Here is a 288358-nt window from a genome sequence, read left to right as displayed (position 1 = left end):
ATGAACAAATTTTCTTGCAGAGAGACATTTTCACATGTGCAAAACAAGTTAGACAACGATGCATAATCTAATGCTGTGTCCATCACAGCATTCAGAACCAAGTCTTTCCTTGAAAGAAATTAAGAAAGGACACAACTGAATCCGATCCCCAACTATCACAGACATATTGAAAGAGAACATAAGAAAGAAAGATGCTTCTAAAACTTTCTGGAATCTTCTAACATCAGAATACCATAACGAAAAATGCCCTCTCCGAAGAGATCATGTTCAGGCATAAGACGAAGTCCGTTCGGTCCGATCAAGAAGAAGAAGAAGAAGAAGAAGAAGAAGGGGGAGTTAAACTGAGCGTGCAAGCATAATAAGATGAAGAACTCACCGGGTAGAGATGGCCATTGGAGGATCCAGACTCCGGGGCCTGCCCGCCCCTTTCCGCTATCCTCATGGATTTCACCGCAAGGCTCCGCCGCAGTGCTTGCCTCGAAACCCACCCTCGTCGATGAAAATCTCGGCCGACATGCCGCGACGTAGCGAGACCGGCAGGGTCCGGCGGGATCCGCACCGCAAGACTGCCGATATCCGCCACCATCGCCATTAGGGACTTTGAAGAGAAAAACCCACAACGTACAGAGGAAAGAAGCTAACGGAGTTCTTCCTGCGGAAGATATTTATGGATTATAGGAGAGGGTTTGGTGGCGAGGAAACGGCTGATGGGCGATCGGGTGACGCCCGTATCTCCCGCGCGCGTTGTGACGAGGCGCGGGCGACCAGCGCGAGACGAATGAACGAGTCCAACCCAGAGAGAGAGAGAGAGCAGTGGTTCCTCGCAGTCTCTTTGTCACACGGGCAGGGAGGGGCGGCTCCACCTCTGTTGTGCGTCCCGTGGTTCTCCGTCTGTATCAGGCTGCATCAGGGAAATAAATATCACGAAGTATATGACGATAACTAAGAGAGTAGATATCCCCCGTCGTAGTCGATGCAGGTTCTCCAGATATTTTTGATATTGTTCAGCTTCTTGTCTGATATGATTGTATTACCCAAATCAAAATATTTTTCTTCAGATTGACCCTTGAGTGTGCACATTAATTGGATTGACTCAAGTAGAAGATATTAATGAAAATAGTTTTGGTAAAAATAAGAATAGAATAAAATCGATAAGAAAAAAATAATAAATTTTTAATTACTTTTGGCAAGACGAGGAATATAATAAAATCAATGTATATCTATTAATATAAGAGATGTCGATAATGATTAAATCAGTCTAACTTGGTTTGAATTCATAAACGTAAGAATTTTACGTTAACCTATATAAACGTTCTCGAAGTGATCCCTCCAACGCTTTGATAAATCATGAAATAGAAAATAGAAATTTTAAGTAAAATAATAACTAACTTCCATTTCTATGGTCTAATAAGATTTTATAGTTAATTTAATATAAAAAATATTTTATAACATACGTAAAATATTTTTTTATAATTTCATATTGGGTTAGGGCCTACGTGGCTTACATGTTGATAAGATTCTTGACCACCTTTGATTGGGCTATCACATGTGAAGCTTTAATTGGGGTGAATTTTTCCCCATTCATTTATCCTCATGATAGTGCACTTTAGGAGTTCTCTTGGAGAGACTCGAAAGTGTAATCATGTGTTTACTCAACATGTGGGTAGCTAGCATATTGGGTAACCATCATCGATACTTAGGTCGAATGGGATATATCGAATGACCTTCGTTGTTTTACCTAAGGAGTGTGTATCGAGCAACTTCTAATGCTTTATCTAAGGATGATACTATAGAAAAATCTAGATGTGACATTACAGTAGAAGAACATAAAACAAAAATCTCATATTTTTCAAAAATGTATTTGTCGTCGTGTGAAGATTAGTGCGTAAAAACCTACGAAACTAAAAACCATGTTTAAGATAGTTATGTTACATAGGAAGATCGTATATCCCTGAAATCACGTAGATTTATGGGAGAGAATGAAGAAGGTTAAGTGTCCCCCTCTTAATGGTGATCCGCAAGGTAGGGGCTGCGAAGACGTTCCTTGAATCGCTGCCTAAATCTCTATACTTACTGGCTGAGAAAAAGGAGAGAAGAGAATAAGAGTGGCAACAAAGAAGACCCTGCTATGTAGGGAAATCTTGGGGGGCATCATATATGCAGTGGAAGAACATAAAAAAATAAAATCCCTAAATTTTTCAAAGATGTATTCATTGTCATGCAAAAATTTGTGTGCATAAACTCACGAAACTTAATTCCATGTGTGAGATGGTATTTTACCTAGGGAGATCGTATATCTCTGAATCCCTACAGATCTGTAGGAGTGGATGAAGGAGGTCAAGCGTCCTCCTCTCTAGGGTGATCCACATAGTAGGGTTGTAATGATGCTCCTCAAATCTCTAGGCCTACTATCTAAGGAGGAGAAGGGAAGAGGGGAATAGGAGATGGCAACCCAAAGAGACTCTAACCTATGAACATTTGGTTCTCTCCTATTTATAGAGGTCTCTTGTCAACTTAACCCTAATGGATCCTGCCCTATTAGATATTAGATCTTCATCCAACTACTCAAGCCTCTTAGATTATGGATCTCTATTCAATAATCTCTCATTGGCTCTTATTAGATCTCATCCATATGATCCAATAATTCAGGGGCTTATTAGATATCTAATGAGACAAAGGCTCCAGTGGATATCTTATATCCGAACCTCTACTCATTGTAGTGCCTACCATATGTGTGACCCTCTAAGCCCAATATCGAGCTAGCTGTGAGTCAAACATGTCAGAACTCCTTATAGCTCAGTGGATTATTATCTCCATAATAATTCACTCGACTCATCGACTGCGGACGTACTAAGCCACTACACCGCAGTCCTCATACGATACAGGGGAATCCAATCTATTGGACATGTTTGTCCTAAATTATCATGTACCTATAGTCCCTCATCCATCTAATATCTTAGAGACCGTATATCCCAATCCGAACGACCTTGGCCAGGAATTTGTTTGAGCAAGAACACATGAGATAATCTTCTCCTGACATCGATAGTGGATGATCCCCTATCGACACTCAATAACCCTTGTAAGGTTGACTATCACTCCCGATGACTAGTTGTGCTAGATCTGAAACATCCAAACCTATAAGTCTGGTATCAAAGAATGGAGCACTCATATAGGACATCCTTGGTATCTCAAGTCTAAGGACCAGGTACACCACTAGGATAACGGAATCATTGTCTAACAACGAAGTATCATTAACATCCAACATTCCATGAGTGAATCAATCAGTAAACTCATTCTGCAATGAGCACCTACATTATATCCCTAGTGTCTCCACACGAGCAGCTATAAGACCACTAGTATGTCCAATTATCTCATCATAATCTAATTCTCATTGCATAGATCCATGGAATGTGTGTGTGTGTAGGGAAATCTTAAGGGCGACATCACATACGCAGCGGAAGAATATAAAAATAAAATCTCCAAATTCCCATCGATGTGTTCGTACAAAAATTAGTGTGCAAAATCCGTGAAACTTAAAAGCCACACGCTAGATAGTTGTGTTGCCTAGGAAGATCATATATCACTGAATCCCTACAGATCTGTATGAGAGGATGAAGGAAGTCAAGCGCTCTCCTCTCTAGTAGTGATCCACATAGTAGGGCTAAGACGATGTGCCTCAAATCTCCAAGCCTGTTATTTGAGGAGGAGAATGGGAGGAGAATAGAAGATGACAATCTAAAGAGACTCTAACCTATGAATCATTGGTTCTCTCCTATTTATAGAGGTCCCTTATCAACTTAACTCTATTGGATCATACCTTATTGAGTATTGGATCTTCATTCAATTAACCAAGCCTCTTAGATTAGAATATATCTATCTAATAATTTTTTATTACTCTTATTGGATCTCATTCATATGATCCAATAGTTTAGGGGCTTATTGGATATCCCTAAGATAAGGGCTCCGACGGATATCTCATATCCAAACCTCTACTTATCGCAATGCCTACCATATGTGTGTAATCATTTAGGCCTAATATCAAGTTGGCTGTGAGTCATACTTGTCAGAACTCCTTCTGGCTTAGTAAATTATTATCTCTATAATAATTCACTCGACTCATCGACTTCAGACGTACTAGGCCACTACGCTATAGTCCACAGACGATATAGAGAAATCCAATCTATTGGACCTGTATGTCCATAGTTATCATATACCTATCGTCCCTCATCCTTCTAATATCTTAGAGAATACCGGACATAGTGCTATCAGACTCATACGGTTTCTATTCGAGCATCGCTCTAATCGGATTCTCTCAGAGAACTCTTTCTCTCTCAATCCGAATGACCCTAGCTAGAGATTTTTTGAGCAAGAACACATATGATATTTCTCTCATGACACCAAGAGTAGATGATCCTCTATTGATACTCAATAGTCCTCGTAAGGTTAGCTACCACTCCTGATGATTGGTTGTGCTAGATCTGGAACCTTCAGAGCTATAAGTCTGGTATCAAAGAGTAAAGTACTCATATAGGACATTCTTGGTATCCCAAGTCTAAGGACCAGATACACCACTAGGACTACGTAATCGCTATCTGACAATAAGGCATCATCAACTATTCAGCATTTCGTTAAAGGATTAATCAGTGAACTCATTCTCCATGAGCACCTGAATTGTATCCCTAGTGTTCCCATATAAGCATCTATGAGACCAGCTGCATCTATCATATGGATGAATATATAACACACCAGTCTATCTGGTTACCTCGATGTCTATCTTGAGTAACCGAAGATCAAGATTATTTATGATCTGTATTTAAAGGTGAATCGGTCTCATTATCGTGATCTCATCACGATCTGATTCCCATTGCACATATCCATGGACATCACAATATATTCAAGTAACAAGCGATATAAAATAATAAAATATTAAATAATAATAATAAGTAAAAAGATTGCATGTCAAGTCACACGTGCCATCACTTGTGTGATTGGCTTGCAGGGTACTTATAATTAGTAATATACATATATGTAACAAGCAATATAAAGTGATAAAATACCAAACAATAATAAGCAAAAAGATTGCATGTTAAGTCACACATGTCATCACTCATATGATTGACTCGCAAGGCACTTGTAACTAGTAATCTTCCATTTGACTTAAAGTCAATCACCTTTGTGTCTGATTCTCATCAGACCCCTATGACGCTCAAAGACAATCTAAGATAACGAATTTGTCAATGGATCTACGATGTTATCTTTGGATTGAACTCTTTCCACTATTACATCTCCTCAAGTCACAATCTCTCTAATTAGGTGGAACCACCTCAGAACGTGCTTAGACTTCTGATGAGACTTGTGTTCCTTCATTTGAGTAATCGTTTTGTCATTGTCATATATAAGGGAATCATCTCTTCGCTGCCTGGTATGACTCCCAAATCTGTGATGAACTTTTTCATTCAAACTTGTTCATTTGCTGTCTCTGCTACAATAATGTACTCTGTCTCTATAGTCCAGTCAACATAAATATCTTGTTTGAAACTCTTCCAGCATACTACTCCTCCATTAAGGATATCCACATATCCCAAATTTGACTTACTATCATCAACATCGGACTAGAAACTCAAGTCTGTGTAGCTTTCAAACTTTAGGCTATTGTCTCTATATACTGGTAAAAGATCATTTGTCTTTCTCAAGTACTTAAGGATACACTTTACTACTTTTTAGTATTCCAAACCTAGATCTGCCTGATACCTGCTCGTGACTCTCAAAGCATATACTATATCAGGCCTAGCATATAGCATGACATACATGATAAACCCCATCATTGAGGCATAGGGTATCCTATCCATGTTCGTCATTTCTTCAGAAGTCTTTGGGGACATACTCCTAGAAAGCGATATCTCATGTCTCATTGGTATAAGACCTCTCTCGGAATTTTTCATGCCAAACTTTTTGATAATGGTGTCTATGTACCTGGATTGGGATAAGCCAAGCATCCTCTTGGATCTATATCTATAGATCTGAATCTCTAAGATATAGGATGCTTCCTTAAGTCCTTCATGTCGAAGTGTCTAGATAACCAAGTCTTTACTGTTGATAGCATTCCTACATCATTCTCAATTATCAGGATGTCATCCACATATGACACTAAGAATATGATAGCGCTTCCACTTATATTCTTGTACACATAAGGCTCATCTTCGTTCTTAATAAGCAGGTATACCCGTACATATGATGGAGGCAGCTGGTCTTATAGTTGCTCGTGTGGGGACACTAATGCTACAGTGCAAGTGCTCACTGGAGAACGAGTTTACTGATTGATCTGTTCATGGAATGCTGGATAGTTAATAATATCTCATTGTCAGACAACGATTCTATTGTCCTAATGGTATATTTGGTCTTTAGACTTGAGACACTAACGATGTCATGCATGAGTACTCGACTCTTTGATATCCGACTTATATGTTTGGAAGTTTCAAATCTAGCACAATCGGTCATCGGGAGTGGTAGTTAACCTTACAAGGGCTATTGAGTATCGATAGAGGATTATCTACTCTCGATGTCATGAGAGGAATATCTAATTTGTTCTTGCTCAGATAAATACCTAGCCAGGGTCATTTGGATTGAGAGAGAAAGAGTTCTCCAAGAGAATCTGATTAGAGTGAGACTCGATGAGAAACTGTATAAGCCTGACAGTATCATGTCATGTATATGGTCTCTAGGGTATTAGATGAATGAGGAAGTATAAATACACGGTAACTGAGGATAGACAAATCCAATAGATTAGATTCCCTTGTATCGTTTGGGGACTACGATGTAGTAGCCTAGTATATTCGCAATCGATAAGTTGAGTGAATTATTATGGAGATATTAATTCACTAAGCCAGAAGAATGGATTCCACTATTACAAATCATTCTTATTACTATTATCTCATCACGATTTGATTCTCATTGCATAGATCGAACGACACCACAATATATATATGCAATAAGCAATATAAAGTAAGAAAATACCATAATAATAATAAGTAAAAAGACTATATGTTATGTCACACGTGTCATCACTCATGTGATTAGCTTATAGAGCACCTATAATTGGTAGATACAATGGGTTGTTGAGAAATCTAAGGCAGCATCACATGCATAATGGAATAACAAAAATTAAAAATTCCAGATTTTATTGTAGAAAATAGTTTCTCGTTGTCGTATGAAGATTGGTGCATAAAATCTCACAAAATTGAAAAACTACATGTACATAAAAAATGAGTTATCTATGCTATTCATAGGTGCCGTACAAGCCAATCATATGAGTGATGGCACGTGTGACATGACAGACACTCTTTTTAGACTTAAGATACCAATGATGTTTTATATGAGTACTCCACTCTTTAATACCAGACTTATATGGCTGGACAAATCCCTAGCCAGGATCATTCAGATTGAGAGAAAAAAGAGTTCTCTGAGGAATCTAATTAAAGCGAGACTCGAGTAGAAACTATATGAGCTTGACAGCACCATGTCCGGTATATAATCTCTAGGGTATTAGATGAATGAGATACTATAGATACATGATAATTGAGGACAAACATATTCAATAGACTATGGCGGAGTAGTTTAATACATCCGTAGTCGATGAGTCAAGTGAATTATTATGGAGATAATAATTCACTAAGTTAAAAGGAGTTCTGACAAATATAACTCATGGTCAGCTCAATGTTGAGCCTAGAGGGTCACACACATATAGTAGGTATTGCGACGAGTAGAGGTTCAGATATGAGGTATCCGTCATAGCCCATATCTTATTAGATATCCAATAAGCCCATGAATTATTGGATCCTATATATGAGATCCAATAAGAGCAAATAAGAGATTATTAGGTAAATCCCACTAATCTAAGAGACTTGGGTAGTTTGATAGAGATCCAGTATCCAATATGGTAGGATCCATTATGGTTAAGTTTACAAGGGATCTCTATAAATATAAGGGAACCAAAGGATCATACGTTAGTTTTTTTTTGCTATTACATCTTATTATCCTCTCTCCCTCTCCTCCTCATATTGCAGCCCCTATTTGGAGTGTATTATCACGGACTTAGCTAGTTTAGCCTAAGTTGTACGACACTTATGCATATCCATCCGCAAAGGTCAGCCTACCTAAAACCTCTCGTGGTCCCTTAGGACCTACAAAAAAGAAAATTGGTTAGAGAAAGTGTTAGGAAAAGTGTCGGCACTAAGAGTGGGGGGGGGGGGGGAGAGGGTGTGAATTAGTGCAGCGGTAAAAACGTCGGTTCTAAAAATATTTCATATGATTAAAATCGATCTCAGAAAGATGCTTACATTGAAGGCGTGTTCATAAACGTATTGAAGACAGTTTGCAGTTAATGTAAATTGTAATAAGTAAATGCAAACCAGATTTTATAGTGGTTCGATCGTCGTGATCTACATCTACTCCGCCGATTCCTCTTTCGTCGAAGCTACCGGCATCCACTATCGATATTCCTTCAATAGGCGAAGACCAACCACCTTTTACAACTTGATTCTCCTTTTACTGGGTTTAGGAGATAACCCTTACACCCCCATTTACTCCTCTCTCAAACTATTCTAACACTTAGAAGAAGGAGAGGAGTTCACACAAGATTACAATAGCGTTTCTTTCTATTTTTACTCTCAAGTCTTATGTTTGTTAACTAAGGATAAGAGGGGTATTTATAGGCCTCAAGTTGATTCAAACTTGGAGCCTAAAAACATCTCATCCCGAGTTTCTTAGGTTTAGGCGGTACCACCGCTTGTGTTGGGCGGTACTACCGCAAGTGTTAGTCTGACATTGACACTGCACTGGGCGGTACCATCGCCTAGTCTGGCGATACCATCGCCTGGCAACCTGCCACTAGGCAGCACCACCGCCCAGGTTGGTGGTACCATCGCCTGACATAGTCTAGGAGACTGTGCCACGATGGTGTCACTTCTTGGGTTACTATTTGAGCATTTTATTAGGCCAAACACAGTCCTTACATGGGCCCAACTGGCCCATAATTGGGTTGGCCCAATTTCAATCCTAATTATGTGATAACTACGAATTCTAAGACATTTCCTAAGCTAAACAAATTCGTAAGTCTAGTTTTTTTTCGGCGAGCTTCCGACGATCTTCTGACGAACTTCCGATGATCTCTCGGCAATGTTCCAGCGGACTCCCGATAAGCTCCTGGACTTCACAACAATCTTCTTAGTGAGTTTTGACGAGCTTCTCTAGCAAGCTCCGAGACTTCTCGGCTGGTTCCTATAAAACTTCCGACGAATGTCTAGACTTCCAACGAACTCTCGAACTCCCAACGAAATCACGTTCTTGACTTCGAGACTTCATTTTACTTTATGCCTTGCTATCGTAGTTAATCCTGCACATGTAAAAACATACTTTGATCTAGAAAATTAATACTAAGCATGAATCATATTGTCCGACATGTCATTGGTCCATCGACGCTTCGTTCGATTCTTCGACTCATCGTCCTTTCTTGTGGTCTATTGCCCAATCAGCCAGTTGACCTCCTCAACTCCGATATCCTTAGCGCAATTTTTGCTCTTCTTAGCCCGATGCTCGAATCCATGGCCCGAAACATTCTGTCGATACATCATTTAATCCTCCGGCTATACGTCCAATCTTCTGACATGTTCCACCAACCCAACATGATTCTTCCTGCTTTAATTGTCTCATCTTGATCGAAGCATCATGCATCACTAAAATCGCAGATCAAGTCATAATCACTTATCGATTTATTTCATCATCAAAATCTGATATTCAACAGAAAGAGCCTTACTCGGGATCTACAAGCAAACATTTCAGAAAACACTTCATAACCAATACAAATTATAAACAGACTTCACAAGCTCTAAACAGTTGCACAACAAAGGATCCAAAATGGTCCACTATAGATCGAAATCTCCCACAAGTGTCTACATGACACAACCTTTATTTACATACCTAAAATGGCCACCAAACCTAACTAAATTAGGGCTATTAAGCCTTTGACCATCCCCCTACATGCTATGCAAAGGATGAATAAACCGAAAGACACGGACATCCATGAGCATTACATTAAACACCTTGTTTACAATTTTGTCCATGATATTTTCTCCCACTTATTCCTTCGACATCCTCATCGAAGCCTTTGCCGACGCTGCAACTCCTCGCCTATGCCAAGTCTTCAATCTTTTACTCAGGCAACAATGTGCTGATTGGCTCCTAGTTGCTCTCTATTGCTGTTGTTGAGTAGTCGAACTTTTGATCCACCATGCTGCTTCAACTCGCTAATGACTCTAACTCTAGTATGGGGTTGACAGAGTTGTGTTAATCCCTATTGGTTCTTACGGATCCTTCAGATGAAGGAAAAAACCATCTTTACTATGCGCTAGTCTCTCAAATGCCTCATGTTGCTTAAACTGGGTGGGTGTTTACTGGAGCTTTAACGAGCATCGCCTCATAAACTTTTAAAGTTTTTGGGTCATTCCTCCATAAAAAATGTCGATCAACTCTTCATTCACTTAGTTGTCACTTCCAAGTATATTCGCATCACTTCCGCTTTCGATTGGCATTTCGTTGGAAAATGAAATGGACAATATACTTTCAATAGCACCGATCACCATTGGTAAGGATTTATCAACTATTATCTTCTATTATCTTCAAAGGGTCTTTGAATCTTTGTAGTGCTCGTCTGCTAGATAGATAAGAGAATTGGGGTACTCGGTTTTGCCCATTCTCTTAAGAGTTGAGAAGGCAAAGGTTACTTGACTTTACTTGCCTCCTCGAGAGTTGTACTCCATGCATTAAGTTGGTCACTAGCCTTCGTCTGCTCTTTACTCACACTTTTGGAGCACTTGAAGTGTTTGCACTCCTTGCGTTGCGTTAGTTACTGTGAATCACCTTCTCAATGCCATCGAACTTTTGGAATACAAAAAGTTTTCACCCCAACTTAGAGTAAGTCTCTAATAGATTTAGTTGTCTTTGGGATTGTATCATCTTCTCCATCAACCCTGTCACCTACTCCACAGAGTAGCAAAGTTATAGCACCACATACTACCTTCTTCGTTCCTTGGTCGTGTACTCTTGCATGACCTGAAGTCCTTCACTTTCAGCTATCTTGATGAGAAGCTCGTTGACACTGGTCTTACGTGCTAGTCATAAGTGCCCAGCAAGCCAATCACGTGAGTGATGGCACGTGTGACTTGATACAGAATCTTTTTGCTTATTATATTTTGGCGTATATCACTTTATAACTATTGCATAAATGCATATATATTGTGATGTCCTTGGATTTGTGCAATGGGAATCGGATCGTGATGAGATCACGATAATGAGATCGATTCACCTTTAAACACATATCCTAAATAATCCCGGTCATAGGTTACTCGAGAGGGACATCGTGATAACCGGATAGACTAGTGTGCTGTATACCCGTCCATATGATGGATGCAGCTGGTCTCATAGCTGCTCGTGTAGGGACACTAGGGATACAGTACAGGTGCTCATTAGAGAATGAGTTCACTGATTGATCCGCTTACGGAATGCTGGATGGTTGATGATGCCTTATTGTCAGACAACGATTCCGTAGTCCTAGTGGTGTATCTGGTTCTTAGACTTGAGACACCAAGGATGTCCTGTATGAGTGCTCCACTCTTTGATACCAGACTTATAGGTTTGGCTGTTCCCAGATCTAGTACAGCTGGTCATTGGGAGTGGTAGTCGACCTTACGAGGGCTATTGAGTGTCGATAGAGGATCATCCACTCTCGGTATCATGAGAGGAATATCCCATGTGTTCTTGCTCAGACAAATCCCTGGCCAGGGTCATTCGGGTTGAGAGAGAAAGAGATCTCCGGGTGAATCCGATTAGAGCGAGACTCGAGTAGAAACCGTATGGGTCTGACAGCACCATGCTCGATATACGGTCTCTGGGATATTAGATGGATGAGGGACTATAGGTACATGGTAACTGAGGACAGACAGGTCCAATGGATTGGATTCCCCTGTATCGTCTGGGGACTACGACGTAGTGGCCTAGTACTTCCGGTATCATGAGAGGAATATCCCATGTGTTCTTGCTCAGACAAATCCCTGGCCAGGGTCATTCGGGTTGAGAGAGAAAGAGATCTCCGGGTGAATCCGATTAGAGCGAGACTCGAGTAGAAACCGTATGGGTCTGACAGCACCATGCTCGATATACGGTCTCTGGGATATTAGATGGATGAGGGACTATAGGTACATGGTAACTGGGGACAGACAGGTCCAATGGATTGGATTAGGGTTTTGACACGGGATCTCTATAAATAGGAGGGATTCACAGCCTCATAGGCTAGAGTCTTTGCTTGCCCTTCCTATTCTCCTCTCCCTCTCCACCTCAGAGTAGGCCTGGAGTTTTGAGGAGCGTCGTCGCAACCCTACTGTGTGGATCACCGCTAGAGAGGAGGACGCTTGACCTCCTTCACCCTCTCCTAAGGATCTGCAAGGAAACAGGGATATACGATCTCCCTAGGTAACACAATCTCTATACGCAGTTTTTGTGTTTTTGCAGATTTTGCGCACCAATCTTCGCACGACGATGAACATCTTTTTGGGAATCGGGGATTTTTGTTTTCTTGTTCTTCCGCTGCGCATATGATGTCGCCCCCCCTATGATTTCCCAACAGTGGTATCAGAGCCAGGTTGTTCATGCGAATGATTGGTTTTTGAACTGCGTGTGTTGTGTTTAGGAAGAATATTGACGTCAAAATCGTTGACGCAAAAGCAAGGAAGGGCAGCAACAGTTGCTGCCCTCGATCTGCATGCCTGCAGCCAGCCGCAGCCGCAGCCAGGCAGCACAGCGCCGGCGCATGCGCAAGCGCTGTGCCTGCAGCAACCGGCCGGCGGTCTGCTTGCAGCAGGCTTGCGGCCGGCGGGGCTGGGAGCCCGCTCGGTAGAAGCGCCTGCGGCCACTGAGCCCGCGGGCAGAGGCGCCGCGGGGCAGCAACGCGGGCTGAGGCACCGCAGGGCAGCGGCGCCTGTGGCCGCTGCTCCCACGGGCAAAAACCCCGCAGGGGCGGCCGCCAGCGAGACAGCACCACCTGCGGGCGCTGACTCGCGGGCAGAACCGCCCGCGAAGGCGGCGGCGCCCGCGGGGGCGCCCACCTGCAGCGGCAGCGACCCCAGCGGGCGTGCCACCTGCAGGCGAGGGCAGTGCCCTCGCCCTCGCCGCACAGGCCGCCGCCAGTAGGGTGGCGGCGGCGGCGGCGCAGCAGCGAAAAGGGGAAAGGGTATTAGGGTTTTCTGCGCAAAAGACAGTTTTGCCCCTCGGAATTTGAGAAATTCCAGTTTCTGTCTTTTGTCCAAATTACGAAAATACCCTTAGGAATTGAGAAATTCCCTATATATCCCTGATTTCAGAAAATATTAATTAATTAAAAGGTTTAGTTGATTATTATTTTTATTATTATCTAGTAGTCCTACATGATGATGATTATTTATACATGTGATGTATGATGAGTGGACGGATGATCATGGACCGTGTGATGTGTGTACTTGTGATTATTATTATTGAGGTCTGCGAACCTCCATTATATTTCTCGTTTATTGTCGGGCCTGCGTGCCTATGATTAAGTTGTAATCACATGAGGAGGCGCAGCGGGAGCGTGGAAGCCATAGCGGGACCCACGAGACGGACGATCGTGATGCATGGAGATGCATCAAGATGTCGACGGAACCAACGAGGACGAGATGGACGATCACAAGGCATGGAGATGCACCGTTGCACACATAGATCTTGATGTGAGTGATTAGGCCTACTGGCTCGGGCCTAATCATATTAGGTTGTGGTCCATGATCATCTGGTGTGATTGCTTATACACATACTAGATATGTATATATATTTGCATGCGATGTAGATATATATTAAATATGTATATGTGTGACATGTCATATTAGGAGACCAAATCATAGAAACATCTCTCGATAATATTAAGTCGGTAAACGTGAGGCAATTAGATTGACCCACGTGGCCTTCCATCGTTATGAGTAGGAACCGAATCCCGGTGTAGGTTGAGTTGGTCGAGTCCCTCGAGACTCACCTATATCGCGATTCGCTATCTTGCTTACGACATAGAGATGTCACCGGTGACCTGAGGGCATGATATGCTTGGTCGAGTCCCTCGAGGGTATATCATCAAATCAGACTCATCTTGTAACGAAGGTGTTGACTTAACCGAGCATCATGGTTGGTCGAGTCCCTCGAGGCCATGGTGATTCAGAGGCCGAACAGGACGGGAATCACAAGGAGTTGTGATCGGCAAGAGTTGTCTACCTTTTAGGCTTAGTGTGATTGGTCGAGTCCCTCGAGGTTACACTAAGACGCTGATTGGATCCTGATCCCCACTAGAAGTCTGCCGGAGACTTCCGTTTCACGTGCTGAGGGTGTCGCGTGACTCGTTAGTAAAATAGTGGGAGCATATTAAGATAGAAGTCCATATCTTGATAGTTTATTTCTTGCAAAATCTGCATGTTATTCATTTTTGCTACATCTTTATTTTCAGAAAATGTCGCTTTCAAATCCCTTACGTGGCATACTTGATGTCAACCGCCTCACTGGTCCAAATTATACGGATTGGCTCCGTAACTTGAGAATTGTTCTCACAGCGGAGAAAATCGTGTACGTCCTTGATACAGTGATGCCTACGCCCGAAGAAGGGGCAAGCGAGGATGAGATCGCTCGCTACGTGAAGTACATTGATGACTCCACTCTTGCTCAGTGCTATATGTTGGGCTCTATGACTCCAGAGTTACAGAGACAACATGAAAAGATAGATGCCAGATCCATTCTCCTACATGTCCGTAAATTGTTTGAGGAACAGGGAAGGACTCAACGATATGAGATATCCAAGAGCCTTTTCCGCGCTAGGATGACTGAGGGGACACCGGTTCAGAACCATGTCCTAAAGATGATTGAGTGGATAGAGAAACTCACAGGTCTAGGAATGGTCCTAGAGGATAACTTGTGTGTGGACATTGTGCTTCAGTCCCTACCAGATTCCTTTTCACAGTTCATAATGAACTTTAATATGAACAAGCTTGAGGTGACTCTCCCAGAGCTCCTCAATATGTTGAGGGAGGCAGAGAGTACTATTAAGAAAGAGAAGCCAGTTCTCTACACTGGTGAGACCAGAAAGAAAAGGAAAGCAGAAAGGTCCCTTAAGAAGGGAAAGGGCAAGGGCAAACAAGGTAAAGCAAAGGTTGCTAAGAAAGACCCAACAAAGGACAAAGGCCAGTGCTTCCACTGTGGTAAAGATGGGCACTGGAAGAGAAACTGCAAAGAGTACCTTGCAGAAAGGGCGAAACAAAAGCTTGATGAAGCTTCAGGTACATTCATGATCAGTCTCCATTTGTCAGACTCTTATGATAACACATGGGTATTAGATACCGGTAGTGCTTATCATATATGTAATTCGTTGCAGGTTCTGGCAAGGCCTAGGAGACTAGAGAGAGGCGAGATGGACCTCAAGATGGGTAATGGAGCAAAAGTTACTGTATTAGCTGTTGGCGAGGTCGCCCTACATCTGCCTAGTGGAGCTTTTATTGCATTAGATGCATGTTATTTTGTTCCTTCTATTATCAAAAACATTATCTCCATTTCATGTTTAACAGTTAGTGGATATAAATTTGTTTTTGAGAACAATGGTTGTTCGATATTATTAGATGATAAGATCATCACGAAAGGAACATTGCATAATGGTTTATTTATGTTAGACATCACTCCACATATCATGAATATAAATGTGTCCAAAAGGAAACGAGATGAGTTGAACAGTGCATACCTGTGGCATTGTAGGCTAGGTCACATCCATGAAAGAAGGATTCAAAAGTTGCTAAATGATGGATATCTAGATCCATTCGACTATGTGTCATATGCAACTTGTGAGCCTTGCATTCGTGGAAAACTGACCAACTCTCCATTTAGTGGAACTGGAGAGAGAGCCACTGAGTTGTTGGAACTCATACATAGTGATGTATGTGGACCCATGTCAACTCATGCCATTGGAGGTTACTCCTACTTCATTACATTTACTGATGATTTCTCAAGGTATGGATATGTGTACTTAATGAAGTACAAGTCCGAGGCCTTTGAGAAATTCAGAGAGTATAAGAATGAGGTGGAGAACCAGACTGGAAAGAGTATCAAAACTCTTCGATCAGATCGAGGAGGTGAGTACTTAAGTACAGAGTTTACTCACTTCCTCAAGGACCATGGGATATTATCCCAATGGACACCTCCTTATACACCTCAGCTCAATGGTGTCTCTGAAAGGAGAAATCGTACATTATTAGATATGGTACGGTCCATGATGAGTTTCGCTGACCTACCCATCTCATTCTGGGGATATGCCCTAGAAACCGCAGCTTACCTTCTGAACAGAGTTCCAACTAAGTCGGTGGTGTCTACACCATATGAGATATGGAAAGGGAAGAAGCCTGATCTTAAAGTAGTTAAGATTTGGGGCTGCTCTGCCCATGTTAAAAGACACAACCCCGATAAGTTAGAATCAAGGACAGGGCGATGTAAATTTGTGGGATACCCCAAGGAAACTTATGGGTATTACTTCTATCATCTCGAGGACCAAAAGGTCTTTGTAGCTAAGAGAGCAGTGTTCCTTGAGAAGGAACACATTCTTGACGGAGACAGTGGGAGAATGATAGAATTGAGCGAGGTTGGAGAACCAAGCTCAAGCACCACTCTACAGCCCGAGTCTGTTCAGGTATCTAATACACAAGTTTCAACTTTACGCAGGTCTGATAGAGTATCCCATCCTCCTGAGAGATATGTGGGACATATTAGAGCAGAGGATGTAGAGGATATTGATCCTCAGACCTACGAGGAGGCTATTATGAGTATAGACTCCGGGAAGTGGAAAGAAGCCATGAATTCTGAGATGGATTCTATGTACTCCAATAAGGTTTGGAACCTAGTTGATGCACCCGAAGGTATTGTACCCATCGGTTGCAAGTGGATCTTTAAGAAAAAGATCGGAGTAGATGGAAAGGTAGAGACCTATAAAGCAAGGCTAGTGGCTAAGGGGTATCGTCAAAGGCAAGGTGTTGACTACGATGAAACTTTCTCACCCGTAGCAATGCTAAAATCCATCAGAATTCTATTGGCTATTGCAGCACACTATGATTATGAGATCTGGCAGATGGATGTGAAAACCGCATTCCTCAACGGGAACCTGGAGGAGGAGGTGTATATGATGCAACCTGAGGGATTCGTGTCCAAGAACTGCCCAGATAAGGTGTGTAGGTTGCTTAGATCCATTTATGGACTAAAGCAAGCTTCCCGAAGTTAGAACATAAGATTTGATGAGGCAATCAGATCTTATGACTTCGTTAAGAACGAAGATGAGCCTTGTGTATACAGAAAGGTAAGTGGGAGCGCTATTAGCTTTTTGGTGTTATATGTGGATGACATCCTCATCATTGGGAATGACATAGGAATGCTATCCACAATAAAGGCTTGGTTATCTAGACACTTCTCCATGAAGGACTTAGGAGAAGCATCTTATATCTTGGGGATTAGAATCTATAGAGATAGATCCAAAAGGATGCTTGGCTTATCCCAGTCCAGGTACATAGAAACTATTGTCAAAAGGTTTGGCATGGAAAATTCCAAAAGAGGTCTCATACCGATGAGACATGGGATATCGCTTTCTACGAGTATGTTCCCTAAGACTCCAGAAGAAAGGGCGAACATGGATATGATACCTTATGCCTCAGCAATAGGGTCTATCATGTATGCCATGCTATGTACTAGGCCTGATATAGCGCATGCTCTGAGTGTCACGAGCAGGTATCAGGCGGATCCAGGCTTGGAGCACTGGAAAGCAGTAAAGTGTATCCTTAAGTACTTGAGAAGGACTAAGGATCTTTTACTAGTATATGGAGGTAATAGCCTTAAGGTTGAAGGCTACACTGACTCAAGGTTTCAGTCTGATGTCGATGATAGCAAGTCGAATTCAGGGTATGTGTACACCTTGAATGGAGGAGCAGTGTGCTGGAAGAGTTCCAAGCAAGATACCACTGCTGACTCGACCACAGAGGCGGAGTACATTGCTGCATCAGATGCAGCAAAGGAGGGAGTCTGGTTGAAGAAGTTCATCACAGATTTGGGAGTCGTGCCGGATAGTGAGGAGCCGATTTCCCTATATTGCGACAACAACGGGGCAATTGCTCAAGCGACGGAACCTAGGTCTCATCAGAAATCTAAGCATGTTCTGAGGAGGTTCCACCTTATCAGAGAGATCGTGACCCGAGGAGATGTAGCAGTGGAAAGAGTTCCATCCGAAGATAACATTGCAGATCCACTAACAAAGCCATTGTCTCAGATTGTCTTTGAGCGTCACAGGGGTCTGATGGGGATCAAACACATAGGTGATTGGCTTTAGGTCAAGTGGGAGATTGCTAGTCATAAGTGCCCAGCAAGCCAATCACGTGAGTGATGGCACGTGTGACTTGATACAGAATCTTTTTGTTTATTATATTTTGGCGTATATCACTTTATAACTATTGCATAAATGCATATATATTGTGATGTCCTTGGATTTGTGCAATGGGAATCGGATCGTGATGAGATCACGATAATGAGATCGATTCACCTTTAAACACATATCCTAAATAATCCCGGTCATAGGTTACTCGAGAGGGACATCGTGATAACCGGATAGACTGGTGTGCTGTATACCCGTCCATATGATGGATGCAGCTGGTCTCATAGCTGCTCGTGTAGGGACACTAGGGATACAGTACAGGTGCTCATTGGAGAATGAGTTCATTGATTGATCCGCTTACGGAATGCTGGATGGTTGATGATGCCTTATTGTCAGACAACGATTCCGTAGTCCTAGTGGTGTATCTGGTTCTTAGACTTGAGACACCAAGGATGTCCTGTATGAGTGCTCCACTCTTTGATACCAGACTTATAGGTTTGGCTGTTCCCAGATCTAGTACAGCTGGTCATTGGGAGTGATAGTCGACCTTACGAGGGCTATTGAGTGTCGATAGAGGATCATCCACTCTCGGTATCATGAGAGGAATATCCCATGTGTTCTTGCTCAGACAAATCCCTGGCCAGGGTCATTCGGGTTGAGAGAGAAAGAGATCTCCGGGAGAATCCGATTAGAGCGAGACTCGAGTAGAAACCGTATGGGTCTGACAGCACCATGCTCGATATACGGTCTCTGGGATATTAGATGGATGAGGGACTATAGGTACATGGTAACTGAGGACAGACAGGTCCAATGGATTGGATTCCCCTGTATCGTCTGGGGACTACGGCGTAGTGGCCTAGTACTTCCGTAGTCGATGAGTCGAGTGAATTATTACAGAGATAATAATTCACTTAGTTAGAAGGAGTTCTGACAGGTATGACTCACGGCCAGCTCGATATTGGGCCTAGAGGGTCACACACATATGGTAGGCATTACGATGAGTAGAGGTTCGGATATGAGATATCCGACGGAGCCCTTGTCTTATTGGATGCAGATCCAATACCCACTAGGGAAAGGACCCATTAGGGTTTTGACACGGGATCTCTATAAATAGAAGGGATTCACAGCCTCATAGGCTAGAGTCTTTGCTTGCCCTTCCTATTCTCCTCTCCCTCTCCACCTCAGAGTAGGCCTGGAGTTTTGAGGAGCGTCGTCGCAACCCTGCTGTGTGGATCATCGCTAGAGAGGAGGACGCTTGACCTCCTTCACCCTCTCCTAAGGATCTGCAAGGAAACAGGGATATACGATCTCCCTAGGTAACACAATCTCTATACGCAGTTTTTGTGTTTTTGCGGATTTTGCGCACCAATCTTCGCACGACGATGAACATCTTTTTGGGAATCGGGGATTTTTGTTTTCTTGTTCTTCCACTGCGCATATGATGTCGCCCCCCCTATGATTTCCCAACATTACGAAGTTCCCTGACTGCCCTTCAGACTTGTCTCGATACTTAGAGTTTGCCTTTGCATGCTACACCTTCTCGGCCCTTTTCACTACCACGCGCTCTCCCTCCATGAGAGAAGGGATCGATGACTTTACGGAAGTCCTGCCTCTACGGTACCATGACACTGCCATACCCATGGCCCTACTATCCATTACCTTATATCTTCATCATTTTCTTTATGATTGATAGATTTGCTTCTATGACACTATGACACTCCTTTGAGTCCATATCCATTCTAACCGATGCTTGATTTTTGGGTAGCTAAGTCCCTCTAGACTCGTCGTCGCTTTCTCGCCCCTTTCGACCCCCTACTTCAATACCTCTGTGGTCTCCAAATAGTTCCCCTTGGTTGATGGAAATGCAGACTATAACTCATATGTATGGCCTCTGCCATCATGTTATAGGGTTCGCACTGATTCTATTCTCTTTAGCTTCTTTGGTAGCAACATTCGCTTACTCGGTCTTGTCCGCTGACTTATTAGGCTCCCTTAAACGAATATGAGTTATGAAGTAGTCTAACTCTCCAACTGCTCTAATATACCTCTGCATGATCAAGTCCCTCCCATGGGACTCACTAGTACTTGTATTCAAATTTTTCCCTCGGTGGTACATAGCCCTCATATGCTGATGACCAAGGCTTTTATCCGATGCAAAATTCAATGCACGCATAGAAAATCCACCTATGCGGTACCATGACTTTCACTCCTTGAATCTATAGCCCTTCTTGTCACCGTGTTCTTCATCGAAGTGGAGCTCCCAATAGTTCCCGATCATACTTCTGTATGATACAATCCCTCATAGAACTATATTCGTGTGTATCGCATTACCACGAATTGTTCCATCATGATCCGTTGCACCATGTCGCCTCTTGGTGACATCTCAATTGCATTCTGATCCTTATGGGATGAACTCGAATTGTGATCCTGCCATGTGTGGCCTCTGCCAACATATCGCATGGCCTCTTCCATTTTCTATTGGGTTCGCTCCTTTGATAATTAATCTTCATCCACCCACTATCGGGTTATACCTAAATGAAGCACCGCTCTAGGACAGTCCATCACCTAATAGCTCTTGAAGTCTACCAACTTCGCTAAAATTAGTACACTGTTGTTTGGATCCTGGGCCTCTGCCCCTACCAACACAATATTTGCTGTGCACCACTCCCTTTATGTCAACTTGAATAGTAGCACTATGGCATATTCTTTAAGAGTATATACTTATGTGTCCTCTTGCCCCATGCTAAGGCCTTCTGAACCCAACTTCACCTCTACAAGTTTAGTCACCTCAATTCCTCCGTCAAATGCTTCTTTGAGGTAAAGTGCATGGGCCTCGAAGCTCCCTTCATCTTTGACACTATACAGGATGAGCTCGCTCCATCAGAATGAGGGATCAATGGAATGACATGATCCCGCTCTTGCCTCTCCAAGAGTTCATGTCCTTGACCTCTGTCCAAGGAATGTTCTGTGCCTCCGCTCTATATTCCATCTTCTATGTTGGCTCCCTTCATATGGCTTAGGTATTTCGCCAAGTTATACCTAAGTTGCTCCGCTCCTCGTTATGCATTGAGTTGATGGTAGCCCTCACACCCACCATTCAACGGCCCTTCATTGAGTCTAATCTCCATATCGACTCTAAGTGTGCCTTTGTTTGTGTTGCCTTGGATTGCTCTCCCACTTGATCTTGCAATGCATTCCCCAATGCATTATCTCAAGCGAGATCATGCGATTACTCCTCATCATTTGCTCAGTCCGTTGAGCTTTGTGAAGTTATTTTCAGATACTCCTCCTCAACATGTGTTATCCGTTGAATATGATTCTCCATTTGGAGAGTCGGGACTTATCCCCGTTACACCCCTCAAAGCTTAGCAACATGCTGAACTTGCTGCACATTTCAGCCTCCTACAGACATATCCTTTATATACTAAAGAGAAAGTTTCAATGCTCCATGGCGCTAAGTTTCGGTCACCTTGGGATGGCCATAAACATTCCATCGTTCGCATACAAGCCTTTGCATAAGTATTGAATTCTTTGAGTTAGCAATTTCCCTCACCTCTGTGAGCTTTATATAACTATTTCAGTCGTTAAACAACTCATTCCACCTTAAATGGACTCATCATTTATCAAGTGTCTCGCTTGCCATGAGCACCATCAAGTATGGTTGCCAACATTGAGCCGTAGCTCAAACTCAGTCATTCTAACCTTTGTATGCTACATATTCTTCCCAGCTTGCTTGTCCTTATGGTGCCTCTCACGCAAAATATCCTCAATTACTATATATATATATAATCTCTCATCTATCTAATATCTTAGAGATCATATACCAGGTATAGTGCTGTCAGGCCCATATAGAATATACTTGAGTCTCGCTCTAATCAGATTCTCCTAGAGAACTCTTTTTCTCTCAATCCGAATGACCCTAGCTAGAGATTTGCTTGAGCAAGAACACATATGATATTCCTCTTATGACACCGAGAGTGGATAATCCTCTATCAACACTCAATTGCCCTCGTAAGGTTGGCTATCACTTTCGATGACTGATTATGCTAGATTTGAAACTTTCCGACCTATAAGTTCGGTATCAAAGAGTGGAGTACTTATAAAGAATATTCTTGATATCTCAAGTCTAAGGATCAGATAAACAACTAAGACGATAGAATCACTGTTTGATAATGAGGTGTCACCAACCATCCAGCATTCCGTGAGTAAATCAATTAATGAACTCATTCTTCAATGAGCACTTGCACTGTTTCCCTAGTGTCTCAACATGAGTAGCTATGAGACTAGCCACTTCCTTCATATGGACGGGTATACAATATACCAGTCTGTCCCATTATCTCGATGTCCCTCTCAAGTAACCTATGATTGTGATTATTTGGGGTTTGTTTTTAAAAATAAATCAATCTAATTATCATGACCTCATCACGATTCAATTCCCATTATATAGATCCATGGATATCATAATATATAAAACAAATAACATAAAGTAAAAAATATTAGTAAATAATAATAACAAGTAAAAAAAATACGTATTGTGTCACACGTGTTATCACTCACGTGATTAGCTTTCAAAGTATATATAACTAGCACGAGCAACCTTTGATACTTTACTCGAGCAAGGTGCATCGAGCATGCTTTGATGCTTAACCCGAATAGGACGCATTGAGCCTATATCGATGCTCCGCTCATGAAGGGCACATCGGGCATATTTTGATGCCTACCTTGAGAAGGATGCATCAAGCTCAGGAGCTTCCAATCCTGCCTTAGGTGGATATGCATCGACTAGTTCGATACTAAACATGCAATGGTCTTCTAGTCCCTTTTCCTCCTTAGCGTCTTTGTCACTATCGTCTCCTACTTTGTCCCCTCTTGTGCCCCCACCCATCGCACCTACGACGTGATGGTCTAACTCTCCCTCACTTTCACCTCCGACGTCTCTTACCTCTGTCTCTCTATCTTCATACGCCACTATGGCCTTCATCGCTTCCTCTTTCTCGACAAGCTGATCGAGGAGAGCAAGCAGGTGTAGGAGGGCTACATGGACCAGCTCAATCACTCCTTCCGGTTGCTCTTCATTTTTATGATGTCATGCTTCGTAAGGGAGGTGGCTTATGAGGTACGGCAGTACTCGTTGAGATTGGAGCAGGTGCCATGCACGGCGACTGGCAATGTCATGGTGCTATGCACGGATGCTCCTAAGTTCGTAGTCAACGTGGGAGAAGCTGCATGCATACGATGCCTTGCTAAGTAACAGAAACTCAATGTTGTTGCAAGTGGTCACTTCCATGACGATGCCTCCTCCCGTCATTGATGAATGTCTCAATTTTTTTAAAAAACTTAAATTATACATGTTATTATATTAATAGTTCATTACGAGTCAACAAATCACATAAGAAAATTATAATATTTATTAACTCAAACTTACTGAGAGGCTTATATATTATGTTTTTTAAAAATATATGGATTATTTTAGATACGAGTAAACTATAAGGGCTTAAAAGTTCATGGCCAAAATCGCATAGGCTAAAATAGACCTTAATCCTAAATTATATATATCATTATATTAATAATTTATTATAAGTCAACATATCACGTAAATAGACTTTAATGTTTGTTAACTCACATGATAGATCTATATATTATATTTTTAAAAATATCGTAAATAGACTCTAATGTTTATTAACTTAGACTTGACATGATAAACCTATATGTTATATTTTTAAAAATATAAAAATTATTTTAGACATGAATAACTAAAATGAATCTTAACTCAATTAAAAATAGGTTATTTCTTCTTATCGAAATATTCTAAATAGCACATGTATGACGAAGATGTATTATCATCATGAGCTTTTTACTTTCTTACCGGAATATCCAGTGGGAGGGAAATCTTAAATAGCACATGTATAGAATAGAATAGAATTGATCATTAGACATGTTAAGATAGGTCGGGGTTATTCGATTAGTGGCCATCGATTCATCCTTGCCACAGATGGATCGATATGCATCAGAAACAAACGAGTTGATTCAGACCGAGTTGAATCGGTTAGGACTAGTTTAACTTTATGTGGCCGCTATACCAAATCACTCGACTTGAACCAAAGCTTTATTTGAGAGGAAGGAAAAATAAAGGGGCTTAACTACTATGTTTCCCACATATAAGATGGAAGAAACAAAAAACTGTAAAGCAAAACAAGGGGTCTTATCTTGTTATGCTTTTCTAATTAGATTTGACTATTGTATGACCTCCAAACTTGTTTCCGATAGCCTGCCTATTCATCTGTTAATTTGTGCTTTGCATCTCACGATGGATATATCTTCCTTTGGAGCCTGATAGTGTGCAATCAATCTAAGCAACAACGTATGGTAGTCTGCATGATAAAAGGGAATTATCAGATATATATTTATTTTTTATTACTATCATACCACGTCCATCAAGGCCTCTAGTTATGATTCACATTATACTGTAACCATAACACCGAGCACCGAGGCAGAGCAATTACTACCACATCAGGACGAGTGTTTATTCGCAGCACAGCGGGAACAAGTCGAGCGGACGAGAAAGCAGCAGCTTAATGCAGATGGCGGACAATGGCGGCGGCAAGAGATCCAAGCAGGTGGAAGTCGTTGCCCAGTTTACCCATATCGACCAATTGATCAATAGTGACCACAACGTCCTGGCCGACGGTCAGCAACGACAGGGGACCGGAGCGGAACTTGGACTTCAACGACTTCACCGACCACTCGAAGGTGGAGACGACGTTGGAGAAGATTTGCAGAGCGGCTTGGGCTCGGTCCTTCTCGTAAGCATCGGCCGCCCCCTTCAGCTGTGCCTCGATGCGTGTTTTGACTTCCGCGGCCTTGGCGACGGCGATTTCCACTGAGATGACGGCCAGGCCGTCGGCGTCGGCCGTCTTGCTCCTGGGGTCGGACGAGAGAGTCTTGAGGCAGAATTCCCTGTCGACGTAGGAATCTCCGACGAAGCTACAAATATCATCCACCACAGCCGACGAGATGATTTGGAAGGAGAAGCAGAGGAGGAGGAGGAGCGAGAGAAACGACGATGCCTTCATCTCCTTCTGTTGTGCTCTGCTCTGCTCTGGTGCGGCGTGGTGGCCTCTGAGTCCTCGTCCCTTCCAAGATATGGTGTATATAATGGAGAACAAGACGCGGGTCAGTAGCTGTAATACTTGCCACATATATGTCGATTTTATTCTATTATTTTTCCTACCAAAATTATACGTATATAAATAAGGGGGAACGAACCACATGTAAGATTTGCCATATGTATTACCGAGTATATTCCATTATTCTTTCCAAAACTATCGATCATTCAATTCGATTCGATTCGACCTTATAAGTAGCCTATTCCATTAATCGTATCTTTCTAACATCGAATAATGGGGTTGATATGGAAAGCCCTTAACCATACATATATAGTAATACTAAATACAAGCCCGTCATGGAAAGACGAATATGATCAAGTAAATAATTAAATAATTGGTCAGAGAAGAAGCTGATTTCACACGAGAGGCCCCGTATGGACAATTAACGCCGATACAAAGAAAGAAAATTTAGACGAATATGATCGAGTATTATTAGTTCATTAAACAGGCTGGTTTGTACAAGAAGAAAGAAGAAAGGACCAAACTCGCTCAAAATGATTGTGATGCATCCATCGTATAGAAGATGAAGAGAAGGTCATCAGAGAAGAAAGGGTGGGGGAACAGAACACAGGAGGCAGCAGGAGACGAGGAACTTACCCTGTTGAAAGTATACTCTCATCACATGGGCGGAGAGAGAGAGAGAGCAAGCAAGTACTGCTGGGCATGGATTGCAAAACCCAGCCTTCGAAATAGTTTGGTCGGTTTTTATCGAAAAATTACATTAACATTATAATTACTATTTTGTAGAAATATATTCATTATTTTTAATGATATTTATATTATTTGGGGTTTTGATATCATTACGGTGGTATTTACGTAATACAAAAATCATTTAACTTTCAAGGGATATATATATATATATATATATAGTTGAATCTCAGATTTTGACGATGAAACCAATCGATAAATGTTTTTATTTTAATCTGCGTTTTGAGTGACGCAGGATACTTCGATCAAGATGATATAATTAAAGCAAGAAGAATCATGTTGTGCCGGAGGAAAACATGTCAGAAGATTGGATACCGGACCAGTAGATCGGTCGACGTATCGACGTATCGACAGAAGGCTTCGGGCCGTAGATTCGGGCATCGGGCCAAGAAGAGTGGATATTGCGCCAAGGATATCAGAGTTGCGGAGTCAACTGACCGATTGGGCAATAGGCCGCAAGAAAGAACTATGCGCCGAAGAATCGGACGAAGCGCCAAGGGACTAATGACATGCCGGACAACTTGATTAATACTTAGTATTAATTGTCTAGATCGAAGTATGTTTTAGATATACAGGATTAACTACGATAGCAAGACATGAAGTAAAATGAAGTCTCGGAGTCAAGGACGTGATTTCGTTCTCATAGCTTGCTAGAGAAGTCTCATAGCTTGCTAGAGAAGCTCATCAGAACTCGCCAAAAAGATCGTCGTGAAGTCCAGGAGTCCGCTGGAACTTTGCCTAGAGATCGTTAGAAGTTCGCTGAAAGATCGCTAGAAGCTGGCTAGAAGAATAGACATAGGGACTTGTTTAGCTTAGCAAATATCTTAGGATTTCATAGTTAGCACGTAATTGGGCTTGGATTTGGGCCAACCCAATTAGGGGCGAGCTAGGCCTATATAAGAACTGTGTTGGGCCCAATAAGAGGTCCAAATAGTGCCCCAAGAAGTCTCGTCGTCGTGGCACAATCTTCGAGACTGTGTTAGGCAGTGGTACCGCTAGTCTGGGCTGTTGTACCGCCACTGGTAGGGTGCTAGGCGGTGGTACTGCTAGTCTGGGGCGGTGATACCGCCCAGCACTACCCCCTAAGCGATGGTACCGCCAGACCTGGGTGGTGGTACCACCTAGGACAATGTCAGTGTCGACTAACACTGGGCGGTGGTACCGCTCGTGCCCGGGGAACCTGAGATGGGAAAGTTTTAGGCTCCAAGTTTGAATCAACTTGAAGCCTATAAATACCCCTCTCATCCCTGGTTAAAGCACACAAGTACATAGAGATTAAAAGAGAGAAAACACCACTACGATCATAAGTATATTCCCTCCTCTAGCTTAAACTTAAATTTCTGTTTAGAGAGGAGAGTAAGTGCTTGTAAGGGTTATCTCCTAAACCCGATAAAAGGAGAAGAGGGGTGTAAAAGGTGATTGGCCTTTGCCTATTGAAGAAAGGCCTCTAGTGGATGTCAATGACCTCGTCGGAGGAGGAAGCCGAAAGTGGATGTAGGTCACGTTGACTGAACCACTCTAAAATCTGGTTTGCGTTTATGTCTTGAGCAATTTACTTTAACTGCAAACCTCTTCAATTGCTTACTGCCTTCAATTCATTTACGAACATATTTCAAAGTTAAGTTTCCAAAATCGATTTTCTACATCGAAATCAGCTTTTATCGTACAAAGGTTTTTTGAAGATGTAATTTTTACCATTGCACTAATTCACCCTCCCTCTTAGTGCTGACTCTTGATCCTAACAATTGGTATCAAAGACTCATTATTTCTCAGTCGGTTTAATATCCAAGAGAAATGGCTCTTTTCGGCTTTCAAGAGGGTCATTCTCTCATTCATCCTCCCTTTTTCAATGGGATGGACTACACTTATTGAAAAACTCGAATGAGAGTTTTCTTGCTTTCGTTAGATTTAAATTTATGGAATATTATTGAAAATGGTTTTCGAATATCTTCTCTTCTAATGAATTATTGGAATGATTCGGAGAAGAATACGTTTTCTCTAAATGTAAAGGCTATGAATGCCTTATTTTGTACCTTAGACAAAAACGAGTTTAATCGGGTTTCTACTTGTGAAACGACTTTCGAGATTTGGCACACATTAGAAGTCATACACAAAGGCACAAGTAGAGTAAAAGATTCGATGATCAATCTTTTAATGTATTATTTTGAACTTTTTCATATGAAACCTGTTGAATCTCGGATTTTTATGATGACGTCAATTGTCATTTGTTATCTAATCCATATGTTGAGATAAGTGTGCAGGATTAACTACGATGAAAGTAAGACATGCAGCATAAGTTGTGCCGGAGTCAAGACTATGATCACGTTGGGAGTTCGAGGGTTCGACGGAAGTCCGGACGGTCGTCGGAGGTTCTGCGAGAACAAATCCAAGAAGTCCATGAGCTTGCCAAAGAAGCTAGTCGGAACTCGCCAAGTGGATCGTCGCAAGTCCAGGAGTTTGCCGGAAGTCCGCCGGAGCATCGCCGAAGGTTCGTCAGATGTTCGCTGGAAGTTCGCTGGAAGCTCGCCGGAAGAAGCGATTGACGCACCAGAGCAAGTTGAAGTAAATGCCTTACGAAATTCGTAGTTAGCATGATGATTAAGTTATAAATGGGAGGTAATCCCATTAACTTAATCTTGGGGCAATTGGGCCCTTGACAGACCCAACTTGGGCTGAATGGATCAGCCCAATTGGACCCAGATTACTTGGCCAGAGGTGGCACCGCCTAGGTCGGCGGTGGCACCGCCTAGGGCTCAGTCTTTGAGCTTTGGCTGGGCGGTGCAACCGCCTCTGACAGAGGTGCAACCACCTGAGCTTGGTCTCCGAGCTCTGGTTGGGCGGTGCAACCACCCAAATCTGGCGGTGGCACCGCCTGAGCTCGGTCTCCAAGCTCTAGCAGGAGGTGCAACCGCCCCTTACAAGAGGTGGCACCGCCCAAAGGCTCAGCCTTCGAGCTCTGCCAGGCGGTGCAACTGCCCCAGTCAGGTGGTGCAACCGCCAAACCTCGGAATTCCGGGAATTGACAGTTTTGAGCTCGGAATTCAAACTGGGTTGGGGCCTATAAATACCCCACCCTTTCAGTAATGAAAGGGCACCCAAAAACCATCGAAATCCTGATCTTACTCTGTGATTTTTAGAGCTCAAAAGTGTTGTATGAGTTAGAAGTTCTCCTCCCTCTTTTCTTCCAAGTTCTGATCTTTCAAGAGAGGAGAGAAATTTCTATAAGGGTTGTCTCCTAAGCCCGTCAAAAGAAGTGAAACTATAAAAGGGTGGTTGGCTTTCGCCTATTGAAGGAAGGCCTATAGTGGACGTCGGTGACCTCATCGGTGGAGGAAGCCAGAATTGGATGTAGGCCAAGATTGATCGAACCACTCTAAATCTCGGTTTGCATTTACTTTGAGCATATTATCTTTACTGCAAACCTCCTCAATAGCTTACTGTCTTCTGCGCTTTTACGATCATGTTTCAAAGTTCAGTATTTTCTGAATCGGCGTTTAGACGTAAATCAGTTTTATCGTACGAACATCATATTTCAGTTTACGCTTACATTCTAATTTCCATCACAATTGCAAACTGCCTTCATAGACTTGCTTTAACTGCATCTTGCTTGATCACAAGTTAAAGTGATTTACGAATCGAATTTTCTATCGAAATCGCTCTTATCGTATGAACGAAATTTTAATTGTCGAAAGTTTTCCGCTGCACTAATTCACCCCCCCCCCCTCTTAGTGCTCTTGATCCTAACAATTGGTATCAGAGCAGGGTTCACTCTCAAATGGATTAAAACCCAAGAGAGATGGCATATGTCGGAAACCAAGAGAGCCATTTTATTACACGTCCACCCATGTTCAATGGGACGGACTACACCTATTGGAAGACCCGAATGAGGATCTTCCTTATTTCAATGGATTTTGAACTTTAGAATCTTGTCGAAAATGGATTTTCGAAGTCTTCTCTTCCAATGATCGATTGGAATGAATTGGAGAAGAAGACTTTCGCTCTTAATGCAAAGGCTTTGAATGCCTTAGTTTGTGCGCTTGATAAAAATGAGTTTAATCGTGTTCAGTTTGTGAAACCGCGTTTGATATTTGGCATACACTCGAAGTGACTCACGATGGCACAAGTAGAGTGAAAGAGTCAAAAATCAATCTTTTGATACACTCATTCGAACTTTTTCGAATGAAACCGAGTGAGACTATTGGCGACATGTACACCCGTTTCACAGATCTCATCAATGGTCAAAAAGGACTCGGCAAAAGTTTTTCAGATTTTGAGCTAGAAAATAAGATTCTAAGATCCCTTCCTAAGAGTTGGGACCCTAAAGTCACTGCTATTCAAGAGGCTAAAGATTTAAACAACTTCCCTCTTGAAGAACTAATCAGGTCATTAATGACGTATGAAATAACATTCAAGGCTCATGCAGAGCAAGAAGACATCATTCCAAAGAATAGGAAGGATATGACACTTAGAACTTCAGATGACCACTTGAGAGAAAACTCAAGTGATGAGGACTGTGACGATGACTTGGCACTTCTAACAAGGAAATTCAAAAAATTCATTAAGAGAAACAAGTTTAAAAATGACACAAAAAATAAACTTGAACCCAAAAAGGACCAAAATATTTGCTACGAATGTAAAAAGTCGGGACCCTACAAAAGTTATTGTCCCAAAGCCAAGAAGAGAACATCAAAGAAGAAGGGGCTCAAAGCAACGTGGGATGACTCGAGCGCATCCGAAGAAGAGGAGTCCAACACCGAGCAAGTTGCTCATTACACCTTAATGGCCATCGGAGAGGAGGTAACAAATTTAATTGATGCAGATTTATTATTTGATGAGTTATTAAATGCCTTCCATGACTTATTTGATGAATGCAAGATTATTAGTAGAAAATATAAATTGCTAAAAAATGAGCATGATAGTCTTACTTGTAATTTCGATAAGTTAAAAACTAAATATCATGATAGTTTAGGTTCTTGTACAAAATGTCATGATCTAGAAACTATCCAAAAGAAAAACTTGCTACTTAAGGACACCTTGAAGAAATTCGAGGTTGGTAGCAAGTCTATGAACATGATCCTTACAAACAAGGGTCACGTTCCCAAAAGAAGTAGAATCGGATTTGTAAGAAATCCTCACCAAAATCCAACCACCTTCATAAAAGGCCCCATCCTACATGTTCGACACCAAAGCAAATGCAACTTTTGTTGCAAACATGGACACAAAACACATTATTGTCCATTAAAGAAAATTAGTCCGAACAAATTAATTTGGGTTCCTAAAGGAACCATGATAAACTCTATGCAACATTATAAACGATGTAGATCAGTTTTTGAGGCACCCAAAAGTAAATGGGTACCTAAAAATTATCCTCTCTCATAGAGACGTAAACTATCCCAAGCTGGGTACCTAAAAATAATGTCCTGCTCTTTGGATACTCGATATTCATAACTCGAGATCCAAAAAGAACACGCGATGCTCCCTAACCTAAATAACAAAAAGAGGATTAGAAAATTAAAATTACAAGAGCAATGCAGATACAATCCTATCTGATCCCTCAGAATTGGAAACCCATGATTCTCCCTTCACATATCCTTTGGATTTCCGAACCCATCAAATTGACTTGTTTGAATCCAACTATATCATGAACTTACGTCTTGTAAGCAAAGTTTGTCATGGACTTGCAAAGCTTACCAACTTGGATAATCTGTCATAAACATACGTACGACATTTGAAGTAGAGTATGCACGTCAATAGATCTATCTTGATCATACAAAATTTCTCATCTTAAAATGAAAATTCTTACGTAATTACATAAGTAAAGTTGACTGCTCCAAATACAAATTCTTCTCAAGTCAAAAACATTCAAATAAGATCACAAAGCAGTCAAAACGAGTGCTCACCGCCCCAACTGGAGGTAGCACCTTCGGCTATCACTTATTGCAAGCGGTTGCACCGCCCCAGCCAGCGGTGCAACCGCCCGCAATCCTGCCCCCTTTTAAACCAAGCTAGGGCCGGCTGTGGAACCGACCCCAACTCACTCCCTTCCCCTCTTTACTCTTCCAAAGCTTCTCCACCTCCATTTCTCCCCTCTTAGCATCCCAAATACTCCTCATTTCGAAGCAAAAGATCAACAATCTCTCCTTCTCTTGAAGATCTCACTTAAGGTATTCTCTAAGAAGCCTCTAAATTCTGTTTTTGATTCATTTACTCTTGCCCATTTCTATCCTCTTAAATAACAGTAGTTATGGGCTCTAGAAGATCCTCAAGGGACAAAAGGAAGAGGAGATTAGTGGAAAACTTTGATCTTACCTTTTTCGATTCAAAATATCACGCTGAAAAATTTTCTTCTTTCAAATTTAGAAGTGTCAATAAGGGAAAATATGTAGATTTAGATGAACTAAGAGACTTAGAGACAATCCAATGGTTTGCAAACCTAGATCTACTCCCTATTTTACAAATTAGTGAACCCATCTATCTAAGACTTGTTAGACTGTTTTACAACAATCTACAAGTAGATGAAGAAGAAAGAATGTCTACCTATCTCTTAGGACAACATATCTCCATTACGGATAAATTCATTTGCGACATGAGAGGCATTCCCGTAAAAAATAGAGGACTTTATTTTAGAGGATCGTGGGACAATGAAACAGTTGGGACAACATATGTTGAAGCCTTAGGAACAGTTTTTGGTAATCCCAACCTAGTGATAGTTCCTAAAAGCTATGAACATCTACTACCACTAAACACTAAAGTACTTCATCATGTCCTAACTAGCATCATTCTCCCTAAACAATACCATCATGATGAAGTAAGTCAAATGAAATTAGGAACCATGTATTGGATCATGAAAGGACATAACATCTGTTTTGGATACCTTATATAAAAAAACATGATAGAACTATCTAAGAGAGACATGATGCTTCCATATAGTGGTATAATCACTAGAATACTTAAAGTCTACGATATTCCAATACCACCCGAAGAAGAAGTGATGAAAGTAGATAGGTTTAGCATAATAAACAAAAATCTACTTTACTGATTGAGATGTGTTTATAGAAACGGTAATTGGGTTAGAATGCCTAGAAGAACCGATCCCCCTCAACCAGAACTAGAACCCGAAACACCAGTCTTTAGGGGTACTCAATCTCCTTCGATCTGTCCCTTTGAGGAAACACATCCATTTGGGCAAGCTCCTGCATCATCTATCGAAGACATTGGAATTCGGATAGACCGATTTGAACAAAGACAAGATCGCCTTGAACATCGACAAGATCAAATCCTATCTGAACTACAGCAAATTCATCAACAATTTGACTCTTTATTTAGGCACTTTAATTTTTCACCTCCTGAATAAGCTTATATATGTGGACACAATCACCTCGTGTTGTAACAATTACGTTGTTGTAAACTCTTTATATTACTCACCTTGATCATAATGCCTTGATGACTACTAATCGCTGATATGGTTACTTAATGTATTAATTGGTGAGAATATGCTTAATCTCGTTACTCATTGTCGCATTTCATGTTAAAATTAAATGTTTCTATAATGCCTACTTTAAAAACCTTGTGTCTTGGTAAATATAATATGAGAAAGTAACATAGTCATGAAATTGATAAGACATTACCATGATGTTAAATATTACCATGATATTGATGTATTGCCATGATGTTAATGTGTCAGAATGTATAAATTTGTTAAAATTATTATTCGGACTTTATTGATTGAATGATCAAATCACTTAATTGTCATTACATGCCTAAAATGACATACAAGAAACTTCCATAACAATGAGTATGTCTTCATGATTGTATAGTCTTGTCCGATTGCATAAAAGTGTTAATTTAAATTTTCAGTTCCAATCGGATTTCATACATTATTTTCTTTCGGACTTAATAAACATATGTCACTTATAGTTTGATTCACATTATTGATTTTTGACAAATAGAATCATCTAGCAAAAGTATATCTTTAAGACTTATTATGTGAAAAATATTCACTTTGAGAAATAAATTTGATGATTCCTTCTTATAAAAGGAAGATAATTTTTGTGCAAGGATTTGATTCACATAAATATCCTGATCCTTATAAAGCATGTATTAATATCCTATCGATTTGAACTACACAAATGGCTTTCCTCCTTCATGCAAAAAAGATAATAACAAATAAAAAGGAAGAAGTTTTCACTCTATGTAAATAATCTCCATGTCATATTTTTCTTAAGATGTTTGTATCCTATAAATGACATGAACCTACTTATGGCATTACACATGTATTTAAAAGTTATTTATATCGTTCTCCTTTTTGTTGCTGACATGGGGGGAGAAATATATGAATTGATGCTATAAATGCCATATTATGTTGAAAGAAACAGATATATGAGTATTGATGCTATGATTATGCCATGCTTGCATCATCGAAAATATATGAATTAATGATAACTATGATTGCCATATTAGCAATATGCCATGTTTGTATTATGTTAAGATATCAAGAACTTGCGTCGTAGTCCTACGTGTTGATATCTTACCATGTGATGAAATGCTATGATTGCTAAAAGACTTGAAATGTGTGCATCATGTTAAGATATCAAAATCTTATGTTGAAATTTTACATGTTGATATCTTACCATATGATGAATTGCTATCATTACCATAATTCACATTTGAAATTTGACAATGGATGTCGAGACTTGACATCATACATCATTTTCAGAGAGATACATCATGATTGGAATCATGATGGGAGTATTGATAAGGTTAAATGATTTAAACTTATCAATATGTCTCTTGAATTCAAAGGTTTTGAATTCAAGAATGACTTATCTCTATTATGGCACATAGATAGGGGGAGTTAAGGTTAACTCCGTTATCAATTGATTGTCATCATCAAAAAGGGGGAGATTGTCGAATCTCAAATTTTGATGATGACGTTAATTGTCATTTGTTATCTAATCCATATGTTGAGATAAGTGTGCAGGATTAACTTCGATGAAAGTAAGACATGCAGCAGAAGTTGCGCCGGAGTCAAGACTATGATCACGTTGGGAGTTCGAGAGTTCGACGGAAGTCTGGATGATCGTCGGAGGTTCTACGAGAACAAATCCGAGAAGTCCAGGAGCATGCCAAAGAAGCTCGTCGAAACTCGCCAAGTGGATCGTCACAAGTCCAGGAGTTTGCCAGAAGTCCGCCGGAGCATCGCCGAAGGTTCGTCGGATGTTCGCCGGAAGTTCGCCGGAAACCCGCTGGAAGAAGCGATTGATGCACCGGAGAAAGTTGCCCTAAATGCCTTAAGAAATTCGTAGTTAGCACGATGATAAAGTTATAAATGGGAGGTGATCCCATTAACTTAATCTTGGGGCAATTGGGCAATTGACAGACCCAAATTGAGCCGAATGGATCAGCCCATTCGGACCCAGATTACTTGGCCAGAGGTGGCACCGCCACGGTCGGCGGTGGCACCGCCCAAGGCTCAGTCTTCGAGCTTTGGCTGGGCGATGCAACCGCCTCTAACAAAGGTGCAACCGCCTGAGCTCGGTCTCCGAGCTCTAGCTGGGCGGTGCAACCGCCCCATCAGGCGATGGCACCGCTTGAGCTCGGTCTCCGAGCTCTGGCAGGAGGTGCAACCGCCCCTTACAAGAGGTGGCACCACCCAAAGGCTCAGTTTTCGAGCTCTGCCAGGCGGTGCAACTGCCCTAGTCAGGTGGTGCAACCGCCAGACCCCGGAATTCTGGGAATTGATAGTTTTGAGCTCGGAATTCAAACTAGGTTGGGGCCAATAAATACCCCACCCTTTCAGCAATGAAAGGGCACCCAAAAACCACCGAAATCTTGATCTTACTCTGTGATTTTTAGAGCTCAAAAGTGTTGTATGAGTTAGAAATTCTCCTCCCTCTTTTCTTCCAAGTTCTGATCTTTTAAGAGATGAGAGAAATTTCTGTAAGGGTTGTCTCCTAAGCCCGTCAAAAGGAGTGAAACTGTAAAAGAGTGGTTGGCCTTTGCCTATTGAAGGAAAGCCTATAGTGGATGTCGGTGACCTTATCGGTGGAGGAAGCTAGAAGTGGATGTATGTCAAGATTAACCGAACCACTCTAAATCTCGGTTTGCATTTACTTTGAGCATATTATCTTTACTGCAAACCTCCTCAATAGCTTACTGCCTTCTGCGCTTTTACGATCGTGTTTCAAAGTTCAGTATTTTCTGAATCGGCATTTAGACGTAAATCTGTTTTATCGTACGAACATCATATTTCAGTTTATGCTTCCATTCTAATTTCTATCACAACTGCAAACTGCTTTCATAGACTTGCTTTAACTGCATCTTGCTTGATCACAAGTTAAAGTGATTTACGAATCAAATTTTCTACCAAAATCACTCTTATCGTATGAACGCAGTTTTAATCATCGAAAGTTTTCCGCTGCACTAATTCACCCCACCCCCGATCCTAACAATTGGTATCAGAGCAGGGTTCACTCTCAAATGGATAAAAACCCAAGAGAGATGGTATACACCGGAAACCAAGAGGGCCATTCTATTACACGTCCACCCATGTTTAATGGGACGGACTACACCTATTGGAAGACCTGAATGAGGATCTTCCTTATTTAAATGGATTTTGAACTTTGGAATCTTGTCGAAAATGGATTTTCGAAGTCTTCTCTTCCAATGATCGATTGGAATGAATTGGAGAAGAAGACTTTCGCTCTTAATGCAAAGGCTTTGAATGTCTTATTTTGTGCGCTTGATAAAAATAAGTTTAATAGTGTTTCGGTTTGTGAAACCGCGTTTGATATTTGGCATACACTCGAAGTGACTCACGAAGGCACAAGTAGAGTGAAAGAGTCAAAAATGAATCTTTTGATACACTCTTTCGAACTTTTCCGAATGAAACCGAGTGAGACTATTGGCGACATGTACACCCGTTTCACGGATGTCGTCAATGGTCTAAAAGGACTCGGCAAAAGTTTTTCAGATTTTAAGCTAGTAAATAAGATTCTAAGATCCCTTCCTAAGAGTTGGGACTCTAAAGTCACTGCTATTCAAGAGGCTAAAGATTTAAACAACTTCCCTCTTGAAGAACTAATCGGGTCATTATTGAAGTATGAAATGACATGCAAGGCTCATGCAGAGCAAGAAGACATCCTTCCAAAGAACAGGAAGGATATGGCACTTAGAACTTCAGATGACCACTTGAGAGAAAACTCAAGTGATGAGGACTGTGACGATGACTTGGCACTTCTAACAAGAAAATTCAAAAAATTCATTAAGAGAAACAAGTTTAAAAATGACACAAAAAATAAACTTGAACCCAAAAAGGACCAAGTTATTTGCTACGAATGCAAAAAGCCGGGACACAACAAAAGTGATTATCCCTAAGCCAATAAGAGAATATCAAAGAAGAAGGCGCTCAAAGCAACGTGGGATGACTCGAGCGCATCCGAAGAAGAGGAGTCTAACACCGAGCAAGTTGCTCATTACGCCTTAATGGCCATCGGAGAGGAGGTAACAAATTTAATTGATGCAGATTTATCATTTGATGAGTTATTAAATACCTTCCATGACTTATTTGATGAATGCAAGATTATTAGTAGAAAATATAAATTGCTAAAAAAGGAGCATGATAGTCTTACTTGTAATTTCGATAAGTTAAAAACTAAATATCATGATAGTTTAGGTTCTTGTATAAAATGTCATGATCTAGAAACTATCCAAAAGGAAAACTTGCTACTTAAGGACACCTTGAAGAAATTCGAGGTTGGTAGCAAGTCCTTGAACATGATCCTTACAAACAAGGGTCACGTTCCCAAAAGAAGTGGAATCGGATTTGTGAGAAATCCTCATCAAAATCCAACCACCTTCATAAAAGGCCCCATCCTACATGTTCAACACCAAAGCAAATGCAACTTTTGTTGCAAACATGGACACAAAACGTATTATTGTCCATTCAAGAAAATTAGTCCGAACAAATTAATTTGGGTTCCTAAAGGAACCATGATAAACTCTGTACAACTTGATAAACGATGTAGATCAGTTTTTGAGGCACCCAAAAGTAAATGAGTACCTAAAAATTATCCTGTCTCGTAGAGACGTAAACCATCCCAAGCTGGGAGCATGAAATAATATCCTGCTCTTTGGATACTCGATATTCATAACTCGAGATCCAAAAAGAACACGCGATGCTCCCTAGCCTAAATAACAAAAAGAGGATTAGAAAATTAAAATTATAAGAGCAATGCAGATACAATCCTATCTGATCCCTCAAAATTGGAAACCCATGATTCTCTCTTCACATATCCTGTGGATTTCCGAACCCATCAAATTGACTTGTTCGAATCCAACTATATCATGAACTTACGTCTTGTAAGCAAAGTTTGTCATGGACTTGCAAAGCTTACCAACTTGGAAAATCTGTCATAAACATGCGTACGACATTTAAAGTAGAGTATGCGCGTCACTAGATCTATCTTGATCGTGCAAAATTTCTCATCTTAAAATGAAAATTCTTACGTAATTACGTAAGTAAAGTTGACTGCTCCAAATACAAATTCTTCTCAAGTCAAAAACATTCAAATCAGATCACACAGCAATCAAAACGAGTGCTCACTGCCTGTAGGTGGTGGCACCGCCCTAGCTGGAGGTAGCACTTCTGGCTATCACTTATTACAAGCGGTTGCACCGCTGGAAGTAGAGTATGCGCATCACTAGATCTATCTTGATCGTGTAAAATTTCTTATCTTAAAATGAAAATTCTTATGTAATTACGTAAGTAAAGTTGACTGCTCTAAATACAAATTCTTCTCAAGTCAAAAACATTCAAATCAGATCATACAGTAGTCAAAACGAGTGCTCACCGCCTGCAGGCGGTGGCACCGCCCCAGCTGGAGGTAGTACCTCCGGCTATCACTTATTGCAAGCGGTTGCACCGCCCCAACCAGCGGTGCAACTGCCCGCAATCCTGCCCCCTTTTAAACCAAGCTAGGGCCGACGGTGGAACCGACTCCAACTCACTCTCTTCCCCTCTTTACTCTTCCAAAGCTTCTCCACCTCCATTTCTCCCCTCTTAGCATCCCAAATACTCCTCATTTCAAAGCAAAAGATCAACAATCTCTCCTTCTCTTGAAGATCTCACTTAAGGTATTATTTAAGAAGCCTCTAAATTCTGTTTTTGATTCATTTACTCTTGCTCATTACTATCCTCTTAAATAACAGTAGTTATGGGCTCTAGAAGATCCTCAAGGGACCAAGGGAAGAGGAGATTAGTGGAAGACTTTGATCTTACCCTTTTCGATTCAAAATATCATACTGAAAAATTTTCTTCTTTCGAATTTAGAAGTGTCAATAAGGGAAAACATATAGATTTAGATGAACTAAGAGACTTAGAGACAATCCAATAGTTTGCAAACCTAGATCTACTCCCTATTTTACAAATTAGTGAACTCATCTATCCAATACTTGTTAGACTGTTTTACAACAATCTACAAGTAGATGAAGAAGAAAGAATGTCTACCTATCTCTTAGGACAACACATCTCCATTGCGGATAAATTCATTTACGATATGATAGGCATTCCCGTAAAAAATAGAGGACTTTATTTTAGAGGATCGTGGGACAATGAAACAGTTGGGACAACATATGTTGAAGCCTTAGGAACAGTTTTCGGTAATCCCAACCTAGTGATAGTTCCTAAAAGCTGTGAACATCTACTACCACTAAACACTAATGTACTTCATCATTTCCTAACTAGCATCATTCTCTCTAAACAATACCATCATGATTAAGTAAGTCAAATGGAATTAGGAACCATGTATTAGATCATAAAAGGACATAACATCTGTTTTGGATACCTTATACAACAAAACAAGATAGAACTATCTAAGAGAGACATGATGCTTCAATATGGTGGTATAATCACTAGAATACTTAAAGCCTACGATATTCCAATACCACCCGATAAAGAAGTGATGAAAGTAGATAGGTTTAGCATAATAAACAAAAATCTACTTCACCGATTGAGATGTGTTTATAGAAACGGTAATTGGGTTAGAATGCCTAGAAGGACCGATCCCCTCAACCTGAACCAGAACCCAAAACACTAGTCTTTAGGGGTACTCAATCTCCTCCGATCTGTCCCTTTGATGAAACACATCCATTTAGGCAAGCTCCTGCATCATATATCGAAGACATTGGAATTCGAATGGACCGATTTGAACAAAGACAAGATAAGCTTGTATATGTGGACACAATTTGACTCTTTATTTAGGCACTTTAATTTTTCACCTCCTGAATAAGCTTGTATATGTGGACACAATCACCTCTTATTGTAACAATTACGTTGTTGTAAACTCTTTATATTACTCACCTTGATCATAATGCCTTGATGACTACTAATCGTTGATATGGTTACTTAATGTATTAATTGGTGACAATATGCTTAATCTCGTTACTCATTGTCGCATTTCATGTTAAAATTAAATGTTTCTATAATGCCTAATTTGAAAACCTCGTGTCTTGGTAAATATGATATGAGAAAGTAACATAGTCATGAAATTGATAAGACATTAACATGATGTTAAATATTATCATGATATTGATGTATTGCCATGATGTTAATGTGTCCGAATGCATAAATTTGTTAAAATTATTATTCGGACTTTATTGATTGAATGATCAAATCACTTAATTGCCATTACATGCCTAAAATGACATACTGGAAACTTCCATAACAATGAGTATGTCTTCATGATTGTATAGTCTTGACCGATTGCATAAAAGTATTAATTTAAATTTTCAGTTCCAATTGGATTTCATACATTATTTTCTTTCGGACTTAATAAACATATGTCACTTATAGTTTGATTCACATTATTGATTTTTGACAAATAGAATTATTTAGCAAATGCATATCTTTAAGACTTATTATGTGAAAAATATTCCCTTTGAGAAATAAATTTGATGATTCCTTCATATAAAATGAAGATATTTTTTGTGCAAAGATTTGATTCACATAAATATCCTGATCCTTGGAAAGCATGTATTAATATCCTATCGATTTGAACTACACAAATGGCTTTCCTCCTTCATGCAAAAAAGATAATAACAAATAAAAAGGAAGAAGTTTTCACTCTATGTAAATAATCTCCATGTCATGTTTTTCTTAAGATGTTTGTATCCTATAAATGACATGAACCTAGTTATGGCATTACACATATATTTAAAAGTTGTTTATATCATTCTCCTTTTTGTTGATGACAAAGGGGGAGAAATATATGAATTGATGCTATAAATACCATATTATGTTGAAAGAAGCAGATATATGAGTATTGATGCTATGATTATGTCATGCTTGCATCATCGAAAATATATGAATTAATGATAACTATGATTGTCATATTAGCAATATGCCATGTTTGCATTATGTTAAGATATCAAGAACTTGCGTCGTAGTCCTACATGTTGATATCTTACCATGTGATGAAATGCTATGATTGCTAAAAGACTTGAAATGTGTTCATCATGTTAAGATATCAAAATCTTACATTGAAATTTTACATGTTGATATCTTACCATATGATGAATTACTATCATTACCATAATTAATATTTGAAATTTGAAAATGGATGTCGAGACTTGACATCATACATCATTTTTAGAGAGATACATCATGATGGGAATCATGATGGGAGTATTGATAAGGTTAAATGATTTAAACTTATCAATATGTCTCTTGAATTCAAAGGCTTTGAATTCAAGAATGACTTATCTCAATTATGACACATAGATAGAGGGAGTTAAGGTTAACTCCGTTATCAATTGAATGTCATCATCAAAAAGGGGGAGATTGTTGAATCTCAGATTTTGATGATGACGTCAATTGTCATTTGTTATCTAATCCATATGTTGAGATAAGTGTGCAGGATTAACTATGATGAAAGTAATACATGCAGCAGAAGTTGCACCGGAGTCAAGACTATGATCACGTTAGGAGTTCGAGAGTTCGACGGAAGTCCAGAAGGTCGTCGGAGGTTCTGCGAGAACAAATTCGAGAAGTCCAGGAGCTTGCCAAAGAAGCTCATTGGAACTCGCCAAGTGGATCGTCGTAAGTCCAGGAGTTTGCCGGAAGTCTGCCGGAGCATCGCTGAAGGTTCGTCGGATGTTCGCCGAAAGCTCGTCGGAAAAAGCGATTGACGCATCGGAGCATGTTGCAGTAAATGCCTTAAGAAATTCATAGTTAGCACGATGATTAAGTTAGAAATGGGAGGTGATCCCATTAACTTAATCTTGGGGCAATTGGGCCCTTGATAGACCTAAATTGGGCCAAATGGATCAGCCCATTCGGACCCAGATTACTTGGCCATAGATGGCACCGCCTGGGTCGGTGATGGCACCACCCAAGGCTCAGTCTTCGAGCTCTGGCTGGGCGGTGCAACCGTCTCTGACAGAGGTGCAACCGCCTGAGCTCGGTCTCCGAGCACTGGCAAGAGGTGCAACCGCTCTTTACAGGAGTTGGCACCGCCCAAAGGCTCAGTCTTCGAGCTCTGCCAAGCGGTGCAACCACCCCAGTCAGGCGGTGCAACCGCTAGACCCCAGAATTTCGGGAATTGATAGTTTTGAGCTTGGAATTCAAATTGGGTTAGGGCCTATAAATACCCCACCCTTTCAGCAATGAAATGGCACCCAAAAACCACCAAAATCCTGATCTTACTCTGTGATTTTTAGAGCTCAAAAGTGTTGTATGAGTTAGAAGTTCTCCTCCCTCTTTTCTTCCAAGTTTTGATCTTTCAAGAGAGGAGAGAAATTTCTGTAAGGGTTGTCTCCTAAGCCCGTCAAAAGGAGTGAAACTGTAAAAGGGTGGTTGGCCTTCGCCTATTGAAGGAAAGCCTATAGTGGACGTCGGTGACCTCATCGTTGGAGGAAGCCAGAAGTGGATGTAGGTCAAGATTGATCGAACCACTCTAAATCTCGGTTCGCATTTACTTTGAGCATATTATCTTTACTGGAAACCTCCTCAATAGTTTACTGCCTTCTGCGCTTTTACGATCATGTTTCAAAGTTCAGTATTTTCCAAATCAGCGTTTAGACGTAAATCAGTTTTATTGTACGAACATCATATTTTAGTTTACGCTTACATTCTAATTTCCATCACAACTGTAAACTGCCTTCATAGACTTGCTTTAACTGCATCTTGCTTGATCATAAGTTAAAGTGATTTACGAATCGGATTTTCTACCGAAATCGCTCTTATCGTACGAATGCAGTTTTAATCGTCGAAAGTTTTCCACTGTGCTAATTCACCCCCCCCCCCCCCCCTCTTAGTGCTCTTGATCCTAACAAAACTAAGTGAGACTATTGAAGACATGTACACCCATTTTACGGATGTCATCAATAGTCTAAAAGGACTTGGTAAAAGCTTTTCGAATTTTGAACTCGCTAACAAGATTTTAAGATCTCTTTCTAAAAATTAGAATTTAAAAGTAATGACAATACAAGAAACAAAAGATTTAAATATTTTTCCACTTAAAGAACTAATAGAGTCTTTGATAACCTATGAAATGACAAATGTGGTACTTGACGAACATGAGAACCACCTTCCAAAGAATAGGAAGGATTTGAGACATAGAACAAACGAAGATCACTCGAGCATAAGCTCAAGTTATGGTGAACTTGAATTCCTCACAAATAAATTTAAAAAGTTAATGAAACAAAAATTAAAGAACAAAAAGAACGCAACTACTTACTTTGAACGCAATAAGAAGAACACAAATTGAGATGAATCGAGGAGTAAAAGATATCATCCCTTGAGTAGCAAAAATAGGTAACCAAACTTCTTGGATTTGATTATGAAATTATTTACAAAAAGGGGAAAGAAAATGTTGTTGTAGATGCACTCTCACGGCTACCTGAGCAAGCTAAGTTTTTAGCCATCTCCCTTCCTACCACTAACTTCCTCGAGGGCATTAGGGAAGAATGGAAGAAGAATCCAAAGATCAGCAACATCATTAAAAAATTAGAGGATCTAAGTGCAATAGCCCACTACACTTGGGATTCGAGGGATCTACGCTACAAAGGTCGCATTGTGCTTATACATGACTCCCCTTGCATCAAAATCATCCTGTATGAAATGCACTCCACACCTTCAGCAGGGCACTCCGGATTCCTGAGAACCTACAAAAGAGTGAAGTAAAATTTTTATTGGAGAGGGATGAAAAAATTATTGTTGAATATGTGGCATAATGTGATGTATGTCAACAGCATAAGGGTGAAACAGTGGCCAAGTCCAGGGAAGCTACAACCACTACCCATACCGGACTCGGTGTGGATTGACATTTCCATGGACTCGGTGTTGAATTTTCATCTATGCTATTTTCCTTTATCATGATTTAAAAATTATAAAGGGAAAAAAAGATATAAAATTATATTCTTCCCTTCTTTTTGATAATGACAAAGGGGGAGAAAGAGTTACTAATGTGCATATCTCAAAGAGAAAGATGCTAACTTGCACAATTCAAGAATGAAGCAAAATTTACTAACTTGTGCATCGCAAAGAAAAGCAACAGTTGCTAGTTTGGACATCATAAAGAGAAGCAAAAAGCTTGCATATCTCAAAAGATGTAAAACTTTGCCAACTTTCATATATGTAAAATTTGTTAGCTTACACTTTGCAAAGGAAACAAAAAATGACACTTCTCAAAAGAGAAGAAAGAGTTTGCTATCTTGAATATCACTAGTTTGCCTATCTTAAAAAGTAAAAATACAAACTTGTAAAATTTGTAATCATGCACATCTTAAAATTAATGATGATTTGGTGATTATGCATGTTGTAAAGTGATAGAAAATTACTAGCTTACACTTTCTAAAATGATGATAAATTTTCCTAACTTGTATGATGTAGAACATGCTATCTTACTACCTTGCATATCTAAAACTTGATAGCTGGCATGTTCTAATATAATGTAGCACTTGCTAAATTTTTACTAAATTGCATGATGATAAAACTTGATATATTTTTCATGCAATCAGTTAAACTTATATTTCCAAACACATGAATAGTGGACTTCTCCTTTTTGTTGATGACAAAGGAAGAGAAGTATTGTTGATGTCATGCATGATTTGATCATGACATGTTACTTGGATTTTTGAATCCAAGAGTTTCTATCAATAAGGTATATTGATAGGGGGAGTTTGTTTAAACTCCGAGAGTTAAGGTTAACACCATCGTCGATTAGTTATCATCATCAAAAAGGGGAAGATTACTGAATCTCGAATTTTGATGATGAAACCAATCGATAAATATTTATATTTTAATCTGCGTTTTGAGTGACACAGGATACTTCGATCAAGATGAGACAATTAAAGCAAGAAGAATCATGTTGTGTTGGAGAAAAACATATCAAAAGATTGGGCGTCGGACCAGTGGATCGATCAACGTATCGACAGAAGGCTTCGGGCCGTGGATTCAGGCATTGAACCAATAAGAGTGGATATTGCACCAAGGATATCGAAGTTACGGAGTCAACTGATCGATTGAGCAATAAGCCGCAAGAGAGGACGATGCAACGAAGAATCAGATGAAGCGTTGAGGGACCAATGACATGCTGGACAACTTGATTAATGATTAGTATTAATTGTCTAGATTAAAGTATGTTTTACATGTGTAGGACTAACTACGATAACAAGGCATGAAGCAAAATGAAGTCCCGGAGTCAAGGACGCGATTTCGTTGCGAGTTGGAGAGTTCATCGGAAGTTCTGGCGAAACCAGCCGAGAAGTCTCGGAGCTTGCCAGAGAAGCTCATTAAAACTCGCCAAGAAGATCGTCGAAGTCCAGGAGCTTGCCGGGAGTCCGTCGGAACATTACCGAGAGATCGTCGGAAGTTCGCTGGAAGATCGCTGGAAGAATAGACATAGGGACTTGTTTAGCTTAGCAAATGTCTTAGGATTTCGTAGTTAGCACATAATTGGGCTTGGATTTGGGCCAACCCAATTAGGGGCTAGCAAGGCCCATGTAAGAACTGTGTTGGGCCCAATAAGAGACCCAAACAGTGTCCCAAGAAGTTTCATCATCGTGGCACAATCTTCGAGACTGTATCAAGCGATGGTACCACCCAATAGTGCCCCCCAGGCGATGGTACCACCCAAGACTGTGTTAGTGTCGACTGACACTAGGCGGTGGTACCAGCCAGCACAGGCAGTGGTACTGCTCGTGCCTAGGGAACCCGAGATGGGAAAGTTTTAGGCTCCAAGTTTGAATCAACTTGAAGCCTATAAATACCCATCTCATCCCTAGTTAAAGCACACAAGCACAGAGAGATTAAAAGAGAGAAAACGCTACTGCGATCATAAGTGTATTCCCTCCTCTAGCTTAAACTTAGATTTCTATTTAGAGAGGAGAGTGAGTGCTTGTAAGGGTTATCTCCTAAACCCGATAAAAGGAGAAGAGGAGTGTAAAAGGTGATTGGCCTTCGCCTATTGAAGGAAGGCCTCTAGTGGATGCCGGTGACCTCGTCGAAGGAGGAAGCCGAAAGTGGATGTAGGTCACGTTGACCGAACCACTCTAAAATTTGGTTTGCGTTTATGTCTTGAGCAATTTACTTTAACTGCAAACCTCTTCAATTGTTTACTGTCTTCAATTCATTTACGAACGTGTTTCAAAGTTAAGTTTCCAAAATCAATTTTCTACATCGAAATCAGCTTTTATCGTACGAAAATTTTTTGAAGATATAATTTTTACTGTTGCACTAATTCACCCCCCACCCTCTTAGTGTTCATCCTAACACACGCGCACACTAGTCCAGTCTGATCTTGACCTACGCGTTTTATTCGACCAGTTGGGTTTGTGGATTTGTTGGTTGGGCTTGCGAGGGAAGACCCATCCGATGATTCCGATGGGTCTTCGTTTCCGTGCACTCACGAAGGGCGGAAGAAGCCCCCAAACGGTGTCCCCACCCCTCATCCGACGCCTCGGAATGTCGCCACGCTGGCAATCCGCAACACTGACGACCCGGCTGGTGATTGTTGTGTCCTTGGTTCGGGGAGAACCGAAACATCGTACCTTTTTACCTTGGACCGGTCGGGTCGCCGTTCTTTCGCCCACTTCTTCTCCGACGCCGAACGGTTCGGCCGCCCGCTACGACCGCCCTCTTCTCTCATCCGGTGGCGGTGAAGGGCCGGCGCTGTTGGATTCTTTGTTGTGGCGGCGGGCTCCTCTTCGGCCGTTCTCCTCCTCCGCTCTCTCCCTCTTTTTCTTTGGTAGGGTTTCTTCCAAAGGCGAAATAGTGTACCAAATTCCCTCTTCTGGTGCGTCTCTTTCGCTCTGGGTTTTCTTCTTCTTCTTCTTCTTCTTTATGGCAGTAATGAACTTCAAGCATCACAATCCTTTCCTTCCCTTCCTTTGATTATCAATGGATCAAATTGGATATCGGGATCCATTAAGGATCATTTTCTCTTGGTCCTTCAGATTTTGATTGACCTGGGATCTGGATCCCTTTTGTTTCTGCATAAGGGGCTTCCGAAGGGCACTCATTTTGAGACTCAAAATCGTCATGGTAGCTTGTTGGCATGAGTTGAATGATCAATCTGTACCTGTTGTTGGCTTATGCCCTGCCTAATCCACTTTGATTGGTTTCCGAAGCATCGTCTTCCTCCCTTGGACCTTTTTCCATCTTTTATAATTTGATCGCAGCTAAGTTTTCATTGCTATTCAGGCTATTAGTGTAGCTTCTTATGACTTCGATGAAAACTTTTTGGCACAAGTTCAATGTACTTTGTGGACTTCTGGTCTGGAGCTATGTAGTGCTAGAAAATGGCTTAAGTCTGAGACTCGAAGAGTTATAGATACTATATTTGACTTTTGCATGCATGTGCCTGACAATCATCTTTGTGGTATATGTCCTTTAGTGATCAGTTCATGCTTTCTTAACAGAGACGTGCACTGTCTCTGTGAATTAGCTTGAATATAATTTGACTATTATTCTTTACTTTTTGTAAATTGTGCAGTCGCTGTTTTTAGCTTTATCTTTTGGAAGAGATCTGGCTCATGGCTTCTTCATCTCCGGGCTCTAGTGGCAAGATTGGTGACTCTATTACGGCCATCACGGCCATAGATGGCAACATAACATCACAACGGCCTGGTGCTTTTGAAATGCCAAAACCAAGCCTTCGGGGCCTTAACAAGCCCAAGTGCATCAAATGTGGCAATGTTGCTCGCTCTAGGTAGAAGCGTTTACTTATTTAGTTTTTTCAAGTTGCAAAATTTAGTCTACTACAGCATCTTTTCTTTAGTGAAGCAACAAAGAGTTGAAGCCTTGTATAATTTTGAAGCCAGTAAACATTGAACTTTAGGAAAATATATGCATCGTCCACTTGTTTAGAACAAGGAATTTCCATGATTAGATCGAAGATAGCTTCTTGATTGGAGACCGTCTAGTCCCTGTCATTTTTTAATGCTGCATTTTTTACTAGTAGATTTTTTTCCCCCTCATTTGGCATTATTCTTGCATCAGGATGTAATTATTGGATGAGCTGATACTGTCTCTTAAACTTGTGTCCTTTTTCGGTGAACTTGTTAAGTTACGATGTTTGCTTCACAACATGCCATGTTGACTTTAAAGTCCAAGCTTAGAACAATGTGTGGATCTTTTTTGAGATATTGACTTGACAGTTATTTGGAATTAAATTGATATTAATCCCAAGTCATATGTTTGAATGAACAAGAACCCTTCAGGATTAGGGAAAGCTTACGTATGAATTCATAGTACAACCTTATGGAAAAGATCCCTTGCTCTTAAACAAGGCCGTTGTTGAAGTATCCAATTTGATAAGTAGTGTGTAAATCTCTTTAATAACTGGTTTATGTTTGTTCAAGAAAGTTTTGGGTCTGCTTAGTATCTATGGCCGCTTGTTTACTGTTTTAGCTTCATAATTTTATGCCAAAGTAAGGATTGCCTCAGCCATTTTGTCACTGTTGTTTGTCTGGTTTTTAGTCAAATTTAACAGGGATCAGCATTAACTGATTTTTCATATTTTGGTTCATCGTTATTATCGGACAAGACTTCTTTGGTTTGGTTCACAAGTCAAGATTAAAAGTACTCAACTTAAAGCAATAAGATTTTAGGGCCATCTAGTGGCCCAATGGCAAGGATGTTCTCGTTTCCAGTATCTTAGAAGAATGGTTGGTGCTTGAAAAGTTTCTTACTAGTCTTCAACAAAAGGATTGGATGAGACTCATTGTTTATCATGCAGAGTCAAATATTAGTATCCATACTGGGATCTTGTTGGGCCAATATTTACTGATTGGTATGGAGCAGTAAACCTAAGAAAACTGCTGATGAAAAGTGAAAAGCTGTCTAAATGTTTGTATTTTTCCGTATGTTCGGTACACTGGCTTACTTCTACCTACCCTTTTAGGCCAGCATGTACAGACCAACATGTGCAAGAGTGTTTAATTTGCAGTTGACCATCCAGAGGCAGTTCTGGCCCAGTGATTGTTTGTGTAACTAGAGATCTAATAAACACATGAAAGAGGAAAGAAGAGAGGGGTGGAACTTTCTTCTTTTTCCTGTCCTCTTTCTGTTTGTAAACCATAGAGGGTAATAGAGGGCCTTTGCAATGAGCATGCATTGGGTCCAACTAGGATCTGATTCTATCAAGGAATCAGGAGGTTCAAATGTGGATCCTGATCCAATAATTAATATACTCTGGTTGTGTGTTGGACAAATATTAAATTAGTACTGTTATTATCAGGTAGTAATTCGGAATCCGTATGCTATAGCTTGATGATTACAGCTTTAAGCATCGATACCCTGCGTTCGGGCAGACTAATCCAACGAGGAACACACACACTATGGCTTCCTTCATTCTCTTCTCTTTTTGCTCTCTCTTCTTTCTTATATTCTTTTTCGTTTTCTCCTTTTCTTTATCTCCTCTCCTCTTGGTTCTTTTTTCCTTCTAAACTTTATTCTTCAAATGGTTGTAATTTAATCTCATGAGACCAGAAGAGAAACTCTGATGTTTCCCTTAACTCAAGTCTTGAAGAAGGTACAGGAAAATCCTTGCTTTAGGAAGCAACAGATGTATAAGTAAGCCATGAACATATCATTAAACTAGCCCTTGAAAAAGGTGCATCGAGTTCAAGTCATATGTTAAGTTAAAAATGTAAAACTGCATTGTGCTATTGGTATTTCTTGTCTAGAATGATTGTGTTCTCTGGGTGATCGTTGCACAGACCTTTAGGAATTTTTTGCATTGCTTTTTCAGGTGCCCTTTTCAGTCATGCAAGAGTTGCTGCGCCAAAGCTGAAAATCCATGTCATATTCATGGTAAGTGGATAAGCTACTATGGAGATCGGTAATCATTAAGAAAACCAAACCTCATTGAGATCATCTGTTTATTTAAGCTGATCATGATTTCATTGATTCCATTTAAATTCTTTGATGCACTTATTTTACCAACTGATCATATAGAAAATTTATGCCCTGCTATGATGTTTCAATGTAAGTACCATAATGAGTTAAACCATACATGTTTCTAATATCCACTTTCATTAATTTTGCTTTGATGGCAAAAATAACAGTTCTTAAACACAATGGTACTTTGCCGGACAAACCACCACCTTCTAGCTCCACGACGATAGAACAACCATCCAATGATGTGTCCTCATCAGGGTATGCTGTAGCAAATCAGATCTAAAAGGATCTACACCTGGATTTTTCCTCGTGATTATCTAATATTTAATCATATCAGGGCTTCTGGGAGACTCAACTCACTCAGGCAGATTTCCACTAATGTTGCCAATATCTTACGAGCTAGGAAACCGTTGAACAGAAAGGTATGGGCATCATATACAATCTGTTCTTCTGAATTGCTGAAACTGCCTGTTATTTTTGCTCAGGACTTCCATGATCTTGATAATGTCTCAGGATGCTGTGAATATAAACAGGTGGAGGTTTATGAAGTTAAGAGAGCATATTGAACGAGATATTGAAGTTGAAAACGAGGCATTTGATAGGTACATGCAAAATGTGAATTTACTGGAGGAAACATTCTCAATCACGCAAGGAACAGAACCGGGTGATCAGACTGCATTGGTTGCTGGTTCTTCTGAAAAATTGGTCTCTGAGATTAAGATGAAGCTGAAATCCAATTCTGAAAGAGCTGAGAGTTTTCAGGAGAGGACACGAAACCTCATCGACCAGAAATTATGTGAGTTGCAGAAAGGAGAATTCGTTTCTGATGATTGTTCAATAAATGATGATGACCTAGATGATCATAGAGAGTTCAAAAGATCAAGACAGATTATGAAATGGCGCCACGACAGAAATTCAACCATGGATGATGTAATCAATAAACTGAACAAAGCGCATAGTGAAGAAGATATAAGAGGTTGCATGGACTTGAAGCTGCAGTGCACATCTGATAATCTGACAAGTGAAGATCACTCGACACCCAAGCAAGAATCAGCAGACGTGACAGCTTTGTCATTTTGTTCTCCACCCAAGATGTGGATGACTGCCCATGTTGATCAAGATACTCTTGCAAACATCAACACACAGTTTTCATCTCTTAGCAGTATTGCAGAGTTGTGATTAAAGCGGATCTCCAATCCATTATCATTGACAAGGCTGACTAGCTTGGGCATCATGCAGACTATTTAAAAAGTGGATGGAAATATGGTGTGCTGCTGAGGATTAGTTTCATTATTATTTTTAGGTGTCCGAATCTCCATATATGTATCTCTGTATAATCAGCGCCAGTAATCGGTTTACCATCCCAACTTCTTAAAGAAATCAAGAGAAAACCAAACCTGCCTGTAAACTTTCAAGTTTGGGGTTTCCTTGTACCATTAACTTCAGTGTCACCTTTTTTTTTCCCCAATCTAATGTTTACTTACTGGTATGGAATTTTTTATGTTTCACTAATGGTGCATGACTTCTTCCATTACCGTGAAACATCCTGGAAATCATTTGTGGTTTGAACTTTTTTTTAGCGAACTTTGTTTCTGCATAGGCCGGGCGGAGTTAAATCGGTACGAGGAAATCATCAATCATCCTTAGGATGTATTTTGTGCCTAAAAGGTTAGTCTGTGGATAATCCTCTCCATAAAATTGGGTATTCTAATGTTATTTTCTAGCACTAGAATGAATCCTTTTGAATCAAAATCTGGACACGCCAATAGCCTCCCAAATGGAATGTTGTTCGACTGTGGCGATGGGGGGTGGGTAAGGAGGAGGTGATGTCAGAGGAAACGGTGGGATGTGTGAAGAGACAGTAGGTGGGCAAGGATGGCGTGATAGCATCGAGATGGAGGACGCCAGCAGCCGAGACTGTTGCATTGATGAGAGAGAGCGAGATACAGAAGGCTCTCTGACACCTCATTACTAAATGTTCGTTCTTACTTCCGAGAAGGACTAAAGGAAACCAACTTGTTAGTAATTGTTAGGTGGCATTGGCATTGGCATTGGCATTGGTGAGGTGGAATGGATGAGAAAGTGTCCTTAAGTAGGATTTGGTTCATCCACTAACAAGATACTCGATGTTCTTCCACCACCTTTCGTTTGTCTGTGATTGCTTCCAGGTCGTCCATAACTAATCCCCGAGGCATCAGTTTGATTGATGGACCTTAAATCTCGTTCTCGGTGACTATATGCTAGGAATCTGGATCATGGCAACCGGTGCACGCATGATGATAACTCTTCTTCATCTTGACCTCCTCCATCTTAGCTTCGACAAAAGCTTCCGTGTGTTGGCGGAGATCAATATCACCATCTATCAGACCCTTTTTGTGTTTGTTTGGGTTGTCTTTCTCTTTCTCTGGATCGATAAGCATGGCCTCAGATGGCAAAATTAACTCCTACTTTTTTTTATCAGGAGGCTCTGCTTTTATCAGCACGTCAGTCTCGAATCATTCACGCAACAAGTGCAGGCTTAAGAGACAGAGAAAGAGATGAATCTAATCTGAAGTCGCACGTTACTCGGTAATTACTTGCATGAGAGGGCAAGCATACACCCACCCGACCATGTGACATCAGTTGAATTCGACAGCCTAAATGACTAAATATTGTGATTTTCCAACTGCAAATGTCAACCATTTTGAAATCGATCACAGTTAAAAGTTTTCTCTCTCTCTCTCTCTCTCTCTCTCTCTCTCTCTCTCCCTCCCTCTTCTCCTTATCTATTTGGATGATTTGATTTCATCGAGGAGGAGTCTTCACTGTGATTTCTTTATCACATTAGAATATCCGATCCGATCAATGAGATAAGAGAAGATGGAATGTGAGTTACGTGCAAATGATGGATGGATGGGTTACGTGCTCCCAACATCAAACTTGACATCAGTGCCAATTAGTATGAAATATCTTCTTTGTTCACCGGGCAATAATTGCCAAAACCCACCCCGTGGCTCGTCGTCGATGAGATGGGATGGGATGGGATGGACGGGCTCACCCCATGACGACGACCGCCCTGCCTGCAAATTATGGCGTCCCCGGTAGCTGATGGAATCCCAACAGCCCATTCACGCATTCCTGTGATTCTATGCTCCTTATTTTGTCGTCGTCTAACACCCTTAAATACCAGCTTACAAAGTTGTTTCAAATCTCATTTAAAGTATCAATACATATTATTAATGAATGAGATTAAATTATGATAATAAGTTATGTATGAATAAAACAAATAAAAAAGAGGTGTAGAAGAAATACAATTTCTATTAACGCACTTAAAACTTTTTTGTAATAGATCTTTTTAATTTCAAACGAAAACTCTCATCCAACATTCTTCGTCCAAAGAAATAAATGATAAATGAAACAACGGCGGGATAATCGATCCCCTTTTCGGAACACGGATGAATCGGTCTCCAACCCCAAATCGGTTCACCGGTGCAACTCAGATATGATAAGATCGAAGAACCCAAGTGTGGATTGGTATGCACGTTTACATGTACTACTACCATATTATCATCTGGATTTAGAAACTAAATCATAAAGAAAGTCTAAAAATCGACGACAGCTTTTTCCACCAAAATAAAAAAGAAAGATTACGGTGAGCAGCAAGCAATCGGTGAAAACAGCAGCCCCCACCTCTCTCTCTCTCTCTCTCTCTCTCTCTCTCTCTTTATTTTGTGGGTGGGGAGTGTACGAGGGAGGGCGCAAGAAGCGAAGGCCTTCTTTGGACTGATTCCTCTCTCTGTCTCTCTCTCTCTCTCTCCTGTCTTTGCTTTGCCTAAACTGCATCGAAAGCGTGGCGTTTGGAACCAGCGGGCGACACAGAACAACAACCAAGTAAGAAGAGGAGAGGCTGAGGACCGAGTTCTCCTTTGCCTTTGCCTTCGATTCCACCGCTTCTTTCTGCTTTATTCCTCCCCCCGCCTCGCTCCTCCGCACTGCTCTTTGGCGAATCCGCCTCCTTTGCTTGCTTGCTTCATTCCTTCCGCAACTCTCGCCCTCTTCTACCTCTCCCTATATACATGTTATCCCATTTTATCCTCTGCTATCGCCATGGCAGTTCGAGCCCAACACCCCTCCAACGTTCTGCTACTAAATAGGTACGCTTTGGGTCAAGCTCGCATTTTGATGCCAATTTCCTTGTTGGCTTCTTCGTCGAGTTGACATCTTGATGGATGGTTTTGGTGATTTGTGGCCGTGGAATCCATGCAGAAGCGAGCCGGAGAAGAAGGAAATGGAATTCCCTGGAACCGCCCCTGGGCTTCTCGATCAGTCTATGGTTTACTTCGCCAATGCCAATGGAGGTGAGATTAAGGTGGCTCTTGTTGCTGATTCTTTGCTCCGTTCGTCGTCCGAGATAAAGATCAGTTTCCGTGAACAGCGAATGGGAACCCGATGAAGCGGGCAAGGGAAGTCACGGGCGTCTCGGTGGCGTCGCCGCCGCAGCAGGGTCACCTCATCAACCTCTTCGCCCTGGAACCCCTGCCCGCTTCGGCTCCGCTTCCACCTCCCACTCTTTTGAGCCTCGCCGAGCTTCAAAGCCTCCCCCGTCCCTTCACCCCCGGCGGCCTTCGTCTCGCCTTGGAAGGACAAAATCGGTACCAGAGCCAGAAACAATCCGATCCGCTTCTCTCTTCGTCTTCTTCCGTTTCCTCGTCCCTCCTCTCCGCCCTTCCGGCTGAAGAATTCGCTGCCCGAATCAACCGACACAAGGACGAAATCGAACAGTACCTCCACGCCCAGGTACCCTCCAGGTCCTCTCTTCTTTCTTTGGTTCTCGACGGCAAAAAGAGAGTAAAAGTTGGATTGTTCTGCTTCTGTGGAAGGGAGAGCAACTGCGGCGGTCGTTGGCGGAGAAGCATCAAAAGCACTACCGGGCCTTATTAGCCTCGGCGGAGGAGTCGGCCGCCCGGAGGTTGCGGGAGAAGGAGCTGGAGGTGCAGCGGGCGCAGCGGCGGAGCACGGAGCTCGAGGATCGACTCGCCTGCCTCCGAACGGAGTCGATGGCATGGCAAGCCAAAGCCATGGCGGACCAGGCGACCGCCGCATCCCTCCACGCCCAACTCCAACACGCCGCGTCTGCTGCCGCGGCTCCCCCCTCGGGGATGGGGGGCGGGTGCAACGAGTCCCCACCCGCCGAGGAAGCCGGGTCGGCCTACGTCGATCCGGACCGAGTCGAGCCGGAGCGGTCGTGCCGCGCGTGCCGGCGTCGGGCAGCCTCGGTGGTGCTCCTCCCGTGCCGCCACCTATGCCTCTGCGACGCCTGTGACGCCGCGACTGCCGCCGAGTCGTGCCCGGTTTGCCGCAGCGTCAGAACGGGAAGCATCCAAGTGTGCTTCTCGTAGGAACGCCCCCGACTCCCGTCACCGCCTCCCCTCCGCTCCTTCCTCACCGATCCTCCAAACTCGAAAATGAACTTTAATAATACATTCAATCAACATAAAATCTAGAATTATCTACAACTTTCATGTCCGATGATTTTTCGTTGCCCCTACTCCCAAAAAAAAGAAGAACTTTCATGTCCGATGATCTTTCAGTTTCCCACGAGGAATTAATTATTTCATCGGCATGGAAGATCTGAGTGTCGGGAGGTGAACATATGTCCCTCGATGAGTTCTGATGCGTGTCAGCTTATAAACGATCAATCTTTCTCATTCAAAAGGATGATGATGATGATGATGTGCCATTCTCGTAAACCGTTCATAATTTTCTTAGCGACCAAAGTCGATCCATGCTTACTATTCGCTCACTCGTGCATCGTTCATTGCGGTCGATCACAAGGTGATGACGAGCACCCCCTCCCAACCAAATCACATCGAAGCCATAAATAATTTTGTCGTCACATCGTACCAGTGCGATCGCACATTATGCTCGATCTGAATACGAATGCGGGAAAGGAGAAGAATGGCTACGGTGGACCAATCGCCAAGCCCTCGTCGTGTAATGTCGGCAGGCAACCCACGGCGAGATTAGTGCTGCGGAAGTCGATGATGGCAATGGCATGCCGACGGTGACGATGATAAATGGAAGAGGTGTGATGGATGACAATGGAGCGATTGTACGAAGAATCATGTTGGTGATCGGACGACAATGCTGGTGATGTTGGTCGATGTAAGTGGTGACAATGATGTCGAGGGTGGTCGAGCAAGCGTTCACGATCGTCCCTCGCAAAGACAACGTGGCCGGATGGAGTCATGTGCGCCGTGTCTCCATGGCACCATAAATCGATAGATACTTTAGGTTCGATGGATCTTTGGTTAGATTGGAGTAGTAGGGAAAGAGAGGATCCTGTTTTCCGGACCTACACAATGGTGATGGAGAAACTGTGCGTGGCGACGTGATGAAACCTTTGATGATCTTTAGGTGTGCTTGCAGTCACGAGAAGGTGGGTTGTGTCGATTGAAATGAGTTGTCAAAGGTAGGTGTCGATAGATCCATTGCTACTTCATTGACTTGGTGCTTGTAGGTGACAAAAGGGTCCATCGATCTGATCCAAATGAGTTGTCCATGGCAGGCATCGTTTATTCCTTTGCTACTTCATTGACTTTCTAACCTTCAGTACCACAAGCTTTCCATGCTTAAAGCTACAACCATAGATATGCTCTTGGCGAGGAAATTAAAGCTCTCCAAACCTCGTTCCACACAAATGTTAGAGTCTAATTACTTGACGAATCACGATAAATTATTAATATAATTATATATATAATTTAAATTTAAAAAAAGATTAAGGTTCATTTTATCCCTCGCGGTTTTGATCATGAATCATTTAAACCTTTATGATTTATTCATGTCTAAAATAACTCATATATTTTCAAATACATAGCACCTCTCGTCAAGTCTGAGTTAACAAATATTAGAGTCTATTTCACGATATGCTTACTCACAATAAATCATTAATATAATGATATGTATAATTTAAGTTAAAAAAAGGGGTTAACGTCCATCTTGTCGAGGAAGAGGAAGCAGTAGAAGTCGTAGCGATAGACAAAGGTAGAGAGGTAAAAGCAAGAGAGACCAGACGTGGAGGTGATGGAGAGTTAGACTACCATATCTATTATATGCACGATGGGTGGAGGTACAAGAGAGGATGAAGTTGGTGGCAATAGGGACAAAGACGCCTAGGAGGAAGAAGAGGGACTAGGAGACTACTGCATACCTAGCGTTAGACTAGTCGATGCACATCTACCTAAGGTAGGACCGGAAGCTCTCGAGCTTGTTATCAATATGGGAGAGGTTGCGTGCGTATAACGCCCTACTAGGTAGCAGTGGCTTGATACTACTGCTGGTAGTCGCTTCCACAATAATATCTCCTCCTACCATTGATGATTATCTTAATTTTTTTTACTTAAATTAAATATGTCATTATATTAATAGTTTATTACGAGTCAACCGTAAGCAAACTTTAATATTTGTTAACTCAAACTTAATGGGAGGGGCTTATATGTTATATTTTTTTAATGTAAGGATTATTTTATATACGAGTAAACTATAAGAGCTTAAGTGGTTCATGACCAAAACAACAAGGGTTAAAATGAACCTTAACTCTTTATTAAACTTAAATTATATATGTTATTATATTAATAATTTATTATAAGTCAACATGTTTGGTAAACAAACTCTAATGTCTGTTAACTCAGACTTGATGGGAGCGATTTATATGTTATATTTTTTAAAATGTAAAGATTATTTTAAACACGAGTAAACTATAAGAGTTTAAGTGGTTCATGATGAAAACAACAAGGGTTAAATGAACCTTAACTCTTTATTAAACTTAAATTATATGTATTATTATATTAATAATTTATTATGAATCAATATGTCAGGTAAGCAGACTCTCATGTATGTTAACTCAAACTTGATGGGAGGGGCTTATATGTTACATTTTTTAAAATGTAAGAGTTGTTTTAAACACGAGTAAAATATAAGAGCTTAAGTGGTTCATGACCAAAACCACAAGGGTTAAAATAAACCTTAATTTTTTTTAAAACTTAAATTATATATATTATTATATTAATAATTTATTGTGAGTCAATATGTCAATTAAGCAGACTCTAATGTCTATTAACTCAGACTTGATGAAATGGCTTATATGTTATATTTTAAAAAATGTAAGGATTGTTTTGGACACGAGTAAACTATAAGGGCTTAAGTGATTCATGACCAAAACCACAAAAGTTAAAATGAACCTTAACTCTTTTTTAAACTTCAATTATATGTATTATTATATTAATAGTTTATTGTGAGTCAGTACGTACGGAAGCAAACTTTAACATATGTTAACTCAGACTTGACGGGAGTAGCTTATATAGTGTGTTTTTAAAAATATATGGGTTATTTTAGATATAAGCAAATCATAAAGGTTTAAGTGATCTATGACCAAAATCACTTGGGCTAAAATGAACCTTAACGTATGTATATATATTTAGAGAAGTTATAATTCTTTTTATTGAAATATGACATGCTTGATTGATTGAAAATATTTACTATTTATAAGAGTTTAAGAGTTTTGAAATAATTGATGAAAAAAATAATTTAAAAATAATCTTCGAAGGAATTAATATATTTCTTAAGAATCTAAAATGTGACTTTTATCATATTTAAATAATAAATAAGTACACTTGATACAAAAGAAGTTGGTAGAATTTTCATCACGACTCTTATAATTTTTATATCAATTAATTGATAATTGTTATTAATTTTTATATAAAATAATTTTTTCTAAAATTTTTTAATAAAGTTACACGATTCTTCATCAGCAAAAGCAAAGTTTCTTCTGAAAAAGAGTAAGCTGGTGAGCTTTGCAATTAACATCTGTTAGGAATAGAGAACAAACATGAGATCTGCTGAGTGTTTAACAAAAACTTGATATCAGAAATGACAGCACAGAAAAATCATGGGTTTCCTGAGAGCCTTTTACATGATGGATTAGAGATTGTGAATCACTTTGGACCCACGGGTGCTTTCATTGCTGGGGTTCAGCATGCTTTAGTGCTTCAAGTAATGCCATCACCGCAACCATTGAACAGCTGTGAGCCTTACATGAGGAGTGAAAAATAAAGCCCTGCAATTAAGCATCATTTCACAGAAAAGCAGTAGTGTTTTTATTTTTTTTGTGTCCCTAATATTTAAATGATGTTTGAGAGAGCAGTTCTGATGCACAAGCCCATTGGGTGAGTTAATCCAAGACAGTTCTGACTCCAACTTTCGCAGTCAAACAAACAATTACCATATAGTAAAATGTCATCTGTTGAAATTAAGTAATAATAATGACTGCTACCATGTTGATGGCACTTGAGGTCTCAGGTGGTGGAAGGTCTAACAAAATACTTTTAAGGTTAAAAATGGCAACAACTCCACTGATTCTAATTTGTAAACGCCTGACAGTCATTCTTGTTATTTCTTTACCATTATTACTTTTGGGTGGGTGGGGGGGGATTGGGGACAAAAGATCTCTACTGAATTGAGTGTTGGATGGAGTAGACCCACTCGAAAGGACCATAATGGAGGAGTACCAAGTAATACTAGAAACCATGAAATGGGGGGAGCAAGAGTTATGAGATGTGTGATGCTGCTGCTTTCCATGTGACAATGGAGTTCATGTGGCTCACAGTGAAGCATGGGAAAAGATGACCAAAATGCTATGGTGGACTTAGCAGCAGTTCATGGGACAGTACATGTGAAATAACCCATGATGTGAGATTTCTAACAGCAGATAGAAATTGGTTGGATACTTTACACAATTAACAGGATTCCTCCACACACACACACACACACACACACACACACACACAAACAAAGGACACCCAAGGACTGACACCAAATTCAACTCTTATGAAAGGGTTTCTGTTCCTTTAGAGGAGTAAACTGCTTCTGAGGACAAGAGACCAAACGTGGTGGGCTTCAAAGAATTTACAGAGCAGTGAATCTAGCAAAGTTAATTGAGAGATTGGCCAAGTCATACAGATCTCAGAGATAGTAACACTGTTTTTGTTATCTAATGACACATGCATTCTTGTTTTTATTAGAAAAAAGCACTGGCATAGAGTGAATGCATTCTGATCCATCATACTTACTCTAATAAGTATTTCAAGAGAAACCAGGTGAACACTAATCAAACAAGAATGGTGAGAGATGCTTTCTGTTCCATCATCAAATAAATGAATGAAAACACTGTACTCTGGTTCAACATATCAGTGCAGTTATTAATGCTTTTCAATTTTCAGAGATCTAATGTTGGGTTGTTGTAGCTACATCAAAGCGAAAAAGATATATTATAATCAAGTGGTAGAAAAATGTATACATACATTTGGCGAAACATCAGCACGTTCGATGGTCTGGTCGGTTGCTAAGTTCAACAATCCTTTTCTTTTCCTTCTCCAAGTAGAAGATAAGTCCTAGATCTGCCATAAGAAATAACTTGTTGATGGATAAAATGATGTTTCCAAAATGAAATACAACCATCACAAGCCGCTTTCACAGAAGTTAAACAGAGTTAATGTATTTTAAGGAACTTAAAGAAAACTAAAAGTAATCTGTTAAATATATTTATCTTTCAGGATCATAGGCAAGTCCAGATTCTACAAGAAAACTCTAAGAGATGCTCGTTCCTCTGTTTTTGTACAAATGCAAGGATATCATACATTCTTCGTAAACAGCAAGGAAGTATAAAAAATTGGTTCGGTGCATAAGGCACCCACTAATGCGTGATCTAGGAAGGGTTAATCTAACAGAATTATTCCTTCAAAAGAGATGTCGTTTCCATGATGCAAATCCTGATCGGCGAGATAGCAAAGGCGCAATCTGACCCTGGTACCAAGGCCCATCCTCTAACAAACTTATATATCTCAAATAAGTGCAGGTTGCAGTGAGATAAGCTGAAGGATCATATCGGTGAAAAATATGAACATCTAGAGGAAGAGAATCCAGAAAAATCCCCTCCAAAAGAAGCATCAAATTGAGGTTCATCCAAAAAGTTATTTGGTTGCTACCTGCTCAAGTTGATAACCATATGCCATGAAGAAAACCTGATAGACCTGATACAGGACAAGTTGTGAAAGAAAGGAATACCAATGCTTAACTCAGCCAATGCATCAAAAAATTTGTAGCTTGACGATAGTCAACACCATAAATCCAAGCTTGGGTGAGTTAAAATTTTGTGATCACACATGCAGAGATACTGGAAAAAATAATGTTGAACATGTGCAGACACCCTGAGTGATTGATAACCTCAAGCAAATAAAAAGGACCCTGGAGAGCTTCTAGATGCTTTGAGTGGTAATAAGATCAGTCTTTATCCCACTAGAGTGTGCACTCTAAAAGTAAAAATTCTTTCCGCAAACAGATTACAAATTGAAGGAATCTAACTTTGTAAACACAATATTTAGAAAACCTCCTCAGCACTCTGCTGAAACAACAAACAACTGTGAATTATCGACAAGTGCATTACTCGTCTATGTCATGTGATCAGTTATTAGAAACATCTAAAACGAATTTAAAATCAATATAAAGCCTCTACACACAATAGACATAATAAATCTGAAAAATCATGTTGGAAACAAAGAATATGTGTATGGCTTTACAACAAAAAAAGAGACTAAATATGACACCTAATATGTAAAGCCATATTTGTTAGTTAGTACAAGCATCAGTCAAGTCTACAGTATCGCAAGTGACCTGTATACTGCTTAATATGCAATAGAGTTAGTCCCAATAAATTCCCCAGAATTAAACATCACTTCATATAAAATATACAGATTATCTATCTATGAATATTTATCCCAGAGATGGCAGGAATCATATTGACTGTACACAGAAATGAAAAAAATAATAATATTAAGAAGTCTTTAAATGTCAACAAAGATGTCTCGTACATATCTTTTGAAGCCTCCAAGTGCAAAAGGTGACGAACAAATATCTGAGTCTTTTAAAAAACGAAAAGGCGTTTTCTGAAACCAATTCTCTTGATGTTTCCAAGTTCAAAAACAACAAAAAAAAGCCTAGAATTCAAGTGATGTTGTCATGGAATGGGCCAACCCATTAAAAATATAAGATTTAATTCATAATTTTTAAAAATGATTACATTTTTTTTGCATTAAATCTGTTTTGAGTGAACTCCTTCCGCATCAGAAAACTTCCAACAATGTTGTCCAGAGGCCTTATTTTAAAATAAGCTTTGTGGGTGGACATTCTTTAACAGTAATTCCTACTACCAGATCTTGATTTGCATCTGTCAATTAGTCATATTGAATTGACTAGCATGTTGAAAAATCTTTGGGGGCGACATCACATGCGCAGCAGAAGAACAAAAACAAAATCCCCTATTCCCAAAGAGATGTTTGTCGTCGTACGAAGATTGGTGCGTAAAATCCGTGAAATAAAAAACTGCGTATAGTAAAGATTGTGTTACCTAGGGAGATCGTATATCCCTGAATCCTTGCAGATCTCTAGGAGAGGATGAAGGAGGTCAAGCGCCCTCCTCTCTAGCGGTGATCCACACAGCAGAGCTGCGACGACGCTCCTCAAAACTCCAGGCCTGCTCTGAGGTGGAGAGGGAGAGGAGAATAGGAGAGGCAAACAAAAGCTCTAGCCTATGAACCACTGAATCCCTCCTATTTATAGAGGTTCCTACCAACTTAACCATAATGGATCCAACCCTATTAGGTATTGGATCTTCATCCAATTACCCAAGCCTCTTAGATTAGTGGATCTCTATCCAATAATCTCTCATTGACACTTATTGGATCTCATCCATAGGATCCAATAATTCATGGACTTATTGAATATCGAATAAAATAGGGGATCCGGCGGATATCTCATATCCAAACCTCTACTCATCGCAACGCCTACCATATGTGTGTAACCCTCTAGGCCCAATATCGAGCTGACCGTGAGTCATACCTGTCAGAACTCCTTCTGGCTCAGTAAAGTATTATCTTCATAATAATTTACTCGACTCACCGACTGCAGACGTACTAGGCCACTACACCGCAGTCCCCAAGCGATACAGGGGAATCCAATCCATTGGACTTGTCTGTCCTCAGTTACTATGTACCTATAGTCTCTCATCCATCTAATATCCCAGAGATCGTATACCGGGCATGGTGCTGTCAGACCCATACGGTTGCTACTCGAGTCTTGCTCTAATCGGATTCTCCCGAAGAACTCTTTCTCTCTCAATCCGAATGACCCTGGCCAGGGATTTGTCTGAGCAAGAACACATGGGACATTCCTCTCATGACACCGAGAATGGATGATCCTCTATCGACACTCAATAGCCCTCGTAAGGTTGACTATAACTCCCGAAGACTGGCTGTACTAGATCTGGAACATCCAAACTTATAAGTTTGGTATCAAAGAGTGGAGCACTCATACAGGATATCCTTGGTGTCTCAAGTCTAAGGATCAGGTACACCATTAGGACTACAGAATCGTTGTCAAACAATAAGACATCATCAACTATCCAACATTCCGTAAGCGGATCAATCAGTGAACTCAATCCCCAATGAGCACATGTATTGTATCCCTAGTGTCCCCACACGAGCAGCTATGAGACCAGCTGCATCCATCATATGGACGGGTATACGACACACCAGTCTATCCGGTTATTTCAATATCCTTCTCGAGTAACCTAGGACCAGGATTATTTAGGATCTGTGTTTAAATGCGAATCGGTCTCATTATCATGATTTCATCACGATCCGATTCTCATTACATAGATCCAAGAACATCACAATATATATATATATATATATATATATATATATATATATATATATATATATATATGCAATAGTCAATATAAAGTGATAAAATGTCAAATATAATAAACAAAAAAGACTGCATGTCAAGTCATACGTGTATCACTCACATGATTGGTTTGCTGGGCACATATGACTAGCATAGCAACTCAAATATTTACCAAGGATCAAGATGACAGTTCCTAATTTAATGATAACACCAAAACTGCAATATTTGCTACAGTATGATTTATTCAAGTAGACCTTATACAATAAAATAAGAAAATTTCATGAGATGTGGCAACCATAGCAGGTACAGCACGACCTGAAATCTAGAAATTCTCTCTAAAAATTTTTTAAAAAAAAAAAGACATCAGAAGCATTGATATTTCAGCTGTTGCTCAAGAACCATGTCGCTAAAAATATAAATGTCAACAATGACAGAGTTACATTCTATAAAGGGTGCATGCTGTTCATTAAATAATCCAGGTAGTAAGCAAGGATACAAGTATTTCCAAAACACTACTGGAAAGCATATGATTATGTAGGTTCTCGCTAGTGAAAAGATGTAATGGATCGGTATACAAATGTATGCCAAGACCTAACCTGTTGCATAAACAACACCATCAGGTTTATTAGATGCCTAAGAGCAAACCATCACCAAACAAGGCATCCAGTTACCTTCCTTTAAGAAATCCTGCAAGTTGTATTTAACAAGGAAAAGGAACGAATTATGCACAGAATCATTTCTTTAAACCCATCTGTCGATGCAGTCCACAGCTCTGCCTTAACTTGATTGGGTTGTTCCACATGAAGTTTTTGGAAAATGGTCCGCAGCATCTACATCGCAATAAATCAGTGATAAGCTCTACTCCACGTCCCACCTACAGTCTCCCACAGGCACTCGATTCTTCTTCCTCCGTTGCCATAAACTAGACTCCAACCAACCACCTACTAAAGGCAATCTGTGGGGATAAAGCTATAGGTGAAGTGCACAGGGATCACCTCAAGATGGCATCTTTATGATTCAAGAAGGGAATTCGATGACGCCGATCATCGAAGGGAAAGATGGCATCTTTCTCGAATGACCCTTTTGAGCAGCTTTTTGGCGTCCTCAGTCGAGATGGAAGGCTGCTAAAGGGAGACGGGATGGCAGCTCATCTGAGAGGAGATGCTGGGAATCAGGATGCGGTGCAGCGTGTAGGTATTTACAGGACGTCCCCGCGGAAGTTGCTCTCGACCTCCTCTAAGGTCGCCGAGGTCGATGCCCGTCCAGAGGGCGGAGGGGAAGGTGCCTGCGGCCCTTTCTCGACCACCGTGAAGGATTCGAGGAGGAGGTGGCGGCGCGGCTGTGGAGGAGCAAGTCGGAAGATGTTAGCGGCGGTGCGACGAAAACGAATGGAGCTGATGCCATTCCGGGCGCGACGAGAGCGCCGACCATGTTCTCGTTCGAAATTCGAGGAGGTAATACAGAAAAAATAAGATTTACAGACGCTAAAACGCAAAAAGAAATTATCACAAACATTATAACATCCGTTATATCGGTTCCCACCATTAGAGACGAGAACATTATAACAGCCATTATATCGGTTCCCATTAAATAACGAGACGGTCACGTGCTTTCCATCATAGCGTAGACTCCGATCGCTTCTAAGGCTTCCAAGAAACCCAGTAGTCATTCAACGCCCCTTGGTCTCGCTCGCGGCGTCGTCGTCTCCCGAGCAAGTCGGAAGAGGTCAGGTCTTTGCCCTCATCTCCTCCATCTTTCTAATCCAATCGAACGTGCTTCGGATTCTCTTTAGCCGAATTCAATCTTTGTCGACCCTAATTACACCCCAATTTCATGACGATTCTGTTTTTAGATGCAATAAGCATAATACCCATGAGCCCTTTTTGTTCTTCAGCTGTCTCACTGAGGATTAATGTTGGTTGTCTTGTTTCTGTGTCATCTCTTTTCCTGTCTCACTGAGGATTGGTTTCGGAATCTTTCACCTTTGCCAATCTTTTATATCCACGGAGATCTGTAGCCTTTGGATGAATCTATCTGATAACTGCGCAAAGCAGGTTAGAAGAAAGCAACACATAGAAGGAAACAACAACAGCGTGTTGCTTCGTTGATATTTTTTGTCTCCAGTAGTCCCTGATTGTTGTTCGAAAATTAAGACTCGCCAAGTTTCATACTGTTTTGGGAAGTAGCTTTACGAGGGGGAAAACGATATCTACAAATATAATAATGACTTTCGCAATAATCCTACATGTAAATCACAAGATTTTTTAAAGTGATTTTGGCATGGGTTTGATGTTCTCTGTGGCATTTCAATCTTGTGATTTGACTTTTGAAGTGGGTGTCTCTGATGAGCTAACTTTGTTGTCATCATTAGTTCGAGAGCTTACTCCAGCTGGATATTATGGTTATACCTGCTCCTTTATGTCAAGAAGAAAAGAAGTTGCTAAGCTCCCTTAGTGCTTAAGCTTGCAAATAGGACCACATAACAACCAACAAGGTTCCTGATATATGCATATATATTCTACCAGTTGGTTGGATTTTTTTCAATATATTTACTAAGATGTAAGGTTTTCTAGGGTCTCCATTGGAAGAAATTCTAGAACTCCAAATTGGTAAGATGTTAGCCTTGTCAGGATTTGAACCCCGCAATGGAAGAATTAATTCATTAACTTGATAAGTCTGAAACCATGTGATCTAGAATGCTTGAGTACAAACTAATGGTAATAGTCTTATCCATCCCTATCAATCAACTTAGTTATCTTGTGGAATTACAATATCTCCCACTTAAGGCTTGACATTTCATCATAGTACATGGCCGAACCATGAGGCTCACCATGTAATGTTTTCAGATTGTGATGTGCTCTACTTTTGTGGATAGTTTCTTTTCCTACTTAGGCCCTCTCAACATTCTTGTTACTATCCGCTTTGATACTAATTATCACAATGCAATCCAATGGGAGAATCAACTCATTAATTGGATAAACTTGAACCACTAGACCATTAAGCCCAAGTTATTGATAGTAGAATCTTCTAGTTTTATGAACCAACCTAATTCTCCTTCCATTTCTAGTGTTGGATGAAACTGGGATATCATGATCTTCCTCATTTGAGACTTGACATCATCGTTGAAGCACAAGATCCAATCCATAGTTTAAAATCATATATAGGTGAGGACATACAAGACTCAACCTAATAGTGGTCTCATGTCGTAATGTGCCACCAATTTTATCCATGGGTAATTCTTTTTTCACTTGAGCCCTGATCATGCCTAGTTCTAGGTTCTCTCTAATACTATCTGTCATATTCCATCCCAATGATAAACTTGACTTCATTAACTTATTGAGCAGAAAATCACGTGGCCATAAGACTAAGTTAGTGATACTCTTAGTTTTAACTCGCATGGAATAATCTCTACATTTAATTGTTACTCTCGCGACTAACTCGTGTGTGTAACGTCTACACTTAGGGCTTGACATTCTCGTCAAATCCTAAGGCCTAACTCATAACTCAAAGTAACATGTGAGGCTTAGCTTGGCTCTACATCCCATGGATACCTCATTATTACTCGAGCCCTCTCATTATGCTTGGTATTAGGACCGCTCTGGTAACAATTTTTAAAGACCCAATCTTATGGCACCCAAATTGATGAGCCTGAACTGTTGATCCGAAGTACTTAAGCATAAGTTAAACTCATCTAGGGTTTAACTATTGTGTCACAAGATTCCTCTTTTACTAGTATCTGATAAGTACCACCATTGCATCAATTTTCATGGAGAAATTTATTCAGTGTGTGCCAAGCTGATGTGTTGATTAACTGATTGGAGAATGGTTATAACTTATAATCCTTAATTATTCTGTAAGGAAAATTTTGAGGTTAAGATACTGACTATTAGAAGTTTTGGTTACTAGATATGATGTGTAGGGAATAAGCCAACACATGATAGCTTATATAACCCATGATTAATTCAGAAGATTGTGAGAGCTAGCTTGTATCTGTGACAACATTACAATTGTTCCACATATTTGATATGGCTAGTAGTTTATACATGCATGTGATATCAAATCACTCATTCCGTTGGGCTTTGCACTTAGCCGAACTATACCTGTTGTGCACGTTTGAATTGCTCATGTTTATGACATTTCCAGACCTAACTGGTTATGGGCATTTGGTTAGGTGATAAACAACTTCTGAATTGCCATTGTGCAAGGCTAAACCATATGTGTGCACATATGCAATCATTATGTTCCTATATATGAATATACATTAATATATGATATAGAAATAAATCTGCAAGTGCAGTATATTCTCTTACAAGGTGCTTGATTTGAGTTAATATTCTTCCATACAAACTTGTATATATTAATTATTTGAGTTAAAAACATTTTTTGCAACGTGTCATATATTTTTCATTAGTTGCATATACTTAAGTTTCATTCTTTGATGTATACCAAAATGTTCACTTTCCAATAATAGTACAACTATTAACTAGGTCAGTTATGCTTCATTGTCCCCCTCATTCGATTGTCCCCCTTGTGTGAGCGAACTTCTCCAGCCCCTGAAACCCTATTCTCCATGCGCCTGATGCCTTGAGCGTTTTGGAATGTCGGCACCTTAGGCGTTTTGGAATGTCTTAGCACCTAGTGCGTTTGGCAACACTTACGGCCTCATGCCGATACAATATTGGCATAAAAAAATCATATGTACTCCTTGATTATAACATATTGTGAACTTAACAGCAAGTATTCCAAACTGTTGATATGACTTAGCAGCATCGTGGCTGCCTGATGAATAGTAGCAGTAGGCCCTGATGAATAGCAGCAGTAGGCACGAGATATTACCAAATAGGCATTTTTATCTTCCCAAAATTAGTTGCTTGAAATTTTGCAAGGCTTCCAGGATCTAACAGTTCATGAAGACTTTTGTGCCAAGGTTCCAAGTCTTTTGTGTATCTTGTCTAATTGATTCAAGTTGTTGCCACTACAAACATAGAATTTTAACTGCTGATATAAAATCAAAAAAGAATATGGGAGCTAATACCTAGGTTAGGACTGAGCTGACAGATCAATTGGGAAAAACAGGAATTTTGATGACCTGAATTGCACAGGCACCGCCATGTGCCATTTGAGAGAGAAACAGGAAACTGCATGTTATGTATTCACTAATCTTCTTGTTATTAAAGAAAGAAATTCAGTTTGTCTCATCCCACTAGCGACCTTGAAAGGGTGCTAGGTTTACTGATAGAAAGTAAAATTGTTTCTGCAAGTTTTGTGTTGGTTGTAATTGTTACAATCTTACAGTGTTTGTCCCCTGCCTCCTCAACCCATCAGTCTGGCCAAACTTGGAGGCCCAACTGGACCCAAACCATGACAGTTTCTTGATATATAATTTTAGTTATGCTGTTTATTCTTGGTAGAGTTGACATTGAGCTTTATCCTTTTATGCTTTTACCCTTTCAGGTTGGAGAAGAAGCCTAGTGGTCAAAAACTATATGATAAAAGCTTAAGATGGCAGCATCAAAGATTCAAGCTCTATGGAATCACCCAGCGGGCCCTAAAACCAGTTTGTTTCTTTTTCTTCCTTTCGTTTGCTGTCATGACTTGAGTTTGTAATAAACTCGTTTGTGTTAACCGATGGCCTGAGATGAACAATACTTGACTCTTGTATATTGTGTGTATATTGATCTTGGTAGATAAGCTTCTTGAAAAATCAACAGAAAAATTCATGTGAAGTTTCATAACCAATTGACCCAGCTTTTTCATATGAACCACGCATGTTTGCTTCATGTACTTAATTGTTTATTTCTCATGAAGAATAACATGTTCCTTAACTGCAGTCCATTTTTGGGCCCCAACATTTAAGTGGGGAATTAGTATCGCAAATGTTGCAGACTTTGCTAAGCCACCTGAAAAGATTTCTTATCCTCAGCAAGTTGGTATGTTCCTACGGTTGTCAATTTTTATTGATAATTTTTGTTTCAACATTTTGCCCATTGTTTGTTGACAACTTGACATATGAAACTCATCACTGTTTTTTGTCTGCAGCTGTTGCTTGCACTGGTCTCATCTGGTCACGTTACAGCACAGTTATTACACCTGTAAGTCCTTCATAAGAGATCATGTTAAATTTCTTGATCATTTTTATATATTTCTCTATGTTAATGCTTCATAGTTGTATATAGAAGACAATTGTCATATTTCTCATTGAACTCAAAATTTAAAAGTTATGTACAAATTAACCAGGAAGAGGTAAATGGAGAGATTGAGAAAGGTTGAGACTTAGCCAAGGAGTTTATGATTGCTTTATAAAAACATTGTTTGTACTGGGAGTTATATTCTCTTTAGTCACATATTAAAATAGTGCGATATATGTACAGTGCACATGATGTTCTGATGTGACAGATTTCATCCACGCATACTTGACCAACCATATAGCTAGTTAGCTGTATATAAACCAAAAAATTGCCTTGGCTATTGATGAGGTCACTGTTTCTGGCAGTTGTGGTGTATTCTTTAGGTTTTTATGAACTTCTTACGATACAAAAGCAATATTTTGAAGTTTTTGGGCATCCTTGTTAAGCATATTCATGGAATCCCTGCAAAGTATTTCTTGTTAGCTAAACATAAATGCTAGTTTTTGTTGGTAGATACAAAATCCTGGGTTAACCCATATAAGTAACACTTAAAACTGTATCAACCAATTAAACTTTAGGTGATAGAAATGTGACTTTGCAATGGTAAAATAGGAGTTTCAATTAGTGTCTGCAAGTTTTGTTTCCTCGTATCTTGGAAATGCAAATGTTGCACTCCGCAGTGATGCCTGATCCTTTTCTCTGGTGTTTGTGATATCACAGAAAAACTGGAACCTCTTTAGCGTGAATGTTGCGATGGCTGGAACAGGCATTTATCAACTTTCTCGCAAGATTCGGTATGCCAGAATTTGATTACTGACAGCTTTTTCAACTATAAATCACTAAAGTGGATCTTCTTTACAAAGACACTGGTGCATATTTATACTATCACATGCATGCTCATTCTACAAGTACTCATAGTTTGATCCAGATGTGGAGACTCAAATCTCTAAATGCAACATAAAATTTTCAGGCACGATTACTTCTCTGAGGTAGAAGAAGTACCAGCAAAAGAATGAAGGTTCAAATTGACAATGTCCATGTGGGAGCGTCGGCGATGATGGATCCTGTCTTATGATTTCTGTTCAAATAATATGTCCTCTTTGCATCTCAAGCACAGGGGCATAAAACCCTGGCATAATTCTATGGTGGCAACCTCTCTTTTTGTCCCAATCTTGTTTTTTTTTTATTTGGATCTGGTTTTTCTTCCCATCTGACAACTGCTGAATTTTTAGCTTCTATAACTTGACGATACACCTGCAAACAATAAAAATAAATTTGATCGCTGTTGGTTTGACTATAAATACTACCTTATATAGTGCTCCATAGTGTGAAAAATACTCGTGTATACAACCCCAAGTAAAATGCCTCAATAGAAACATAAAAGATTTATCTTATGTTTTGCATGGTGATTTTGTCCAAGCGAGTGTTATAGTGGATGACTTTTCAAGGGATGCTCCGATGTTCTCTACGTGTTTATATATTGTCTCTACTCCAAAAGATAAATATCATATGATATATATATATATATATATAATTGTTCAAATTTGATTCGTGTTGAAAGAAGCGGGCTATCGCTTTGGTTTGCGAGTTTAAAGAAGTTGAATCAAAATGTAAGTCACTTCACAGTTTTCGCGAAAGAAAAAGGGACCACTCACAAGTAAGTCACTTCAAAGTTAATGTTGTTCCTTTTTTAAAAGCATAGCTATTAAACTCCAATCTCGAAATAATAGATATCATCCACCGGAAGCTTCAGAAAACTCATCACGTGCTCGTCGTTTCGCTTACGAACCACTCCAAACGATCAGCATCAAAAGAGGCGTTGGGATGCCCTTCACTGCCGCTAGTAGAACCAGCCGAGGAAGAGACTACTGTGTCTCGGTAGCCCATCACGCGTCTCTCCACAGAATCCTCGCGACGGTCGAGACACTTGCTCTACTTTAAGAGGACATGATCGGAGAGATTCCAATCATGTGGAGTGTCGTCAAAGGCAAAAAAGCCTCGCCACCTCCAACCACCACGTCTCGATGCTATGACTGGTACAAGTACTTTTCCCTTTCTCTACGTTCATTTGTGAGTGAGCGAGGGTAAACCGAGCGTATCTACACATGCTGGATCCCCGGGGAACAGCACGTGTGGCCCACGAATCTGACTCACGTGCTGGTGTTAGCAAATAAATGTGTTGCTACGTAATGCGTATAATAATTATGTCATACGAAATTTGAATATGTTGTTGAGAAATTTTGAAGAGAATCACATGTGCAATAAAAAATAAAAATAAAAATTATTTTTTTAAAATAATTTTATGGAATCATCGTACGAAAATTGAAAGCGTAAAACTCTGAAAAATCAAAAACTACATAAAGGATATGAGAGATTCTCGTACAGGGAAACTCGTATATCCTTTAAGATCACATATTCTAATCCGTTGATGAAGGAGCTCTTGCAAACTTCTCTTAACGGTGATCTACACAATGAACGCAACAACAACATACCTTATCGCGCAGCATGTTCTTTGTTCGCGATCGCACACCACCACGCAACAACACACAAGGAAGGATCGATCTCTCTTATTTATAAAGAGATGAGGAGGGTGGCGATAATATGGATCCAACTTATAACCCTTTTAGTCCCAACTCCTATTTATAGAGAGCCTCTTTTAATTAACCATAATGGATCCTTCTTGGTGGGTATTGGATCCCCATATAATAATCACTAATTTAATGGATATTGAGTCTTTATCCAATAACCACTCTGAGCTCTATTGGGTTTCTCCCAATAATCCATTAAAATAGAGGCTTATTAGATATCTCATATTTCATCATCTATTTATTGCATTGTCCAACGTATATGTGTGACCCTCTAGTCCCAATACTGAGCTGGTTATAAGTTACACCTGTCAAAACTCCTTCTGACTCAGTGAATTGTTATTCTCATAATAATTCACTTAACTTATCGAATATGGATATACTATATTACTATGTCATAGTCTCAATTTGGTATAGGGGAATCTTATCTATTGAACTTGTGTATCCTCAGTTACCGTATATATATAATCTCTCATTTATCTAATATCTCAAAGATCGTATATCGAACATTGTGTTGTCAGGCTTATGTGGAATCCATCCGAGTCTTACTTTAATTGGATTCTCCTAGAGAATTCATTCTCTCTCAATCTGAATCTTACGCTTATCAGATTCATCACGATTCAATTGACCCTAGCTAAGAATTTACCTGAATGAAAATACATGAAATATTTCTCTTATGATACCGAGATTAGATGATTATCTATTGATACCCAATTGCCTTCATAAGGTTGGCTGTCATTCCCAGTTACCTTTATATTAGATCCAGAACTTCTAAACCTATAAATTTGGTACGAATAAATGTAGTACTCAAACAAGACATCCTTAATGTCTCTAGTCTAAGGATCAGATACACAATTGAGACTACGAAATTGCTGTCCGACGATAAGGTATAATTAACCATCAAGTATTTTATGAGCGAATCATTTAGTAAACTTATTTTCCAATAAACACATGTACTATATCCCTAGTATCATCACATAAGCAACTATCAAACCAATTGTCGTAATATGGATGAATATATAATACATCGATCTGTTCGATTATTTTGATTTTTTCTCGAGCTAACCTATGATGAAAAATATTTAAAGTTTATGTTTAAAGATGAATTTGGCTAATTTCTATTATACAGATCTAAGAATATCACAATATATTCATCATTTAATATAAAGTAAGAAATAATAATAATAATAATAATAATAATAAATTATGTAATGTATCATTCGTGTCATTAGCGTGTGCCTATATATATATATATATGTATATATATATATATATATGTATATGTATATATATATGTGTATATATATGTATATATGTATATATATATATATGTATATATGTATATACATGTATATGTATATACATATATACATGTATATGTATATACATATATACATGTATATGTATATACATATATACATGTATATGTATATACATATATACATGTATATGTATATACATATATATATATATGTATATACATATATATATATATAAATATATACATATGTATATTTATATATGTATATGACATATGTATACATACATACTCATCGAGGATTCGAATCACGTATCGAGAGGAAAAATCAAAATTTTAGATCGACCTATGAGTTGAATTTTTTGCATGTATTCATCTAACGCCAAATCCAATTATTTCTATTTCCACCATATATTTGTTTAAATTAGTGCCTTCCACGCATGAACGTTGACCATTCGGATTGTACAATGCTTGTTTCACGAAATAATAATAATAATAATAATAATAAGTAATTTGATATGCATGTATGTACGGTAGATCACGAAATTTCTTACTCTTTATTCAGGTTTCTTACGACATGGTTGTGTCTGCTCACAGAAAGTGCGCAGCTTGGGACCGCCCTCCCTACCAACACCTGTAGGCTCCATGGAACAGTCACACCCGCAGCGACGGTGGAGTCACGAGAGCAACATGCGGAAGAGAGGGTGACCTGTACGAGTAAACCTCTCGCGTTTCTCGACGTCTATTAACCCATTCAAGTCGAATTAGGATACATAATAATCGGATTTGAACATCCCGTGACAAATAAGCCATGTGCTCTTACCATTAAACTATGCTTCCCCACATGCCCCGAAAGATTTGTCATGGGATTCTGATTCCCTCGGAGCCCTTCGATTATGGCCCCATCGAATCCGGGAGACCTTGAAAGAATCAAACTTCGTGGCTCCATCGCGCATTATACTAAGCAGAACGGCGAGGAATAAAAAGTATGGGCAGAGCTTTACAACTCGGTGCACGCACCAACCGGTAGGCGACGCCTCTACGATGATCTCAGCTGCTGCTCTTCTTCCCCTCTGATCTTTTTTCTTTATTTCCCCTCTATGATTTGAGCTCGTTGTGCCGGCGAAAGAGCAGCATACTGCTCGAGAACGATAAAGCAAAAGGAAGAGGGACGCATGTTCGATGCAGAGGGGACACACGCGTGCCAGCATGCTCTTGGACGTGTACGTGTCAGCTGTGGTCCCGATGAGCTGCCGAGGAAGACATGAACGGAGCTGTCTCGTGAATTAACCTCTTTCGTTTCTTTCTTCCTTCCCTTATTTTATCTGCAAATAGAGCCACGGGGGACATCCCATCCCACTGATGAAGTTGAGATTGTAGTCAATGAACGTAACCTCTCTCTCTCTCTCTCTCTCTCTCTCTCTTGCTGTGACAGACGACGAAAGCATACGAACAAGAGTGGGAAAATAGGCAATGCGACGCTCATGTCACATCTCCGTCGTCGAAACGATGGCTCCGGCGACCGAGGATTTTATCGGATTTAAAAACATTTTATCGACTAAAGCGTGATTCTGGTGTTGCCTTTGCCATCATATTTGTCCTAAAGGAGGAGGGGAACCCACCAATCGATAGTTGCTTGCAGCTGGACTGCAACAGCGAGGGGACCGATTCAAGAGGTTGGGGTTGGGGTTCTTTTTATACTGAGACCCGACGACTCAAGAGGAAAAATAGTAAGACGATAATCTTTTTATACTGTTTTAATTGCGACAATTAGTCGTCAGTCACGAAAGTGGCCCACCCACACATCGTTTTCTTATTTTCTCTATTACTAAATATCAAGCGGGCACCAAAGGTGGTGGACCGATTCCTGCGCCTGTCATCATCCACCCTGCTCGCTTTTATCTCATAGGAACTGGGTCTCGGCAATCCAATTTAAATTCGCATCCAACTCCAAATCTACCTCAAACATCAAATTACACATATAAATTCGCCCTGACATCGATTTACTCGATGAGACGAGAATACCTCGGCTCATCGTCCACAGGCGGTGGTCCAGCCCTCGCATCTCGGTCACGGGTCGAACGGGACTGGCGTCTCCATCGCTCGTGCCAGCGACCGAGATATTGGGCTCGCCACAACCCCCATTCGATCACATCCATCGGGTTCGGGACAGCTCATCGAAAGGACCCAGCATTTGGATCCTGGACGCCCAATTACTCAACCGTGTCGTCCCATTAATTCCTGTACCCGTCGCATCTCCACCTGTCATTAATCTCGTGGGCCCCGCGTGCCACTTACTCGCCGTGGGGGCTTTCGCTGAAGCCGACCCCTCCTTGGCGCCACACTGGTGGTGCGTAATGAGACGTTTCGCCGGACGTGGACCATGTGCGCCTGCCCATTCCCATGCCCAAACCCTGCGGAGCTAACTGCACCGTTACCTTGGTAATACGTCCATCCATGGCCAATGCACCGTTTCGCCGAAAGCCGCGGGTAGTGGAACCCACCTCTCGTGTTCGTCCCACGGCAACTGTACGGTTAATTACGCCGAATGATGTGGTAACTATCTCGCTCGACCACTTAAAAAGCATTATTAACCAACACCGACACGGTTTTACCGGTTAATCGCAGCCGTACACTGGAATCTATAAGGGCAGCTCGGATCGTGCGCCACGTTCGTCCTGAGTAACGCGAGCTGTCAGTCGACGAAGGCATCCGCGTAACGGGAATAGGCCAACGGGAGTGACCAGCCTAGGGTGTCGCGCAGGGCGCTTTCGATATTATGAGCTCGGGGCCCACGTCCCACTTGCCGCGCTCCTCACAGGTGGGTGGTGGACCCACGTGGAAAGTTTCTGGGAGAGAAAAAGTAGAAGGCAGTACCGGACAACCCCACCCGGCGAAGGGAACGGAGACGGTGACGTCAAGGAGGTGCGGGCTACCGGGACACCTGCGGACCGTACATCTGGATGAACCGGCTAGAGGCGGTGCGGTGCGGAGCGTGACGTAACAGGCACGGGAAGTTTCTTCGGGTGCGGGGAGAAGGGGCCCTGCTCTCGTTTCAATTACCAGCATGCCACGACGCCACCGTCTCTCGGGAACGTTCCCGTTATGGCCTCATCGCTGGCGAGGGACCAATTAATGGTTCGATTCTATTGATCCTTAATGACTCTGGCGAGCGGTTTCTCCACGGAGGGGGACAAGTCATCAATTATTGCCCCTGAAGATGTCCTGGCCTCCTCAATTTTGTTTTGGCTGCCTACAAGATTGTGGCAATCTAGGATCGTAGCTCCGGACGGAGAACGAGTCACAGGTGACTAAAGTTTTGGACCTAAAATTCCTATGCTGATGCACGGACATAGACATTTTCAAATTAACCCGGAACATGGAACTCGTTGTCTGGTTCCAGAAAAAGAAGCGTCAAATCTAGTATGTATCCAGTGTAGAGTGACATATTACTTGGTTCTTTTTTTATTTTTTGTTTACTACAGTTTTTGAATTCGATGATATGTTATGTATATCTCGTTCTCGCATGTACGAAATATAGGATGTCTTGTACTCGAGAGCGAGATAGTTCCGGTGTGTGATAGGAAGAAGCTCATCGACCGAGCGCATGGAACCATGGCGGTGGCACGCTGACAAATAGGGGGTGTCAAGCGGTGGCATTTGGGAACTTGCAACCCAAACACGGAAGCAGCGAGAGATACATGACGCCCAAAAGCCTGGCCAATGGGCTCGCAGCGCTCCCAGGCACCACCCGTGGTTTGAAGGCCACCTGTTGCTTCTCCTTCTTGTACCTTCTGTCTATTTCTCGCTCCCTCTTTCTCTCAGCACGATTATTTATGAGCATTTGCATTTATTTAGTCCCCCCACTTCGCTTGCTCTTTATAACAGCCACCTCACTTGCGTCTCCCCGCCTCCTCCCCACAGCGCCCTCTGCGCCATCAAGAAACAAGGAAACAAACACCTGTACGGCGACAACAGGAGAGAAAGACCTCCGAACGCCTCAAGCTGATGGAGTCCTCTTCCTTCTCTTGTTCTTCTTCCTCCTCCGCCTCTTCTTCTGCTTCTGATCTCGAGGCTGGACGCGCTGCTCCTTATAATTCCGCCGGAGCGGCAGCGGGATCTCGGTCGCCCAAGGCCAGGTTCTTCTGCGACGGCCTCGACGACGAGGAGCCGCACCACTTCTTGGACTCGTGCTTCCTCTGCGGCAAGCCTCTTGCCGGCAACCGCGACATCTTCATGTACAGGTTCGCCCTTCTTTCTCCCCCTCCTTTCTTCCGCGTTGTTTGTCACGCATGGCGGTTGTTATAGTTATTTCGGATGATGCGCAGAGGGGATTTGCCGTTCTGTAGCGAGGAGTGCCGGCAGGAGCAGATCGAGATGGATGAAAGCAAGGAGCAGAACCGGAAGGTCCCCCCCAAGGCTTCTTCTTCCAGCAAGGACTCGAGCAAGGGTGGCACTGCCACCGGCCCATCCAAGTCCCACAAGGTCCACGTTAGGGCCGGCACCGCCGTGGTTGCAGGCTAACGGCCAACCGTGAGATATAACACGCGACCAAGAAAGATAGAGAGAGAGAGAGAGAGAGTTGAAGCAAGATGGTTCATGTGGGTGCTGGGCAACAAAGTAGATCGCGTCCGGGGATGCTGCCTTCTTTTTGGATCCTCCATTTTGTCCCCTTTTTCCACCACCCCGCCCCCCTCGGTTGGCTGTTTCTTGAAATAAATGATATTTGATATGAGCCTTTTGAAGGAAGCAGGTGATCAAGTTACATGTGAAGGATAATTACTTTCCTCTTCTTCCTTTCTCCCGAGGCAGTTCACAGGTAAAACTCCTATGTAAACCATAGGAAATGGGCAGTTCACAGGAAGAGTAGCCTTAAAAGGAGCGTGGAAATAGATAGTCTATGATTCTTATGCTTGTCTGATGCTTGCACGAAGGAATCGCCTGTCGATGTGATCAAAATCGACTTTCACACATCGGTCGGAGAATAAAATTAGACAAAACCATGTTTGATCTTTTCCGCCCGTGGATTCGATACAGGTTCCATCGAACCATCGTAAGAGTGTCGTCGTGGAACGCTCATACAACAAAACTCGACATGTATTATTGTATTCTTTATTCTATGGGGCCAAATCATGACGATGCTTTGTACACAACAGCGTGTGTCGCCACCGTCGGCACCAACATATCCTTCAGATGACACGGGTCGGGCCGCTTTTACCACCGCATCCATCCCAAGTAGGAAATAAGTACTCGAGTTGGACTTCAAATATGTTCCGTAGGATGAAAAATACTCCACCATTAACGTTTCTTAACGATAGCAGGTTTGGTGTGTTTTCTTTTTACTATGTATGTCCGATATCTTTAAGTCGGATCGCCTATTAATTAATGTTGTTAATCCATTATTATCCTAGTGAATTTCCATTTGACATGGTGACTGTCCCCATCTGATCAATGGTACGAGCGTAACCTCTCGACTCTCTTTCTGTTTGAATGAATGCGAGAAAGAAGCATCCATGGAATGGGGGGCATGTTGATCCCTATGGCGTGTGCTGCATCAATCTCGTATCCAAACCACACGCTCTTTCTGTTTTTGTGGACGAGAAAGAGAAGGTTGGAGGAGCATGAGTTCATCTAAGTGTTGGAAACGTTATAAATTGTTCAAATTAAAATGAAATTTTTTTTAAGATTTATTTGAAAAGGTGGTTTCTTTTCTAGTTATTTTGGTAGTTATTTTTCAAGGTTATGTCTTTTGAGAAAAATATCTATAAATAAGTATTTGAGGATAAATAATGAAGACATCTCTTTCATGCCCTTCTTCTTTGCTTTCCAAGTGATTAAATTAAACATTCTCTAATTCCTCTTTGAAGATTCTTTATTGTTTGCTCAATACAGATCTTCTAAAGGTTTGTCATATCCACTAAAACTATTTGCATCAAACTCATAGCAATCTTATTGAGAAGAGAGTACAAATATCGTTTTTAGGAAAGTATTTATACACGTTTCAAGCCTAAATATATTTCGTAAAGTATTCTTGATCTTGTGTTGTTATTTGTTACCATAGTGTTTTCATCATTTTCTTTGTCGAATTTTTCCAACAATCTAAAAATGATATTTTATGAGTTTATACAAATTCACCATGGAGGCTACAAATACCATCAAATTATTGAATCAAGATTTTGTTCGTTTGGATCGTTTTGATGGAATGAATTTTACCCGATGGCAAGACAAGATGAAGTTTATATTGACTGCTTTGAAGATCTTCTATGTGCTTAATCCAAATCTTCAACCAATTCCTGATCCAACCGATGATGACACCGATGAAGTCAAGGCTGAACAAAAGAAGAGAAATGAAAATGAACTCATGTGTAGAGGACACATTCTCAATGCTCTTTCGAATAGGCTTTATGATCTTCATACAGTGGAACCATTTGCAAAAGTATTTTGGAATGCTTTGGAATTCAAGTATCATGCCGAGGAAGAAGGTATAAAGAAATTTTTAATTTCTAAATATTTTGATTACAAGTTTGTTGATGACAAGTCAATCTTGACACAAGTGCATGAGTTGCAGGTCATTGTTAATCAATTGAAGGCTGAAAAAATTAAACTTCCAGAACCTTTTCAAGTATGGGCTGCAATAGCCAAGTTGCCTTCATCTTGGAAAGGGTATAAGAAGAAGATTTTAATGACTCCAAGGATATCACTTTGGAGCAAATTTAAAAACATCTTCGAATCGAGGAGGAATCGAGGATGAGAGACAAGAGTGAAAACTCTTTTGGTAATATAAAAGCAAATGTTGTGAATCAACCTAACAATTCCAACAAAGGCAAACAAAAGAAAGAGAATCATTTTGACCCCAAAAGGGATCAAAGAAAATTTAAGAAGCCAAATAGTGGAGGTTGTTTTGTTTGTGAAAAACTTGGTCATTTTGCTAGGGATTGCAGATTTAAAAAGGGCCAGAAACCAGAAGTCAACTCAGTTGAGGGAGATGATAATATAAGCGCTACAGTGAGCGAAGTGAATGCTATATTTGGCAAGGTTTCTAGTTGGTGGTATGATACTTGTGCTAACATCCATGTTTGCTATGATAAGGCACTCTTTAAGACTTACAAAGAAGTCACAAAGGGGTAAGAGATTCAAATGAGAAATGAAGTTCGTTCTAAGGTGATTGGCAAGGGAAATGTGAAACTTACTTTCACTTCGGGTAAGAAAGTCACTCTTACTAATGTTCTTCATGTACTAGATATAAGTAGAAATTTAGTGAGTGGGAATCTCCTTGGCAAACTTGGAATTAAATTTGTATTTGAATCCGGGAAGTTAATTTTATTCCGTAATGGAACTTTTGTTGGAAAAGACTATTCCGCTGAGAGAATGGTCAAATTCTCTATTGTTGACAATGATTCTAAATTTAATAAAGATGTTGCTTCTATTTATATTGTTGATTCTTATTCATTATGGCATGATATATTAGTGCATATTAAAACTAGCACGATTAGAAGAACGGTTAAGTGTGGCTTAATAAATTTTCATTTTGATGATCTTAATAAATGTGAAATTTATGTTAAATTAAAGATGATGAATAAACCCTTCAAAAGTGTTAGAAAGATATATTAATTTGTTAGACTTAATACATTCTGATATATGTGAATTAAATGACATATTAACGAGAGGAGGTAATAGATATTTCATTACTTTTATAGATGATATGTCAAGATTCACATATGTGTACTTATGTGATAGAGGAGGAGAATACTTTCCTAATGAATTTAACTTATTTTGTGAACAACATGGCATAATTCATGAATGTTTATCACCTAGAACACTTGAGCAAAATGGATTAGCAGAAAGAAAAAATAAAACTTATCTAGAGATGATTAATGCTATGTTGTTGCATGCTAAATTATCTTATAATTTGTGGGGAGAAGCTTTTTTGGCTGCATGTCATATTTTAAATAGAATTTCCTTTAAAAAGAATAAGATCTCTCCATATGAGTTATGGAAAGGAAGACAACCAAACATTAGTTATTTTAAAGTATGGGGGTGTCTTGTATATTGTAAGAATAATGATCTTCAAAGGACAAAATGGGAACCTAGAGGAATTAAATGTGCATTTATAGGCTATGCCTCAAATAGCAAAGCATATATATTTCTTAATTTGAAGTCTAATATCATAATAGAATCTCGAGATGTGGAGTTCTTTGAACATGTAATGACTTCAAGTAATAATGTTCATCCTCCAACTAGTGAAGAGTCATCAGTGGAAATATCTCAAAAGGTTGGTGAGCAACCTAATATTCCTTTGATTGGACATCAATCAAGTTCACAAGAGATTGGAGAGCAATCTTATGAATTAAGGAGAAGCACTCGTGTACAAAAAGTAAAAACATTAAGATCGGATGAGATTGATTCTCAAAGTATTTCTTTTTACCTTGTAGAAGGAACTAATGAGAGAGTCTTAAAAATAATTCCTCTTGTTTTACAAGTGGAAGATGATCCTAAAATGTTTAAAGAAGCTATAACCTCTCGTGATGCTGCTTTTTGGAAATATGCTATTAATGATGAGATGGATTCTATTATGTTAAATCACACTTGAAAACTTGTCGATTTATAGTTTGCCTCTAAACCTATTAGTTGTAGATGGGCATTTTGTAGGAAGTATCATACAAATGGTACTCTCCAAACGTTCAAAGCAAGATTAGTTACTAAAAGATTTTGACAAAAGGAAGGAATAGATTATTTTGACACATATGCTCCTGTGGCTAGGATCACATCTATTAGAATTATTTTTACTTTAACATCAATTTTTAATCTTTATGTTAATCAAATGGATGTCAAAACGGTATTTTTAAATAGAGACCTCAATGAGGAGGTATATATAGAACAACCCAAAGGTTTTGTTCTACCGGGAAATGAGCATAAAGTGTAAACTTATTGAGTCATTGTATAGTTTAAAGTAGGCTCCAGTGGCATGAGAAATTTGATGCAATAATTCTTTCTAATAAATTTATTCATAATATTATAGATAAATGTGTTTACCTCAAAACTTATGATGACTAAATGGTGATAGTTTGCCTTTATGTTGATTATATGCTAATAGTGAGCAATGACATAAAAGGTATTGTAGAAATAAAGAGGTTTCTATCTTCAACATTTAAGATGAAAGATATTGGGCAAGTTGATACTATACTAGGTATCAAGGTAAAAAGAAATAGTGGGGGATATGTTTTGAGTTAAACTCATTACATAGAGAAAGTATTGGAGAAATTCAGTCACTTAAAAATCAAAGAAGCAAATATCTTGTTTGACCCAAGTATTAAATTAGCCAAGAATGTTGGAAGAACAGTGACTCAATTAGAATATTCAAGTGCTATAGAAAGTCTTATGTATGCAACGCAGTGCATAAGACCTGATATAGCATTTGCAGTTAGTAAATTGAGTAAATTTACAAGCAATCCAAATGTAGAGCATTGGAAGGCTATTGAAAGAGTTCTTGGATACCTTAAATGAACCAAAGATTATGGCCTATAATACTCAAAATTTTCTGCTATTTTAGAAGGATATATTGATGCAAGTTAGATATCAAGTTTTGGAGATAACAAATCTACTACTAGTTGGGTGTTCACCTTGGGAGGTGGCGTTGTTTCTTGGAAGAGCAAGAAATAAACATGTATAACTCACTCAACTATGAAATCAGAATTTGTTGCTCTAGCAGATGCAGGAAATGAAGCTGAATGGTTGAGGGACTTTCTATTAGAAATTTCATTGATTTCTAAGAGTGTGAATTCAATTTCTATACTTTGTGATAGTCAAGCCACTTTAGCTCATGCGTATAGTGAAATATATAATAGAAAGTCAAGACATATAAGTCTTAGACATGATTATGTGAAGAAATTAATCAAGAGTGGGATTATTTCACTTACATTTGTGAAAACAAATGAGAATTTGACTGATCCATTCACCAAACCTATTATAAGAGAAGTTGTAAGATCAACATCAAAATGGATGGGGCTAAAACTCCTTGAATAAAAGATCCACCAATGATAGCAACCTTACTCAACAATATGAAATGAGTAATGAAGAGTTCAAAGGATAAGAACAAGTTATTGATATGTAGAGTGGTTTAGCACTTTGAAATATTTTATGAGTCCCATCTAAAGATGTTAATGTGCTGGTTGTCACCGAATGAGGGTTGAGTTAATTATACTCTTAATGAAGTTCAGTAAGTTAGGACAAGCATCTCAAAGAGTGACAATGATACTATAAGAACTTCACCTATATGAACTTAGAAGTGGCGCCGCTTCGATTGAGAGTTGGAGTTTTCTCTCATAAAAGTTCATGAATTTGGTTGAGCCTAAGGCTATATTAGGGCTGAGCGAGATTTTATGAGGAATACAAGGATGTTGTATTTATGTGTGTGGTATCACTGGTGTTGTCATTAGGAATAATAAATTCAAAGTATTTATGCTATTTGAGATTTCGACTTCACTTTGTGATGCTTCGGTAATATTCAAATCGAAAGATATATTATTTTATTTATAAATACTATTTAATCACTTGGAGAAAATTTTAAATTTGAATAAGTGGGGGGATTGTTATAAATTGTTCAAATTAAAAAGAATTTTTTTTTAATGATTTATTTGAAAAGGTGGTTTCTTTTGTAGTTATTTTGATAGTTATTTTTCAAAGGTTGTATCCTTTGAGAAAAATATCTATAAATAAGTATTTGAGGGTAAATAATGAAGACATCTCTTTCATACTTTTCTTCTTTACTCTCCAATTGATTTGAATTAGACATTCTCTAATTCCTCTTTGAATATTCTTTATTGTTTGTTCAATACAGATCTTCTAAAGGCTTGTCATATCTACTAAAACTATTTGCATCAAACTAATAGCAATCTTATTGAGAAGAGGGTGCAAATATCGTTTTTAGGAAAGTATTTATACACGTTTCAAGCCTAAATATATTTCGTAAAGTATTCTTGATCCTGTGTTTGTTATTTGTTTCCATAGTGTTTTTATAGTGTTTTCATCATCTTCTTTGTTGAATTTTTCTAACAATCTAAAAATGATATTTTGTGAGTTTATACAAATTCACCATGAAGGCTACAAATACTATCAAATTATTGAATCAAGATTTTGTTCGTTTGGATCGTTTTGATGGAACGAATTTTACTCGTTGACAAGACAAGATGAAGTTCATGTTGACTACTTTGAAGATCTTCTATGTGTTTGATCCAAATCTTCAACCAATTCCTGATCCAACCGATGATGACACCGATGAAGTCAAGACTGAACAAAAGAAGAGAAATGAAGATGAACTCACATGTAGAAGACACATTCTCAATGCTCTTTCGAATTGGCTTTATGATCTTCATATAGTGGAACCATTTGCAAAAGTAACTTGGAATGCTTTGGAATTCAAGTATCGTGCCGAGGAAGAAGGTACAAAGAAATTTTTAATTTCTAAATATTTTGATTACAAGTTTGTTGATGACAAGCCAATCTTGACACAAGTGCATAAGTCGCAGGTCATTGTTAATCAATTGAAGGTTGAAAAAATTAAACTTACAGAACCTTTTCAAGTATGGGCTGTAATAGCCAAGTTGCCTTCATCTTGGAAAGGGTATAAGAAAGATTTTACATGACTCGAAGGATATTATTTTGGAGCAAATTTAAAAACATCTTCGAATCGAGTAGGAATCAAAGATGAGAGACAAGAGTGAAAACTATTTTGGTAATATAAAAGCAAATGTTGTGAATCAGCCTAACAATTCCAACAAAGGCAAACAAAACAAAGAGAATCATTTTGGCCCCAAAAGGGATTAAAGAAAATTTAAGAAGCCAAAGAGTGGAGGTTGTTTTGTTTGTGAAAAACCTGATCATTTTGCTAGGGATTGTAAATTTAAAAAGGGCCAGAAATCGAAAGTCAACTCTACTGAGGGAGATGATAATATAATCGCTACAATGAGCGAAGTGAATGCCATATTTGGTAAGATTTCTGGTTGGTGGTATGATACTTGTGCTACCATCCATATTTGCTATGATAAGACACTCTTTAAGACTTACAAAGAAGTCACAGAAGGGCAAGAGATTCAAATGAGAAATGAAGTTCGTTCTAAGGTGATTGGCAAGGGAAATGTGGAACTTACTTTCACTCGGGTAAGAAAGTTACTCTTACTAATGTTCTTCATGAATCCCCTTGGCAAACTTTGAATTAAATCTGTATTTGAATCCGGGAAGTTAATTCTATTCCGTAATGGAACTTTTGTTGGAAAAGGCTATTCTACCGAGGGAATTGTCAAATTATCTATTGTTGACGATGATTCTAAATTTAATAAAGATGTTGCTTCTATCTATATTGTTGATTCTTATTCATTATGGCATGATAGATTAGCACATATTGGAACTAGCACCATTAGAAGAATGGTTAAGTGTGACTTAATAAATTATCATTTTGATGATCTTAATAAATATAAAATTTATGTTAAATCAAAGATGATGAATAAACCCTTCAAAAGTGTGAGAAAGATTTACTAATTTGTTAGACTTAATACATTCTGATATATGTGAATTAAATGACACATTAACGAGAGGAGGTAATAGATATTTTATTAGTTTTATAGATGATATATCTAGATTCACATATGTGTACTTATTGAAATATAAAATAATTCTTTTAATACTTTTAAGGAATATAAAATAGAAGTTAAAAATCAAAAAAATTAAAACTTTAAGAAGTGATAGAGGAGGAGAATACTTTCCTAATGAATTTAACTTATTTTTGAACAACATGGCATAATTCATGAATGTTTATCACCTAGAACACTTGAGAAAAATGGATTAGCAAAAAGAAAAAATAGAACTTATCTAGAGATGATTAATGCTATATTGTTGTATGCTGAATTATCTTATAATTTGTGGTGAGAAGCTTTATTGGTTGCATGTCATATTTTAAATAGAATTTCCTTTAAAAAGAATAAGATCTCTCCATATGAGTTATGGAAAGGAAGACAACCGAACATTGGTTATTTTAAAGTGTGAGGATATCTTGTATATTATAAGAATAATGATCTTCAAAGGACAAAATTAGAATGTAGAGGAATTAAATGTACATTTATAGGCTATGCCTCAAATAGCAAAGCATATAGACTTCGTAATTTGAAGTCTAATATCATAATAGAATCTCGAGATGTGGAGTTCTTTGAACATTTAATGACTTCAAGTAATAATATTCATACTCCAACTAGTGAAGAGTCATCAATGGAAACATCTCAAAAGGTTAGTGAGCAACCTAATATTCCTTTGATTGGGCATCAATTAAGTTCACAAGAGGTTGGAGAGCAATCTATGAATTAAGGAGAAGCACTCGTGTACAAAAAGTAAAAACATTAAGATCGGATGAGATTGATTCTCAAAGTATTTCTTTTTACCTTGTAGAAGGAACTAATGAGAGAGTCTTAAAAACAATTCCTCTTGTTTTACAAGTGGAAGATGATCCTAAAATGTTTAAAGAAGCTATGGCATCTCATGATGCTGCTTTTTGGAAAGATGCTATTAATGATGAGATGGATTCTATTATGTCAAACCACACTTGGGAACTTGTCGATTTACCTTTTGCCTCTAAACCTATTAGTTGTAGATGGGCATTTTGTAGGAAGTATAATACAAATGGTACTCTCCAAACGTTCAAAGCAAGATTAATTACTAAAAGATTTTGACAAAAAGGAAGGAATAGATTATTTTGACACATATGCTCTTGTGGCTAGGATCACGTCTATTAAAATTATTTTTACTTTAACATCAATTTTTGATCTTTATGTTAATCAAATGGATGTCAAAACGGTATTTCTAAATGGAGACCTCAATGAGGGGGTATATATAGAACAACCCAAAGGTTTTGTTCTACTGGGAAATGAACATATAGTGTGTAAACTTATTAAGTCATTGTATGGTTTAAAGCAGGCTCCAAAACAGTAGCATGAGAAATTTGATGCAATAATTCTTTCTAATGAATTTATTCATAATATTGTAGATAAATATATTTATCTCAAAACTTGCAATGACTAAATGGTGATAGTTTGCCTTTATGTTGATGATATGCTAATAGTGAACAACGACATAAAAGGTATTGTAGAAACAAAGAGGTTTCTATTTTCAACATTTAAGATGAAGATATTGGGTAAGTTGATACTATACTAGGCATCAAGGTAAAAAGAAATAGTGAGGGATATGTTTTGAGTCAAACTCATTACATAGAGAAAGTATTGGAGAAATTCAGTCACTTAAAAATCAAAGAAGCAAATACCCTGTTTGACCCAAGTATCAAATTAGTCAAGAATGTTGGAAGAACAGTGACTCAATTAGAATATTCAAGTGCTATAGAAAGTCTTATGTATGCAACGTAGTGCACAAGACCTGATATAGCATTTGTAGTTAGTAAATTGAGTAAATTTACTAGCAATCCAAATGTAGAGCATTGGAAGGCTATTGAAAGAGTTCTTGGGTACCTTAAATGAACCAAAGATTATGGCCTACAATACTCAAAATTTTCTGCTATTTTAGAAGGATATACTGATGCAAGTTGGATATCATGTTTTGGAGATAACAAATCCACTACTAGTTGGGTGTTCACTTTGGGAGGTGGTGCTATTTCTTGGAAGAGAAAGAAACAAACATGTATAACTCACTCAACTATGGAATCATAATTTGTTGTTCCAACAGATGCAGGAAAGGAAGCTAAATGGTTGAGGGACTTTCTATTAGAAATTTTATTGACTTCTAACAGTGTGAATTCAATTTCTATACTTTGTGATAGTCAAGCCGCTTTAGCTCGTGCGTATAGTGAAATATATAATAGAAAGTCAAGACATATAAGTTTTAGACATAATTATGTGAGGAAATTAATCAAGAGTGAGATTATTTCACTCACATTTGTGAAAACAAATGAGAATTTGATTGATCCATTCACCAAACCTCTTATAAGAGAAGTTGTAAGATCAACATCAAAATGGATGGGGCTAAATCCCCTTAAATAAAAGATACACCAATGATAGCAACCCTACTCAACATTATGAAATGAGTAATGAAGAGTTCAAAGGATAAGAACAAGTTATTGACATGCAGAGTGGTTTAGCACTTTGAAATATTTTATGAGTCCCATCTAAAGATGTTAATGTGCTGGTTGTCACTGAATGAGGGTTGAGTTAATTATACTCTTAATGAAGTTTAGTAAGTTAGGACAAGCATATCAAAGAGTGACAATGATACTATAAGAACTTCACTTATATAAACTTAGAAGTGGTGCCGCTTCGATTAAGAGTTGGAGTTTTCTCTCATAAAAGTTCATGAATTTGGATGAGCCAAAGGCCATATTAGGGCTGAGCGAGATTTTATGAGGAATACAAGGATGTTGTATTGATGTGTGTGGTATCACTGGTGTTATCATTATGAATAATAAATTCAAAGCATTTATGCTATTTGAGATTTTGACTTCACTTGGTGATGCTTAGGTAATATTCAAATCGAAAGATATATTATTTTATTTATAAATACTATTTAATCACTTGGATAAAATTTTAAATTTGAACAAGTGGGGGATTGTTATCAATTATTCAAATTAAAAAGAAAAAAGAATTTTTTTTAATGATTTATTTGAAAAAGTGGTCTCTTTTATAGTTATTTTGATAGTTATTTTTCAAATGTTGCGTTTTGGAGAAAAATATCTATAAATAGGTATTTGAGGGTAAATAATAAAGACATCTCTTTCGTACTCTTCTTCTTTACTTTTTCAAGTGATTGAATTATAAATTCTTTAATTCATCTTTTAAGATTCTTTATTGTTTGCTCAATACATATCTTCTAAAGGCTTGTCATATCGACTAAAACTATTTACAAACCCATAACAATTTTATCGAGAAAAAGGTGTAAATATTATTTTTAAGAAAATAATACATTTCAAGTCTAAATATATTTCATAAAGTATTCTTGATCTTGTGTTTGTTATTTGTTTTCATAGTATTTTTATCATTTCTTTGTCCATTTTTTCCAACCGCAAATGTATGTGAAGTTCGATCCGTATCGTGTCCATTTATCGATCAACCACGTACCAGACTTTTGGTTTCTTCGAAACGGCCAGGGAAGGCCGTTTGTGGTTTAACGGGCCAGATTTGTCATTGGATTCAAAATTTCGGCCAATAGATGATTCGGGCCTGTCCATCTGGACGCGACAACCGATACAAACAGTGTGGACCCATCTTTAGCCCACCACCTCGCGCCCAGATAACTGACTCAAGTGCTTTGCGTGCTGGCGGATGATAATGTGGAATGCAACGTCCCCCTCCCCATCACTCTAAATCACCACAGTACCCCTCATATATATATATATATATATATATATATATATATATATATATATATATATATATATAACACTATTAAATACAATTATTAGTTATCAAATTAGATTTTTTTTAAAAATAATATATTTATTTATATATTTGGCATTGTTATATTTAAAGAGATGAATATAAACATCACGTCAATGAAATACATGCAAGTGTTAAAACACAGAATCTTTGTTCTCCAAGGTTTTGAAGATTAAGTCGTAAATTTTAGGACCAGGAATTGATCAGGTTCAATAACGCATCGAGTAATGATGCATCGAACGTGTGACATAATACGATTTAAATGGTGACGTGATGTATTCGTATTTTTTTATAAAATAAAAAATATATTGATAATTATCGAGATAACACAAGGTGTTATCAGTAGCAATAGTTTCTTAAGATTATCAACCATTATTCGGAAGAGAAAAGTCGATCTAATTGGTGACACGAGGTACTTGGTTGACATATTAATTATAATCATCGGATAATATAATTAATATTTTTATACATCGTATCGACCACATAAGATTAGTTATAGTTTTGATACAAAATTTGTCATCACGTGAATAGATTGTTGAATATATCAAAACTGCTCATCCCCAAAACCTGCAACATGGATATCACGTGTTTCCAAATCGCTTGGTACGACATGCACGTGAAACCAACTGTTGACTTGATTGGTAGATGGGATCATACGGGGCAGCCACATTAATCAGTGATTTCAGTTTAATTGGGCGGGCCCGTTCACGTGATTCACAGATGTATAGTCTTCATCCCCATTCGTTCAGAGGTACATCCATGAACGTTTCGTCTCTCATCTCCTACGTATATGAACAGGTGCCGCTGTCCCGAGAGGGAAACGAGATCACTCTTTTACTGTAGAGAGATATGGCTTCTCACCCTCGCACATGAGTTTTGGTCGGACATAATAAGCTTTGGCAATGGCGATCATCTTTTTTTCCTTATCCAAAGAAAAAGTAAAGAAGATTCAGCGTAGCAATCATCGCAATGTAAAAGCTCGTCTGAAATCTACCGATCTAACCCACAAAACTAAGGGAGACGCCAACAAATTAGCTACAAAAAGAGGGGTCTTCGAAACAAATTGAAGTCAACCTACGATAAGGCTGAATTCTTGATCTGCACAGGACCCAAAACTTGTCACTTATTAATCTGAATTTGGAGTACTGAAAGTGGACATGCATTATGGATTCGGAACCCAATCGTAATCCGAATAAGCGGAGTAATTTGTCGACCTCAACTGAGGCATCCTTTCAAATTACGCCAAAATAAAAATGATTGTAGGAGCGGATAAAAAGAAAATAAAATACGTTACCAATAAGCACATCACAGGGGTATTTTCGACACTTAATACGCGCATGACGTCGGCGCCAGCCCTCCGCTTCTCCTCGCAATGTATAAGGCGGTCGCTAGTCGCAGGCCCTCTCGTCAAGCAAACTCTGAAATCTTCTCGTCTCTTCGAACCCGATCCTTTTCTCCCTTTTCCACCCTCCCATTCGTCGACGATCGCGTCGCAGTTCTCGAAATATGCGGCGGTCGGCGGGAAGTCGATGATCGACCGATCGATCGAGCGGAGTAGTAGCAGTGGAAGAAGAAGAAGAAGAAGATGTTGGAGGACAAGGTCGCCTTCTTGCTTCAGAAGTACCTCGGCAACTACGTACGCGGCCTCAGCAAGGAGGCCCTCAAGATCAGCGTTTGGCAAGGTAAATAAAATCACGAAACCTGGAAAAAAAAATGCCCTACTGTACTGGAATCAGGTTCTCGATCGCTGTTCTTTTCCTTCTTGTGCTCGTTTCTTGATGTATCATGCCCTAGAGAGAACGATTTGGTAGGGAGTAATTTGTCCCTCAATGCGTAATAAATCGAGAAAGAATAGAAACCGTACCACTTTGCGGGGATTAGGTTCTTTATTGCTTTTCTTCTCTTTCATTACTGTCTCTCCGATGTCTGATAACGATTTGCTGGGGAATAGTTGGTTGTTGCTCTCTTGCTGGAGAATTCTGCACCGCGAGTGGATTTCAAGATTGTAATTATGGGAATTATGGTTAATCTACTCTGGAGTTGTATTTGCGTTTTGATTGGGGAATTATTTCGCTGGTGGTACCAATGGCATTTGGGGTTCCAGTTCTTCGATTCATTTGTCTGTTGGTAATTGCACGTGCATTGTGTTAACCACCTTGACTTCTCTGTTTTTCAGCTTCACTAGGCCACTGTTCTGATAAAGAATTTGTTGTGCAACAAGTAAAATGTGGATTGTACCACGTTTTGCTTATCCTTTTCTTTTGAATATTAACTATTTGGCAGTCGATGAAGGCATGGTTTGTTGCCTTCATTACATCAACATCAGATAACGACATGTCAAGGATTAGATAAAAGCGAAATGCAAAATGTTAGGGTACATGTTAGTGCAAAATGTTCATTTCTTGCTTGTGATCATTGAAATTAGTTCACGTGCTTTTGCATTTCAAGCGCCATTGAATTGAGGTTTTGATGTTGAGGCTTGATCAGTCACTCAAGGATATCACCATGATACTTAAATGCACTCGAGGATGCAACCATCTATATGAACAGATCTACTGCAGCACCACCTTTTATGAGGGAAGATCTTCATGATAGATGGGTTAGACCTACTTCATGTAATTCAGCTTTGGATCTATCCATCTAGAGGATGAGACTGTCCATTGTGAGATAGAGTTTTTGGAGGATGGTTGCGGGATATGCTTCCTGGGTTTGGAAGAAATCACACAAGGCTAGATGCGATGTTAATTTAGGCAGAGAAAGGGATTGGTTGTGGCAGTTCTTTTGTTATTTTCTGTTCTTTCACATGCCGGAGGGAAACAAGTTGAGCTTCGGAACAGCTATTTGAGGCAAAAAAAAAAAAAAACAGTCTTATTGTTGCTTAGATGGGCACTTTTGTTGAATAATACAATTTATAATGGTTAGCTGCAAATGCATCTTGTGAACGATGATAATATAAGGACATTAAGTTTGAACACTGGGTAATGGAGCTATTTGTGCTCCTATCACATGGTAATTTCCATTATTTCTAAAGGAGGCTGTGACAATATGACATGCATTTAAGGTACTATCAATGGATATACATGTGGCATCATAGGATGTTCAAAATGTTAATAAAGAACATTTGGAAAGGATGAACCCAGCGCACAAGGTTGTCACCGATGTGGGGTCTGGGAGGGAAAAGATATGTAGCTTTTACTAAATCAGGTAAAAGTTTGGGATGATATAACCTCAAGTGATTAGTAGAAAATCCTAATTGGAGCTAAAGGACCTATTTAGTGTTTAATATTTATTTAGCTTTTCTAGCAGCTTTATTTTCTTTCTTTATTAGAGATCTTGTATCTAGTGACCAGCAAGTACTATTAATTTTCTTCTTTTTTAATTTGGAATGCAGGGGATGTGGAACTATCAAACATGCAATTGAGGCCAGAGGCCCTTAATGCTTTGAAGCTGCCTGTTAAAGTTAAAGCAGGTTTTCTTGGATCTGTGAAGCTGAAGGTTAGCAAAAAGAAAGTTCTCGTAGCCATTTCATTATTTTCATTTTCCTAGCTACAAAATAGACTTCTCATTTAGTGTAAGAAAGATTCGACTTCTAATGTGGATGCCTCTTTATTATTCTTCTTTCAGGTTCCATGGAGTCGATTGGGACAAGAACCAGTTCTGGTTTATCTTGATCGAATCCTTTTATTAGCTGAACCTGCAACACAAATTGAAGGTTGTAGTGAAGATGCTGTCCAAGAAGCCAAGAAGAATCAAGTGAAGGTAAAAATCAGCCTATCGTCTTCATTCTTGTCAACTATGAGTTAGAAGTTCCATATGATATTTTGATTAATTATATTATCTTCTTAACTAGGAACTGGAAATGAAGCTGTTGGAGAGTCAGCAGCAGCTCAAATCTGAAATGGTGTGTTCCACTAATTTTTTTGATTTTTTGAATTTTTTTGTTCATTTTGAGATGATAAATATGTATGCCTGAATATGCACGTGGGCACACACACATACACACACATATATAATATTTACTATTTATGTATGTGTATTATCAAACTTGTCACTAGTCAACCTGTTATGGAATCACTTCTCAAAGTCTCCAAGATCTTCAATAGAAGATTGAAAATCATAGTTCCAAACCATTGAAGTTAATTTAGATCCACTACAATATCTTTCTACGAAAGATTATGATCTGTGAAGTTGATTGCATTGTATATCCATTAACTTGTGAAGAACTAAATTTTCTCTATGCTATGTCACCTAGTTTGTGCTTCACTTGGTGAATGGGTAAATGAATTGGAGATCCTTGGTTATTGATATGGGAACAACTTAGAGGGGGTAAAAATCACACTAGAAGTCTGGGTTGTTCGTTTGCAAATTGATGTTCGGTCTTGATTTGAATGGAAAAATCATTTTGCTGGTCAGCCTGAGAGAAACAATGTTTATCTATATGTGTATATGGAGTAGGAGGTTCCTACAGGCAGTCTCTTGTTTAATTTGAATTTATTTCGTTCATGCAATGTTTGGTAAATCATTTACATAATTGGTAGTTGAGACTTGAGACCTTACAGGTTGTTGTTACTGCTACTTTTGTATATTTTTATGATCTATGGTTGTCTGGTTTTCTATATTTTGAGAATAGATAGGCTAGGGCAGATCTCTTGAAACTGTCATATATATATATATGTATGCATATACATATATGTATGCATACATATATATATGTGTGTGTGTGTATATATATATATACACACACACATATATATGTACACATATATATATGTATGCATGTATGTATATATATACACACTATATATATATATATACACACACACATATATATACATACATACATATGTATGCCTTGGCAACCTAGACTATTTACATGTATGCTATGTCAATCCAGTTGTGGATGATGTTATTCATGGCAATTGCTCAATTTTTTCACTAAATTAGGTTTAACTTTATAGGAAATTAGGAATTACGTCTGATGCTCTGTTGCTGATTTGTATGGTATTCCAAATTTACCTCATTGAAAACTTATATAAAGTTTTTCAGATACAAAAAAAATATTAATGTTTTTTTTCATTGAAAATTTATGGCACATGCCATGCTGCTGCTGATGCTCACAACTTAGCATAATGATTTTTTGGATAGATCACAATTTGCGAAAAGTAAGATAAGTATGCAGAATGTAAAATCTAAATTTCATCTTGAAAAAGACTGCTTTTGTAGTTATTATATTATTTAGGGGGCAATTTTTTTGTCAACTTGCATAGAAGTAAAAGATACTTGGTGTCCTTCGATAATATAAACTTCACATTCCAACCGTTTTTTTTTTTAAGGAATCTAATGCAAAAAAGCTTTCATAAATGGACTTGAAATATATGTAAGTTTTTAAATTTTTATAGGGATATCCTACATATCTTCTTTTCGATTGGCAATTCTGAACAGAAAATTTTGTTTGGTGTATGTCTGAAAGTTTGCTTCTGTGATAATTACGACTTTTGCATTAAAACTGGGTTTGATTGGCAAATTATTTGTTAACCACTTTGCTTGTCTATGGTACAATTAACATTGTAAGTTCATACCAAACAGTTCAAGGCATTATTGCATTATTCAATTTCAGAATTAGTGGATTTTGCTCCATCATTTGCTTTTGTAACTGACATTCTTTTTTAAAGAATACATCATGGCTAGGATCATTGATTAACACTATCATCGGAAATCTCAAGCTCTCCATTACCAATATACATATAAGATATGAAGACACAGAAAGGTACACTTTCTCGTCTTGTGATTGCTGATTTTTCAATGTATTGAGGTCTTATTGTTTATTTCCACAGCAATCCTGGCCATCCATTTGCAGCAGCTTTGAAACTTGCAAGGCTTTCTGCAGTGACCATAGATGATTTTGGTAAGGAAACCTTTGCTACTGGTGGTGCTCTGGATCGAATTCAAAAGGTAATTTGTTTGTCTTATGCTCCTGCTGCAAAATTTAATTTTCTTATCAATTAATTTTTTTTATGCTCGTTAGTTGATTCTTATTCATATTAGGGTTCTTAATTTTGATGTGTACTGCTCGGTAAGTGTAGTACGTACCAGTCCGAGAGGATACTAGTACGCGGACCACCCTCTACCAAGCGATACCAGTGTTTTGACCTTGTATCGCTATCGAGCGATACAAGGTATGTACTGGGTGGTAACGGTCGAAATCCGATCGTTACCAAGGTGTACCGGTCGGTACGTCCTAAATTTCGATAATTTCCGAAGTGTACCGGTTGGTACACCTTAGATTTCAATCGTTACCGATGTGTACTGATCGGTATTATTGGGAAACCTGGATAAAGCATTATATGCGCAGCGGAAGAACAAAAAAGCAAAATCCCAAATTTCCTAAAGAAAAAAGGTTCTCATCATCGTGCAAAGAATGGTGCGTAAAACAAAACGCAAAACTGAAACCGCGTGTATCAAGTGAGATTTGTTATCTAGGGAGATTGTTTATCCTTATAAAATCTTAGATCTGTAGGAGTGGATGAAGGAGGTCAATTGTCCTCCTCTCTAGCGGTGATCCACACAGTAGATGCGGAGAAAACGATCCTCAAATCGCGGCACGATCTTCCTCTCTACGTGCATTATATGATCAAGAAGGGGCCGACTCTTCTTGTTGTCCACACACCCCAAACTGGGGCTGTCGTTTAGGGAGGAGAATAGGAGGTAGCAGCCAAAAATGGTTTAATCTATGCCTCTTTGGTTCCCTCCTATTTATAGAGGTCCTAGTCAACTTAACCCTAATGGATCATGCCCAATTAGGTATTTGATTTCCATCCAACTATCCAAGCCTCTTAGATTAATGGATTTCTACCTAAGAAACTCTCATTAGCTTTTATTGGATCTTATCCACAAGATCTAATAATTCAGGGGCTTAATGGATATCCAATAAGTTAGGGGCTCCAACGAATATCTCATATCCGAACCTCTACTCGCCGCGACACCTACCATATGTGTGTAACCCTTTAGGCCCAATATCGAGCTGGCCATGAGTCATACTTGTCAGAACTCCTTCTGACTCAGCGAATTATCATCTTTTATACTAATTCACTCCACTTATCGACTATGGACGTACCAAGCCACTACGCCGCGGTCCCCAGACGATACAGGGGAATCCAATCCATTGGACTTGTCTGTCCTCAGTTACCGTGTATCTATAGTCCCTCATTCATCCAATATCCCAAAGACTGTATACCGAGTATGGTGTTGTCAGGCCCATACGGAATCTACTCGAGTCTCGCTCTAATCGGATTCTCTCGGAAAACTCTTTCTATTTCAATTCGAATGACTTTGGCCAGGGATTTGCCTGAGCAAGAACACATTGGATATTCCTCTCATAATATCGAGAGCGGATGGTCCTCTATCGATACTCAATTGCCCTCGCAAGGTTGGCTACCACTCTCGATAATCGGCTGTGCTAGATCTGAAACCTCCAGACGTATAAGTTTGGTATCAAAAAACAAAGTACTCAAACGGGACATCATTTGTGTCTCAAGTCTAAGGACCAAACATACAATTGAGACCACGAAATCGTTATATGAGAATGAGGTAAGGTATGCAATACCGTACTATACCGGTGTTTCGAGGTTGGCTCGGTATGGTACGGTATCGTGTACCGAGCGGTACGCTAGGGCGTACCGTGTGGTACACCTAATTTAGGTGTAAAACCCTCCGAAAATATCTGAAAAAAAAAAAGTTAGGATAGGTTTTTTAAGTTAGAAATAAATATAGTAATAGCATAAGTTTAGCAAAATTATATCTTTTTCGGGCTTTGAAGAATATCTTGTGCAAGGTTCGTATTTCAATCCATTACGGATTGTCCTTGTGTAAATATTGAAATATCTACAGAAAAATCATTTTATCATTTTTAGACTATTTTGTTACAATATAAACTCTAAAATTTAAATGAATTAAATAATCATATATGTAGATATACCTGATTGTTGATTCTATCATTAAAACGAACGACGGGCCTCCACGAGTGGTGGATCGGGTCCTCGATCCTATACATATGCATATTAATATGATATGTTTGTTGGACCTAATCATGAAATTGATCCTAAGATATAGTGTATTGATACACCGTATGTCATTGGTGCATTAATGTGGTGCTGATCGTCATGAATCATATTCGTCACAAATCTTTGTTTTGTAGAGTTTGGGAGAGCACAAATGTGAGAAAAAAAGAGTTTGAGATAGTTTAAGAGAGTATGAGAATGTAATGGAGTGAAATAGGGGAGAAAAATGGTTTAAATACTATGAGAAAGGGCTCCAATGGTCAATTTGACCGTTGGAGCACTGTAGCACTATTACAGTATGGTACCGGTCGAAATCAATCGTTACTGAGTTGTGCCGGGCAGTAACAGTCGAAATTTCTACCGTTACCGCTCGATATTACCCTGTATCGTTCGATACGGGGTGCTTTTAAACGTTCTGCCCGGTAGCGGGCGGTCAGTGTGCCGGTATGCCGTCGGATCGGGACGTACCCCTCGTACCGGGCGATACCATTCGAAATTGCATACCTTGGAATGAGGTATTATTAACCATCCAACATTCCGTGAGCGGATCAATCAGTGAACTCATTCTCCAATGAGCACCTGCATTGTATTCCTAGGGTCCCCACATGAGCAGCTATGAGACTAGCCGCCCTTATTATATGGACTGGTATACAACACTCGAGTAACCTACGACCGAGATTATTTAGGGTTTGTGTTTAAAGGTGAACCATATTTTATAGTGGTTTGGTCGTTCCGATCTACGTCCACTCCTGATTCCTGTTCACTTGAGGCCACTGACTTTCACTACCGATCTTCTTTCTAATGGGCGAAGATCAATTACTCTTACACCTCTTTCTCCTTTTCACAGGCTCAAGAGAGAACCTTTACACTTCTCTCTTTTGGACATCACTCCTTCCTTAGAAACTTTCTAACTCTAGGAGGAAGAGACTCACTAACTCTAGAGAGATTACAACACTTTTTTCCTCAAGTATATATTTCCCTTTTTTTACTTAATTTCGTGCTCTTCCAAGCAGAAATAACTAGGGTATTTATAGACCCCAAATGACTAAAAAAATAGAGCTAAAAAAGGTCTCATCCTAGGTTTCTTGAGTCTCCTGGGTCCTGGCAGTACCACCGCCTGCAACACTGACACTGGGTGGTATCACCGCCTAGTCTGGCGGTACCACTGCTTGACAAAGTTTGGAAGACTATGTTTGGGTGGTACCATCGTCCAGATTGGTGGTACCACCGCCCAGACTGCCGGTACCATCGCCTGACACAGTTTGGGAGACTGTCTGAACGGTACCATCGCCCAGTCTGTCGGTGCCACCGCCTGGCCCTTTTATGAGTGATCAAATGGGCCTTCCACTTGGCCCAAAATAACCCTAACTTGGGCCTAATTGGCCCATAATTGAGTTGGCATAGTTACATCCCAAAATCGACTCAATTAGCTTTCTAAACTACTTTGATCTAGACAAACGATTATAAAGCATGAATCATTTGTTGTCCGGCATGTTATTGATTCATCCGGTGCTTCGTCCGATCCTTAGATGCATCGTCCTCTCCTTCGGCGTATTGCCCAATTGACATGTTGACCTCTGCAACATTTGATCTCCTTGGTGCAATGTCCGATCTTCGGCTCGATGCTCGAACTCATGGCACGAAGTCCTTCTGCCGGTACGTCGACCGATCATCCAGCTCGACGTCCAATCTCCTGATATGTTTCACTCCGGCCCAATGTTCGATTCCTCCTGCTTTAATCGATTTGCCTTTTCTAATCGAAGTTAGTCCTACGTCACTCAAAACGTAGATTAGATTGTAAACTCATCAATTGATTGCATCATCAAAATCCGAGATTCAACATGGGCATCACTATGTCAAGGACATACGCGATTTTCTCCACCGTGAGAACGATTCTCAAGTTGTGGAGCCAATCCGTGTAGTTGGGACCAGTGAGGCAGTTGACATTAAGTATACCACGTAAGAGATTTGAAAGCGAGATGTTTTTGACAAACAAAAGATGTAGCAGAAATAAATAATACGTAGATTTTACATAAAGGTAAACAATCAAGATAACTAGATAAGGACTTCTATCTTAATTTACTCCCACTATTTTTTCGTGAAACACACACCCTCTGGTATGTGAATCGGTGACCCTCAGCGGATCTCTAGTGGGGATCAGGATCCAATCAGAGTCTCAGTATAACCTCGAGGGACTCAACCAATCAAAATAAGCCTGAAAAGATGGGCAACTCTTGTCGATCATAATTCCTTGTGATTCCTGTTCTGTTCGACCTTCGAACCATCATGGCTTCGAGGGACTCGACCAGCCATGATATTCGGTTAAGTCATCACCATCGTTATAAGATGAGTCTGATTCGATGATATGTCCTCGAGGGACTTGACCAAGCATACAACGTCCTCTGGTTACTGGTGACATCTCTATGTCGTAGGTAAGATCTCAAATCGCAACATAGGTGAGCCTCGAGGGACTTGACCGACTTAACCTATGTCGAGAATCGATTCCTCTATATCACGATGGAAGGCCATGTGAGTCAATCTAATTGTCTTACGCTTTCCGACAATATTATCGTGAGAGGAGATTTTGATTCGGTCTTTTAATATGACGTGTCACATACATACATATTTAATATATATCTACATCGCATGCATATATATATATATATATATATATGCACGTATCTAGTAGGTGTATAAGCAATCACATATCACATGAGCAATCACACAAGATGATCATGGACCACAGCCTAATGTGATTTAGCCCGAGCCGTGGGCCCAATCATTTACATCATGATCTATGTGTGCATCAGCGCATCTCCATGCCCTATGATCGTCCATCTCGTCTTCATCGGTTCCGTCGGCATCTCTGCCCATCTCCATGCGTCGAGATCGTCCGTCTTGGCCTCGTGGGTCTTGTTGTTACCTCCACGCTCTCGTTGCGCCTCATCGTGTAATTACAACGTAATCACAAGCACGCATGCTCGATAATAAACGAGAAAAATGAAGGCTCGCAGGCCTCAATAATAATAATCACATCACATGAAACCCTTGCCTTGAGCTGCCAAGAAACCCTGACCATTAGCTTGGTACATGCGACCAAGAATCCCTGGCCGCAGGGTCTCCTAGTCGGCTAGGAAACCATAGCCGTTAGGGGTCCCACTTGCAACCAGGAATCCTTGGCTGTAGGGTCTTTGTTCTGCCTTGCTGAGAGTAGCATGGCTGCTCTCGTTTACTGTAGGTGGCTAGGCCGAGAGCCTCTTCTAGGGCTCTTGGCCGAGGCTCTCGGCCAAGGCTGCAAGCATCCCTTTCTCCCTCTTTTGTGTCAACAGTTTTGACGTCAAAAGTGTTTTTTAAAACACGTTTTAACAGCGAGAAAAGGGTGCAGTCCAGATTTGAAAACTACGACAAAAAACCACAACAATCGCGAAAAAACAATTCTACGCGATTCATCAACACACGTAGCTTAAAAACCAATCGATCGCATGAGCAATCTGGCTCTGATACCATTGTTGGGAAACCTGGACAGAGCATCACGTGCGTAGCGGAAGAAGAGAAAAGCAAAATCCCATATTTCCCAAAGAAAAAGGTTCTCGTCGCCGTGCGAAGATTGATGCGCAAAACAAAACGCAAAACCGAAATCGCCCGTATCAAGTGTGATTTGTTATCTGGGGAGATCGTATATCCCTGTAAAATCCAAGATCTGTAGGAGTGGATGAAGGAGGTCAACTGTCCTCCTCTCTAGTGGTGATCCGCACGGTAGATGCGGCGAAGACGCTCCTCAAATCGCTGAATGATCTTCCTCTTCACGTGCACCACGTGATCAAGAAGGGGTCGACCCTTCTTGCTGTTTACTCGCCCCAAACATAACCCTATTTTTGGCTACTACCTCCTATTCTCCTTCCCCTCCTCGTCAGCCAATAGCTCCTTTGGTTCTCTCCTATTTATAGAGGTCCCTGTCAACTTTAACCTTATTGGATCTTGCTCTATTGAGTATTGGATCTTCATCCAACTACCCAAGCCTCTTATATTAGTGGATCTCTATCCAATAATCTCTCATTGACTTTTATTGGATCTTATCCACAAGATCTAATAATTCATGGGTTTATTAGATATTCAATAAGATAGAGGCTCCAGCGGATATCTTATATCCGAACCTCTACTCGTCATAACACCTACCATATGTGTGTGACCCTCTAGGCCTATTATCGAGCTGGTCGTGAGTCATACCTATTAGAACTCCTTTTGACTTAGTGAATTATCATCTCTTATAATAATTCACTCGACTCATCGACTACGGACGTACTAGGCTATTACGTTGTAGTCCCCAAATGATACAGGGAAATTCAATCCATTGGACCTGCTTGTCCTCTGTTACTATGTATTTATAGTCCATCATCCATCTAATATCCCAGACACCGTATGCCAGGCATGGTGTTATTAGGCTTATACAGAATCTACTCGAGTCTCGCTCTAATCGGATTCTCCCGGAGAGCTCTTTATTTCTTAATCTGAATGACCCTGGCTAGGGATTTGCTTGAGTAAGAACACATAGGATATTCCTCTCATGACATCGTAAGGTTGACTACCACTCCCGATGATCGGATGTGCTAGATCTGGAACCTCCAGACTTATAAGTCCGGTATCATAGAGTAGAGTACTCATAAAGGGCATCCTTCGTGTCTCATGTCTAAGGGCCAGACACGCAACTGAGATTACGGAATCACTGTTTGACAATGAGGTATCATTAACTATCCAGCATTTAGTGAGCGGATCAATCAATAAACTCATTCTCCAATGAGCACCTGAACTGTTTCCCTAATGTCCCTACACGAGCAACTATGAGACCAGCTTCCTCCATCATATGGACGGGTATACAACACACCAGTATATTCGGTTATCTCGATGTCCCTCTCGAGTAACCTACGATCGAGATTATTTAGGGTCTGTGTTTAAAGGTGCATCAGTCTTATTATCGTGATTTCATCACGATCTGATTCTCATCGCACAGATTTATGGACATCACATTATATGCAACATGCAATATAAAGTGAAAAAATACCAATAATAATAATAAGCAAAAAGACTGCGTAGCATGTTACATGTGGCATCACTTATGTGATTGGCTTGTAGGGCACCAATGACTAATAGGTATGCCCCGGTATTTTTAGACCGTTACCTCCAGGTATTTTTGGAGGTTTTTCAGCTCTTTTTGGGGATACCGCTGGTATGGCCCTGCGTACCATACCAAGCATAGCTCGGTACACTGGTACAGATTGAAATTGAGAACCTTGATTCATATTAGTGATTTCAATTGGCGCTTGGGCGCTCGTCGCCTAGCCCGAGCGCCTCGCTTCATGTCCAGGCGCCTCGCTTCAAAGAGGCGCCGCTTGGGCGCTCGCCCAAGCCCAGGCACCGTGTGCTTCGGGCGAGCGCCTGGGTTAAACCAGGCGACCGAACCAGAATTTTAGGTTTGGTTGGTCTTCGGTGCTTTAGCTGGTTCAATCGAACCAACTAAATCACCGATATCAAGCTTCCTCTCGTGATTTCCCTGACTTCCCTAACCTTAACACTCGCGATTTTGTCGTTGAGATTTCTTCTCCCCTATCGCGGCTCTCTGCTACCGTTGCTACTGTCGCTGCTCGCCGCTATTGTCGCTACTCGCCGCTGCCACAATCACTGCTCGTCGCTGCTATCGTCGCTCGTCGCTGTTATCGCCGCTCCCGTTGTCACTCGTCGATCTCGCTGGCGCTCGCAGCTCCCACTCCCACTCCCACTGTCGCCGTCGCTCGCCGCTCCCGCTGTCGCCGTCGCTCGCCGCTCCCACTCCCGCTCCAGCTACGGCTGTTGCCTGCTACCGCTGTTGTTGCCTCAACAGCCTCAGTCTTCTCACACTCTTCTCACTATACTATTAACAGTATATTAACAGTATATTGCTAACTGTATACTAATAATAGTTTTTTTATTTATTAGATTAATAATATATTATTTTGATTTTAATACTATTAATTTTTATTTATTTAATTGTATATTTTTTATTTAAAAATAAAAACTATACTATGATAATTTATTTATTTATTATGATTTTGTGCCCAATTTTCTTAATTTAATAGCATATTTTTTATTTAAATAATTATATTTATTAATTATATTATATATTTTTATATTTTAGCGTCTCGCTTCGCTTGGACGAGCGCCTGGGTAAGCGCATAGCGCCTTAGGTATTTTTGGACCTTGGCGCCTTTTGGCTCCTAGCGCTTTTTAAATCACTGATTCATATAATAACTTTTTGCCTTACTTTGTGACATGGTTTCAAACATCATGGAGTGTCAACCATATTTGATTTGTTACTGGTGTGCTGACTTACTTAAGGTCTCAAGTAACCTTTTTGGCTTTTACTATTTTGTATATTGGTGTATCAAGGAATATTTGGTGCAGTGACCAGTATGGGTATCAAAGCTTTGTGATTAATGCTGCTTGCTTGAAGAGTTCTTATCATAAACTTCCCTTCTTCATGATGATCTATTGTATGCTAGAACTCATGGTATAGAGCTCACTGACCATCGTACTATTTCTTTCTTTTGCAGTCTGTTGAACTTGAAAGTCTGGCCTTTTATTTTGATTCAGATGTTATTCCATGGTCTATTGACAAGCCATGGGAGGATTTACTTCCTTCAGAGTGGAGTAAGGTATATTTTGACAATACCACTTAAACTACTGAACAATGCACTGAGTCATTTATTCTATGTGCTTTAGATCTTTGAACTTGAGAGAGAGAATATGAAAGAGCACAATTATATGTTAGAACCAGTAACAGGGAATGCAAAATACTCTAAGCTACGACTAGATGAATCCAGAAGTACAGGGCAAGCGCTACAAAAAGCAGTCGTCAATTTGGATAGTGTTACATTATCTTTATCAAAGGTATATATATTCATGCTCTCTTGGTTTTGGAACAAATACCCTATTAACGTTGAGTAAGTTCTGGCATTATGAATGTAGGATGGGTACAGGGACATTTTGAAGATGGCTGAAAATTTTGCTGCCTTTAACCAGCGTTTGAGATATGCTCATTATCGTCCATCTGTATCGGTCAAATCAGATCCTATATCTTGGTGGAAGTATGCTTACAAAGTGGTAACGGATGAGACAAAGAAGGCAAGGTAAAAAATTAACTTCGATCATGTTATGTTTCTCTCTCTTTCTGACAGGAGATTTGGGTGATTAAACGAGATATTCCTAGTCCTTTGGTAGAAATTGTATGAGTTGAGTAAATCTATATCCATGGATTGTTATCTCCGTACTGCCACATGCCAATCTAGAACCAGCATTCTCTGGTCACATGAGTGCCACATGACTCATTGGCTAAACAAGTGAAGGATCTACACAGTGCGCATGAAGAATAATAATTATGTATACCCTTCCTTGCAGCATGTTTGCTGTCCACCCTTAATTTGAGATGCATGCAATCACCAGTTTGATGCCATTAAATCCATGTGGAGCCTTTTGGACTTCTGTCCTAGAGGAGCCAAATCTTAAAATAGCACTACAGAAAATAAAAAGATAGCTAAAATAAAGATAGGTTATCAGTACACAGAGCAACGTAAATCGGATGGTATGCCTGATTGCCTGTGCCAAACCTGTTCTGCCCTGTCGGACAGAATCTTTGCTAGGCAATCTCTTTATTATTTTTCTTTTTTTCAGTTTTTTAAAGTGTTTCTTGAAACTTAGTAAGTATGACTGTATTAGTGTTATATGATACTGATCCGAGCTTGACCAATACAAGTACATAAAATTATGAACCTTGATTAAAGGAATGTAACATCTTCACTTGAACTTTAAATTGGTAATGGTATCTTAATGTGCCTCTATGACAATTTATGAAATGAATTCTTGAGCAGAAACTAAGGTGAAATTTGAGTTTACCTTATTTCTATTGGATTATATATATATATATATATATATATATATATATATATATATATATATATATATATATATATATATATATATATATATATATATATATATATATATATATATATATATATATATATAATGTGCTGGAATTTAACTTCAAAAAATATATGGTAATATTGCAGTGACATCAGGTAGGAACTTGGTTCTGTATCAGCATAATATTATAGGAAACTACTGATTTTTGACTTCTAGATCTTTAATATGTTACCTTTTGTGATGATATACTGTGTATCAGCATAATATTATACTTTGGCTGCAAATCTAACAAAATTCTATTTATAGATCATGAAGTTTGGTTATTCTTTGACCCAGTATTTTGCAAATTACTTTTTCTGACAATCCGTTATGTTTTTCCTGTATCTGCTGATACACTTGGAGCATGTTTTTGCAGTGGAAAATTTTCATGGGAGCATGTTTTGAAATATGCAAAGCTACGTAAGAGATACATCTCTCTTTATGCTTCGCTTTTGAAATCTGATCTAAGCCATATGGTAGCGGATGACAACAAGGAAATTGAGGAACTAGATCGTGAGCTTGATATTGATGTAATTCTTCAGTGGAGGTATCGTGTGGTTTCATGTGTTAATTATGGTAATACTTTAGTAGCTATTAAAGTGTTTAAATGGTTATTCACTTATCTTTAAGGCCAATTTCTAGCATAAAAGCATAATAAAGAGGATATTTTGATTCTATTTCTGTTGGAGTGGATACTTTCAGATCATATCGAGTTATCAACCATTCATGAGAGCATGAGATGCATTTTCTTTTTGCATGTTAGAGTGGCATCATTGTTTTAGTCCTAAATGTTTGCTTTTGCTTTGATATTTTTTGTTCACATTATTCTTCAGATTCAGAGAAGCTTATGCATATATTTTAATTGATGGTGTATGGAACTCTACTTGGCTTCTAGAACTTTTATCTCTCATGTTGTCCTATGCCTCTCTTTTCATATAGGATGTTGGCACACAAGTTTGTGGAGCAGATGGCAGAATCAGATCTCTCACTTAATAAAGAGAAAGCTAAGCGGTCATGGTGGTCGTTTGGATGGTTGTCAACTTTTACATTTTTTTTGGATCAACTGAATCACTACTACTTGTATAGTAAGAAATATAACTTATTTTTCCAGGACTGGTTCTACCAAGGATGACAGTGAACATAGAGGCTTCACTGAGGAAGACTGGGAGCAACTAAATAAACTTATTGGCTATAAGGAAGGTTCTAATGATTACCAATTGGCTGCAGAGGAGAAAGATTTCATTCATCTTTATTTGGAAATCCACATGAAGCACAATGCTTCAAAGCTTGTTGCTGATGACCAAAAGTGTCTCGCGGAGGTATCTTGTGAAGGGATAGATTGTAACATAAAAACTTATCCAGAAGCAAAAGTTTTTGACCTTAAATTAGGCTCCTACAAGCTCTCATCACCTTACGGTCTCCTTGCTGAGGTCTGAATTGCCCAAGCATGCTTCCAGATAGCTGTCATTCTGGTTATTTTCACCAGTAGAAATTAAATCTGATTTTGTTCGTCTGTTGATAATCTTGTACAGAGTGCTACTGCTGCTGATTCATTAGTTGGCGTCTTTTCATACAAGCCTTTTGATGTTCAAGTAGACTGGAGCTTTGTTGCTAAATCTTCTCCTTGTTATATAACGGTATGTTATTCACTAGTTAATGTTTGTATTCTAGATTGTCTGATTGGCATTGCTCATTATATCTATTTTGTTAATAGTATATAAAGGAATCTGTCGACCAAGTTGTTGCATTCTTCAAGAGCAGTTCGTCTATTAGTCAGACCCTAGCTTTGGAGACTGCAGCTGCTGTGCAGGTGCTATTGTCTTATCATCAAAAAGTTTATCATTAATTTTCAGAACCTTTATGTTGACTGGGACCCTTTTCTATTTCACAAAGATGACAATTGATGGAGTCAAGCGCACTGCTCAAGAACAGATGTCACGGGTATTAAAGGAGCAGTCGAGGTTTGTTTATGTTTCAACTGTCAAGCAAACGATAAGATTTTTTTTCGTAGGTTTGACCAACAGATTGATAATCAAGAGTTTGATGATTGATTGCAGCTTGATGATTGTCAATTTAAGGATATGCTATCTGTAATACATTTTTTATTGGAAAATTATGTGCAGTTGATATGTCATGAAAATGTTTTTTAGATTCTCTTGCTTATATATCCATTGATGATATTGTCTTGATCCAATCTAATTTGGTGGTAACCGGGTAATAGAGAATTGTTTTGCTGAGTTTTTCATTTATGACATTTTAGTTTTGCTTATATTCTTGTAGGTTTTTGCTGGATCTGGATATCGCTGCTCCTAAAGTTACCATTCCCACCAAATTCTATCCAGATGATTTACATGCAACTCAACTTCTACTTGATTTGGGAAATTTGACGCTCACCACAGATGTAAACTAGGAAATTCTAATTTTTATAAGGCAATTTAGGAAACTTTGATGTTAAATTACTTATATATTTTTTCATTACCCTGACAAACAGGATTACTGGGAGTGTGATACTTCAGAAGAAAAGGATTTATACTTGCAGTTCAATTTGGTGCTAAGTGATGTATCTGCATTCTTAGTTGATGGTGATTATCATTGGAGCAAAACTTCTCTTGTTGTAGCTGCTGGTCAAACTAAGAATGATAGTTTCTTGCAAGTTATTGAGAAGTGTGGAATTGTCGTAAACTTTCAGCAGGTTTTCATCAATAGGTGCTTTATTTCAAAATTGAAAAAAAAGATCATTCTTGATTTTTTTTTAATTCTTACCTCTCCCATATAGATTAAACTGGAAAATCCCTCCTATCCATCGACAAGACTTGCCGTGCGCTTGCCTTCATTGGGGTTTCATTTTTCTCCTGCTCGGTACCACCGCCTAATGCAAGTTATGAAGATCTTTCAGGAGGATAGTATGGAAGTGGATGTTCAACCATGGACTCAGGCTGATTTTGAAGGATGGTTGTCTCTTTTAACATGGAAGGTTCTTGTTCTCTTTGGAATGCTTTTTTTTGCATACCATGGATGTTACCATCAGCTTTATTTTAATATTGAAAAGTTATTAGGTTGACTGATGATTAATTAATGGCAACAAGGAATTTGTATGGTACTAGGTTGTCATGTTCATTTGTGTACCTATATAGTTTTTGATAGTTTGTCCTACTATTGGGGCATGTTCTAGTGACATAAATTTTACTTTAAAAGATTACTTATTCAAAGGTATACCTTCTATCATACAGATTATATTGTCATGTGCTACTTATCACAAGTTTTTAAAAGAAAGAAGGAAATATTAATTATTTGATCATGTTAAATAGACTTACAAGATGATTTTTGTATGTCCAAAATCAAGGTTCGTCATACCACGTCATATCGCTTGGTACTGGTGGTACATATCGATCCGACGGGATCGATATGAGTGGTACATATTGGTATGTCGATACGCTCCACCATACAATGTGTTGGTGTACCATACCAACGACCGATCAGTACATTGGTACGGACTGATAACACGAACCATGTCCCAAATATAACTTTTAAGTGCACAACCTTGGGATTGTGACACTTTTAGTTTTCTTTGAAGAAAGTTGACTGGCTTCTTTATCGTATGAATAAATTTTGTTTGAAACCTTTATTTTGCAATATTAGATTCAAATATTGCACTTTTGATTATTACACATACCCTTGAATTTTCTGATACAGTTACTTCCTAACTTGTGTGATATACTATTGTCAGCTTAAAAGGGAACATGCTTATAGTTGTTTTAATGGTTAGGCATTAGCCATTCAATTAAAAAGAAAGAGCTGGCTCTCATGTTCAAACAGAAACCTTCTTCTCCTTGCTTCCTCCTTTTTCACAAGGTTCCAAGCACCCTCTTTTCCACTTTTCCTCCTCAATCAATCACCATCTCTTTTCTCTCTACTTCCCATTATGATGTTGAGTCAATTATTTCACATTAATGTGCATCTTTTTTGTTCAATCGTCACAGTGTAGACAAAGGACTTTTTTGTTCTTTTCTATCAAGTTCTATTGAATCTTGGTCAAGATTGGCTCTTGGACCTAAGATCAAGATTAGCTTAACCTACTGGATTAGATTAACAGATAGGAAAATGAAGAAACAAAAGGGTCATATATGTACTTATACGATTTATTTATATAAAACAATTTTGTTTGAGTGAGAATATTATAAAATTTATATATTAGAATGTAATAAATGGTTCCTATAGGTAAATGGTTATGACAAGAATTACTATATTTTAATTAGGATTACAATTGAAGAGGATCTTGACCCAACAGCGAGATTTGCAATTTCGGGTTGACCCAGCAGCGAGATTTGCAATTTTGGGTACTGGACCCATACTGGTTTGGCCCATTCTGACGTACTGTGTTAATTTGTTGGAATGTACCATGATATTGTTGGGGGAAGGAGAGGAGGGGAGGAAGGAAGAAGAAAGAACAAGAGGAAGAAGGAAGAAGAGAAAGAGGGAAAGAGGAAGAGACGGAGGAGGCAGTGGAGGAGGAGGTGTACCGGAGTGGGTGATGCGCGTGTGAGCAGCAACGGGTGAAGACAACTAGCTACTCCTTGCTATGACTCATGTCATGAGTCAAGCCCTAGCATGGGGTTAGAAGGAAAAAGATGTTTTACATATATATATATAGATCTGATTGTTCAGTTTGGGCTGCTTTAAATATCAATCAATGTTTGAACCGGTCAAAACTGACATGACCATACGACAGGAAATCGACAATTGATTTCTTGTTTCCAAAGCTGGAGTGAGGAGTCATGTTGTGAGCCAAGCTCTAGTACAGACTTAGAGGAAAAGAGTTTGATATATATAGTGAACACAACCAAGGATTGAAATTTCGTACTGTACCGGAGTTTCAAGCTTCGCTCGGTACGGTACAGTATTGTGTACCGAGCGGTATACCAGGGTGTACCGAGCGGTACACCTAAAATTTAGGCGTAAAATCCTTCGAAAATACTTGAAAAAAAAAAGTTAGGATAGAGTTTTTAAGTTAGAAATAAAAATAGTAATAGTATAAGTTTAGTAGAATCAATGTAAATTTGGTAAGAATAGTATCACATATCTTTTTCGGACGTTGAGGAATAGCCTTGTGTAAGGTTTGTATTTCGGTTTGTTACGGATTGCTCTTTTGTAAATATTGAAATATTTACAGAAAAATTATTTGAATTATTAATTCACAAATCGTTGGTTTGTAGAGTTTAGGAGAGAGTAAATGTGAGAAAAAATGAGTTTGAGGTAGTTTAAGAGTGTGTGAGATGAAATGAAGTGAAATAGGGGAGAAGATAAGTTTAAAAACCCATGAGAAAGAGCTCCAACGGTCATTTTTACTGTTGGAGTACTATTACAGATCGGTAACGGTCGAAATCGACTGTTATCGAGCCGTGCCGAGCGGTAACGATTGAAATCGACCGTTACCGAGCTGTGCCGGGCGGTAACGATCGAAATTTCGATCGTTACTGTCCGATACGAGGCAATATTGAGCATTCTACTAAGTAGCGGGCGGTCTGTGTACCGGTATGTTGTCGGACCGATGGGTACCGCCCGTACCGGACGGTATTATTTGAAATTAAAACCTTGAACATAATAGTTTGAGGAGTTGCTTTGTGAGCAGAGCCCTAGCACGAGCACTAGAACAAAATATGTTATATATACAGTGAACCAAATCAAACCATTTAATTTGGGCTGCTCCACGTGCAGGTTGACGGTCGAACTGATAAAAATGAACCAAACCGTACCAACAGGTCGGTTTTGCAATCCCTGCCCAACACTACTTTTTTCTCCAACCACTCTGTTCCGTCTTTCTCGCTCTCTCCGTGATCTTAGATTTCTGGTGAGCTGTGATGAGGGTGGACTTACAACGAGGTAAGTTCCTTGTCTCCTGCTGCCTCCTGTTTTCTATTCTCTATTTCTTCTTCTATTTCTTTCTTCTCGGATGACCTTTTCTAGAGTGCCAACAGTGGCGGACAGGTTTCTGTTCTCATCCGATCATCTTCATCTTCTGTTTGATGGAACCATCAAAATCACTCGGAATCTGTGAATTTTGTCCTGGGTTGACTTATTTGACAGATTCCTGAGTTTGGTCAATTTCTTGTACAAATCATTCTATTTTATGAACTTGATATTAATACTTGATAATATTTGTTTTTGAAAAAGGTCTAGATTTTGGTGTTAGCCAGGAACTAATTTAGTTCATGCTCGGTTCATCTTTGCATCTGGCATTAATTGTGCATCTTACCTCGTGTGAAATGAGCTGATTGTATAAACCATTAGTAAGAATATATTCAGATACTGTTTCTTTCCAACCAGTTATTTTATCATTTACTTGATGCTTCTTGATAGGGTGTGGGGAACAGAGAAGCTACATGGCAGCGCAAGTACTTCTGTCTAGTTGGTCCATTTCTTTACATATTGGAGAATCCTACATCAAAAACATATAAACAATATCTCAGGTAGTGCATACTTCATATTATTTTAATTTTTTAGTAATGTCAAAATCTGGAAATTCTTTAAAAATTTTGTACTTATTCTTGATCTTTTTGCCAGCTAATAAAAGGTTGAAGTAATGCAAGAAGTTCCAGAACAAATTGATTCACCATGTATGAATGAAATGGATAACAAGATTAAGTGGAATAGATGAAGTTGAAATAATCTACCTAGTGAGATTGTTGCTTGATATTTTTGTTCAAAGCTTTGTCTGATCAATGTAGCCATTAAAATTAATTTTCTAAGTTAAGAAATTTTAATTTGGATTTGCTTTTGTTTCTTTTCTTTCGCTAAGGAAAGCTAGATTTTTTTATTTCTATAATTTACATGTGTCCCATGCATGAGATTCTTGCCTATGTAGGGTCTAGGCAGGGTCAATATATACAACTTTACCTCTGCATAGAGAGATGCTACTTTCCGTTATTCAATATTTGAACAATGTGACCATATTACTAGGACCTGCCCTTAATTTATCTAGTTTACAGTGGTGCATGCTATCATGTCCCAGGGTTTTAAGTATAGATGGAAATTGTAGTGCAATTGGAATAAAGGTTTTAAGTATTTTCTCCTATTCACCAATGGTTGGTATTATACATGCCATCACACAACAAATAAGCTGCTGTGAGAACATAGGGTTTGCCAGTGGAAGTTAAAATGAAAGAAGGTGAAGGAGAAATGGAATGGAGAGGAAAATATAAAGACAACAAAAGGGTAGGGCATGAGCTCACCTAGGCCTTTGTTTTGATGAAATATTCGTCTCCCTTGTCTCCTCTCGTCCTTCATTAGATCAACTTTCCGTTTACACTGTGCCTTCCCAAACCCTAACCACTATCTCTATTCTAATGAGTCATATCCTCCAGCTATTTTGTCTTGTAGCTGATGCATCTCAAAGACATACCACCTTTTCAAAGCTTTGAAGGGAAATGGAACAATGGGTTCAAATAATCCCTAAACCCTTTCAAATATTGGTGGTAGTTTGTTCTATTTTGTTCTGTATTCACACTGGTTAGTCCCAAACTAGACATCTTGGTGATGTAAACTAAACATCTTGGTGATGTATGCACTTTAGCTGGTTTCAATCGAGACCTCCATGAGCCAGCACTGACTTTGAGCTGGAATATGGATCATCATTGGTTGATACCTCCAATGCTGGTTGGCTTATTCTATTTGATATGCCAGCTGTGTCCATATAAGATATAGTGGTATGTTGACAACTTAAGGAAAACTTTAAACAGTGAGAAACTATAATCCACTTGAAGCCAAGGTTAGATTCCAGTAATCAAGCGAAGGAGGGATAGATCTGATGAGATCTGCTTATTATTGAAGCAGAAAAAGAAAGAAAATGCTACTTTTCGCATTGTTGGAAAAAAAACTTTTTCCTGGTGATGTACACTCGCAATTGCTTTCTCGCAGCTGGGTGGTTGGTGACAGCCATTTGGTCTTGACCAGAATGAGTCATGTTGGTCGTGGGGCTTTGTTCAATGAGTGAAAACAATTGCAATTATCTACAGTCACACTTGTTTGTACATGAATGAACCATCTCAATTAAATAGTTACAGATGGTTGAGGCTAATTCTATTTAGTTACAACTAGGGTTTGACTTATCGTTCGTATTGGGTGTGCCAGTCGACCGATGGCATGACATGTGCCTCTCTGTATGGGTGTGTCGAGTGTCGGTACGACGGGGTGTGTCGACGACATACAAAGATAGGATTTGAATTGTTAGATTATAAGTGAAACTTTAAGATTCAAATGAATCAAGTAATAAATGGATGGATCGATGGATATACTTGTTCTACCATCAAAATGAATAACGAGACTCCATGGGTGGTGGATGAGAGTCCTTGATCCTATGTATTTGTTTACTAATATAGTATATTTGTTGGATCCAATCCTGAAATTGCTCCCATGACATGTCATACTGATACATCGTATACCATTAGTGCATCAATGTGATGATGGTTTATTGGTTTTAACTTGAATGTCGTGAATCACACATGTCTAAGGGAAGCAAGTATGATTGTGATATATATTGGTGCGGAGGTTGGAGAACGCTAGAACTTCTACGTTTGTCACTGATTTGTTACTCTATATCATAAGACCAACAAGCCTCGGAAAAGAATGACCAACTATCACCATACTGTTATTGGTTGTAACTAATAGACATTAAATACATAGATGACATAATGTGTGTCTAATTTCGATGAAATCAATATTAAACCCACTAATCACAATATTAAAAACCTTAATTACTACCTAATTAGTCCACTTTTACCACTATAAACCAAGGATTGAAATATCATACCGTACCGGAGTTTTGACATTCGCTCGGTATGGTACGATACTATATACCGAGCTATCACGGACAAAATTGTAAATGGGGTGTTTGACGTAATGCTTATGTATGTCTATGTCTTTTGGTTTGTTCATGCTTTGCACAACATGTAAAGGGCTGGCAGTAGGCTTAGCAGCCCTATTTTGTTTCGGTCTGTAGTGGATCATTTTGGACCCTTTGTTGTGAAATCGTTCAGAGCTTGTAAAGTTTGTTTGTAATTTGCATTAGCTATGAAGTGTTTTCCGAAATGATTGCTTGTGGATCCCGAGTGAGACGCTTTCTCTAACCCGTTTTATCTTTTGTTGGTCCTAAGGGACCATAGGAGGTTTCGGGGAGGTTGACCTTTGCGGACGGATACGCAAGGGTGCCGCACGACTTAGGCAAAACCAGCTAAGTCCGTGACAGATGGTATTAGAGCGGGACAAGCACTCATAGAAACACTTGGCATGCAAACGTGTGGGACTTAGTAGGGCTGTGTTTAGGGTAGCCAGCACGCGTGACCGTTTGGGGGAAAGCGGGCATGGAGATGTAGGGAAAAGGAGTCGCTCAGAGGAGCGGGCATTTGAGATTAGCATTCAAAGGAATGACCAACCCTTCACGCAAGAGGCACCACAAGGACAAGCAAGCTTGGAAGAATGCGTAGTGCACAAAAGTTGGGATGGCTGAGTTCGAGCCACAGCTCGATGTTGACAACCATATATGATGGTGCTCAAGGCAAGCGAGGCGCTTGGTAAAGGATGAGACCATGCAAGGTGGAATGGGTTGCTCAGCGACCGAAAGAGTTATACAAAGCTTACAGAGGTGAGGGGAATTGCTAACTTGAATAATTTGGTATTTATGCAAGGGGTTGTATGCGAACGATGAAATGTTTGTGGCTATCCCAAGGCGACCGAAACTCGGCGCCATGGAGCATTGAAACTTTTTCTTCGGCATGAGAAGGATACGTCCGTGGGAGGCTGAAGTGTGCAGCGAGTTCAACATGTTGTTAGGCCTTGATTGTATTGACGCGGAGTCGCAATCTAACAAGTGCGTTTGCGGGAGGCAGAACAATGCACAGTTTGTTCAGCAAGGCGGAGTAGTTCAAGGGGATGGTGGTCTCCGAAACTTTCAAAGAGAAGGAAGCAAAGAGAGAAGTTGCTCCAACGGGACAGATATCTAGAAGGGATAAGTCCCGACTCTCTAGAGGGAGAATTATGTGCAACGAATCGTACATGTTGAGGAGGAGTACCTCAAAACAACTCTATAAACACAAAGCTCAACAGACTGAGCGATCGGCGAGGAGTCGTCGTATGATCTCGCTTGAGATAATGCGTTGGGGGAATGCATTACGAGATCAAGTGGGGGAGCAACCCAAGGCAACACAAATGAAGGCGCACTTGGAGTTGATATAGAGATCAGACTCAATGGAGGCCTGACCTGTGGAATGGTGGGCGCGAGGGCCACCATCAACTCGATGCAAAATGAGGAGCAGAGCAACTTGGGTGTAACTTGGCGAAGTACCTAAGCTGCATGAAAGGAGCTGACATAGAAGATGGAACATGGAGCGGAGGCATAGAGCTTTCCTTGGATAGAGGTCAAGGACATGAACTCTTGTAGAGGTAAGAGCGGGATCATGTCGTTCTATGGGTCCTTCATTCCGATGGAGTGGACTCAGCTTGCATGGTGCCAAAGACAAAGGGAGCTTTTGGGCATATGCACCTTATCTCGGAGAAGCATTTGATGGAGGAACTAAGGCGACTCAACTTGCGGAGGCAAAGTTGGATTCCACGGGGCAAGAAGACGCGGAGGCGGGTACTCTTGAAGAATATGCCATAGTACTGCCATTCAAGTTGCAATGAAGGAAGCCGTGCGCCGCGGAGATTGTGCTAGTAGGGGCAGAGGCCTAGGATCTAGACAATGTTGCACTAATTTCAGCGAAGTCGGTGGACTTCGAGAGCTACTAGGCGACAGACTATCCTAGAGCGGTGCTTCGCCTAGGTGTGACCCGAGAGCAGGTGGACGAAGGTTGATTGCCAAAGGAGCGGACACAATCGAAGGTGGAAGAGGCCCTGCGATGTGTTTGCAGAGGATCATAAACCGAGTTCATCCTACAAGGATCATAATGCAATGGAGATATCACTAGGAGGTGACATGGTGCAGCGGATCGTGGTGGAACAGTTCGTGGCAATGTGATACGCATGAATATTGTCCTATGAGGGACTATATCATACGGAGGTATGATCGAGAGCTACTGGGAGCTCCACTTCGGTGAACAACACGACAACAAGAAGGGCTACAGATTCAAGGAGTGAAGGCTGTGGTACCGCAGAGGTGGGTCTTCCGTGCGTGCATCAAATTTTGCATCGGATGAAAACTTTGGTCTTCAGTATATGGGGGCTGTGTACTACCGAGGGAACAGTTCAAATGCAAGTACCAGTGAGTCCCATGAGAGGGACTTGATCATACAGAGGTATGATCGGAGCGGTTGGAGAGTTGGACTGCTCTAGAGTTTATATTCACTTAAGGGAGCATGATAAGTCAAACGACAAGGTCGAGTAAACGAACGTTGCTACCAAGGAAGCTAAGGAGAACATAATCGGTGTGAACCTTGCAACGTGATGGTAGAGTCCATGCATGGGAGTTGCAGTCTGTTTTTCCATCGACCAAGGGGAACTGCTTGGAGAACACAGAGGTGTTGAAGTAGAGGGTTGAAAGGGGCGAGGAAGCGACGATGAGTCCAGAGGGACTTAACTACCCAAAAATCAAGCATCGGTTAGAATAAAGGTGGACTCGAAGGAGTGCCACAGTGCCGTAGAGGCAGATCTACCGATCGTGAAGAAAGGGATGCAGATGTGAGGTGACAGATAGTAGGGCCATAGGCATGGCAGCGCCATGGTACCGTAGAGGCGAGACTTCCGTGAAGTCATCGATCCCTTGCTCTTATGGAGGGAGAGCGCTTGGTCGTGAAAGGGGCCGAGAAGGTGGAGCATACGGAGGTAAACTCCAAGTACCAAGATAAGGCTGAAGGGCAAAGGCCAATGAACATCGTAAGATCGGTGTCATTCGGGTCGTGCAAGAGCAACCAAGGAACGAAGCAGGCAGTACGCGGTACTGTACCTTTGCTACTCTGTGGAGTCGGTAGCAGGGTTGATGGAGAAGACGATACAATCCAAAAGGCGACCAAAACTATTAAAGACTTAGTCCAAGTTGGGGTGAAAACTTCCTGCATTCCAGAAGTTCGATGGCATTGAGAAGGTGAATCACAGTAGCTAACTTAACTCAAGGAGTGTAAACACTTCGAGCGCTTCAGAAGTGTGCGCAAAGAGTAGGCGAAGGCTAGTAACCAGCTCCATGCATGGAGTACAACCCTCGAGGAGGCGAGCGAAGTCAAATAACCTTTGCCTTCTCAACTTTGAAGAGAATGGGCGAAACCGAGTACCCCAATTCTCTTATCTATATAGCAGAGGAGCTCTGCACATGTTCAAAGACCCTTCGAAGAAATCAAATGGAAGACAATAGTTGTCAAATCATCACCAATAGTGATCAGTGCTACTGAGTAGATTATTCGCTTCATTTCCCAACAGAATACTAATCGAAAGCGGAAGTGATGCAAATATACTTGGAAGTGACAACTAAGTGAAAAAAGAGTCGATGGGCAAATTTTGTAGAGGAAGGATAAAAAAACTTTAAAAGTTTGCGAGGTGATGCTTGATAAAGCAACAACAAGCATCCACCCAGTTCAAGCAGCATGAGGCATTTGAGAGACTGATGCATAGTAAGGATGGTCTTTTCCTTCATCTGAAGGATCCGTAGGAACCAACATGGATCAACACAACTTAGCCAACCCCACACAAGAGTCAGAGTCATTGGCGAGTTGAAACAGCATGGCGGATCAAAAGTTCGACTACTCAACAACAACAGCGGAGAGCAGTTGAGAGCCAAGAGACACATTGTAGCTGGAGCAGAAGATTGAAGACTTAGCAAAGGCGAGGAGTTACAGTGTCAGCAAAGGCTTCGATGAGGACGTCGAAGGAATAAGGGGGGGAGAATGTCGCGGACAAAATTGTAAATGAGATAATCGACGTAATGCTTATGTATGTCCGTGTCTTTTGGTTTGTTCATGCTTTCCATAGCATGTAAAGGGCTGGCAGTAGGCTTAGCAGCCCTATTTTCTTTCGATCTGTAGTGGACCATTTTAGACCCTTTGTTGTACAACCGTTCAGAGCTTGTAAAGTATGTTTGTAATTTGCATTGGCTATGAAATATTTTCTGAAATGATTGCTTGTGGATCCCGAGTGAGGCGCTTTCTCTAACTCGGTTTCTTTTTTGTAGGTCCTAACGGACTATAGGAGGTTTCGGGGAGGCTGACCATTGCGGACGGACACGTAAGGGTGCCGCACGACTTAGGCATAACCAGCTAAGTCCGTGAAAGAGCGGTATAACATTCGGTATACTGCTTAGTATATATATATATATATATATATATATATATATATATATATATATATATATATATATATATATATATATATATATATATAATTCGGCGATGTGGGCGACGTCGCCTCGTTTATATATATATATATATATAAATTAATAAATATATATTTATATATAAAAGACTATATATATATTTATATATAAATATTTTTATAAAAGGCGACGTCGCGTCGCCTCGACGACGTCGCCGGAAAAGGTGACATCGCATCGCCTCGACGATGTCGCCTTTTCCATCTCCCATGTGGGGGCGACATTGCCTTTTATAAAAATATTTATAAATAAATAAATAAATAAATAAATAAATATGTATATATATATTATATTATATTATATATATATATATATATATATCGTCTGGTAACGGGCGGTCCGTGTACCGGTCAGCTGACGGATCGGTACGTACCACCCAGTACAGGTGGTATTATTCGAAACTGTATACCTTGCTATAAACATATCAAATAACCTAATAGACATTAACCACATGAAATAGGACTAATCATGTCATAAATTAACAAAGATCTAGAAAGGGATCACTACTTGATTAGAGTGATCTTCCACTAATTGTAGTGTTAAACCTCTCAAATGAGTCTCCTAAATTTGATCCAATCCACAAATCGTAATTTATTTTAGTTGAAGAGGGTGAAAATGTGAGTATGAGAGAGAGATGTGAGAATGAGTTAGAGAGAGTTGAAGAGTGTGAGAGTGAGAGAGATTGAAAGAGGGGCAAGGAAAGGGTTTAAAAGCCCTTTTAAATGGTTCCAGTGGTCAAATTGACCATTGGAATAAATCAAATCATAGTCATCCATTGAAAATGGTCAAAATCTGATCGTTACCGATCGTGTCGCTCGGTACAACCTCGTATCATCCGGTATGGGGTACCTAACTATAAATCGCCCAACACAGGGCCGTCCATGTTTTAGTCACGTATCGGATCAATACATACTGCCCAAACCGTACCTTATTAGGTGGCACAACAAAGCCTAGTTAGAACGAAATTAGAATATACTAGCTTAATTTTGTTGGTTCATTATGCACATCTCATTTGGTATTCTGATGGGATGAGATGCATCGTGTGGTATGGGTGAGACATTCTGAAGCTTCAATCCTTGATACATACTACATAATATACCTGTGAATAAGGGTGAGACATTCTGAAGCTTAACTTTACATTATGCACCATGATGCTCATGAGTGGATTATCTAGTGTTCATGAGTATAATTTATCTGATGAACAAGTATGGAATTATGGTCCATATGCTTATGTTTTTAAAAACGCATGGCACAATAGGTTAGGCCTATCAAAGGTCTGAAATTTAGTAATATTTAGCAAATTGGTTTTGTTCAAGCAAATTTATCAAAGTGATCTTATTTCTTTTACATATATTTGGGGAGGGGATTTTGTTCTTGTTTATGTATAATAGATTAGAAAGGTAAATATGTTTGAGGTTAATATATATTTGAGCCAAATTAAAGTCAAGTTGGTATGAAAAAGAGTTTGTTAGGTGATAAAGTTGAATAGAAAAACATAAGCCAGGCTTTTTAACCATTTCCTTCAGACTTATCTAGTTAGGACTGATGATGTTATCTATAGATAAGATAGTATTGTTGTCTGAGAAAGGCTATTCATCATTTGATTTTATGAACTAAAGTTATTTATCTGGGACTGACCTTTGGTGTCTCCTGTTCTATACCTTCTCCTTTTTATTTTCTTTGTTGTTTCTCTTTTTCCTCCTCTATTGGACAGCAGATCAGATTGTATTTTTCTGTATTCTTTAATGTAATTCAAGAGCGGCTACCTCTCTGTCAGCAGCTGCATCTCTTGCAACATTCAATTTGACAGTCTCCAGCAATCCAGATCATGTCTGCCTTCTGTTTCTTGGGTGTTACCTGGAATAGGCACCACGTTCCATGACATGGTACATGCAATTCCATCCCATGCCAGAAGGCTCCTGTATGGTGTACATAAATCTTGTTATTTCAATAAAAGGCTAGGAGATCAATGATTGCACACTTAACAATCTCAACTCTTTCTGATTTGTAGTAAAATAAAATTGTTAATTTGTGCACAATGATGTTACAGCTTATTAGACTTTGCCAATAGTTTTTTTATGGATATTTTGGCCACTCTGACTGGCACACTTTATATATCATACCTTGTGAATGGGAACATATTATTCTGACAGGAAAGCATCATGGCTCAGTGCCCTGCAACCTAAATTTACAAGGCAGACCAAGTCTTCAGATATTGGTCCAACATCTATTTTGAGAGCCCATCGAATCAGTATCGTACCATCATTGTTGTGTGTATACCACCTAGTACTGCCCGATATTAGTAGAACACAATAGGAAAAAAAGAGAACTTGCATGTTAGAAGCATCTTCTTCCTCTCGTTTTCCATGTAAGACAGATGCACCAAGGGAGATAAAATTTCCTCTTCTTATCTTCTTGTTTTCGTACTCTGTCTTTTTCTTTTTCTTTCTCTTTTCTACTTGCATGAAAGCACCACTATTCTGCCCAAGGGTTTTTTTAGCCCTAATGGGATAAACTGTGAGCAGTCTGGGTCTTTTATGGTCAGGTTCGATTGGCCCAACTTAAAGCCTAAAAAAGAAAAGGGTCTGGACATGGTATGACATTTGTGCCAGTCTGGATCTGGTCTCTTACTGGATCTTGGTTGGACCGAAAACCATGGTATTCAGATCCTTCAGGCAGACCTTGTTTGAATTTCTTTTATTTAGCTGTATTGTCTTGGTTTGCTTTAGGAACCCCACACATCTGATCTCTGAAAATGCACATTTGTGTGAGTTTCATTAAGTATTTTTTTCCTTTAAGAAAAAAAAATGCTTGGTTCTGGAAGGTTAATATTTCTGTTGCTTTACCTTGGTTGACTTTCTTTCTCCAAGTGTCATTTTGTTTAGAAAAAAATTTAATTCTCATATACCTCTATGTTTCGTTGCTCCCTTGTCTTGGGGCCATAACATGCTTGTTTAGTATATGATCTTATATTTGCTCAAGGCACATGCAAATATTTTAAGCAGATGATTATTTGTATTTCATAGTTGATATGCACGTGGTTCAACTTATCACACACTCAGTGGCCTTGTAGGAAGCTGCTAGCCTTTCGTTAATAATGTTATCTTCAATATTGATGGTTGTCATAGTTTCATGGCTTTTTCCCACAATTATCTGACAATCTTTCTGGCAGTTTACGGGGGAAACAGGTACATCAAGTTCCTACAGAGTTCACCGGTGGCGTGCAGAATGTGCTAGCAGTGTATGATGCTGGACAATACAATTCCAAGGTGTGGTTATCTGGAAGTATACGGAAAGGATTACATCAACTTCTACCACCTGGATTACTGATATGTGTAGAAGTCTTAAATTGCTTTCCCATTGTTGCAGGTGGTGGAAGATACCAACGCATTAATCTTACTATGTGATGATAATGAAGATTTGAGAACATGGCAGAAACGTCTTCAGGGAGCAATTTATCGTGCATCTGTATGTTTTTGGCCTTAAAAAATACAACCCACATCATGTACACTTATATTCTTTAGTCATGTTCTGCAAATTGTTCATGTTGTGACAGGTTCCTTCATACACTAAGGATAAACAGATTTATTATTTCACCTATTGCTTTGTCACTTCCAAATGACTTCAACGTGCTTATTTTCTTTGATGTTTTAGCTTGTAAAACATCTTCAGGGAGTAAATGATCAAATCTTAAAGACTGTCATTTGTTTCTACCTGTCTTATGTGTCAGTACAGAAGGTAAAAACCGAAAGAGTTGCAATTTTAAATAATTCCTTTGCACCTGCTCTTAATTTGATGTTATTGCACCAAACATACTGAACGAGTTCAATGTTTGCATAAAATTATGTATTTTTTCCCATATTTTTTAATTTAAACAAGCTCTTATTACCCTATGAGATGCATAAGATGTTAGCTTGTCGAAACGCTATCGGAAATCTAAGTATCGTCTGTTTTTGTTATTTTTAGTGCTAATGCCTCTCTTCTTGGGTAACATTCTATAGATATTCTGTAGCACATCTGAATGAATCCAAGTTCTTGCTTAGGATGATTTTTTATTGATAATATTATCTTTAATAGTCAGTGTGCCACTAATTACCATTGTCACTGAATTGGCCACTGTTTGAGTGCACAATAAGAACCTTGATTACATGGATAATCTTGTATATCATGTTTCTTTTGATGTTTAAGCTGACAAGAGTTGTTGTTTCTGATATAACTTATAATTCACCTGTTCATTTGTGTTCATGGAAAGATAGTTACTAGCAAGGTTCGCAATACCGTACCCAGTGATTGCAAAAGGCGCTCAGGCGCTCGGGCGAGGCGAGGCGAGGTCCGAGCGCCTTGCTAATGTCCCAGGCGGCGCGCTTCAAACAGGCGCCGCCTGGGCGCTCGCCCGAGCCCAGGCGCTGGGCGCTTCGGGCGAGCGCCTGGGTAAACCAAGGCGGTTCGGTTGTTAGTTGGTTCAATCGAACCAACTAAACTGATATAACCCCAACCCTAACCCTAACCCAACACTAACCTGCTGCCGCTGCCGCTCTCGATCCCGATCCCGATCCCAATCGCGATCTCGTCGCTTGCTACCGTTGCTCGCCGCTGTCGCTGCTCGCGCCTCCCGCGAGCCCTCCCGCGAGCCTTCCCGCTGCTCGCGCCTCCCGCGAGCCCTCTCGCTGCTCGCACCTCCTGCGAGCCCTCTCGCTGCTCGCGTCTCCTGCGAGCCCTCCCGCGAGCCTTCCCGCTGCTCGCGTCTCCTGCGAGCCCTCCCGCGAGCCTTCCCGCTGCTCGCGCCTCCCTCCAGCCCTCCCGCTACTCACGCCTCCCGCGAGCCCTCCCGCTGCTCGCGCCTCCCGCGAGCCTTCCCGCTGCTCGTGCCTCCCTCGAGGCCTCCCGTTGCTCGCGCCTTCTGCTCCCTTTCCCTTTCCCGCTGCCGCTGTCGCTGCTCGCCGCTCGCCGTTGCCGCTGCCGCCGCTCGCCGCCGCTGCCGCTGCCGCCGCTCGCCGCCGCTGCCGCTGCCGCCGCTCGCCGCCGCTGCTGCCGCCGCTCGCCGCTCGCCGCATCTTCCTCGTTTCTCCATCAGGCTCAGTATACTTTTAATATTAAGTTTATTTGAATTTTGAAATGATTAATTTTCTGTTAATAGATTAATAATATATTATTTTGATTTTAATGTTGTTAATAGCATAATTTTATTTAAAATTTTAAATAATTATATTATATATTTTTATAATTTAGCGCCTCGCTTCGCTCGGGCGAGCGCCTGGGCGAGCGCCTAGCGCCTCAGGCGTTTGTGGACCTTGGCGCCTTTTGGCGCCTAGCGCTTTTTAAATCACTGATCGTACCATACCGGTATTTCGATTTGGGCTCGGTACCGGTACGGTACGGTATATCGAGCGGTATACCCAGGTGTACCGAGTACAGTACACTGCTATAGTGCTACAGTACACTGCTACAGTGCTACAGTACTCTCGGACCGGTAACAGTCGGTCCGCGTACCGACAATCTGTCAGACCGGTATGTACCGCCCATATCGGGCGGTACGGCTCGGTACGACAGACCCTGGTTAGTGGTATTTTTGTTAGAGCATATCTCAAACTCTTCATGCTTTATGTTGTGTCACCTTAGTTTTACATCATCTAGTATCATGTCATTCTGAAGTTACTCAATTCAGTTCTCTCAAGTATATTAGTGGCTTTAGTGTTCTTTACATGGCTTAGAGATAACTGATAAGAACCACATATAGGGACTGCAAAATAAAATTTTGGGTCCTCGCGACTTGCCAAATATTTTTTGGTAAGCCCTTTTGAAGTGCTTATCTTCCAACGTCTGATACCTGTGTCCATGTGAACAGCAAACAATATGCTGAGTTTTCTTAATTATTCTAAAGTGTACCACCCAGCAATATGTTAAAGTGTGTACTCTCATTAAATTTTTTTTGTAAACAGTAAATAATGGTGTTGTTAAGTGAAACCATTGAATTTTGTTTTCTCACTTATTAGGTTAAGCAGTTCTATAACATTAACCGAATCATAATTTAGCTGTTTTGCATGGTTCTGCTGCTATAATTGGCTGTTATTGAACATAATTTATCTTCTTATGCAGGGCCCTGCTACAATAAGCAGCATATCTGAAATTTCTTCTCCAGCTGAAACTACTAAAGGCAAATCTTATGATATTGCTCCAACGTTAGATGTAGTGTATATGGAAAGATTGTTCGTAACTGGTGTTCTGGATGAACTAAGGGTCTGTTTTAGCTGTAGTTTTCAAGTAAGATTCTTAGTCTATTAGTGGCTTTGCTAAAAGTTTCTTATATATACACTCAAGTGATACAACTGTTTATCTCATAGAGCAATCAAAGTTTAAAGAAAATGCTGGTCAGCCATGAAAACCGTCTATTTGAGTTTCGAGCAATTGGTGGCCAAGTAACTTTGTCTTGTGATTTAGATTTTTTTTTCTCTTCTTTGTTGTGTGTATGTTTTCATTTCTTTTAACATAATTTCCTAAAATCAGGTGGAGCTTTCCATGAGGGAGAAAAATATTTTTATTGGAACTGTCTTAAAGTCACTGGAAATTGAAGATCAATTTTGCTATGAGGGAGGAAGAACACCCAGATATATTGCAAGATCATTTATCAATAGTGAAGAAGCCACAGCATTGCATAACTTGTCATCCTTTACCGATATTGGTGCAGATAAAGTCAAAAACAACTCTTTTAAGAAAAGTGACAGTGAAAAGTTTTTCGAAGCATTGGATGATCTGGATGATCTTGTTGACAATTTCAGTGGCCAAGATTCCTTTCCGTCTCCAAAGCTTTCCTTAAAACCTCCTAGTTTTTGTAGAATCCCTGGTTTAACACCTGATGCTGAGAACTGGAGCTTGAACTTGAATAGAAATGATATATTGGATAGTTTTGTGAAAGCTCAGATAATAATATATGATCAAAGTTCTTCTCACTATAATAATTTGGATAACAAGGTGAGTTTATCTTCTTAAATAGCTTGGCAACTTATGTCAAGTAATTGTTAGATTTAATTTGTTCACTTCAAATGCATTATCAGGTAATGGTTACTCTTGCCACACTGTCCTTTTTCTTTCATCGGCCGACTATACTGGCGACTTTGGAGTTTTTTAATGCTATAAACATTTCGGAGGAAAATGACAATGCCGACGAAATCATTCAGAAGACACCTCTAGACAGGTCATCACAAAGTGTTCTCCCTAATGAGGCCAATACAACTATTTTTGAAGAGTCTAAAGTCAAAGGATTACTTGGTAGTGGTAAAACCAGAATTATTTTTCATCTAACATTAAATATGGCCATGGCACAAATTTTCTTGATGAATGAGGATGGGACTTCATTTGCTACATTATCGCAGAATAATTTGCTCACTGATATTAAGGTTCGTTTTTAACTGTATGATTAATCCCCAAGTAAAAGTTGGACCTTTGTGCTAACTTTGTTCTTTAATTCCCCTAAGGTGTTCCCTTCTTCATTTAGTATAAAAGCTGCACTTGGAAACCTGAAAATTAGTGATGACAGTGTTCCTAGCAATCATCCCTACTTCTGGGTTTGTGATATGAGAGATCCGGGAGGGAGTTCATTTGTTGAGGTACAGTTCGCCTGGCTTTATCTTGCAATTTCAATTTGCAAACCTGGTGTATTTCTAAAATGAATTTTTCTTCACATCTTCACTTGTATTAGCAAATATAGGTTGTTCATGTTAATATCATTATCTCCTGAGGCACACCCTTGAAAGGAATGATGTTTTTATGGTTGACATCTTACTCTTTTTCTCTTTGCATGGCATTCTTACTTGATGTATGCTTGGATGATGTAAGTGAAAAATTTAGTTTATCAGGTAATAGAGTAGCATTCCTCAATTATTTATATATGTAAGATGCATGTTCAATGTTAACTTCTTGACACAGGATATCTGTTAAAGCTATTTTGTCATAAATCTAAGATTTTGCCTCATGCATAGTGTTGACTTCTTTTTAAAATTGAGATCAAGACAACATAGAACTAGTTTGGATACCATTTAGCATAGATTCTCTTTTATGAGGATATAATGGAACAGTGAACTTTGTTTTGATTGCGGTTTTGACTTCAAAAGGCAGATTGGAATGCCATTGCGGTTACATCAAATTATTAGATTTTGTTGGTAATGGTAGTTCATGATAGTTCATTGCCCTTTTTGGCAGGGAACTGCACATGCAGACTTGGTCAACATCCGATAAAAAACCCAATCATGCAATGAATAATTGGTGGGTACTGTTTGTTTTTTGGGGAGGTTGTTGAGAGATCAATCATTACACACCATTTCGTCTGGGTGTATGAAAGTGGATATTCACTTTTTTTTGCATTCATATGTGAGCTAACTGTTCATTACTTTGAACTGAGGAGCGATATCTGTATTAGATTTTTAACCATTCCATGTAAATTTGAACAATTAAATACTAGTAGAGTCTATTTATTTTGGAGTTGGGAATATATCTGTACAAGAGTATTTCTGATTATTGCTCATTCTGTTTCTGTACATGCTATATGGATTTTGGAGAGGGTCAGGTGTGAAGGTCAAAGTGGCCCTCCTTTTTTATTTATCTTTTATTCTGAGGAACATGGTCTAGGATGTAATAGATCTTTGACTTTATGAAGTTTCTTTTTAGGAAAAAATACTAGTCCTGTAAGGTTGTTGGAATAAATATGCTGGTGACCATAACTCCTGGTTACTTTTAGTAAATTAGATTTCTACGTGCTGTTTACAGATATGATCTTTTACATGTATGATTCTTTTGTGCTTCTTACATTATGACCCTCTGTGCAGTTATTCCCTCTCAGAATATAATGTTATCCAATTGTGTAAACAGTTGGAAACATTTTATTTTGAGATTTGATTTTTGACATTTTAGAATGAAAAATCAGGTGTTAAGCTTTATATTCTCTATACTTTTTAAATTCAGCTCAATTGGAATTGTCTTTGGTGGTCCAGCAATTTACATAACAGTTAATCCAGAAAGATACACATGGTTGATAACTTGTGGTCGTATATGTCTGTGTTCTCCTTTCTTTATTTGATTATTCAAATGGATCTCCTTTTGTACAACTTCTAACCTGCTTTGGGCTGCTGCATTATGGTCGCAATTATGCTAGTTGATGTTTTGTTTCAATTCCACAAGTGATGTTGTGCTCTGTTATCTTCTGATCCTTGTCTTCTTGCAGCTATTTCCATGTTGCTTTCTGTTGTTTCTTCACCTTGATAGTTAGCGATTATTGGAACTGGAATAACATAATCTTTGATGTCATCCTATGCAGCTTAATTTTAGTTCATTCAGCACAGATGATGATGACTACATGGGTTATGACTACAGTCTAACAGGACAGTTTTCTGAAGTACGGATTGTTTACTTGAACCGTTTTGTGCAGGAGGTAAGCTGTTGATGAATCCACTTAATTGTTGTAGTTCAGTCAATGAAGTTAGAAACTAATTTGTGCAGGTTATTAGTTACTTTATGGGGCTACTACCTAGCAATGCAGAGGGTGTTGTTAAGCTGAAAGATCAAGTAACTAACTCCGAAAAGTGGGTTAGCAAGACTGAAATTGAAGGATCTACAGCTATCAAGTTGGATCTGTCACTCAGTAGACCAATAATTTTGATGCCACGTCATACAAAAAGCTTGGAGTAAGTCCTCTGAGACATGTTTCATGTCATGGTTAAGCATTTTATGGCACATGTAGTCTCTTAACAATACATTTACTTGGGCCTCAGAATATTTACTTTTTGTTGCAGCTATTTGGAGCTTGATGTGCTTCAAATTACTGTCCACAACTCATTTCAATGGCTTGGTGAAGATAAGACTGAGATGAGTGCTGTCCACCAGGAGACAATGTTTATCAAAGTATGCTTCATTAGTAGTTTAGGTTCTGTGCTTTTGATTTTGTTTTTCGTTGGGTGAAAAGCTGTTGTGTTATCTCAGCCTCCTTTTGCAAGCATGCAAAGTACATGTTAAAAGTTTTTCACCATCAATATTTATTTGACATTTTAAAAGGCTGCCAATCTTCTAAACTGCTTTCCTTTTCTTTTTAGCTGGAGCTGAACGTGCATGTACATTTAGGCTTTTACATTCAAATGTATATGTTGATTGTAAAATCATCCCATGTTCTATTTCTTAGTCTAGATTCTTTTTGGGCTATTGACCTGAAAGCCATGTGCTCTGTGCAGATGGTTACCTGCTTTTATTAAACTGTATAGTTTGATACATCTAATGAAGAGAGATGAATGTCCTCCTATTGCATGGAAACTTTTGGTGCATGAGAAACGATCCATGAAATAACAAAAAAGCACTTGGGCCTTGTCATAGAGATGTTTATAGGATGTGATTGTTTGTTTCAAGATGTTATTTGACTATGGATGTGGCTGGTTTAGGATTTGCAATAACAAAAAAGCACTGGGGCCTTGTCATAGAGATGATTGTTAGGATGTGATTGTTTGTTTCGAGATGTTATTGAGTATGGATGTGGCTAGTTTAGGAGTTGCAGTTTAAGCCGAGGATTGTCATTTTGGTCATCATGTGTTGGCATGTCTCAAGCTATAAAGGTGTTGGCTTGTTGAGCCATGGTTGACATTCTGAGAGTGTTTATATTTGGCTAGGACAATTTTTAGTTTCCAATGTTCGACACAGGAGTGTGCATTATTGTACCTTGTCAGACTGGTATTGACATATCTCCACAGCTAGGAAATGACAATCTTTAACGTTAGCAATGATGAACCTTTTCTTTTTAGGCTTTGCTAAACCAATAAAAGCTGTGGTTGGAACAAAAACCCCAAAGAGTGGTGGACTCATGCTTTCAAATTCTAGTAGTTGTGGTGCTCACTGACCAATATTTATTGGTGTCATACCATATTTTCCAGTGGAGGTCGGTATTTCAGGTGAAACCGGATGTATAGATTGCTATTCTGCTTGGTATATCAGTACCACACCAGTTTCGTAGATTGCCGAAGCCGGTATTGGACCGAGATTAGAACTTTTAGGTGGACTGAAACAAAAAGGATATTACCAAACTGAAGCAGCTTGTCATGTTTGTATACTCATTGTGAAACTACATTTTTCTGTTTGCACTGATGTCTTTCTCAGAATGACCTTTAAAATGTTTTTTATCTGGTAATGACAAGGGTGCATCAGTATCAAAGTATTTAGCATCATTAATAGTCTACTGATGCCTTATAGCATTTAATAAAATCATGAAATGACAATAGTTTGTAACATTTATTTATATTACATCACAAGTGGATGCTTGTATAAACTTGTAATAGTTATCTGCTGATCATGCATTGTTAGTTTTACTAATATAGTATTAGATGAATGACCCATTAAATTTTAATAACTTCTGATCATTTGAATATAATATCTTTAGTGCTATAAATGCTCTTAATTAAGACATATTGTTCATACTTTACTGTACCGACATTTGACATGCTAGCATGGAGATTGCCAATAAAAAGATGATCCTTGGTCCAGACTCTAACAGCCACCATGTGGCCTAAGTTGAGTGTAAACTGCCAGGCCTGTTGAGTTAGCAAGTCGGATGTGCCTATTGGAAACTTGTTTTTCTTTTTCCTCTAGACAATGGTACCATTTGCCTTCCTAACCAAGGTCTGCAATACCGTACCATATCGATGTTTTGAGGTAGGCTCGGTACGGTGTACCGAGCGGTACACCAAGCATACTGAGCGGTACACTTAATTTAGGTGTAAAACCCTCCGAAAATATCTGAAAAAAAAAGTTAAGATAGGGTTTTTAAGTTAGAAATAAATATAGTAATAGTATAAGTTTAGCAAAATCAATGTAAATTAGGTAAGAATAGTATCATATATCTTTTTCGGGCATTGAGGAAGTCTTGTTCAAGGTTCGTATTTCAATCCGTTATGGATTGTCCTTCTGTAAATATTGAAATATCTACAGAAAAATCATTTGAATTGTTAGACTATTTTGTTACAATATAAACTCTAAAATTCAAATGAATTAAATAATCATATATGTAGATATATCTGATTGTTGATTCTACCATCAAAATGAACGACGGGCCTCCACGGGTGGTGGATCGGTGTCCTTGATCCTATACATCTGCATATCAATATGATATGTTTGTTGGACCCAATCATGAAATTGATCCCATGACATAGTGTATTGATACACTGTATGTCATTGATGCATCAATGTGGTGCTGATCGTAGGCTGATCGTCATGAATCATATTTGTCCGACGTAGCTCTTGAGGCATATATTGATGAATGTCAGAGCTTCTACTTTCGCTATTGATTTGCTGCTCTGTATCATACTGTTGCTCAGAGAAGGATGACCAACTATCACCATACTGTTGTTGCTCGTATGATTCTCCATAATACGATGAGCTTTTTTCTGTGTCTATATTATGTAGGCTCTGTCGCATCTGCTCAAATTCATCTACTGCCTTCCCTTTCTCCTTCCGCGCATAAACTTGACCAGTACCTTGTCGAGTTCCATGATCTGAATCTTGGGTGGCATATGTAAAATATTGCTCCTCAGTCCATGCACCACCCTCAACTTGTCACGGACAAACTTCTAAACAGGATGTTTGATTTAATGCTTATGTATGTCCGTGTTTTTTGGTATATTCATGCTTTGCACAACATGTAGAGGGACGACCGAAGACTTAATAGTCCCATTTTAGTTGGGTTTGGTGGTTGCTTTAGGCTTGTAAATAAAGGTTGTGTCATGTGGACACTTGTGAGAGATTTTCGGTCTGTAATGGACCATTTTGACACTTTGTTGTGCAATTGTTCAGAGATTGTAAAGTCTGTTTGTAATTTGCATTGTTTATGAAGTGTTTTCGGAAATGTTTGCCTGTGGATCCCGAATGAAGCGTTTTCTCTAACCCGTTCTCTTTTTTATGGGTCCTAAGGGACCATGGGAGGCTTTGGGGAGGCTGACCTTTGCGGACGGACATACAAGGGTGCCGCACGACTTAGGCAAAACCAGCTAAGTCTGTGACAGATGGTATCAGAGCGAGACAAGCACTCATAGAAACACTTGGCATGCAAACGTGGGGGACCTAACGGGGCTGCGTTGAGGGCAGTCAGCACATGCGCGACCGTTTGGAGGAAAAAGGGCATGGAGATGTAGGGAAAAGGAGTTGCTCGGAGGAGCGGGCATCTGAGATTGACATTCAGAGGAATGGCCAACCCTTCGCGCAAGAGACATCACGAGAACAAGCAAGCTTGGAAGAATGCAGAGCGCACAAATGTTGGGATGGCTGAGTTTGAGCTATGGCTCAACGTTGACAACTATACTTGATGGTGCTCAAGGCAAGCGAGGTGCTTGGTAAAGGATGAGACCATGCAAGGTGGAATGAGTTGCTCAGCGACCGAAAGAGTTGTGTAAAGCTCACAGAGGTGAGGGGAATGACTAACTCGAAGAATTCGGTTCTCATGCATGGGCTTGTATGCGGACGATAGAATGTTCGTGGCCATCCCAAGGCGACCGAAACTCGGCGCCGCGGAGCATTGAAACTTTCTCTTCGGCATGAGAAGGATACGTCCGTAGGAGGTTAAAGTGTGCAGCGTGTTCAGTATGTTGCTAGGCCTTGAGGGGTGCAGTGGGGGCTGTATTGACATGGTGTCGCAATCTAGCAAGTGCATTTGTAGGAGGCAAAACAATACGCAGTTTGTTCAGCAAATCGGAGTAGTCCAAGGGGATGGTGGTCTCCGAAACGAAGAGTGATGTTGCTCCAACGGGATAGATATCTAGGAGGGATAAGTCCCGGCTCTCCAAAGGGAGAATCATGTGTAACAGACCGCATATGTTGAGGAGTACCTCAACAAACAACAACTCCACGAAGCTCTATAGACCGAGCAAGCGGCGAGGAGTCGTCACATGATCTCGCTTGAGAGAATGCATTGGTGGATGCATTGCGAGATCAAGTGGGGGAGCGACCTAAAGCAACATAAATGAAGTCACACTTGGAGTCGATATGAAGATCGAACTCAAGGGAGGGTTCACCTGTGGAATGGTGGGCGCGAGGGCTACCATCAGCTCAATGCAAAAACGAGTGGAGCAACTTGGGTGTAATTTGACGAAGTACCCAAGCCGCATGAAGGGAGCCAGCATAGAAGATGGAATATGGAGCGGAGACACAGTGCTTTCCTTGGACAGAGGTCAAGGACATGAACTCTTGCAGAGGCAAGAGCAGGATCATGTTGTTCCATGGGTCCTTCATTCTGACGGAGCGAACTCATCTTGTATGGTGCCAAAGACGAAGGGACCTTCTGGGCACATGCACCTTAACTCGGAGAAGCATATGATTGAGAAACCAAGGCGACTCAACTTGCGGAGGCGAAGTTGGGTTCAGAAAGCCTTGGCACGGGGCAAGAGGATGCGAAGGCGGGTTCTCTTGAAGAATATGCCATAGTGTTGCCATTCAAGTTGCCATGAAGGAAGCGGTGTGCAGCGGAGATTGTGCTGGCAGGGGTAGAGGCCTAGGATCCAGACAATGGTGTACTAATTGTAGCGAAGTCAGTGGACTTCGGGAGCTACTAGGCTACGGATTGTCCTAGAGCGGTACTTCATCTAGGTGTGACCCAAGAGTAGGTGGATGAAGGTCGATTGCCAAAGGAGCGAACAAAATCGAAGGTGGAAGAGACCCTGCAATGTATTGGCAGAGGCCACACATGAAGGGATCACAATTCGAGTTCATCCCACAAGGATCAGAATGCAATGGAGATGTCACCAGGAGGCGACATAGTGCAGCGGATCGTGGTGGAACAGTTCGTGGCAATGTGATACACATGAATGAGTCCCGTAAGGGACTAGATCATACTGAGGTATGATCGGGAGCTACTGGAAGCTCTACTTCGGTGAACAACACGATGACAAGAAGAGCTATGGATTCAAGGAGTGAAGGCCATGGTACCGCAGAGGCGGGTCTTCTGTGCATGCATCGAATTTTGCATCGGATGAAAGCCTTGGTCATCAGCATATGGGGGCTGTGTTCCACCAAGGGAAAAGTTCGAATGCAAGTACCAGTGAGTCCCATGGGAGGGACTTGATCATATAGAGGTATGATCGAAGCAGCTGGAGAGTTGGACAGCTCCAGAGCTCATATTCGCTTAAGGGAGCCCGGCAAGTCAGAGGACAAGGTCGAGTAAGCGAACGTTGCCACCAAGGAAGCTAAGGAGAACAGAATCGGTGCAAACCCTATAACGTGATGGCAAAGGCCATGCATGAGAGTTGCAATCTGTCTTTCCATCGATCAAAGGGAGCTGCTTGGAGAACACAGGTGTTGAATCAAAGGGTCGAAAGGGGCAAAGAAGCGACGATAAGTCCAGAGGGACTTAGCTACCCAAAATCAAGCATCAGTTAGAATGAAGGTGGACTCGAATGAGTGCCACAGAGACATATCTATTGATCATGAAGAAAAGGGATGCAGATGTGAGGCGATGGATAGTAGGGCCATGGGCATGGCAACGCCATGGTACTGTAGAGGTGGGACTTCCGTGAAAGTCGTTGATCCCTTGCTCTCATGGAGGGAGAGCGCTTGGTCGTGAAAGGAGTCGAGGAGGTGGAGCATGCAGAGGCAAACTCCAACTACCGAGACAAGGCTGAAGGGCAGAGGCCAAGGAACTTCGTAAGACCGGTGTCAACGAGCTTCTCATCAAGATAGCCGAAAGTGAAGGACTTTGGGTCAAGCAAGAGTGCATGACCAAGGAATGAAGCAGGCAGTACACGGTGCTGTACCTTTGCTACTCAGTGGAGTAGGCGGCAGGGTTGATGGAGAAGACGGTACAATCCCAGAGGCGACCAAATCTATTAGAGAATTACTCCAAGTTGGGGTGAAAACTTCCTGTATTCCAGAAGTTCGATAGCGTTGAGAAGGTGAATCACAGTAACTAACTCAATGCAAGAAGTACAAACACTTCAAGTGCTTCAGAAGTATGAGCAAAGAGCAGGCGAAAGCCAGTAACCAGCTCGATGCCTGGAGTACACCCTCGAGGAGGCGGGCGAAGTCAAGTACCCTTTGCCTTCTCAACTCTTAAGAGAATAGGCGAAACCGAGTACCCCAATTTTCTTATCTATCCAGCAGAGGAGCTCTGCACAGGTTCAAAGACCCTTCGAAGATAATAGAAGACAATAGTTGTCAAATCCTTACCAACGGTGATCAGTGCTACTGAGAGTAGATTGTCCGCTTCATTTTCCAACGAAATGCTAATCGAAAGCGGAAGTGATGCGAATCTATTTGGAAGTGACAACTAAGTGAAAGAAGAGTCAATGGGCAAATTTTACGGAGGAAGGACCCAAAACTTCAGAAGTTTGCGAGGCGATGCTCGTTAAAGCTCCAACAAGCATCCACCTAGTTCAAGCAGCATGAGGCATTTGAGAGACTGACGTATAGTAAGAATGGTCTTTTTCTTCATCTGGAGGATCCGCAGGAACCAATAAGGATCAATACAACTCAGCCAACCCCACACTAGAGTCAGAGTCATTGGCGAGTTGAAGCAGCATGGCGGATCAAAAGGTTCGACTACTCAAAAACAATAGCAGAGAGCAATTGGGAGCTAAGAGGCGCATTGCCGCTGGAGTAGAAGATTGAAGACTCAGCAAAGACGAGGAGTTGCAGTGTCGACAAAGGCTTCGACGAGGACGTCGAAGGAATAAGTGGGGGAGAATGTCACGGATAAATTTCTAAACAAGATGTTTGATTTAATGCTTATGTATGTCCGTGTCTTTTGTTACCAAGGCCCCATCCGTCGCAGTGCTACTCAAGAGGTTCCAAGATGCTAAGACGGTTGATGTTTCGCACTGCAAGGTCGTCAGCCAAAAATCAGCCCATGACACATGAGAACAGTTTTGGTTATTTTCTCCTTCGCGTGGTGCCACACAACGAAAAACATTTTCGAGTTTTACATGATAGAAACAACAAAAACACCGACGAACAAAAATGGGCTTGACAGTTGTACTTTTTGCTCCATACATGTTGCCTAACAAAAAATTCTCAAAAACATCAGAAACGATAGAAAACAAGAATCCAAAAGTGTTATGGACAAGCGTCAAACAGCTTAGTTACATTGCTCCATAACATTCTCCCCCATTTATTCCTTCGATGCCTTAGTCAAAGCCTCCTTGGACGTTGAAAATTAATCATCCTCAACAACAACATGCTTCTCAGCTTTTGTTGAGTCATCGACTACGATTCGCCCACTCTGCAACTCGTCGCTGAACTGATTCAGATGGGGAAGTTGGTTGAGTTGGAACACTTCTCGCTGAATCCTTCGGACCTTTTGGTTGGCAAGAGAAGAGCTCTCATGCTTGCGTTCAAGCCCCTTTGATATGTTACCTTGCAAGAGCTTGATTGTTGCTAGTTGGAGCTTATACTCCGGAAGTGTTGCTTGAACCTGAGTTGGGTTTTGTCCTTGTAAAGCACTTATATGATGGATTTGGGTATGTCTTTGGGATCGGCCACTCCCTAGTTGTGGTCAGAAAGGTGCTCTCCCCTTCCGTGCACAAGTTTGGTCAGTGCTCAGAAGACTCGCTATTGCTGTACCATGCCTCATCTTCTGATGTTCATGGCCTTCAGTTTCATGCTTTCTCAATCAAGTTCTTCTTGGGTAGTCGAGTCCCCCTTGGACTCGAGGTCGTTGCGATCCCTTGCCTCTACTAATCAGTTGCTTTTGCATACCTTGTGACTTAGGAAGTATTTCCCAATTGATCTTCTGCCAATCAAACTATAACTTTTTGGTGTGGTCACTGCAGCCTCTCGTTGCATGGACTTTACTAACTCTGATTCCTTGGTCGTTTGCTTGGCATTGACAATTGCTAGCTCGGTCTTGCCTCTTGAAAGCATTGAGATGCCCACGAGCAAAGATGAGCTCTAGAGCAATCTGTCGTCTAGCAGCTTGTTTGAGAGGTCCTAGAGATTCTCCCACCTCGAAAATGATGCCCAACGTGGATGGTTGACTATATTTTCGACTCCTTCATTGAGTTCAAACTACTATTCGACTTTACATCTTCGTAGAAAGGGCTTTGGCAACCAAGTTGTTGGCACATCGGCATATTCTTCAAGAGTGTCTGATGGACCTTTGCCTTGCATTGAGACCTTTTGACTCCAGCTGCATTACTATGAGATAAGTCAGGTCTTTCTGCCTTGATGCTTATATCACTTGCAAGAGTATATGTATGTCCTTCAAAGCTCTTTTCAAAAGTGTGACCATGTATTGAGAATCTGCATCGATCAGAATGAGAGAGTTTAGGAACTCCACCCCAAGAATGACTTGGAAATTGTCTAAGGGAAGCGTCATGAAGTTGGTGCTCCAGCTTCAATCTCCAATCTGGATGTTGACTACCTTCACCAATCCAAAAATAGGCTCCGCCTCCTAATTGACTGTTTTTATGTGGCTCGGACTCTTTGCTAGCTTCAATCCAAATTACTTTGTCTCTTAGTCTGCTATGAAGTTGTGTGGCTCTTGTGTCCATTAATGCGCAAGTTGCCTTCCTTTTCAGCTTGATATCCATGGAACATTAACAGGTTGTTATATGCCTTTGCCTCTTTCGGCAGTACCTTCGACTACCCCCCCCCACTCGACCTTTTAGTGCATTCAATAATTGCACCATCCCAATGTGAGATTGTTTTGATGATCCTTTGTCAATGCTTGATTCTAACAAACTCGAGCTTGAAGAGTTCAAGTTAGTCTTCTTCTTTGGCCTCCACTCAAGCTTCTCCCGGACTTCTCCATGTAATGCGTTCAGCAAATACACAACTCCCATACGAGGTTCTGGTGATGAGTTGTCGCTATTCGAACACAACTTGTTTGAGCTGAAAGATTTTGTCCTCTCTGAGCCCTTCTCCTCCGGTTGGAAAAAAGTCGTAAGGACATTGAGCGCCTCCTTTTGTTGTGAGAATTCAATCATTGAATGCTTTCCATTGCACAAGACATTTATCTGACTCTGGGATGTTCCATATAGATCCATGTCCTGTCAGAGCACCTTTCTTCTTTGAGTCATTGCATTTGGAAGCTTTTAGAGATCCCTTCTCCGATCAGTACTTCTTTCTCTCTCTTATCTTTAAATAGAAATCTGGGAGCCATTCTACTTCAATGATTGCATTTGCTAGCTTGCGAATATTTCAACAATACAACTACTGAGCCCACGGTTTTAGACTTTAAAGGAAGCAGAAAAGTTTGTCTTTCTCGAACATCTTTGGGATGTATAGCATCAGTGCAGAAACTTCTTTACATAATCCTTAATTGTTGAGGTTTGGCGAAGTTACTGCAAATTCTGTCGTGCTATGAACTTTGTGTTCTTTGGCATGAATTAAGTTTGCAATTCCCCCTTCAATGCATCCTAAGTGTCGATGTTACAGCGACCTTGCTGTATTTCTTCCTAATGTGTGTGCCACCATAGTTTTGCATCACCAATTAGATACCTTATTGCTAACGGCACTATGAAATCTTCTGATTTAGGTTGGGTCGCTCTAAAGTACTGTTCCATATTGATGAGAAGTTTTTTAGCTCATTGGCATCCCGAGCACCCCTGTAACTCTGTAGTTCGGGAGCCTTTACTCTCGATGAGAGGTGGCCGCAAGACATTCCTTCACTTGTATGCATAACTTGTATGAGTACCAACACGGAAGGATTGGAATACCATATCGTACCAGTGTTTCGAGCTTGGCTCGGTACGGTACGGTATCGTGTACCCAGCGGTATGCCAGGGCGTACCGAGCAGTACACCTAATTTAGGTGTAAAGTTTTTCGAAAATACCTAAAAATAAAAAAAAAGTTAGGATAGGGTTTTTAAGTTTAGCAAAATCAATGTAAATTAGGTAAGAATAGTATCATATATCTTTTTCGGGCTTTGAGGAATAATCTTGTGTAAGGTTCATATTTTAATCCGTCACAGATTGTCCTTCTGTAAATATTGAAATATTTACAGAAAAATCATTTGAATTGTTAGACTATTTTGTTACAATATAAACTCTAAAATTTAAGTGAATTAAATAATCATATATATAGATATACCTTATTGCTGATTTTACTATCAAAACGAACGACGAGCCTCCACGGTCCACGTATCGGTATGCTATTGGACAGGTACGTATCGCCCGTTATTCGAAACTGTATACCTTGTCGACATGTGAGTCGACAATTTCCTTGTTCTTGTAAGCATGGTTCGCATTACCGGTCCATACCGATGTATTGACCAGCTATCGGTACGGTACGTTCCGAGCTATACCAAGCGTACCGACATTTGGTATACTGGGGTGTATTGATGTACTGCCCATACCGGTCCGTTGTTGGACCGATATGTACCACCCATACCGAGTGGTACACTTCGGTACGTCAAACCTTGCTTGTAAGTATTGCATAGACTCTCTCGTGTCGTTTGTCAACTTTTTAACTTGGATCTTTAGTTGATCTAGGCCGGATTTTAACCCTTCTTGCATGGACTCAACCACCTTGAAGCACTCCCGGTTTCCATAGACCTCTACCAACTTTTGGTTGACAATATCTAGTCGTAGTTCCGACTTGACCATTCTTTCTTTGGTCCTTCTATGTCGTTCAGGTTGCCTTTTAACTTGTGCCACTTTTGCATGAGAGAACACTTTCTCCATTGGAACATCACTTCAAGTGCCATGCTCCTCTTGAGCGGTATGCATCAGTGCGTCAAACCTTGGTTTGCTTGACCCACTGTGATACCATTTTGTCATGTCCTTAGTTGGGATTGCCTAAGACGGGCAACACCCAAGAGATATTTATCCGTAAGAGTCAGCCTAGACCTTAATCTTGTGTAGTCCACAAAGGACCTACATAGAGAAGAAAAGGTTAGAAAGGCGAATGTTTGAAATTATCGTCGTCGCAACACGAAAAGGCAAGATAATCGGAATTGCAAACAACATAAAGCAACTGACTTTTGTTAGGCACAAAAGGCTATCGAAAATGGGCTAAACAAGCACACATAAAGGGATTCCAAAGGCAGATTTAGACCTAATCTTCACCTATCACTTTTGTCGAATGGAAAGCGGGCACACTAAAGACATTGCATCACCCCTTAGACATATAACCAAGTCCTCGTTTGTCTCAGTGCCTCCCAGGGGATTCTAAGGTGCTGAGACGACTGACGTTTTGTACCGCAAGGTCATCAGCTAGAAGTCATCCCGTGGCACATGATAATAGGGCTGTTTTGGCTATTTTCCCTTTTGTGTGGCACCACATAGCCATAATCGTTTTTGAGTTTTACATGATAGAAACACAAAACAAAAATGGGGCTGATGGCAGTACTTTTTGCCCTGTACATGCTGCCTTAAAGAAAACACTCGAAAACACCGAAAACCAACAGAAAACATGAAAGGAAAAGTGCTATGGACAAGCATCGAACACCTTGATTGCATTGCTCCATGGCAAAGTGGTGTGCTGATGTGGGGTTGATGTGGATAAGTTGCCCTTTGCTTCAACGGCGAGATTGGTGCTTCAACAGTTGATATTTGGCTTGGTTTTGATGAGCAGCATCTTTCTTCAATGATTGAGATTGAGTTTGACTTCACTTGACGATATTGTCCCTGATCAAATATTAATTCTTTCTTTCAACGGCTGAGATTGGTGCTTCAACGGTTGATGGAGTTAATACAATATATTCTCTTGCATTATTAACTGATATCTTGAGAAATACATTTAAATTGTTCAATTTTTAGCTTCTAACAATATTAAATACATCCTAAATCCAGTCACTGCTAAACAATTTACTTGATTTCACATTTTACTTGTTCTTTAAAGTGAAACTGTCTGAATGAAGGTAAAGGACATCAACTTGACAGTTGGTATCGGGATGAAGTCTGGTGAAACTATCATCCAAGATGTTGAAGGACTATCTGTAGTAATCCAGAGATCCCTGCGTGATTTGTTGCATCAAATTCCAAGCACAGAAGCTCTTATTAAGGTAATGTTGTGCGAATCCATTTAATGGTTTCAGTTACATTTCTTGAAAGCTCCCTTTTATTTGGTACGCTAACAACATCCTCTATTTTTTTTTATCATTTTTTCAGATACAAGTTCTAAAAGCTGCTTTGTCTAACCGAGAGTACGATGTAATTACAGAATGTGCATCATCTAACTTCTCTGAGACTCCACATGTTGTGCCTTCTCTGGAAAAAATATTTGGAACATCTGAAAATGATGTTTTGCTAACTTCAGCATCACCTTCAAGTGCTGTTGGGTTTCTCCAAGAACGCCAGCATAAAGGAACATGGATAACAATGAAAGTTTCAGTTGCCATAGATCTAGTTGAGCTCTTGTTGCATTCAGGGATGTCAAGAGATTCACCTTTAGCAAGTATTCAGGTGCTTTTTTTAATGAGGATGTTCTTATTGCTGATATTATTTTACTTAGCAATGTCTATTATTATTATCGCTATTATTGTTATGAAAGTGGATGTACCAGATTTGTCAGCCTCCTTCTCCCCCATGGTTGAATATCTCCTTTTGATTGTGAGACATGAACTAAACAGAGATTTATGGGGGAAAGTAAAAAAGATTTTGTCATATTTGTTCTTCTGTGCTGAGCTTTTAATTGTTGTAAGTGTATTTCTATTTGGAATTACCAGCCATGGTCCAAAATTTCTAGTTATATTGGTGAAACAGAATGTACTTATGCAGCAAGGTACCAGCATGCTGTCTCCACAGTATATCTAACAACCTCAACTTTGAACAAACTTTTCTATATGTCTTGGGATGTCCAACTGATATGCACTGGCTCGATGGGATTCTGATATCATTATTGATTAAGATTTTAGAACTTTTTATTAATACTAATAAGCAAGGCCTATTGTCTTGTATCGACCTCCCATATCACTCCCTGGCTGAACTGGTATGTATCAGTCGGTAGCCATGTATTGACTCAAAGAGGAAGGAGAAGAGGAAGAAACAACTGGTGGTGGAAGAAGAGGAAGGAGGGAAGTGGAGGAATGAAGAGCAAGAAAGTGGAAGTGGGGGAGGAAGATAAGGAAAATGGAGGAAGAGAAAGAAGGAAGAGGAAGGATGAAGAGGAGGCAATAAGGAAGACAAGAGGAGGAAGTGTATCTACAATTGATGGTAGATGGCGGACTGCAACAATCGACAGGAGCTGATCGTGGATGATGAGGGCGAACCATTTAGTAAGCAGTTTTTTTAATAAGTCAGATTGAAATGACGATCCATGTTGTATTGGTGTGTGTACTGGTACATGCTTGGACTGGGACATACCGCACACTTTGTATCGGTCTGGTCGGAATGATGTTTCATGCTAATAAGTGTGTGACATAGGGATCATGTCTTTAAAGAGTATATATATATATATATATATATATATATATATATATATATATATATATATATATATATATATATATATATATATATATATATATATATATATATATATATATATATATAGTGTAAAATGACATGGATTGGCATATACTACTGTGTTGTGTCGATCCCTATTAGCACATGGCTAGACCAATTTTTAGCTTATATCTGCCATCATTTGTTAATTTTTAGCACATGGCTATTTGGTGTGACATTTGTTGATTTCTTCTCTTTGGAATACAATCCATATAATATTTATGAGGAAATTGGGGAGCAATTCATCTCTCTTTGGAGGGGAATTTGGCCATATGAAACAGATGGCGTTGAAGGATGGGGAGGAAGGAAGAAGAGGAAGCAGTGGAGGAAGATGGGGAGAGGACAAAGAGGAAGGAAGAAAGGAGGTGGTGGTGGAAGAGGAAGGAAAGAATGGAGGAAGAGGAAGGTGGAAGAGTAAGGAGGTAGAGGAAGAGGAAGAGGAAGAGGAAGAGGAAGGAAGATGAGAAAATGGAGGAAGAAGGGGAGATAATGTACTCAAAATTGACTGCCGGTGATAGGTAGCGGGCAGTGACCAACTGCAGCAATGGTTGAGGCTTGTGTTGGGGAAGAGGGCTAGCAAACGCGAACCCTAAGCTTGAAATATGTTTCAACCATTAGGGTTAGGGCCAAGGTTCGCCGAACCGTACCGTACCGGCGTTTCGACGCCGGCTCGGTACGGTACGGTACGGCGTACCGAGCGGTATACCGAGGTGTACCGCTCGGTACACTTAATTTCACCGATTTATCCCTCCGAAAATACCTGAAAATTAAAAAAAAAGTTAGGATAGAGTTTTCAAGTTACAAATAAATATAGTAATAGTATAAGTTTAGCAAAATCAATGTAAATTAGATAAAAATAGCATCACATATCTTTTTCGGGCTTTGAGGTAGTCTTGTTCGAGGTTCGTATTTCAGCTCGTTATAGATTGAAATATCTATAGAAAAATCAGTTGAATTGTTAGACTATTTTGTTACAATATAAACTCTAAAATTCAAATGAATTAAATAATCATATATCTAGATATACCTGATTGTTAATTCTACCACCAAAACGAACGACGAGCCTCCACGGGTGGTGGATCGGGGTCCTCGATCCGATACATATCAATATGATACGTTTGTTGGACCCAATCATGAAATTGATCCCATGACATAGTGTATTGAGACACCGTATGCCATTGATGCATCAATGTGGTACTGATCGTAGATTGATCGTCATAAATCATATTTGTCCGAGGCAGCTCTTGAGGCATATATTGGTGTTGTTCTGTATCATGCTGTTGCTCAGAGAAGGATGACCAACTATCACCATATTGTTGTTGCCCATATGATTCTTCATAATACGATGGCTGTGAATACGATGAGTCTCTTTCTGTGTCTATATCATGTATGCTCTGTCGCATTTGTTCATATTCATCCACTGCCTTCCCCTTCCCCTTCTCCTTTCCCTTCCGCGCATAAACTTGACCAGTACCTTGTCGAGTTCCATGATCTGAATCTTGAGTGGCATGTGTAAAATATTGCTCCTCAGTCCATTCACCACCCTCAAGTTGTGCAGACGAGACCAACGACTGCCCGGTATCACCGCCATCATCTGTTGAGGCACTGCTGTCCGTGTTGCTGTCATGTCTCTGGACCGAACGAGAAAGAGAATGTGATTGTGAAGGTGTCTCGTCGCCCGACTCGATTCTTTCCAACGATGCAACTGATGCTATTGCCTTCCCCTTTGCCTTTGCACGTTGGGCGGACGAGTGTGACCGTTGGGTATCGGTAGTTCCTCGAGCAGTTTGACTCATACCATGTTGTAATCGAGGGGGATTTTCTACCTGTTGGGGTTGTGCTTCTTCTTCTTCTATTGCCTCGGTGATAAAACGTGAAGGACGCTGAGGATCTCCCGCCTCATCAAGTAGAGGATCCTCTTGGTTCTCTGCTGCTTCAACCCAATCTAACATTGGCTCTGAATCTTCGTTGTAGAATTGGAGGTCAATGGGATCAATATCTGGTTCCTCTGGCTCCTTATCCAACTCAGCACATCGTAATTTTAGCCGCATATTATAATGGACATATACTAGTTTCTCTAATCGTCTGTAGGAGAGTCTGTTGCGGACTTTCGTATGAATCAACGCAAACGTTGACCAATTACGTTCGCAACCACTAGATGTTGTTGTCTGTGAAAGTACACGAACGGCAACCTTCCTTAAATGTGGTGCATCGCCTCCAAATTGTAACCACCACTCGACTGCAAAAAGATATAAATAAGATTTTATTAGCATAACAAATAATTAACATTAAATATAATTGATAATCAATATGCATAACTTTTCCTCACCAGGATCCATAGTGTAACGGCATGATATAGCTACAACGTCGGAGAATGAACCAACTGTTTCTCGAAATAATCGACCCTCCATAAGAGCATCGGCTGCCTCGGTAGTGTTTGGCAAGAGTCGATATATAACATTTCGTAGTGTCGTTAGGAAATTATTTTGCGTTCCGAGAGCATATCGATATTGAATTGCCGGGTTTAGATAATACGCTGCAAAACATAATTTTGTTAGTATGATAATTTATTATCTAAATAATAATAAATTAAGTATTTTTGAATTTGAATTTACCTGCATTATGGATATCTTGATCCATATGAACTTCGGTCCGACGATCAATGATTCGTACGTATTGGTCGGCCTTAAAATCATCTTTGAATGCTTTCCTGACCTCCTCTCTTGCTGAAATCAGCATATATTTAAGATACGGCATTTGTGGACGCTTGTCCATATCGACCTTACGGAGGATAATATAAAGTGGTTCCACACCTTTTATGATTTCTACTATAGTCTCCCAAAATCTAGATGAAAGAATGGCCTTTTCTATCTTCTTTCCATCACTCAATTTCGAATATCTGGATTCAGACCACTCTTGTGAGCTAGCCATTGCCTTCAAGCCATGTCTTTTTTGCTGTAATGATTTTAATGCAATAAAATTTGTAGCAAACCGAGTAATTCCAAGTCGAAGTATCTCACCATTTACATACTTTTGCATTAATGCGTGGACCCAATGATGATTATATATAAACTTTGTAATTGATTGTGCTCGAGCTACACATTTCTTGACCGTATCCAACTCACCAATATCCTTTAGCATTAGATCTATGCAATGAGCTGCACATGGAGTCCAAAACAAAGTTTTTCTTTTTTCCATCAATTGCAAACCGGCTTTTTTGAAATTCGCTCCATTGTCGGTTATTATTTGGACAACATACTGTGGTCCAATCTCCTCTACCATAGTGTCCATCAAGCTCTCAATGTAGTTTGCATCTTGGATCTTTTCAGAAACATTAACGGACTTATGAAACACCACTCTTCTATTGCAATAAACAAGAAAGTTGATGATACTCATTCTTGTTGGTCCTGTCCAACTGTCACACATCAATGTCACCCCATATTCATCCCATTGCCTCTTGAAGGATTTGATCCAATCCTTTAGTTCTGCCACCTCCTCATCTAAGTACACGCCGTGAATCTCCTTCGGTGTTGGAGGTTGGATCCCCGTGCCAGACTTTTGAATAGAGGAGATCATGCTCTGATAATATGGACCTTGGGCTGTGTTGGCTGGAATCCTATGAAAGTTGAACCATTTTGAGATTGCCTTCCCAATATCCCGTTTTTTTTCTTTTGTATATGCATCGTCAATCCGTGTCTGTTTCGCTGTTTGTGGGGGATAGGCTTGCGGATCAATATCAACAATATCTGGTGCGGACCTCCTGCCAAGACCTCTCATAAAACCACGGAGTCCACCATACCTCATGCTACTAGTTCGGCCTAACTGAGAAGGAGCAGTTGGTTGCCTCATGCTGGTTGACCTCTGGATTCCACTACCACTACCATGCTCTAATTGTGAGTCAGGTCGTCGATGCCTCATTGCTTCATCGATCGTATGCTGATGCTCCAATGATGCACGAATCCCAGCTGTGAGATCCGGGTCGACTTCATCGCCGCAACCCTCATACTGATCATAAACTGGTTCCTGTGTAGCCCTATGATATTCTTCCTCAACTCTTGCCTTCTTTTTTAATGCATCTTCCTTTGCTTGTTTCATCTTGCTTTGAAATAATTTACGGATCTCCGTTGGAACCTTCTTGCATTTTGCAACGTCAGGATACCCACCAGCCAAATGCATTTTTACTCGAGTTATTCCTCCACCTTTACCAGTGTAGTCACAATAAATACATTGCCAATGATGACGGTTTCCATCTAGCTTTCGGGCATGAACCCATGCATCATCGTGTGACTGTTCCTTTGGTGCCATGATCCTATCAAATTTAAATCAAATAAACTATAAAGTATAAACATATTAAATTGACCAAATATCGATCATAAATCACTAATCACAATATTAAGTAATTTTATTAAAACATAACTAATCATATTTTATTATCATAAATATGTTACGTGCATAAAAGAAGTATTAAAATCATTAGATACACTAATTATGTGATTAATATAGTTAATTTTTCACTAATTATTTCTCTTTCAACATTATAAACATGGCAAATACTCTAATAGATATTAAAGATATTGGATTCACATAAAATCGAATAAATTTTGATTAAATCATCGTAAAAATAACTAATTACAGTATTAAATAACTTTAATAAAACATAATTAAACTTATTTTACCATCATATATATGTTAAACACATAAAAGAAACATTAAATATGTAATTTTAATCCAATATGATTCAAAATTCAAATTATGATAAACTTATCATTTATCTACACTAATCATTTACTTCTCTTTCACCACTATAAACATGACAAATACCCTAATAGGTATTAAAGACATTAAATTGATATAAAATCAAACAAATTTCGATTAAATCATCATTAAAATAACTAATCGCAGCATTAAATAACTTAATTACTCTCTAATTAAAGAAAACGAATACATACCTCTTGATTAGAAAGTTCTTCCTCTTAATCTTCCCAAATTTACCTCGATTGAATTCACAAATCGTTGTTTTATAGAGTTTATGAGAGAAAAGAAATGTTTGAGAGAGAGTTTAAGAGAGTATAATGAAATAGGGGAGAGAAGATTAGTTTAAATAGGAGGAGAAAGGGCTCCAACGGTCAATTTGACCGTTGGAGCACTGTAGCACTGCTACAGTGTGGTAACGGTCGATTTCGACCGTTACCGAGTGGTATCAGGCGGTAACGGTCGAAATCGACCGTTACCGAATGGTACCGGGCGGTAACGGTCGAAATTTCGACCGTTACCGCCCGATATATACTTTTTTTGGTGTACCGCCCGGTAGAGGGCGGTCCGCGTACCGGTCGCCTCTCGGACCGGTACGTACCGCCCGTACCGGGTGGTACACATCGGTATGGCGAACCTTGGTTAGGGCTAGCAAACCCTAACCCTTAAAGGCACTAGAGCAAATGGTTCAACCATTATACCTAGTGTACCACCCGATTTACCCTGGTCTGCGTACTGGTAGGCTATTAGGTTGGTAAATCAAGCAGTATTGCAAACCTTGGTTTTCGTTACTATCTATTGTTGGATGTTGTATGATACATCCACCTTCGAAAAATGATTTTGATTTAGAAGCTGTGCATAGAGCTTTCCAAGCCTTCAAAGATCTTGGTTTTGAAGGCTTGTGATGATTGCAGAAGATTAACATTTTGGTTTTGAGTTGTTTCTTTTTTTCTCTTCTATGTTTTTGGGAAGTGGAGGGGAGTTCATACGGCATGGTAGGCAATATCAATGACAACATGCAGTACTGTGATACTGTCTTATCTCATTGGAGATAGCTACATGGATCTTTTTCGCTAGCAGGCTTTGTTTAGTGCAATCCTGAGATAAATTATTATTTGTCATATCTGTTCTCTAAATGTATATAGTAAAATTTTCTTAGATTTTTTATAGTTCTTGGAGTAGACACACATGGGGCATGTATAGATTTTCTTTAAGCAACTCCCAACCATCTTACATGGTTTTCCTCATTTTATGTTCTATTGGAGCTATACCTAATTATTCATGACTGAATACATTTCTTATCTCTTTCTAGTCACCATACTTATCTAGCTCAATTTTCTATCATGCATCTCTTTTGCACATATTATTTTCTAATTGCATACCACTTTAAAAGTTTTAAACCACTAAAGTATAATCTATAGCAAATATTGCAATCTCATAATGGGGTACTACACGATCCATGGTTGAACTAGTACGTAGCGACTAGTATTGATGAACTGACACATGATATACCGGTATGTATCAAAGACTCGAAGAGGAAGAGGTTGGATTGGACAAAGAGAAAGAATAGGAAGAAGGGGAGGAAGAGGAGGTGAGTAACATATCAATTCGGTAGTTGACAGCGGATGATGGCAGCGAGTTCCTTGCTTGTTGAGAGGCTGGCACATTGTCACGTATAGTTTGTAGGGAAGATGTTTGATGCAATGTTCATGCTTTCCGGTATGTTCATGCCTTGGGTAGCATGTAAGGGGCTTGTAGTAGGCTTGGCAGTCCTATTTTAGTTGGGTTTTATGGCCTTTTTGGCTTGTAAGCGTAGCTTATGTGCGATCATTGTACAAAGGGAAAACTGTCAAAAATAGAGCTTCCAACCTGTAGTGTTTTTCAAAAGTGGAAAGCAACCAAAAATGCCAATCATCTCCATACCTTGGAGTTGCATGGGTGGCACGTGGCTGGATATGTCTTCAGGGTAATGTCGTGGGTTGATTTGTCACATTGTTCTGTAGTGATGTTGCATGCACACTTGTTCGTGGAGACTCTTTCACTTTGTGGATTGTGTTGCACCCTTACTTGCACAATCGTTTAGACTTTAGAGTTTGCAAAATCCATCTTTGTATTTGTATTGCCAAGTGTTTGCTAAAATTTCTAATTGTTGGATCATGAGTGCACACTTCTACTATCCTGATTTCTCTTTTGTAGGTCCTTAAGGACCCTACGAGGTTATGAAGAGGTTGACCCTTTGTAGATGGACACACAAGGGTGCCATATGGCTTAGACAAAACTAGTTAAGCCCGTAACCATGCCTATGACTCACGATTAGGGTTATGGGTTTTTTTTTAATTCGGACTGAACCGGAACGCTTGAAATGGGTCGGTTTCGCAGACAGATTCACGTCCATAGTGGTAATTGATCTGTAGTATACACAACAATTACACTACTTATAATGTTGCCCTTCTTCACTGTAAATATATTTCTTTTACCATGTAAAGTAAGTCTTTGCAGTTTGCAGAGGGCAAAAAGCTTTATTCTAAATGCTTGAAAGTACCTTTTTCTCCTTATGCTTGTGGATTTCTTTTGTGTGTCTAAGATTGGATTTTATAGTCAATTTATCTACCTGTAGGCTCTTGGATATGTTTACTTGTAGCACCAAGGTGTTTTATTTGGTTGTGCCATTTTTGGATAATTTTCTCTTTACTTTGGGCATTATTTTTGAATCAAATTTGGGGTTCTTTTCACTCTGTTAATGGGAGCTAATTGGCTTCACATGGTGTTTGAAAGAACACTGGCTTATACTGTAGTCATGTGCAAGCTGTATCTGTAGCTATATAATTTAGGAGTGTCAGATTCTTTTAGCTACTGCCTTTTGATTATCAGAATAATCTGACCATTGCAGGCAAGTGGAGCTTGGCTTCTGTACAAATCTAATGCATCAGAGGAGAGTTTTATTTTTGCAACCCTTAAAGGGTTCTCTGTCACTGATGAGCGTGAAGGAGTCAAGGAAGAATTCAGGCTTGCCATAGGAAAGTCTCGGACAATTGAATACACATCTTTTGACAATGGTGATGATGATGATATTCGGTCATTGGTTGATAATGGAGGAGAAAAAGTAAAAGAGAGAGATGATTTAGAACCAGTGCCTTCTATGCTTATTTTTGATGCCACCTTAATGAAGTCCTCAACAAGTGTATCTTTCTATATCCAGAGACCAAAGCTTCTTGTCGCTCTTGACTTCTTACTAGCTGTTACTGAGTTCTTTGCTCCTTCAGTTCGCAACATGCTGTCAAATGAGGAAGATGCAGGTCCTTTAAATATGGCAGGAACTATTATTCTTGATCATCCGATTTATACTCAACCATTACATTCATATTCCCTGTCACCTCAGAAACCCTTGATTGTTGATGATGAAAGGTTTGACCATTTCATATATGATGGAAAAGGTGGCAACTTATTTTTAAATGATAGAGCAGGGAAAGTTCTCTCATACCCTAGCCCTGAAGTTATCATTTTTGTGGGATGTGGCAAGAGACTACAATTCAAAAATGTCACTATAATGGTACTCTCATCCGCCAATTAGAGGTTTCCTATTTTATATATTTCTCTTTTGTCTAGGTATGGATCTAATTGATTTGTTTTGCAATAGAATGGTGAGTATTTGGATTCTTCTATATGCCTTGGAGCCAATAGCAGCTATTCAGCTTCGGCAGATGACAGTGTCTTCCTTGAAAGATGGAATGAAGGTGATTCTATAGATTCTCACGAGGAAACGGTGGTCAGTGAAGTTCTTAAACCTGTTGCCAGTGGGTCAACAGAAATCATCATTGACCTCCAGGTAAACACCTTCGCATATATCTCCCCTTGATATTAAGAAGATTCTATCTTAACATACAATTATTTCTATGTATGGATTTTTTTATTTGTAAGAATTACGTCTGTAATTCATTTGAGTTTCTTTGTACATGGCCATTCTTTATCATTTTCCATAACTTGCCTCTTCTTCCTATTATGTTTGGCTTCTCGGTGAAAGTTGTGTTAAAACTTAAAAGATGTACAACTGCTTGCAACACAAACTTCTGTTATTCAAATTTAACTACTTTAATAGTTGCTCTTCAACTGCCAAGCAGCTGCAGAATGCTGAAGTCAATATAGTTTTCCTTGAATGTAATACTGTGTATATTTTCTACCTGATCCGGAGATTGAAATCTTGATTTTCATTGGAACAGATTCATTTATGTGAATGTAGAATATTTCTTAATTGATTTCATATTTTAAAGTGTTTTTTTCTGCAACAGATCTTTGATTGTCCAAGAACTAAAAGTACATAGGTGAATAGTCTGTTTGCTAAATTTGTCATTGGATTTGTTGATGACACCGAGAAATTGAAACATTCTGGTGCTTGGATATGAATTTCAGATGCAAAATATCCCTATATGCTTTTTTTGGACATATCCTGATCCCTTGTAATGAAAAATATTTTTTCCCCTAGGCTATTGGGCCAGAACTCACATTCTATAGCACCTCAAAAGATGTTGGTGAATCATTGATCCTGTCAAAGAAAGTTATTCATGCCAATTTGGATATACTTTGCAGGTATGCCATTCAGATGTATATATATGATATATCTATTGTTGAATATAGTTCTCGATTAAACTTTAACAGATGTTACCCATTGTCGCCTATACTGTGTTGCTAGATATCCAGATCAAATAATGAGACTTCTTCAGCAAGTGCTAAATGTGTACTTTTTTTAACCTAATGGGACAATTATTACTACAAAACAAAAGAAATTCATAGTTTAGCCTTTATATAGGATCTACTAAGTGCAGAAAATGTGAAAGTGTGATTATGCTATTGTGACTATGGAATTTTGCAATGTATTCTCCCTGGTAACTGTCCTATGATTCTTTCCTACTAGTCTTGATGTTACTACCTTCACATGACACTTATGTAGCATGCGTCCAGTTTATGCTTTGGATGGACCAGTTCATTACTAAAATACTGTGGCATATTGTTGTGTCGGTACACCCCTGTACCAATTGATACAGAATGGCCAAACCCAATAAAAATAGTTCTTTAATGTTTTTCACACTAAATTTAAGGTTAACAACTTGTAAATAAACAAAAAATTGGTTTAAAATTTCACTGAGTAATGAATCCGTACATGTTTTAATCATTTATTGTAAATTGTATATGAAGAAAACATGTATGGAATGGTTTTAAGTTCTATACATGTGCAAATTAATGTCATATTTAAAAAGTGCATACTACCATAAAAATGACCTCCTTGAGTCTATGGGATGATGATTCAAGATTCTTGATGCAACTCAATTGTAGATTAAGATTATAATTTTAAAGGATTATTCATGAAATTGTTCCCACAGGCATATGATACCAGTATATGGTGTTATTGATAAATAACATGGTTGTAGTTGTAGTCTCATTATCAACAGTAACCATTGTGGTAGTATGCATTGAGGCAAATATGATTGTGGCATGTGCAGCTACACTGTTTATAATATACTGAAATTGCAGTTGTCATCACATTACTGGTGGTGAGCTGTACGAATATTATATTTCTGAAGACCAACCATCACCATGATGTTCTTGACCATGGGATCTGTGTTTGTAAGAAGGCTGTGACAATGAGGAATCCTGTCTAGTTCAATATTTTGGAAGCATTCTTTCATCTCCTCAAAGTCATTGATTTCCATCTCTTTACCCCTATCCTTGTGAACATAAACAATTATCGTGGATCCACATGCATCATGATCTTCAACCTAGTAGCATGTTTGAAATACTGTTCCTCTATATACGCTTCATCTATTTGTTTGTATAGTGGGAATGTAATACCCTTGGCCACCGTCACTAATAGAAGCACTGTATCCATGGCATTGCCATCTTCGTGGACCTCGAGAAGTGCATAGCCCAAGGTAAGGAAAATGTCTTGTTATACCATTGGCTACCATCACTAATTGAAGCACTGCTATCCTGACTAAACTTTTTTCTTATGGATTGCTTCCAACATATTAATGACTGTCATGAATTACCTTTTCCCTTATCGCGATTGCTGGATTACGAACTTTGATGTAATCTTGAATCCTTGATCTCATCGATGGAGGATTGATTGACAATGGTCATATCACATCTTAATATTAGACTCTCTCTTTCTCATAGCAAGCAACTTCATCTTGTGACCTCTTCGATCCTCTGCCTCAATTGCTACTGATTTGGAAGGAGATGGAAGTGGTGGGTCTCTTGCTTCATCCAAAAGTTGCTCACTTGGTTTTTTTCTTTATGTCAATAGCCAATCTTTCATTGGATTGGATTCATCGTGATAAAATTTCAAATCAAATGGATATAACTTGGGCTCCACTTTTTGCTTAAATAACTCATGATAATGCAACGTCAGATGCATGTTATAATGAACATATATAAGTTTCTCCAAGCATCTTTATAAAATCCGATTGCGAACTTTAGTATGGATCAAGGAGAATATGGATTAATGATACTTGTATTTGTTGGATGAAATGGTCTATGATAGGACCCTTTATGTTATCTTCCTTAAGTGCAATGCAAATCTTCCATATTTTGGCCTCCACTTAACTACAAAAGGACTATTAAACAATCTTCTTTGATTGACTATTGAATTGGGGTGAATAAGGCAAAATTTAGTTGTGACGTGTGTTTATGATCTTTGTTATATAGACATAAAACAATGATATTTTTGCTAAATGTATTGAAATCATCTTGAAATAGACAATCCTAAATTAACATACATAAATAAGTAATTGATCATTAATAAATGCTAATAATATCATTGCACTTGATTCGTCTGTTTCCACCTTTTATTATCACTTACAAAGTGGGTGCAAAAGTTCATCATTAGCGGCAAGGTTGTTCTGGTATTGGTACGCTGGATTGCATAATAATTTACATGATGAATACAACACATTTATTGGCTTAAAATGTGCATATACTAATTCTTAGTTCATAAACAATGCAATCAAAATATTTTTTAGTAACCATATGAAGATCTATGGACATTTGAGCATTCCATCTTTGAGCAGTGGAATGGAAATATGATGTATATTTCATATACATAGCTCATTTTGGCCTCTGTCTGTATTAAATCATCGCAAGACTACATATAATGGCTCCATAGAGGATCTTGCTTAGATCTATGTAAATTTTACCAAGATCTATGGATTCTATGCTTAAGTGATTTAAAAAGGCGCTCGGGCACTCGCCTAGCCTCGCCTCGCCCGAGCGCCTCGCTTCATTTCCAGGTGGCGCGCTTCAAAGAGGCGCTGCCTAGGCACTCGCCCGAGCCCGGGCGCCGAGCGCTTCGGGCGAGCGCCTGGGTTAAACCAGGCGATCGAACCAGTGGTTTAGGTCTGGTTCGGTCTCCGATGCTTTAGTTGGTTCAATCGAACCATCTAAATCATCGATATCAGTGCGACTTCCCTAACCCTAACCCTACTCGCCGTTCACGCTACTCGCTATCGCTGTTGCTCCCGCTGCTCGTTGCAGTCGCTGCTACTGTTGCCGCTCGCCGCTCTTGCTACCATTGCTGCTGCTCACTTTTACCGCTACCGCTGCCACTGTCGTCGCTCGTCGCTCCCCACTCCCGCTGCTCGCTGCTGTCGTCGCTCGCCACTCCCGCTGCTCGCTGCTACCGCTGCCACTGTCGTCGCTTGCCGTTGCCGCTACTATTGCCGCTCCCGCTTTCTCAACGCCCTCGGTCTTCCCTTACACTCTTCTCTTCTCTTTCGTTTCTCCTCTTTCGAAATCGAAAGTATACTGTTAATTGTATACAATATAACATTATTATTTTGATTTTAATACTATTAATTTTTATTTATTTGAAATTATTGTTAGGTTTTAGGATAAATGACAAGTGTACAGAGTAACTCAATAGAGTTTCCAATGACATCAAAAAAAGATCCTGCATGGAAGTATAGTTATCTGAAGGATCCGAAAGATCCTAATGTAGTGACTTGCATGTTCTACGATAAGACTACCAGAGGTGGTATTTTTCGTGCAAAACAACATCTGGTAGGAAATTTCAAGAATGCAGCAGCTTGCAAAAAGTGTTCACCTAAGGTAAAAGAATACTTGCTGAGTTATATGAATGAAAAGAATACGCAAAAGAATAAATCTTACGGGAATTTACCATAAGGCAATGTTGAACATCTCAGGGATGAAGAAGAAGATTATTCTATGAGTATTAACCCAAGTGGGAAAAAAGTATACGATAAAAAAGAAAAGATGTTATGAGTACTAAGAAGGGTAAAATATGATCGATGAATCTATATATGTTTTAAGGATCATAGAAGCAACAAGGGCAAGCGGAGGCTCAAAATTTAGACAAACAAATATAAGTGATTCTTGTGATAAAGAAATAAGAGGAAGAACAATTCAGCATATTGCTCGCTTCTTCTATCAGGCTGGTCTTCCCTTTAGTACAACTCGTTTAGATAGTTTTAAGGAAATGATTGAAGCTATTGGAAGATATGGTGCGGGATTAAAACCTCCAAGTTATTATGAGATACGAGTTCCATTATTACAAAAAGAGCTGAATTATACAGATGACTTACTAAAGGGCCATAAAGAATCATGGGCAATACATGGTTGTTCTATTATGTCAGATATTTGGACTGATAGGAGGCATAGGAGAATAATTAATTTTATGATTAACTGTTCTTTAGGGACTATGTTTATAAAGTCAATAGATACTTCATCTTTTATAAAATCTGGAGACAAGATTTATGATTTACTTGACAAGTTCGTGGAAGAAATTAGAAAATAAAATGTCGTTCAAATCATAACTGACAATGGAAGCAACTATGTATTAGCTGGTAATATTCATCTTTTGAATTTTTAATTATTTTATCTTCAATTAAATGTGTTAAAACTCTTAAGTCTTATCATTTTTGTTATCCTTTGTCTTAAGTAGATTGCTTGAAACAAAAAGACCACTTATATTGGGCTCCATGTGCGGCACATTGTATTGATTTAATGTTGGAGGATATTGATTTAATCTTAGGATTTCTTAATTTAATAACATATTTTTATTTAAAATTTTAAATAATTATATTTGTTAATTATATTATATATTTTTATATTTTAGCACCTCACTTCGCTCGGGCGAGTGCTTGAGCGAGCGCCTAGTGCCTCGAGCGTTTTTGGACCGTGGCGCCTTTTGGCCCCTAGCGCTTTTTAAATCACTGCTATACATATCTAGGCTCAACCTGCATGGATCTAGGTTAAATTTATGCAGATCCTGCTTAGATCTATGCAAGTTTAAGGTGGATCCATATGTATCTTGGTCAAATCTATGCAGACGGGGTTGGATTCAACTTAGATTTACGTAGACATTATCAAGATCCACAGAAATCCACATGAATGTAGATCAGATCTATGCAGATCCTACTTAGATCTATATAAATTAAGTTGGATCAATGTGAATCTAGGTTGGGTCCATGTAGATTTAGCCTGATCCGTTAGATTTGTGATAATCTTAGATATATGCATATCTTGACTAGATCTATGCAAATCCAGGTTGGATTTCTGTGGATCTATGATGGATCGTAACAGTGTTCTTATTTTGATCTAAACATCTTTTATCTAGATCTGAGTGGATCTTGGTCATATTCGAATGGCTGTCTCATTTTCTAAAGAAATGACACAACATTCATCCATGAACTTAGAGAGAAAGCTGAAATCTAATTCTAAATCCAGGAAATTATGACCTCACGGAGAAGAAATCATAAGAATATGAGTTTACTTAGCAAATAGAGTGAATAGGTTGCATTTGAGGATTGGACTTCTTTGGAGAACAACGAGATGGTTTCTTGAGATTGAGCATGCTTGAGATCCACCTCGGGTTTGTGAAAGATCCAAGTCTGAACAGTGAGACAGAGTGTTTGATAGGGAAAAGAAGGGTATCAATAGTGTTTTAAATGGTTGGCACTGGAGGCTGTTGGATTTGGGAACTTGGTGGTATCCGCAATGATAAGCTTTGTATGAACTAAATCCGAGCGAAACCGATGGTCGGGTTCATGGTTGAACCATGCTTGGTGTTTCTAAATCATATACTTGAATGCTTGAGATCATCCCATCTTGTCCATCTAGTTTGGTAGAAATTTGTGGAGTACACATGTCCAACTTTAGGATCCTCCAGTCTTTCCTATCTGCAGGATACAGTTGAAAATAAGAGTATTTTTAGGTCACCAAAGTTCTCGAATATTAAGTGGAGTCGTTTAATGCTAGAATATCTAGGAAGAAAGATATGTAAGAGTCTTCATCTTGGAATATTCTCTATCCCGGTGATATTTACTATTTTACCTTGATTAGTTTAGGGAGTGGATGTTAGTGTTAGGCAAAATAAAGTGAAAAAAAAAATCTAATGATTGATAATGCCTTGATTTTGTTTTGTGACTCCTTTTCCCCCTCACAATAGGGGACTCTGGTATCCTTTTCGTTTAGTCAATGAATTATGGTTTATTTTTTTGATTGGTCTTACCCAATCAAAAGACAAAAGAGAGAAAAAAAGAAGTTGATGACCTAAGATCTTAAGGAAGGAATTCTTAAGTGTTTAAACAATTGTGCTTCCATCTTTCCGTTCTCCTTGTCTAATAAATTTAATTCAATAACATCCTCACTTGTTCAAAAGCTTTGTTAGTGGTTGCCTTGGTTGCTTTCCTTGTCAGTCTATCAATGCATTCATTGTCACCAATTGAAAACTAGCCCTTTAAGCTTTATATATATATATGTGTGTGTGTGTGTGTGTGTGTGTGTGTGTTTTAGCACTAATTATCTATTCCTGTGAGATTTTCTGAATTATTATTCACATATTCATATGCTTATATAATCATGGTCACCATCGTTGACCTTAAAACAAGGAATGGTAATTCTTTTCCTAGTTCATCACTTTTTGTGTGACAGTCGGTCTGCCCATATTGGATATAGGGGGAGATTTCGGTTAATTTATAAGTCTAGATGAGTTTACTACTATTAACTTGGGCTTAAACATTTGGAGTCAAGTGGTTTAGAGCTATTAAATTAACAAGTTAGTTCTTTGATTTAGTTGAGTCATAACAAATACTATTGGAATGGACTTAATATTAGGCAAATCGAGTGACCTAAAGTAAAAATGACTGCCTATGGATGAGACTGGAGGCACATCATTGTATGGAGCCACCATTGGGCTGGGATTAAGTGCATCGTATTAGAATTTGATGTTGGGTTGTGTTGAGCCTTGATGAGGATGATAAACCTTTTGTGAGAGAGAGAGCGACATCTCAATTTAGTTCCACATTCCATGTGTCAAGATTTTTGAGTTAGTTTATAGGGTTAGATAAGTCAGTTTACTACTATTAACATGAGCTGAAGTTTTTAGGGATTATGTGATTCAGGCCTATTTAGTAATGGGTCAGTTTTTGCATCAATGCAGGTTGTGACATGTTGCCTCATCTAGAATATCATTTGCTTGGCCAACCACTTAGGTGCTGTAATGCATTGTGATACACTCTTAAAAATGGTATGTCTTGTAGTGTATAAGTAGGCAGACAAGTGCTTGGCATAGGACACTTAGGATCAGGTAAGTATTAATAATGTCTAGTTATTGGCCTATCATTAGATGACACTCCAAAAGAGCTCATTCTATATGGATACACTCTTGAAAAAGGTATGTCTTGTAGTGTATGAGTAGACAGACAGGTGCTTGGCAAAGGACACTTAGGATGAGGTAAATATTAATAATGTCTAGTTATTGGCTTATCATTAGGTGACACTCCAAAAGAGCTCATTCTATACGGATATCATGAAAGATGCTTTTGCATATTTGCATCCATGGAACTTAACTGGTGTCAAGTTATGAAGACTGGTAGATCATGGACTTCCTTATTGACAATATTCTTATGGCGGTTAGGTAACAAACTGATATGTGTTGTCGAAGACATGGTCCAAAATGGCACCATGCTGACACTTCTCTTCTAGCATGTAAAAAAAAAAGGTAAAATAGAATGGAGAATGAACTAAAGAAATCACATGCATACACATCTTTCAAACAATTACCTCTTATTCATCATCAATAGACCTTGACTGTTGGTCACACAGCCTTTTGAATCTTGTCAGCCACATGAGAAGGTAGTTCACTACTTCACTCATGCTTTGTCTAGGTATTTGCTTAACTCATGAGATGTTTTCATTTTTGCCAAATCAGCAAATGTTTATAAGCACATATAGTTAATATGTAGTGCTGCAAGCATCTGCCCAAGTCATTGTGTCATCAATACTTTTGTCTCTTTATGGTTGTATTTATATGGAGGATCGTTGTTTCATGGTATAGAAGTGTGCTAATATATTTCTAGCAGTGATTTAGAAAGTACTAGGTGCCAAGGTCCCAAAACGCTTGAGGCGCTCTGAAATATTAAAATATAAAAAATATATAATATAATTAATATAATTATTTAAATAAAAATATAATATTAAATTAAAAATCTTCTGTTAACAGTATATTATTTACTGTTAACAGTAGTTAGAGGGGGAGAAAAGAACTGTTAACAGTAATATAGGGGGATAAAAGGATCACTGACAGTGGAAAGTGACATCAACAACGGTGAGAAGGCAGTGATGAGAAGTTGACAGTAGTAGTGATGGAGGATTAGTTTTAAGACAACCACGACAGCGGCGGAAGCTACGGACAGCAGCAGCTGCAGCTGTGGAAGCTCCAAATGGCGTCCGTTGGTGGCGGAGGAACATGCGGTCCTCTCCCTCGATGGTGGAAGGAACTGCACATGGAGTTGCAGTGGAAGGAAGCTACGGGCTCTTGCTAGGCCGTAAGACCCGTCCGTCGGCGATAGAGGAAGGCTCGATCCGTTGTCTCTGCGGTGGAGGCAACGATGGAGGCAACGACAAAAAGTGTCGGCGATGGAGTCAGAAGTAGTGCTAGGGTTGGCTCGGGGTTGCGTGGGTGTGAAGGGTGGTTTTTGAGGGTAAGAAACTACGTTAGTTGGTTCAATCTACTATTGAACTGAATGAGACTTAAAAGTCTGGTTCAGTTGCCTTATTTGAACCGGGAGCTTCCCTGAAGCGCCTAGGTGTCACGGACTTAGCTAGAATTGCCTAAGTCGTGAGGCACTCTTGCGGCAAAGTCATGGACTTAGCTTGAGTTGCCTAAGTCGTGAAGCGCCCTTGCGCCAACATCTTGGACTTAGCTGGGATTGCCTAAGTCGTGACGTGCCCTTGCGATATGTGTCCGCAAAGAGTCAACCAATTTGCAACCACACTCAGGTCCCGAAGGACCTGTAAAAAAGAAAGTTGATTAATTCGAAAATGAGCGACGGATAAGCCCTGACGTCTCGCGAAAAGGGAAGCTTTACAAACAATTTAGCGAGCACCTTGCGTGCATGAGAGAAAAGAGAGGAAGGAGAAAAACAAGGACTTTAGAAGGTTGAACGAATAGTTGCAAGTCCACAAACAACCGCTCACCGGGTGCCGGGCGCGAAGGCAAGTTCCTATCAAGTTAACGTGCGAACTTGTGAAGATTGTTCAATGCCCGACACTATACCGAAGCCCTATCCCCTATGGTGCCACCTGGGCGGTTCCAGGGTGCTGAGATGGTTGACATTTCGTGTGCAGCAATGGTCTACAGAAAACAGACCGTGGCACACAAAAACGAAGCTATTTTGGGGTTGTTTTGCCCGACGCAGCAAGTGGTCACACTGTAGTGCTGTAACCTGTTCGAACTTACATTTTTACAAGTAAAAACATAAAATCAAAGCAAAACATGCTGTCAAGCATCTGTACATATATGCAAAAGCGGCGAACGGTTCGTTGAACGAAGTTGTTGTGGGTGTGCGACGACCGTTCGTGACATTCTCCCCCACTTAAACTGTCGACGCCCTCGTCAATGCTTGTTGGTAGTTTTTGATGACTGCTTTTTCGTGTCGTAGGGCATCTTTGGGCTCCCAACTAGCTTCGGTTCGAGGAAGCTTTCGTCACTTCACCAAGTACTTAGTCTGCTCAGCTCCATTGGGTAGTTTTATCTTCCGATCTGCTAAATTGGTTTTAACTCACTTCTCGTAAGAGGCTCTGATGGGGGTAGCCGAGTTGGAACACTTCAGGAAGCATCTTGTGGATTTGAATGGTAGGCTTTCAAGTTGTTGGCGTGAAAAACATTGTGAATTTTGAGCAACGCCGGTAGTTGCAACTTATAGGAGACGTTGCCCACCCTACTGATAATTGGGAAGGGCCCTTCATACTTGCGCACCTATCCTTTGCGTACTTTGTTCTTAAAGAATTGGAGTGATGCTGGTTGGAGCTTTACCAACACCAAATCGTCGACTTAGAACTCCTGTAGTTGCCTTCCCAAGTCTGCCTACCTCTTCATCATTTTGGCCGTTTTCTCCAAGTAAGCCCGCGCAATATCTGCATTTCGGTGCCATTCTTTTGCAAAGTGACATGCTGACGAACTACTCTCAGTATACCCGATAGCCAAGGTGTGAGGAGTCGACAATTGTTGTCCTGTAATGATCTCGAATGGGCTTTTGTTGGACGCAGAGCTTCGCTGCAAATTGTAGGAGAATTGGGTTATGTCCAACAACTTCACCCAATCTCGTTGGTTGGCACTCACGTAGTGTCGAAGATATTATTCAAGGAGCAAGTTTATCCTTTCGGTTTAGCCATCCGTCTGGGATGGAGGCTTCTGAAGAAGTATAACTTAGATCTCAATAATTTAAATAGCTCGGTCCAAAACCGTCCCAGGAACCGAGCGTCTCGATCACTGATGATATTGTGTGGGACTTCCCAATACTTCACCACATTCTTCATCATCAGCTTGGCCGCCTCCTCTACTGAACATAATAGGGGTGCAGCAATGAAAGTTGCATACTTTGAAAATCAATCAACCACCACGAGTATCGATCCGAGTCCCCCTACTGCCGGCAAGCTTGATATGAAGTCCAAGGAAATACACTCCCACGGCCTTCTAGTACGGGCAACGACTCCAAAAGTCCCAACGGCTTCTGTTGCTCTACCTTGTCTTGTTGGCAGGTGAGGCACGTTCGAACATATTTCTCCACATCAGTCCCTATCTTCGGCCAGTAGAAGACCCTCTCCATGAGAGCCAACGTTCTGTGAATACCCGGATGTCCAGTCCAATGGAAATCGTGACACTCTCTTAAGAGTTCACGCCTCAAATTGTCCACTCGAGGAATATAAACCCTATTCCCTTTTATGTAAACGAGTCTCTCGTGGACCCAAAATCGTTGTGCCTTGCCTTCTTTGATGAGATGTATCAGGGTTACTGCTTGGGGATCATTGTACAGTCCATCACTGATCCTAGAAAGGAAGTTAGAGTGTAACTGACCTTATTGGCCTCTACCCTCCAACTGTATGACATTCACTCGCTCCACTTTCCGGCTCCATGCATCTGCCACGACATTTGGTTTTCCAAGCTTCTACACTATTGCCATATCAAACTCAACCAGGAAGTCCTGTCATCGTGCTTGCTTTGGGGAGAGTTTCTTTTGAGTTTGGAAATAGCTTAAAGCGATATTGTCTCTTAGCACAAATCGCGATCCGGGAAGGTAGTGCCGCTAAACTCATTGAAAGTGGACCATCGCTGTCATCTCCTTTTCGTGCACCGGATACCTCCGCTCGGTCTCGTTGAGCTTGCGGCTCTCGTAGGCCACCGGGTGACCCTCCTGCATGAGTACTCCTCTAATAGCGAAGTCTGAAGCATCTATATGGACTTTGAAGGGCTCCCCATAGTCCAAAAATTTGAGCACTAGTTCTTCCAACACAACAACCTTTAGATCTTTGAATGTAGCTTCACATTTGTCAGACCATCTCCAAGGCTGCTCCTTCAGCAACTCCGTCAGTGGAGCTGCACGCTTCGAATACCCAGCTATGAAGTATCGATAGTAGTTGACGAAACCAAGGAAGGATCTCAGCTCTGACACATTCTTTGGAGTTCGTTATTCCACAACAGCTTGCACCTTCGATTTGTCCATCCGAATGGAACCATCGCCGATTCAATGCCCCAAGAATAAGATATTCGTTTGCGCAAAGTAACACTTCTCCCTTTTCACGAACAAAGTGTTCTCCCTGAGAACCTTGAAAATTGTCTGAAGGTGCTTGACATGCTCCTCGAGCGTTTGGCTGTAGACAATATCATCCAAGTAGATGATAACAAACTTATCCAAATACTCCTTGAATAGTTGGTTCATAAAAGTGCAGAATGTGGTCAGAGCATTGGTTAAGCTGAAAGGCATCACCAAGAACTCAAACACTCCGTACCTGGTCGTGCAGGTAGTCTTCGCTTCGTCGCCTTCAGCAATGCGCACTTGCCAATACCCCGACCGGAGGTCGAGTTTAGAGAAATACTTAGCTTTGCCTAGTTGGTCGAACAAGTCCGTGATGAGTGGGATGGGATATTTGTTCTTCGCTGTCACCTTGTTGAGGGCTCGATAGTCGACGCATAGTCGGAGGCTCCCATCTTGTTTCTTTTGGAAGAGAACTGGAGCTTTGAATGATGCTTTGGAACTATGGATGAGACCACCACTTGGCAGTTCATTTAACTGCTTTCTGAGCTCTGCCAACTCTGGAGGGGCATGCGATATGGTGGTCTTGTTGGAGGCTTCACTCTTCGCTCCAGCTCGATATGATGATCCATGCCTCTGCGTGGCGGCAGAGTCTTCGGCAACTCAGGTGGCATAACGTCTGTGAACTCCTTTAGAACGTTCGCCACCACAGTAGGTTCATGAATGGCCTCCTCGTCTAGTGGCTCTAGCTTCACAACAACCACGAATGTGAATTCACCTTTTTGTACCCCTTTCTTCAGTTGCAATGCCGATATCTATTGGGGGTCCCTGGTTCCTCTCGGAGAGGCGGGAACCACACAGGGGTCATCACCTCCCATCATACATAGGGAGTTTAGGAACGACATTGGCACCAACTTTGCCGCGTGCATCAACTACATTCCGAGAATCACTTGGAAGTTGTCCAGTGCCACCGCCATCATATTTGTGCTCCCGCTCCATGTTTCCATCTTGATGGGAACTCCCTTTGCCAACCTAGAGATCTGCTTGGCCTTCGAGTTCACCGCCTTCATCTGACTTAGGTTATTCTCCATGATTAGCCTAAGTCGTTTTGCTTCTCGGTCGACTATAAAGTTGTGGGTAGCGCCCCTGTCCACCATTGCACGGGTCGTTTGGCCATTGAGCTTAATGTCTACGTACATCAGCTCGCTGCTCCTTGCTTTCCGTGGCTTTGCCTTCATGTTCTCCCCCACTTGACCCCGCATAGCGTTCAACAAATGCATTGCTCCCATCTGGGGTCCTTGCGACTCCTCATCATCGTTGCTGGATTCTGACCTACTCAAACTAAGGGCGGCGGCCTTGCCCTTGTCTGATTTGGGGGGATAAATTGAAGATGTTAAGGCATCGAGTGCCTGTTTCTATAGGCACTCCCTCACCATGTGCAGCCCTCCGCACAAGAAGCATCCGCTAGGTTTTAGGGCCTTGCCTTTTGAGCTTGGCCCTTTGTGGGAACTCTTCTTCCTTTGCTCGCCCCTAGGCTCCTTCCCTTGAGAATATTTTAGAGGGCGGTTTCCTGAAGATTATTTCCTTTTCCCCGAGTCCTATGAGGAAACAAAGTCGGTGAGCCTTTCTGTAGCCGTGATTGCCCAGATCACATCGGTGACATTCCTTCGATGCAGTTCCTGTTGAGCCCATGGCTTAAGGCCCATTGAGAAAGCTGAACAGCTTATCTTTCTCGGACATATCCTGTATGTCCAACTTTGGCGGAGTTGTCTCGGCTTGCTCTTTGCGACGAATTCTGTGTTCTCGAGTAGGAACTGAGTTCTCAATTCCCACTTCAAGTCTTCCCATGTGTCCACCTGACACCGATCTTGTTAGATCTCCTCCCAACGAGCTCGCCACCAAAGTTTTGCTTCGCTATTCAGGTACGTGGTTGTTATTGAAACTTTGGTATCTTCGGAGTCGGGCCTTGTAGCTCGAAAGTGTTGTTCTATATCATACACGAAATTCTCGAGCTCCTTTGCGTCCCTAGCACTTCCATAGCAATGAGGCTCAGGTGCCCTCAAGTTTTGTGGCGACACAATGCGAGTGTTGCTCTCTCCTACATTTAGTACCCTTGTGAGCAATGTCACTTTGGAAGTGAGTTCCGCCACAACTTCGTGCAGATGTTGCACCGAGTCTTTGGTGTCATCCGACAATCGATCGACTAGGGCCTCCACCTTGTCGATTCGGGATTCAGCTTCTTCTTGTGAGCTCTCTACCCCAAGAAGCCTTCTTTGGCTATGGTAGAGCTCCTCCAAGCTCGCTTCAAGAACATCCAAGCGGGTTTCTACCGTTGTGAGTCTCTCATTTAGCTATGGTTGGCGCTCCAGATTGCGCCTCCTCCGCTCGCGGAGAGTAGCCAACTTCTCACTCATCATGTTCGCTGCCGCGCTCCTCCTGAGCGGCTCCAACGGCATGAGAGCGAGTTTGCACTTGTAGCCCACCTGCGGCTGCTTGGGGCAAGGGTCTGGCTTACCCCGTCTTGCTCGATTCGCCACAATGCTTTGCTCGAATAAGGAGAAGTCGTCGACGACGCCAAGGCCTCGTTGCCTCAGACGAGGAGGCAAAATCTCATATGCGACGTCCGACGAGGGAGGGCGGCGATGGATCGGGATTGTCAAGGGAGAGCGATACCAGATCTCCATGTTCTCCCTTTTCTTCCCCCTCTTCTTCCTTCTCCCTCGGCTAATACTGCCCGGTAGCGAGCAACAACGGTCGAAATTGACCTTTACTGATCGATTTCGGGTGGTAACGGGGCGGAAACAACCCCAATCAACAGTACCACCCGGTAGCGGGCGGTCCGCATATCGGTCTGCTGGCGGATCGGTACGTACCGCCTGTATCGGGCGGTATCATTCGAAATTAAAATCCTTGTATTGTAATACAAGGTATATAGTTTCGAATGATACCGTCTGATACGGGCGGTACGTACCGATCCGATAGTAAATTGGTACGCGGACCGCTTATTATTTTATTTATTTATAAATAAATATATATATATATATATATATATATAAATATATATAAAGGCGAAGTCGCCGAGGCGACGTCGCACAAATTTTTTTTACTTTTTATATATAAATATATAAATAAATAGATATATAAATAAAAAATTATATATATATATATATATATATATATATATATATATATATATATATATATAAAGGCGATGTCGCCTCGCATGGGGGAGAAGGGAGGCGACGTCATCAAAATTTTTTTTTTTACTTATATACATGGTTTGCAGTACCGGTCCGTACCGCCCGGTACGGGCGGTACGTACCGGTCCGACAGGCTTCCGGTATGCGGACCGCTTGTTACCGGTACGGTACTGTAGCAGCAATGTAGCACTGTAGCACTGCTACAGTGCTCGGCACGCCTGAATATACCGCTCGGTACACCTGGGTGTATCGGGCGGTATACCGTACCGTACCGGTACCGAGCCCAGGTCGAAACTCCGGTACGGTATGGTATTGCGAACCTTGCTTATATATATATATATTATATATATTATATATATATATATATATTATATATATTATATATATATATTATATATATATATATATATACCGAGCAGTATACTGCTCAGTATACAGTACCGTACCGTACCGAGATAACATCGAACCTTTGGTATGGTACGATATTTTAATCCTTGCTGTAATATTGATCAATGAGACAATTTTTTTCTACTCACGTAAAACCAACTAACCAAGTGAAAGAAAAGGCAACTTAGGGCATGGGACTCTCCCAACAATGCGTGGTTCGGACTCTGGAGACGATTAGTGTATACAACCAAACCCTTCATAGCAAAGTTATTGTTTCTCTAACTTAGAATTTTTGACAAGCATGACATGTTCAAAGGAACAACTATGGTTTAACGTATTGCCCGAAATGGTATTGTGCACGTGGTGTGTACCGGTCTGACAATTGATTGTAACATGGACCGCCCTATACCGGGCGGTATAACAATTGTACTAGACGACCTATACTGGTCGATAATGGTCGAATTTCGATCGAAATCAATCAAGGGCCTAGATTGAATTGGATCCAATGGTCAATTTGATCATTATATGCATTTGAATGCTTATTTAACCCCATTTCTCCCTCCTCTTTCACCCTATTTCAATTTCACATCTTCTAACACTTTTTCTCACTCAATCACTCTCTCTCTCACAAATTCTCACTCTTAAAGTTCAATATCAACCGAAGAATCATTTGGAACACACTGCAAAGCTACATATCAATGTCCGAAAAAGATAAATCTGTTAACCTTTCCTTATTTAGATTTTTTTATTGAAATATAATTAAATGCTAATTTATTTCTAATTAAAATACTCTTAATTTAGGTTTTTATTCCTAATTTTTGTGTATTTTTGGAGATTTTCTGGGCATTTTTTTTGGAACTGCTGGAACATTCCGGTGTACCATGTCAGTATGCTGGTACAGACCAGTACGTGCTGGGCCGGCCCAAACCGGCACAGCCGATCAGCACAAAATTGCAATCCTTGAGAACAACCATAGTAAATGTGCATACGAGAATTTCTTTTGTGAATCAACTTGTCGAAAAGGTGTTGCAGTATAAATCAATGGTAAAATCAGGCCTTAGTGTAAGTCTTCAACGTCTACATTCACTCCAAAGTGTTTTAGTTTCATAATTCTACGTTAAGGCTTTAGTTTGTCTGCTTGAATAGTATTGTCGACCTTCTTTACATGGTCGTTCATCCATAAACAATGTTTTTGCATTTAAGGTAATTTATCTTGCTGTGAATTTAGCTTGTAGTTCTCATTATCTTCCTTTAAGACATCAGCTTTATAAATTGTTTAGGTTTGCTCAAAAACCTCGTACGTCCAGATGTTGCAAATGCACTTTTCCAACTCATGGTCTCTTGACCTGGTTGGTCATAGTCTTGTCATCTTGGCTCTTTTCTAGCTAGAACTAGGACAAGTCATACATAACCATCTGGTTTTGTTAGTAGTCATTAGGTAAACTATTTACAGATTTGTTTGTGTTTATCCTATTGTGATCACATTAAATAGTCTGACCTTATGTAGCCTGTAGCCTGTAGCCTGAACCGATATGGTAACGACAGGTCTGCCATTTAGGAAGTTGCACTCTAGATTGTCAAAGTTTGACTGCAGTTTAAATTCAAGGTAGCTATTTGATTATCTTCCTATGCAATTTCTTAAGTTTGGTCCTTGCGCTCTGTCATGTATTTTCTGGCCTGCAGTTTGTTTAAAATTTTGAATTGCTAAACTGAAAAGTTGCGACAAATATTCCAACGCTGAGGCATGCTTGAACATTCTTCAATGATTGCAGGCTTGTAACAAAGGGTGACAGCTTTGAAATGAGTGGAAATGTCCTTGGTCTTAAAGTGGAGAGTAATGGAATCACGGTGTTGGAGCCTTTTGATACCTGTTTGAAATTTTCAAATGCATCTGGGAAAACAAACATACATTTTGCTGTATCTGATATAGTTATGAATTTTTCCTTCAGCATCCTGAAACTTTTCTTAGCTGTCGAGGAAGATATTTTAGCATTTTTAAGGATGTCATCTAAGAAAGTGTTGGTCATCTGTTCTCAATTTGACAAGGTTGCTTCAGTAAATGGTATGCCAGAGTCACTTCTCCTTGTTTCTTGCTTTGCAATGCTTGTTTCAAGTAAGCAAAACTTTTTCGTTTGTGAACATCAATGTTTTCATCATAACTTCTTTCTACCAGGTTACAATCATACATATACTTTCTGGAGGCCACAGGCACCATCTGGATATGCTGTCCTTGGGGACTGCTTGACTCCCCGGTCTGTACACTGTTCTTTCATTTTATCTTAGATTTTAAGTTCTATGAATCTGATATCTAATGTTTCTTTATACATAGGAATCAACCACCTTCAAAGGGAGTTGTTGCTTTGAACACCAGCTTTGTGAGAGTGAAGAGGCCTTTGTCCTATAAGTTAGTATGGAGAATTGGTCCTCATTGTACTGATATAGGCCAATATGACGGTACAAGCCATTTATTGAATAATGGAGATGGTGGGCAGAATGGTGGTTTCTCTGTTTGGTTCCCTGTAGCTCCTAGAGGCTATGTTGCAGTGGGTTGTGTAGTTTCATCTGGAAGTGCAGAACCACCACTATCTGCTGGTTTGTGTGTTTTGGCTTCTTTGGTTTCTCCATCCTCCTTCAAGGACTGTATTGCACTCAATTTAAATAATCCGTATGCCTCATTGTTCTCATATCTTCTCTTTTGTTCTTCGACATGGAACTGTAACAATTTCGGTTGCTAATTCATATGCTTTCTTTGTTGCATTACATCAAAATTTCAGGAATAATGCAGATATTGCATTTTGGCGAGTGGAGAATTCTTTGGGTTCCTTTTTACCTGCAAATCCAAACAGCACGAATTTGATCGGTAAAGCTTATGAGCTACGTCATGTGCTCTTTCGTAATTCAGATACTTTTATTGAAGATTCTAAAAGTTCCAGAGTCCAAACGACAATAAATGATGATGGTTCTCGGCTGGAAAGAGCTGAATTATTGACATCTGGTCGCTTATTTGAAGCTGTGGCAAATTTTAAATTGATATGGTGGAACCAAGGCACATCCTTCCGGAAAAAACTCTCAATATGGCGACCAGTCGTTTCACCTGGAATGGTTTTCCTTGGTGACATTGCTGTTCAAGGGTACATATCTTATTTTACACCATGGTGTTCTATTTTTAATAATTTTCTCTTGTACAGATTTTTACAATTACTCCTGGAATGCAGCTATGAAAAACCAAATTCAGCTGTTGTTCTTCGTGATCCTGGAGATGAATCTTTTCTGAAAGCCCCTCAAGATTTTCAACTCATTGGCCGCATCAAGAAGCAAAAGGGTGCTGAAAGTATCACTTTCTGGTTACCTATACCTCCTCCAGGTTTTGTTGCATTAGGATGTGTTGCATCTAGGGGATCACCTAAGACTGATGACATTGGCTCTTTAAGATGCATTCGCAGTGATATGGTAGCAGGAGACCAGTTTGCTGATGAAAGCATATGGGATACTTCCGAAACAAGGATGTCAGAACATTTTAGCTTGTGGAGTATAGGCAATGATCTGGGCACATTCCTCGTAAGAAATGGATATAGAAAGCCCCCAAGAAGATTTGCATTAAAACTTGCAGGATCAACTTTATCCAGTGGCTCAGATAACACCGTGATCGATGCAGAAATAAAAACTATATCTGCAGCAGTATTTGATGATTATGGAGGACTGGTAAGATTTTCTGCTAATTTAAACTTTATCATTCTTTGTCAAAGATGGTGCTGACTGTGGATTAGAGTCTCTCGGTAGTGACTGCCAGTGTCAAATGCTGTCCGTCAGCTTGCTCCATGTCTACACTGATGCTGTGGATGCAAATGTATGTGTGTTTGTCACAGAGAGAGAGAGAGAGAGAGAGAGAGAGAGGAGGAGGATGTAAACCAGGATTTAAATTTTAAATACAAGTTGGACTGCTGCATACCACTCTATCAGTGAGACCCAGCATGTTAACCGACCATACCAGCTTGGTACCACTTAGTATACCACTCAAGTTTCAAACCCGGTGTTTGATCAATATTTTACATGTTTTCATCATAAATGGTAATTGGTGGAATTTCTTTGTCCTTTAGCTGAGGTGAGGGAGGGGTTGGGGGCAAATAGACATGCATATTCATAGGAGATCAAATGATCAATAATCTTACCCTTCTTTTCTTCAAAAGCTGAAAATGGATAATTTAAAAAAGTAAATAAGGGCAGAATTAGAAAAAAAATGGTATCAAATATCAACACTGCATACCCTATACCCATGGTTATTGCTGACTTTGTGCCAGCATGAGAAGATTGATCCATGCTGGTGTTGATATTTACATGACATGTCAGCTGAGCATATTTATATGACCTTTCAGCTTAGCATGAGTATGGTAATATTATTAGGAACATTTTTTGCTGTGTTGAACGTTTTCAGTCTTTTAAAGCATCCCATGTATTTGGAGAGGGCAACCGATGTGCTCATTGGTTAGTTACTCGTGCTAAGCCTCTACACATGCTAAGCATCCCATGTTTTTGGTCTATGATGAGCAAAGTGTTGGATGTATTAGACTCTTAATGTAATTTAGATTTTTATCTTTTGAACAAAAAACATTGAGTACTATCCTTCTCTCACGCATATGCTGATTTAGTTTATCTGTCTTCATTTAGATTGATGTTTGCTTGATAGAAGACTAGAAGATACTAATTTGAGTTTTTATATGAAACCTTTTTGGGTGCACGCAGATGGTTCCACTGTTCAATGTTTGCTTGGATAAAGTTGCATTTAGCCTACATGGGAGACCAGATTATTTAAATTCGACTATGAGTTTCTTCTTGGCTGCAAGATCATACAATGACAAATATGATGTATGGGAGCCCTTCATTGAACCCATGGATGGGTTTATAAGGTGTGTTGCGAACCTAATTTCTTAGTAAGTCAGTTGATTTATAGGGCTCTGATTCTTCTCAAGGTGACTGCAATGTGCTGTAAACTTGTCTGTCACTCACTTTATATGCCATTCTCCACATAAGGTGAACCCACCTTCCAGAAAGGCCTGGAAATACTTGCCACTTGTTTAACTAAAGTCGTATTGTCTATAGTTTTTGTCAAGGTGCATGGCACTATGGCAGCCTGTATTGATATTTACAATGTTTTTAACCAAATACAGTCCTCTGACATTTTGTTGTGAAATACATGATGTACAGGTATCAGTATGATCTAAATGCACCAGGTGCTGCCACACAGCTTCGTATGACATCTACACAGGATCTTAATCTGAACATCTCTGTTTCTAATGCAAATATGCTGATTCAAGCTTATTCAAGCTGGAATTATCTTAATCATATTGATGAATCGTATAAAAAGATAGTGAGTATTATCTCTCCCGTCTCTAATTTTCCAGGTTCTTGATTATTATTTCCAGGATGAGCTTTGGTCTCATAGTTAGGTTGCTTCTTTGCAACCTAGGCGACCATTGTTTATGTAAAAAAAATATAGCTTTTTTCTGCTGGGTTAAAACTGTGTACAATGATGCTTACTAGCGAACTGGGTCTCCTTCTTTATTAAATTTTTTTGCACATATCTGCAAGCAAACTTGCCTCTCAAGAAAAAACGGTATCTTTATTGCTAACTTTTGCTAGCTATCATCTATGTTTTTAGGAATCAGTTCCTTCTGCTTTTGGTGAAAGTTCTATCATTGATATTCATCACAAAGGTGACTACTATATCATACCGCAAAACAAGCTTGGCCAAGACATATATATAAGAGGTACTGGACACATGAGGCCTTCAAGCATCATCAAAATGCCATCAAGAGACAATAAACCTGTAAAAGTTCCAGCACCTAAAAATATGCTGAATTCTCATTTGAAAGGGAAGACGAGTACAATATCTAGGTCATTGGTGACCATAATTATTGCTGATGCTGAGGTGAGATCTGTTCAAGATTTGTAAAAAAAAGAAATAATTGCAATTTATACATGATGAATTTGGTATTTCATTATCCAGCAACTGTTTACAGCAATTATTGATTGGCAGCGGATATCCAGCGGCATGTGTACCTTGCTCTGGCAATTCTTATTACATGCCAATTAGGTGTTGGCAATTGATATGGGCACGGATTTGTTCTGGCGACCTCCCTAATGCCAATACCCTAATAACACGGTTTGGCATAGAAGGGCAGAACATGTGATCCATGTCACTGACACTGATAAAATTTTCGTACATTTACATTTAATGATGAACATTTACATGTAATGATGAATTTGAAATTGGATATTGTCAATTCTTATTACCAAAGATCAAGTTGAATATGTTCTGTGTATTCAACATTTTCAACTCCTTTACTATTATCTAGCAACTGACCATTTGACCTGGTCGTTGGTACCATGATATGGTTGCTGCTCTACAATCTAGTTGACAAGGCTTAAGAGTCATAGAATCAACCTCTGCTTACAAGTATATGTCTGAATACATTCGTAGACGTCACGTTAGTGGGAGTCTTGTTAATTAGGACTTCATATGATGATTTAATAGGGTGGTATACTGGTATCTAAATTGAGAAATTTGATTATTATGTTTTATGACTTTTGGACTTAAATTTTTTTTGGAATACATGATTTAATCAGTAAATTTTAGCTAACATTGGATGACAACAAAATAGTCTGTCATTAAATGACACAGAATTAGCTAACATATGATGACAACACAATAGCCTTTTTCATATGGTTTGACTATGTCAACTCAACACATTTTTGGTCCATGTGTGCCACACAACTTGTAGATCATCTTCAATTACATGTCTCCTGTGACCCGTTAAAGCACAGGACATAATATTCCAAACGTTTTGTCATTGCTTATAGTGTAAGTTGCTGTGGTAGATTTTGACAGGGCGATTGCTCTCTTTAGATAACCTCCTTATGCATAACCTAACTATGATTTGTTACATGAATTTTTTGTCATCTAAAGTTCTAAATTGCAAGGTCTGCCGTACCGAAGCGTACCGCCCGATACCGGTCCAGCAGGTTACTGGTACGCGGACCACCCTCTAACGGGCGGTACGCCCCAAAAACCCCCATATCGGGCGATACGAGGCAAAATCGGGCGGTAACGGTCGAAATTTCGACCGTTACCGCTCGGCACCACTCGGTAACGGTCGATTTACCGTTACCGTCCGACACCACTCGGTAACGGTCGAAATCGACCGTTACCACACAGTAGCAGTGCTATAGTGTTCCAACGGTCAATTTGACCGTTGGAGCTTTTTCTCCTTCTATTTAAACCATTCTTCTCTCCCCTATTTCATTATACTCTCTTAAACTCTCTCTCAAACTTTCTTTTTCTCTCCTAAACTCTATAAAACAACGATTTGTGAATTCAATAGAGGCTAATTTGGGAAGATTAAGAGGAAGAACTTTCTAATCAAGAGATATGTATTCGTTTTTTTTAATTAGAGAGTAATTAAGACTATCCTAACTTTTCTAATCAAGAGGTATGTATTCGTTTTCTAATCAAGAAGTATGTATTTGTAACTTGACAACACTATCCTAAGCTTTTTTTTCTAATTTTCAGATATTTTGGAAGGATAAATCAATAAAATCAGGTGTACCGCTCGGTACACCTCGGTATACCGGTCGGTACACCCGTACCATACCGTACCGAGCTCGGGTCGAAACTCCGGTATGGTACGGTATGGCGGACCTTGCTAAGTTGTATTTCACTCTTTCTTTTTTTAATTTAATTGTAGAATAACTATAATTTGTTATTTAACTGCCAAAGTTTAGAAGAAGCCTTGTGCACCAACCACACTTCTTTAATGGAATAACACCAATGTTGATTTTCTTAGTCATTTAGATTTTGCGGATTTTCCTTTTCCTAAAGTAAAATTCATTATTCATTTGACATGCAGTTAACAACACCCGAGGGGATAGGTACTGGTGAGTACATGATAGCCGTTCGCCTTTATATAGATCATCCTGCTGTGTCACCTCTGCGACAACAAAGTGCCCGTACATCTGGTGTTTTGACCAAGCATTCTTCCTCAAGCATCACCACAGTGAATTGGCATGAAATATTTTCCTTCAAAATTGATTCCACGGTATTAATCACATTAAGGTTTTGCAGTGTCTACTTGCAAAGAGTAGTACTTTAGTACTTAGTAACTTACAGCGTCTTCTATAGTATTATCCACTTATTTTTTTGCCATTAGTCTCAATTGGATTTGAGATCATGTTGAATTGTTTCACTGATCATTTCTAGTAGTAAACCCTAACTAATTCAGGGTCAATTATTTGACTGTGGACTTTTGTAGTGTAACATATTGGTGCTGCTTTATCATAGTGAAGCAATATGGTACAAAAAATTTACTTTTGATGGGCATTCATATATGGTTTTGTCATGTTCTCTATCAGAGGCATAATTCTGGCTTTTATTTGTGTAGTTCATTACGTCAAACAAGTATCAGGTTTGCAAACTTAAAAGTTAAATCTATTTCTAATCATGCTCTAAAGGTCATCTAGAGTGCTTCTTGTTTGGTTCAGTTTCTGAAAAAAAAGGAAAAATTGTAATTATTGCATTTTAGAAACTTTAAATTCAAACCAAACAAACATGATATGACAATGCAGTGCAACATATAGAATTAGAACTTTGTAAAAGTTATCTGAGAGGTAAATGAATATACATATTAATGTGGGTATAGAAGAGAATTAAAATATAGAATCAAAATATATGGACTTGCTAAAATGTTTGGGATATTGTTTAAATTTTTGTTCTACTAGAACTTGGTAGTAAATATTTCAAATTCCAATTAGCATGTTTTAGTATAATTCATGACATTATTACAAATTGCATTGGCATGCATTTTGCTGACTTGTGTTGAAGATACCAACATATTGGTTTATGTTGGCCAGCTCAGTGTGTTCTTGAAACACCCTAGTACTAAGAAATGGCAATCCTTGCTTGGAAGTATGACGTAGCAGTTAAACAACCAACTGCTGAGAATGATTTTGTAGTGACTACTAATTTCATCATTCATTTAGAAGCTCATAAATCTGAAAACATATAAAACGTTTCTTGGAATGGTCCCTACAAGGGAAGTTAGATGAACACTGAAGTTATGATCAGGAGAAGGCAGTTTATGCTGACAGTACATCATTCAAAATGTGAAAAATTACAATGTATGTATGTTTCTTTAGTTGAGTAGCGTTGATAGTTGTTCTGAAAATGGTCTAAGCATATGTCCAAAAAAGTGTAATTGTTACTTTATTACAAGGTTTGCCTTATTGGTCTAAATCGGTGTACAAGCTGGCTGACAGTATGGTACGTACCACCCTCTACCGGTGTACCATGTGTTGCCATGGCGAGGCGTGTTGACGGCATAAGAAAATGGCAAAAAATAGCTCCAAAAATTCCTAAAAAATAGGAAAAAAAATATATTAGGGTTTTAAAGTTGAAAATAAATATAAATTTAGCAAAAATAATCAAAATTGGGAAAAAATAGTGACACATTTTTTTTGGGCTTTGAGGTGCAAATCACATATGTTAATCCTACGAGTTCTTCCTCTAACTTTGTGGAGTTTAAGAGAATAATCTAAAGTTAGAGAGTTCTTCCTCTAACTTAGGTGTTAGTCCCACCTAATTAGCCTCTCAAGCTTGATCCAATCCATAAATCGTAGTTTTGTGGAGTTTAAGAGAGTGAAAATAAAAGAATGAGAGAAATATGTGAGTGAGAAAGTGATTGAGAGAGTAGATGAGTTAGAGAGTGAAAGGAGAGAGAATGATGGGGTAAAAAGGGTTTAAAAACCCTTTCTATTGGTTCAAATGGTTAAATGGACCATTTAAATCAAATCAATCCTAACTCTTGATCGGTATTGGTCAAAATCTGACCGGTACCGACTAATACAAGTCGGTGGTCGGATTTCGATCGTTCCGACTGGTACAAATCTCGTATCGGTGATATGGGGTCATATATCAGAAACGACTCAGTACAGGGTGGTCCACATACTGGTCCCCTATTGGACCAGTCCGTACTGCCCATATTGGGTGGTATGCTGCAGCATGACAGACCTAGCTTTATTAAGTACAAGATCAAAGACATTTTATCTCTTAAAATATGGTAAAGTTTTAATATGTTTTGGTGCAAACTCAACTTGTTACCATGCCTTTATTTATTTATTTATTTTTTTTTGTAATGCCTGCTTAGTCTTCATGATGCATCATTTTCTTTGGGTCTTACGCCATGCAAAGAATATCTCAACCCAATACTCTGTGCTAGTTTGGTTAGTGGCCACAAGTTGCATCCCAAGCTCTTTCTCATGCTTTTGTAATGTGTCCTCTCTAAACAGGAAAATTACATTCTGGAGTTTATTGTAGTTGACCTGGGAAGAGGTACTTATTCCGTTGTTCTGTACTTCTTTGTATTTAACTTTTATTATTTGTGAATTTCATCATGATGTCATCAGATATATCTTAAGACCTGGAGCTTACTTTGACAGGAGAGCCAGTAGGAATCCATACAGCCTGTTTAAAGCAAATGGCACATGAACTCCCGCCTGGTTTAAGTTCATATGATTCTAAATGTCATTTTTCCTGGAAGGAACTTTCATCCGCCAAAACATTAGTAATTTTCTTTTTCATCTTAGTTTGCAGTGGGTTCTTTTTGCTCTTTTTTCTCTTAGGAACACCCAATATATGAAAGTCAGCAAGGACCTTCAAGTTTCTCCTTTCTGATACTGTAGCATATTGTCAAATTAGTAATGTTATATTACCTTTACTTGATCATGAACCAGGATTGTCAAAGTGACAGACAGAGTAAATTCCAGGGGAGAATAAGATGTGCCATACTACTGCCCATGGAACCTGAAAGTAAAAATGACGACCATGAGAGTGCCATTACCAACAAAGCTGGATTTATTCAAATCAGTCCAACAAGGGAAGGACCTTGGACAATTATGAGGTTGAATTATGCTGCTCCTGCAGCATGTTGGAGGTTTGGTAATGATGTTGTTGCTAGTGAAGTATCTGTCAAAAATGGTAACAGATATGTTGAAATTCGGTCTCTGGTATCAGTCACTAATAATACTGACTTCTTCATTGACCTGTGCTTAAAATCCAACTCTTCTTCTGAATATTCAAGATCAGCAGATGAAGAAATTAACATTCCTGATAGGGGATTTCATGTCAACAAATTTGAAATGGAAGAGTTCTTTGAGATAGAGAAGAATGATCCATTAGTTGGTTGGATAAGTTGTTCTTCACGCATTCCATTTGCCAGTCATCCTAAGCAATTCTCTTCATATGGTGAAAATCAGGTGAGGAAAATAAATCAGTTTCTTTTGGTCCTTTTAAGGCCTTAAGCATTTAATTTGACTTGTGAGATTGAGAACTGATTTTATAAATGCTGTCACATATCTTCTTTGTTAGTAGCATTAGGATGCTTCTTATGCCAAAAATAATACTCACTTGAACTTACGCTAGTGTACAGGCGACCGAACCAGATTTTTAGGTTTGGTTGGTCTCCGGTGCTTTAGTTGGTTCAATTGAACCAACTATATTATCGATATCAGGCTCGCTCTCGTGATTTCCCTAACTTCCCCAACCCTAACACGTGATTTTGCCGCTGAGATTTCTTCTCCGGTGTCGCTGCTCTCTGCTGCCACTGCTACTATCGCTGCTCGCCGCTACTGTCCTACTCGTCGCTGCCACAATCGCTGCTCGTAGCTGCTGTCGTCGCTCGCCGTAGCTGTCGCCGCTCCCGTTGTCGCTTGTCGCTACTGCTCGTAGCTCCCGCTCCCACTCCCGCTGTCGCTCGCCACTCCCGTTGTTGCCGTCGCTCGCCGCTCTAGCTACGGCTATCGCCTGCTACCGCTGTCGTTGCCTCAGCAACCTCGGTCTTCTCACACTCTTCTCACTATACTGTTAATAGTATATTAACAGTATATTGCTAATTGTATACTAATAATAGTATTTTTATTTATTAGATTAATAATATATTATTATAATTTTAATACTATTAATTTTTATTTATTTAGTAGTATATTTTTTATTTAAAAAAATATACTATTATAATTTATTTATTTATTATGATTTTGTACCCAATTTTCTTAATTTAATTACATATTTTTTATTTAAATAATTATATTTATTAATTATATTTTATATTTTTATATTTTAGCGCCTAGCGCCTCGTTTTTGGACCTTGGCGCCTAGTGCTTTTTAAATCATTGAGTTACACACTATTACAGGTATCAGATGCATATTGGACTTGTCCGTATGAGCATTTAGGAGTTAGGACATACTTTTTTAGCTTCTCTGCACTCATTTTTTTAGTATTGCACGTGGGTGATGGCTAAAGTACCTTTCTTTTTTACTGAGTTATTGACATTGGATACCTTGCCATACTAAATTGGTTATACTTCTTTTACTATTTTCATGAAGTGTTCACCAGACATATAGTCATGGTTTTCAATTTCGATGTGTACTAACTAGTACTGGGCGGTATGTATTGGTCCGAGAGCCTCGCGGCACGTGGACCGCCCGTTATCAAATTTTTGGCCCAATATTTCAATCGTTGCTGACCTGTACTGGGTAGTAACGATCGATTTCGACCGTTACCAACCTTTTAGCTATTTTAGTTAAAATAGCTGAAAACACTAATATAATATGTATTAGTGTTTTCAGTTATTTTAGGCATACCGCTCGATATGCCCTGGCCTACCATCGGTACGTATCATATCGAGCAAGGCTTGACACATCAGTACAGACCGAAATTACGAATCTTGCATATAGTTCTACTCTCTTACTGCATTTGAACTGTAATCTTAGGTTCCTGAAATGAAAATAGAAAAAGAAAGTTGTTTGCTTGATTTTGACTTTGTTTACTTGAGATATTTGACTATTCCTTGAAAGAATTATCTTAAAACAACATTTCAATTTGGTGACATACTCAAACCATATTATCAGCTACTTCAAACCTGCGTTCGTAATTTCGTCCACGTACTGGTTTGCTGGCGGACCGGTACGTACCGTCCGGTACGGGTGATATCATTCGAAATTAAAATCCTTGCTTCAAACAGTTCATTGGTATCCTAGTCATAACTTAATGGTGTTTTTCTTTTGTCATATGGTAATTTCATTGCTACAAAGCTAGTGAATTGGAGCTTTAGTGAGTTTAATGGAGAATCGTTCTAATTCCTTTGGCGCTAACTTAAGTGTGTCATATGACAGTACTTGACGTATATACCCACATGCCAGACAATATTATAGTAGGTCTGTGATGGGTTTAGAGATAGATGTGCCTTATGTCATTCTTTTAGTTGGATCTGACATGCATGAAGTAAATCCGGTCGAAATACAGTAACATTATGTTCCATCGGCCCTAGTATGGAAAAAACCCACAATTTGCTTCCTTCACTTGCATGCCTTCTGGGTAGAGCTTTGCTTTCAATAATTTACATTTGGTATAATTCTGCTTTCGGAAAATATCTTTAGCACAAAGCAAGAAATATTATGTGGTTGGCTGAATTTCAATAGAATATTATCAAGAAATGCATAAATTTTGATGGCTTTGCAAGTTAGTTTGCAGATTTAATTATTTAAAACGGAGTTCTGAGCTATTCTGCCTGTCGGATAGAATGTGTATCATCATATTATATTTTATCAAAATCTGAGGAAAGGATTAGTAGCTATCATGAGATGATGAACCAAGGATTGAAATATCATACTGTACCGGAGTTTCGATATTCGCTCGGTACGGTACGGTACTGTATACCGAGCGGTATATATATATATATATATATATATATATATATATATATATATATATATATATACATACATACATATATGTGCATATATATACATACATACATATATGCATATATATATTTATCTATAAATATATATATTTATATATAAAAGATTTTTATATATAAATATTTTTATAAAAGGCGACGTCGTGTCGCCTTTCCCTTCTCCTATGCGGGGCGACGTCGCCTTATGTATATATATATATATTTATATATATATATACCGCTCGAGTACGGGCAGTATTATTCAAAATTGAAGACCTTGTGATGAACTTTGGTTGATTCTGTGCAAGATGTAATATTGTTGGTGTAGGTAGAATGTGTTTTTTTTTTTTGTCAAAAACAATCCCCAAAATAAGAAATTATAAAGTGGATTGTCTAGGTAAACAAACATATGTGGTAGTCTTATTTTTATAATGTGATTGACTTGATATTGGAGTCGATGAAATAACCCAGACAATCAGACAAATTTTTATTTTGTCTATCATTTACATAGCTCTGCCAATTCTGTAGAAATGTTGTGACATGTTGAACTCGGTTATTTACAAAAAGTTAGTGTAGCAATTGAGTCATTTAGAACTGGCTGAGTGTCTGGTTGGATTTGGATTGGATCCACCCAGAATCTATATTTGTACTTGGTAAGCTCATGGATTCACAATACAAATTTTGATTCAGATATATCCCAGTTATCAGATTTGTGCTCACTGTCTGGTTAGAACTAGGATCTGACATAATTTATTAATGTCAAAGGATCCAAAATGAGGATCAATACTTGAAATGTTGGGTTAGGTTTGGACCGATTTCAGGTTATTGAGCACCATTATCATCCCTATACTATCTGGGTACACAATTTTGTATTTTTAATGGTTAAATATGTGTGCGTCTAGAGATTTTAAATCATTGTTGGATCTTTTTCTCCTTGACAATTGTCAAATTTAAATTACCATAATCAACAAGACAGTATGAAGACGGATGCAAAGATTCCTGCAACTGACATTAATGGAAGGAAAGTATCCACCTGAGGCAGTTAAGGGAATCTTTGCAGATCTAAAAACTATTATTGGAAAATTTACAGCCTTCTCTTGTGTGCACTATTTTGGGGAATATAATAAAGCAGCCTGCTAGACATGGTAGGATAGAATATAGATAACATATCCTCTTTATGGAAGGAGAATATCCATTCTCCTCTGGCTGAGATTTTGTGGAATGATCTTATCTTTCTTTTTATAGGACCTTAAACTAATTTAGTTTTTATTTAAAAAAAAAAACAAGACAGTATGAAAGAATTACAACATAAAATAATCCCAATATTAAAGGCGTCTGTTCTGTTGTGCAGGGACCATCTGTTGTTGAACTGCCAGATGACTGGGAGTGGACTGACGATTGGCATGTGGATACAAGTTCTGTAGTCACGGCTGATGGTTGGGTTTACGCTTCAGATATTGAACATTTGAAGTGGCCTGAATCATCAAAAGAATTGAATTCTGATAATTATGCAAGGCAAAGAAAGTGGATCAGGCATAGGAAATATGTGCCATTCAAGGAAAATAAAGAAATATCTGTTGGGTTATTAAAAGCAGGTGATACTATTCCACTTCCATTACCAGGCTTGTCAAATCCTGTTGTGTCATATATCATGCAGTTAAGACCACAGAATTCTAAAGATGAGAAGGAATACAGTTGGAGCATTGTTCTGGACAAACATTATCAAACTGAGATTTCTGGGGGACATGAGGATTCGCCTGAGATATGTGTATCAGCTCTTAATGAGTGTGATGTGCTCTTGTTTTGCTCTCAAAAGGCAGGGACTTCTTCAGATCATTCTGAAGGTTTGTGGTTTTGTGTGAGTATCAAGGCCAAAGAGATTGGCAAAGATATCAACTCAGTTCCCATAAATGACTGGAATCTTATTATCAATTCTCCTATATCCTTAGCCAATTACCTTCCCCTTTCTGCTAAATATACAGTAACTGCTAATAAGTTGAGTGGTGAACAAATAACTTGCTCTCAAGGCAATCTTGGACCAGGTGAAACCGTCAAGATTCACAGTGCTGATCTGCGAGATCCACTGTACATGTCACTACTTCCAGAAGGAGAATGGCAATCTGAACATGTATGTTAAATTCTTGGTTGATAAATAGTCATGGTCATGCAATTTCTTATCTTTCCATTATTGACACTTTTTGTTTTCAAGGAACCTGTGCCTATATCACATCCAAGCAAATTGCCATCAAAGGTGATAAATCTAAAAAATTCTTTATCAGAAAGGTATTTTTATGAGAATACACTCTTAAATTCTTTAGGTTTGCTCAAGTTTTTAGGGTCAATACTTTGGTCAGATCAATGTGTGTTCTCTGTGCAGGATTGTTCAGGTCATTCTTGAGCAGAACTATGGCAAGGAATGTTTGGTAGCTAGAGTAATTAGAATATATGCTCCTTATTGGATTTCAAGTGCACGATGTCCGCCACTTAATTTGAGGTTTATGGCCCTGCCAGGGACAAGAGATGGAACACATTTTCTTGTTTCATTTCGTTCTTATGTGAAAACAGAGAAACTACTTTGGGAAATTACTGAGGAAGAAATGGTTGGTGGATACACAATAGCTTCTTTTCTAAACTTCAAACTATTAGGATTATCTGCATCAATAAGTGGACCTAGCAAGGAGTGCTTTGGACCAGTTAAAGATCTGTCCCCTCTTGGTGACATGGTAATTTCTCTTATCTTATTTCTAATTATCACTTCTCATAGTTAAAGATCTAATTAACTTCTTTCCTGTAAATGTCAGGATGGATTAATTGATCTTTACGCTTATGACACTGATGGTAAATGCATGAGGATGCTTATTTCCTCAAAACCATCCCCTTATCAATCTGTTCCGACAAAGGTAGTCAATCATATTCTATATGAGGAATTGAGGGTGGAAGTTATCTTAATCAAATTTGTGCTTAGTTTGTTTATATTTTCCAGGTTATTTTTATTCGTCCATACATGACATTCACAAACAGGATTGGAGAAGATATATTCCTTAAGTTCAACATTGCAGATCAGCCTAAGATTTTACATGCATCCGATTCAAGAGTGTCCTTTCTTTATTCTGAAGCAGGAGGACCAGATAAGCTCCTAGTAATTTGCTGCCTTTGTATTATTCTTTTGTTGTTGATATAAGGAAGAAAACTTCAAGCATTTGGGTGTTGGGACAAGTATGGTGATCATGTTTATTGATGTTCTGTGGAAACATATCATGCCTGTTATTTATCTACTTATAATAAATTATGTCACTTCAATCATTTTGCTTTGTTACGTAGTCAATCAGTATAAACTATAAACTAGGTTTGCTGTTTGGTGTACCTGACCCATGTCGGTCCTTAGCCAGACTGGTACATGCCAGTTGGTACCAGTGTTCCGACACATGATACACCAATATGTACCAGTGACTCAAAGAGGAAGAAGAATAGAAAGAGGCAGTGGAGGAAGAAGAGGAGAAAGGAGGAGGAAGCAGGAGGAAGAGGAAGGAAAAACAGAAAGAAAGAAGAGAAAAAAGGAGGAAGAGGAAGGAGAGGAGGCAGTGGAGGAAGGAGGAAAAGGAAGGGGAGGAAGCGTACCCATGAGTGGTGCATGCCGGGAAGCAGGTGGCTGCACAGGCGAAAGGGCTTGCGTCTGGGGCAAAGAAGTCTCATAAACACAAGCCCTAGAGTATGTTTATTATTATTATTTTTAATGGTTTGGACCGGACCGCTGAAACAGGGGCTGTTCACATGAATGTTCCATCCTGGTCTAAGCAAAACGCCGAACATTGCTGTAAAATGCATGTTTTTCAGAATAGACTTGATACATCGAATGATTTTAGAAGGCTTATTTTGAACCTAGACCTGTGAAGATCTCTTTCAGATAGATAGAAGACAGTTTAAGATTTGTAAATATAACTACGGGAAATAATTTACCAACCACCCACAAGAACTGATGGAAGTATGAGCTGTGAAACTTTAGACATCTCTTACATTCCTACATAATGATTAATGAGAGTGTTCAAAAGCTTGAGAAAATCTATGACCTGATTGAACAAATGTATATTTGAAGGTGACACTTTGTTTACCTTAATTATCGTTGAAAGTTTTTCTGTGATATTTGTTATCAAAAACTCCTTTCTTAGGTTTGCTATTCATTTTTTTTATTAATTTGGATTGTACAAAATTTCGCATCCTAGAAAAAACTTGGGAGAGATGTTTAATTCATTTTCAGTCCAAGTTTTGTATGGTTAAATGTCAAGTTATGTTAGATTTTTTCTGGTTGTAATTGAATTTTCTTGTTTCCCATTTAGCATAATTCTTCTTCTCATGTCTTCTAATATTTCTCTAGGTCCAACTGGAAGACACAGATTGGTCCTTTCCATTGGAAATTGTAAAAGAAGAAACCATCACTGTTGTGCTGAGGAAGCATCATGGTGGTAGGAGTTTTATAAGGGCTGAAATTCGTGGTTATGAAGAAGGTTCACGTTTTTTGGTTGTTTTTCGTCTAGGATCGTCATATGGCCCTCTTAGGTAATTTCTTCTTCATGAATTTCTGTTGGTTATAATAATAGAGATTGTTTGTTGTTTTCAATTTGCAAATCTCTTATGGAGGTTTATTATTTTACAGAATGGAAAATAGGACGGCTAGTACAAAAATTAAAATTCGGCAGTCCGGCTTAGATGAGAATGGCTGGATCTTCTTGGAACCACTTTCAACTGCAAAGTTCTCATGGGATGATCCATACGGGCAGAAATTTATTGATGTCTGTGTCATTAGTCATCAGGAAACTTACATCCAAAATGTCAGCTTGGAAATGGAAACGAATAGTTCTAAAGATTTGCAAGCACTGGGTATTCAGATTATTGTCGTTGAAATGGGAGATTACAAGATTGTGCGGTTAATTGATTACAAAACAATGACAACAGATTCACGGGAAAGGACAGATTCTGTACTATTTATGAGATGGGGTACTTCCTCTCTTCAGAAAGAGCCTCATAATGGCACAGCTCCATTGGAACTTATAATGGAACTGGGGGTTGTGGGGGTCTCACTTATAGATCATAGACCAAAAGAGTTGTTATATTTTTACTTGGAGAGGGTATATATGTCATATTTGTCAGGATTTGATGCTGGAACAACAAGCAGGTAAATATTGTTCTTGAAATCCTTCGGTTTCAGTCATGGTAATGTGCAATTTGATATTTTAAATTAAGTTAATTATTTTATGATCATGTTGTGTTTTTCTTGCAAAAAAAACAGTAACACTAGAATTGTCTACTGGTTAGCTTGAACTTCTCAATTTTCCTTATCGGTGACCAACTTCTGACATCCTTTAGGTTTCCTTTGTCAGATAGATGTATGTTCTAAATTCTAGGATTCAGTCTTTCTTAATAAAATACAATGCTTTTACCTTCTCTGGCATTGAAATGAATTAGTGATTATTGATTGGGGCAACATGGTAGTTCCTCGTGTATTAATGGACTCTAAATGGCTGAATACAAGTGTATATTCCGCTGAAACCTTCAGGAGACTCCTTTAGAGTTGACACTTTAGAATTACCAATTGTGGAGTTCACAAGAGTCCAAATATTGTGTTATGATGAAAAAAATTGGAATGCTGAACTAATGGAAGTCTGAGGAATGCCTGAAAAGTGTAACTAGAGGAAGTTTAGGGATCAGTTTCAATCCTTCTGCTAATTTGCAAGTTTCTGTTGGATTTATTTGACAGTAACTTGAGGAAGAATCTAAGGTGTAAAATGGATTTTAGAGGGGGCTATGTGGAGAGAGTGGAAGGAAAATAAAAAAGAAAAGAGGTGCTAGTCTAAAACAAATATTTAGCTAAATGATTAAACAATCAAAATCATCAGCCAACCTCTCTTTTATATGTGTCTGGTAATATGACTTCATGATGGACAAGTAGAAAGTCAGAGGCCATCAGTTTCTTTAATTGAGAGGTTTAAGTCTTTTCTTCAATATTTTTTTGAAAAAGCTGAATGCAGAATAAATTGTGGCTTCATTTGAACGAGTGTGTCACCGTCACTTGGATCTATTCCTACCCAAGCTACTGAATATTGCAATGTCTACCCATGTAAAATCACAGATTTGATGTTCAGGGCTTTATTTCTGCGCCAAGGCTTCTGGCATTTTACATTCTCTTTTCGAAGTACAGTTACATAGGCAGACAGAAAGTAGTTTCTCTGTTAACCATTTTCAAGTTTTGGGTAATTAACATGCTCATCCAGTCTAGTCTATGGTTAGAAACTTAGAAAGACAGGTTTCTTGAAGCAATGCACCATATATGCATATTTAAGATTATATGCCTACATTTTACATAGATATATGCTGTTTTCACTGACCCTAATTCCATTACTTCTTTCTCATTAAGGTTTTAAACACCAGTTCAAGACAAGTTTCAGCAACTAATTGAACAGTATGTGGTACCAATATGTCAAGTGGTATGCCAACCCATACCACCCGATATCATTGAACGAAGTAATAAAAATAAGAATGAATTATACATGTACTAGTATCCAGCTATATGTTTGAATTTTTGTCCTAATTTAACTGATATGTACCCAGCTATACATACCAGTTTGATCAGTAATTAAGACCAAGTAATTTTTCCTAGTTTGGTATGTTACCGATCAGTATTTGCTGGTCTCATCGCCGGCCAAGATGCGGATTATTGTAAACCAGATGTTGAAGCTTGATATCAGGCATACTGCTTGGTATTGGGCCTGTAGCAGATGATAAGCCTATCTGTCGGGTGACGCTAGCCAACTAGCCGAGCTTTGTGGGTGGCTATACCCCACGGATTAGTCTAGGGCTCTACATATTCAAAAATTAAAAGCCTAGATTCTTGTAGATCTAAGTTAGTTTCATGAGGATCAAGGCTTGAGCTTTGTTTTTTTTGTTTTGGACCCTAAAATATATAATGTTTGATTTTAATATATGCCATTTATCTGAAATACAAAGTTATCAAATATAACATCTGGATCATTTTGTCTTTGTTATTGCTGCCTCTTTTCTCTTAACCAATTTGAGTTATTGCCTCTACTTTTCTCAGGTTCAAGCTTATTTTTGGTTATTTACAACTTGATAATCAGCTCCCACTAACAGTGATGCCCGTTCTTTTGGCCCCTGAGGATATGCCTGACAGAAAGCATCCAGTCTTTAAAACAACCATTATGAAAAGCAACGAGGCTTCAGATGGCACTCAAGTCTATCCATATGTTTACATCCGGGTAAGCTTTCATTTAAATGTCATGGTCATGCACAAAACTAAGGACAGCCACCATTTTTGCACTACCTACCACTTCCTTTTTATGTACTAGGTAACAGAAAAACTCTGGAGATTGAATATTCATGAGCCAATTATATGGGCATTGGCAAATTTTTACAAGAGTATCCGTGTAGATAGTATTCCTGGAAGCTCCGGCACTGCACAAGTTGATCCAGAGATTCAACTAGAGTAAGAACTTCATTCAATATTAGTTCTAGCTAATATTCCTTCTAGACGGGATTCCTCTAAACTAGTTTAGATGGTTTGGTTAAACTTTTGCTGTGTTGTATTTCAATTGCTTACGTGCATTCTTTTATTATAGACTTTGTGATACTTTAGATAATTGATCAGTGAATACAAAGTTGCCTAACATAGGAAAACTTTCAGATAGAAGCTCAAGCCATTCTCAAAATATACTTGATATTCCTATCTTATGTGCATAGATCATGTATCCTATTAGTTTAACCTTAAATCTTCAAATTTCATCCAAGTTATTAGGAAGGGCCACTATGTAACTGTTACTAATGTTATGTAGCTGTGATAACTAATACTCTAGTTCACATTAGTTCTCTGATTTATATACCACTAGTATATATGTTTATTCATCCCATCGAGAACATAATATGTTATGTGCCTTCGATATAAAATACCTTCCATGTCCTCAAGTCAAATGATCCTCTATGTCCTTAAAGTTAATCAGATGGACCCATTGATTTAAAAAGTACTAGGCGCCAAAAGGCGTCAAGGTCCAAAAATGCCCGAGGCATTAAAATATAACAATATATATTATAATTAATAAATATAATTATTTAAATAAAAATATGATATTAAATTAAAAAATATTACAAAATCACAATATCACATTAACAAAAAAATCTCAAAATTCAAAACAATAACAATAATTTTAAATAAATAAATTAGCAGTATTAAAATCAAAATAATATATTATTAATCTAATAAATAAAAAAATATTATTACTAGTATACAGTTAACAGTATATTATTAATATACTGTTAACAGTATACTATTGAGTCCATATGAGAAGAGGTAGCAGTGAGCAATGGCAGCGGGAGCGGGAGAGGCGAGCAACGGCAACGGTAGTAGCGAGAAGTGGCAGTGGCAGCGGGAGCGGTGAGTGACGACAATGGCAGCGACAGCGGTAGCGGTAGCAGCGAGCAGCGGGAGAGGGAGCGGGAGCGACGAGCGGTGATAGTGGCAGCGGTAGCGGTGAGCAACGGCAGCGACAGTGGGAGCGGGAGCGGCGAGCGACAATAGTGGCAGCGGCAACGGTAACAGTGAGCAACGGGAGCGGGAGCAACGACAACGGCGAGTGGCGACAGTGGCAGCGGCAACGGGGGCGACAGTGACGAGCAGGGTTAGGGTTGGGAAGTCGCGAGAGGAAGGCTGATATCGGTGCTTTAGTTGGTTCGATTGAACCAACTAAAGAACCGGAGACTGAACTAGACCTAAAACGCTGGTTCGGTCGCCTGGTTTAACTCGGTCGCCTTGCCCGAACGCCTATTGAAATCACTGGATGGATCTCATTATTCCTAATTGGGCTTTTCTTGCTTGTTTTAAAATTGATTATAAAAGAAGGATGGAACTAAAGCAAGGGATAGAAAATAAACAAATTATCAGGTTTCTTTCTCACAGGAAATAATGAAGTTAGTGGATTGTGCATGATTTAATAACAGGTAAAGCGCTTGACATTCAGTTTCTGTACTGTTATTATCTTTACTTCCACCTCCATAAAAGAAAAGTCGAAAGTCTGACTTGCTTTAAGCAGACTTTATAGTTGAGCTTTCTTGTAATGTTCAAAAGGCTAAATTGTAGTTTACACACCTGTGTCTTGGATGGTAGGACCATTATTTTAAAAATGTTTTTTTTCCATCAGCATCTCTAGCTTTCCATTACCCAACCCATGTGAATGAATAATGTAACAACAAACTTTATTATATGAATAACTAAGTTCATTTATGTGTTGGTACATACATGATATTTACATGATATGGACACGAGTTGTGTGACATTGCAAATGATGCCATGTTGATGCCTTGTAGGCATCATGGCTATGCGACATCATTCAAATAGTTATAGGGGCTCTAGTGAGTCCCACATGGATGTAACCTATTTTCCATGTCATGCCACAATCAGCACATGTTAGGCATCTTAGAATCGCATTGACACTATATAATAGTCTGATGCACCGCACCCGTACGAGTCCCATAACTGCATCATATCACTAATATGTTGAGCCTTATTATCACCAAGACAATACACAATTTTTAATGTGAAGTAGGTAATGGGAGGCTTGTGACTGATGGATGAAAAATCAGACAGTTAAATTGATACTTAAAAGTTAAAACACAAGTGACAAAGTGCAAATGAACCAAAATATAGTTGTGATATATGCTAGCAATTTCCCCTGTTCATTAGATCAGAAGACTTCTTTTATTTCCAACTTTCTCAAGTACATGAACTTGGAGCAAAAATGATTCTGAACTTAAAAATACCATGTTTTATTACCAAGGAATTAAAAAAATGACTTTGAACTTCCCATGTCTTGTTTTATGTTGATGGATGAAAACTCAGATAGGTAAACAGATTGACACAAACATGAGTGGCAAAGTGCAAATGAGCCTAGACCTACTTGTTAAAAATGCTAGCAATTTCCTCTATGCAAATTAGATGGGCAAACTTTTTTTCTTTTCCCCAAGTTTCTTAAGTAAATGAGTTTGGTGTGAATATGATACTAAACTTATAATGTCCTGTTTTACGAGTTTAAGGATAAAAAAAATGAACTTATCGTGTCTTGTTTTATGTGGTAAGACCTACCATCTCAATGAAGATGTGTGTGTTGGTTAAGACATAATACTTTTACCCAAGTTTAGTAATTTCATGTAACGGTAGTGTATCGATCAGAGCTCAGACCAGTATTGTATCAGTCTATATTGGTGTGCCGAATCTCAGGATGTTGGTACATACCAAGCCTTGAAAAAAAGTATAAAAAACAAAAAAAAAGAAATTATCCCATGTGGGCCTTGTATCAAGCATACCATACACCAAGAGGATTGTAAATGTTGCACATGCTGAACTGGGTGGTATCACAAACCTTGCTTTGTATATGGATTTTGTTCCTTTTATCCCAAATGTCAACGAGATACAGATGATTTGAAATTTAAACCAGTAATTATATTTTAAGTTTTTAACAACCTTAATTTTTTTCTAGAAAAAAAGGAGTGGTGTATGTTTCTAACACAATTCAGACAACAGGGATAACTTGATTTCAGTGGAATTCATGATAAGGTGGTCCATGAGTCTGAAATTTATCTGCCTGTGTGCATTGTACTGTTCAGCACATGTTTTCTCAATGAGTAAGATATGTTGCTATTTAAAAATTAGTTTGAGAAATGTGGACTGATTGACACAATCATAAGGCATGTGCCGGCATCTCATACAAGCACAGCAAAGCACTCAAGACGCCATGCCAGCATTTCTCTGGCATAGTATACACCCAAAGTAAAGCACCCGCACCCAAAATGCCATGCCAACTGTTGGCTGGCACTGGCCTGAATGCAGGCTCTAGCATAACAAAATTAATAGGTGATTAGTTTGATGTGATTTTCTTTATTTCAGATTGATAGACGTTTCGGAGATAAAGTTGAAGTTATCTTTGGAGACTGCACCATCTCAACGACCACCAGGTGTCCTGGGCGTGTGGAGCCCCATACTGTCTGCTGTGGGGAATGCATTTAAAATTCAGGTAAGTAGTTGCAACTAATTGTTCTCAAGTATTGCAACCACTGCTAAGAGGTATCCAAATGGATGCATGGGATCTGGTTTTTTGTATAAAACCATAATTATCATGGTTCTTTGAAACCAATTATTTGGTCTATCGATCCTTTCTACACAGCTATTGTTGATTTTGTTGGTGTGGCTGTAGCCTTTACCAGTTAACATTTCAACAAAAAATACTTTTTATTTAATTCTGCATAGATTTGTTATAGTAGTGTTCAACAACTTAAGTAGGTTATTTGTCTATATATTTTTTAGTAAGACATTGTGGATTTTTCCATGCTGTTTTGCTATCAGATAACTTTTTTATAATTAACTGCTTTTCCGAAAGTCTTATACCAGGCCCAAGGTACCTTTTTCTTGTGGAATGACATTTATAGTACTTCCATTCTCGCAAATATTAATTTTAAGCTTCTTCATCCTCCAGTCTCTTATTACAGTTTTGATTGATTAGTTTCGATAAATCTGAGGTATGACTTTTTCTTGAAGTCCAATTCTTTTTTTTTTAATGTGACATATATGTTTTCTCTTTGTTGGCTACATCTACTTGTGTGGATCTCAATCAACAAAATTATTGAAGCCCTAAAAATAGCATAGATTAATGTTTTATTGGATATACACGAAGATCCTTAAAACTATTCTATTTGTGAATTATTATTCCTTTTTTCATTGTATGATTTGCCTCAGGTGCACCTTAGGAAAGTTGTCCATAGGAGCAGATACATGAGAAAGAGTTCCATCATTCCTGCTATTGCTAATCGCATAAAAAGGGATCTTATCCACAATCCTCTACATCTGATCTTTTCCGTCGATGTGCTTGGTATGACAAAATCAACTTTGGCATCACTTAGTAAAGGTTTTGCAGAGCTTTCAACTGATGGACAGTTCCTTCAACTGCGATCAAAGCAGGTAACTTCCTATTTACATTCTTCTTCCCGTCTTTATCGATGAACTTAACTGCACAATTTTACAGGTGTCATCAAGGAGAATTACTAGTGTACGTGATGGAATTCTTCAAGGAACAGAAGCTCTTGCACAAGGTGTAGCTTTTGGAGTGTCTGGTGTGTTGAGAAAACCTGTTGAGAGTGCTAGGCAACATGGTCTCCTTGGTCTTGCTCATGGACTTGGGCATGCTTTCCTTGGGTTTGTTGTTCAACCATTGAGTGGAGCACTGGATTTTGTCTCGTTAACGGTTGATGGCATTGGTGCCAGCTTTAGTAGATGTTTAGAGATCTTAAACAACAAGGCAATAGTTCAGAGGGTAAGAAATCCTCGTGCCATTCATGCAGATGGTGTTATCAGAGAGTACAGTGAACGAGAAGCTATCGGACAGGTACCTTTTACTGTGTGGCTGGACTCAAATTTTTGTTAGTCTAAAGCTCCTGATGTCATGCAGAAAAGAATACATGTTTGATTGAAATTCTTTGCAGCCAAGTCTGAGTCTAGTTATAATGTTTACCATGCCACCTATGAAACATTTTTTTGTAAACAATGTCTCCACTTTCCAACTCGAGTTCACAGTTTTCTTCTTGTTGCTTGGTTACTTCTCTGGTCCATTCAAATTTATTGTTATTAAGTACCCTAAGTCATACTTATATGAATTTGCATGGAGGGTAAATAATGTCTCCAACTTAAGTGCACAGTTTCTTCTTGTTGCTTGGTTACTTTTTGAGTCCATTGATATTTAATGTTTTTGAATTCCCTAAGTTACACTTGCATGAATTTGCATGGTGGGCTTAACTTCTGTATGAACCTTCGCAATTTAAATGATGTTTGGTATTTGACTTCATTGAAGTAATAAAATAGTGAAGCAACTAGTCACTGATTCGAAAGGCTAACTATATTTATCATCAGACATCAAGATCCTGGGTAGATGGAGAAAAAATTATAGAAAGTAAAAGTTTTGGGTATGCACGGAGAGATTGATAAAAAAATATTCTAAATATAACAAAAGTGAGTTGGTTAAATCGGAAAAGAGCATTAGACATTTGTATGAATCTTGTATGTCATTTAAATCAAAAGAAAAATCTTATAAGGAAGTTATAAATCAGCCATGTTCTATGAATCTCCTCTTATTAGATAGTTAAGAAGTGTGTACAAAAGATTTATGTATCAGAAATATGAATGTTGATGTGGATGTGAGGTGTTACTGAAAATAGAGGGAATAAGAAATGTTTTCATCCACAGTTAGTTATTTCTCCAATGGACAAATGCTATGAGGAATATTTGTTTAGGTTGTTACTAACATATGTAGATGTAGATGTGCTTATTAGACGAGAGAGATGATGACGAAGGCCTAAGAAAATTTACCAAAAACAGTTAAGAACATTTTTTACTGCTTTTAGTTTAACTAGTAAATAGTAATATTGCTTTACGTAGAGCTCAATAGTAAGAAAAGAGCTATGTAGCTCATCCGAAATAGTTGGAATATTATGACTCGTTGTAGACATCAAGTTGCTGATGTTTATTTTAGAGTTAAATCATGGTGGTCCTTAGTGTGAAGGTTTAGTGGACATTTATTGTGAATGTTATTTGGTTCTTTGAATATGCATTAATATACTTGTTTGCAGATGATCCTCTATTTGGCAGAAGCTAGTAGGCACCTGGGCTGCACTGATCTTTTCAAAGAACCTTCAAAGTATGCATGGTCTGATTTCTACGTAGACCATTACATTGTTCCATACCAAAGGATTGTTCTAATAACAAATAAACGCATCATGCTGCTCCAGGTTGGAAGAATTGGTACTGTATGTTCATGTCTGTCTCTTTTTTCTTTTACTTATTTGCTTTTGGTCCCTTTGGACCCCAGTGTTTGTCTTTAGATAAACTAGACAAAAGACCGTGCAAGATACTTTGGGATGTTCCCTGGGATGATCTCCTTGCAATAGAATTGGCAAAGGCAGGATATGATAAACCTTCTCACTTGATCATTCATCTCAAAAACTTTAGGCGGTCAGAAAGTTTTGCACGACTCATAAGGTGCAACATTGGGGAAGATGAAGAGCAAGAACCTCAGGCAGTCATTTTATGTTCCACTCTTCGAAGGACATGGAAAGCACACCAAACAAATAAAAAGATTTTAGTTCTAAAGGTTAGTGTTCACATGTAGGTTAAATAAAAATTTATCCTAAATTTTGTGATAAATAACATGCTTTTGTTGTTTCAAATTGTGATGAGCAGGTTCCTTCGAGCCAACGGCGTGTACAGTTTGCTTGGGATGAATCAGAAGGGCGGGAGTCTCGTAGCCTGATCAGGCCTTTTATAAAACCAAGAGGAAGTTCAATATCTGACGAGAGGAGATTCATAAAGCATAGTGTTAATTTTAGACAGATCTGGAGCAGCGAACAAGAAAGTAAAAGTCGATGCACTTTGTTCCCAAAGCAGGTTATTATTTAGGAAAATTACCTTCTCTTTCACATAGTTTTACAATTTGCTGCAGTCTCATTTTCTGTAATATTTTCATATCCCATTTGTTTGCTAGGTTGTTGATGATGGCACAATCTGTAGCATTTGGAGGCCCCTTTGTCCTGATGGGTAATAACAAACTCAGTACCCAACTTTTACGTGCTTTAATGATGCCAGAAATCTCTTTCATGCATTGGTTTTTCTTATTCACACTTGCTCTCCCGTTTATGTACCTTCTTTCTTTTTCTTTTTTCTCTTTCTTTTCCGGATATCCATTTGTTTTGCTTGGAGCATATTTGTTCTTGCATCTCGGTCAGTAGTGGAACTGTTTTGATATAGGTAATTTATTCATTTTCTAGGTGTTGATTGGAATAAAACCTGATCATTAGATTAAACTTTAGTTGTTTGTCCTAACTCTTCGGCTTCTACTCGATTATTGGTCCTTGATAACTGCATCAAAACATCATTTTATGAACCTTATAACGAAGTATGAATATCCTGTTGTAGATATGTTTCCGTTGGGGACATAGCCCATGTCGGCGGTCATCCACCAACTGTTGCTGCTGTCTACCGTGACTCTGATCGGAATTTTGCACTTCCTGTGGGCTATGACCTGGTAAGTCTTCTATCATATCCAGAATTGATAAGAAATAAATTTAGTTGACTGGTCTTTTGATTTTGAATGTGAAGAATAACCAGTAAATTACACTTAACAAAAACAAAATAAAAAGAAGCCGCATAGAGATAAATGAGGATGATGACTCTTGCATATGTTCATCATCATATTAGGGCATGCTACTCATTTATGTATATACACACAGGTATGGAGGAACTGTGCTGAGGACTATGCTGCTCCTCTGACAGTTTGGCTACCACGAGCACCAGAGGGATATGTTGCAGTTGGATGTGTGGCGGTGGCTGCGTACGAGGAACCACTGCTTAATTCCGCATACTGTGTGAGTGAAGGGATAGCTGAGGAGGCACTATTCGAGGAGCAAATTGTGTGGATGGCTCCAGATTCTTATCCGTGGTCTTGTTACATATACCAAGTCCAAAGTGCGGCCCTTCAGTTAATGGCGTTGCGACAGCCAAAAGAAGAGTCCGAATGGATGCCTATGAGAGTCTGTGACTATCATCAGTCTTCGCAAGCATTGGAAATTGCACAGGATGAAAGTTTGAGTTCGAGAGGAAAAATAGTAAAGGAGGTTGGCTGATTGAACAGTGTCAAGAGGTAAGAATATATATATAATTGTACGCGGCATGTGATTTGGAGAAATTTCTTTCAGCCAACACTAAGTGTAACACAAAAACCGTGATAAAAGCATCGTGGCGATCGCGTGGTGTTGGTTCTCCCTTCCCTACTAGCGTAACACGGAACCCGCTGCCCCTGCTAGCCAGCATAACTTTGTACGCTAGTAGTGTCAGCCAATCAGCCTTTGTACTCTTTTTTTTTTTTTGTATAGTAGAATTTGGCACCAGCTTTACAGGATTGATGTCAAATCGAGAATTTGCTCATCCTGGATTAATGTGGATGGACTGACGCTTTAATATCGATGTTTTATATGTAATTTTATTTTCTTGAATTTGTAGATTTCTTCTAAAGCTAATCAGGCAGTGCAAACGGGGCGCCCCCATTTGTGTTTTCTCTATGTTAAAAGTTTTATTTAGAGGTCTTACATGTCACCAAGTCTTACATGGGTGTTTACTTGGTTTATTTTCCATCTTCAGAAATGTTTGTACCAACTCCTCGACGGTGGATCCCTTAATTCTTTCGAGAAACCAACACCCAAGCGATCGCCACGTACGTGGGTTTCGTTACTGCTGCTTCCGAGTCCAAGTTCTCATTGTACGTGTGTGTGTGTGTGGTCATCTGACTCTTACTTCGTACCTAAGCTATAGCGTGCATTCAGATCGACCATCTTCGAACACTGCTTGGGAAGAAGCTGTTTGCATGGCTTGATTGTCCATCCGGCACACGTTCAAACTACGCAGACTCTAACCGAGACAGCTCATCGGTTCTACTGCACTTTCGTGTCGCTCAAAATATATGAACCACAAGCAGAAAGATAAGGCTTGTTTAGCTCCACACGCACACTCTTGGTGGGAGTCGTCGGTCAGCTTTGTTGTCATCACCAATTACCAGCTGAGAGCCACAAGGCTCCTCTTCTTCTCCGAACCATGTGTTCTTGGTGATGTAGACTCGTTTGTCACGCTCGATCATTCTGGTCCGTTGCAGGATCCTATAGCAAGATGCGAGTTCCACATATCATCTCTTCCCTTTGTCGCATGATCGGCATCGTCACACACTTAATTCGCGATGAATTCTGTACCTTCGTCGTTTGTCATCATCTCGAGGCCAGCAGACTGCTTTCCGACGGACCGAAGCTGTGAAACCGCTGACAACCCTGTAACGAAAAAGAGAAACAGATGGGTTGTACTCTTAGTCAAATTTGACACCTCGTCAGTAGGCGTAAACAAGCTTTGGTTCTTATAGTAACAACAACAATCGGGAAGGGTCAAATCAAAGACTGAGTCATCCAAACATATGGTGAAGGGCAACGTACCGAAAGAAAAGAGTGCCGAGAATGATTACTTCAGTGCACTTTTCCCCCCTTTTTTCCCGTCTGAGAGATACCCACCACATCGGAGCTCTTGGAACAGTCCTCATCTCTTTCTATATGTGCACGCCCCTTCGCCCTTCTCCTCCCCCCCCCACCCCCCCACTAGATACTGTCATGGCGCTAACTCTACGCTCATCGACCTCATTTATGGCCCCTGTGGATTCCAAGACCCACAGGGCCTCCGACGAGTTACCCGGCAGGCTGGCTTTCGACGTCCGCAAGCCCGCAGGCCGTCTCCGAACTTTGAAGGCCTCGAGGCAGGACGTTATCGAGCGAGGAACGCTGCTGCAACATACGGAGCAGGCGGCTGAGCTGCTCCACGCCACCCCTGCAACTCATGGAGATCCAGGTGCGGGCACCGCCCGGGTGCCGGTTTACGTGATGCTGCCGCTGGACACGGTGTCGCTCGCGGGCGGGCTGACCCGGGCACGGGCCCTGAACGCGAGTCTCATGGCGTTGCGCAGCGCCGGAGTGGAGGGCGTCATGGTGGACGTGTGGTGGGGGTTGGCGGAGAAGGATGGGCCTCTGCGCTATAACTGGGAGGCCTATGCCGAACTGGTGCAGATGGTGGAGAGGAACGGGCTCAAGCTTCAGATGGTCATGTCCTTCCACCAGTGTGGTGGCAACGTCGGAGACAACTGCAGGTTCGATTCCTACCACTTTTACCTGAATTCTCTCCTTAGATGTCTCCCTTATCATCTCTATTTACCACCTTTCAGACGAGCTCCTGTTCTTGACGGTGGCTTTCTCTGTATCTATGTGTGTGTGTGTGTGTGTATATATATATATATATAAAAGAGAGAGAGTGTGTGTGTGTGTGCGCGCATGTCAATAAATGATTGCACTCACATATAGCGAGGGAGGGATAGGTGTTTGAAGAAATGACTGCAGTACTAACTCTGTGGAATGAATGGTTTGGCAGCATACCGCTACCACCGTGGGTGCAGGAAGAAATGAGCAGGAACCCGAACATCGTGTACGCCGACAGATCAGGGAGGAGGAATCCGGAGTACATCTCCTTGGGCTGCGACATGCTGCCGGTGCTGAGGGGCCGAACTCCCATCCAAGTCTACTCTGATTACATGAGAAGCTTCCGCGACAGATTCCGCGACCATCTCGGCAGGGTCATCGTCGTAAGCCACCGATCGCTTCATCATCACAAGTCCATATATAACATCAAGCTCTGCCGGCACGTACACCCAGCTTAATCCATCGAATGAAATCATCGTCGTTGTGTTTCAGGAGATTCAGGTAGGGATGGGACCCTGCGGGGAGCTGAGGTATCCGTCTTACCCGGAGAACAATGGAACCTGGAGATTCCCTGGAATCGGCGAGTTCCAGTGCTACGACAAGGTAGAAAGATGATCTTAGATCACAATAGATTGGATTAGAGCGTTGCCAGATTCTCACTTTTGGTCCATCCTTGCTTCGTCGCAGTATATGAAAGCTTCTCTGCAAGCAGCTGCAGTTTCCGTCGGCCGCGAGGAATGGGGAAAGGGCGGGCCGCACGACGCTGGCCACTACAACCAATTCCCCGACGACACCGGCTTCTTCCGAAGAGAAGGAACATGGAACACCGATTACGGCAAATTTTTCCTGGAATGGTACTCGAGCAAGCTATTAGAGCACGGCGACCGCGTCCTCGCTGCTGCTCATGCGATCTTCCATGGCACGGGTGCTAAATTATCAGGGAAGGTTGCGGGGATCCATTGGCACTACCGAACTCGATCCCATGCGGCGGAGCTGACCGCAGGGTATTACAACACACGACACAGAGACGGATACCTTCCCGTAGCTAAAATGATGGCCATGAGGGGGGTGATCCTCAACTTCACCTGCATGGAGATGAAAGACGAGCAGCAGCCCGGTCATGCCGGCTGCTCCCCGGAGCTTCTGGTCCGGCAGGTCAAGCAAGCGACGGCGGCGGCGGGAGCAGAGCTTGCGGGGGAGAACGCGTTGGAGAGGTACGATGGGTCGGCGTACTCGCAGGTCTTGGCGACGAGCAGGGGCGGCGACGGCATGGGTTTGACCGCATTCACGTACTTGAGGATGACCAAGAAGCTGTTCGAAGGCGAGAATTGGCGGCAGTTGGTGGCGTTCGTGAAAAGCATGTCGGAAGGTGGAAGGAGGGTTGTGCTACCTAAGAGTGACACCGCCCGCTCCGACCTCTATGTTGGCTTCGTCGCAGGTGCCAACAGGAAGCCAAAGGTTGTTGACGCAGCTGTTCCTCGGTGAACGGAGGAACAGATGTCGATCCACGTGCAGGCGAGGTGTTCTTGGTACTGCCTATTGCATCAGTGTGCCGAGATATGAAGCCAAAGGTTTGAGAGAGAAGGCGTTCCCTTGCACATCTTGCTGTTCGTCTCTGTTCTCTGTTTTGTGACCGATGAACACCTTCGTCATCACTTTTTTATGATTTTATTAGGTATTTTACCGATGAATTCTACGAAATCTATCACTGTATTGTGCGAGGGGTTGGTTCTAAAGAAGAGAAACATGAGGGCATGCACGTAATTCTGACCCAAAAACAAATAGAGTTCCGCGGCTCCCATGCCGACCCCCCTCCCCCAATGCTCCCGGCCGCGTTCCGACGCGCCCACCACCGGCCTCCTCCGCGACCGCTGCCCCAAGCTCCCGCTCCCTCCTTCCCCCCTCCAAGCCCACTGCCCACCAACTTCTCGACTCCCTACGCCGTCTGCGCCTCCCAAGGCTTCGATCCTATCGATCAATTCCTCCCTCCCCGAACCATCCCTCGTTCGCCGAGCCGCCGCCACCTCTACCGCGAAACCCTACTATCCCTCGCTTACGTCCTCAAGACTGCGCCCGGCCGCCTCCACGACCTTAAATCCCTCGCCTTGGACGGTCTCCGCGCCGCCCCCCTCGCCCGCCTCCTCTGCTCCTTCCCCCGCCACCAGCCTGCCCTTGCCTTCTTTGACGCCGCCCTCCCCGATCTCTCCGCCGACACCGTCAGCTCCTGCTGCGACGCCGCTCACCTCGTCGCCACCATCGGCGACCCCGCCCTAGAGCCCCTCGCGCAGGACCTCCTTGCCTCCCTCCTCCGGCGAATCGGACCCGGTCGTGCCGCCGAGATTATTCATTGGATCGACCGCCACCAGTCCCACTACCCCGCCCTCCACTTGGTCCTCCGCGGCTTCCTCGATGCTGGAATGGCTTCGGAAGCTGTGGACGTCTTGGCGCGGATCAGGAAACAGGGGGAGATTCCGAGCCTCACGGCATTGGCGATCCTCTTACGGTTGCTATTTCGAGGGGGTGATTCGAGAAAAGCTTGGAAACTGTTCAAGGATATGATCGGAAGAGGCCCCCGCCCAAGCTTCAGAACTTTCAATGCCATGATTCTTGGGTCGTGCCAGAAAGGGCACGTCCGTGTGGGTGAGGGGCTTCTACAAGTGATGCCAAGGTTGCATTGTGAGCCAGATGCTTGTAGCTACAACATCTTGCTCAAGGCACATTGTATTTACCGTCGGACTTCAGACGCCTTTGACTTGTTTGATTCAATGCTCAGTTCAGGATGTGCTCCTACAGTTGTGACATATAGTATACTGATCGATGCCTTGTGCCATGAAGGGAGGATGGAGGAAGCAAGAAAACTTTTTGAGGATATGCAGAAAGAGGGCATCCAGTCTAATACGATTACTTACAATGTTCTCATCGATGGGCATGTAAAGGCCGGGCAGATTGATAAAGCAAAAATGGTTTATCGACAGATGAGGGAGAAAGGATTCATGCCCGATTGCTACACATTCAACATATTAGTTGCAGGCTTCTATAAGTTCCACAGGGATTGGGAGGATGAGGTCACGCTCTTGTTTGATGATTTGTTTAAACCAGAGTTGTGTTCTGATGGGTCGATGTTGGATGTATTGGTTTCAAGGTTTTGTTGGGATGGACGGTTGGATGATGCCCGAGAGCTTCTGCAGAGTGCGGTTGAGCAGGGCGTGGCAGTCAGTGTTGCTGGATTTAACTCAGTTATCACAGGCTTTAGCAAGGAGGGTCTTGAAGAAGAAGCTTTTTGTTTGTATCAGACTATGATGGACCTCGGCCTCTCTCCCTCGGTTTCCACTTGCAATGCCTTGATCATTGGCTTGTGCAATAGGGGAAGATTGCAGGAAGCCAGGGAATTAATAAATAAGATGACAGAGAAGGGTTTTTTTGTGAATGTATCTGCTTTCACAATCTATATTGATGGTTGTTTTAGAGTAGGTGATGTCACGGCCGCTTTGAGGTGCTGGAATGAAATGGAGAGACAAGGGATACATGCAGATGTGGTTGGCTTTTCGGCATACATCAACGGCCTTTGTAGGGCTAATTACATTGATGAAGCACAAAAGGCTTTCTACGAAATGTCTAGGAGAGGACTAGTCCCTAATAATTTCACCTATAATTCTTTGATATCTGGATTTTGTAGAGTTGGTAATGTAGCTGAGGCATTGAAACTTGAGAGGGAGATGAGACAGAATGGTCTTTTCCCTGATATCTTCACAAGCAACATAATTATTGATGGATTATGTAGACAAGGCAGGATGAAAATGGCAAACAACATGTTGATAGAAATGTACACTAACGACTTAGCCCCAGATGTCGTAACTTACAATACTTTCATAAATGCATACTGTAGGGCTTTTGATATGGTTAATGCAGTCAGATTTGTCAACAAGATGTCTTCCGATGGTTTTGAACCAGATATTTTCACATACAATATATGGATCCACAGCCTCAGCACCAACCGTATGATGAATCGAGCCATGAAGATGCTAGATGAGCTTGTCTCAACAGGTTTTGTTCCAAACACAATTACCTATAACACTTTCATGAATGGTATTTGCTGTGACATACTTGATCGTGCTATGATTTTGACTGGAAAATTGCTTAAGATGGCCTTTGTTCCCAATGTTGTTACTGTTAACCTGTTACTTTCTCATTTCTGCAAGCAAGGGCTGGCAAAGAGGGCCCTAATGTGGGGAGAAAGACTTTGTAATGTCTCCTTCACCTTTGATGATGCCACACAGAATATATTAGACAGGGCCTGCAGAGAAGTGCAAGAGGGTGCAGAAATTCCTGTGGAGTCAGGAAAAGGCTTATTTTTGGAATTTCTTATGCGGGTTACTTATGATTTTTTATGCAAGAGCAGACATTTAGAATGTAGACCATCAATGATCACAAAACGTCCAAGATGACGGACGCCAGATAGTATTTTGGTAGATGCAGCCTATGTGGAACCTCACAAAAAAAGGTCTGTCTGGAACGTGCTATGGCATTTGTACCACTCTGGATCTGGTCTGCTGCTGGATCTTGGTTGGACCGAAAACCATGGTATTCAAATCATTTAGGCAGACCTTATTTAAATTTCTTGTATTTAGCTGTATTGTCTTGGTTTGCTATAGTAACCCCACACATCTGATTATCTGAAAATGTGCATTTGTGTGAGTCTTCATGAAGTATTTTTTTCTCTTTACTAAGTTAAAAAATTGCTTGGTTCTGGAAGACTAATGTTTCTGTTGCTTTACCTGGGATCGGACTTTCTTTCTCCATGTGCCATTTTTTCAGAAAAATTTTCAATTCTCATACACCTCTATGTTTCATTACTCCCTCGTCTTGGGGCCCTTACATGTTTGCTTAGGATATGATCTTCTTACATGTGCTCTAGACACATGCAAATACTTTAAGCGGATGCTTATTTGTATTTCCTGGTTGATGTGCACCTGGTTCTTTAACATATAACATGCTCAGCAGCCTTGTTGGAAGCTGCTAGCCTTACATTAATAATGTTATCTTCAATATTGATGATTGTCATAGTTTCATGGCTTTCTCCTACAATTGTATGACAATATTTCTGGCTGTTTATGGGGGAAAAAGGTACATTAGGTTCCTACAGAGTTCACCGGTGTCATGCAGAATATTCTAGCATTGTATGATGCTGTGCAATACAATTCTGAAGTGTGGCTGTGTGGAAAAGTGGAAGTATATAGAAAGGATTACATCAAATTCTACTACCTGGATTACTAATATGTGTAGAAGTCTTAAATTGCTTTCTCATTGTTGTGGGTGGTGGAAGATACCAATGATAATCTTTCCATGTGATAACAATGAAGATTTGAGAACATGGCAAGAAATGTCTTCAGGGAGCAATTATCGTGTATCTGTATGTTTATAACCTTAAAAATTACAAATTAAATTCATCTACACCTATATCCTTTATAGTCATGTGTTGCATATTGCTAATGTTGTGACAGGTTCTTTCATAAACTAAGGAGAAATAGATTTATTATTTCACCTATTGCTTTGTCATTTCCAAATGACTTCAAGCTGCTTATTTTTCTTTACTGTTCTATCTTGTAAAATGGGTATAAGTTATTATGTTCTCAACATCATAAAGTATTACAGCTTTTCACAAGTAATTTAAGAAACAAATCTTGAGATGACAAATTGATGACTATCATTTGTTGCTACTTGTCTTATGTGGCAGTACAGAAGGTAAAAACCAAAAGGGTTACAATTTTAATTAATTCCTTTGCGCCTGTTTTTTGAAGTTTGATGTCATTGCACCTAATATACTGAACCAATTCGATGTTTGTGTAAAATTATGCATTTTTCCCTTCTTTGTTTAATTTAAATAAGCTTTTGTTACCATATGAGATGCATAAGATGTTAGCCTGTCGAAATGCTATCAGAACTCAAAGTATCATCTGCCATTTTTTTGGTTATTTGTGGTGTAAATGTAATGCCTCTTTTCTTGGGAAACATTCTATAGATATCATGTAGCACATCTGAATGAATACCAGCTCTTTCTTAGGATGATTTTTTGCATAAAATAGACAATGATAATATCATTTGTAATAATCATTGTGCCACCGAGTATCAGTGTCACTGAATTGGCCACCGTCTTGAGTGCACACTAAAAACTTTGATGACATGGACAATCGTGGATATCATGCTTCTTTTGATGTTTAAGCTGACAAGACTGACCAGTTGTTGGTGCTGATATAACCTGATAATTCACCTATTCATTTGTGTTCATGGAAATGCTGTTAATGGTATTTTTGTTAGAGCATATATCAAGCTCTTCATGCTTTATGTTCCACATCATCACCTTAGTTCTACATCATCTAGTATCATGCCATTCTGAAGTAACTTAATTAAGTTGTCTCAAGGTTACTAGTGGCTTTAGTGTTCTTTACATGATTGAAAAGGTACGAACCATATATAGGGACTGCAATATAAATGGGCCCTGAAGACTTGCCAAATACTTTTTGGTAACTTAAGCCTCCTGAATTTGCTTATACTCCCGCATCAGATACTTGCGTCCATGTGAACAGCAAACAATAGGCTGACCTTTCTTGATGATTCTGAAGTGTACCACCCAGCAATACACTAAAGTGTCTACTCTCAGAGGTAACTTAATTAAGTTTTTTTTTGTAAAAAATAAATAATTGTGTTGTTAAGTGAAACCATTACTGAGCAGCATATCTGAATTTTTTTCCCCAGCTGAAACTACTAAAGGCAAATCTTATGATATCGCTCCAATGTTGGATGTAGCGTATATCAAAAGATTGTTCGTAACTGGTGCTCTGGATGAATTAAGGGTCTGTTTTAGTTGTAGTTTTCAAGTAAGATTTTAAGTCTATTAGTGGTTTTGCTAAAAGTTTCCTATATATAAACTCAAAAGTGATATAACTTTGATTTCTCTTAGAGCAATCAAAGTTTGAAGAAAATGCGGATCAGCCACAAAAACCATCTATTTGAGTTTCGAGCAATTGGTGGCCAGTTAACTTTGTCTAGTGATTTAGCTTGTATGTTTTCATTTCTTTTTACATAAATTCCTAAAATCAGGTGGAGCTTTCCATGAGGGTGAAAATTGGAAATTGAAGATCTAGTTTGCTATGAGGGAGGGAAAATAGCCAGATATACTGCAAGATCATTTATATAGATGGCTGTATTGGAGTAGTTGATGTCATAGCGACGTTGAGATGCTGGAACGAAATGGAGAGACAAGGGATACAAGCGGATGTGATTGGCATTTCAGCATATATCAATGGCCTTTGTAGGGCTAATTCCATTGATGAAGAACAAAAGGCTTTCTACAAAATGTCTAGGTGAGGATTAGTCCCTGATCATTTCACCTATAATTCTTTGGTATCTGGATTTTGTAGAGATACATAATGGCCTTTTGCCTGATATTTTCACAGGCAACATAATTATTGATGGATTCTGTAGACAAGGTAGGATGAAAATGGAAAACAATATATTCATGGAAATGTACACCAATGGTGTAGCACCGGATGTCATAACTTACAGTACTTTTATAAGTGCATACTGTAGGGCTCTGGTTTTGAACCAGATATTTTCATATACAATATACGGATCCACAGCCTCTGCACCAGCCGTATGATGAATCGAGCCATGAAGATGCTAGATTAGCTTGTCTCAACAGGTTTTGTTCCAGACACAATTACCTATAACACTTTCATGAATGGTTTTTGCTGTGATGTACTTGAGATCGTGCTATGATTTTGACTGGAAAATTGCTTAAGATGGCCTTTGTTCCCAATGTTGTTACTGTTAACCTGTTCCTTTCTCATTTCTGCAAGCAAGGGCTAGCAAGGAGGGCCCTAACGTGGGGAGAAAGACTTCGTGAGGTGTCCTTCACATTTGATGATGCCACGCAGAATATATTAGATTGGGCCGACAGACATGTGCAAGAGGACACAGAAATTCCTTTGGAGTCGGTGGAATTTCTTGTGTGTTGCTTATGATTTCTTATGCAAGGGTAGACATTTGGAATGTAGCCATTGATGATCACGAGCCTCTTTGTTGATGGAATTGACAAGATTTCAAGATGACAGATGTCAGATAAGTATTATGTGGTAGATGCGGTCTATGTGGCGCAATGGTCGTATTATGTGATAAAAGTGTTCTATGTGGCACGCTGGTCATATATTCTGGATGGAAATGCCTACCAGCCACCCACCACCTTAGCTGCTTCATACGGTGCAAAAGACCCACTGCTTCAAACACATGAAACACATTCAACTGCAGGTCAGGTGCTCTTTTTCCTTGAAAATTTTACGGTGGCTTCATGGGAAATTAGCTGTTAAGAAGTTATGTGGAACCAAGTGCAGCTTAAACCTGAAGGTTATGATGCTTTCTGATCACACTTATTGCAAAGGACATCACAGAAAGAAGATTTTGATTTTAGGATCAAGTAATACTTTCATCTGGGATGAGGCAGGATGTTTTTGGTTTCTACCTTCCAACAAATGTGAACCATCAAAAGATGGTAACTGATCACAATTTTTTTTTCTCTTTATTAATTGGTTTAGGACACTTTGGACGTTAAATTCTTGCAAAATTTTCTGATGGATCCTTGCCTCGCTTTGAGTTTTTCCTGTGCCTTTGTAAAGTGGAATCTAGAAAGATATGGCAGATGGATGGGCACTATTGATTATGAAGTCTTTGAAAACTGCTTCATAAAGTTCTGATAAATGCTTGTTTATCTGAGGAAAAGCTTTGATAAATGCTTCAGACAATCTATGTGTTCAGTACACCGATTGATATGTTGTGACTGCAAGGACAAACTTATTCTTGTCAAGTGTACGATACCGGAAAATGCCAGTTATGGATCTGCAAATTCAAAAAGATTCATCTGTCTAAACTATCCTCCTCATGTCTTGATCACCTAATTTGGTTATCAAGGATGAACTCTTATATCTCTCAGGGTGGATGTCAATTTCTGGTTTGCCTAACAGGTTTTGGCATGTGGTGTCACTCATGCGCCTTGTATACAAACTTCGTTAACATGCTTGACATGATCTCATTTTGCTCAGACCAGGTTAATTAAGATGGTGCAGAATTTGTGCTACCCTAAGGTAGGTGTCAATCAAGCTTAAAATAGCAACCAGCTTGAAGGAGAAGTTTTTATTTCAGTGATTCAAACATCGATCTCCTGAATGAATCGAAAATAAATATTCGACCACCTTGTCTGAGGCTTCTTTATGGGTAAAAGGAAAAAATAGTATGTGGGGATATCTAAAGGAAAAGAACAGCAGCACTTATCCACCAGTCTTAAAAAGCATACCGCCGCTTCCGATGGCAGCAACTCGGTGTGAGGTCTCACCAATTCCCAATTCAGCTGCACATCCGTCGCCATCGTTCTCCTCTGCTGCTTTTCCAATTGCATCGTTTCCTTGCAGCGTAAGAAAGCCTAAGCAGTCCCAACAAAGTTTGAATGCTCCAAATGGTGAGTAGTGAGTGCTTCTTCTTTAAATCACCATCGCAGCCTTCCTACATGTCTTTGACTATCGATTCCGTTGATCTATTATTGTTAGTACACCATATGATACGGCTATCCGCATCATGATTGATGATGTATTGTCAATATCAAGTAAGATAAGAAACAGTCTATACATATATAAATATTTTAATTAGAAGATATAGTATGATTACTATCAATCAACGGTCTTTAATTGAGATCAAAAAAAATTTATAAATAATAATTTAAATACTTTAAGCTTACTTAAAGATGAAACTTTAGAAGGATGCACGTAATCTTGATTTTTATGATTTGATTGTTATTATCGTAGCTGTCTGACTTGGTTTGAACTTGGAAATATGTTCTTCATGCGTCGTCGGGTTGCAGAGCGAGGTTCATGTTATTGGGCTTCGTAAGGCCCAAAACCAAATGCGCCCCCTTTTATAGCCTTATAACACGAAAAGGCCATCCCATCGACGTTGGGTCGGACACGCGTCCTATTCGAACATGATGCTTCGTCGAATTTGGTTAGCTTTGATCGTCTTCCCTCCTCGCTCCGTTTAATCTTTTCTTATCATTATTTCTAATGCCTTCTTTTCTCCTCTTTGATTTCCCAATTTACCCACATCTCTCTCCCTTTCTTAAATCTCTCTCTCTCTCTCTCTCTCTCTCTCTCTCTTCCCGTCCCCTCTCTCTCTCCAGTGATGTGCTGTTGATGATTCCCGCTTCGTTCGCATCCCACTGAGGGGGAGCCCTAATCTCCCTAAATCGCCCGCTTTCTTCGCTCTCGAACTCTAAGGTAAGCGGAAGGCCGTGATCTCCCTAAATCGCCCGCTTTCTTTGCACTCCAACTGCGATTGGATCTCCTGCACTGTTCCCCTGTCACTTTCATCTAGGTTACACTTCGCTTGAGAAAAAAGGTTGCTTCTTTTTTGTTCTTTCTTGATCAGATTGCTCGCGGCATCTGTAGCACAGTGGAATCTTTAGGGTTCGATCTAGTGTGATCGATCGTTTGGTTTTTGATCTTTTCTTTCGTTTCGGTGGTTGTGCTTCTGGTTTAGATTTGGAGGAGCAAGTGCCGCCGGTATTTATGTCCGTCAATCAATCCAGGGCTGAGAGGACCCAGGGTCAGCTTAGGAAACCCAGTCGATCGGGCAGCTCCGGCCAGCAAAGGGGTTCCATTGGCAGCGGCGCTCTCGGGAAGGGCGGCAGTTCCGCCCCTTCTCCTATCTCCTCGTCTGTTTCCTTTGCTGCTCCTTCGTCGATCTCCCCATCGTTGTCGACGAACCGCAGGTGCAACCTTTCTCTCTCTTTTTGATCGAGACCCTCTTTTTGCTTATGGTGGTTTATGCATTATGATGTCCGAAAAGATAGGGTTCCTAAGGTACTTCTTTTGATGTCGGTCTCTGTAGTATCAAGAAATCTGGTAATGGACATGGCGGTCAATCTAGAATAAATCCAGCAAGCACGACTTCTGAAGCGAGTGGTGCTGCTCCCTCTACCACCGCCCATCGTGCTGTTCAGAATGGTGCTCAGGCCCCGCAGCCTTCTCCTGGTATCACGTTCAAAATAACCGTCTTTATATTTTGTATTTTTGTATGTAATGTGCTTCTTGAAAGATTTTTTGCTAGCCCTAGAAATAGCAGCCAGAAGCCGGACTTAGTTTATGTTAATTCCTTCCCTGTATGAGAGTGATGATCTGTTAGTATTTATCTCATCCTCTAACTGGGCATGCTGTTGATGCTGGTTCTTTGTAGGATTTTCAGATGCATCAGTCCCGGGCGGTGCAAAACTTATTGATATGCCGGCCCCTAGAAATGCATCCCGAGGTATCCCTAAGTCGCCATATTCTCAATCTGCTACTGGAGCTTCAAGTTCTTCAACAACCTCGGCACCGCCCAAAGGTTCAGTGTTGTTCCTTTTAAATTAACTGTGTTCATTTTCACATAAGACTTCGCTGTAGTAATCTTGAACTTTTGCAAGCTTTACTGATGTACTGTTGAGAGCCAATTCTGTGATGAAAGAAAGATTGTTCTATACTACTCATTTCGTGGTGCTCTCCTCAGGGGATACATCTAGGACTTTTCCCCTTCAGTTTGGCTCGATAAACCCTGGCATCGTGAATGGATTGCAGGTAAAATTTTTTTGGGAACCTGTAATTTTCGTGTTTGTCTTGTTTCCTGTGTCGCTTGTGATGTTTTGCTCATACTTGGTAAATGCATTATGGCTATGAAAGATCCCTGCTCGGACAAGCTCCGCGCCACCAAATCTGGATGAGCAGAAATGTGACCAGGTTTGTGGTTATTTTGGCACTACTAAATATGTTTTCTATTTCGTCAATTTTTTTTTCACAAGAATAAAACTATCTACTTCATAATCCATATCTAGATCAGTTTTCCTTTCATTGGTGTATGGCCCTTTTGTACCTCGTAATTTTACTTACTCTACTTTGACACTCTTTACTTGCTTCTATGATACCGTGGCTTCAATAACACACCTGGCTGCTTTGAGTTTAAGTATCACACTGATGTTTAACTTTGTTAACCTTTCAGGCTCGCATTGAGTCGTTTGGAGCTGCTCCAACATTGCCTGTGGCCTCTATCCCAAAACAGCAGCAGCAACAGCAAGCCAGAAAGGATGTCAGTGGTGCTCAGCAATCTAATAGTGTGGAGGCCCATCCTCTACCACAATCAAAGAGGGATGTAAGCATCCCAGTCCCATCTGCCTCAGTCACATCCATGCCAAAATCATCTGTTCTTCCAATTCCTGGAATGCCTCCTATGCCTATGCCTATGCCATTTCAACCTCACCAACCACAAATTCCTCCTCAGCTTGGTGGCCCTAGTCACCAAATGCAATCACCAGGCCTTGCAGCCAATTCACTTCAAATGACCATGACATTACCTGTGGGCAATGTTCCCCAAGTTGCACAGCAGATTTATGTTCCTGGCATCCAATCTCATTTTGTACAACAACAGGCAATGATGCACCAGGGCCAGGGTTTAGGGTTTGCCCCTCCAATTAGTCATCAATTGTCCCAGCAGTTAGGAAATATGGGAATGGGCATTTCTTCACAATTCCCTCAACAGCATATGGGTAAATTTAGTGGCCCTCGTAAGACTATAGTGAAAATAACTCATCCAGAGACTCATGAAGTGTTGAGGCTTGACAAAAGAACGGATTCTTCTAAGGATGGTGTTTCCTCTGGGCAAAGGTCACTTTCTAATGTAATCCCACAAGCTCAGCCTATTCCAACATATTCTGCAGCTCATCAGATGAACTACTACGCCCCCATGCAGCAGAATTCTTATAGCCCTTCTCCACTTATTTTTACCACCACTACTGTTCCTCTGACCAGTGGGCAGGTACCTATGAGCTCACAGGCTCCAAAGTATAGCTATCCTGTGAGTCAAAGTGGACAAAACTTGTCCTTCATGAAGTCATCCATGGCCAATGCTGTTCCAGGTGGCAAACCTGCACTTTCCATGCCTGAAGCGGTCAACTTGGAAGGTTTACCAGTTTCCACCTCCCTCCCTTATGCAGTCCAGATAAATGTGAAAGGTTTACAAAGTGAAATAGTTGGTGCATCTTCCGGGACACCTCCAGTGGTAATTAGCATGCCTCTTACTGAGGCAGAACCAGTTAAGTCGGTGAAGACTGTGGCAGATGCTACCGTTTCCTGTCATAAAAATAATGAGACCAGTCCAGATGGACCTGCTCAGCAGCTCAAGTCAGGCTCCGAGCCACTACTTACATTGCCTGTCTTGGACAAAAGCTCAGCTGCTGCTCCTCCTGTGCTCTCATCACAGAGAATGCTCTCTGAAGCTTCATCCACCCCTGAATCACGAACTGGAGATTCTGGATCAGTTCAATCTGGAAGTGATATTAGGAAAAGAGAACCTCTTCGAAGATCTGATTCTTTAAAGGATAACCAGAAAAAGCAAAATAGAAAGGATCTTAGAAACTCCCAACAAGAACATCAGGTTTGTGGTTCTAGTTTACTCCTTTCTTGTTTGTTCCTTATTTAACATGCCAATGTGTCTGAATCTTTGCAGTTAGATGTGTCTTCTCCTGAAGGATCCAAACTGTCTTCACCAAAACCAACCAAGAGTAGTTATGCGGGAGAGCTAATTTCTCAAGAAGGATGCACTAACACTGAGAATACTGAAGCTGTTTTGGCGTCTGATCTGGCCACTCCTTCAGCATGGTCTTGTAATAAAGCTGAAAACATGATTCTTTCAGAAGCAGGAGCAACTGAGCCATTTAAAGGTGAAATAATGCCTGCTGCTTCTGGCTTATCTGGATCGATATTGGAGAAGGAAGCATCTCAAGGTACTTCACTGTTTCATGCTGATTCATTTGGTTCAGCACCTGATGGTGTTTCTATCAAAGAGGATGTCCCTGCTGAGGTTACAACTTCTTCGAGTCCTATGATGGATGGAACTAATTCCAGGAGTTTGTGTACTAGCTCATGTTTGGTCAATGAAGTTTTGGACGTTATGAGAGATGAAATGCTTGATGTAACAAAGCATGAGAAGTCTGAAGTGTCAGATGCTTCATTGCAAGATTCTAGTGACAATAACGTGCATCAACCTTCTGCAACCAAGAAGTCTTCCAAACTTTTTGATCCAGTTATGTTGCTAAAACAAGATGATGGCGGAAGAAATGATGGGAAAGTGAAATTTAGTGATTACCATGAAGCAGACAACAAACAGTTTAGTAGCTTTGTTGTTGGAACTAAAGAGGGGGAAAGTAGGATAGCCAATGAAGAAAATAAGACAATTGATGCATCTCTGGACCCTGCTGATTCTGGAACTGCACCTAGCAATGATATTCGATCTGCCAATGATGACAAAGATAAGGTTGACTTTTTTACAACCAAATGTGAAATAAAATACAGTGAGGATATTGGTTTAACTGATTCTGGTGTCATTGAGACAGCCCCTGTTCCTAGTCCATCTTTATCTGAGGTGACACAGAAGTCGGAATCTGAAGTTGTGGGTTTGCATAGTGGACTGGTTTCTGCAACAAGCTTGAGGCAGAAGGAGAAGCCTTCGTTGGAAACATTGAAGCCTAAGATTACTACCACAAGAAAAAAGAAGAGAAAGGAAATACTTTCCAAAGCAGATGCTGCAGGGACTTCTGACCTTTACAATGCATACACAGGCCCAGAGGAAATGCATGAGACTGTTAGCAACCCAGAAAGCATAGATAATTCTATGACTGACACAAAGAGTGCACATGTAGATTTTACTAATAAGGAAGTGCCTGCAAGCGAGGAAGATGGGCAGAACAAAGCTGAGCTGGATGATTGGGAAGATGCAGCTGATATATCAACTCCAAAACTGAAAACATCAGAGCATGGGCATTCAGCTGATGGGCATGATTATGATGGTGATGAAGCTACTACTCAAAAGAAATACTCGAGGGACTTTCTAATGACCCTCTCGCAGCAGTTTACTGAGCTTCCTGTGGGTTTTGAGATTGGTTCTGACATATCAGATGCACTGATGAGCACTCCACTAGGGAAATCACCATGTCCAAGTCCTGGGAGGATCATAGATCGACCATCAGGTGCTTCTCGAGTAGACCGCCGTATGGTTGGCAATCTGGATGATGAAAAATGGACAAAATCTCCATCTTTCGGCCTTGGACGTGACAGGTTGGATATCGGGCATGGAGCTGCAATTGTCAGTCTTCGACCTGGGCAAGGTGTCAGTCATGGGGTTTTGAGAAATCCACGTGGGCAGGCATCCAATCAATTTGGAGGAATTCTATCAGGGCCAACACAGTCAGTGGCATCTCAGGGAGGCATGCCTCGTGATGCAGATAGGTGGCAGCGTGCAAGAGGTTTAATGCCCTCTCCTCAAACACCTTTGCAGGTAATGCACAAAGCTGAGAGAAAATATGAAGTGGGCAAAGCTGTTGATCAGGAAGAGGGAAAGCAAAGACAGCTAAAAGCTATCCTTAACAAATTGACCCCTCAAAATTTTGAAAAATTCTGTGCCCAGGTCAAGGAGGTTAACATTGACAGTGCAGCTACTCTTACTGGTGTCATTTCACAGATCTTTGACAAAGCTTTGATGGAACCAACCTTTTGCGAAATGTATGCTAACTTTTGTTTTCATCTCTCTGGTGCACTACCTGATTTCAATGAAGACAATGAAAGAATAACTTTTAAAAGACTGCTTCTGAACAAATGCCAAGAAGAATTTGAAAGAGGGGAGAGAGAACAAGCTGAAGCTAACAAAGTCGAGGAGGAGGGTGAGATCAAGCAGTCCGAAGAGGAGAGGGAAAAGAAAAGGCTCCGGGCCCGCAGGCGCATGCTGGGTAATATTAGGTTGATTGGGGAATTGTACAAAAAGAAAATGTTGACTGAGAGAATTATGCATGAGTGCATCAAGAAGTTGCTAGGCCAGTATCAGAATCCTGATGAGGAAGATGTTGAAGCGCTGTGCAAATTGATGAGTACAATTGGGGAGATGATAGATCACCCCAAGGCAAAAGAGCACATGGATGCATATTTTGATATGATGACAAATCTATCAACAAATCAAAAGTTATCTTCACGTGTTAGATTTATGCTGAGAGATGCAATCGACCTTAGAAAAAATAAATGGCAACAGAGAAGGAAAGTTGAGGGGCCAAAGAAGATTGAGGAGGTTCACAGAGATGCAGCTCAAGAAAGGCAAGCTCAATCAAGTAGGTTGGCTCGCGGTCCTGTCATTAATAATATCCCAAGACGTGGTCAAGTAGTTGACTATGGTTCCCGTGGATCCACACCGTTAACTTCTCCAAATTCCCAGCAGGTTGGCAGTCTTCGTGGATTGCCAACTCAGGCTCGTGGGTATGGCACCCAGGATGTACGCTTGGATGATAGGCATCATTTTGAAACAAGAACCGTGTCGCTTCCTCTACCGCAAAGGTCTACTGATGATGATTCTATTACCCTTGGTCCTCAAGGTGGCCTGGCTAGGGGAATGTCTACAAGAGGACACCCATCAATATCAATATCTAATGTTCTGGCTTCTGAATCTCCAGCTGTTGGAGAACATCGTAGATTGACATCAGGTCCAAATGGTACTAGTTATATGGCAGATAGGTTTTCTGGAACAGCACATGATCAAGTAAAACCTCATGATCGTACTAGTTACTATGGAAGCAGAGACTTCAAGATTTCAGATCATACTTCTGATAGATCAGTTATGTCTATTCTACCTGCTGGGCGAACTCATGGTACTTCAGACAGCAGCCTAACTTCAGCTTCTGAAATAAGAACATTACCAGAAGAAGTTCTGCGAGAAAAATCAATTTTAGCAATAAGAGAGTTCTATAGGTATTTTTCTCAATCTTGTGTTTTCTGTCTTCCCAGTTGTGCTTGTGATGACTGGTTCTAATCTCTGTTCTGACTGGTTCTAATCCTATTGTTTTATCCTTGTTCGTTTGCATGATGGAAATAATCAATTTTTTTTTTCTTATTTATGATATTTTCTTCGAAATCATTTTCCTTCTATTTTAACATTAAGATTTCAACAAATAACTGTAAACATGTAAAAATCTTATTACCATATAAATCTCTAATCTCCTTCTGCTATGTTTGTACTGATATCGATATGCATTTTCCGTTATATTTATTTATTCTTTAAACTAAACAGATATATGGTTCTTTGCCATGCATTTAAAAGTTGCATGAGTCCAATAAAGAGCTGTTATCGGAAAGTGTGTAGATACTTCTCTTTCTTTTTATTTTTAACTTGAACTAGGTTGTAAAGGACTTGTAGAGCAATATAACAACTTCCTCGAGAGAAAATGGTTCTTCTAATCCCATTAGAAGTGCTTAGGAAATTGCAAAAATAATAACCCTGAGCCTTTATTTGTGTAAATCCTTGAGGTGGAGACACTGAACTTCTCTTTTGTCTTAAGCTGAAGTATAGAATTCATGCTTATGAGCATAATGATAAAATTTTGGCATTAAGAACAGTCTTGGATGAAAGTAACTAGTGTTGACAGTAATATGATTTTAACATGGATGCTTTGAGATTCTTCCAATAATATCTAAGTTCTAAAATAGATGAACTAGTGGATAGGATTCCTAATATGAAAAAAATATTAAAGATTAACCAAGTGACTAAGAACCTAAACTTTACTCCAGGAATTGCAGATTTGTCGAATGAATGAGAGTTAAAGTAGGTTGCTGGAATTTATTTTGGAAGATTATTTTTGGTTTAACAACGTCTTCATACCACATTATAAATCAGCATTTAGAATTGATATTAAAGAAGTCACGAAACTGGAGGATTATTATTCCCAAAGGGAATGCAAGTTGAGATGGTGGCAAAGAAATTCATGGAATGAGAAAGGAAACAGAAACAGAAAAGCATAGGTTACAAAAGGAATTGTGCAGGAAAAGGGAAAGATGGACCATATACTTGGTTGCTTTGGAACCAAAAATTAGGTTATGATGCAAGTTGCAGAAACATCATGAGAATCTGGGATGGAACTGTAAACTGTTAATTACAGCAAATGACAATGTACAATTTTTTCTATGTATTAGGCATTATAAGGATACTGCTGGTTACATTTTGTCACTGATTTGAGAGACATCTATTGCATGCCAGTGTATACCGTGCTCTCAACTTCCTTGCCTTGCAGCCAAATTACAAGAGGGTCATGAGCAAATGACTTGGGGTTGTTTTCTATAACAGACCCAAAATCAAAAGCATTATTAGCATTCTCTTTTTTTCACTTCTTTGGTAATTAATATCCTTGACTCTTGATAAGTGAACATCTGTAACCAAAAGAACATATGTAGATCTCTTCCTTTGGTTCTTGGTATCTGTACACAAGAGCTTTAGACTGCATTCCTTCTTTATTTTTATTGAACCCTAATTCCTTGGATGTAAAATATCATTTCGCTGTCTGAAAGTACATAATGCTATCTGTAGTCTATTATGTTATGGAGGCTGCTAGAACAATGTAAAATTTTGCTGGAGTCTGCCTACTTTTAGGACTTTACAAATATTAACACTTTTCAGATGTGGCAAATCCTTCAAATTTTAATGGTATGACAAATCATCCTTACTAAATGAAATTCCATGAGTTAAGTGTAACTCCAGTATTGGTTTTATAAAACCAAATGTTACTGTTTTTCTTATGCTACTTTGTAGTGTACCTATGCTTGTACATTTTCATTTTTTTCTGTGCAAGTCCTTTGGACTTTTGATGATCTGAATTTCCATTACAAAGTAAAGTTACCATGAGACTACGAGTTACACCTGAAGTTGCTGTTGAAGAAACAGTTTTTCTGCTTTTCTCTTCTTATCTTATAGTACTTTGTACTGCAATTGCGTTCATGCTTTTTTTTTTCCTCTGTAGTTGTTATGCCAATGCTGTTTGATTCTCTGCTTAAGAAGTTGATTTTTTGTTATCGTGCATTTTTTAGATGCATATTATTTCAGTTAATGATTTAATAGGAAAAAGTTGCTGAAGCCAGACAAAGGTGAGATCATAGTTTTAGCATTGTCTTAGGAGAAGTAATAATATTGCAATTGCTCACACTTTCTCAATAGGTTTACCAGATGGAATCAAATGAAGCTTTGGATTTTGGAAGATACGGAGAAAATTCAAGAAGCATAAAGAATAGCTTATTAGTGGAGAGCCTTGATGTCTATGTTGAAAAGAAACATGGGAACTTTTGCCTCCTCCATGGATGCTGTGTATATGGAGAAAACATCAAACATGGGAAATAATTTTAGATATATGTGATTTTAGGCTTGATGTAGGTGAGAAATTAGTTATGCATAAAAATTGGAATAATATGACTTTTTTCCCATTAGGATAATATATTAAATAGCCTGCATAAATTGTAGAATAAAAATTTGGAAGAGAAAGTGGAGTAGAAAACAAAATCTTGGTGTTCCTCAAATTTCCATACGTTAAAACTCCTTAGTGGCTTGAGGACTTATCCAGCCCTGTTTATTATTTAAAATTGGACTTTTAGCTTCAACAGGACTCGGTCTAATACTGTAAGACACCATAAAATAATAAAAATGAAACAATAATAAAATTTATCATCAAAAGGTGTATAAAATTAAAATTCCAGCCAGAGGCCGTAAGGGGCTGGCCAACTTGGGGTTCTCATGGACGGTGGTTTGGATATGGCTGCTTCCCAACTTGGTGCGAACTGGTACATCCATCCTGATAGAAATGACTGCTTCCCAACAACCTGGTACGGACTAATACGTTCGTTCTGATAATCAACATAAGATTAGATTTTCTCCAAGGTCAACTAGATGATATGTTTGCTTGTGTTTAATCGAATGTTAAACTCTAATATAAAGAAAAGCTGAAAAGGACAAATAGCAGAATCACTACTCACATGAGTTGCTACATTGGTAGACAGCCATGCATGCCATTAATATTTTGCAGAGGGAGAGTTGGGCCAGGATTTCCTTATATTTTGATGCTTTTGAGGGTTTTGTTTGTTTGTAGTAAATGTGTTGGAAATATATTCCTAAATTAATTTCATGGGTCCTATGAGAAGCAGGTATGGGGTGTGTTTCTTGGGTTGGACTAGGATTAGTTGGACTAGATTTTACCACGAGCTTTCTTTCGTTGTTTTCACAATCTCTAAGTAGCTTTTTTTCCTTGATACTTCTACATTAAATTGTCTAATAATTAAAAGGTTGACATCCATTCGATTAGTGTTGAATGGGACCTTGCCATTCCAACAAGAAAACCACCCATTGATAATGTGCCCCACCCATCTATTTGTTGTTTATTTCTTTGGTTTAGAATAATCTGCCATCATCCAAGCCTTTGAGGGATAACCTTTGAGGTCAGCTGTGGAGCATTGGTCAAAGCTAAGATTGTTCTCCAGAGGCCAGCCAACATAGAACATAGGTCAAAGCTGAGAAGGCTAAACAGGATATTAAATGTAATTTTAGATCACTCTTATCAGCCTAATTCAACTTCTCTAACATCGGTTTTCTAATTTATATGACCAAGGAGCAACCAACTTTGAGATAGAGTTTTCCATGTGTCATTTAACAAAAAGCTCCTTTTCTTTATTACTTCCTGCTTTTCATCTGTCGTCGTTGTATATAATCATTGTAATCCGTGGTTAAGGTTGCTGTTTTTATTTACTAAAATTATTTTGATCTTAGTTTGGAACTGATACAAAACCTGGTTTCTCTTCAGCGCCAAGGATGAGAACGAGGTTGCATTGTGCATCAAGGAGCTAAATGCTCCAAGTTTTTATCCTTCTGTCATCTCACTGTGGGTCACCGACTCGTTTGAGAGAAAAGATGCCGAAAGAGATCACTTGACAGAGCTTATTATCAACCTTTGCAAATCAAGGGATAGCTTGCTTAATCAAGTACAGCTACTCCAGGGGTATGAACGGTGAAGAGAGAAAGATTGTCGATGCCCTTTTTTCTATTATTGATGATAGCTTTACTGATCATTTGATTAATGTCAGGTTTGAATCTGTTCTTTCTTCATTGGAGGATTCTATGAACGATGCACCAAGAGCAGCAGAGTTTCTTGGTCGCATTTTTGCCAAATTTGTTATGGAAGATATGGTTACCTTGAGAGAGATTGGAAGATTGTTGTACGAGGGAGGTGAAGAACCAGGCCGTTTAAGAGAGACTGGGATAGCAGCGGACGTGCTCAGTAACATTTTCGAGACCATACGGTCAGAAAAAGGAGGGACCATTTTGAATGAGATCCGGGCTAGCTCCAACCTACCATTGGAAGATTTCCAACCGCATCCTAAACAATCAAAGATGGATGCATTTCTTTGATATAAGGCATGATATTCATGGTTTTGTAGGATGTTCCATCCAGAAAAATATTGCTCTCCTTTCTCCTCGTTTTGTGTTCTTAACATATTGGTTTTTGTTTCTGCATGCCTTCATAATCGTCCCGTTGTTTGGTGCAATCAATAACGGGATTTGAGATGAACAGTTTGTGAGTTTATTATGTCAGCAGCGGGAATCATCAAGGCAAGCCTTTTTGATCTGTTGGTATGTTCTACATCGGAATTCTAACCATCGTGTCGAGCAACATGGTGATAAGGAATAGAGATTGCAGTGTCTTGGCGTTCGTATTGATGTCTGGCACCCACTAGCGCCTGCCTGCAATTGCTCTCAAGGCCGCTAGTTTTAGTTGAGTTCTTCTTAGCAGAATATATATATATATGTGTGTGTGTGGTGATTTCTTTGGAAAAGCTTCTCGTTCTTGGCTTTCTTAGGAAGGTGCCTTCTGTTTTTATTTTTTTCCTCCATTGATGCCTTATATCTCTTGTAATCTCATACATATTTCTAGTAGTTGCTTCTGCCTTGTTGCCTTTCCTCCGTTGATGCCTTCTGTCTCTTGTAATCTCATACATATTTCTCATACATATTTCTTGTAGTTGCCCCTGCCTTGTTGCCTTTTCGCTATGTTTGCCCATTGCTTTTGCCTCTTTTGTCATATCCTCGCATCTCGTAGTTGCCCTCACTCGCAAAGGTCATCTAGTGCTTCGTTCTTGCTGTAATCACTCCATCGCATCGAGTGTTGAGCTTGCCCTCATTCATCATTATCATTGCCCTCACTTAAACACCCCCTAACTTCATGGCACGAGTGCGAAGGAGACATCGGGACCAAGAGGTGTAAGGGCTTGCGGTAGGTGGCGGTGACAATGAATGAACAACAACAGAGGCATAAGATGTCATCTAAAACAAATAAAAACACGACACCTTCAAGAAAAGTTATACAGGACATTGGGAGCAAGAGGCGTAGGATGGAGGCATCGAACAACAGAACTATGGAGGCATTTATAAAATCACAAAATATAGGAGATGCAATCTACAAAAGTAAAAACGTGACATCTTCAGGGGAAGTTGAGTAATATGATCCATGTCCGAAGACCCACCTCGCATTAAAGAGCCTCTCCTGATAAATGGTAACATCGTAGTAGTGAAACACAACTGCAGCCAGAATGTACAGCTTTTCTGGTCAACCACAAAAAATATTAGAATTGCGGCACAGTGGTTGTAGCTATACTTCATCAAAATCGGTCAGCCCAATTACAGATGTTGCTCCAGCTTTAAGTTGAGCAATCACCCTCTTAGCAGTTCCTCGATACACCCCTTTCGGCACAAAGCGAACCATACGCTCAACTCAGACGTCATGGTTTGTGAACTTTGTAGCCGAATACTCGGGGTACGTACTTCTGTGATGGCCTTTGTGGTTTAAGGTGCCCATATGCCATCAGAAACAAGTGTGGGAACGTTGTCCCAAAGTATGCTCCATCAACATCTAAGAAAAGTCAAGAAAAATATCAACATAGAGATCTCTAATTGAAACTGAGAATTTAACAATGGGTCCTAATAAGAGCTTTATTTATGTCCTTTTTAAAACCCGATGACAATCTATAGCTCATGAACAACTGTTAGAGCAAAATTACACAACCAAATTTCTGTGCAAGCTTTTCTTTACGTTAAGAATTAGTAAACATTATGCTATGAATGTACTGATAGATCAAAGCAAAATTGCTAAAGGATACTGGCTTGGTACTTTGATCTTGGATAATATATATCTTCACATTTGGGACAATAGATCTTCACAGTACTGGATCGAGGAATGTCTGATTGACCAACAGGAAAACAGGGCTGACCGCAGCAGTAAACACGTGGGCATCTGCCAAAATCATAATTCTTGAACTTATCAAGCTGCAGAAATTGTCATTCAGAAGTTGGAAATGGTTAGCAACCAGTAAAAAAAAAAAGTAAAATCCAAGAAACAAGGGACGAATACAGAATTTCACCATTGCAGCCATCCCTCTACTGGTTAATATGTATCTAACATGTATCAAACCATAAAGCATCTCTGCTGCTGATTCAACCAACTCATTTTGTTCCTCAGTAAACATATCGCCTGTGCATCAAACCAAACAGCAGTTGGTATTATCCAGCTTCATTTTCCAAATAACAGAAAATTTATACTACTAAGCACAATTAGCTTGTGTTTTTCATGATATACATTGTTCTCCATCATCTAAAATAATGAGCTAAAGAAAGAAATGGAATTCTTAACCCCAACCCCCATCCTCCAAATAGGAAAAGGGATCAGAGAACACTAATTATTATACTCCTCATATGTGCATCAGATAAACAAAATTAACCAACAACATCTCTAGTTTAATTTACAGTGAACTGGAAACAAGTTCGCTTTGGGTCCAAGTCCATATAAATAATACTCATATCAAGGCAAACAAACAACCTAGATTCTTAACAAAGTTTTCACCATGTGCTCATCATCCTCTGATGCATCAATAACTTCAGTTTCTATTACTTCAGAAAGATGCTTGTTTAGCAGGATGGATGTTCAATGTGGTGGACCTTCCACTGAATTCTAAAGCTGTAAGAACAAGTTCCCATCCTACCCGAGCATAGAAGCTCATCCTGCATACAAGCAAATTATTATTCGTCTATTTTTTTTTCTTCCTTCAAGCTCATGTTATCCTTCCCAATTTCTGAAAAATAAAGAATTTACAAACAGAAATTACAAAGTTTGTTCTGCATGAGAAATATCCATCAATCTAGGAACATAATTTTGATTTCAGACTCAACATTCCTGCCATTCTAGAAATTCTTGAGCAGAACAGGAACAATAATTCGTTGTTAACTAAACATACTTCTTCCATGAAATTGCTTTCCTTTTATGCTAACTCAAAAATGCAAAAAAAAAAAAACAAATCAAAAGCAACCTTCTAAATTAATTGGTTATTATGTTTTTGAAATACCTTACATTTTCAGCACAAAACACCATGTTCAAAACCAAATTCTCCAAAAAATATATTAGAATAAATTATTTAATATATTTAAAATGGGAGACATTTCTTGGCATTTCCTTTCCAAAGTCTCCTATTTTGTCCACCAAAACACCAATGCCCTAGAAGAAACAACACAAAAAATAAACTCAGCAAACCCTAGTGAAACCAAATATTATAATTTGAGTGCCAAACTCAGCATCGAAGGCTCAATACTACATCTTAATAAGTCCATCTCAGCATTATTTCTTATAATAAAATAGATATCAAAAGCAATTCAAGTAGATAAAAAATATATGATAAATTATCAATGTAACTTTCAATATAGAACTATATTTCAGTGAACACGAACAAATTGAAAGAAAACAAAAGTGTTCATAGAAGAATAATCAAACTTACCATGAGAAGACTCCAAATCAAGAATTAGATCGAGAGCACAGTCAAAGTATGGGACTTGACTGCTTAACCCACAGAGGTTGAACTCATCTTGTATGTACTCATCATCAACTTCACAAAAGAACTCATTCCCTCTTAGGTTACAAAACCATGATATCCAAGATGTGTCCCCATCTGATCCACTAACATCTGACTCTTCACTGTCAGTTTCTGGCTCGTCTATAGCACCAGAAGTTGAAAAAGAGAACATGGTCATAACATGGCTAAACTCTAACAGGAACACTAATAGCATACAATAGATTGCAGTAACCTTCAACATGGAATTGTGCTACATTTGCAAATGAAATGAAAGAACAAAAAATGGCCCGGTGTAAAAAAGGCCCACCGATGTGAACCCTATAAGTTTACTGTGGCACCAAGGACTGCATATGGTTATGACATGGCTCAAAATCTTATATAATACTGATAATATATGATATACTGAAGTAATCTTAAAGCTTGAATTGTCCTGTATTTGCAAATGTAATAAAGAATAAAAAAGATAGTCTGGGACCTGGTGAACGAGGCTCATGTCGATATGACCCCTACGAAGTTACTATGGAGCCAAGGAGTACCCTCTACTTGCATTAGGATTGCCTTAGGTCATATGATACCTTGGCAAAGGAATCAAGGTTGTTTTCTCAATAACTTCAGTTTGTAGACTTTTGCAGAATGTAACAACAAATTATTGTACCCCTATCTATCAGTAAGCTAGATGTAATGCAACCAATAAGTGCTGAACCACAAGTTCAGTTGAACTTCCCTACTGAAACATCCTGCACTTTTTCAGTCTTACTCTCAAGCCCCTACTTGACCCCAGTTTAACACTGGAAACAGGCTGAAGGACTAGGAACAAACAAGTTATTGGTCAACTGTAGTACATTCTGGTTAACTTCCAAAAATAATACAGAATCCAGTAAGACTCCTGACTGGAAAGCAATCACATCGATGATGGCCTGGTTCTTCCTTCTCCCACTTAATAAGGTGATGGTGATTAGATACCCAACCAATCCTAAAGGATATGTAGATCTTAGCGCACAAGATGCTCCCGTTCCAAATTGATAAGATATAGATCAAGTCAATGAAAGTTACACTAGACAATTGCACAGCAAAATGGTTTAGCTATGAAATTTAAGAATGAGCAGTAGAAAATGACTCTGAAAGAATAACTAACTCTTCACATTTGAAAAGGACTCAAAAACATAAGAAGGTTAGGAGCATTTGTTTTATGAAAAATCCAGATAGAACCCCTTGATGACTGAACATGATATTTGATAAGGCTAATAAACAAATTCTATGAGAGACAGTTTCATTCACAAGATTATAAACTGTGATGAAGTTTATCTAGCACTCAGCTCCAAAGAAATATACCAACAAATCCAGCAAACGACTTCAGATATATACGAGACAATTATCTCCGTCCTACAGTGCTGAAGAACTAAAGCAAATTACATTAGATTTCTTGATATGATGTTGATGTCATTCATATGCTTATTTTATAAGGTAAAGTTCATTTAATCTACATGAATAGAGTCCTTTACATGACAAAGTCCTAAGAATCAATTGAGAGACTCATAGAACAAAGTCTTATTTCAAATTTTCATGCTCCTCTGTTTTGGTGACAAATGCATCTTTTCACTAATCGATGAAAATGGTAGACGCACTTCAAAATCCTAAATGCGACATAACATCTAAAATAGAAAAATCACAGTCCACAAACATAGAAAACAAGACTAAAAGAAGAGATCTTTAGATATTATACCGCGTACCAACAACACAAAGCAAAGAAACAGTCAGAGACAATAAAAAAACACCAAATAAATGCAAAGAAAAGATAAAATACTAGACCGTCGGAGCACTTGTTCTTGGAAGGGGCCGCTGACCGATGCTGCCGGTGCTCCGGGTGCTTGCCGACGGAGGTGGGCGGCACATGTAACCAGTCCTTGGCTTTGCTGTTCAACCCCCTTGAGGTCGACGGCGAGGTCTTCTCGAGATGCTTGTCGAGGGCATCACTGATCCGCTTCCGACCCACGGCTCCAGTCTCCGCTTTTGGCACGATGAATCCCCGATCCCGATACATTATCTGTTTCCTCAACGAATCTATCTCTGTCTCTTTCAAGAAAGCCCAAGCTCAATCGATTCACCTCGTCATGCAGCTAAACAAATTGAATGAGAACAAAGAAGAAAATCTAAAACCAGATGAATCCTCTTGTTCTCTAGGACGAGGGGAATAGAGGAAGAAGCGGGAGCGAAAAAGAAAGGCGGCGTGGGGCAGATCGAAAGCGAGGGCAAGAAGAAGAACGTGGAGGGGCAGCAGTCGTAATTAAAAGCAAGTTTGGGGGTCGAGGGATAGGGAAGCGGCGGTCGCATGACCTCGACTGCTACGTTTTGTCGATGTGCCTTTACAAATATATATAATAAAATATATATATTTTCTTATGTTCTATAAATTTATATGTAATTATTGGGAGACGAAATATTCTAATAATATAATAATTTATTATTTATATATATAATTAATAACTTTGGCATATGTCCACGTGGAAAATGAATGGGAAATCTTCTCTCTCTTTCATCCTTTCAAAATATCTTCGTCGTGAATCAACAAAATATCTTTCAAAATATCTTTTAAACTATAAGCTTATTTAGATATTTTTTTTAGCTAATATGGGAGATTTGGTAAGATGAGATCATATGGGTAATTCGATAATCGAGTAGGCGGTTGGGATCTTTCTAACAATAAGGTTCCCTCTCAAGGCCAGGTTGTTCAAGTGTTCCTGAGAAATGGTTTGTCTTGTGGTTATATGGTTGTGTGTCTTGACAATGGGGTCACCTCCTAACCATCGATGAACTTGCATGACAGGTCAGCATTAGGGGTTGCCTGGTGCAACCCCTCCGATGCTTAAGTTAACAAAGAGGAGAAGATAGTAGTGTAAACTATGCGACTAGGATAGTGTATTGAGAGTTGTTATGAAATATGGGGTAGCATCACATGTTCAGCAAAAGTATAGAAAAGAAAGATCTCATATTTCCACAAAAAAATAGTTTCTTGTCAATTGATACGCAAAAACTCACAAACTCGGAAAATCACATGTGTTAAAGGATGTGTATTACCTAGGGAGATCTCTCTATCTAATAATCTCTCATTGGCTCTTATTGAATCTCATCCATAGGATCTAATAATTCAGAGGCTTATTGGATATCTAATAAGATAGAGGCTTCAATGGATATCTCATATTCGAACATCTACTCGTCGCAACACTTTCCATATGTGTGTGACCTTCTAGGTCAAATATCGAGTAGGCTGTGAGTTATACTTGTTAAAATTCCTTGTAGCTCAGTCATTAGACGTGTTTGTCCTTAATTATTGAGCATCTATAATCCCTCATTCATATAATATCTTAGTGACCATATTCTGGGCATAATATTGCTAGGCCCATATGATTTCTACTCGAGCCTCTGTTGGGAAATTTGGAGTGACATCACATGCACAACGGAGGAATAGAAAATAAAATCCTAGATTTTCATAAAAAAATTAGTCTCTTATCGTCGTGCAAAGATTGATGTGCGAAAACCTACGAAACCGAAAAACTACGCGTACAAGAAGATTATGTTACTTAGGGAGATCATATATCTCTGAATTCCTATAAATTCGTAGGAAAGGATGAAGGAGATCAACTATCCTCCTCTCTAACGGTGGTCCAGACGACAAGGGTTGTGAAGACGCTCCTCAAATCACTACACAATCTTCCTCGCTATGCGCACTATACAATTAAGAAGGGACAAGCCTTCTTACTATCCACATACCCCAAATAGGGGCTACAGGTTGAGAAGGAGAGGGGAGAGGAGAATATAAAGTGGCAGCCAAAAAGACCTAGCCTATGGCTCTTTGGTTCTCTCCTATTTATAAAGGTTCCCTATCAACTTAACCCTAATAGATCCTACTCTATTGGGTATTGGATCTCCATCCAACTACCCAAGCCTCTTAGAATAATAGTTCTCTACCCAATAATCTCTTATTGGCTCTTATTGGATCTCCATCTATAGGATCCAATAATTCAGGTGCTTATTGGATATCTAATAAGATAGGAGCTCTAACGGATATCTCATATCTGAATCTCTACTTGTCGCAACACCTACCATATGTGTGTGACCCTCTAGGCCCAATATTGAGCTGGCTGTGAGTCATACCTATCAGAACTCTTTCTGACTCAGTGAATTATTATCTCCATAATAATTCACTCAACTCATCGATTATGGACGTACTAGGCCATGAAACAAGAGAATCTAATCCATTGGACCTATTCATCCTTAGTTACCATATACATATAGTTCTTCGTCTATCTAATACCCTAGAGACCGTATACCAAGCATAGTATTATCAAGCCTATATAATTTCTACTCGAGTCTTGTTTTAATTGGATTCTCCCAAAGAACTCTTTCTCTCAGTCTAAATAACCCTACGTGCAGGCACTACGCTGCCTACGGGCACAATACCCATAGCGATGCTCGCCCACAGGGGCGACGGCTTGGCACACACCACCCCATCCCCCCCACCCTACGCCACCCCGCCACCGCAACCCCCACCCCACCGCCCCAACACACACACTAGTTGTCGTAGGCCACAATGCAACTAAGCAGCATAGAAGGGAATTATGTTTTTTTGGGTAAAAGATAATTTTACCCCTTGAAAATTTAAATTTTTGAGGTTTATCCTTTCTATCCAAATTACTTAAATACCCTTCATAATTTAAAAAAACCCTACATGTCTCGAATTTTAGAAAAAATATTAGTTAATTAAAAGGTTTAGTTAACTATTATTATTTATCTAGTAGTCCTATATAATTATATATACATGTGATATATGATGTGGACTGATGATCTTGGACCGTGTGAAGTGATGCATGTGTGTGATGTGATCATTATTATTATTATTGAGGCTTGCGAGTCTCTATTTTTTCTTATTTATTATCGAGCTTGTGTGCTTGTGATTATATTATAATTATATGAAGAGGCACAATGGGAGCGTGGAGGCGATAACGGAACCCACGATGCCGAGACAAATAATCATGATGCATGGAGATATGTCGAGATGCTGAAGGAACCGATGAGGACGAGATGGACGATCACAGGGCATGGAGATGTGCCGATGCACGTATAGATCATGATATGAGTGATTGGACCCACTAGTTCAAGCTTTATCATATTAGGCTGTGGTCCATGATCATATGATGTGATTGCACATGTGATATGTGATTGCTTGTACACCTACTAGATATGTATATATATTTATAACTTTTATTCGTAAACGTATTGAAAGTAGTAAGCAAGTAAAGAGACTTGTAGTAAGATAAATTACATAAAAGAAAAGGCAAATCAGATTTTTATAGTGGTTCGGTCGTTTGGACCTACATCCACTCCGCTGATTCCTCTTCCGTCAAGGCCACCGACATCCACTATCGATCTTTCTTTAATAGGCGAAGATCAACCTCCTTCTTACACCCCTCTTCTCCTTTTTACAGGTTTAGGAGATAATCTTTACAACCACTCACTCCTCTCCCAAATTGTTCTAACACTTAGACTATAAGAGGAGGATTCTCACAAAAGATTACGATAGCGTTTTTCCCTTTTTAAATTCTCTATACTTGTGTCTTAATCAGGGATGAGAGGGGTATTTATAGGCTTCAAGTTGATTCAAACTTGGAGCCTAAAAAAGTCTCATCCCGGGTTTCCCGGGTACGGGCAGTACCACCACCTATGTCAGTCTGACACTAACACTACACTGGGTTGTACCACCGCCTAGCACCCTGCCACTAGGTGGTACCACTGCCCAGATTTCCTGGGGTGATGTTTCCCAGGCGGTGCCACCGCTAGTTAGGCTTTCAGCATCCTAGTTGGGCCTTGAATTTGGCCCAAGCCAACCTAATTTTGGGCCAAATTGGCCCCTAACAGAGTTGATAGGATTATCTTCCAAATCACACTCTAATTATGTTCTAACTACGATTTCTAAGACATATTCTAAGCAAAATAAGTTCAGTTTCTTCCAGTAAGCTTCCGACGATCTTCCAGCGAACTTCCGACGATCTCTCAGCAATATTCCAACGGACTCCCATCAAGCTCCTAGACTTTACGATAATCTTCTTGGCAAGTTCCAACGAGCTTCTTTGGCGAGCTCTAGGACTTCTTGGTCAATTTTGGTATAACTTTCGATGAACGTTCGGACTTTCGACGAACTCTCGAACTCCTAATGAAATCTCGTTCTCGACTCCGAGACTTCATTTTGCTTTATACTTTGCTATCATAGTTAATTCTACACACATAAAGCATACTTCGATCTATATAATTATTACTAAGCATGAATGCCTTACTTTATGCCTTGCTTTGATCGTAGTTAATGCCTTGCTTTATGCCTTGCTTTATGTCATTGGTCCATCGATGCTTCATCCGATTCTTCGGCATATCGATCTCTCTTGCAGCCTATTGCCCAATTGACCAGTTGACCTCCGCAACTCCAATATCTTTGGCATAATATCTTCTTTTCTTGGCTCGATACCTGAATCCATGGCTTGAAGCCTTCTGTCGATACGTCGACCGATCCTCCGGCTCGACGTCCAATCTTCTGACATGTTTTCCTCCGGTCCAAAATGATTCTTCCTACTTTAATTATCTTATCCTGATCAAAGCATAATGCATCACTCAAAAAGTAAATCAAATCATAAACACTTATCAATTGGTTTCATCATCAAAATATGAGATTCAATAGTGATGTACCTTGATAATTTAAAATTATGCATGAAATTCTCATGATTTTTTAAATTCAAAGTTTCTTTCAATATGGCATATTGATAGGAGGAGTTTAGTTTAAACTTCATCATCAATTGGTTGTCATCATAAAAAAAGAGGAGATTGTTGAATCCCGGATTTTGATGATAAAATCAATTGATAAAGTTATAATATAATGTGCATTTGAGTGACACAGAACTATTTTCGATCAAAAAAGGCAAATCGATTGAAGAAGGAAGAATCAGACATTGGGTCAAAGTGAACATGTTAGAAGATTGGACGTCGAGCCGGAGGATTGGTCGATATGTCAACAGAAGTACTTTCTCCCATGAGTTCGGGCATCGAGCCGAAGGATTGGATATTGCGCCAAGGAGATCGAATGTTACAAAAGGTCAACATGCTAATTAGGTAATACGCCGAAGGAGAGGACGATGCACCGAAGGATTAGACGAAACGCTAGATGAACCAATGACATATCGGACAACATAGGATTCATGCTTATAATCATTTATTGAGATCGAAGTAGTTTAGGGGGCTAATTGAGTTAGTTTTTGGTGTAATCATACTAACTCAATTATGAGCCAATTAGGCCTAAATTGGGACTATTTTAGTCCAAGAGGAAAGCTTATTCAGTGATTCAAAAGTTGGGTCAGTAGTGGCACCGCCAAACTGGCAGTGACACTATCAAATTGACGGTGGAACCACCTATGATCTGAAAAAGTTAAAAGCCCAATCTTTAAGGTTGTCATGCGGTGGTACCACCTAGTGACAGTATGTCAAGCAATGGAACCACCAGATTAGGTGGTGGTACTGCATAGTGTCAGACTGGCAGGCGATGGTATTACCAAGTACTGGTGCTGGTATCGCTAGTACCCCTAAAACCAAGGATGTGACACTTTTTGACTCCATTTTTAAAGTTATTTATGGTCTATAAATACCCCACTCTTTCATGCTTGAGGCAGTAAGAAAAAGAGTAGAAATTGGGAAAGAATCCTTGCGAAAATGAATTGTAATCTCTCTTGAAGTGTAAGTTACTTCTTCATAGCATTTAGAAAGTTCTTCTAAAGGGAGAAGTAAGGTCTAAGTGTAAAAGAGAGAGGTGTAAAGGTTCTCTCCTAATCCTGTGAAAAGGAGAGAGAGTTATAAGGATAGTTGATCTTCGTCTGTTAGAAAGAAGATCGGTAGTGGAAGCCGATAGCCTTGAGTAAAAAGAAATTAGGAGTGGACGTAAGTTATGATAGCCGAACCACTATAAATCAATTTACATTTACTTTATGCTTTTAATTCTTATTACAAACTAATTTACTTATTCACTATGCTTACGAACATTTTCAAGTTAAATATCTTTCTGATACAAGCTTTATCGAATAAAGTTTTTTGAATCGACGTAATTTTATATAAGCACTAATTCAACCCCACCCCCTCTCGTAGTGTTAATATGGTCCGAATAGTCCAACCTCTAACACATTTTCCTTTCCCTCGATGTATTGCCCGATCTATTAGTATGTTGACCTCCTACAATATTCGATCTTCTTAGCATAATACCCCATTCTTCCAACATGATGCCCAAACTCATGGCATGAAGTCTATCCTTCGACCTCACGTCCAATCTCTGACATGATGCTCTTCGGCCCAACGTTTGATTCTCCTACTTCAATAATTTGCATTTCGATAGCTCAAGTCTATAATCGAAGTTTCTCCTATATTTCTTATCATAAACTCATCTCAGTCTATAAACTCATTAATTAATTTCATCATCAAAATTCAAGATTTAATAGCCTCTCCACCAATGATAAAAAAAAAGTCAGAGGGCTTAAGCCTCATTGTGAAGGCTTGTATCACAAGCGATGGATGGGCTTCTTGCATAACTCAGATCTCGTTAGTAAACTGAGTGACGAAGTCAAAAAAAAAAAAAAAATCCTCTCCTTGCCTAAGTCTAAGAAGTATTATCGCTGATGGTCTCGGGCACACATTCCCAAGGAAGTAGAGCTCAAACTCCTTTACGAGTAAAGCAAAGGAGTTGACTGTGAGCGACTTTAAGTAAGTGTACTATTCTCATGTCGGACCTCTCAGTGTTATTAGGAAGGCATGGCATATTAGGGTGTCCGAGGTGCTATATAATAACATTTGGATGCGGAAGGTAGTAATATGCTTTATCAGGTCAGTACTATCATTAAAGACCTCTAACGATGGGAGGTAGAAGTTCATCGGGATTGGCTATTGAATCTTGGATTTTGATGATGAAATCAATTAATGAGTTTACAATCTAATATGTATTTTGAGTGACATAGGACTAACTTCGATCAAAAAAGGTAAATCAATTAAAGCATGAGGAATCAGACGTTGGGTCATAGTGGAACATATTAGAAGATTGGATATCGGACCAAAAGATCGATCAACGTATCGACAGAAAGCTTCATGTCATGAGTTCGAGCATCAAGCCGAAGGATCGAACGAAGCGTCAAACGAACTAATAACATGCCGGATAATATAGGATCCATGCTTATAATTGTGTGTCTGGATCAAGTTAATTTAGGACTAATTGAGTCAGTTTTGGGATGAAATAATGTCAACTCAATTATGGGTCAATTGAGCCTGAATCAGGGTTGAATTAGGCTTGTTGTTTGGCTCATTCAATGTCTTGTAGCAAGGTCTGACGGTGGTACCGCCTAGTGTCAATGTTGCAAGCGGTAGTACCACCCAATAGAGATGGTGGTACCACCTAGCACAGGCGGTGGTACCGTTAGGACCCGAAAAACCTGGGATGAGACCTTTTTTTGCTCTAATTTTGAAGCTATTTTTGGGTCTATAAATACCCATCTATTCCAGCATCGATAAGTAAGAATTGAGTTGAAAAAGGGGGAAAGAATCCTTGTAAAAAAAGTTATAAATCTTTCTTAGTATAGAGTCATATCTTCCTAATATTTAGAAGTTCTTCTAAAAGGAGAAGTGATGTCTAAGTGTAAAATAGAGAAGTATAAAGGTTCTCTCCTGAACCTGTGAAAAGGAGAAAGAGTTGTAAGAGAGTAGTTGGTCTTCGCCTATTAAAGGAAAACCTGTAGTAGAAGCCGGTGGCCTCGAGTGAAGAAGAATCAGGAGTGGATGTAGATCATGACAATTGAACCACTATAAATTTGGTTTGCATATACTTTATGCTTTTCATTTATATTACAAACTAATTTACTTATTCACTATACTTATGAACATTTTCAAGTTAAACTCATCTTTCCAATACAATTTTATCAAATGAGATTTTGAATCGTTGAGGATTTTACGAAAGTACTAACTCAAACACCCCCCCCCCCTCCTCTTAGTGTCGACTTGGTGCTAACAATTGGTATCAGAGCAAGATTACTCTCTACTTAGATTAAAACCCAATTGGGATGGCTTTTATCGGTAATCAAGAGGGTCATTCTATCATACATCCTCTTATATTCAATAGAATGGATTACACATATTGGAAAACTAGAATGAGGATTTTTCTAATTTCTATGGATTTCGAGTTATGAAATATCATTGAAAATGGATTTCAAAAGTCTTCCTTTCCAATGAATAAATGGAATGATTTGGAGAAGAAGACTTTTCCTTTGAATGTCAAAACTATGAATACTTTATTTTGTTCTTTGGATAAAAATGAATTCAATCGAGTTACTATTCGCGAAACAACTTATGAGATTTAGCACACACTTGAAATCACACATGAAGGCACAAGTAGGGTTAAGGAGTCAAAAATTAATTTTTTAGTTCATAGTTATGAATTATTTCGTATGAAACCAAAAGAGACCATTGGGGACATGTACACCCGGTTTACAGTTGTCGTCAATGGTATAAAAGTACTTGGTAAAAGTTTTTTCTAATTTTGAACTTGTTAACTGTTAGGAAAGGGGTCGGCATTAAGAGGGGGGGGGGGTGGGGGAATTAGTGCAACGATCAAATCACGTTGGTTACAAAAATTTCTTCGTTTCATATGATAAAACTTATTTCGGAAATGCATAACTTTGAAAGCAATAAGAGGAGCATAGCAAGTAATGAGAAGGCCGTTTATAGTTTAAAGTAAATTGCTCAAAGTAAAGCAAACCAGATTTTTATAGTGGTTCGATCGTCATGACCTACATCCACTCCGCCAATTCCTGTTCCGTCGAGGCCACCGACATCCAATATCGGTCTTCCTTCAATATCTAAAGACCAACCACCTTTTATAACTTGATTCTCCTTTTATCGGGTTTAGGAGATAACCCTTACATCTCCACTTACTCCTCTCTTAAACTATTCTAACACTTAGAACTTTTGAGAGAAGTTCATACAAGATTGCAGTAGCATATCTTTCTACTTTTACTCTCAAGTCTTGTGTTTGTTAACTAGGGACGAGAGGGGTATTTATAGGCTTTAAGTTAATTCAAATTTAGAGCCTAAAAAGGTCTCATCCCAGGTTTCTTGGGTATTGGCGGTACCACCGTCATTCCTGGGCGGTACTTCCGTCGCAGGATCTGGTACTAGGCGGTACCACTGTCGAACAAGGGTAGTACCATCGCTGGCTGCACTACTGCTAGCGGTACCAATGCCCAGGAATCCTGGGGTGTTGTTCCCCAAGTGGTGTCATTGCCAGCCAGGGTTTTAGCACCCTGGTTGGGCCTTGAATTCGGCCCAAACCAGTCCAACTTCGGGCCTAGTTGGCCTCTAATAGAGTTGATGGGATTCCTCCCAATTCCAACTCTAATTATATACTAACTACGATTCCTAAGACATATTCTAAGCAAGATAAGTTTGATTTCTTCCGACGAGCTTCCGACGATCTTTTCGGTGAACTTCTAACGATCTCTCAACAATGTTCCAACAGACTTTCGGCAAGCTCCTAGACTTCACGATGATCTTCTTGGTGAGTTCTGATAAGCTTTTTTGGCAAGCTCCTGAACTTCTCGGTTGGTTTTGGTAGAACTTTCGACAAATGTCCGGACTTCCGACGAACTCTCGAACTCCCAACGAAATCGCGTTTTTGACTCTAGGACTTCATTTTGCTTTATGTCTTGCTATCGTAGTTAATCCTACACACACAAAAATACACTTTGATCTAGACAATTATTACTAAGCATGAATCATGTTATCCAGTATGTTATTGGTCCATCAACGCTTCGTCCGATTCTTCGGCGCATCGTCCTCTCTTGCAGCCTATTGCCCAATTTGTCAATTGACCTCCGCAACTTCGATATCCTTAGTGCAATATTTGCTCTTCTTGGCCTGATGCCTAAATCCATGGCCTAGAGCTTTCTGTCGATACGTCGACCGATCCTCCAGCCCGACGTCCAATCTTCTAACACGTTTTCCTTCGGCCCAACATGATTCTTCCTACTTTAATTCTCTCCCTGATCGAAGCATCCTACATCACTCAAAATGTAGATTAAATCATAAACACCTATCAATTGGTTTTATCATCAAAATTCGAGATTCAACAATCTCTCCCTTTTTTGATGATAACAATAATTGATGACGAAGTTAACCTTAACTCTCGGAGTTTAAACAAACTCCCCTTATCAATATGTCATATTGATAGAACTTTGAATTCAAGCTGAATTCAAGTCATTGCAAATTTTATCATGAATATTTATAATATGTCATTATGCATAACATGATCATACTTCTCCCCCTTTATCATTAACAAAAAGGGGAAGTTCCAACTATCATGTGTTTAAGATATAAGTTCAAATCATTGCATGAAAAATATTATCATCATGCAATTTGTGAGCTAGAAAATTTAGCAAGTGTTACAACAAGCTATCAAGTTTTAGATATGCTAGGTATTAAGATAGCACTTTTTTCTCCATGCAATTTTCAAGCTAGCAAATTTTTGCTTCCTTTGCAATGTTTGAACTAGCAATTTTGCCTCATTTGCAAAGTGTAAGTTTCCAAATTTTACATCTTGAGCTAGTAATATTTCTCCCCCTTTGTCATTGTCGAAAAGAAGAGAAGAATACAATTTTGTAGTTCTTTTTCCTTTTACAATAATTTTCAAATCATGACAAAGGTAAAGTATTCATTCTTATTTCAAAATACCATAATTGAGATAAACCTTGAATTTAAATCAAGGCAATTTCAATCATGATTCACATCATATGCAATACATCACATACATCATCATAATAAAAAGCATATGTATTACATACATCATTCCAAATCATAAATATTTTACATCATGATGGTATCAATTTGTCAAATTACATCCTACCATACATGATCATAACTTTTTCCCATTTTATCATTATAAACAAAAAAGAATAAGGAAAAAACATAATAGTGTAAAATATTTCAATCATTTCAAGACATTCGTGTCATAAATACAAAGAAATCATGTTATCAAAGATAAAACCACTTGAATACCAAAAACATTATTCATATAGTAAATCTCTTCCAAGAATAAAAAATTATAGCTGTATAAAGAAGATATCTTGATTCAAAAAATCTCAAGTAATTCCAAGAAACCAACATCATGATTTTGATAAAATTCATTCAAATTCAAATCGTCAAAATCATCAAAATATCAATATTTCTTTCAAGAGATTCAAAATGGCATAAATAATTTTATTGGTCTCTCAGTGAAAAATCGATAAGATAGAGAAAAAGAAAATTTTTAAGAAAAATGCTTTCCTTCTTTTTGTTTTAACTTATTGATTGATTTCATATATGTATGTTCTTTTCTTTCAAATCCATGCATCATTCATTAACACCAAAAAAGAACTTTCAAAAGATCACAAAAATTATCATGCAAAAGTTCGAAATATAAACTCGTTAAGCATGCTTTTAAATCATTATTACATTTTCATCAAGATATCAAGTATAGTTTCATTAGACATAAATCATTTTCAATCAAAATCGAAAATCAATATGAAAATCAATATGATACACATTATTATTTATTTAGATAAAAGATTTGATTTATCTTTTTATGTGATTGATTTTATAAAAGTATGCTCAAATTTTTCATACGAAAGCCGTCCAACAAAACTCAAAAAGCAATACAAAATCATCACAATACACATAATTATTTATACCATACAATAAATTAATCAGTAGATTTAATTCTAATATTTTATTCATTTATCATAAGATATACAATTTTCATGATCATTATCATAAGCATGATCATAATTTTTTAGTATTTTCATTAAATTATTAAACATGTAATTTTCAAGAAAAATAATTAAACTAAATTAAAATTAACTCATTAAAAGCATCATGTAATTTCGAAATAAATTAAGAAAGTTTCATTTACCTCTTCGTCAAGCTATTAAGGCATAGTTTATCACCTCGCTTTTGTTGATTTTCTCCTCATCTTCGGAGGAGCTCGATTCATCTTTTGGCAACTCCTTCTTGCGTTCATAGTGAGTATTTCCATTTTTTTTGTTCTTTAATTTTTGTTTAATGAACTTTTTAAATTTCATAGTGATGAGTTCAAGTTCACCATCACTTGAGCTTATGCTCAAGTAGTTTTCAATTGTTCTTAGTCTGAAATCCTTCTTGTTCTTTAGAAGGTGGTTCTCGAGTTCTTTTTTTGCCACATTGTTCATTTCATAGGTTTTTAAAGATCCAATTAGTTCTTCGAGTGGAAGGTTGTTTAGGTTTTTAGCCTCTTGTATGGCAGTTATTTTTTAATCCCAATCTTTAGAAAGAGAATGTAAAATTTTGTTTATTCAAGTTCAAAATCTAAAAAACTTTTACCAAGTGATTTTAAACTATTAACGACATCCGTAAAACGGGTGTACATGTCTCCAATGGTTTCGCTTGGTTTCATATGAAACAATTCGAAATCATACATCAAAAGATTAATCTTCGAAACTTTTACTCTATTAGTGCCTTCATGTGTGGTTTCAAGAATGTGTCAAATGTCGAAAGTCGTTTCATACATAGAAACACGATTAAATTCAGTTTTGTCTAAAGCGCAAAATAGAGCATTCATAGCTCTAGCATTTAAAGAAAATATCTTCTTCTCCAAATTATTCCAATGGTTTATTGGAAAGAAGACCTTCGAAAATCGTTTTCAATAATATTCCATAAATCAAGGTTTAAGGAAAGCAAGAAAACTCTCATACGAGTTTTCCAATAAATGTAGTCCATCCCATTGAACAAGGGAGGACGAAAAGAGTCATTTCTCTTGGGTGTTAAATCAAATAAGAAATATGAGGCTCTGATACCAATTGTTAGGAAAGGGATCGACACTAAGAGGGGGGGGGGGGGAGGGGGAGGTGAATTAGTGCAGTAGTCAAATCACGTCGGTTATGAAGATTTCTTCATTTTGTACGATAAAACTAATTTCGAAAATAGTTAACTTTGAAAACAATAAGAGGAGCGTAGCAAGTAATGATAAGGCAGTTTACAATTTAAAGTAAATTGCTCAAAGTTAAGCAAACCAAATTTTTATAGTGGTTCGGTCATCGTGACCTATATTCACTCCGTGATTCCTCTTCCGTTGAGGCCATCGACATCCACTATCGGTCTTCCTTCAATAGACGAAGACTAACCACCTTTTACAACTCGATTCTCTTTTTATCGGGTTTAGGAGATAACCCTTACACCCTCACTTACTCCTCTCTCAAACTATTCTAACACTTTAAACTTTTGAGAGGAGTTCATACAAGATTGCAGTAGCGTTTCTTTCTATTTTTACTCTCAAGTCTTGTGTTTGTTAACCAGGGATGAGAGGGATATTTATAGGCTTCAAGTTGATTTAAACTTGGAGCCTAAAAATATTTCATCTTAGGTTTCCTGGGTACTTGTGGTACCATTGTCGTTATTGGGCGGTACTACTACCGTAGGATCTGGTACTGGGTGGTACCACCACCGAACAGGGGAGGTATCAGCGCTGGCAACACTACTACCAGGGTACCACCGCCCAGCCTGGGTGAACCACTACCCAGGAATCCTGGGGTGCTGTTCCCCAAGAGGTACCATCGTCGGCCAGGGTTTCAGCACCCTGGTTGGCCCTTGAATCAGGCCTAAATTAGTTCAACTTCGGGCCCAGTTGGCCCCTAACAGAGTTAATGGGATTACCTCCCAATCTCAACTATAATTATTATTGAATCTCAGATTTTGATGATGAAACTAATTGATAAGTGTTTATGATTTGATCTGCGTTTTGAGTGACGCATGATGCTTCGATCAGGATGAGACAATTAAAGCAGGAAAAATCATGTTAGGCCAGAGGAAAATATGTTAGAAAATTGGACATCGGGTTGGAGGATCAATCGACGTATCGACAGAAGGCTTCTTCAAGCCATGGATTCGGGTATCGGGCCAAGAAGAGCGGATATTACGCTAAGGATATCGAAGTTGCGGAGCCAACTCGTCGATTGGGCAATAGGTTGCAAGAGAGGACGATGCGCCGAAGAATCGGACGAAGCGTCGAGGGATTAATGACATGTCGGACAACATGATTCATGCTTAGTATTAATTGTTTAGATCGAAATATGTTTTACATGTGCAGGATTAACTACGATAGGAAGGCATGAAGCAAAATGAAGTCCCGGAGTCAAGGACGCGATTTCGTTGGGAGTTCGAGAGTTCGTCGGAAGTCCAAACATTCGTCAGAAGTTCTGCAGGAACCAGCCGAGAAGTCTCGGAGCTTGCCAGAGAAGCTCATCAGAACTCGCCAAAAAGATCGTCGTGAAGTCCAGGAGCTTATCGGGAGTTCGTTGGAACATTGCCGAGAGATCGTCGGAAGTTCGCCGGAAGGTCACCGGAAGCTCGTCGGAAGAAACTAAACTTACAGATTTATTTAGCTTAGAATATGTCTAAGGAATCATAGTTAGCACGTAATTATATTTGGATTTGGGTCAACCCAATTAGGGACCAGTTAAGCCCATATAAAAACTGTGTTGGGTCTAATGAAAAAACTCAAACAATGCTCTAAGAGGTGACACCGTCGTGACACAATCTTTGAAATTATGTCAATACCATCGATCTGGGTGATGGTACCGCCCAAACAACCTCCGAGAGGCTGCAGGCGGTGGTACCGAACCTCTCCACGTCGTATGCGTGGAGATGTGTATAGCTTTACGTGAGAAAAAACATTTCCAAGCCGTTCGATGATAGGAATTGACAATATCAACTTTTCGCTAAAATAGGAATTGATAATGCAAAAAAAACCGGAAATTTGTATGTTTCCTTAACCAGAGCATCACCGCACCACATCAGACCGTAGCGAGGACTTATGACCGTTCGATATAAAGCCCGAACAGTCGAACGGAACATCATTGTGTTGCAGAAATATTATTATGGGATTATTTGCATCTTGTAAGCCGCAGAGCACGCGCGCCCTCTTCCGTCTTGGCTTTTATTTACTCCGTCAAGAACTCGATACAAAACCGTGCATCGGCCACCGCCGCCGGATGCCATGTCGCTGCCCCCCTCCGCCCCCTCCGCCGCCGCCGCCGGGCCCGATCGGCTTCCTTCGCCGCACCCGGGCGGAAGCGTCTCCTCGGAAGCGGCGGAGCGCCGTCTCCGGGAGGCGGAGGAGAGGCTGAGGGAGGCGATCGAGGAGTTGCAGCGCCACCACCACGCCAGCCGGGATGATTCATTCGGTGACGGGAAACCCTGCTGCGACCACGCCGATGAGTCCTGCATCGCCCACGCCATCGGGAACCTGTGCCAGAGCTTCCTGCTCTCGTATGGCGTTAGGGTTGGGATTGGTATCCTCCTCCGGGCCTTCAAACTCGCGCGGCGTCAATCTTACTCCTCTATTCTGGACCTCAAGGTAATTTCCTCTCTTTTATCTCTGATAATCCTTCTCGGTGAGTTTTTTGTATTAGTAGATTGTGAGCATTCTCATATGACTCTAGCAGGGTTGGGTCTTACTCATCCAAGAATCAGTTAATAAAACTCTGAGATTATAATAAACCCCACTTAGTCATCTCTATCCTATAAAGAAAAGTGGCTAGGGTTTATATTTGAGCCTTTTAGCTTCTTAGCCACCGCCCCTTTTTACTGGGTTGGTCAGTTAGGGTTAAGGGTAATTCACATAAGAAGCAGTCCCTAGGGCTAAGGTTTGGAGCCCTATATAAGCATGTAACCCATCATCTTTTGCCGTAGATCAAATCAATCTATTGTCGTTACCTCCAATTGCATCAGAGATCTGATATTCTCCTATCACCAATACATAATTTTTCATTTAAAATACCAAAAAGAAGTCTTTTTATATATCTCATACTACGAATTCATTTCGTTGTAAAAGTTATCATCTTTGCGAACGAAGGATTGCTGCAGAAAATTTCAACCGCATATTGTTGTCTTTAAATCGATCTATTTGTTATCATTTTTGAATGAAATTTCTTATACGCTTCATAGATCGTCTTGGCTTCCATCTGAGATTGATCTATTGAGGAATTCATCTCTAAAACGTTCTTGTGTTGCTGTAAATTTTTGTCGCAAACCGTTAGAATTTTTCGACGAGAATTCTGCTATCGCAACTTGCACCGATTTCCTTACTGTTATATTGCTGAAATCTTCTTGATCAAATTTATCATCATTGTTGTTATCTAAACCGACATTTTGCTGTCAAATTCCCTCCTCAAATCTCTCGGTTTTTGTTGGAAATTTCGTTGTGAAATTGAATTTTTCGACGAGAATTCTGCTATCGTAACTTACATCGATTTCCTTGTTGTTATACTGTCGAAATCTTTTTGATCAAATTTGTCATCATTGCTGTTATCTAAATTGAGATTTTGTTGTCAAAATCCCTCCTCAAATCTCTCGGTTTTTGCTAGAAATTTCGTCTTGAAACCGTTGTTTCTTCGACGACAATTCTGCTCTTACATAACAACCACAAAACAAGCTTAAACCGAAAACACTTCTCTCAACCAATATATATCTTTAACCCAACAACAAAAGAGAGATTTTAACATTACAGATTTGAAGACATATACTATGGTATTTGAAGAGACAATCAATGCTAAATTCGAAGCCTTCGAGACCCGAATGGAGGATAAGATTCAGACTCTTTTTATCGAACTCAGTTTGGGCTAACCACCGAGCCCGAAGAAATCACATCAAGGAGAGAGCTCTGACCGAAGAGATGACTTCCAAGAGAGGGGAGGCTTTGTGATCGATCCCTACTATCTACGTATGAGGATGGACTTCCCTAGATGGGAAGGAGACCCGATTGGTTGGATCTCGCGTGCGGAGCGATATTTTCGGTACCACAAAATCGCAGACGCATCTATGGTGGAAATTACGGCTATACATCTTGAAGGGGATGCCATACAATGGTTTAACTAGTTTGAACACACTTATGGAGTCCTCTCATGGCGATAATTCAAAGAAAGACTGTTAATCCGCTTCGGACCAATCGATTACGAGAACATTGACGGACAATTAGCAAAGATCCGACAAACCTTCACCATTTTGGAGTACCAAACCAGGTTTGAAAGGTTATTTAATCAAACTTGTGATTTGTCTGAAAAACAGCTATTGGGGACCTTCATTGAGGGCTTGAAGCCGGAGATCCGGGGAGAAGTTAAAGCGCGACAACCGTACATGCTTATGACAGCCATCTCTTTCGCACGACTTCAAGAGGAGCGATTGAACCATGAAGCCCGGAGAACTAGGGTCGCTCCCCAACCAACAATACCGAAGCCCTCAGCCCCTCTACTGTCAGCCTGGCCCCTGCACCATAAAAGTTGACAAGAGAAGAGCTTCGGGAGCGATCTGCGAAGGGGTTATGTTAGCATTGCGACGAGCCGTGGAGTCGCGAGCATCGCTGTAAAAAAGGGAGACTTCTTGTGATTGAACCAGTAGAAGAGGTTATTGAACATCTAGAAGAGAGTCTTGAACATGAAGAAGAAGATGCGGAAGAAGAGCCACAAACGATCGACTTTATGGTACACGCGCTAGCCGACTACTCAAACCCGTAAACGATGAAAGTTGGAAGCCTTCTCAAACAACAATCGATCGCTGTTCTCATCGACACGGGCATCACTAATAGCTTCCTAAACAGTAAGGTTGCTGCTCGGATGGCGCTCCACATCGAAGGTTGCAGCAAGTTCGACGTAAAAGTCGCCGACGGCAGAATCCTAAAGTGCGACCAAAGATGCCCGCAGGTGAAACTATTATTGCAAGACCAAGAAATTGTCGCCAACTTCTTCCTCCTACCAATTGATGATTATGAGGTCGTGTTTGGCATAGAATGGCTGACGACGCTAGGTGATATCTCTTGGAACTTTTTCAAATTAATTATGAAATTCTACTACAAAGGCAAACAAATCATCCTACGTGGGAAGCGCAAAAGCAACGTAACCATCGTTTCAACCCAACGAATAGAGAAAGTTTTACACAGTGATTGCAAAAGGCGCTCGGGCGCTCGCCTAGGCGCTCGGGCGAGGCGAGGCGAGGCCCGAGCGCCTCGCTAATGTCCCAGGCGGCGCGCTTCAATCAGGCGCCGCCTAGGCGCTCGCCCGAGCCCAGGCGCTGGGCGCTTCGGGCGAGCGCCTGGGTAAACCGAACCAGAATTTTAGGTCTGGTTCGGTCCTGGTTCGGTTGTTAGTTGGTTCAATCGAACCAACTAAACCGATATAACCCTAATCCTAACCCAACACTAACCTGCTGCCGCTGCCGATCCCGATCCCGATCGCGATCTCGTCGCTCGTTGCCGCTGCTCCCGCTGCCGCTGTCGCTGCTCGCGCCTCCCGCGAGCCCTCCCGCGAGCCTTCCCGCTGCTCGCGCCTCCCGCGAGCCCTCTCGCTGCTCGCGCCTCCTGCGAGCCCTCCTGCTGCTCGCGCCTCCCGCGAGCCCTCTCGCTGCTCGCGTCTCTTGCGAGCCCTCCCGCGAGCCTTCCTGCTGCTCGCGCCTCCCTCGAGCCCTCCCGCTGCTCACGCCTCCCGCGAGCCCTCCCGCGAGCCCTCTCGCCTCCTGCGAGCCCTCCCGCGAGCCTTCCCGCTGCTCGCGCCTCCCTCGAGGCCTCCCGCTGCTTGCGCCTTCCGCTCCCTTTCCCTTTCCCGCTGCCGCTGCCGCCGCTCGCCGCTCGCCGCTGCTGCTGCCGCTGCCGCCGCTCGCCGCTCGCCGCTGCTGCTGCCGCTGCCGCCGCTCGCCGCTGCTTCCTCGTTTCTCCGTCAGCAGGTTTATACTGTTAATGTGATTATATTTATTAATTATATTATATATTTTTATATTTTTATTTAAAATTTTAAATAATTATATTTATTAATTATATTTTATATTTTTATATTTTAGCGCCTCACTTCGCTCGAGTGAGCGCCTGGGCGAGCGCCTAGCGCCTCGGGCGTTTTTGGACCTTGGCGCCTTTTGGCGCCTAGCGCTTTTTAAATCACTGGTTTACACAAGGTAAATGGTGGCTTTTTGATGCATCTCCAGCAGCAACCAGAGGGGAAGAAAAATATAAATTGAAGATTAAAATCTCGCCCAATTGCTTGTTGAATTTGTCGACATTTTTGCTGAACCGCGCGGTCTTCCTCCTACTCGGCAACATGACCATCGGATTTCAATTCTTCCGCGCAAACCACCAGCGAACACTTGGTCGTACCGTTATCCTCACCTCCAGAAGGATGAAATTGAAAAGATTGTAAAGGAGATGCTTGAAATATGGGTGATTCGACCAAGTTGCAACCCTTATTCCTCACTAGTGCTACTTGTACGCAAGAAGAACGGAACTTGGTGGATGTGCATCGACTATCGAGCTTTAAATGGCATCACTGCCAAGGACAAGTACCCAATACCAGTGGTGGATGGACTTCTTGATTAGTTAAAAGGAGCTCGAGTCTTCACGAAGTTGAACCTCCGATCCTGTTACTACCAAATTCGGGTATGTGAAGACGACATTCCAAAAATTACATTTCGCACATATAACGACCATTATGAATTCTTGGTAATGCCTTTTGGACTCACTGATGCTCCTTCAACCTTCCAAAGTCTCGTGAACAATATTTTTCGGAGCTTTCTTCGCAAATTTGTGCTGGTATTTTTCGATGATATTCTCATTTATAGCCCTTCTCTTGATACTCACTTTCAGCATTTACAGGTTGTTTTGACGATCATTCAGGAGAATACCCTTTTTGTTAAGCAACCAAAGTGCATTTTTCTTCAACAAAATGTAGAATATCTAATATCAGAAGGAGTGATGGTAGACCCAACAAAAATTGAAATAATGCAGGGCTGGCCGAAACCTACAAACATGAAATTACTGCGCGGGTTTCTTGGACTAACGGGCTACTACCGAAAATTTGTAAAGGGCTATGGGAAGATCAGTGTACCCCTCACTTCTCTATTGAAAAAAGACGCCTTCCAATCGTCGGATAAAGCCTCTACTGCATTCGACAAACTTAAGATAGCCATGACAACGACTACGGTGCTAGCGCTACTAGATTTCAATTGACCCTTCATTATTGAGGCTGATGCATCTGGAGTCGGAATTGGAGCCGTTCTCATACAAGATGGTCGACCACTCGTATACACCAATAAGACGTTATCTCCCTCCCATAAAAAAATGTCAATATATGATAAAGAGATGCTCGTCATTGTGCACGCAATAACGAGGTGGAGACCCTACCTGATCGGCCGACGATTTCAAATTAAAATCGACTATAGAAGCCTCAAGTACTTTTTGGAGCAGAAGATATCATCCCCTAAGCAACAAAAATGAGTAACTAAATTTTTAAGATTTGATTATGAATTTTTTTACAAAAAATGGAAAGAGAACGTTGTTGCAAATGCACTCTCATAGCTACTTGAGCAAGCTAAAATTTCAGTCATCTCCCTTCCTACCACCGGCTTCCTCGAGAACTTTAGGGAGGAATGAAAGAAGGATTCAGAGATCAGTAACATCATAAAAAAATTGGAAGAGGATCCAAGCGCAATATCCTACTACACTTGGGATTCGAGGGATCTACGCTATAAAGGTTGCATTGTACTTATACCGGACTCCCCTTATATCAAAATCATCCTGCACAAAATGCACTCTACACCTTCAACATGGCACTTCGGATTTCTGAGAACCTACAAAAGAGTGAAGCAATTTTTTTATTGGAGAGGGATGAAAAAAATTATTTCTGAATATGTGGCATAATGTGATGTGTGTCAACAGCAAAAGGGTGAAATAGTGGCGAGTTCAGGGAAGCTACAACCACTACCCATATCGAACTCGGTGTGGACTGATATCTCCATAGACTTCATTAAAGGGCTGCTACCTTCCAAAAGTAAAAGCACAATCCTCGTGATGGTTGATCGACTTATGAAATATGCTCATTTTTGTGCTGTGCGAAATCCCTACACTACTGCTAGCATTACTCAGATTTTTATAGAAAATGTTGTTAAACTGCATGGGATGCCAAGGCCCATTGTAAGTGATTGTGACAGGATCTTCACTAGTAAATTTTGGACCGAGTTATTTCAGTTACAAGACACCAAACTCAAGATGAGCACAACATATCATCCACAAACTAACGACCAAACAGAGGTGGTGAACAAGTGTTTAGAGACGTACCTTCGGTGTTTCGCTAGTGACCGGCCAAAGGAGTGGGTGAAATGGCTTCCCTGGGCCGAATGATGGTATAATACTACATATTATTCATCTACAAGATGTGCCCCATATGAAGCACTGTATGGTCGGTCGGCCCCTGTGATTCCAAAGTATGTAATTGGCTCGACCAAGGTAGATAAGGTCGACCAAGATTTAATTAACATGGACAAACTCCCACAGTTGTTAAAGGATAATCTCTCTACCGCTCAAGCCAGAATGAAGCAGCAAACCGACACACGACGAAGCGAAAGAGAATTTTCAGTAGGAGATTGGGTTTATCTTCGCCTACAGTTATACAAGCAACTTTCCATCAACACACGAGCCTCCATGAACCTATCCCCACGTTTTTATGGGTCCTATCAAATCACAGAGTGTATTGGAGCCGTGGCGTACAAACTTAAATTTCATGAGGATGCTAAAATTCACCCTGTCTTTCACGTGTCATGCTTGAAGTCCAAGTTGGGAGAACACGAGTCACCCCAGATCCAACTGCCCAATACCACTGATGATGGAGATATTCAAGCCCAACCACAAGTCATCCTCGATCGCAAAATCGTGATGTGTCGTTGACGTCCCTCTAATGAAGTACTAGTGCATTGGAATAATTTACCACTCAAAAACGCCACATGAGAATCACATGAGGAGCTGAAGACTCGGTTCCCTAAGTTCATGGAACGAACCTCAGCCTTGAAGATAAGGCTGATTTGGAGGAGGGGAGGGGGGGGGGGGGCTTGATAGGACCCTAGCAGGGTTGTGTCCTGCTCAACCAAGAAGCAGCTAATAAAACCTTGTGAGATTGTAATAAATCCCACCTAGCCGCCTCTATCCTATAAAGAAGAGTGGCTAGGGTTTATATTTGGGTCTTTGGGCTTCCTAGCCGTCGCCCTCTTTTACTGGGCTGGTTGATTAGGGTTGAGGGCAAAATGGGTAACTCACTTAGGAAGCAACACCTAGGGCTAGGGTTTGGAGCCCTATATAAGCATGTAGCCTCCATCTCTTTGGGAATAAGATCTATCTACAATTGCAGTCATATGGCCGACTTCTAGAAGGGTGGAACCCCTATAGCGTTCCAAGGGTTGATCCCCCTCAAAGATCAATATATATAGAATTCCTCTGGGGTTCTATCACATTCCGTGCTTGTTATTTTGCCAAAGTGGGATAAATTGTGATTGAAAAAGGCAGCATACGGTATTCACTCCTTAACTAAGCTTTAAGGGGCAAGTTTTACTTGACATTTCAACATACACATGCATTTCCGCCTGACAACCCCACCCAACCGGTCATTTTGCCACCCACCCTAGAAGGTAAGCAACTTGATTGATCTGCGACAACTTTTTAGGAAGAGGAGGTGACGAGATCTATGTTTGGCACCATGAAGCCTAGGCAATCTGCAATATACTATAGACAGTAGAAGAGAAGGCAAGCTGATTTGGCATTACAAAAGGGATAGAAGTTGCACTGCTAAAAACTACTACAGGACCTTAGTCTGATATGGTGGAGAAACCTGTGAATTTTGTGCAGGGTGAGATAGAAGAAAAAATGCAGGTGCCGAATCTTGCAGTGGGTTCGGAATGAATTTTTGAAATCAGTTGTAGAAGCTACAGGTGCCAGACAAAATTAAAGTTTCACCATGGCATTTGGCCCATGATGTTCTGCCATCAGGAAATGGTCAGTGCTTTGAAGTGTTTGTCTCAGATGTGGAGGAGCGTTCAACACTGCACGACCTGCTACATTTTGCTGTCTAGTTTTGGAAGAGGTTTGGGCAGGATTGGATTTTGCTTTCTTTATTGCATTGAAGCCAACTGAAGCTCTTGGCCCTAAGTTGTTTCAGTCTGCTCAAAGAGAAAGAGAGTAGGAGGATCCTGATCTGTGCCTTGGCAATTTTCTCTAGAAGAAATTAAATTTGAGCTCGGGAAGAAAGCTTGCAGCAAGGGGTAGAATGTTAACCATTTGAATTTTGACTTTAGGAGATTAAGGACAACCTGCAACTTAATGGGATTGCATGGCATTGTAGTAAAGATTGCTGACCCACTGCATATAAGTGATGATAGTATTGTTTAATATTGCTGGAAAGGAGTAGGTTTCGTGGCATGTGATTTCAGAGGCTAGTTAATTGGAGGCAAATGCAAATGTTTTCAGGAGCCGGTGGATTATACTAGCACAAAAATCTTTGTGCCAATGTTTAAATATCAGCCAGACTGGTACATGTTCAGTATTAAACAGTCTGACGACTCTGACCAAATACTGATATTGAAATGTATAGCTTGATATGGTACATATACAGTTGATGTTTTATTATTTTATTTGATAATACCAGTCTGTACAGGTCACTATCCTCCCCAGTATATTAGTGCTGGACTGATCTGATAGGTCATCTGAACTAATTTCTAAAACTTGCTTTCCTCTGCTGTAAGGATTAATAATTGCAATGGATATTGGTCTTAGGAGAATTGTAAATCAGTGTGATCCACACCTGGTATGTCTGTGATCATGTCTAAGGAGGAGAATTTTTCATTGTTTGGTTGCTGTTTGGTGGAGTGCAAGCAGCTGATGTTTGTATTCTAGGAAGCATCTATACAGATGATTCAAAAAAGAGCTGAACAGATGTCTTATTTCTGATTATTTTGTCACTTCCTTATCTCTTTCTTGCTTACTATAAAAATTTTTGGGAGTGAGAAGAGGCAGTGGAGCAGTCTAAGATTTAAAGTGAAGGTGTGATGAAAATTGAAGAGAAACTCATGTGGAAAGTTGGCCAGTAATGAGAGAGCAAAGGAGAAAAGTAGATGGAGAGGGTGCAGGATGAGGCTTAAGTGGCAAATTGTCCCTTGACTTGAGAAAAAATGAAGTTGGAGGAACCTGAGTGGGGGAGAGTGCCTCCATTGCCTTATCATTTAATGAAAGGCTTAGACCGTTGCATCCATGACGATGATCATCATGATTTCATATTTAACGTATGAAAGAAAATGTATAAGGACAGAAGCCAAACAAATTTCAACTACTACCTTAACCATCAGATAACCCATCTCTTGACCATCAGATGACCCATCAGATATGGACATATCTGGCTAAACCTGCTTGCCAATATTCAGTGGATGCTTATGGAGACTGTATAAGCATATGCAGCACTGACAGCATCACATGTATGTTTATGCTTTTATGCTGCATTTTGCAAGACTTTTTTGCCATGATCTAGGTGAATGGAAAGGTTTTTGCTAGTTATCAGTTATGGTACTTACAGAATAGGGGGAAATCCTTTGTAATAACTGACAAGCTTCTGGTGGACAAATATTTGAGATTTTTATGGATTCCAATCATGATGGATGTCTTGGATGAAGAAGAGTCTCATAGGTTGAGATACAATTTAGCCCTTAGGTGTAACACATTCAACATGCGCTATTGGAACTAAAAGACATCGTTTTCTTTTTTCCTTTAAGATTTTGTACTAGACATGCTAAGTGCATATGCCGTGTAATGTGATTGCACGCCATTGTATAGTCGCTCTTTTTCTAGCAAAGGTGTGTGCTTTTTTCTGATATAATAAAAAGTTTTATAATCTCTACGTGAGCACTTGATGCAAATTCAAGTTAGGAGTTGATATTGTAAAGTAGCATGTTGTATCTGAGATTGGCTGTGACATTGCATGCTATCTCATATATTCTGTGAGATCTTATTCAAGATAGTGAAAGCTCCACTTATTGTTTCCTATAGTGTAATTGTCAAAGGTAAATTTTTTGGATACTTTGCAACAATTTAGATGAATGTAAAGTAAAAAATTTATTAATAGATTCTTAATGTTTATTTTGCTGTGCAGCAACTTGTTTCAGAGAAAGACTTGATTGTAAGAGAAGAAGCTTGCCGTGTTGGATTGCTTTTTGGTGGTTTTACTGGTTCTTACCATGCTCTTAGGTGCTTCTTGAGGAAGTTTAGGAAGAAAGAGACACGATTTAATGCGTGAGTTCATTGAGATTCAATGCCTCACATACTGACACAAATTGCTTAATTATTACTTTTTTACTTGATTGCTCAACCATATTAATGACTTGGAGCTCATGATGGATCAGAATACTAGCGGGTTCAGTGGCAGGGTTATCCATATTGGCATTGGATGATCCAAGTCGAAGGCGTACTCTTGCTTTATATCTTTTAGCTAGGCTTGCACAGGTAGTTCTTAACAAATGATTTCATATTGATTCTTTTAACTTCTAATCATCAGCTTATTTTGGCAGTGTGCCTATAACTCAGCCAAATCGAAGAATAAGTTTCATCTTTGGGGAAGTCACTGGAGACATGGAGACTCTTTGCTCTTTTCTTTGGCGTGCGCCCAGGTGATTAAACCTTAGCATGAACTCTCTACTTCACTTGAGTGTGTGCTTTTGATAAAGTTGAGCAAATATATGTTTGAATTTATACTGATAATGAGGATATAACATGATTCTTTAGCAACAAATAATTTTTTTATTTACTTATTTAGGCTTTTTAATGTTTAGTAATTGGTATAGCTATGGTCTGAGTATGCATATGGGACATACCTAAAGTGTTTACATTTGAAATATATACTCAGAAAATGACACCAAGAATGAGAGCATTTAAATACCTGCTAAATGGCTACCATTTTCTTTTCTTTGTTCTACCATCTTACGTAAACAATTATCTTGTAATGTTCCAATGTTTTTGGGATCAGCTGCATGCATTTTTTGCTGTCATTGAACTCCGTAATAAGTAATATCCTAAGTTAATTAAAAGCATTTAGATCTTTATTTATAGTTTCAAATGAAGTCTTCTTAGGTCTCACTCTCTATCTCTTGGTGCACCAGATACTAATTGCTTTATGTCTTATTACTAGAGTGTCTATAGGTTTTCTTAGCATATGTTCGCACAATCTTAATTGACTCTATTTTATTATCTTCTATTGAAGCTACACCTTATTGTTTACAAATTATTTTTTTAGTAACAGATGTAAAAGCACAAGAACATGTTTACTTTTTGTACCCTTGTGCATGTTCCAATACATGGATTAAAATCTCAGACCGGTGGCAATATTGATTGGTGACCGAACCAGTAGGTGCCTGGACATATCCAGTGTTGAAACCAACCGATACTGCCTGGAGAAGTAAAAGTGAATGGAGAAAGAGATATAAAGGGCACTGGGCATCATTGAGGAGGTAGCAACGACATCAACGAGGGGAAGGTGAAGGTAGAAGAAAAAGAGAGAAGAAAAACAGCTGGATACATGTCAGATATTGGGAGTTTCAAAAATAAAAATAAAGGAAGCAACAGGACTGGTACTATTGCTAGGTACAACTAGTTACCATTTACTTTATCAGGTGGTATACCTGCTAAAATAACTTTACTGAATGATACATGTGATATGGAACCAGACTGGGAGATTCCATCCAGTCAACACACCTGTTGGCCATTGGACTCATAAATGCTGAATTGTATGATCAGTACAATCAGATTAAAAACCTTGGTCCGCCAAAATGACTAATCATTTGCAACAAGAAACGTGCTTATGCCGTCTTCCACAGTTTGTATGCAAAGTGTAAGCAGACTAGTGCAGGATTTGCAAGATCTGACTGCAGTATATAGTAGGTTGTGACTGCTGTTATAACTGAGTGGTGATATATTCGACTAGATTTTTTGTTGGAACAATATAGTTGCAGTATTAAGACTCTGGAAGTGATTTTTATTCATGAAGTGATCACAGCTAAATAGAAAAATAGATAATCAATAAATTGAGGAATCTAATACTTGTTGCAGGATTGATGATTAGTAAATGATTGCAGTAAGCTGTTGAGTAAACTTGCAATATGACCTAATGAATAGGCAGGTTAAAGATTAGGTAAGAGATAAAACAAGGAGATAAGAGATTAAATGAGAAAATAGAACTAATAATGGAACCAGATTGACACAGAATGGATTCTCTCAATAATTCATCCAAAATTCATGCATTTTAAAAAAGATAATATTTTCTCTACTTCTTATTGTTACTGAATCTGCAATCAGAATTTTGTTAAGGTTTAAAAAAATATGGCATGGTTATATCTTCTCTGATATATCGTTCTCTCGTAGACTAGCGCTGGAACATGGATCCGTACAGTATTTGCATCCTGACTGCATAAATGTTCAAGTTTCTGCTTTATTTACATTTCGTGCAATTCTTTGATGTAACTAACATTTAATGAACTAAGCATCCCATGTAGTGGTAACACTAGCAGATCTTTGTGAATTAGATGGTCGAGTAAACTTGCTGCTTTGGCTACAATTTAATTTTTTACTTTTTATTTTATGCTTCCCATTCATATCTGCTTTCCTATTCCTACAAGGAGTATCATCCAATGATTTTGGTTAATGTTTTCTCATTTGTGAAATATAATTTAATTAAATAATCATATACTGAATGGATTTACTTGTTTTCAGGTTATGTATGCCTTTGTAATGAGACCTGAGAGCTTGCCCAAATCATACCAAGATTTTATACAGAAAACTGGACCAGTAGCAGAGCCTGTGTACAAGGCAGTTAGGGAATGTTGTAGAGGTGGCCCTATGGATCTTGTTTCTCTATCAGCATACTTATCAAACAAAAAGGAGTTCAGCTCTATGAACTTGATGGCAGATCCTTCCATTGTTCCCTGTTCAGTAATACATCCCGACACAGAGTCTTGCCTAGTTCACAACGGCACTGCTGCATCAGAAACATTTAGGAAAACATTCCCTCTTTATTTCTCACTGACATTTGTACCATTTGTTGTTCTTCGGCTACAAAAGGTACTGCACTTAAATGGTTTCAATCACTATATACTGCACGTATTTGTGGGAAATTATCCTAGACACACTCAGTAGTAGTGGCTGTTGCAAATTAAACCATGTTAGTGATGCTGAAAACTATTTATTTCAGTTTCCATTCCAGATAAGGCATCTAGTGTCCTTGCTTGTATCTTGTGTATGGTGGTTTCAAAATGTATACGTGAGAAAGTATTTGTATGCTTGATAAACCTGACACATATTGCATTTATCTAGTATTATCTGAAAGTTCACATATATGGGTCATCTGCTTTTTCTGTATAAGATTTTTAAGAAGCCTGTTATTGTTGACCTTTTATCTAGATACAATAACCTCAGCCCTTCTGGCTTGTAATTAAACTAAGAAGTATGAGACTTTAATGGATTATAGTCTTGGGAATCTTCAGCAATAATGCATCTTGAGAGACTGACTAAAACCATGTTGTGGATATCTTGTGGTTTAGTATAACATATACTTGAGTCAATGTTTATCCTTGAGGTAGTAGATGGAACTGATGTTTATATATCGATGTCTAGGTATATAGGCCATGCTTTGGAGAAAGCAAGCACACATGCTTTATTGGGGAAAGCTAATTTTGAGTCTTGTCCTTTCAAACTTTTAGATGGAGGATAATAGATTGATCCTTTTTAATTTTCTTGATCATTTCAAACCCTTGTAATTAGTTATACTTTTTGTGCATTTGATATGTGGATTTTTTCTTTTAAATTTCATTATCAGATTCCAATAAACATCCTTTATTTTGAACATACAGTATCCGTTGTGTCGCATTATGTTTGACACTGTTATGGACACTGGAACTTGGTTATATATTCTCACCATAAGTTATAAGAGTTTATTGAAAATTTGGACAATATAGTCATTGCATCAGAAGAATTATGGCTGCTCAAAGGTGTATGATCTTTCAAAATCTAGCGTTGAAGCTTCTAGTTAATCACTATAATCATGCTAGAATGCACTTGGAAAGTAAAATGGTTAGTTTGACACATTATCAGAGACAGTTTGGGCAGATGTAAGTCCCCTAGAAATTCTTCTTTCCTGTATTGAGTTCATTGTGAAGTACGTAGCTAGATTTGCATCTAAGCAAGATTTTGTGTTTTTAATGATGGCTTCTCATTTCATTTTGGCTTCAATGTTTCACATTTCTGATATGCTCTCATCAGACAACTCCTAACCATACCAATTTTATTTAATGAGAGGATATTCTTGCTTGCTTGATCCTAGCCTATGATTGATAATGTAGATTCTGACACCATTAAAGTGGAATAATAAGTGGCTGCATTGTGTAAATCTTCTGAGTAGTCTTGTCTTGACCATGAACTTTTATTTCATTCTGTAGAGGATTATCAATTTCTCAGTGTTCTCAGCTAGAGTTCTCTTTAATTATTTGGGAATGAGGAGAATTTTTTTGTATGCAGAGGGCACCTACAGTAGCTTCCTTGTGATCATATGCTTTATTAGCTTATGGTGTCTAATCTATAATTTGTGATTTAACTCAATAAATTATATGCATGAATATCAGTACCAAAGTCTCTTTCATATTATAGCCAATTAGATTGATCTTTTACATTTATTTGGCATGCAAATCTCTCTATTGAATAAAACAATAGTTCTTGGAGTCTCCTGCTTGGACATCTTGGCGTGCTGTTCTGGGTGCTGTGCGCTCAACATCGTTCTTGTCTGCTTTTGTAGGACTCTTCCAGGTAGTTATTCTTAATTGAGTGTTTTTTCCTGATTATTGATTTAGTACGTAATCATTGTCTTGGATGATACAAGGCTGTTGTTTGTTTACACCGAAAAGTTGCGAGTAAAGATCACAAACTTGTTTACTGGATTTCTGGTGCAATAGCTGCTCTTTCTGTTCTTATAGAAAAGAAAGCTAGAAGAGCGGAATTGGCCCTTTATGTGCTTCCAAGAGCTGTGGATTCTTTATGGTACATTTCAGTAAACCGTCATTTCCTTCCTCATATTAAGAACGCAGAGGTATTTTAAGTCCGAACTTCACTGATAGTTGTAATTCTAGTATGTTTCTTAAGAATGAACAAATTGTTACTCATGCAGCACAATATAACTGGAATGGCAGGTTGCTCTTTTTTGTTTGTGCATGGGGGGTATCATGTTCTACCTGGAAAATGAACCAGACACTATGGCTCCATTTCTGAGGGGACTCATCCGGAGGTTTCTTGCAAGCAGAATAAGCAATCCGAGCCCGTCCCCCAATGCAAACACGTCCTACTCTTATTTACATACTCTGGGACCCATTAAGAACCCGGAGCCACAAGAGAGCAAGGATGGTGAAGACACGGCACCAGCAAAATACAACCTCGAGTCCATTCCTGGACTTTAGGAGGAATGAAAGAGTTTGGCATTCCACCTCACCTATCCTATTGGAGTCAGCAAGGGCATTCATCAAAAGTAGCAATTGTCTCATTTTTTTGAACTTTTTGAAGGATGTATGGTTCATTTGTTCCTAATATAGAGCTTCCCTCTCTCTGAACCATAAAATAAAAAGGAAGCGGGAGATGAGAATGGTAACCAGATCCTTCTTTTCTTTCATTTATTCTTCTAACTCGTGATATTTTTGTGAAAGGACAGCAGGTAGATACTGAAATAGTTCATGATCATGTTTGTACACACGCCTGATTATATATCTTAAATATGTCCGAGTACTGTTATCCTGGATGCTACTGGCAATCTTGGTCGAGTATCCGTGTGTATATTGGGACATTAATGTGGAAGAACAATTACCATTTTTCCTGGCTGATCACTGACAACATAATTGTGAGCTTCAGTGGCTACCGAGACGGGGTACATGAAGGCGACTCGAGTAGAAGGAAATGGTTGGTTCAAGTACATGAATTATAATCTGCATTAACTTTGACTTTTACCCTCGGGTAAAGAGGTATAGAGGAGTACAGATGGGATTTGTAGGTTTCTTAAGTTCCGGATATCTAAAGTGCTTGAAGAAAGGTCAATCTTCTGTTTTGAGAAATTTTATTTCATTTCATACTTTTAGGAAATTAAGGTTAGAACATTTCACGCACTTGTATTTTCTATGTAATAATTACTGCGCTTCATAGATAGCATGCCAATGAATATTCATCTGACTATTCGTTTATGATGTGTATTGTTGGAGAACGCAGCTCATATCTTTTTGAAATTACTGTGGAACCATCGCCTTGTCACCTAGAATTGGTGATTACATTAGGTATCAAATCGTTTCCTCTGTTCATTAAATTTCCAATCCGAGATCTATGGGGTCTACGCATCCGAAGCCATAAGTCATAGACGATCGCTGCCTCTCCCTGCACATCGATCTCTGATGTCTCCGTCAACAGTCAACCCCATCGACGCCAAATCCTGACGACAGCATGGTCAGGCTTCGACGGACCCTTCCGCAGCTTGTCGGACGACATCCTCTCCTTCCTTCCCGCCAAATACGCCGTGCGGACCACTGTCCTCTCGCGAAGATGGAATCTCGCCTCTGGACCTCCGTCACCGACCTCGGCTTCAACTTCGCGTCCTTTCCTTGTCCTCTTGCGTTCGACAGGTTCGTCGCGACCATGCTACGCACCCGCGGTGAGCGGCCCATCCACTCCCTCAGCCTCTCCCTCGGATCCCGCAACGACAAGGATAATGTCGCTGAGTGGCTGAACCACGCTCTCCGCTGCGGCCTCCGGAAGCTCCATTTCTGAGAGCTCAAAAGCCGTCGTGCGTACCGCAATTACAATCGCTGGTATGTCGATCTGAATCTGCCCGACTCCATCTTCACCTGCTCATCGTTGACGGAGCTGGTCCTGAATGCGCCGCTTGTGGCGCCTCATTGGCCTACTCCATCGAGGATACCTGGTGCTCACGGACCGCAACTCGTCGGGCGGCATAGTCTCTTCTTGCTGCCCCGATCTCGAGGTCTGGGACAGGTCCAATTGCTACCAGCCGGAAGTTCTCGCCGTCGGTTGCCCTCGCCTCGAGTCTTTTGACCTCAGAGCATGTCGAGGCCTCATCAAACTGAGCGTGATGGGGCCGCAGGTCACGCGTCTCGTGGTAGGGTGTTGATCAGTTGAACCCAAAATATACCTTATCAGTTGGCACACACATTTCTCTCTCCACCGACATCATCTAATGCACAAAAAAATCATTCTCTTTTGTCACATTATTTCATGAACATTTATTTGTTTAATCTTATATATTAATTTTTATTTTGGGAGAAGCGAAGAGATGGTTGACTTTGGTCAACAATATAATGAGGTTAGCGGAGGGAGAGGGAGAGGGGGAGCACCGGAACACAAAATGGCATTCGTTCTCGCCGCTTCTCCTTCTCTCCGCTCCACGGGAGGCTTCGTTGCCGGAAGTCGACTTCCCGGCGATTTCTTGAGGTACAAGATCTCCAAGCCCTCGCTATGTTGTCCGTCCTCGCCCGCCTCCTTTGCCCGGAAATGCTGCCTCTCCGCTTCAATGGTATCGATCTTGCTCTCGGTCTTAGATTCTTGAACCCGTCCTTGATTTGATGTTTGTTTCTTGCTACGCGTTTTCGCCTCGGTTGATTTTTGGTTGCCATTGGTCAAGTCTATATGCAAACGCATGCATGCCTGCCTATACAACTCTGTTCCTAATTGTTGGAATCAGGCGCTAGATTGATCGTTTAGGGTTTTGATGTGCTTGTTCCTCCATCAATTGCTTGATCAGTGATTGTGATGGAAACCTGATTAGAATTCGGCTCAAGCAATTTCTACCCGTGGATTATCCCCTGCATAAGCGTATGACTACTTTTTGTCGATAGCTCGTCCCTTTTAGAAGAGATGACGCTCGGGAGCCGCCGCCTCCAGATTTGGCGTCTTCCTTGTACAAGAATCGGATCGTATACTTGGGCATGCCGCTCGTCCCATCTGTTACGGAGCTCATCCTGGCAGAGTTTCTTTACCTTCAGTACGAGGATGCTGTGCACCCCATTAATCTTTACATAAACTCGGCTGGCGCTGCCAAGGTTAAGAACCCTTTCTTAATGCTCTTATCATGCGATGAACACGTATTTATTATTCATTCATATGGCGAACATATACAAAATATATAACCTCATATGGACCAAGAGAGCATATATTGGTTATTGTAAGGCCTTGTAGCTTTCTATTCGATAATGTGTTATCCGGATTGATTTACGTGTTGGCTTATTTTGATGCGATCCATCTGACCTGCATCCACATCTGACTTTAAATGGTGTTAAACATTCATCATATCAAGTCTTTATGGATAATGACATTATCAAAAAGAGACATATGTGTGGATGCATTAACAAAATGGTGGTACAAGGCTTTGGCTCTTGCTATCGAGACATGAAGGGCCGATGGATGATTGAACAAAAGTCAATTTGAGAATTTATGTACGCAAGGGCTGGCATGTTGCTCTTTTACGATTTGGGTGACCAAGGTTTGAGCCATGGAAATAACATAGCCTTCTTGCTTGCAGGCAGGGGTAAGGCCAAGATCATGTCAGTTGACCTTCCCCGAACCCTGTATACATGCACCTTTGTTAATATTTGGCATTTAGTTCATTGTAGCACTTGTCCTTCTTTTTAGTTATTCAGTGATTAAATATTTGCATATGGTTGATGTGGTCTTACTCGGTCTGTTATCCAGATAAGATGATCTAAATTAGTAACACAAAGTATTTGAGAATTATGATTGTTATTGACAACCCCTTTTGTCTATAGGCAGAAGCAGTAATCTGTTACCTGTTACAAAGATTATTTCTTCAAGTTTGGCATGGGAATTAGCAAACGCACTCGAAATCATTGTTGAACCTAACAACCCATTTATATGTTGCTTGATTTGATTTGATGTAGACATACTCTTCTGTCTATTTTATCTGACAGAATTCTTTTTGTTAGAAGTTGCAATATGTGGTGTTTCTTAAGTGGTCAGTGCATTAACTGATATAAGATTTTCTCTTTCCAGGTTGGAGAGAAACTGCCGTCTGTCACAGAGGCTTTTGCGATCTATGATGTTATGAGGTCAGCCAAGTACATGCAAGATTTGAAACTAATCTGATGATTTTGCCATGATACAGTGCACCTATCTGAAGCAGGTCTTTCCTAGTGTTCTTATATACCTTACCTTGTAGAGGGAGGGAGGTTAGGAGGTTAAGGTAAATAGGAATATTTGCTAAAATATCCTTGAAAAAATGATTGATAGTGATCTTGTGTACAAAATGGTATGGTGATGGAAATCACCACAAAAGATGTTAAATTCAAAAGAGAAATTTGGACATTTGCTGAAAAATCCTTGAAAAAATGACTAAGATTTGATTGGCACAAAAGTAGACGACTGTCGAGGGTGAAAATTTCAAGAAAAATTATTTTTCAATAGCAACTCCAAGTTCCTTTTATGAACCAAATGAGATTCGATGTAGATGGGCCCATGTAGGTGGTCAAGGTGTAGAGTGTTTAAATTGGAAGTTGGATGGTGAGAGCATGATCTAGTTTGACCATTTAAAATTGCATTTGAATTTTCTTAATCTATCTCATAATTCTTCTTTAACTCATAATGAGCTGATAGATAATTTGTTATTATTGAGGACTTTGAATGTTAATTAAAGTCTTCTTTGTTTTATGGTTTAACAAGTTTCTCCGTGATACAAGATTCATTAAACCACCTATTTTCACACTCTGCGTTGGCAATGCTTGGGGAGAAGCTGCTCTACTTTTGGCTGCTGGTACTAAAGGACATCGTGCTGCTTTGCCATCATCGAGAATAATGATCCGGAGGGTACAATATTTATCAGGCTTTTTTGTTATTTTTTCCTACTTTTTTTTGGGAGGGCTTCTTGATATGTTTTATCACATGATATCAATCTCCTCTGATTGGCAGCATGCTGCTCAATGTCAAGAAGAAGATACCGATTCTGTAAGGAAAATAGTAAGAGACACAAACTTTGAGTTGGTAAGAAAATTGTTAACTTGAGCCTGTATTTTGCTTACATTATATGCTGAAATAGCACCTTGTAAATTGCCTTTGGCCGAAGGGTATAGTTCGCATTATGTTGACAGGACATTTGGTTTAGCGAATATCTGATAAGTGTTGTTACACGTTCTTCAATTTGAAGTTCTCAAAAACATATAACGGAAAATATTTAGATTGTCACAAATCCAGATACTGTATTAATTGTCCTATAGAATATGATGATCAGCCTTGCTTGTCTACAAATTGGACATTAGGTCTTCTACGATAACGATGTGACATATGTGCAAAGCTAAAAAAAAAAAAAAAAAAAGAGAAAAGCTGATTGGCAGTCCCAACCAAAGGGTTTCATGTGATAGCTTCTTAATCTTCATATGCATTTGCTACATATATCACTTTGTGGTACACTTTGTAGAGAACATAAATCTAGTGTAGGATTTTGAACTGGTATTAAGCATTCAATGTCATCTTGGACCTGGTATCCAATTTCTTGGGAGTAGTCTTTTATCTCATCTATCATTGACACTTTCTTGCTTCTTGTTTCATTCTGCTTTTAATTTTTATTGCATCTTGGTCCCTTGTCGGTGGTGCTAACGCAGTTGCATCGTTAGATTTGTCTCTACTCATTCCACACAGGAGAACCTCCCTGGAAGATCAGCGAAGACATCAGGCGACCAAAGTACTTGACTCCTCATGAAGCTGTTGAATATGGCATAATTGATAAGGTACACACACCCTGGTACTCTTCGTTTTTTTTTTCCTTGGCGAACCATGGCGGAATATGCAGCAGCTATGCCCCTTTTCGATTTTGCAGGTGTTGTTCAATGAAAGAGAGCCGAAGGAAAGATAAGGTGGCGTCCGATCTTAATTAGTAGAACCACTCGTGGAACAGTTGTTCCGAGCATCGCAACGTCGAGCCACAATTTCTCACCATGTGAAATCACAACATGTGCCACTCGATTCCGAACCAAAGTCTGAAGCAGGAATCTCTGACGAGTTTGCCCATCTTATTTTGTTTTCGCAAATATATGTTCTGTTCTATATGCAGTATATGATCTCTTCGGTGCAAAGGTGTAGATATTTTATCATGACCATATAAGAACGAGGCAGATTCGTACAACTACATTCCAAATATTTAGTATGGAACCTATTGATAGCAAGATTGCGGAATTAGAGTGCAGCACAAATCAAAAAGTATAATATTTAGAATGCATGCACCTCTCCTTTCCGACCGATCAAAGTAACCTTCTCTTGAACCAGAATCGAGAGCCAACGTTGCATGGATGCAAGACCTTTAATGGGTAGTAAATTTACACTAGCAGAATGGCACCACACACACACCACAATTAGCAGCCAACCGAAGATTAAAAACAAAGATGCAGTTACTGTTGGATCATGTGGAGAACCTCATACAGACTAATATTTAGCTATTACTGAATCTGATCAAGAAACATAAACTCCCAACAGATTCTTCTTAAGTGACATACAAGGTGCTTTTGTGCAAGCAGCAGGAGGCTCTTTCTCAAGGCCTATATCCACCATACCCTCCTAGTCCAGACGAACCATATCCACCGTAGGAATGTGATGCATAAGATGAGGATGGGTATGCTGTACTCGCCAACTGCGAGTAACTCGATCTCAATCCTGTATCAACACCACCATAGTTGCTTGACACAGGTTCTCTACGCCCCGTGATGAACTCCTGCAGAGGATAGAAGAAGGCAACATGGTCATTTTTGAGAGAAAAGCAGCAGAGGTAGGCACCCTGCGTAAGTGTTATCCCTCCATCATCCATGAGGAGGGAAAAGGCAGGGGAAAATCATGGGCAAGCTACCTGAACGAGCTGTCGAGCAACATGAACCTGTGCCGTTGTGCCCTTCATTTCAACAGTTATCTCATCGGGCAATCCTCTGGTCTCTTGAACAGTAATTACTGCTCCACTGGTACGTCTTATGTATGCTATATTGCCCCCTCCTATGCCAATAATATCTTCCGCATATGTAAGTGGAATTTGCATTTTCTGTGTGACCTGCATCGGCAAATCAGATCAAAATATAGTTCAACAATATAGCAAATACAAAACAGCCTCAATCAGATGATTTCTGAAGCAATAATACAAAAATCTATCACATATTTTCTTCATACTTAGAACAATAGGTAAAAATATTATGCAACTTCAGGCACTTGCTGTTTGTTTTACTTTTTAACCATGGCCAATGGTTTTCTGAGCCAAAAAAGCTTCTAGGAGAATCTTATTGAACACTGTATATGTTGTCAAACTGAACTTCAATAAGTTAAAAAAAAAAAGAGTAATCAATTTTCTTTTACCACAAGCTTTTGGCTAAGAACCAAGAAGCTGTTCTACAATATTGATGTAGGAACTAACAGAGGTACTTGAGTAGGCAAGGACATAACATATTGATCACAACATCTTTTATCTTCTAGGCAAGTTCTTGATTTAGCAATATGTATAGTACTCATCTAATGTAAGAAAATATAAATCCACAATTGAAATGCTTCGATGTTTTCGATGACATTAGATATTGAATCTGTAGATTATTCCTCCGAAGGTAAATGGTCGACAACTAATATTTCTCCATCTGAACAGAGCAATGAATCAGCAAATAATTTGATCCGGTTTCTTTTTCAATTATCTACGATGCCTAAAAAACATAAAGTGCATAAGGCACATGTCATCAAAGATAACTAAAAAACATTCCTAGGCATGCTTGTTATATCCCTATTCATGTTTTGAAACTCTTAGCAATCATGCGTATAAAGACTAAATCCACAAAACAAGCATGCAAGAACGTAAAAAAAATTCTAACAATCTTGCAGTGACAGTAAGGGACGATGGATCAAGTACCTCTAAAGCACTGCCAGTGCGCCCGAGCGCCGAAGAACGTAAACCAGAGACAGCAGGATCCTGTCCATATAATGCCAGTCCGCTACGTGGTATTTGTGAGTCTAATTGAGATTCACGATCAATAAAAAAGGGATCTCTCTTCAAAGGAAGACCATAGTCATTGCCAATTGCAGACTGTTGCACGCCGTGGCTATAAGATTGAGTGTTTTCACCCCATGTGTCAACTGGCCTGTCTTGTGTAACTGGTGTATTATACTAACAAAATATTGGAAAGTGATACCGAGTATTAATAAACATCTAGTTGGCATGGCACACATTGTAAATAAAGTTAAAGTTCAAGCATTTGAAGAAAGTCTTACACTCTTCTCAAACAAAGGAAGTACACTGTGATCAACCAAAAACTTCCTGAGATGCCCAGTAACTGCTTCAAGGGCTTTGAGGACCTTCAATGATTCACCCTGTATTTCTACAATTCTTTCATCTGGAGCAGCATAAAATGGCAACTCGCCTATGCAATAAAAGAATCAGATGCCATGTGTTTTCGATATATTGCATACTAATAAAAATAGTTATCTTTGTTAAATTAATATATCCCAAAATGTCATGTGAATAGAAAAATAGTTGTTACATATCAGTTGAGTGGCACATTTTTTGCATATGGTCGATCCATTCAAAACTTTAAGCCTATTCGACAGCTTGTTATATGGGTGAAAAGGAAACTGATTCTCTTAGCATAATCAGTCACCAGCAACACATGTGTATATTAGTTAAGAATTATATTGAATTATTCTAGTAGGATGTTCCCGATTTAAAAAAAAATATTGAAAAAAAAGTTAAACACAGATAACATAGAACTAAATACAAAAAAAGTGAGATCCTGACATGGCATAAAATTCATGCTTTTATTTATCGACTTTCCATCTAGACATTGTCAAGCCTTTTTGAGTGAACTCAGGTATCTACCTGGCTCCACATAGAAAGGCAGCTTCACAGCATGTAGGCCTAGTAAACTGCTATTTGGGTATAGCAACTACAAGACCAGGAACTATTATAGTTTCAGATCAGAAACTCATATACTTCTCAATGGTTGTATCATTCATTAAGATATTGTCCATATGGATCGTCAAATTTTGGTCACTGTCCAAAAGTCAGCTATTTACCCCACAAGCCTACAAGTGAGATATCATTCAAGTTCGTCAACACAATTCAACACAACACATCTCATTCTTTGAGAGCAAAAGAAAAGAGTTTCAGATTTATCATGTGCTCTTAAGTTGGCATAAAGATCCTAGTAATCATATTAAGCAGAAATAGAAACCAGATATGATTAAGCAAAATTAGTTTACCAGGCAAATATCAACCAAAAGAACAGATAATCCAAATTTCAGTTTCTTGTCACCAATTATGTAAGGACATAGAAGCACATACCTGATAGAACCCGCACAGTGGCATTACTACTCTCTTGAATAGACCTTATTGCTTCACCTTTCTTCCCGATCAAATTCACAGCTTGTGATGAGGCCACCAACAATCGTACTGAACATGTACCAGGAACAGATCCTGAGTTTGAGCTGCTATCTGAAATACCATTAACACGTTTGAAGATTCTTAGCACAGCATCCATAGCTGGGGATATCTCAGCTTCTGGTTCTTCTTTACCAGATATCAGAACCTGAACATGAAAAAGTAAAACAAGCATCTCAATTTCAAGCAACCAAACAACAAAAAAAAAGCCCATGCATGGTAGATACAAGATAAAATGGCCTAGATAACAATACATATAAATCTACATATTGAACCAACAAACTTAATAAACTAAAACATGTTGAGAACCTTTTCAATATTTTACAGGTTTAATATCTCCATTAGTTAAAAGGATTTATGAAATGTGAACAATCTTCAAGTAGACGATTGCCCAGGGCACATACAACACATTGCACACAAATTGTAGGATCTAAGAATAATATCCTAAAAGTTCTTTAAACATACCCTTGCATCACAAAGCAAGGATCTCTATGATTCTTCAACCATACAAAGGTGCAACAGAAAAACATAAAGGTAAGAAGTTTGCTGCTTTCTGGTAAAACCGTCTAGGCCTTGGACACCTTGCATGTGCATGCCCCAATGCAGCAACTTAAGTTGATGTGCTATACAAAACCCGCCTTATATAAGCACTCCATTAAATGCTATCATGATTCAGAAAGTTGCATGAATTTTATTTCCGTTCTTACGACAGCTCAAATTTGAGCTCTTTTTTTTTGTGTATTTCATTCTCAATAGTGAAAAAGATCCATGTAGCCGACCCTAAATAATTAGAACTTACAGATTTGTTGTTGTTGTTGTTTTGGTGTATTCTATACATTGTATACATATCTATCTTTAGTATGGACATACATATATATGTATTACATATGTAGAAAAAGAGAGAAGCAGCAGCCTCAAAAGTTCTTAACCACATCAAATTATGATTTTCTGAAAATTTTGCCTCCATTATGGTGAAATGCCCCAATTTTCAAACATGCGGTTACCCAATGAAGCCTTCTACGTAAACACACACATGGGACTTCAGTTGAAAGTTCATAAGACAATCATTATGGTGAAATGCCCCAGTTTTCAAACCTGCGGTTACCCAATGAAGCCTTCTAAAACAGTCACCTTCACAAAAGTTGGCAAATAAAAGCCACTATTTTCCTTTCGTCCTGTTATTTTGTGAGATTAACACAAATTTTAGGAACTTTGGGTTCGTAATTCCAACTATCAACTTCAAATCTTTCAGTCATCAAAGAAAGAACCATTCTTTCGCAAACTAAGAAGTCAATCAGATGCTAGACAGAAAAAAGTTATAGATCGACAGAAAGAAAACATCGTTAAAAGAAACCCTAAAACAAGGGGCGAAAGACTAACAATGCGATCACTGACGCCGATGGGCCCTTCAAGGATCCGAACGCGAGCCTTGGTCTCCTCGCAGAGCTTCTTGATGAGCTCCCCCTTGCGGCCGATGATGCTCCCCACCTTCAGAACGGGCACTACGAGGCGGAACACGTTGTCTCCGGGCCACCCGGGCCACTTCTTGACTTCCACGCCGCCACCCTGCGCCGTCGGGGCAGCCTCGGCGAGAGGAGACTCGTCCTCCGCCGCCTCCTCCACCTCGTCCTCCTCCTCATCCTCCTCTTCCTCCTCCTCATCCTCCTCGGCGGCGGCGTCGTTCTCCTCGGTCTCGGCCTCCGCGGCGGGGGAGGATGGCACCTCTGCCTTGGTCTCGGCTTCGGCGGAGGTTTCGTTTCCGGCACTGTTTTCGGGCTCCGCCGCCATACCTGGCAGTAAGATGGATCTGAGAAAGAAGGGTTTTGGCAGCTGTGGTAAATGGAAGGGGGCGACGGGGTTTAGGTTGCGTGCTCGATAAATCGGTCAAATGACCACTCTGTCCACTGTGTCCAACTTCAATACCATCAAATGGTATTTGCACGTGCGAGGGTGCATCCCTCGCACGTGCACGTGAGACGACGGAAATGGGCCGGATTGGGCTCCACGCCTACGGTGAGCGAGGTGTTGGGTTTTTCTTGCCGGGACCAAAAGTACATTGGTTTGGATCCATAAGGCCACAAGTTGGTAAGCACATTTCCTACCACTTATTATATATATATATATATATATATATTATAATAATAATTATTACGGCATATGAGAGAATATTGTAATGAACGACGAGCATAACAATGTAACGCATTATTCTTTGACGATTAATTTAACATGCCACTTGAGCTCACAGTGAAGGCATTAAGGCAGACACATGCTCTCAAAATACTACGCGAACTTGAGCTCTGACCAAGCTCACCCATCTGAGGCCAGACATTTGGATCATATTTTATTTCCATTCATATGTTGATTTTTCACATGATAAATCACAATCTCACTTTGACCTGCGAGTAAAAACATATATATACATATATATGTATAGACATATATATAATGTCCTTTAGGACCAATTATTATTATATGACAAGTACGTCTTTTCACGCAGTCCAACTGCAAGACACGTCAGGCATCTTCAGCATTATTCTGTATATCATTGGTCATCATCTTACGCGCTGTAAACAAGACTCTAATGTTTTACCCATCTGCAACGTAATATAATCACGGAGTTCAGCATTCAGGGAGGGACCTCGGTTAGCTTCCCCATTCTTTCTCAACGAAGCTTCTCTTTTTTGCCTGTATACATTACATATGGACTGCAGGTGTTATGTAGGAGGAATGGATCCGAACTGACAAGAGACCTGCATGATCTAATCGAATGGATCGATCCGTGGGTCATGCTCACTGGCCATAGCCATCCCTGTGCAGAGACACGTCGGACACATAACCTGCAAACAAGCCACCTAGCATGAGTTCTTGTGACATTGGCAAAGATAAGCAACAAGGCCAGCCATCTATTGATCTGGGAGCTGTAGAAAAACAGGCATAGAATGGGGAAAAAAATGAATTTTCTGGTAATAGCAATAAAAAATTTTAGTCTCAGTAAGTAGTTGCAGAGTGGTGGATTATTGTTAGTTCACGGAACATATAAGACAACAAACAGGATCCATAAAACTGCCAATTTGCATCATTATATCTCACCTTCCCTGAACCTGAACAATTCGAGCACCTCTCTGTTCGAGGCGGCGATAAAGGCTGATCACCATCATTGACTGTGGCGACAGGCTGAATTAAAACAAGAGCTCCTGTGCTTGAACAGCGAGCACATGCGAGATAACCTGCATGTGATATGAATAAATTTATCAGATAGAATACATGGGAAACACGGGCAACCTGTTCGCCTGCCTTGGATAGCAAATTCCATTTGAACTCTAATCAAAGATTGTTATCAAGGCTAACAATCCTTCCATTAGAATATTTCATAGGCTGTTAAGCAGGAAAAAAGACTGTTTGGTTTAGTTCTCAATCGATCAATATAAGTACAATGGTTTCTACGTAACATGAATGAGTTCTCATCGACATACAAATCAACTGATTCTGAATCAAAGAATTTTCTTCATTTTGGCTAGCACGCATACCATAATGTTATAAGATATAATTGCTATTCAACTAGCATTGTCACTACTCGAAGCATTTTTCATCCAGCAATCAACGCATTTAATATATGGCTATCGACCTCAAAGGAAGAATACCATAATAAGCAAAAGAAGCAAGCTTCTGGATTCTTGATTCTACACAAAACTATCAATTTCTCTCTTCTCCCCTTTTCTCCTCGGTTGAGGTTACCATTTCCCACACCACCAGTCCATCTTGTCTATAACCCTAAAACCTAAACCCCTTCAACATCACAGCAGAAGAATAAGAGATGATATGAGTGTACAATAACAATAAATAATAGATCACAAATTTTATGTAATTAAAATGATATAAATTAATAAATTTCAAGTGAAAGCTTAGGATCTTGAAGATTACCAGTGCCTAAACAGTATCTGCAACGCTTTTGCTCCTGTTGCTGGACATTGTTGATCTCAACAATCATTAAAGCTGATATAACTCCTACCGCTCCACCTGAGAAGGATGCTACTATTGGATCGACCTGACTGCAAATCATTATGCAAATATTCAGTGAGAAATGAATATACAACCCAAAAAATTGGCAAATAATGCAAAAGCATACTATAATAATGCCTTTAACATCATTCGCTCAAAAAAGTTAAAAATGCTGATTAAGGAATGTTCTTCACAAGAAAAAACCAGGAGTAATAAAGAAAAAATTTATGCTTTGCATACATGAAGAGGTGATAGTTAGTATTATATTTATTGCCCGAACAAACTAAACTAAGAGAACATGTCAGGCTCTCGAATTCACCAAAACAAAATGGCACTTTCAATTTTACAAAAGAGGAAAATAACAAGCAACATATGCAATAAATACATTATTTTTTAAAAAAACTATCAACACTTCGTATCCCAAAGTTTCAGTTGCATTTAAGAGAGATCAGCATCCTTCAAGAATGAAAGGCATTATAACAAATTGCAATGCCAATTATCTGGAAATCTAACTCATAGGCTCGTATAATATGTTTTGGGGGTATGGTTCAATCTAATGATGGTAACAATCTGAATGCTGAACTGATAACTGGGTAGCCTGTTATATATTATAAAAATAATATACCATTTCAAATGTTATCTATTTTCTTGAGTGCCATCATTTTTTAAGTTTCAAATTTTGACTTTGAGACATTTTCCTAAGGATGGCACAAGACAACTGTACTATACAACGATGGTTCCAATCACTCCCGCATCAAAGTATCCACAACACAGTCTCAGAAATACTGCTCATCCCAATATTTGGAGTTTTACCAACCTTGCCCAAGTAGCCCACCTACTAAAGAAATACGATAGGTTTGAATTATTCAAAGCCCCTAAAGTAGTGACAAATAATGGTTGGGTAAGGATTAAATATTGGAAATATTCATATTCATATCCACTTTTAATCAGTGGATATGAATATCAAATGGATATTAAATTATATAACCATATTTGTCCAGAACAGATATAGTCATAATTATTGAGGAACTTAATGAACTACGAAGTCAATAAGTGTAGCAAGTGCTACCTATTAGATCAACATCTTATAGGTCGATCAAAAACATAAAGAAATCATTCTTATAGTAAAAGTGGTAGAACAGATCACCTTTGGACTTAGAAATTATAATTAACAAGCTGCTTCAACAGGTTAAAAACATGTCACAGTTATAAACTTGATGGTTGAACCCTCAAAGAAACTCCTGTGCCAAATGACAGTGAGCAAACCAGTATAGTTCATCTTTTATCCTAAGTGCATCACAGCCAAGACAGTACCTTAGTTGCATTGGCAAATGCATACTACGTATAAAATCTGCATAAGATGTTCCCCCTAGTCCCAACTTGAGCTCCAGCTGGAAAGAGAGAGAAGGGAAAAAAAAGTTACCAGGTCAATGTATACCCATAATAGAATCAAATATTAAATGGAAACAGGAGAAAGTTCATGTTTCAAGAAGTGTTGATGTATGTCCACCAGAACACGTGTATTTACAGATGAAAATATGGCATATATCACTTCTACTTGCACAAGACACAGTTGTGATTTCTGCTCATATGCTTCAAGACAGATAACAAACCCATATTAAAGCTAAGAAGCAGAGCACTCTCCTGAATTATCTCAATTCTAGACAATTAGTTGTGATGTATAATCTAGAGATGCTTCAGCTCCCCTCAATTAAGAACACACAATCGCAAGCAGTCAAAAACAACCCTAATACTGAAATTTAGGCCATAAATTATTAGTTAGTTCATAAGATCTTCCTTTTTAATATGTTAACTCACTTATAAATCAGAAAGCCCATATTTGATCTGTACATGGTTTTGTTTGTCACTAAGAACAGCTTAACCATGAAGGTTTCCTGCAAAAATACAGTGCATCTCAAATCGTTCCAGGAAGCAGGAACATTTATGGAAAGTGAGAAACTTGCACCAAAGTAAGATATTGTGGCACAAAACCTGGTAGAATGGATGAATCATTAAAGATAAGTTGGTTAGATATTTTAATTACAGAAGTAAGGTACCCATATTTGCATGAATCTTAACATGTATTTTTATGGGATATGGATATGCATGTTAACACACAACATATATGTAAACTATGCATATTAGACTTGGCTTCATAGATGCACGTGAAGTTACAAGTGAAGAAACTATATCTAACCGAGAGGTACATCGCCTTTTCCTCGCACCACGCAAACCGAAATCAGGTTAATCTAGATAAGCAATTATCATGACTGCAACAAATCTTTTCCTCGGATACATGTTGTTTATGTGGACAAGTGAACTAACAAATGGCAACTGTCAAATGCACTAAGAGGTGAGGTCTACAAAAATTTGATAATTTAAATCCCTTTGATAGTTAGTAATTCCAAGTTTGTCTGACAAGTGAATGTTTTTATGTGTCTCATCACTCATTTTTTGATGAAAATTGACTAAAATATGATCATGTAATGGTATTTCTTTACAGTTTTGCACACTTCATTATCATGTAATCAGCGATGAGTAGATAAACTGATAGCAGACACTATCATTATCATGGCATATTCATGTTTTTTTTTTATTTATTTTGCCAAGCTTGAAAATCAATAGTAACAACAAGTAATTTTGAGGAGACTTACAGTTGGTGCAAGAAGGCCACCAAAGATGATGATCCCCCCAATGACAGTGAAGCATGTAGCATAGTACACCTTCAGATTTGCTGGTGTCTGATTCCAATACAGTTCGTAAAAGACTTGCATATTTTCAGAGACTAAAGTAGATATTAAATAAACCCAATGCTTCATAAACAATTACCAAGGGAGGCAGAAAGGGTATGAATGAAGGGAAATCAGGAAGTTCATTTTCTTGTTTCTCGTTAAAAATTCCTAGTTCAGCATTTTTTATTCTCTGTTGTATCCTTAGCCTGCGAACCTGCAAAAGGTCAAAAGGAATTGTTGAAGAAGCAAATTGTCAGGACAAGCGAACTATAATTTGCAATATACTACACAACTTACTGGATTAGGTTAGGCACTCACTCCTGGAGACTTGCAGCATATGTTAATCTACTGATCTTATCTATGAAGTCATGCACAAAAATGATTGTTTACAGAATGAGTATATGTTACACCACCACAAAGTATCAGGTGGATAGCATAGGATCTATGTCTGTGATATAAATCTTTTAATTTCCTCACATCATCAGGGCAAACTGCCGTCAAGTACTTCAGGGTTCATCTGTATCTTCTTTTGCATAAGCAGCAAGTATTCCTGACAGTAAAGTTTCAAAGGTACATAAGGACAAGACAATCTGTATTTTTCCCATTAGGTATTATATTTTTTTCCTCATTTGGTTGATCTTAAAACCGAGTTGACTAAGTATGACAGAACTAAAATGCATATTGCCTCTTAGATGAACTTCTGGGCTTCTTCTGTGCTGAACAAGGAAGAGATCATTCGGATGCAAGAACAAGAAGGTATAGATAAGGCCATATAACCTCCCTTTGATGGATAATCCTTCTGATTTCTCAATATTATTTTTTTAAATGGATCACTTAAATTCAATCCAAGTGGCTTTAATATTTGATCTAGTAAATATTGTGATATATTTTTATTTGCACGTGATACTAAATCCTTGATTAATCTATGAGCCAATCAGGAGACGCTCATGAAACCATTTCTGATATAATTTACTATAAATCAGCAAAGTCTGATATATTTTACAAAGGGGCACTCACGAAACCATTTCTGATATAATTTCACTGGCGTCTAATATAAGCTAACAAATATGATACCATTCATCTAATTTCATATGTGCTTAGTAGATCAAGAAAAACTCACCTCCTCCATGTGCAAAAAGATCTTATTTCGACGACTTTTGATGTTGTCTTGGATTTCTTGCAATTCCATTTTTGCAAAATCCTGAACTGTTTCAGGTCCTTCGATTATACAAAAGCTGCATTTGTAGAAAAATGGCATAATAAATCAACATAAGGAGAAAGAATGTACATGAACTGCAATAGTTTGGAGATTATCCACATCAAAGCATGCTTTATTACATGGCAACATACGAGGAGTATTTCATACACACATGACGGAATCCAAAAGGAATTCATAAAGACGACAACACTGGTACACTAGGCTGTTTTAAGAAGGAGCATTGACTTCAAATCATTCAGCAAACATGACCTGATTACCTTATCTAGAAAAATCAAACGGCTTTTTTCATGTCTCCTAATAGTCACAGGAGGGTGACATCGCCAAACTGGTTAGGTTATGAAGAAAAACTACAGTCTCGAATCAAATTAAACCAAGAACTCAGCGAACGATGATGTCGACACAATCGCAAACATCAAAGTCAGCTCGGTCTTAACCTAGAAAACAAAGACTTGAAAAGAATACCCCGCGGGGTTTTTCTCGGCCAAATCACCGGGGCCGGCCGTGTCGACCGAGGAGGAAGAAGGGACAGCAGCATCGGCGTCTCCCGAGGCCTTCGGCGTCCACCTCAAGATCGCCGGCGGCTGCTGCCTCTGGATCTTACTCGTCGGAGCGAATCTCCAGCTCGGATGGCGAGGGACGAGCGGCTTCGAGGGGGGTCTCACTATTCCACCGGAACAGAGCATCTCTTTGCCCTCTTTTGCCTTTCCTCTTTCTTTGGTGTCTAATTCTTGTTAAAGAGGCGGCAATCTTCTCATTCTTTTTTGGTGTGTTGTGAGGAGAGTAAGCGAGCAAGTGGCCACCCACGTAATTCGTGGTGGTCAGGAACTATATAATATATATCACAATATCGCGATGGCCACCCACGTAATCAGTAATTTAAGTGCCTTACTTTATTTATATATATATATAATACATAATCGGTCCTCATCCGTCTTGCACTAAGATCCGTGGAAGAAAAAGCCCAACCTACCCCTCGTTTGCTCGTGCGATCAGGAGTCCAAAGAGTAATTCGAGATGATCATAAGATATCTCTTCTATAGAATATTTATGAAAATATTCATATTTATGAAAATATTCATGAGAGTCCAAGGATAAGCTCGGACGATTATAAACTGCATTCACTATGAAATCTTCATAAAAATATTCTATCTCTATGACGTTAGATCAACTCTAGTATGGGATACTAGAATCGAGAACATAGATCTATAGAAATTGATCTCGGGACTAATTTAAGCATAGAAAGAATCGATTCAAGAAGCCTCTTCTGATTTGAGGAGGCACTTTCCATCTCAGATAACTCTACACATATAGATCCGAGCCATGTTAGACTGACATGGATATTAACGATATTTTTTCTTAATATTTTGGTGTTGAAAGGAGGGCCTAATAACGTAGGAGCATCCATAAGCTGAACTTATCAATAAATACCCAGGTGAGGAGGCTTTGCCCTCGACTCACAACACTTTTGCTTAGACGAAGCAGTAGCCACCATTTCGCCACATGGATGCATTTATTTCAGCACAAATATTGATGTGGTACTAGTGTCTGTTCAATGACCCGAGACTCTTAACCCTGGGAGTGCCACCGGGCCATCTACTCATTCTTGTTGGGGCATTCTTAAGCCTTACCTAGCAAGTGCAAGCACTAACCAATATGATGCAAGTTGTTGTCCTTCTTCTACCCCGTCTAGCCCAACAAGTGATGTCATGGTCGGCAACTCGATAACTACTGGCATCGACATCCGTCAGAGTCTCCCCACCCGATAAGTTGCTAGTGTCTCAAGGGTATCCGAGGCCCACCGAATCACCGGCCGAGCAAGCGCCCCGCTCCTCAATTCTGAAGTTCAGTAAATCGCCCACCACCGCTCTACTCCACTTGAATCTGAGACTCACTCTATCGATTCAACTGACAACTCTCTTAGGATCTAACTACAACAAATGGATCGATGCTTAAAAGAGATGCATCGAGACTTTCAATAATCCAAGAGTGAGCAAGTTAACCCCACCTAGGCTCAATCACTATTTATCTAGGACATTCAAGAGGATTCAATCTCGACAAAATTTTACCTCCCATCATTGGAGGCCTTTAATGGTACTACTAACCTAATGGAGTATATCGCATCTTTCAAGCTCAAATATCATTGTACTATGGATGCCCCAATGTGTTGCGCCTTCCTAACCACTTAAAGAGGCTCGACAAAAGAGTGGTGCACTCATTTAAGGTCGCTCTCCATTAGCTCCTTTGCTCAAATTATAAAAGAGTTTGAGCTCTACTTCCTTAGGAATATGCACTCGAGACCATCGATAGTAATGATTCTCGAGCTTAAACAAGGCAAGAAGGAGACATTTTCGTACTTCATCACCCGATTCACGAACAAGATCCAAGGCATGGATAATGCTCACCCATCACTCATGATCCAGTCCTTTATGATGGGACTAAGGCCCACCCGCCTCTTCTGGTCATTAGTAGAGAGGACACCAAGGATGGTCCCCGAGATACTTTAAAGGGCCAATCAGTCCATTGCCACTGATACAATGGTCTTAAGTAAGTGTGGAGAGCCTCATAAGAGATCGAGGTCGACGCAACCATAATCTGCCCCCACCCCAATGTCACCACGATAGAGGAAAAATAAATAACCTAACCTGCCTCTCCCGAGGTCTGAACTGACCCCCTGAACCCGACCAAGACTGAAATTTTTTTATAGATAAAAGAAAAGGGCTTGCTAAATGATCCTCGTGTTAGGATCAAGAATGACATTAAGAGAAAGGGGTGAATTAGTGTAGTGGATAAAAATGATAAATTTATAATTTCGAAAAACTTTGTGCGATGAAACTCTTAGTTCAACAAAAACCGTTTTGAAAAGACGTTTGACTCGAATAAGTTTGTAAGTAAGTAGATAGGAGGAGATTGGATAGTTTGGAATGAAGTAAAGTATAATGCAGCAAAAGTAAAGTACACACCAAGAAGAGAACACGATAATTTTATAGTGGTTCGATCGTTTGACCTACATCCACTACTGACACCTCCTCCAATGAGATCACTAGTTTCCACTATTGATCTTTCTTAAAGGGCAAAGATCAATCACCCATTTATAGAACTTTCACAAGTGGCTCACTCTCCTTTTATAAACTTTCACAAGGGCAATGGAGGTGAACTCTCAACTTTGTAAGCTATTTCACTATAGTTTCAGTTTAATTCTTATTATTTCTCTGTGCTTTACCAGCTGAGAAGTAAGGGGTATTTATAGCCCTTAATTGGCTTCAAAATTGGAGCCAAAAAGTATCACATCCTTGATTTTTGAGGTACTAACAGTACCACCACTATTGTTGAGCGTACCATCACTTGTAGACTAACATTGGTCAGTACCATCGCCTAGACTGGTAGTACTACCGTATGACAAAACCTCGGAGACTAGGCTCTAGCGGTACCACCACTTGGCAGCATTAACTGTCAACGGTACCACCACCCAGGTCTCCTGGGAGGTTGAGCCTCAAGGGATTCCACCGCTTGGCAAGGTTCCAAGTGGTCGAGTGGGCCTTCCATACTGCCCAACTCAATTATATTTTGGGCCCAGTTGGCCCCTAACTGAGTTAATGGGATTATCTACCAATCTAAACCCTAATTATGTGTTAACTTTGATTTTTAAGACATACACTAAACAAAACAAGTCCGGTAAGTTTAGGTTTCTTCCAACGAGCTTCAGGCGATCTTTCGGCGGACTTCCGACAATCTCTCGACAATCTTCCAATGGACTCCCGGTAAGCTCTTAGACTTCACGATAATCTTCGTGATGAGTTCCAATGAGCTTCTTTGGCAAGCTCCTTAATTTCTCAGCCAATTCCGATGGCACTTTCGATGAACCTCCGGACTTCTGACAAACTCTCGAACTCCCAACGAATTCTCGATCTTGACTCTGGCACTTGGTTTTGCTTTTTGTATTGATCACTATCATAGTTAATCCTGCAAACTTTTCTTAACATATAGATTGGATCAAATTATTTACCAATTGATTTCATAATCAAAATCCGAGATTCAATAATCTTTTCCTTTTTTATGATGACAATCAATTGATGAAGGAGTTAACCTTAACTCCCCCTATCTATATGTCATACTTGAGAAAAGACAATCTTGAATTCAAGCTTTTTGAATTCAACCATCAAACCGATAAGTTATATGTATTTAAACTTATTGACATGCACATTATACTAATCATGTTTTATCATCTAAAAATATAATACCATGTATTTATCACAATAAAAATGATGTCATGACATCCATTTTTAATTCTAATATCGAATGATCATTTTCAAGTATGATACAAGTTTCAAATATGAAATTTAACAAGATTCAAATTTCAAGTTTGATAAAAAATGACAATTCATCAATCCGAGACATAATACAAATTGGAAGTAGAAAATTAAGCATGATAAGTTTGATACCTCATCATAATAATAAACATTTATCATTTTGATACGAAATCAAGCATAATTTTAATAATGAAATATTTTCAAGTATCCATGACACATAATGATGTGTTTCAAGCATTCATGATACATTTCAAGTATCTATGACATATACGATGTATATGTGATATATTTTGATATTTTTTAAGTATTTGCAATGTATTTGACAATACCAATTGTATTTCAAGCATTCGTAATACATTCAAGCATTACGAAATGATATATTTTACATATTATGTCAAATATTCATAATGCCAAGTTATCATCAATTTGCCACATTTCTCTCCCTTTGTCATCAACAAAAAAGGAGAATCATTCAATAATGTAAGTGTTTTAAAAAAAATTATTCAAGTAAGTTCTACACCAATTTATCCAAGCTAGCAAAAATAATGAGAAGTTGCAAAAACTTTACATAATAACTACTTTTGATTTTTGAAACTAGCATTTTTGCTTTATATATGCAAAAGCCTTTTGGTTCTTCTTGAGATATGCAAGTTTCTTTCTTCCTTTAACATAAAAATAAGATGAAGAGAAAGAAAAGTAAGAGAGGAATTCATTCTCCATAAGAAATCAACAACCAAATTCATGAAAGTTAAGTTTCATTAAATCAAGCTTATGTTATAGCAAAGAGAGAGGTTTTATCATAAAGGATCAAAAATCTATGAATAAAATTTCATAAATTAAATATATTTTCTTGTAAATAGAAGGAAGAAAGATTCATAGGAATTGATAAAAGATCAAGTCATTAATCCAAAAATCCATGAGTGAAGGGACTAAGTATATCAAAAATCATTAAGTGATGGAGCAAAGGTATGAAGTAAATTTGATACCAAGGAAAATGGAATAAATTCATGAAAGCTTTAATTATGAAAAATCGAGAAAGTCTGGAAAAGATATACAACAAACTCATGCATTCGGATAGTTTAACATCCATAACTCTCTTCTAATGAAATCAAATTGTTCTTTATTTAAAGGTTTTATAAAGATATTGGCTAATTGATATTTCATATTAATAAACTTTAAAGATATATCATGGTTATTAACATGATCTCTTATAAAATAATGTATAATATCAATATGTTTAGTTTTAAAGTATTGAATAGGATTTTTTGTTAACCATATTGCACTTGTGTTATCACATTTTATGGAAATATTCTTAAGGTGAATGCTATAATCTTCTAATGTATTTTTCATCCATATAATTTGTGTATAATATGCACTAACTGCTATATACTCAGCTTCGGTTGTATATAATGCAACAAGTGCATGACCTAAGAATTGACATGTTCTAGATATACTTTTTTTATCTTTTCTACATCCAGCAAATGCTCATAACTTTTTGGAACGATGGACAGATGTGGGTTACCAAAGATAGTGCATAATACGTTAGAATATGTAACCTCAACTAATTCAATGTTTCATTGTCCTCTAAAGTAGCAACCTTTTCTTTTTTCAGAAATTCCTATAAGGTTGCAAATTACATTATCCGTGATGGGTATATAATGTCCTAAGAGATAAGTGAACACCCTATCGTTTTCATCCATATGTAAGTTGTTGTAAAATAAACGAACAAGTCTAGGATAAATGGGTTCACTTATTTGGAGGATTGGAAGGACATCTAAGTTGGCAAACCATTAAATTGGTTCTAAATTACTCAATTCTTCTAGATTTACATATTTTCCCTTATGAACACTTATAGACTCAAAGGTTGGAAATTTAAGGGCATGTTGAGGGGAATCAAATAGTATGGAATCATAGGTTTCATCTACTCTCCTCTTTCCTTTATCCCTTAAGGATCTTCTAGATGCTATGAGACTACATATATTATCTATATATTATCTGTTAGTTTGGCAAGTCCCACATAGTCCCACATAAGGAAAATCAAGCTTGTTATCTCCTATTGCAATTATAAATAAGGGTCTGAGCTTTGAAGTCAGATGCACCACAAGAAAACCTAATTGTTTGCTTTAGGCTTTTTTTGTTTAATAGTTTCAGGTATTTTATGACCTAGGAACATCTTCCTAAGGCATTTGTAATTGTCCTTTTTTCCTTCGTCCGTGGATGTAAGTCAATTGATCGAACTACATAAATCTTGTGTTCTTGTCTTTTTTATTTTTTCTGTTTTATTATCTTTATTGGATTGTCAAATTACTCTTTAGTAAATTTGTTAGGGCCAGCTCTAACAAACTGGTATCAGAGCCTAGTTTCAGGATCTTTTGGCAACAATGATAATAATAAAGATCATTGTTAAGAAATTCGACAGAAATATCAACTTCGGCATGTGGCAGCTCAAGATGGAGGTCATTCTGGTTCAAGACAGAATTGATTTGACACTACAGGAAGCTGAGAATATTCCAGATGATACATCAAAGGAAGATCTTACGGTTATGGATAAGAAGGCACAATCAAGCATTATTCTAAATCTCTCTAACGAGGTTTTACGGGAGGTAGTTATAGAGACTATGGTTAAGAGCATGTGGGACAAGCTTAAAACTTTGTATATAAAGAGGACGGTGGAGAATCGTCTCTGTTGGGAAATCATGGGGGCGACATCACATGCGCAGTGGAAGAACAAGAAAACAAAATCCCCGATTCCCAAAAAGATGTTCGTCGTCGTGCGAAGATTGGTGCGCAAAAATCCGCGAAACATGAAACTGCGTATAGAGTAGATTGTGTTACCCAGGGAGATCGTATATCCCTGTTTCCTTGTAGATCCTTAGGAGAGGGTAAAGGAGGTCAAGCGTCCTCCTCTCTAGCGGTGATCCACACAGCAGGGTTACGATGACGTTCCTCAAAACTCCAGGCCTGATCTGAGGTAGAGAGGAAGAGGAGAATAGGAAAGGCAAGCAAAGGCTCTAGCCTATGAGGCTCTGAATCCCTCCTATTTATAGAGGTCCCCTATCAAACCCTAATGGGTCCTCCCCTAGTGGGTATTGGATCTACATCCAATAAGACAACTCCGTCGGATATCTCATATCCGAACCTCTACTCATCGCAATGCCTACCATATGTGTGTGACCCTTTGGGCCCAATATCGAGCTGGCCATGAGTTATACCTGTCAGAACTCCTTCTAACTCAGTGAATTATTATCTCTGTAATAATTCACTTGACTCATCGACCACAGAAGTACTAGGCCACTACGCCGTAGTCCCCAGATGATACAGGGGAATCCAATCCATTGGACCTGTCTGTCCTCAGTTACCGTGTACCTATAATCCCTCATCCATCTAATATCCCAGAGACCGTATATCGAGCATGGTGCTGTCAGACCCATACGATTTCTACTCGAGTCTCGCTCTAATCGGATTCTCCCGGAGAACTCTTTCTCTCTCAACCCGAATGACCCTGGCCAGGGATTTGTCTGAGCAAGAACACATGGGATATTCCTCTCATGACGCCGAGAGTGGATGATCATCTATCGACACTCAATAGCCCTCGTAAGGTCGACTACCACTCCCAATGACCAGCTGTACTAGATTTGGGACAGCCAAACCTATAAGTCTGGTATCAAAGAGTGGAGCACTCATACAGGACATCCTTGGTGTCTCAAGTCTAAGGACCAGATACACCACTAGGACTACGGAATCGCTGTCTGACAATAAGGCATCATCAACCATCCAGCATTCCGTAAGCGGATCAATCAGTGAACTCATTCTCCAATGAGCACCTGTACTGTATCCCTAGTATCCCTACACGAGCAGCTATGAGACCAGCTGCATCCATCATATGGACGGGTATACATCACACCAGTCTATCCGATTATCACGATGTCCCTCTCGAGTAACCTATGACCGGGATTATTTAGGATATGTGTTTAAAGGTGAATCGATCTCATTATCGTGATCTCATCACGATCCGATTCCCATTGCACAAATCCAAGGACATCACAATATATATATATATATATATATATATATATATATATATATATATATATATATATATATATATATATATATATATATATATATATATATATATATATATATATATGCATTTATGCAATAATTATAAAGTGATATACGCCAAAATATAATAAGCAAAAAGATTCTGTATCAAGTCACACGTGATTGGCTTGTCGGGCACCTATGACTAGCAATCTCCCACTTGACCTAAAGCCAATCACCTATGTGTCTGATCCCCATCAGACCCCTGTGACGCTCAAAGATAATCTGAGACAATGGCTTTGTCAGTGGATCTACAATGTTATCTTCGGATGGAACTCTTTCCACTGCTACATCTCCTCGGGTTACGATCTCTTTGATAAGTCGGAACCTCCTCAGAACACTTCTGATGAGACCCAGGTTCCCTTATTTGAGTAATCGTCCCATAGTTGTCGCAATATAAGGAAGTCGACTTCTCGCTATCCGGAATGACTCCCAAATCTGTGATGAATTTCTTCACCCAGACTCCCTCCTTTGCTATATCTAATGCAGCAATGTACTCCGCCTCTATGGTCGAGTCAGCAGTGGTATCTTGCTTGGAACTCTTCCAGCACACTGCTCCTCCATTCAAGGTGTACACATACCCTGAATTCGACTTGCTATCATCGACATCAGACTGAAAACTTGAGTTAGTGTAGCCTTCAATCTTAAGGCTATTACCTCCATATACTAGTAAAAGATCCTTAGTCCTTCTCAAGTACTTAAGGATACACTTTATTGCTTTCCAGTGCTCCAAGCCTGGATCCGCTTGATACCTGCTCGTGACACTCAGAGCATGCACTATATCAGGCCTAGTACATAGCATGGCATACATGATAGACCCTATTGCTGAGGCATAAGGTATCATATTCATGTTTGCCCTTTCTTCTGGAGTCTTTGGGGACATACTCGTAGAAAGCGATATCCCATGTCTCATCGGTATGAGACCTCTCTTGGAATTTTCCATGCCAAACCTTTTGACAATGGTTTCTATGTACCTGGACTGGGACAAGCCAAGCATCCTTTTTGGATCTATCTCTATAGATTCTAATCCCCAAGATATATGATGCTTCCCCTAAGTCCTTCATGGAGAAGTGTCTAGATAACCAAGCCTTTACTGTGGATAGCATTCCTACGTCATTCCCAATGATGAGGATGTCATCCACATATAACACCAAAAAGGTGATAGCGCTCCTACTTACCTTCCTGTACACACAAGGCTCATCTTCGTTCTTAACGAAGTCATAAGATCTGATTGCCTCATCAAATCTTATGTTCCAACTTCGGGAAGCTTGCTTTAGTCCATAAATGGATCTAAGCAACCTACACACCTTATCAGGGCAGTTCTTGGACACGAATCCCTCAGGTTGCATCATATACACCTCCTCCTCGAGGTTCCCGTTGAGGAATGTGGTTTTCACATCCATCTGCCAGATCTCATAATCATAGTGTGCTGCAATAGCCAATAGAATTCTGATGGATTTTAGCATTGCTACAGGTGAGAAGGTTTCGTCGTAGTCAACACCTTGCCTTTGACGATACCCCTTAGCCACTAGCCTTGCATTATAGGTCTCTACCTTTCTATCTACTCCGATCTTTTTCTTAAAGATCCACTTGCAACCGATGGGTACAATACCTTCGGGCGCATCAACTAGGTTCCAAACCTTATTGGAGTACATAGAATCCATCTCAGAATTCATGGCTTCTTGCCACTTCCCGGAGTCTATACTCATAATAGCCTCCTCGTAGGTCTGAGGATCAATATCCTCTACATCCTCTCCTCTAATATGTCCCACATATCTTTCAGGAGGATGTGATATCAGACCTGCGTAAAGTTGAAACTTGTGTATTAGGTACCTGAACAGACTTGGGCTGTAGAGTGGTGCTTGAGCTTGGTTCTCCAACCTCACTCAACTCTATCATTCTCCCACTGTCTCCGCCAAGAATGTGTTCCTTCTCAAGGAACACTGCTCTCTTAGCTACAAAGACCTTTTGGTCCTCGAGATGATAGAAATGATACCCACAAGTTTCCTTGGGGTGTCCCACAAATTTGCATCGCTCTGTCCTTGATTCTAACTTATCGGGGTTGTGTCTTTTAATGTGGGCAGGGCAGCCCCAAATCTTAACAACCTTAAGATCAGGCTTCTTCCCTTTCCATATCTCATATGGTGTAGACACTACCGACTTAGTTGGAACTCTGTTCAGAAGGTAAGCTGCGGTTTCTAGGGCATATCCCTAGAATAAGATGGGTAGGTCAGCGAAACTCATCATGGACCGTACCATATCTAATAACGTACAATTTCTCCTTTCAGAGACACCATTGAGCTGAGGTGTGTAAGGAGGTGTCTATTGGGATAATATCCCATGGTCCTTGAGGAACTAAGTAAACTATGTATTTAAGTACTCACCTCCTCGATCTGATCGAAGAGTTTTGATACTCTTTCCAGTCTAGTTCTCCACCTCATTCTTATACTCTCTGAATTTTTCAAAGGCCTCAGACTTGTACTTCATTAAGTATACATATCCATACATTAAGAAATCATTAGTAAAGGTAATGAAGTAGGAGCAACCACCAATGGCATGAGTTGACATGGGTCCACATACATCACTATGTATGAGTTCCAACAACTCAGTGGCTCTCTCTCTAGTTCCACTAAATGGAGAGTTGGTCAGTTTTCCACGAATGCAAGGCTCACAAGTTACATATGACACATAGTCGAATGGATCTAGATATCCATTATTTAGCAACTTTTGAATCCTTCTTTCATGGATGTGACCTAGCCTACAATGTCATAGGTATGCACTGTTCATCTCATCTCGTTTCCTCTTATACACTTACATTCATGATATGTTGAGTAGTGTCTTGCATAAACAAACCTTTATGCAATATTCCTCTCGTCAATCTCCCCTTGGCTTTGCTAGAATTTACAATAAATTGTAGATGTAATAAGTAATACTGGTATCCAATACCAACGCACTATCACAAAAATCTGCCAATTAGAGATTGATCATGAATGTACCTGAAGCTTCTCCAAGCTTCTATTTCACCCTTTCTGCAAGGTACTCTTTGCAGTTCCTCTTTTAGTGCCCATCTTTACCATAGTGGAAGCATTGGCCTTTGTCCTTTACTGGGTCTTTCTTAGCAACCTTTGCTTTACCTGGTCTGCCCTTACCCTTTCCCTTCTTAAGGGACCTTTCTGCTTTCCTTTTCTTTTTGGTCTCACCAGTGTAGAGAACTGGCTTCTCATTCTTAATAGTACTCTCTGCCTCCCTCAACATATTGAGGAGCTCTAGGAGAGTCACCTCAAGCTTGTTCATATTAAAATTCATTATGAACTGTGAAAATAAATCTGGTAGGGACTGAAGCACAATGTCCACACACAAGTTATCCTCTAGGACCATTCCTAGACCTGTGAGTTTCTCTATCCACTCAATCATCTTTAGGACATGGTTCTGAACCGGTGTCCCCTCAGTCATCCTAGCGCGGAAGAGGCTCTTATATATCTCATATTGCTGAGTCCTTCCCTGTTCCTTAAACAATTTTCGGACATGTAGGAGAATGGATCTGGCATCCATCTTTTCATGTTGTCTCTGTAACTCAGGAGTCATAGAGCCTAACATATAGCACTGAGCAAGAGTGGAGTCGTCAATGTACTTCACGTAGCGAGCGATCTCATCCTCGTTTGCCCCTTCTTTGGGCGTAGGCATCACTGTATCAAGGACGTACACGATTTTCTCCACTGTGAGAACAATTCTCAAGTTACAGAACCAATCCGTATAATTTGGACCAGTGAGGCAGTTGACATCAAGTATGCCACGTAAGGGATTTAAAAGCGACATTTTCTGAAAATAAAGATGCAACAGAAATGAATAACATGCAGATTTTGCAAGAAATAAACTATCAATATATGGACTTCTATCTTAATATGCTCCCACTATTTTACTAACGAGTCACGCGACACCCTCAGCACGTGAAACGGAAGTCTCCGGCAGACTTCTAGTGGGGATCAGGATCCAATCAGCGTCTTAGTGTAACCTCGAGAGACTCGACCAATCACACTAAGCCTAAAAGGTAGGCAACTCTTGCCGATCACAACTCCTTGTGATTCCCGTCCTGTTTGGCCTCCGAATCACCATGGCCTCGAGGGACTCGACCAACCATGATGCTCGGTTAAGTCAACACCTTCATTACAAGATGAGTCTGATTTGATGATATACCCTCGAGGGACTCGACCAAGCATACCATGCCCTCAGGTCACCGGTGACATCTCTATGTCGTAAGCAAGATAGCGAATCGCGATATAGGTGAGTCTCGAGGGACTCGACCAACTCAACCTACACCGGGAATCGGTTCCTACTCATAACGATGGAAGGCCACGTGGGTCAATCTAATTGCCTCACGTTTACCGACTTAATATTATCGAGAGATGTTTCTATGCTTTGGTCCCCTAATATGACATGTCACACATATACATATTTAATATATATCTACATCGCATGCAAATATATATACATATCTAGTATGTGTATAAGCAATCACACCAGATGATCATGGACCACAACCTAATATGATTAGGCCCGAGCCAGTAGGCCTAATCACTCACATCAAGATCTATGTGTGCAACGGTGCATCTCCATGCCCTGTGATCGTCCATCTCGTCCTCGTCGGTTCCGTCGACATCTTGATGCATCTCCATGCATCACGATCGTCCGTCTCGTGGGTCCCGCTATCGCATCCACGCTCTCGCTGCGCCTCCTCATGTGATTACAACTTAATCATAGGCACGCAGGCCCGACAATAAACGAGAAATATAATGGAGGCTCGCAGACCTCAATAATAATAATCACAAGTACACACATCACACGGTCCATGATCATCCGTCCACACATCATACATCACATGTATAAATAATCATCATCATGTATGACTACTAGATAATAATAAAAATAATAATTAACTAAATCTTTTAATTAATTAATATTTTCTGAAATTAGGGACATGTAGGGAATTTCTGAATTTATAGGGGTATTTTCATAATTTGGACAAAAGACAAAAACTGGAATTTCTCAAATTCCGAGGGGCAAAACTATCTTTTACCCAGAAAACCCTAATGCCCTTTCCCCCTTTCGCTGCTGCCGCCGCCGCCACCCGACCGGCAGGCGGCACGCCCGCTGGCGGCGTTGCCGCTGCGGGTGGGCGCCCCCTTCGGGCGCCGCTACCTCCGCAGGGGGTGCTGTCCCGCCTGCCCTTGTGGGGGGGGGTTTGGCCCACGGGAGCAGCGGCGGCAGGCGCCGCTGCCTTGCGGCGGCAAGCGTCGCTGCCCTGCGGCGGCAGGCACTGCTTCCTTGCGACGGCTCGCGCCGCTGCCCTGCGGCGCCTCTGCCCGTGGCCTGCTAGCCCCGCCGGCAGCAAGCCTGCTGCAAGCAGGCCGCCGGCCGGCTGCTGCAGACGCAGCCCCTGTGCTGCCCGCCTTCGGTTGCGCTACACGCACGCAGATCGAGGGCAGCAACTGTTGCTGCCCTTCCTTGTTTTTTTTTTTGCGTCAATGATTTTGACGTCAAAATTCTTCCTAAACACAATACACGCAGTTCAAAACCAATCATTCGCATGAACAACCTGACTCTAATACCACTGTTGGGAAATCATGGAGGCGACATCACATGCGCAGCGGAAGAACAAGAAAACAAAATCCCCGATTCCCAAAAAGATGTTCGTCGTCATGCGAAGATTGGTGCGCAAAAATCCGCGAAACATGAAACTGCGTATAGAGTAGATTGTGTTATCTAGGGAGATCGTATATCCCTGTTTCCTTGCAGATCCTTAGGAGAGGGTAAAGGAGGTCAAGCGTCCTCCTCTCTAGCGGTGATCCACACAGCAGGGTTGCGACGACGCTCCTCAAAACTCCAGGCCTGATCTGAGGTGGAGAGGAAGAGGAGAATAGGAAAGGCAAGCAAAGGCTCTGGCCTATGAGGCTCTGAATCCCTCCTATTTATAGAGGTCCCCTGTCAAACCCTAATGGGTCCTCCCCTAGTGGGTATTGGATCT

General features: G+C 39.7%; 15 protein-coding genes across 25 annotated transcripts in view; 10 read left to right on the top strand and 5 right to left on the bottom strand.

The window, feature by feature from the left end:
* The window catches only part of LOC135587606 (pyruvate kinase isozyme G, chloroplastic-like), a 9230-nt gene extending 8327 nt beyond the window's left edge, over positions 1 to 903 (bottom strand). For 4 of the 6 annotated variants that reach the window (XR_010475924.1, XR_010475925.1, XM_065079199.1 and 1 more), the window contains exon 1: positions 377 to 902. Coding sequence is in view for 4 of the 6 variants with exons in the window: in XM_065079199.1 (XP_064935271.1) it covers positions 377 to 592 (216 nt within the window). In the remaining 2 variants the exon portion in view is untranslated. Of the gene's footprint in view, positions 1 to 376 lie in introns of all 6 variants that reach the window. The other 2 variants (XM_065079201.1, XM_065079200.1) reach the window with 2 other exon arrangements.
* Positions 904 to 25062: 24159 nt separating this feature from the next.
* Positions 25063 to 25563, bottom strand: LOC135680298 (putative invertase inhibitor). Its single transcript, XM_065194181.1, has one exon. It carries the CDS (start codon positions 25561 to 25563, stop codon positions 25063 to 25065), a length of 501 nt encoding a protein of 166 aa, XP_065050253.1.
* Positions 25564 to 47446: 21883 nt separating this feature from the next.
* Positions 47447 to 52272, top strand: LOC135587605 (uncharacterized). Of its 2 annotated transcripts, none has more exons than XM_065079198.1 (6): positions 47447 to 47609; positions 48357 to 48572; positions 50616 to 50677; positions 50932 to 51022; positions 51102 to 51186; positions 51278 to 52272. In XM_065079198.1, the coding sequence occupies exons 2-6, from the start codon at positions 48397 to 48399 to the stop codon at positions 51941 to 51943; spliced, it is 1080 nt and encodes a 359-aa protein (XP_064935270.1). In that variant the 5' UTR covers positions 47447 to 47609; positions 48357 to 48396; the 3' UTR covers positions 51944 to 52272. The 2 variants fall into 2 exon arrangements, with proteins under 2 accessions (XP_064935270.1, XP_064935269.1); XM_065079197.1 differs by having other exon boundaries at positions 47447 to 47657.
* A 2238-nt stretch (positions 52273 to 54510) lies between these two features.
* Positions 54511 to 56259, top strand: LOC103994592 (BOI-related E3 ubiquitin-protein ligase 1). Its single transcript, XM_009414970.3, has 4 exons — positions 54511 to 54897; positions 55010 to 55101; positions 55179 to 55540; positions 55624 to 56259. The coding sequence occupies exons 1-4, from the start codon at positions 54851 to 54853 to the stop codon at positions 56140 to 56142; spliced, it is 1020 nt and encodes a 339-aa protein (XP_009413245.2). The 5' UTR covers positions 54511 to 54850; the 3' UTR covers positions 56143 to 56259.
* Positions 56260 to 65689: 9430 nt separating this feature from the next.
* On the top strand, positions 65690 to 71952 carry LOC135583690 (mitochondrial pyruvate carrier 4). Of its 3 annotated transcripts, none has more exons than XM_065079196.1 (6): positions 65690 to 65997; positions 69998 to 70100; positions 70375 to 70473; positions 70583 to 70635; positions 71392 to 71465; positions 71642 to 71952. In XM_065079196.1, exons 2-6 carry the CDS (start codon positions 70046 to 70048, stop codon positions 71685 to 71687), a joined length of 327 nt encoding a protein of 108 aa, XP_064935268.1. In that variant the 5' UTR covers positions 65690 to 65997; positions 69998 to 70045; the 3' UTR covers positions 71688 to 71952. The 3 variants fall into 3 exon arrangements, with proteins under 3 accessions (XP_064935268.1, XP_064935266.1, XP_064935267.1); XM_065079194.1 differs by lacking the exon at positions 65690 to 65997 and adding an exon at positions 66147 to 66268; XM_065079195.1 differs by lacking the exon at positions 65690 to 65997 and adding an exon at positions 66163 to 66273.
* Positions 71953 to 78085: 6133 nt separating this feature from the next.
* On the top strand, positions 78086 to 79263 carry LOC103994594 (FCS-Like Zinc finger 2). The gene is made up of 3 exons (XM_018829861.2): positions 78086 to 78270; positions 78403 to 78758; positions 78843 to 79263. The coding sequence occupies exons 1-3, from the start codon at positions 78238 to 78240 to the stop codon at positions 79036 to 79038; spliced, it is 585 nt and encodes a 194-aa protein (XP_018685406.2). The 5' UTR covers positions 78086 to 78237; the 3' UTR covers positions 79039 to 79263.
* Positions 79264 to 92341: 13078 nt separating this feature from the next.
* Positions 92342 to 198045, top strand: LOC135587604 (uncharacterized). The gene is made up of 64 exons (XM_065079193.1): positions 92342 to 92617; positions 94327 to 94430; positions 94560 to 94694; positions 94786 to 94836; positions 96608 to 96702; positions 96770 to 96887; positions 105577 to 105678; positions 105746 to 105913; positions 105992 to 106152; positions 107361 to 107531; positions 107924 to 108016; positions 108096 to 108414; positions 108517 to 108621; positions 108699 to 108794; positions 108878 to 108945; positions 109265 to 109385; positions 109476 to 109676; positions 109761 to 109958; positions 113342 to 113451; positions 123502 to 123598; positions 123699 to 123797; positions 126426 to 126590; positions 126671 to 126745; positions 126834 to 127298; positions 127382 to 127723; positions 127802 to 127933; positions 129637 to 129750; positions 129819 to 130003; positions 130112 to 130220; positions 142139 to 142282; positions 142389 to 142682; positions 151366 to 152025; positions 152113 to 152301; positions 152956 to 153059; positions 169878 to 170167; positions 170279 to 170357; positions 170435 to 170770; positions 170880 to 171236; positions 171321 to 171807; positions 172846 to 173009; positions 173308 to 173470; positions 173762 to 174031; positions 176010 to 176198; positions 178444 to 178486; positions 178594 to 178718; positions 178888 to 179409; positions 183242 to 184018; positions 184100 to 184173; positions 184268 to 184613; positions 184692 to 184790; positions 184874 to 185029; positions 186263 to 186444; positions 186542 to 187060; positions 188981 to 189158; positions 189249 to 189385; positions 192833 to 192959; positions 193679 to 193900; positions 193965 to 194324; positions 195562 to 195720; positions 195801 to 196082; positions 196172 to 196375; positions 196473 to 196525; positions 196904 to 197012; positions 197218 to 198045. Exons 1-64 carry the CDS (start codon positions 92521 to 92523, stop codon positions 197608 to 197610), a joined length of 13089 nt encoding a protein of 4362 aa, XP_064935265.1. The 5' UTR covers positions 92342 to 92520; the 3' UTR covers positions 197611 to 198045.
* Positions 198046 to 199098: 1053 nt separating this feature from the next.
* On the top strand, positions 199099 to 201468 carry LOC135587603 (beta-amylase 3, chloroplastic-like). The gene is made up of 4 exons (XM_065079192.1): positions 199099 to 199661; positions 199940 to 200150; positions 200260 to 200370; positions 200455 to 201468. Exons 1-4 carry the CDS (start codon positions 199132 to 199134, stop codon positions 201250 to 201252), a joined length of 1650 nt encoding a protein of 549 aa, XP_064935264.1. The 5' UTR covers positions 199099 to 199131; the 3' UTR covers positions 201253 to 201468.
* Positions 201469 to 201513: 45 nt separating this feature from the next.
* Positions 201514 to 208392, top strand: LOC103994595 (pentatricopeptide repeat-containing protein At1g62914, mitochondrial-like). 2 transcript variants are annotated; one of them, XM_018831012.2, is made up of 2 exons: positions 201514 to 204348; positions 207628 to 208392. In XM_018831012.2, exon 1 carries the CDS (start codon positions 201522 to 201524, stop codon positions 204210 to 204212), a length of 2691 nt encoding a protein of 896 aa, XP_018686557.2. In that variant the 5' UTR covers positions 201514 to 201521; the 3' UTR covers positions 204213 to 204348; positions 207628 to 208392. The 2 variants fall into 2 exon arrangements, with proteins under 2 accessions (XP_018686557.2, XP_018686556.2); XM_018831011.2 differs by having other exon boundaries at positions 207624 to 208392.
* A 1511-nt stretch (positions 208393 to 209903) lies between these two features.
* Positions 209904 to 221305, top strand: LOC135587602 (eukaryotic translation initiation factor 4G-like). 2 transcript variants are annotated; one of them, XM_065079191.1, is made up of 10 exons: positions 209904 to 210083; positions 210346 to 210577; positions 210697 to 210839; positions 211051 to 211188; positions 211351 to 211418; positions 211521 to 211577; positions 211837 to 213267; positions 213340 to 216620; positions 220484 to 220678; positions 220764 to 221305. In XM_065079191.1, the coding sequence occupies exons 2-10, from the start codon at positions 210375 to 210377 to the stop codon at positions 221086 to 221088; spliced, it is 5841 nt and encodes a 1946-aa protein (XP_064935263.1). In that variant the 5' UTR covers positions 209904 to 210083; positions 210346 to 210374; the 3' UTR covers positions 221089 to 221305. The 2 variants fall into 2 exon arrangements, with proteins under 2 accessions (XP_064935263.1, XP_064935262.1); XM_065079190.1 differs by having other exon boundaries at positions 209905 to 210083; positions 211042 to 211188.
* Positions 221306 to 222001: 696 nt separating this feature from the next.
* LOC135587601 (casein kinase II subunit beta-1-like) lies at positions 222002 to 226873 on the bottom strand. Its single transcript, XM_065079189.1, has 5 exons — positions 226383 to 226873; positions 224499 to 224714; positions 223095 to 223204; positions 222834 to 222999; positions 222002 to 222586 (listed from the first exon to the last, which is right to left on the bottom strand). The coding sequence occupies exons 1-5, from the start codon at positions 226612 to 226614 to the stop codon at positions 222456 to 222458; spliced, it is 855 nt and encodes a 284-aa protein (XP_064935261.1). The 5' UTR covers positions 226615 to 226873; the 3' UTR covers positions 222002 to 222455.
* A 14759-nt stretch (positions 226874 to 241632) lies between these two features.
* On the top strand, positions 241633 to 257314 carry LOC135587600 (uncharacterized). Its single transcript, XM_065079188.1, has 8 exons — positions 241633 to 242058; positions 251642 to 251781; positions 251892 to 251991; positions 252057 to 252155; positions 254251 to 254598; positions 256243 to 256335; positions 256409 to 256615; positions 256716 to 257314. Exons 1-8 carry the CDS (start codon positions 241699 to 241701, stop codon positions 256977 to 256979), a joined length of 1611 nt encoding a protein of 536 aa, XP_064935260.1. The 5' UTR covers positions 241633 to 241698; the 3' UTR covers positions 256980 to 257314.
* Positions 257315 to 258378: 1064 nt separating this feature from the next.
* On the top strand, positions 258379 to 262705 carry LOC103994602 (ATP-dependent Clp protease proteolytic subunit-related protein 4, chloroplastic). Its single transcript, XM_009414990.3, has 8 exons — positions 258379 to 258676; positions 258844 to 259090; positions 259413 to 259616; positions 260584 to 260639; positions 261267 to 261393; positions 261496 to 261567; positions 262197 to 262310; positions 262400 to 262705. Exons 2-8 carry the CDS (start codon positions 258851 to 258853, stop codon positions 262433 to 262435), a joined length of 849 nt encoding a protein of 282 aa, XP_009413265.2. The 5' UTR covers positions 258379 to 258676; positions 258844 to 258850; the 3' UTR covers positions 262436 to 262705.
* A 226-nt stretch (positions 262706 to 262931) lies between these two features.
* On the bottom strand, positions 262932 to 267866 carry LOC103994604 (RNA-binding KH domain-containing protein PEPPER). The gene is made up of 6 exons (XM_009414992.3): positions 267356 to 267866; positions 265880 to 266123; positions 264811 to 264959; positions 264452 to 264706; positions 263420 to 263614; positions 262932 to 263287 (listed from the first exon to the last, which is right to left on the bottom strand). Exons 1-6 carry the CDS (start codon positions 267761 to 267763, stop codon positions 263108 to 263110), a joined length of 1431 nt encoding a protein of 476 aa, XP_009413267.2. The 5' UTR covers positions 267764 to 267866; the 3' UTR covers positions 262932 to 263107.
* A 548-nt stretch (positions 267867 to 268414) lies between these two features.
* Positions 268415 to 274720, bottom strand: LOC135587599 (protein ORANGE, chloroplastic-like). The gene is made up of 8 exons (XM_065079187.1): positions 274388 to 274720; positions 273827 to 273941; positions 272804 to 272920; positions 272629 to 272715; positions 271289 to 271365; positions 269897 to 270024; positions 269066 to 269202; positions 268415 to 268812 (listed from the first exon to the last, which is right to left on the bottom strand). Exons 1-8 carry the CDS (start codon positions 274606 to 274608, stop codon positions 268735 to 268737), a joined length of 960 nt encoding a protein of 319 aa, XP_064935259.1. The 5' UTR covers positions 274609 to 274720; the 3' UTR covers positions 268415 to 268734.
* Between the last annotated feature and the right edge of the window lie 13638 nt (positions 274721 to 288358).

Source organism: Musa acuminata, chromosome BXJ1-8 (genome assembly GCF_036884655.1).
Source record: "Musa acuminata AAA Group cultivar baxijiao chromosome BXJ1-8, Cavendish_Baxijiao_AAA, whole genome shotgun sequence".
Classification (NCBI taxonomy): domain Eukaryota; kingdom Viridiplantae; phylum Streptophyta; class Magnoliopsida; order Zingiberales; family Musaceae; genus Musa; species Musa acuminata.
Note: the sequence above shows the minus strand (reverse complement) of the source record. Positions and strands in the feature narration are given on the sequence as shown.

Bases quoted from the DNA above. Each gene is read 5' to 3' on its own strand.
- LOC135587599 (XM_065079187.1), bottom strand. From the start codon at position 274,608: ATGCTCTGTTCCGGTGGAATAGTGAGACCCCCCTCGAAGCCGCTCGTC. The intron at 272,716-272,803 runs GTAATTGTTTAT...TATTGGAATCAG, and splicing joins TACCCTTTCTGCCTCCCTTG to ACACCAGCAAATCTGAAGGT. The intron at 268,813-269,065 runs GTGAGATATAAT...GCTTGTTTGCAG, and splicing joins ATTGTTCAGGTTCAGGGAAG to GTTATGTGTCCGACGTGTCT.
- LOC103994594 (XM_018829861.2), top strand. From the start codon at position 78,238: ATGGGCTCGCAGCGCTCCCAGGCACCACCCGTG. The intron at 78,271-78,402 runs GTTTGAAGGCCA...TCTTTATAACAG, and splicing joins GCTCCCAGGCACCACCCGTG to CCACCTCACTTGCGTCTCCC. The intron at 78,759-78,842 runs GTTCGCCCTTCT...GATGATGCGCAG, and splicing joins CGCGACATCTTCATGTACAG to AGGGGATTTGCCGTTCTGTA.
- LOC103994604 (XM_009414992.3), bottom strand. From the start codon at position 267,763: ATGGCGGCGGAGCCCGAAAACAGTGCCGGAAACGAAACCTCCGCCGAA. The intron at 264,707-264,810 runs GTAAGACTTTCT...ATATTTTGTTAG, and splicing joins TTCCTTTGTTTGAGAAGAGT to TATAATACACCAGTTACACA. The intron at 263,615-264,451 runs GTACTTGATCCA...TTGCCGATGCAG, and splicing joins GCACTGGCAGTGCTTTAGAG to GTCACACAGAAAATGCAAAT.
- LOC103994602 (XM_009414990.3), top strand. From the start codon at position 258,851: ATGGTTGACTTTGGTCAACAATATAATGAGGTTAGCGGAGGGAGAGGG. The intron at 259,617-260,583 runs GTTAAGAACCCT...TTCTCTTTCCAG, and splicing joins ACTCGGCTGGCGCTGCCAAG to GTTGGAGAGAAACTGCCGTC. The intron at 261,568-262,196 runs GTAAGAAAATTG...TTGCATCGTTAG, and splicing joins GAGACACAAACTTTGAGTTG to ATTTGTCTCTACTCATTCCA.
- LOC135587601 (XM_065079189.1), bottom strand. From the start codon at position 226,614: ATGTATCGGGATCGGGGATTCATCGTGCCAAAAGCGGAGACTGGAGCC. The intron at 223,205-224,498 runs GTAAGTTTGATT...TTTGATGCACAG, and splicing joins TGATTTGGAGTCTTCTCATG to GCGATATGTTTACTGAGGAA. The intron at 222,587-222,833 runs GTATCCTTTAGC...GACTTTTCTTAG, and splicing joins AAGATCAAAGTACCAAGCCA to ATGTTGATGGAGCATACTTT.
- LOC135587605 (XM_065079198.1), top strand. From the start codon at position 48,397: ATGGCTTCTTCATCTCCGGGCTCTAGTGGCAAGATTGGTGACTCTATT. The intron at 48,573-50,615 runs GTAGAAGCGTTT...TTGCTTTTTCAG, and splicing joins GGCAATGTTGCTCGCTCTAG to GTGCCCTTTTCAGTCATGCA. The intron at 51,023-51,101 runs GTATGCTGTAGC...TAATCATATCAG, and splicing joins AATGATGTGTCCTCATCAGG to GGCTTCTGGGAGACTCAACT.
- LOC103994595 (XM_018831012.2), top strand. From the start codon at position 201,522: ATGCACGTAATTCTGACCCAAAAACAAATAGAGTTCCGCGGCTCCCAT.
- LOC135587602 (XM_065079190.1), top strand. From the start codon at position 210,375: ATGTCCGTCAATCAATCCAGGGCTGAGAGGACCCAGGGTCAGCTTAGG. The intron at 211,419-211,520 runs GTAAAATTTTTT...TGGCTATGAAAG, and splicing joins GCATCGTGAATGGATTGCAG to ATCCCTGCTCGGACAAGCTC. The intron at 213,268-213,339 runs GTTTGTGGTTCT...GAATCTTTGCAG, and splicing joins ACTCCCAACAAGAACATCAG to TTAGATGTGTCTTCTCCTGA.
- LOC103994592 (XM_009414970.3), top strand. From the start codon at position 54,851: ATGGCAGTTCGAGCCCAACACCCCTCCAACGTTCTGCTACTAAATAG. The intron at 54,898-55,009 runs GTACGCTTTGGG...GAATCCATGCAG, and splicing joins AACGTTCTGCTACTAAATAG to AAGCGAGCCGGAGAAGAAGG. The intron at 55,102-55,178 runs GTGAGATTAAGG...TTCCGTGAACAG, and splicing joins CTTCGCCAATGCCAATGGAG to CGAATGGGAACCCGATGAAG.
- LOC135587603 (XM_065079192.1), top strand. From the start codon at position 199,132: ATGGCGCTAACTCTACGCTCATCGACCTCATTTATGGCCCCTGTGGAT. The intron at 199,662-199,939 runs GTTCGATTCCTA...ATGGTTTGGCAG, and splicing joins AACGTCGGAGACAACTGCAG to CATACCGCTACCACCGTGGG. The intron at 200,371-200,454 runs GTAGAAAGATGA...GCTTCGTCGCAG, and splicing joins AGTTCCAGTGCTACGACAAG to TATATGAAAGCTTCTCTGCA.
- LOC135583690 (XM_065079196.1), top strand. From the start codon at position 70,046: ATGGCAGCATCAAAGATTCAAGCTCTATGGAATCACCCAGCGGGCCCT. The intron at 70,474-70,582 runs GTATGTTCCTAC...TTTTGTCTGCAG, and splicing joins TTCTTATCCTCAGCAAGTTG to CTGTTGCTTGCACTGGTCTC. The intron at 70,636-71,391 runs GTAAGTCCTTCA...GTGATATCACAG, and splicing joins ACAGCACAGTTATTACACCT to AAAAACTGGAACCTCTTTAG.
- LOC135587600 (XM_065079188.1), top strand. From the start codon at position 241,699: ATGTCGCTGCCCCCCTCCGCCCCCTCCGCCGCCGCCGCCGGGCCCGAT. The intron at 256,336-256,408 runs GTAGTTATTCTT...GGATGATACAAG, and splicing joins CTTTTGTAGGACTCTTCCAG to GCTGTTGTTTGTTTACACCG. The intron at 256,616-256,715 runs GTATTTTAAGTC...CTGGAATGGCAG, and splicing joins CTCATATTAAGAACGCAGAG to GTTGCTCTTTTTTGTTTGTG.
- LOC135587604 (XM_065079193.1), top strand. From the start codon at position 92,521: ATGTTGGAGGACAAGGTCGCCTTCTTGCTTCAGAAGTACCTCGGCAAC. The intron at 142,283-142,388 runs GTAATGTTGTGC...TCATTTTTTCAG, and splicing joins GCACAGAAGCTCTTATTAAG to ATACAAGTTCTAAAAGCTGC. The intron at 152,302-152,955 runs GTAAACACCTTC...TTTTTCCCCTAG, and splicing joins AAATCATCATTGACCTCCAG to GCTATTGGGCCAGAACTCAC.
- LOC135680298 (XM_065194181.1), bottom strand. From the start codon at position 25,563: ATGAAGGCATCGTCGTTTCTCTCGCTCCTCCTCCTCCTCTGCTTCTCC.